Genomic DNA, 285577 nt, shown 5'->3' on the forward strand with positions numbered 1-285577 from the left:
CTGATTTGGTGAGAAAAAGCAGGTACGTGCTTCAGTTAGCTTGTATATAGGGATTAAGGAGGCTTAAAAGCAAGTACACAGACTAAGCCATCTGATGTAGGGACACAAAAGAGTGTTTATTTTATGACCAAGAAAAAATAATAATGCTTTGCTGTTGAAATATACATGGGGTTCCGCTGAAATCCGAGTCTCTGCAGGGGTCCAGAGAGGCATTTCAGCATTAAAGGGAACAGAATTAGCTGGGCACGGTGCCTCCTCGCTGTACCCATTCAGGCCTGCAGTGTTTATGCTGCAGGACACATTCTTTTATGTTTTCAATGTTTACAAGTGCACCACAGGGATTAATTCAACTGAGAGCTGCCATATTTCAGGACTCGTACAGAAAAGTAATTTTCTTTATGAAGAAACATTCTCTTTTAACCCTCTGGGATAGTTCTGTAGCTGCTACCTCGAGGCACCAAGCACTACTTTCACCACAGCTCCTTGCAGACGAGTGTGTGATGCTGCTCTGTGACAATCACACATCTGCATGTGGCTTGGAAAGATTTTTTGCTGCCCGTGGCTTGGAAACCAACAGGGTCTTGGGGGAAAAAAAAGGAAATAGAAAAAGACTGCATTAGCCAGAGAGTTTTTGCTGATTTCAATGGGCTGCTGTTAATTTCTTGTGGTTTTATACATTTATGTGACTTCTTCCTTGCTTGTCAGAGCACAGCACCACTCCCAGGAGCTGCGGCAACAGGCTGCAGTCAGGGGATACATTTTATTGTCTTAGAGAGATCTTGCTTTTTACTCCCCTCGACTTTCTGCTTACTGGCTTAGTGGTCCTACCATCTCCTTAGACTGTGAATTATTATCTTCATTTATATTGTTATCTGGAATGTATTTATAAGTCTGATTCTTACGGGCGAGCATCACCATCTGTTTCTTCAACAGTTCCACATTCGGGAGAGCGCGAGCGCTTTCCACATTATGCAAGCAGCTTCCTTGATTAAACCAGCACAGTGGATGGATTTTGTTATAAAACCCTGGCACATTTCAAAGTCTCTGGCTTCTGTTATCAATAACTTCTAAGCCCTGGAAAGACCATCCATTAAATTAAGCTACTTTTAAGCTGCAGCTTGCATTTCAGAACTCGTGTTAACTGTGATTGATTAATGTAATTTAAGAAAATATTCCCAGTGAAGTATAAAGACAGTGATGTGATTAGCAGTAAACTCTGATCTTTCCTAACCTAGTGATAATACTTTTAGGAGGAAACGATGGGCTATGTATATCAAGTAGGGCCCATCATTTCTGCAAAGCAAATCCAAGTCATTATTTTTACATAAAGCATTGCATTTAAAACATAAGCATTGTGTTGTAAACATGTAATTGTGGCACAGGAAGGTATTGTAATCAGGGGAGATTTGAGGATGGAACAGTCATGCTTAGACTTCATTGATCATATATTATCTAAACTTTTTCCTCCAATTTTCAGACTTCAAGTATTTCAAGAGCAACAACATGAATTACATAATGTCTTTATAAGACCCTTATCACAGAGATATTCAGGATCATATGACAGAATTTAAAAGAATGAGGATTCATATGTCCATGAGAGCATATTCTCACAATGGCAGAGCTTTCCTCCTGCTGCTCTTGAAAAAAACAGCAATGGCAGAGAGTGCTCCAGGTCCTAACTTGGGAATTCTAGGATCATTTCCCTGACAGAAAGCCCAAACATCGAAAATCTTCTTGAATATGATTCACAGCTCAGTCAAGTGTAATTCTAACTGTGTGCATGTTCTTGATACACTGGGGTATTGCTGGAACATGGCAGAGTTTAGGCTCTGTTGTGAGAATGACATTTGAACATATTTTCAGGCATTGTTGTTTGCATATTCTTTAAAGCTCAGCTGCATTTCCAGATTCTAGAAGGGCATAAAATACTAATTATATGTCAAAAAACCCCATTAAAAACATTAACCCACATAAAATCATAAGGCAATCTGAACTCTGTGTCAGGATGTTTAGTTGCTACAGGGTTTTGTTTGTTTATTATTTCATGTGTTGGCATCCTTCGCTGCTGCCTTGGCAATGATTCCTCCTCCTCCAGAAACCACTGGTAGCATCCTGGTCTCATCACTGTTTCTGCATCGCATACCACCACTACAGCCTTGTTCTTGCTTCTCAGCTTTCCTCTCCGAGGAGAGGTTGCTGCCAGGCTGGGAACCTGGTGATAGGCCATATGGACTTGTATTCAGCTCTAGGATAGTATCTGAAGGAGACAGATAAGGGCTTTATGAGGCATGAAGGACTTTGTAAGGAGTCTCCCCCACATTTCTCACTGCAGAGTTCCCCTTCTTCACACCTTTCTTGCATTCCCTCTGCACTGCCTGGATTCCTCTCATGTCCTCCACATAAACAGAGCCCTTCCAGGATGCCCCATCTGCTTCAGCTCCTCCAGTCTCCACTCCCACTCTGCACACACATGGACTTTCTCTTCTCAGCTCCACACTCTTCACCCCACTTTGTGACCTAGATGAGTTTAGGGAGACCAGAAGGGGTGGAAAGCAACAAGGCTGTGACAGCAGCAGAAGAGAAAGCCGTTATGCAGAGCTGCTAGTCCAACAATGGGCTAGTGCAGAGGTTTGCTCAGGCAACAGAGCAGATGGTGGCAGTGACAGCTTTTGGCGTCTCACATCACTCCCATGCATCACCCAACTCTCCCACACACCTCCACCTTCACAGATCTCAAATAGAAAGGGTGGATGTGGGACAAGCAGCACTGCCGCAGAGTGGGCAGAAAGCGTAGTGTCTACAAACTGCTGCAGCGGCTCCCGGCTCGGGGAGCTGGATACAACACAGCACATCAGCGTGACAACAGCCTGCCTTGCCAACCTCTTGCTTCATCAGCACCCTTGTCCTCCTGCACGTATGCACTCAGGCTCTTCAGCTTTCCTGCACAGCAATGAGCAAATGCCTAGTCCCAAATCGCCACTTAAGATCTTTGTTGATATTTGCTTTGCTTCCCTGAAGAAGAAATTCGTCCCATGCACTGAGCTGATATAAATACCCTGTGACAGATCTTTTGGGGACATGATCAGGGTCACAGTTACACTCCTGAGAGAGCGTGAAAAAAAAGCCTGAAGAGCAGCTGATTTTACTGGTGTGGTTATGGTGGGGAAGGGAGAAGAGGAAGACTGTAGGAGAAAGGAGGCAGTTGTTGGGAGTGGGATAAATGTTCCCATAGCAATTTCTTTCTCAAGTGATCCCAAACTCTCATTATACCAGCTATTACTCCCTTTTCTGGTCACAGGGAGCCACATACAAATTCATCAGAACACCTTTTCTCGATTAAGCTCCTACTATTAATAGAGTCCAGCTGTTGCTATTATTAATAGCAGATAACTGATCACACTTCAGTCTCACACACATGCTCTCTCTGTTTTCCAGATGGAGCAACAGTTGGACAGCCAACCTCAGCGATTTACCGAGAAACAGGGGCTCGTGCTGATACGCCAAGGGCTTCTAGGTGGGTGTGCACCGAGTCCCTCAAAGAGTGCCTTGTTCCATCAGATGTGTCAATAATCCTCTTGTCTCTCTCAGCGTACAGCAGCCACTGCCTTTGTGGATGCAGCCAGAGCTGGGAACCTTGCACAGATGCAGCAGACTCTTGGTGGCCTGAGTTTGTTACTGGCCAATTCAGCAGGACTGCTAGCCTGTGGGGCTTTTTAGTTCTTGGGAGACTTCTATATGCTGCCTTTTGGCATGTGCTTTTTCTTCTCCTGATTTTGGATAACTGCATCTCCATCCACACCCTGAGGTACTTACAGAACCCACTCACAGAATCACAGAATCCTTTACATTAGAAAACACCTTGAAGGTCACTGAATACAAGCATTAACCCAGCACTAACACATCCATCTCTAAACTGTGTCCCTTGGTGCCACAATCACACATTTTTTGAGGACCTCCAGGGATGGTGACTCCACCACATCTCTTGGCAACCCATTCCAATGCCTGTTAATCCTTTTGGGGAAAAAATTGTTCCTAAGATCCAATTCTAAACCTCCCTTGACATAACTTGAGGCCATTTCCTCTTGTCCTGTCACATGTCACTTGGGAGAAGAGACTAAACCTACTTCACCACAACTCTTTTCAGGCACTTGTAGACAACTACAAACTCATGCTGAGGGGTTTTCATGACACAGCTATGATATACCAGAAATTTCAATACCATCTAAGACTGTGTATTTCAGATACTTGGAATAGTTTACTTCTTTATAAGTGGTGACTGACCCCACCTGTAGCAGAGCTGGCATTTACCTATATTGCAGATGAAGATCATTTAGAAACACTTGACATTTCCTAACCTTGATGGGGTTAAAACTTCAGCTCTGAGTCAAAGTCTTTCACTGTAATACGTGGGCAGGTACTTGCTTTTGCATACAAAGCCTTTGCTTTGCTTTGTTGTAAGACCTTGGTTTCAACAGCCTGTTATTTTGTGAGCATTTGTGATGCTACAGCGCTCACACAAACTGTGCAAAAGGTGTCCTGTGGTGTGGCTCCGTGGTTTTGATAGGCTGAGCAGCAATAAATCACCCCTCTCAAAAATCAGACAGATGAAGGCAAACCCCAGCAGCACTGGCACAACGATATGCTCTCACCAAAACGGCTAAAATTGAACTCATATAAATGAAGATTTCTAGCACTCATGTCATGCCAGCTGACTCCCACCAGGGCTGATTTTCTACCTCTCTGATCATCAGACACAGGTGATCCAGTCCTGAAAGCATGGGTTACCATGGTGGGGGTTGTCAGTTTTATCCTCACTGTGTTTGTGAGCTCCTGAGGCTTTTTTGCCTTGAGATGTTTTGTTTCTGAAAGGAAAGATACTGTGCCCTAAGGGTACCTGTGCTTTTAGCCTTGTACTAAACAGCTCTCATATTAACTATTGTAGTGATACCAGATTCTTTTTTCCAGGGATTCCTATAAAGACCTCTCCACACAGAACCCTCCTCATGGTTAATTTATTAACCATGAAATTGATATTACAGTTAACACCCCTCTGACACTCCTCAAAATGCTAATGTGCTAAAAGGGGTACCTGCTAAACGTATATGTCTGTGTTCCTCAACTCTCTACCCAAAACACACGACATGCATGTGGAACAGGGAGGCGGGGAGTTCATTTCTCTGTAATGTAAGGAGTGCTCTTTCACTTCTTGGTGTGGATGTGTTACGAGGAGCAATCTCCTGTGCACCTAGCACTGAGCCCCTCATTTCAAGGACAGGGAGCTGCTGGAGCGAGTTCAGCACAGGGCCGCCGAGATGATGGAGTAGACCATCTCCCTTATGATCAAAGGCTGAGGGAGCTGGGGCTCTTCAGCTTGGAGGAGACTGAGGGGTGATCTCATTCATGTTTACAAATACATAAAGGGTGGGGTGTCAGGAGGATGGAGCCAGGCTGTTCTCAGTGATGTCCAATCATAGGACAAGGGGTAACAGGTACAAGCTGGAACATCAGAGGTTCCAAAGAAACACAGGGAAAACTTCTTCCCTGTTCAGGTGAGGGAGCACTGGCAGAGGCTGCCCAGATGGGCTGTTGAGTCTCTTACTCTGGAGACATTCAAAACCCACCTGGACAAGTTCCTGTGTGACCTACTCTAGGTGGTCCTGCTCTGGCAGGGGGGTTGGACTGGATGATCTTTTGAGGTCCCTTCCAGCCCTTAAGATTCTGTGATTCTGCAGTACTAATTACTACTGTTAAAGAGTTTCTTCTGAATTGGTTTTTGGTAACAGTGGTGGCCAGCACCATAGAACCATACAATTGTTTTGGTTGGAAAAGCCCTTTAAGCTCCTGGAGTCCAAGCCCTCCCCTCACCCGGCCCAGGCCACCACTAACCCATGGCCCTCAGCACCTCAGCTCCACGGCTGTGCAATAGCTCCAGGGATGGGGACTCCCCCACCTCCCTGGGCAGCCTGGCACAGGGGCTGACAACCCTCTCAGGCATAAACTTCTTCCTCAGCTCCAACCTAAACCTCCCCTGGGGCAACTTGAGGTCACTTCACAGGGCCTGTGGTGGGTCTGTGCCTTCCAGACGGCTTTGGGAAGACACAGGCGGCGGCTCGATGCAGGGCTGCATGGCGCAGACCGGCGATGCCTGGCCCCTTAGAAACAACCTGCGTGGTACGAGCGGACGCATCCCTGTGGCTCTGCGCTTCCCCCGCTCTCGGCACCGAAGCGCCGCTGCCCTTTCGCTGTGGCGGGAGAAGCGCCAGCGCTGACCGCCCTCCCCCGCCGTGCGCCTCGGCCCCGCAGCGCGCCCTTCCCCTCACCGAGGCCCACCCCGCAGCCGGGACGGGAGTAAGGGAAGCCTACGCCGCGCCAGCCGGCCCCTGGCAGCGCTGAGGGCGGGAGACGGGCGGCGGCTGTGCGGGCAGGCGCCGCGGGCAGCCCGAGCGCCGGCGAGCAGCAAGGCCCGGCCCCGCCCCGCCGCGGCGCGCCGGCTGTGGACAAGGCCCCGCGCGCCGCGGTGTGAGGGGCAGGGAGGCCGCGATGCCGCTGTACGAGGGCCTGGGCAGTGGCGGCGAGAAGACGGCCGTGGTGATAGACCTGGGCGAGGCCTTCACCAAGTGAGTGCCGCCGCGCTCTCCGGACGGCTCCTTGTCGCCACAGGCTTCGTGCTGGAGCCGGTGTGGCGGCGGCGGGCCGGGCCTGCCGTCGGGCCGAATGACTCCGGGGGGTTTTTTCCCCACGCCGCCTGCCTGTGGCGACCCGCGCGGTGCAAAGCCGGCAGTGACGGCCTGGCTTTCTGCTCTCGTATCTTGGACTGGAGGTGGAAGGAGAAGCGCTGAGTATTTAGTCATTCGTGTCGTGGGCCTCGGGCCGCCTCGTCGTGTCAGACACCCGCAGCTGCCCGCGCGTGTGCCCGGCGCGGAGAGGAGCTGTTGCAGCAACCTGTCCCTGCGCCCGGGGTGCAGATACTGTGGAAATGCTCCCTGGGTGGCAGTGGCCGGTTTGGAAAGGGAACTTATACACAGGAGGAAAAGGATTCTATTGGAATTAATGCTGCCGTGGCGTCCTTATGGACGTATTTGCCTGCTGGAAGCCGCAAGGATGCCTCTGCTTCTCTAAAGAGGGAGAAGTTGATGGTTTTGTATTTGTGTTTGTATGGAACTCGGGTTTGTATTAAGTTGTACTTGCCTTTTTTTTTTCACCTCAAGTGACTTTTGCAATAGCTCCAGGGATGGGGACTCCCCCACCTCCCTGGGCAGCCTGGCACAGGGGCTGACAACCCTCTCAGGGATAAACTTCTTCCTCAGCTCCAACCAAAAAAAGACTAGTAGATAAGACTTTCTCACTTAGAAACCACTGCAGTGTGATTGTGGAGAGGATCTACCAGATCCTCTTCATGGATGTAAACAAGATTCCACAAGTATTTTTGGGGGGGATTTGTGTTGCTGATCACAGGCTCTTCCCAAATTTCGAGTGCTTTTGAGGTTTTACCTCATGGTGTTATTTGTCTGATAAATGGCTCTTGGGGAAAAGCATTTCCCCCAAATGGTGTGTTTTTAGGGTCTATTCCCAGCCTTCACTCCTGTAAAGAAAAGATAGGAACTTCCTTATATGAGAGACATCTGTCATTTTCCAAATAAGATTGAAATTTACCAGAAGTTCAAAAGCTGTCAGGATGGCAGGTAAGGACAGCTGCCTGTGCATGCAGGGACCACCCAAGTCTTTGCCTGGGATACCAGAGAAAACAAGTTCTGAATTCTGTCTTATTTTAAGACATTTGGAGAAACCCATTGACAGTTGCCAAACATTTAAAGTATGAACCAACCTTTTGCACTGAAAGTACTTCAAGTAGTTTTCTGTTATTGTTTTCTACCCTGGTTTGCTCCTGAGGTTTATACTTCATGGGGGCAGCAGCAGTGAAACAAATGTCAAGCACAGAGTTTCATCTATAGTTGTTATGTCTTTTAAGGTACAATTGCTTTATGAAAGCCAGATGAGTTTCCAAAAGTTTGGTTTGGAGTTGCTGCTGTATTTATTGTGTTGCTACAGAGCCCTTGTGTTGTGTCAGAGTGCCGGGAGTAGTAACCACTCATCTTGAGTGAGTGATCTCTGAAATGACCTAGAATGCTTATCGGGGAGTGCAAAGAAGGCCAATGGCATTCTGGAGTGCATCAAGAAAAATGTGGGCAGCAGGTCGAGGGAGGTTCTCCTCCCCCTCTACTCTGCCCTGGTGATGCCTCATCTGGAGTCCCCAGCTCAAGAGGTACTGGGAACTGCTCAAGAGAGGCCAGCACAGGGCCACCAAGATGATCAGGGGACTGGAGCATCTTCCTTAAGAGGAAAGGCTGCGGGAACTGGGGCTGTTTAGTCTTGAGGAGACTGAGGGGGGATCTCAATTACAAGTATATAAATGATGGGTGTCAAGAGGTTGGGGCATCATTTTTTCTATTTTATCTAGTGGCAGGACAAAGGGTAATGGGGTGAAGCAGGAACACAAAAAGTTCCATTTAAACAGAAGGAAAAACTATTTCACTGTACAGGTGAGGGAGCCCTGGCACAGGCTGCCTGAGGAGGGTGTGGAGTCTCCTTTTCTGGAGGTCTTAAAAACCCACCTGGACATCTTCCTCTGTGGCCTGATCTAGGTGGACCTGTTTTAGCAGAGGGGTTAGACTAGATGATCTCTAAAGGTCCCTTCCAACCCCTACCATTCTGTGACTCTATGATTTCAAAGTAAGACAAGCTGGAAATAGGGGAAAAAAAAATACCAGTGGAATGGTGCTGTTCAGCAGTGAAATAGGTCATAGGACCTGCATAACTGTGGGTACCATGTCTTTGACTTTTGTTTCTGCTAAATAAACATCACAGAAAGCAAGGATTTAAAGAGGAGACAATAACTTACTCTTGCCTGTGTTTATTCAGAGCTTTGGTAGGGCCTGTATGGAGGACACAGGAATGTATTTCTTTGGAAGTTTAATAGGCAGTAAGGAAGATTGCAGGTGGATGGTTGTAAACAGAAAGCTGTACTCAGTGGAATGTTGGAGGCACATCAGAATTGAGCATTCCAGTTTTCAAAGGAGCAAAGAAATCTCATTTTTGTTTTGTGCAGCTGAGGGTGAGTCAATACAGAGATATTGTCTTTCTCAGTCAGAATGGCTAGTAGCAAACCTATATGTAAGACAACTCTTTGCAGTCACAGAGATATCCACAATTGATTACTTTTTGATGATTCCTAAGCCCACTCTGTTAAATAGCGACTTCCAAGTGCTAAGGTTTTTAATATTTTCTTGTAGGTGTGGTTTTGCAGGAGAAACAGGACCAAGGTGCATCATTCCTAGTGAAATCAAGAAGCCCAATGTCGCAAAGGTAAGTTATTCTACCTGAACTCTTGTACTTTGACAATTTTTCATAGGATATCATGGAAAGAATTTTCAGAGATATTTTCTGCCCATCATCAGCTATTTTTCATTGTCTTCTAACTGCTGCTCTTAAAAGTTTGTCACTAAGTAAGTATGATAATGATGCTGATGTTAATTGGTGCTCCTGACACCTGCAACTTACATTTGGGGCATTTACTGAGAAATTTCTTTGCCTAGCTATGCTTTTGTTTTGGAAAACTACTGTGGAAAAATTTGCATGAACAAACCCTGATCTTTAGTTATAGAGTGAGTTTGAGCACATTGTTAAGGACATAGGACAAATCGGGCAAGAGTGAGAATGTCTTTATATCTGGCAAATTCTCTGCATTCAGATACAATATATGATCGTATATGTTTCTTTATATATCGTGTACATGTTTATATGTAATCATTGCCTAGTATTTAAGCTGCCTCTGGATATTTTTACTTTACAGCCTGTCAAAGTTGTCCAGTATAACATTAATACAGAAGAGCTGTATTCATACCTGAAGGAATTTATCCATATGCTGTATTTCAGGTAAGAGATACTTGGATGTTAGTTATTCCATCCTTCTGCAACTCTTTTCTGACTGCATGGGGAAGTGTTGGAAGCATGAGTGAAGGCTGCTGTCTAGTTGAATAAGAAAGAAGAAACAAGGTTTTGCAAGTGACTGCCTGGCTTTATTCTTGTAGGAGAAATGTAATGGTGCTGAGATTCGGGTTCTATTACAAGGACTTATTGTCCTGCAGCATCAATTGCTCTCCACAAATAAACTATGATAAGTTGCCTTTTAGCTGTGGCACTTAAAAAGGACTTGATAAGGGAAAGTCGTTACCTTGGAAGTTACACTGATTTTGATGGGGCTGAAGCTCATCTTCTGTCAATGCAGAGCTCTCTCCATGGGACAGTGGTTTGGAAGGAGGAATCTTAACCTGTGGAATATTTTTTCTCTCAGTAATACATTCTTTATTGTGTTTTTAGTACCATTACTGAATAATGAAGTTGGTCTCAGTCTTTTCCCTTTATTTCCAATCCTTAGTTTTCCACAGTAAAAAACATCACTAGATACAGGGAAACAAGTGCTTTAGTTTCTGTGCCTCAGATCTTCTGGTGTGAGTGGCAGCTTTCTCTTTTCCCATCCTTGATCATCACTTTATAACCAAAATCAGGACAATTCCATCCTTTTCCACTGATATCAGGACATCTGCATCATCGTTCTTCCTCTTTTATTGACACACTATGAGACTGGATGAACTATTAATGGCTGTTATTCTTGCCTATTTTTGCATTTCTTTATATTGATTTGGAAATGTAGGATGTGCATGCAGACCCTCAGCCTGCTGGCAAGTAGCTCTAGAACTTGTTCTCTGTAACTCTGTTTCCTGACTCTCTTGTTTGGAAAAGTTTGAGGTGTTTTTTTTTAATTTAGGAAAAGGACTTGTGACCTGATGTAGGTGACCCTGCTTCTGCAGGGGGGTTGGGCTAGATGATCTCTAAAGGTCCCTTCCAACCCCTACCATTCTATGATTCTATGATATGCTGTAGAAATTCTGACTAAATGCACATTTTTAGGCTTTTTTAGGAGAATGGAATATGAAAATAAGGTAATCTTATAATACGTGCTTAAACTTAGCAGTTTTGTTTTACAAGTCTTGCCTTTTTTTAGGCATCTGCTGGTGAATCCCAGAGACCGTCGTGTCGTGATCATAGAATCTGTCTTGTGCCCTTCCCACTTCAGAGACACTCTCACCAGAGTCCTCTTCAAGCACTTTGAGGTACGTGTTTTACGTAACAGCTGTATGAGCTCAGCATGGCACTTGCTGGCATAAATGTTACTTACAGTCGTTACCAGATATGGACAAAGAAACGAAAATAATGCCAGAAGGATGAAAGAGGCAGAGAGAGATCAGAAAAAGCTGGTGGTCAGGGCTTGGAGACTGGGCTAAAGGACATTTTTGTTCCATTCTGACTCTTTGTGAGGCCTCACAAAAGATGCTGTTAACTGGAAGCTGGAAGGTTTCTCTGGCTTGCACGAAAATACAGCTCGTATCACATTGTTCCAGACAGATCCAATAGTCCCCATTGAGCACTGCCTGAAGCCAGCATTTATATTTAAACACTTGCTAGTGCTCTGTCAGCAAATCTCATCACTACCAGAGTCAATATCTTTGCCTAGTATGTGATCTAACCTCTGGCTGTACCCACTACAGTAAGAGCTCACCTGAAATTTATTATCTTCTCTACGTAATCAGTCTCTTTGAAGAAAAGTCTGAACCTGGTTCTTGCTTAGTTCTAAAATGTTTTGGAAAGGGACTCCATACTTGTTGAGTTCAAACTGGTTAAGGTTCTTTTTCTAAAAAGTGGTGAAACTAGTTTGTCTGCAGTCTTTCACTGTGCTTCCACAAGACAGTTTGCCAACTAATCTTTAGCTTCTGTGTAATTCTTTCCTACTGTTGATAAAATTTTCTGATGACTTCAAATTGATGAAAAAAATGAGGGACTCGGGTTTGGGGTTTTTTTTACTCTACTCACAGGAAGAAAAAAAATCTGTCTCAGAGAAAGCACTCCCATGCAAAATTGATAGTGAAAAATGGCACGTGACTTGGGAAGTCCTGTTTTGATGGGGAGACTTTGTAACTTGTTAAGAAGCCAGCTTATACTGGTGTGAAGTTAATTCTGTCTGGCTAGTATTTCCATTTGGTGCAAAGATTAAGAGTGACATGTTAATACAGGCTGGGTATTACGACTTGTGTCTCTGAGCTGAACATTGGTAATGTTGCCCTTAAGTGCAGGATTTTTTGGAATTGCCCATTTAATCCACACTTTGGAGTGTTCTGTTAAAGCAACTGTCACTATCTAGGCAACTTGATTTATGGAATTCTAGAATAAGGAAGTAATTCTTGTGTAATTTTGACTGCAGTTCCCACATTTCTTTGGGGAGAGTGGTTTAAGTAGCTTCTTTGTGAGGCCGCAGTTAACAAGCCCATCTGGTGTGTACCACATATAAGGTTAGTGTAGAATTTAGAATCCTGTTGTTATTTTGTTCATTACTGCACTAACTTAAAAACCAAATGGATATTCAGATACAGTTGTTTGGATTTTGCTTTTAATATGATGTGCAAGGAAAGGATCACTGCTTCGGGTGGTTTGTTTCTTTCTTTCACCTCCTCCTGTCAATTGTCCTTTCGCTTTACTTGCAGGTGCCTTCTGTTTTGTTTGCTCCGAGTCATCTGATGTCTCTCCTGACACTTGGGATCAATTCTGCCATGGTGCTAGACTGTGGATATGCAGAAAGCTTGGTGCTGCCCGTATCCTTTCATATGCACAAACAAAAGTTTAGTCAGTGAGGCTATTGGGATGAGATGGTATTTCTGTAGACTTCAGGTGTGCTAAGAAGTAATAGGGCACGATCAGACAGTCTGGCTTTTGATTGTAAGATACCATGACTTGGGGAATCTCTTCATGGCTGATGTGGTAAAGCTGTGTTCCCTCAAAACCTGGGACTAGTGGTTCGTAACTTCAACCTTTGTACATTAAAAATTGGTTCTGGAGAAAAGCAGAAAGTGTTTCCAATGGTTAATGCAAGAGATTGTTGAGGAGGAAAAAAACCCTCAGTCCAGCAGACTGAAAACTCACAAACCAAAAGGAGTATTTCCTTATCTTCATGTAGATCTATGAGGGAATTACCATCCTGAGCTGCTGGGGTTCTCTTCCTCTAGGAGGAAAGGCTATCCACAAGTAAGTTTGGTTAAACATTCCAGGTTACCGATGGTCAATTTGTGAAAGTTCATCTTGACTGTTGAGTGAAGATGCCTGTTGAGCATGACTTAAATCAAAACTGTTGCCACAACAGCATTGGTGTTTTAGTGACCACTCTTTGGCTTTTGTTGGTGTAGTAAAAGCTGTGAGATTCGGCTCTACTTCAGTTCTTGTTTAGAAGAGTGTGACTGAAGGGAATAAATACTGTCTCTTAAGCGTAATATAATCAGCCTGAGTTCATAGCTGTCTTGAGCTGACTGGTTGTGCAATGTTTTAGGGAGCTGGAATATCAGTTGTTGGAGCAGTGCACGGTTGATACAGGATTAGCCAAAGGACAAAGCCTTCCGTCTGTGATGGGTAAGGTCTCCCTGATGCTGTGAACATGCACTTGGGAAAGCGAGTTAATACTAACAGTGAATAAAACAGCATTAGTACTCACCACATCTTGTGTGATCTGCTTTCATGATTTCTTTCTCCATATTTAAGAAGTATATTATTTTTATGATAAGCCACTCACAACAGAAGGTTTGAAAGAAGGCTGACATAAGCTTCTGCAGTAATCTTCTGTCTGGTTTGAGAGAAGACAAACTTTATTTCTCTTCTTAATGTTTTTTCTTCCTTGGAAATTTTTAAAAGCTACTGTCAAAGTGAAACTTGAATGTCCAAAATGTAATTCAAATGTAATCTAATTCTTAAATCCACTTTCTATTTAAAAAGCTTCTGTTCTAAGTTATGTTTTTGATTTCAGGCTCAGTTCCAGAAGACATAGTAGAGGATATAAAAGGTAAAATTTTCTCCTTCATGAAAGTCTAGTTTATTCAGTTGTGCAGTAGAGTATGATAGTAACCAGTGTGCAACACTTTAAGGCATTTATCTTCTCTGTTTACCCTATTTCTTGCCTGTTGGAAGAACTTGCAGCGTTCTTCCTCGTGGAGAGTAAATCCAAGCCCATGTTGAATTCCTCATTCAAGTTTAGCCTGTGTGTTGTTAAGATGTAGCTCATAGACAGGTCTGGCAGAGGAGCACAGAGCAGACGTTCTGCTGCTGTGAAGCTCCTGTCAGCAGCAGACTGGCTGAGCTTCATGTGGCATTTCTCAGCTACTGACATTTTGTTTGCTGCATATGAACGTGTACGGTGTGAGCTCTATGTGGGGCTTCGAGTTCGCAGAGGTAATGTTCGGAACCTGTCATCAGAGCTATGTTTTGGTTGAAAATGCAGCATTTAAGCAATCTGACACTATGACAAAAGAATATTTTAAGTTCATTTTGTTAATAGATTATCTAGGAAGTTTTGTTAATAGATTATCTAGGAAGGCTGAAGTTGCCTTAAAGTAAATCTTGCAAGAAATGTATATATAAAAGACATTTGGCTGCCTTGATCAGGTGGGAGAGATGAGTCAAGGACTACACTTCCACCAGAAGAAAGAGAGTCTATCTTTGAGCAGAACTTGGATGAATTTTTATGTAATGTTTCACATCCAACAGATATAAAACTTTATATACTTGTGGAAAACAGCAACTAGTGTCCATCTCTTGGCCCAAACTGGGAAGAAATTCATCAGTCAAATGCAAAATAGCTTCAATGCAGCTGGTGCTTTGTTAAATGGAAGTTACTTTTCTAATTGCTGGACTTGAACACAGTTTTCTCATCAGTTCTGGGCTTTGTGCAGTCTTTTGAAACCAGGTATATATAATATGCTAGGGTTGAAGTTCTGATTGCCTGTGTGTTAAGGGTTGTTTCTTTGTGACAGCCATTTATTTCTATGATTCTATCATTTATGAAGAAGATACTCATTTGTGCCAGATAAAAATAAATAAGTATGTAATAACACTAACAACTGGGATACAAATGGAATGGTGTTCTGTCAGTGTTGCCTGGAGACAAAAAAACAACCAGTCTCTGGAATTCTGAGGGTGCTGAAGTTGCACTGGGAACAATATTGCAGCTTGTTTAGAAAGTGAGTAATGTCTCATTCGTACCCATGGTGCAAGACCCACAGTGGTGTGTTTAACAGCAGAAGACAACCCCTGGCACCTTGTGGTAACCAAAGGAATGATTAGTAACGTCTCTGTGTCTTCAAATCTTACATAGCTTGTCTGAAGGAGAAATCTTGCCTGTCCTAGCATAGTTTGAGTGTCAGCTTCATTTAAATTCATGGTCTGGGTAGCATCTGAGCTCTGTTTAAGTGTAGAGACTGCAAATTCTTTGCATTTATTTGATAATGTCTTGGCCCAGCGAAGGCCTAAAGTGTGTGTTCTTCTCTAAATTAAACAAAATCTTTTTTTTTTTTTTTACTGGTAATGAAAAGAAGGATCCAACTAACTCTCTCTTCTGCTCCCATCTTTTCTTTTATGAAGTCCGCACTTGTTTTGTGAGCGATCTCCAACGTGGACTGAAAATCCAAGCGGCCAAATTCAACATCAATGGCAGTGCTGAGGTGGGTGGAGAACGAAGCTGATCCATCTTTTGAAGTGGATGGAGCCTTTTTGACTTCTAAATGTGTACATGTTTTTGTTTCCAGCGTCCTTCACCACCCCCAGATGTGGACTATCCTTTAGATGGAGAAAAGATTCTCCGTGTAGTGGGCCCCATTAGGTGAGAAATACCCTTTCAAACCGTTTATCTTGAGGAGGATGTATTTTCAGCTTTAGAAACATAGGAGTTTTCATAATATTGAATTTTAGAACACTTGCATATGCTTTTAATGCGTCTTAAATTAAGGCTTTGTAATAAGAGGTGCCAGCTTCCCCACAGAGCTGACAGTTGAGGATGACAGCAAACAGATTGGAGGGATGTAGGATACAGAAACAGAGTGTTAATGCATGATGAGAGACAGGTTTAGTGAGGTGAATGAGACATTATCTCCTCCCCATTGGCACTGCCTGGTGCTCAAACTGTATGACAGAAGTTGTGATGCATTGTCAGCAGGAAGCCTGTAGTTACTTCCAGCTCTGCTGCTGATCAGCTTGAGCTCGCAGGGTACCATTGCTTCTCCTTAACACTCATTTCCTGTTTTCTCAACAGAGACTCCGTGGTTGAAATACTATTTGAACAGGATAATGAAGAGACATCTGTTGCCACTTTGATCTTGGATTCACTCATTCGGGTATCTATATTAGAAACAACTTTTTAATGCCTCCAACCTTAGGGAGCCTGCTGTTAGAAATCACTTTTTCCAGAGTAACACCCTTCTGACAACAGGTAGGGATTGGTTGAAAAAGCTGAGCACAGCATGACTTCTGGGGTTCTGCCACAAGGTTAATTTCCATGGGGTAATAAGTCACCATGTGTCATCCAATCAGACTGTTTTCTTGCTCTTTGGGGTACTGCAGTGTCTCTAGGACAGAAGAAACAGTGCGCACTCCTCAGCAAAAATCATAACCCTGCTTGCCTTTGCTTGGGGGTGAGGCTCTGCTTATGTAATGATGGAGTAGCTAATCCTCGATGTCATAGGAATTACAGTGAAGTGCCACAGGTAATGTGTTTCTTTTTTCCAAGGTGTTTTGCTCAGGAGTCCTGCAGACTCCTTACCTAAGAGAGAACAACAATGAATTTGGACATATCTCTTGCAGGCAGTATTATATTTATTGGGGAAAATTTTCTTGGCACATACAACTGCTTCATTTCTTATTATATGTCAGGAAGAAAAAAGCATTAGAAAACCACTATAAATGGAAATTTTAATTATATGGTGGTGTATGTATGTTAATTAAAGTTGACTTCCTGTAGCTATTGATGCCATTTCAGTTAGTTTGCTGAGATGTAATTTATTGGAGACCCATAAGCTTGGATGATACGACAAACATTTCAGTTATAATTCCTTATGGAAACAAATTGTTGAACAAGATCTATGCCTGGACAGCTCACCTCTGTTCCTCTGGGCATTTACCTGTGTCACTGGACAGAGGAAAGACAAATGCGAAACTTGCAGGTGTTAGATAATGTAAATGGCATAGATCTGTTTGTGAGGGGCAGCACTGACAAAGATTGGTCTTCTCATGCCTTTGCACCTTCTGGTTGGATTATCTGATGACTAAGGCAGGCTCCTGCAGAAACCTTTTCTGCCACAGAGACTTTTGTAGCATCTTTCTCTGACATGGAGGTAAAAACAGTCCATCTTGTATATAACAGTTTTCTCTCTCAGAGAGCTCTGGTTGAGACTCCACCCCTCTCTGGCACATCTTCTGGCAGAACTCAGAGTAGTTATTGTCACTGATACCTCTGTTGTCTCGGCCTGTCTCAGCTGAAGGGCTTTGCAGGGACTCCGTGTGCCCATAAAAGGCTCATCTGGGCAGTTCCCTAGGACTGATTTTCTTGGGAAGTCTGAGGAGAAAAATAATGCTGGTTAAGCTTCAGCCAAGGGTGAAGAAAAAACAGCAGCTAAAGTGAGTGGAAAGGCTGACTGAATTTCTATCAGACCTTTGAATGCTTGTTCATGCAACTTCAGTTAAAGTGTGTTTTGTTGGGTTTTTTGGGTTGTTTATTTTTTTTTCCTTTTTATGCATTAGTGTCCCATAGACACCAGGAAGCAGTTGGCAGAGAACTTGGTCGTGATTGGTGGCACTGCCATGTTGCCAGGATTCCTGCACAGGCTCATGGCTGAAATCAGGTACCTGGTAGAGAAACCAAAATACAAAGAAGCACTTGCTACTAAAACCTTCAGAATCCACACTCCACCTGCCAAACCCAACTGTGTGGCCTGGCTGGGAGGTAAGAATTAAAGTAACTGTTCAGCAAAGGTGTAAAGTGAAAAGCAAACCTTCCAAGTGAGATATGTAGAGTAGCAGTGAGAACAGATGAAGTATTAAAATCAAGCTGCATCGTTGCTCTGTGGAATTGTTACGACCTCCTGGGAGAAACTGTGTGGTGTAAAGCTCTCTCGGGGACACTGGGAGGGCAGAAATGCACTGCAGGTTATGGGAGCTTTGAATCATTCCAGAGTTGTGGAAGGTGAGGTGTCGCCTCGGGTGCAGTACAGAGCTGCTGCCGTACGGTGGCACCAGTAAAGCAGTCGGGCAGAGCAGAAACCTGCTGGCTGCTGGCTCCCCGGGCCGTTCTCAAGTGCCTGGAATCCATCGGCGCTGCGATGGATTTTAGATGCTGGAGTGGCAAGTCAGGGAAAAAAAACAGGGCTTTCTGTTGCTAGCAGCTCTTCAGAATGGTTCTCAGGTTGATAGGATTTATGCTTTTCTAAGCCCTCAGTTAAGCTGAGCCCGTGTGGTACATATGAGGAGCTAACCTGAACTGTAAAGGTAGATTTTATTCTTGTATGCTTTGAGAAGTAAATGTTTATAAAATGATAGGTTTAAAGTCTTTTTAGTCTACTCTTAGGATTAGCAAACATGAATAATTTGCATGCAGCAAGTTCTCTTGAGGCTTTTCTTTGCTGGCAGTGCCAGTCAGCCACTGCAGGCTGAATCTGCTCACAGCACATGTAAACTTTGTGTGAGTATTGTGTGATGCCCTTTATGTGCAGAGGAAATTGCCTTAAACACAAGGTGGTTGATTTGAAGTGCTTAAAAATAAAATCTTTGTTGTAAGAAGCAGTTCAGCCAGGCTAGTTTTGTTCTCACCAGAAACTAGATGATTCTTTGGTTTCAGTTAATTTCAAGGAACGTAAATGGAAGCGATTTGGGAGTAGCTGGGCTATTGAACAGGAGAGTGGCCAGGTCCTTGCATTCCTTTTGGGGCAGAACCAGAAAAAGAATACTTGAGATTTTATTGGGAGGAAGTAGAAAAAGCAATTGAATACATCAGATTAATGTGCAGCATTATTTTTGTTTTGCCCTCAATAATGTAGGAGCCATTTTTGGAGCACTTCAGGATATACTTGGCAGCCGGTCTGTGTCCAAAGAATATTACAGCCAGACAGGCCGCATCCCTGACTGGTGCTGTCTCAATAACCCGCCGCTGGAAATGATGTTTGATGTTGGAAAAGCACCCCCACCGTTGATGAAGAGGGCTTTTTCTACTGAGAAATAAAACACTTAAATGCTCCATGAGGACTCTCCGAGGATTCATCTCTTTCAAGTAGATATGTGTGCATTGGCTTCTTTTTTTTAATGAAGTAATTTGTGTGTAACACTATTAAAGATGAGCAATGTGGATGTTTGGAGGGAGTGTGTTGGTAGGTACTAACACTATTTAAACCCATGTCCAGTTGTAGTTAACTCTAGCAACTGCTGTGTTCTTTTGCCCACTTTTGAAGAAATTCTGTACCATTGTGAGTTGTAGCCTACTGAGCTGTTTGTTATTTATCTGTACAGTAAATGACATTGCTGAAAATGCTTGTTTTAAGAAGCTTTGATTTTAAATGTACTTGGAAGAAAAAAGGACAGTCTGCTGTGGGAAACAGCCATGGCAGTTTTTCTGACAGATTCAATATGAAAGTGTTCCACCCTTGAATCACATGTGAGGACATGGTTTGGAGCTGTTTAGCAAAGGTGCTGGAGCACTGTTTCCCCTTGACATGGGCCTGTTCTGAGAGTTTTAGCAGAGAACTCCTTTGCATCCTTCATAGGGCTGAGCTAACAACTCTAATCAGGGAAACATTTAAACCATTTAAGACCTATAAACAGGGGTGCAAAGGAAACCTTGAATCTCTTATTGAACTGTCAGGTTCAGAAGTCACTTCTTTGCCTTTCTTCTCACTATCAGAAATGTTTAACGTCGCTGTCCCGCAATAATATGTATTACATGAAAATTCAATACAAAGCCCATCACTTAAGAACTCTGCATGGGGGTATTGACACTAGACATAGGAATTATAGATAGCTGCAGTGGTTGCTGAAGCACATTTCTGAAGCATATGTTTAAAGAAACATTATTGTGGTGAAACTTAACCTAGGACAACGTGCTGCAGCACTTCAGTAAGCTGCATGATTTTGCCACTTGTTTTTGTATGCTTTACTTTAAGGTATGGTGTTAGTTGGCACATGGTAGGAGGTACTCTGCTCTTATCTTCATGGTTTTCTAATTTACAAAACACAGAAAGCCTAGGAATTGCTGCTTAAAATGTTTGAGTCTGTCATAGGTGAGACTTTGCTGGCTGGTGACAGGGGTCTGAAAGCACTGACACAGATCATTGCTCTCCTGCAGTGCTGCCAGATGTATTTTTCAATTGCCTTCTTCCTACGTCAAACGAGTTGTGTGGCTGTTACACAGAAGGCAGAGAAAATCAGACAAGCGTGGCTGTGAGTAGTTGGTGTTGGTTGTTTTGTAGTCCTGGGATGAGGTTGGTCCTTTTGAGATCATTTCTTAGTCCTCAAGGCACCGGCCAATGCCTGCTTGCACTGCTGTGAGGGTCTCCAGCCCAAGCACAAGGCTTGTTTTTTAGGTTTCCAGGTCAGTTACCATGCACAAGAACTTTTCTCTGGCAGCCTGACGATGAGAGTGGTGTGCTGTGGCACAGAAGCAGGTTCTGCCAAGTGTATTGTGTTGTCTTCTATCCATCAGGTCTGGACTTGGTAAAAAAGGATTTGGTGCCATAGCTAGATCCCTCTGTTCCTATTATCTCTGGTGTTTCCCAATCTTTTACATCTGAGGGTTCCTCTCTTGCTTGATTGGTTCTGTAAGCCTACGATTAACAGTTTCATTTCCTTTGAGACGTTCATTCCCCAGCAGATTTCCTCAAACACCAGCCTTACTTTCGTTTTCTTCAGTGTTCAGGACCTCGGCTCTGCCTTTGAAACATGCTGTGTCACGGCAAAGCGCAGGGAGCTATCCTTTAGCCTGACTAAAGAACATTCACACCCAAGCACATTTTCATTTATCACATGAATAATTGGGATGCAGCTCCATGACCCAGATTGTGCCTCACCTTGGTAAGAACTGAGCCAAGCAGAGCTTGTTCCTGAACCAGTTTGCCGTCGGCACGAGTCCCATGGAGAGGGGAGGGATTACTCATGTCCCTAAGTAGTTCTCAGTGGGAAGGATGTGCAGAGGAGATTAAACTCCTCCAGAGCCTGTGTTTGTGGTGGTGCAATGATGTCATTTTCCTGAACTGCAGCAGACTGCAGCTGAGGAAACTCAGAGTATTCTTAGCTCTTCCCTTTTCAGGGGTATTTCTGTACTGCTGTGTGCCTCTGTGTGTACCCTGACGCCTTTCACCAGCATGTTCTGCCACCTTCCTTCTCCTCCACTCCCATCTCCTGTGGGGTTTCTGCATCTCTGAACAGTTTTATCAGATGCTGCTTCACAACTACACCAACAGAAATCTTAACTCCTATGTTACTGGCAGGTTTAAGTGCAGAATCCTATGATCCATTAAGGACAGAGGCAGGATTCTTATTTCATTGAAGAAGTGAGAAAAGACTGTTACCTGCTTTTCCGGATGGCTCTGGAGAACCCTTAGAGGTCACACCTTAAATGTGGTATTGTGTAGAAGAGGACTTGTCTTATTGTTTTTCAGACTCAATGTGGTAGCTTTTCCCTCCCTGGCACAGCAGGGATCTGTGGATCCTTGCAGCAGACAAATTGAACTCAAATATTTCATCTGTCGGAGACAGACACTAGAGGTTTTACCTCTGAAGTTCCTAACTCTGAAGTAGATGTTGTTTCTGAAGGTAGGTGTTAGGTGCCTGCAAACAGCTCCAGCTGAACTGAGTCCTGATAATGAGAGTAGTATTTAGAATATTCAGGAGCATGACCCCATTGCAGTCTGCCCACTGTCCTGTGCTGCTGCTGTGGGAACTGGTCTCTTGGGGCTTTAACTCATTCCCCTCATCTCCCTTTTCATACAATCATAGGATATCTGCTATTGGAAGGGAAATGTGAGGATCACCAAGTCCAACTCTCTGCTTTTCACAGGACTACCTAAAACTAAACCATAAGATTAAGAGCATCCTTCAGCTGCTCCTTGAACTCTGCCAGGCTTGGTGCTGTGATTGCTGCCCTGGGGAGCCTGTTCCAGTGACTGACCACCCTCTTAGTGAAGAGCCTTTTACAAATGTCCAACCTCAACTTCCCCCGACTCAGCTTCATTCTGTTTCCTTTGTGTCCTATCACTGGTGACCAGAGGTGAGCACCTCTGTGGCCACTGTCCCTCTTGAGGAAGGGGTGGTCTGCAATGAAGTCACCCCTCAGCCTCCTCCAGGCTGAAGAAGCCGAGTGACCTCAGTTGCTTCGCTGAAGTCTTGCCCTTGAAGCCTTTCACCATCTTGGACGCCCTCTTCTCTCTTAGTTTGACGTCTTTCTTGTATGGAGGCACCCAGACCTCAAAGTGTCAGTGCTGCAGGGAGTGGGACACGGCCCTCAGGCTGCCAGGACACGCTGCTGGCTCAGAGTCGGCTTGGCCTCACACTCCTCCGCGGGGCTGCTCTCCAGCCTCTCTCCCCGCGTTTTTGCACATACCCGGGGCTCCGCGGCGCAGGTAGAGGCTCCAGCACTAGCTCTTGTTAAATTAACCAGCGCGTGGACCTGTCACATCTCCGTGCCCTCGAGGGACGACGCTGCTCTCGTAGCTGCTGAATGCGATTCCATTCTCGCCGCTGTAGCGTTTATAAAACATGAGCCGTGCTCAGCAGCACAGCGCTCATTCCCCCGGGCTGGAGCCGCCGCGCACTCCCCGGCGAGACGGGCGGCGCTGAGGTGGTGTCTTTTCTCCCCTAACCCGGCTACAGCAACCATCGGGCTCCAAAACACAAAACGAAACCGCCCAACGTGGGGCTCGAACCCACGACCCTGGGATTAAGAGTCCCATGCTCTACCGACTGAGCTAGCCGGGCGCTGCGTAACGCGCTCAAGCCTCGTGCTCTTCAGCGCACCAGCCGTGACGTCAGCGCCGCGCGGCCCAGCCCCGCCCCGCGAGGCGCGGCGGTTGCGCCCCGCTCTGCGGCGCGGGAGCCAATGGGAGCGCGCGTTGTTGGGCGGTCGGGAGCGTGAGGGGGCTCCGTCCGGCCGTGGCTGAGCGCGCCGCCGCCATGAGCTCCATCGGCACCGGGGTGAGTGCGGCGCAGCGGCCCCGCGGCCGCCCGGCCCGGCCCGGCCCGGCCCGCGCCGGACAGCAGCGGCGGCTCGTGCTGGCGGCCAGCGGAGCGCGGCGGGGCGGAGCGCGGCGGGGGGCGCGACTGCTCGGCCCGGGCCAGGGCCGCCCCCTGCGCTCGCCCCCGCCGGGGAGCGCGGCCGCCGCGGGGGCCGGCGAGGCGCGGGCGGCCCGTCCGCTCCGCTCCGCTGCCTGATCGCAGCGGGGCCCGGGCCAGAGCGGCTGCTGAGTCACCGCGGCCCGTGAGGCCCAGGGACCACGGGCGGGGGCGGGGCCGCTGGCGGGGCGCGGGTGGGCCGGGGGCGGGAGGGGCGGCGAGTGCTGCGCGGGGGCACCGGCGCGACCCCCGCGCGGAGCGGCGGCTGTGCTGCCGCGGCACGGCCCCGGGACGAGCCCGTGCTGCGGGACGGGGTGGCCGCGGAGGGGCCGCTTTGTTCTGCAGGGTTACGGCAGCCGCCCGGGTGCTGCCGCCGGCCAGGCTGGCCGCTGAGCCGCGGCATCCGGTAGGATGAGCCGGCGATCCGTGGGGCCCAGCGCGCCATCGCCGTTGGTTCCGACCCCCAGCTCTGCCCTCCCCGCGTGCTGAGTCGGTAGGGAGTGACCTGCCGCTCTCCGTAATAGACTGATTTTAGGCGTCTCACATATACTCCTATACTAAGTAGCTATGTTCTCAAAAATCACCAAATAAAAGGCACGCAGAAAGTTCCCCGAGGTTTTGCACATTGTGTAATGCGCGGGGCTTTCGGACCTGTGCAGCGTTGGGATGTGTGGCGTGGGTGGATACTGCTCATGCCCTCACTTCAAGTAGTTGTTACTGTTTGCTTCCTGCTGTTTGTGTACCTCTCGTGAGGAGACAGCCTGCTTCTGGTGCTTCTTAGCCATCCAGAGCATGTGGAGGACAGTCTCACATTGTAAATAAATAGACTTCTGAAAGTGTGATGTTTTTGTTCCTGAGTGGTGTGGTTTCTTCTCCAGTACGACCTGTCAGCTTCCACATTTTCTCCAGATGGCAGAGTGTTTCAAGTTGAATATGCCATGAAAGCTGTGGAGAATAGTAGGTAAGATACAGAGATCTCTGCTTCTATTCGTTAGCCTCTTCTAAAGCAGTGTCATCGGACTGGACAAGCATTGCAGATAAAATTATGTTGTCACAGTTAGTTCTGAACAACTGTGTCTTTACATTCATTTTAGGAGGCTACAAATTAAGTCTGAAAGTGGTATAATCACTTTTCACACTTGCTAGGAATCACTTTTCCTAGCTAAAAATAGCTATGTTATGGAGAACACAGAGGAAGGCAGTAAACTTACTCCTGTCTATTTAAGAGCAATAAAAATCTTACACTTTGGGGCAAAATCTGATTGCAGATCTCACTGATATGCACAAGGTGTTTGGCTACTGTGGTGGCAGAGTTGCTACAGCAGGATCTAAAACTCATTTTATGGATGTGAACTGAGGCACTGAAAGACTGACAAGCTCAGGGACTTGTGAATTTAGAACAGCTTCATATGCACTCCTTGAGAAACTGAGGACATCCAAGTTCTGCTGAAGCTGCATCAGCTTCTCTGCGAGTATCTTCTGGCCCTCGAGTATGCACAAAGAGACTGTGCTGTGTGCATGGGCTGGAGCACCCAAGCATCTGCTTGTAGCCAGGGGCTGTCAAACAAGGGTTACGGGAGTAATTTGTGTGTGCCTGATGATGCACGTTTTGAAGGTTAGAGGAAGAGTTCACAGAATTATGGTTTAAAAGACTTTTAAGATCATTGAGTCCTACCACTGACCTCGTGCTGCCAGGCCCATCACTGAACTAACCCACGGCCCCCAGCACCTCAGCTATGCGTCTTTGCAGTAGCTCCAGGGATGGGGACTCTCCCACCTCCCTGGGCAGCCTGGCACAGGGGTGACAAGCCTCTCAGGGAAAAAGCTCTTCCTTATCTCCAGTCTAAATCTCCCCTGGAGCAACTTGAGGCAGTTTCCTCTTGCCATTCATTACTGGAGAGAAGAGACTAACTCCCACCTCACTGTAACTTCTTGTCAGAGAGTTGCAGAGTGCTCCTGTCTCCCCTCAGCCTCCTCTTCTCCAGGCTGAACACCCCCATTCCCTCAGCTGCTCCCCATCACACTTGTGCTCCAGCCCCTTCCCCAGCTCTGGTGCCTGGCTCTGGACATGCTCAGTGTGAGTGGGAGTGAGGTACCCAACACTGAACACAGCACCTTAGCTGCAGCCTCAGTAGCGCGAGAGTTGTCACATCTCCCCACCAGTGCCTTTGCCAGAGGCAGAGCTGCTGCAGGCCATGGTTTCTGTTAGCGTTCCTGTGCTCAGTGTGGGGCGGTGGCTGTGCCATTGCACTAAACAATGCCACCACTACACATCACCCCTTCAGAGCTGGGGCATCTCTCCTTTGGTGAGAAAATGTTTGTCAGTTTAGTGAGCTTCAGCATTTTTTTTTCCCCTCGTCTTCAATGCTTAAGTAGAGCTGTAACAAATCTGCTTCGAGTAAATGCCATCATCATTGCCTGTATTTTGTTAGATAACTCTGTTACGTATTTTACACTACAGTTCTGTGTTAGAAACTTAACGTTTGTCTTGTCTTCCAGTACAGCAATTGGGATAAGATGCAAGGATGGTGTTGTGTTTGGAGTAGAAAAACTAGTTCTGTCCAAGCTTTATGAAGAGGGCTCCAATAAACGTCTCTTTAATGTGGATCGACACGTTGGAATGGTAAGATGCTGTTTGATTTTAGCTTTTCCTAAATTGAGAGAGACTCTCCCCCAGAGCAGTCACCTGTGAATCAGAGAATCAGTAACAGTCGATAAAGTAACTTTAATATTCCTGTGTACAGAGTCAGAAATGCCAGTGGGTTTTCTGAACCATTCTCTGTAATTTGTTCTTGATTGCACACACATATATAAATAAAATCCAGATTTAAAAGATACGATACACTGAAGCTGCTTTAATTTTACTTAAATGCTTTTCAGCATTGCAGATGTTCAAACTGGAATGTAAATATAAACAGAAGTGTTTAAAGTGATACTTTTTAACGCAGTTAGCAAGTAAGATGTGTTAAGGGCAAAGAAGCTGCATACAAGATTCTCTTAACAGCAGTGAGGGAGTCGGCTGAATTCTCCAAATACTGGCAGAGAGATTACTGCCTGATCTGCCACAGAGGTGGCAGGAGGACAACAACTAGTTACTGTGTGACAGAATTGCCTGAAACAGTCTGCTGGTGCCACTGTCAATGTCAGGCAGAGAGTTGGAATTGTGTCTGATCCAAGCAGTCAGAGAAAACAGGGGGAAAAATACTATATTGCTGTGGTTGTCTTTTTGGAAGTGTTACAGGAAACACCACTTCAAATATGAGTGTTTGTCTTACCAAGTGCTGTTTGGCTGGGATGATGGTGGTGGTGGCAAACTGTAAGATGCTATTTAATGTGACAATCATTTTGGTTAATGGCTTTTCCTAGAGAAAAAATATACACTCAATATGAACAGCTTGAATGAACTCACTTGTAGCCATACAAAGAATTCAGTAGACCACAGGAGAGTCAGAGAGTTAGACTTTTGTCCCCTGAGTGTATCCCTGTGAGGTCTGTGTGGCTCAGCTGATGAGAACTCTCGTTTCAGGCAGTAGCGGGACTCCTGGCAGATGCTCGTTCCTTGGCGGATGTAGCCAGGGAAGAGGCCTCCAACTTTAGATCTAACTATGGCTACGATATTCCCCTGAAGGTAAGAAATTGGCTCAGTTTACTCGAGTTTTCTGGCTTTCTTAGTCATGACATGAACTGTATTACTTTAAGGAGTAATAAAGACACTGAAATGGAAGGACTGGCTGAGTCACCAGAGGCTGTCCAGCTGTTCAGTGACATCTGGACAGGCTGAGAGTTGGGCAGAGAGGAACCTCATGAGGTTCAACAAGGGCAAGTACAGAGTCATGTACATGGGGAGAAACAACCCCAGGCATCAGTACAGGCTGGGGATTGACCTGCTGGAGAGCAGCTCTGCAGAAAGACCTGGGAGTGCTGGTTGACAATAAACTAACCATGAGCCAGCAATGTGCCCTCGTGGGCAAGAAGGCCAATGGCATCCTGGGATGCATCAAGAAGAGTGTGGGCAGCAGGTCAAGGGACTCCCCGTCTACTGCTCCCCCTCTGCCTGGGTGAGGCTTCATCTGGAGTCCTGTGTCCAGTTCTGGGTTCCCCAGCTAAAGAGAGGCAGGGAACTGCTGGAGAGAGGCTGGCACAGGGCCACCAAGATGCTGAGAGGACTGGAACATCCCTCTGACAAGGAAAGGCTGTAGAACCTGGGACTGTTTCTTTAGCTTGGAGAAGAAGAGGCTGAGATAGGACCTTATCAATGCTGACCAGTCCTTAAAGGGTGGATGTTGAGAAGATATGGCCAGTCTTTTTTCTGTAGTACCCAGTGACAGGACAAGGGGCAACAGGGACAAGCTGGAACACAAGAACTTCCACTTAAACACAAGGAGAAACTCCTTTGGTGTTGAGGTGAGGGAGCCCTGGCCCAGGCTGCCCAGGGAGGGTGTGGAGGCTCCTTCTCAGGAGGTTTCCAAACCTGCCTGGACACGTTCATGTACTCCCTTGATTGAGGGGAACCTGCTTTAGCATGGGGTTGGGCTGGGTGAGCTCTGCATGGCCCTTCCAACCCCCACCATGCCATGATTCTACTTGAGGTTTGCTTCTGTCTGTAAATGAAGCTTTCAGTTATTGTTTGTTTTTCTGCCTAGCACCTTGCAGAAAGGGTGGCCATGTATGTGCATGCCTACACACTGTACAGCGCCGTCAGACCTTTCGGTTGCAGGTGAGTGGCAAACACGTCCCTGTTTGTAAGGAGCTTTTGTTTCACATTTAGTGGAACTATTTAGGTTGTCTAAGGGCTTTTTTAGAACTTGGAATTGGTATCCTACAATCTATGTCAAACATATTCCCATCCCCTTCTTTTGTGTGTGTAAAACCTTAGGTGAGGAGTTCAGATTTGAACAGGCTTCCACACAGATTGCCAGTTTCTCCCTGGATTTTAAAGTTGAAGAACTGATGCTATGAATTTGGTGACAGCAGCAAACATGGAACTTCCCTCTGCAGTCATCCCCCTTGCCCTGGTAGCTAGAGTAGGCTACAACTGCAGTTCTTGTACAAAGGGACTAATAAACAGAGATGTGCTGTCTAGTTACAGACAATATAACATTTCTAGCAACTTGCATGTGCTGTCACAGTAACACTAAACTGCTCCGCCACATTGCTTAATAGAACGTAGCATAACAGTAGTAGTTTTGCTCTAAGAGGAATGCTGGAGACCTGAGCTGGACTCTGTAGTTCTCTGTTGGCTTGTAGAAGAATCACAGAATCATAGAATGGTAGGGCTTGGAAGGGACCTTTAGAGATCATCTAGTCCACTCCCCACCCCCCCCGCAGAAGCAGCTCCCCCTAGATCAGGTCACACAGGAACGTGTCCAGGTGGGTCTTGAAGACCTCCAAGGAAGGAGCCTCCACAGCCCCTCTGGGCAGCCTGTGCCAGGGCTCCCTCACCTGAACAGTGAAATAGTTTTTCTTATGTTTAAGTGGAACTTTTTGTGTTCCAGCTTCATCCCATTACCCCTTGTCCTGTTGCTAGATACCATCAAAAAAAGTGCTGCCCCAACCTCCTGACATCCACCATTTAGATATTTGTAAATATTGATGAGATCCTCCCTCAGTCTCGTCTTCTCCAGACCGAACAGCCCCAGTTCCTGCAGCCTTTCCTCATAAGGAAGATGCTCCAGTCCCCTAAAGTGTTTCTAATTTTATGTTTCCCCTCCAGTTTAATGTTGGGGTCCTATGATGATGATGACGGTGCCCAGCTGTACATGATCGATCCATCGGGAACTTCATACGTGAGTGTGTCAAAAATACGTCCGTCTTGGCCTAAGTTGCCCTTTTAAGAGTTCCCAGCTAGGAAAATAGTCAGTGTTGTTCCAAAGCATCACTTTTTGTGTTTTTGGTTTTTTTCTGTTTTGTTTTTTTATCTTTTTGCTTGGTTAGAGCTCAGCTTAAAATAAACACAGCTGGGGTTTGCTCATTCTCTTGTCCTTGTTAAACACACACCGTGTATCTCAGAAGTACAGTCTCCATGAAACTAGTTTCAACACTTGTCTCTCTCAAATTTGGGAGTTCATTCCACCTGGCTGTATCCAATGACAAGTCCGTTTTGCTGTCCCCAAAGAGGCACCATTTGTAGTGACACCCCACTCACGAAACACTTCAGCTAAGAGAGAGATTCAAAGGAGTGAGGGCTGCTACCCCCACACTGGGTGCGAGCAGCACGTCCAAGCAGAATAGGTGCTGTTGTGAATTGCAGTTGGTGCTGCCTCCGTACGCTGTGAGTGATACACAAGGTGACACACGCTCATACTGCTGGGATTTGCTTTTCATTTCCTTTCAATATATCCAATACCATAACTGTGGAAGGAAACAGAAGGGTGTAATTTTTATTATGCATGATTATATTGTGCTTACAGTTCAATATATTTTCATGGTTAGTGTTTGGGGTTTTCTTTTAATCCTTTAGAATTCTAGGTTGCTCTTCCCTTTACTGTAATAACAATCTAAGAAATGTCTGTTGCACCAAATCGAGCAGATATTTCTGTCCAGGAGCTACTGAGCTCTTTTCTGTTTTCTCTTTTCTGGTAGTACTTAAGGTAGTAATTGGATTCTATTTGGCAAGTTGGGAATGTGACCTGAGAGTGCTAGGGTTTACTGTGTATTAGACTTTTGCTATGTAAGTATGGTGGGGGTTGTCATATGCCAAGTGATAATAAGAACTGTAGAGGGCTTAGTGATTTAATTAAATTTGCATATTCTTTGTTGCTTTATTTTTTTTAGGGTTACTGGGGCTGTGCCATTGGTAAAGCCAGGCAGGCTGCAAAAACAGAGATAGAAAAACTTCAGGTATGATCCGACAGTTTGGTTGTGACGTTTCAAGACAAATATTCCTAGCTTATTGTGTTACTTTTTTGGATGCTTAAAATGTATAAAAATACAGGAGAGGCAGATGGAATATTCCCTTGTATGTTCAGGGCTCACGTTGCTTCTGTAATAGCAGCATTTCTCAGTCTTGCCCCTGGGCAGTGCAGAGTCCATTGGGAGGCACATACTCCCATCCATGCCACCAAGCAACGTAATTGAATGACTTTATAAAAGTGTAACTAAGCTTTTAGTTGTGAATGAAATTTCAGCATTGTACAGGGTGGTAGATATTTTTTTCCCCCAAAGGTTTTAGATGATCCTTTTGTTTAAATCATTGAAAAAAAATAAGATGGCCATGTTAGAGACAGTGAGTGCAACATCACACAATCTCTTTGTGCTGTCTGAAGGAGCGTGCAAACAGCTGGCTGTGTAGATTTAAGCTGTGGAGAGATGGTATTGAAATGTGCCTTAAGCTGATTTAGAATTATGTTTGAATCCTAAAAGATTTCTGTCTTCCTCTTGAGTTTTAATCTGACACCCTTGGAATTGGAGACAATTAATTAACTTGGGACAAAGTCCTGCTCCTGATCTGTCTCAAGTAATTGTTATTGGATACTCTGCTGGCATGTTTGTGCTTCTGCTCTGCAGAAGTACATCACAGCTGCTGATGGAAAAGTTGAGAGTTTGTGTGGCTGTTACACCGAGGAACAGTCTGGTTATGGCACTGGAGCATCCTAACTGAATAAGTACAGGAAAAATTCCAGTGGTCATAAATTTGCTTCATTCACTCTTGAGTCTGGTCAGATGCCTGAATACTAAATTGGAAGTAGGAAGCCTACAAGATCATCTGATCTTGAGACTGGAATTGTGGCACCTGGAAAATCACCATTTCAATTTCCATGTGTGCAAATTGGCAAAAAGATGATGAGTTGGGCGATGTATCATGCACCACAAAAGATTAACTTTCTGTGCAGTGCAGGGATTTTCCAAAACTTCTGGTTTATTGACTGAGTTTTTATACAGCTACTAAGTGTGTATGTGTCTTGAACTTTTCAGCAGAGCCTGTAACATTTAGCCCCTGGGAACAGTGGTGTGCCATATGGCCTAACTGTGTATTTAGCTAATGGCTGGTTTGCAGAATGTCTTCAGTAATGCATGTGATCGTGTCACAGCAATGTGAAGCAAGTCCAGTCTTGCATGCTGATCTTTTTTGTGAGCTGTCGACTGGGCAGGTTTCCAGGTCAGAGTTAATTTTGATGAGATGAATTTGTCAAAACTGAAAAGGGGAAAAGCCAGAAGCACAGAAGCTTTTCTGGGTGATACTGCCTACAGTAGCCTGTCAACTAAGATTTGTTCTTGTGGAAGAGATGAGACTGCAGGTGGAAAGTCAGAGGCAAGCAGGTAGCAAAAACTTTAAACCCGCCTTACAGGTCCTGCAGAGCAGGTACTGTATCTGGGAGGGGACACGGTATGTGAAACCATCACAGGGAGCTGAGAGTGTGAAAAGAAATCACTGCATTGGTCCCATCCATCTCATCTTAAGCAGATGTCTTGTGTCTTCAGCTGTGGGAAAACGAGTCCTTGGAGAGGACTCGAATCTCTCAATCTCTTGTATAGTGCTTCTCATGCAGCTCTGATGCTGCATACAACTCCTTCATATATGGACATAAAGGTGATTAACTCCTGTGATAAACTGTGAGAGAGTTTACTCTTACTGTCTGCAGAATTAACATACCTTGGATGAGAAATGGGTAATGGCAAAAAACCCCAAAACTTCATTTTTCTCTCTTGTAAATATGTGTGATGGCAGCAGACCTTTGGGTTCTGCTGTTTCACTGCTGATTGGTACGCATCAATACACAATTTGTGACACGTATATTTGTAGCCAGCAGCCAGTGCTGGGTGTGATGTGGATGGAGTGTCACAAATGAAAGGTTGGGGGCAATGGGTCTTGGTCTGTTTAGGAAACCCCCTGGGATAGACCTGTGAGGGGACATCTGCCTAACTAGGCATGGGCACTTCTGTGGCCCACTGCTTCCAAAAGACTCTTTGTCATCCCTATTTCTTCACCAGTGTTGCAAAACCAGCTTCCATACTATGGTTTTGAAAACATTTTGAGAATCAGAAGAGATGTAGTAGAATATATAGTCCAGAAGAGTTGACTGACAAGAGATTTGACCTGCAAAACATTTTTATGATGTCATGGAAATTGGCAGGAGATTTTGTTTTCATTAACTCTGAAAATGTCAGAAGAACAGTGAGAAAGCATCAAATGGGATGCTGATACCTTGTTCAGGCATGCAGTGGGTTGTTAACACTGGAACAATGTTCTCCTCTTAGGGCATTACTTAAAAGTCAAAATTGCTTGCACAAAATGTTGGTAAGACCAAAAGCATATGAACATTATACATGAAAAAATCCATGTGCCTCCCTCGGGTCATACAGGTGGTTACTTTGTCGGTTGATCATAAAGCATCTAGCATAAGTCCAGCTTTTACAATGCCAAGGTCTGTCTGATCAGCTGACAGGTTTTCCACAGAATCTCTTGTTAAAATCCGTCACTGGGAGAACACAGCTAGCATGCAGACTCACTCACTGGAAAGAATACATTTGGGTCTACTCTTAACTTTCTGTCATTTCAGTAAGTGATGTCATTGGGCATCTGTGCAGCCACTTGTGTCTGGCCTTGTGGAAATGCACCATTGTATCTTCCCTCATGCTGGGTATTTTTGTGTCTACAGATGAAGGAAATGACCTGCCGTGATATTGTTAAAGAGGTTGCGAAAATGTAAGTCTCCCAGTTTGACAGAAAACCGTCCGGGTGAGCTTGCAGGGGTCTCAAACTGAAGCTCTTCCTGTTAACTTGGCTCCCACCGTGCTCATGCTCACTCCAGAACCCTGCTATTAACTTCTTGTTGCTTCTTGTGAGACGGGATATGCTGATAAATGCTGGAGGATGTGAAAAATACACCTCTTGCTTTCATCTGCAACTTTTTATAGGTGCAGTTTGTAGCACCAGTAGATTAAAGGTTCAGCTGTCTGAATGTAGTCACTGAGGGAGGTGGGGGGAAATCCTTGGGGTCCTGATTCTGAAGAAAGAGCTGTACACTTTGTTACACAGATGGAACAATGATGGTGGGGAGCAGTTCAGAAATGAAGCTGAGGTCTTTGACCCAACCTTCCTGTTTGCCTAAAAAACCAAAGTGCTTAGTAAAGGACTGTAACTCCTTGTTTAAAGATGTATATGGAGTATAGCTGAACCCCTATGGTAAAGCTTGCTACCACCTGAGAAGACTGGAAATATTTCATGTGCTCTTTAGTGATGCAATTGAGGACAATGCATTGGTGATATAACTGCCTGTAGTCACTAACACTGTCCCACAAACTCTATGGGAGGACAGTGTATTTCCAGGAAAAAAGGTACCATTGAGTAAGTCACATTCTGGTGAGGGGAAGGGAGATACCCAGAAGGAGAAGACTTTCTGCTGGGTGAGCATGAATCGGCCAGTAGTAAACTACCTTGAGAATACTAGATGAATTAGTATCTCTTCAAGGAAATACAAGTATCCTTTCAGGTATCTCCAACCCTGCATTTTAATGCTTTAGGGACATGTTCTGTGCTTGTCACTAATTCAGTAATTTGCAGCTGCAAAACTAATCTCCAGCATGTTATGGCTGTTGCTTAGAAGGTTGTGACGAAGGCACATAAATATGCTCCTGGCATTAGTGGTGCAGCGTGGGAGATTATTTCAGAGTTTGTGTCTGAAGCTGTCATGGCAGCAGCTAGAGGGAAGAATTTGTGGGACCTCTGTTCTTGAAACCTAGTGAGGATATCAAAGAAGTCCTAAAATGACACAAATACCACAGTGATTTTCAAGTAATTGAGAGACTTCAGTTCTGCTCCAGCTTACCAGCAGCTCTAGAGATAGTTGTAGTTTTCAGCTCAAATTCAGCTCCTCAGTAGTGTTTAGCAAGATAGCAAAAAACTTAATCATTTTTTTATAAACCCTAAAATACTACCCAGAGTCCAGAGCAGTGGTTTCTTCAACTCAGGGCTGTTCTGCCACTGAGGACTGAACACTAAGATGCAGTCAAACTGGCACTGCCATTCTGTCGTAACGTTTCTACCTCCCAGACCACGGGGTGATTTGCCTGGCCTGTATGGTACTGAGGGTGCTGTCATGCCACTGGTGGTTTCAGTGCTGACTACCATCACGTTGCCATACTCATGGCAGTCTGTATGGACACCTGATACAGACACAAGACACTCGAGTGTTGGGATTTCATCTTCAGTATAAACTGAAATAAGATTTACAGGGGAAACACAGGATGGCCCTGGCTGTATTGCAGCTCGTTAGCAGAAGCAGGTAATGGGGATGGAGCCTTGGTTCTGCAGCATTTGAATCTTAATGTTGCAATTAGGATGACTTCAACATCTCAACCTGCATCTAAGCTGTCACCCTTTAACATATTGTTACACTAGCAATTAAGCCTGGGAACTTATCTGTGGTTTTTGTGTGTGTGGGCAGAGGAGGAAGCATGGGGAGAGCTTCTTTTAACCATAAGAAGGGAACTTGAACAGAGGAAATCTGTGAAGGAAGAAAGTACATTTAGCCTATTGATGAATCTGTTCTAATCTGTACTTTGTCTGTTCCTTCCAGAATCTACATAGTTCACGATGAAGTAAAGGATAAAGCTTTTGAACTGGAACTCAGCTGGGTTGGAGAAAGTAATGCATTTCTGTAACTTCTATGAACACTGTAAAAAATGTGTACCTTTCTGTAACTGTAAATCGTTTCTTAACTTCACCGTGTATGTCAAGGTCTCTGTGTGAATTCTGCTAAAGCTCTACTCTTTGTTTTTTTATTGGCAGTAACCAATGGAAAACATGAAACTGTTCCCAAAGACATCAGAGAGGAAGCAGAAAAATATGCCAAGGTAAGGCCTGACTTTTGAGTCATTACAGTCTTGACAAACCAGTCCAGAGCAGAAGGACCTAACTGCAGGTCAGGCTGCTGCTGTTGTGATGACAGAAAGGCGTAACACTTGGGTGCTAGGTGATGTTATTGTGAAGACAGTGAGGTTCCCCCTGTAATCCAGGGATAGTTCTTGCAAAGCTGGTGTAACTCATCAGGTGCTGTGTTCATCCTTCCAAAGTAGACATATTACCTCTTTAACAGTGATAGGGGTAGGAGAAGGCACTAAGTCACGTTGCCTAGGATATGTTTTTAAAGATAACCAGCTGGAGAAGGTTAGACTTCCAGCATTTCACAGCTTTGCTTTAGTTCTAAAATGCTGGTGTGCAGTGTTGGCTCCTAAAGATCCGAAGTAGCCTGCCCAAGGCTTGGGACGGGTAGGGGAAGACTGTGAACCTACAGCAAAACTCATTTTGCTTCTTAGAGGACAAAGTATAAAACAACTGTTAAACAAGTTTTTGATTCACCTTTTTTTTTTTTTACAATAGGAATCTTTGAAAGAGGAAGATGAATCAGATGATGATAATATGTAACACGTTGTTACTTCAAGACAAGTTCAACTGTTCTTAACTTTGAACAGGTTTGTTTATAATGTATTAAGCATGGGATGTTATCATGTACTTGTTGGAAGAAGCTGAGTGACCAACTTGCACTAATAAATTTTCCATTTTACTGTCTGTTAGCTTTTACTTCAAAAGAGTAGAGGCCAGTATCATAAAGAAGCATCAGCGCTCTATCAGAACAGACACAGAGAAGGAAAGATTATCATCAGGCTGGTGTTGCTACTTCTATTTGCATCTATTCAGGATTATTTGAGCCAGGCTAGGTACAGACACAATCTGCTTAAAACTTTGGACAAATCTCTTGTTTATACTGTGGAATTTAATATGAAAAACTAGTGCTTGGTTACTCCTTGATTATCCAGTATTACAGTTTGCAGCTCACTCAGAGCCACAGTCTGTGACTGCTCTTGACAGAAGAGATGAGAACATAATTAACTGTAAGCCAGCCGGTTACAGGGTAATGTGATGGGCACAGCTGACAGCTCCAGACAACCCACATAACAAGCAACAGTTCACAAACAGGAATTTTAATCTGAAGTATTCAGCCTAGGATTATCTGAAGATCAGGAGAAATTAAAAACTAAATAAATTTGAACTACCGCTTGTGTTAACTTCTAAAGCCATTTTATCTATTAAGCAATACAACTGCAATTAACTCTTGAAGAGCCAAACTATTTTTATACAGCTTTATTCAGGTTTAGCTTCTTATATCACTTCTGAATCAGCTTTATCAAACCTTCCCAGGGGTTGAAAACGAGCTTTCCTTCTTTCTTTCCCCCCCACTTCCTAGGAAAAAAAGACTGTTTATTCTCGTCATTTGGAAGTCTTGAAAGACAAGGTAACAAACTGTTCTATTCAGCACCTTGCAATGGAAGTCTTGTTTGTACATGAAGTTAAAATTCTAATTGTCATCTTAATTTAAAATGCATACTTCCCTAATGAATCAGAGTCCTCAGCCTGAGTACTACACACTCCTGACCACCAGCCCTTACAACAAAAGTTCTCCCTTACAGGGTTCTTCTTTTCAAAAGAAAAAAAAAAACCCTGTTTAAAAAAATGACACCCAGCCTTCTCCAGTCTAACAGGGTTACAAAAGACAGATTCTGTTTCCTTTTTGTGACAAAGGAAAGTCCATGGAGATAGCTGGGTCTGTCTGAGGCTCAGGCAATGGCTGTGGTCAGGCTGCCTGCACTGTTGCCTCTCCACCAGAGTGTGGCTTTCAAAGGCTGCTGGAACCTTTGATTGTGACCCTGACAACCAGCCTCCTTCAGGATCTCCTCCTGAGGCAGCCCTCTTGTTTTTGGTCACATCTCTCCAAACTGCTTTTCTTGCTGATCCGGTAGGATCATGAGGGAGTCATGAGCAAGCAGCACTCAGGACTAACTCCCATCAGCACTTAAGCACTAGCTGAGGCCTATTTTTCACTTGCTGTAGGTGACAGCAGAGTCTACTTGATTCTCTTAAAGCATTGCTGACTAACAACTAAAAGGAAGTTGTCTTCTGCATGTTCGGTTACAAACATCCATCCTCTCCTTTCAGTGACAGCCATTCAGAGTTAAAGACATGAAGTATAACAAGTTACACAAGTCAGGGTCAAGTGAAAAGACCAAGATCACTTGTGCATATAGTTACAAGATAGAAGTGGAAGGAAGATGTTGTACAATATGTGAAAAGACTGAGGTAGGCACAGAGCCACCTACTCACTCAGAATTTCCAAGCTGCCACGTTCTCCAGTGAGCAGCTGTCTAAAAAGCTCCTTTGAAGAACCACGCTCTTTAGTTTTTGTTTGATGTGGAAAGGCGTGAGAAGCAATTCACCAGTGTGTGCATTTTGCAGCGGACAGCAGTACACACAGTGCCACACAGCACTCCTGCCTGTCACAGCAACACCTGCTTCAACAATACCAAAGTGACTGTTACCGGCAGGTTCTTTTCCAAATTAAATGTTATCAGAATAGAGACTCAACCTGTTTATGAGATTTAATCTATGGTAAGGAAAAGATCTATTACTTCCATCTCCAGGGCAATAAAAAAAAAAGTGAGCTGTAGAAGGTTTGGGAAAATACTTGCATTTATTCAAGAGAAGGGGGGTCAAGGAGGAGGAAAAAAAAGCAGGAAAATCCTGAATAAGCTTTTAGTGTTGAAATTTCCCTTAACTTTAGAAACAGAAAGTTAGCAGGCTTCTGTTTGATGGGAAATTAAACACTGCTACCTTTAACAATAAAGCCCAGGGAACACTAAAATAGATTTCTTATCCAGAAGGACTCTCCTCAGGAAAAAACCACACCACTGCAACCATCCCATTACAGATACTTGTGTAGCCTTAACCCAGCTGCAGTTCCAGCCAGAATAACCCATGAGACAGCCACAGTGCAGTAACAAGTAACTTACTGATTTGAAGCTAATTACTTAAGAATGCTTAATTACACGTTTGTGCAGTATCCATCATCGTGTGTCACTAATTTAGTCCACACTTGATAGGCTAAATGCCAACTTTAATGATTTTTTTTGCTACTGAGAATTAGTATTTACTTGTTCACAGTGGAAGCTGAGCAGGGAAAGAAATCTTTCAAAAAGATGCAAGTGGCAATGCTGCCCACAAAACCTTAAAAATGCAATGAGACAGCACAGCAGCATTAAGCTTTGCATGTTGAAGACCATGGGTTGTTTTTTTTTTTCCTAGAGAGCTGTCCGAGGAAAATCACTTGGTGAAAGTTAAGCTCAAGAAGGGCTTCAGCTAGATCTGAGATTATTAAGTGAGGACTAGATCTGTTACAGAACAAGAGAAAATACTAAATCTCAATGAAACCTTTTAGCAGAGGCTCTGTTTTAAGTACAAGACTGGGGGGGGAAAAAATTCTTAAAGAATATCCTGGGGAAAGAGTTTAACTTAAGGCCAGAGAACAACCACTGATCACGTACCTAAAACAAAGACTTGAAAGCTTCTACCGGTCAGTCTCCTTTAACTTGAGCTGTGGAACATGTCTGAAGAAAGTACATAAGCTCAGTCTGCAGAGCTGAGGTTCCAGAAGAACTGTTCCTTGGGACAAAGGATCCCACCTGCTCCTTATATCTTAACTGCTTTTGAGTGAGCTCACTCAGAGCAGCAAATCTCACGATGTGCCAAGGGACCAGGGCAGCCTAGTTGTCTGTCTCCATTCAGAGCTGTGTGCAGCACATGCAAGCCCAGCGTGACAGCTCTAACAGCAGCAGAGGCAGTTGGCTTTCCAACAACACTACAGCTTGGAGCCCCTTCCCTATAATGAAGATTAGCTTTTGTAATTGCAAGGCAGGGTAAAGGCTTCTGAATCAGAGATTTAAGCAAGAGGCAATTCTTAACAGTCTCTTCTAACCCAGGCTCTGGGAAGTCTGAAGATATCAGAAAATGCATAATTAGCCCATACCAAGCAGCACTTCTTGCTTCAGGCCCCACAAGTAACCTACTTAGCCCAGACTGGCCATTTATGGGAATAAATCACAGAGCAGAACGTCAAATACCCACTTGGAATGCATAACTGCAGTTCTTGCCATGCTAAAACATTCTACATTCAGTTTTCAAGGCACATGCTGTTGCTTAAGATCCCAAGCACAGGCTTTGACACCACCCCTGAGAGTAAGACTGTAGAGACCGACTCATCTCTTAGCTTAAAGTCAACCTTCCACCAAGAAGTATTTCAGAAATACAGATCCAACAATGACACACAAGTAGGACATACAGTAAGATGCTTCCTCTCCCTTTAAGTCTTCTACATCCACTATTACTCAGCACCTGATGAATCACTGATATTTCGTAGGACTGGATGTGTCACATTCCCTGTTAGAATTCAGTCAGTAAATACACATACAGAAGCCTTGGAGAGAGAGAATGGGACTATGGTGAACTGCGGAAGACAAATTAGAAAAAAGAAGGTCCAGTATGTAGTTTACTTACTTACATCTCCTTGACCGAATCAGGACAGACTTCAGAATATGCAACTGGGCTTGTATAGCTCAAAAAGTAGTTAAATCAAGTTTAGGCTACTGAATCAATATAATCAAATTTCATTGTCCTTTACATGGCCGTAATAACTACTGGTTTGGATATTATCTTCATTACAACTGAGTAGTACTGCTGTTGAAATGAGGGTAACATTGAACTGTTACAAACTCATAGTAGAGCAAGAGCTCACAGAAGCAACCTCTATGTAAAATTTCCTATGTTGCAGATATCCCCAAGGGTATTTTCAAAAGAAACAGTACTCATCTGTATTTGGTGCTTACTCTCAGAAAGGGAACATTTCAAACAGAACTTGTCCTGTGCAGAGCTGAAGAACACCAAGCATCAGGCCATTTGTTGCTTCCTTCTCATCACCAAAAATAGCTTAATGGCCTGAGGTTAAAATGCCCCAGATGCTGAAAGTGTGACTGGCTCCACACAGATGTGATAATGCTCAGGGTGTTATCTGCTTATTGAAGCCAAGTCACCCTTAAGGAAGGAGATTTGGAATAACGGCATGGGCTGTTTTGCAAGTCTCTTCCTTAAGATAAAACCATAACCATAGAAGGGAACACAAACCAGCAAATTCAACAATGCATCTTAATGCATTTATCAGCTGGAAGATCATCATGACCTTAAAATAAAGTGCATAGTTTCAAGATTCTGAAGAGAAAAATAGTATTAGTTGTCATGACAATATTAAGACTGTAACAGCACCAAAAATACAGTACAGAGACTGTCCTCTCCCCCTCATTTTCTTCCTTCAGTTGCATATACCTACAAGACAAGGACTAGCTTTTCCTCCACCCACCAGTTCAAGTTACATGCAGTAAAGACGTTAATTTACTTAAGAATCAAGAGTTATTTTGAGAAACCAACTGCTTGTAACTTTCCAGCATAGAAAATCTTTCTACTTATTAAGGTCTAATCATACAGAGTAGCAGAAAACAGGTGGTAGAAGAGGTAAGAGCGTGGCCTTATTGTTTGTCCAGAAAATACTTTCTAGTATTTGAAAACATCTACAACCAAGCTCCAACCAAGTCTCCTATTTCCGGGTGGACTAAGCAACCAGCACACAGTGCTCTTTCATCTTCAGCACATTGCTATTAAAGGACTCCAAAACAGTTGTTTAGAAATGGTTCTCACAAATTGCTGTGCCAACCAGAAACAGACGACTAGAATAACGCAGGCAGCAGCACAGCGTACTTCATAGTCCAAACACTTGCATATAATCACACACAGGGAAAACTCGAATCCCCTGAAGTCTCCCCTAAACACGGGGTACGAAATACTCACTGAAAATACCATTTTAGGTGACGTGGTAGACAAGCCAAGTTTAGAAAGAACACAGGGTGGGTTATTACTGCATAGTTAGATGTTGTTTGGTATGTGTAGTGTCTGCGTATCCAAGACACATTCGTTAAGGTTCCAATTTCAGCAGATGAATAATAGATTCAATTATAATAAATTCACCCAGAAGCCAATACATCCCTAACACACACAAACACAAAACCCAAAACCCAAGTGATGCTCAAGTATTTTGAAGTGGAATTTATCTTGTTTGCAGGGCATTTGGTAAAGCAGGAAATCTGCAAATTTCATTATTTTGGGGAAGGACAGAGACCTATTCTATTAGATTAAGTTAACAGTTGTCAAGAGCAGCAAAAGAAGTGCTGATGACTTTAACAGTTGCCTACAGAAAGCCCTACTTTGGCTGTAATTAAGTGCTTCCACAATCTACAAAATGCACCACCTGAGGCTTCTTTTCCCAAATGCTTTTCTCTATACATCAGAAATAGAAATAAATCCAAAATGCTGTTTCAGGAGGCAGAATCAAAACGTGGCTTTCTGTGTTTCCACCGGTTTAAAAAGCAACCACTTCCCCCAGCCGAATGCTTGTTTCTGCACTCACACCAGTCTGTCCCTGAACAGCTCACTCCCACACTAATGAAACACCTTTCATTGATCCAGAATCATTACATTTGCTGAAAAGACAAGCATTTTGTTCTTTCAGAGTACTGGATGTCACATAACATTCTCTTTACAGCTGTACTGGTGTAAACTAATGGGGTGACAGACGGCACAGAAGCACTGCAAGAGAAAGCCTATCTCTGAAAGTACAAACCTCCTGCAAACACTACGGTCTGGCAATTAATTCACGGGTTATGTGTGCATTACACAGGGTTGATTGGTCAGCTAACTCCCTGGCCACCTGGAAGTTAGTTACCTGTAATAATAGTCTCCAAACAATACACACTAATAAAAAGTTCCTTTTTCAAAGGGCGGATAAGTAGGAAAAAAATCAGAAATTTATGAGTGGCTGAGTTGTACATTCTCACTAACAGCAGCTGTTTACAGCTAAAATGCAAAACATTTGAGGACACTGATACTTTTTTAGAAGAATCAATCCTGACCACAAGGTCTTGTCAGCTGAGGCTGAAAAATAAGTTAACCCTAAGTGATTAAAGTAATTTGGACAAATAAAGCCCTCAAAGAAAGGTGATGTAACCACTGCATTCAAGCTGTCTTCTGCTGAGCAGCCGTGCCTGGCAGCAGTGCTGGCTGCTCTGTGCTAGGCTCCACACTAGCAGTGCCCTCCCCATTGCTTTCTGGAGACTAGTTACAAGGAAAGGCCATGCATCTAGTCCCCAGCCACTTGGATCATGTTGCTCTACAACCGGCTCCTGTAACAATCTGCTGTTTTAATTAACAGCTTATCCATGCTGACAAGCTTGAGAGTGGCAACTACAATGGCAGGTGGATCACGGCCAAAGACTCACTGTCAGTATCTGAACCCTATCTTTCCCCCTCTATGGAAAGATTTCAATGAAAATCCAAACTGAGGGAGTCGTGTGTCTGAAAAAGCTTGTGTACGTGAGAACACAGCTCTTGAAAAGTACAAGGAGAAAATAAAGCTGTTAACATGGCTGCTTCTGCAGCAAGAAGTCTTAAAAAGGAGCAGGGAGGAAAAAAAGCACCTTCGAAGATGTGGACTAGCAACAGGCAGCATAAACAAGGAAGACTCTTTACTTCAGATTAAGCATTACAGATCACCCAAAACTTCCTCTGAAAAAAGGCAGCCCTGAATCTAACACAGTTATTAATCCCACCGTAGTTACTTCTCTTTGGCAAGGCAGAACAGCAGCCTGTCTCCACGCCCCCCCCCCCCCCACTCCCCCCAGTCAATGGCAATCGACATCTTACATAGGGAGAGCACTCAGAGTACCTACTCCCTAGAAATTTGCTCTCAGTCTGGTATCACAAAAGGCTGACAAAGTGGCCACACCATTGCTCTAAAGTAGACATCAGAAGTTAAATGTTTTAGGAGAGATACCTTTTATTCCAGAAGCTTAACTTATTCAGAAGATTGTTGTAAGGTTCTTCAAATACAACATGCAACTTCATTTCAGTGTCAAAAAGTTTATATACTTTTTCTCCCATTAGTTTTCCCAGCAATGAAACGTGTGCAAGCCATTCCCAAACCACACGGGTTTGCGTTCAGGTTTTACCCTGTCTGTGTGATTTAGATGGGAGGTTACTCAAACAGTAGTATTTATAAACAAGATTTCACTCTGTTAGGAACAATGTGAATTATTTAGAGATTCAGATGCAAGTTTAAATGTTTTCAACTGCAGTTTATTTCAGGAACCATATTTGCTCTGTAGAGTGGTAACTGCCTAGGTTTACACAGACAATCACTCCCCAAGTCCTGTAGAAAAAAAGTCTCTCTTCTTGCCTTGAAAAATCTAAACTTCCACAGCTAAAATGTTTACACAAGTAACAATGTCTACAGCTCAGCAGCCAGGAAAAAAAAAAAAGCTGCCTCCTGTAGAGAGGATTTGGAAGCCCATTAAGTACAGAGTTTTCAAAGTGAGAAGTTGACAGTACTGGAATGGCTGATGCAGTGACACAGCCCATGTGTACAGGCATAGGACACAGTTCTCATATGAACTAGTGTCTTGGGCCTGTCACAAAAAAAGTTATCCATAAAGCCTGAAACAGGAGGTTTGATTACAACAGGCAGATCTAATCCTTCACCTTTACTGCTGGCACTCAGAGACAAACTGTTGTTTTGAAACACTTGTGAGGATCTTCTCCTTCAGCAGTCGAGCGAGGTCACACTACTGCCCCGGGCAGTAAATAAATTCCCATTTGACTTAAAGCATCTACTTCCAATTCTGAAAGACAGACTGACCACTTGACTGCAGATAATGACCAAGTCCTCTGCCACATCTAAAGGAAAGCTGCTCTAGACATCTCCACCTTCCCCTGTAGTGCTGTTCACTTTTGTTCTGTGAGGTTGCACACCGTAGCTGTAACAGCCTCACTAGTGTCACAAATGGGAACTTACAGTCTTTAGAAATGACATAAGAAATTAGGTGGATTTGTAATCCAATTATGTCTTGCACCCCTTTGCTAGGCAACAGAAGAGAAATATCTATATATGCAGATAATTTAATGGCACATGACAAAAGATGCAAAAACTGGCTTTAGAACCCAGTAAACCCTGGCAACGGGTCCCCTTCTTCCATAGTTGCTAAATTGGCTCACATTAACATTTGATACAAATATGTTAGCTATCATCATAGAAAATTACATACCAGAAAGAATAAAAATAGTCTCTTGCAACACAGCTCTTATTTTGTCCAAACCCAAGATTACCAAATCAGTCTGAAAAAAAAAAAAAGAGGAACAGTTCATGTTTGGAATTAAAAGACTGCATGATATATGCCAAAGCAGCTAACAGACTCAAGTGAAAGCAGCAGTTCCATCAGTCAAGAGCTAAAAGCTTTTCTTTGGGTGCTACACTGCTGATCATGGAACCACAGAATCCTCAGAGCTGAAAAAAGGCCTTTAAGATCAAGTTCAACCACTAAATAATGTGCTAACACACATCAGTTAATGCACCACTGATTTCTGCACACATTTTGTAACATGGGATTGTAGTTAAGATCTGCAGCCACAAATCACAACAACATCTGGACGTAGTTTATTCAGCAAAAACGGGACTAGTCCCTGGGGATGCCTCAAGCCGCTCCCAAGAGTGACTACACTGACAAGCTGAGCACATCACATCACTTTACTACTGTTACTGGAAAAAGCATCTCCAAAGTGAGTACCATTGTTAGATGCAGAGATGACAGAAAACACAGTTCTGAGATTTTTCTCACACAAATATTTATAAGAGTACTCTGTTCTAAATATCTTCATGATTATTCATATCCAGAAAAGATACAAGCTGCTGCCAAGCATACGTACCTGTAGTGGACTCAATAAACCATCACTAACCTGCAGGGGCTACAAAGCACTAATTCTGGCTTTATAAGGGTTTCTAAAGTTTGGGACTTCCATAGCAGCAACACTCACAAAGAAAGGATGAGAAACAGCACACATAATGCAGAGTTACATTCGAGCAACTAAACAGCCCTTTTTTCTGAACATGGGGACAGGAATGGGCCAGAGCTGGGAAAACTGCTGATAAGCATTTAGCATTATCAGGTTGTTTGGGGTTTTTGTGGGATTTGGGTTTTTTTTCCTCTTTTTTTTCCTCTCTCTCACACACAACAATAAATATGAAGGAACTTACTGCTGACAGTTAACAGTAAAGCACAATTTTCTCCATAACTAGGAAAGAAGGTTTGCCCTTTTATTTTTATAATCCAGGTATTACTGACTGAATCTTCCTGTTGTCAACTTCATATTCCTTGAGGTTTCTTTCCTTTATACCTGCACACTAAGTCCTTCACAACTTCTTACCATACTCTTCCCTGAGCAGCTTGCACTTAGATAACAAAGTTCTGTGAGAAGTGTGCACCTGACCTTTATGTGTACAGAAACAGCAGTTCCACAGACAGAAGTTCTGAACCACAGGGCACATCTTGCTCAACCATCACTGGAAAAATGTCACCTATTTACTTAGAGAAGAGAAACACCACGGGGAAGAACACTTTTAATAAGGAGAACTAAAGGCTTGAGACAATTATAAAAGTAGATAAAGGTCTTCTGAATGTCTACATAGAGTAGCAGCACATGTCATTACATACAAAGATGCTCAGTGTTAGAACGAGAATCGACCTAGAATATTTTGGCTGTGATTGTATGTATAGTCTGAGGTTTTTTTATCTACAGGTAAATGAAGTATGTCAAGAGCAACATGTCCGTAGCAAGACTACTGAAGAGAATTAAAACATCTTATCTCAGAAATCTCTCTTCTCTTTATTTTGTCTCTCTTTCATGGATGCCACATGACACATTCAACTTGTATTTGGCTGCTGCTTATTCTGCTATTCTTATACAGGACACTGTAAGAAACAGACATTCCCGTGTCTTTTCACCACATATATGAAAGACTTTGGGCAAAATGTCTGTATATTCTGCAACTAACACATCAAAGATGTTTAAAGTACGGGTTTTTTTTCCTCATTTACTTACAGCCATCACCTAAGCTCTAGAATTACCTGTGACCAAAAACCAGTGTCACGTTTAGGGTGCCTCAATGCTTCTGTAGTCACCATTTTTAACTCAAGAAGCCTTGTGCTTATTTGCACAAGCTAAGATCAAGATGCATAAAGCCAGGTCAGTTTCCTGTACTGCATCTACAAGATCTTTGGCACTAACAAAGTACACATAACACAATACTGCTGCTCTGAACAACATGATGAGTTTTCTACCCTAACAGAGATCAGATACTAGAAGGACTTACTACGATTGTCTGCTTCTCCAGTGTTAACTTTGTAAAATTAACAGCATGGCTCATGACAAAGTAGCTCACAACAGAAAAGTCTGCTGCTCATTTCTTCCACTCATTTCAACTATTTTCCTGAAAGGGATCGCACTGGGGGACAGGACACAGTTGCAAGGATCCGGTAGAGCCAAGTTGTCTTGACGTCTCAGGGCCACTTAACGCTGACATCCTTTTAAGGTGTAAAATTTAATGCCGCGGTATTGAAACTTTGAGCCCTGAAGTTCATATTCCAATGCAAAGGTACTTTAAACCAAAGTTAGATCTTTCTATCTGGCTTGCCAAAAGCATGGCTTTTTCATTGCATTACACCAGACATCATCCCCAAGCTGCGTGAGAATGTTCATGCTCTTCATTGAGCTGCCTATCTGGGCATTAAGTGCTTTAAATACCATAAAAGAACAAGTCGCCTCTCCTGCTTGCTGGCTACAGAGACTCCTTTTGCTCGCAATAGATGGACAGGTGATGTGCCACGAACTTCCTAAGCACATCAGCTCTAACAGATACATCCAAGTGAACAGGATTTTTCTGCTAGAAATCAGAAACAAGACTGATTAGTTTTATCACAAACTTATTTATTGAACAGTACTAGACTTAGTACAGCAATACAAATCATGCCTCAAATAAAGCTCACAATCTGAGCCATGATTTGGCCAGTACATTCCACAGAGATAGCAGAAGTTCACATTCAAGGGGAATTTGTGAAGTGTTGTTAAAGTTTGGGTTAGATTTAATATCCTCTAAGCAATAATTTGCTCTTCAGTTTATCCACCGTATAAACTCGAACTACAGCACAGAATCAAAGTTTCTTCAGCCCTAAATGCCTCAAACCTTTATACGTCTCAAGATCCTCGAAAACCAGAACTCTAGAGCTTCATCCATGCTAGGCATCTCCTGTAGTCAATTCTGAACATACCTTGAGTGCATTAAGCTCTACTACACCTTCAGAGCTCACCTATATTATACACCACTGCACACTAAACTTCCTAGAGAGCCATCTCTTTGCTTGCTGCTTGCCAAAGTAACAGACTTAACTTAAAAAAAAGAACAGAAAACACACTTTCCAAGCAGGATTTACATAAAAATAATTACCTAAAGTAATTAGCACAGTGAGTTTCCTAGCTGCAACAACAAATTCCTCAACCGGTGCTTTACATAAAGCTAAGATATGTCTTGTAGTTAAAATCAAGCACTGTCAAACAGACACTCATTACTTTGTGAAAAAGCAACGCCATCTGCATTACAGTTGACAGTGGAGCACATTTTATGTAAGACAAAATGTGAAAGTAACGTTAAAAACACCATTTTAGTATAGGCTTCAGTTAGTAACTCCTATTTCCTAGTGACCAAGACCAAGTGACCTCCTTCTCTTAGAGGAGCTGTGACAGGTGAGGACATCCCACCTTGCCAGGCTGCACCGTCAAAGAGCATCCCCCACCGGTATAGAGGGGCCGGACATGACTACAATCCCAAGCACACGCCCCAGACAGTGCACAGCATTGTCAACACGAGTCTCCTCCTGCCCTTGCTGCGTCTTCCTGTGAAGAACCGACCTCAGCCGCCTGGCAGGAGGCCAGAAGCCATCATCATCGCCAACACCACGTGCAGAAGCGACCGGGCTGCAAGAGACGGTCACGTCCCCCTCCCAGGGCAGCAGGAGACGATTAATGGCGCCGGAGCAACGCCTTCTTTCGAGGGAAACGCAGCCACGCGCGTCCCGCCGGCAGGACCAGCCTGACGGGAGAGCAGCCCGGGCGGAGCCGACAGCCCCTACCTGCAGCCCCGGCGGTGTCTCTGCTGGGGCTCTCGGAAGCGACCGCGGCCTCAGCGCCGCCGCTCGACTCCGGCGGGCCCCGCGGGAGCGCTGGCGGCACACCGGCGGCTCCGCTCGCGCCCGCCCACACGGCGCTCCCGCCGCGCGCCGCCAGAGGCGCCGCCGCTCCCTCCACGGCCGCCGCTGCACTTCCGGGTCCGGCCGGGCCCCCTCCTGCGCCACCGCCGCCGAGCGGGAACGGAGGGGGATGCGGCCGCTGTCCATCGCGGCGGACGAGGCGAGGCGCAGCCTCTCCTGAGCGCGGGAAGCGGCTTCCCGCAGCTGCCCCGGCAGGAAGGAGGCGCCAGCCACCCCCGCTGCCGTCCTCCCGCGGCCTAAAATGGGAAAGAGCCGCGCACAAAATGGCGGCGGGACGGGAGGCGGCCGCCGCGCACGCGCGCTGCGCTCCCCGCGCCGCCGCCGCCGCAGGACGCCGGCCCCACCCCCCGCGCTCCCCCTCGGCCCCGCCCCGCCCCGGCGCCAAGATACGGCCCGCACCAATCACCTCGCGCCGCTCCTCTTCCTGTCCGCGGGTTTTGGCCAATCGCCGCGCTCGAGGCTACATCCGGGTCCAGCCTCCACCAATCATCCGCGTGGGCACTCTGACTTCACTTCAATCTCCGCCAATCGACCGCTGCTCCGAAGGAGAGCCAATCAAAAGTCTCCGTGGCTCTACCTGCGTCGACGGGCGGCCAATGCTCTTTGTCCGGCCGCCCTGTGACCAATGGGGGTGCTGTCCGCGGCGCCCAATCCGGGCGGGGTAGGGCCCCCGGGGCGTCACGAGGGGGCCAATGGGAGTTGAAGCAGGACAGATTCTGCTCAACAGCTTGTTATTGGGCTCGGCGCTGGTGACTCGGTGCGAGTCCGGGCTGGAGGGGGCGGAGCGGGGCCGCGCTCAGCCGCCGCCGCTCGCGGGGCTGTCGTCGTCTCGGAGGGGGCCGCGGCGCCGGGAGCGCGGCGGGGCCGGGCCGGACCGGGCAGTGCGGCGCGGAGCGGAGCTGCCCACTTCGCTCCGAGTTTCCAGGTAGGAGGCGGTGAGAGCCGCGGGTGCTTCGGCAGCCGCAACTCCGCCGCCGTCCTGGGGGAGGGGGCGCGGAGCGGCGCCGGCTGCTCCCCTTTCCCTGCACCCCTCCGCGCCCCAGCGCGCCCTTCCGCCCCGCGAGGGAACGGGGGCTCCCTTCCCCGGCGAACTCCGACCCGTGTCTCCTCCAAGCCTCCTGCCCCCCCTCCCCCCGCCGCCGTCCCCGGGGCTGCCCTAGGGCTTGGCGGCGGAGAGCGCCCGCCCGCGCCGCCTGCCATCCTCAGCCCCCTCAGCCGCGCGGCGCCGGCCCGCCCCCGCCGCGCTCTCCCGCGAGCCCCGTGCTGCGGAGTCGCGACGGCTGCCCGGGCAGGCGGTCGGGGGGCGGGAGCGAGAAGTCTGCCGGGCCGGCCGGCCGGCGGGTAAGGGGGGCGGGGAGGAGGGGCTCGGCGGCGCGTCCCTCCGCGGGCCGCAGAAAGTTGTGAGGGCCGGGGAGGGGCGGGGAAGGTGGCGACGGCGGGGCCCGGCCGCCACCCCCGGCAAGGAGCCGTTCGTGTAAGGCAGCGGGTTTGTAAACCTGAACGCGCGCCCCGGCTCCTCCGCCCTGAGGCGGGGAGCGGGAGCAATGGCGACGTGACACACCGAGGGGCCGCCGGGCGGGAAGCGGCAGGCGGCGGCTGCGGCCCCGCTCCCTCCGCGGCCCGGCGGGGCTGGGACGGGCGGCGGCTCCCGCCCGCCCGCGCTGGGCTCCCCTCGCAGCCCGGCCGCCGCCTCCCGGGGAGACCCGCGCTCGCAGGGGTGAGCCTGCAGCCTTCCCCGCTCACCCCCCCGCCCCCCGCTTGTTTTGCAGTGTTTTCCCGTGTGCTCGCGGGGAGAAGTCTTTTGAGCTGGAATCCCTCACGTAACCTCTGAAGATGAAGGTAGGCGAACTGCGGAGTAGGGGACGGCTCTCATGCGCTAGCTGCTCTGGCGATTTCATTTTTAATCGCTCGTCTCGGCTGAGCAACAGTCGGGTAACGCTGGCTGGGGTTTCGGTGCACGCTGTAAATCCTATTTCTGTTCTCCAGCTGAGGTGTGGGTGAGCTAAGCTCTTCTCATCTTGCAGTAGTAACCTGAAAATTCACGACATCTTTGAGTTGATGTCCTTTGGGCTCTCGTCTTTAAATGCTTCCTCTATCAGGAGCTGCTATTGCAAGTTTGTAAAACCACAGCTTTTATGCCACCTTACTTCTTGCTGTTGTGCTTTTTCAGTACAAAGGCTTAGCAATTGTAGTGTAACTTACAAAAGAGAGAAAAACTTTTTTTTTTTTACTTCAGTGTTGAAGAAATAGTAAAAATATTTTTAAAAAAAACAAACAAAACCAACACAAAACCAGTTATTTTGCCTTCTGTCCTGATTTCCTGTCTTGATGGACGTTTTCAGCAGGGTAATATTGTGCTTATTTATCAGTTACTACAAACACCATAAAGTGAAATGTTGAGTAATTAAGTCAAGACTAAGGAACACACAATGTGAAGTAATTATCTTAAAATCCATAAGCAATTAAGGTTTGATAAAGGCATTTCAGGAAAGAAAAATACTTTTTAACAGCCGCTTTGAAGATTGAAACAAATTTCTCTAGAGGTCTCCTGGTAGTCACCAGGAAGAAAATCCCAGACTATACATAGAATGTTATAGGTTTAGTGGTAAGTATTGGAATGATAGCAGTTCTCCAGTCTTTTAAATACTCTATGTCATTGGATTGCTTGTAGCAGAAAAATGACAACTTCTATACTGCCTTTTGCACTTGAAATCATTTTCTGTTTGTATGCTGTATAGGAGTGGCTTGAATTAATACACACTGTTAGGCATTCTTAACCTTTTTATGTGGAGATATTCCAAATATCAGTTCAATACCCTCAAAGATACTTATGGGAGAATAATTAGGGTGCCCACATTGGCTAGAGGGGGTGTCAACATCACTGGGAAAACAAAACTTCCTGTAACTTGTGTGGTTTGTGTCGGTTGGGTTTTTTTTTCCTTATAAAGAACAGTGTGTTTGCAATTCCAAGTGCATGGTCTATCATTTTAAAGTCAACAGGTCTAAAAGATTAGATGTAAAATGAAATATGTAATGATGTACCTGTAAAAATAAATTAGATGGACTAAACTTTGTTGTTGTTCCTTAATAGGCAGCAGATGAGCCTGCCTACCTTACAGTGGGAACTGATGTCAGTGCCAAGTACCGCGGTGCCTTCTGTGAGGCAAAGATTAAGACGGTGAAAAGGCTCGTGAAAGTCAAGGTAGTGTGCTGTGATTACTGCTGACTATATTAAAGTTTAGTGTCAAAAGGACTGCCAGAGAAAGTCCTAGCCCTGAAGGTTAGGAAATGTTCGTCACCTCACTGGGTGAATTTTAAGTAATACTTGAATGTTGCTTTTCATATTTTGGTATTGGGTTGGGGGTGGGTTTTTGTTTGTTTGTTTGTTTAAGGTACTGGCAGTGTCTTTATTATTTTAGGAGTGTGATGGAATAAGAATGAGCTTTCAAGTCACTTATTCTTGCTCCTTCTTTCCTAATCACAACTGTCTTCTGTCTGTGACTGCATCATTTACACAGCAGTCAATTTTGATGTCACGAATAGAGGATTATGGTTTTACATGAGTAATGAGGAATAAGAGCAACCTCTTCAGAAGCAAAAGTTCCATTTCATTCCAGCTGACATGGTTAGTTTTTTTGGAACTTAAGAAGCAATGACAAATATATCAACATAACAGCAAAAAAATGGCAGTAATTAGTTTCTTAGACCAAGTTTTAGAAATGTCCAAGATCATATTTGTTAAGTTTTGAGAGTCTTGCCTTCTGCTTCTAAAACAGTGTGCCCTGGGTGTGTCAGGGCTTTTACACACGCATAGTTCTGGCACACAATATTCATTGATATTTACAGGTCTTATGCCAAAACAACCAAAAAAGAAAGTAACTCTTTTGGTGTTGCGGTATTGTTGTGGAAAAAAAAAACCCAAACAAAAGTTAAGAATTCAAAGTAAATATAGAAGTTTTTCTTCTGCTTTGTTTTCTCAGTTTTCCCACTTCCTACTTGATTGTTTACAGTCCAGCATATGTAAATCAGGCATTGGTGACCCAAAAACCCCTTACAATTAGAGATGAAAGCTGCTTTTTATAACCACACATCTAAGTTTTCATGTACTTTAATGCTTGGAATAAGTAGAACAAGCTGTCAGCCTCTTGAGTTGCACATGTAGATCATGTCACTTTATGAGAGTGCTTTTCATGAATAGGAAAAAAAAAACCAAACTCAAACCACCAATTCAGGTAGTGAAATCTTTTCTCCTATTCTTAATGAGTGCTTAGGGAAATTTGTCATCTCATTAACATAGATTTTGAAGAAGCCTAGTAGGAAGCAGCATGCTGGTCTGACATCCTTGATTTTGTATCTGTCTTTGATGATAGGTGTGATTTTTCTGGTTACAATCATATGCTTTATCCTCCATGCTAAGGTTTGGAAGGCTACTGTGACTTGGTGGAAATTGCTGTTGCTGTATCTTCATTCTAACAATTGAAGTTTTAACAAGATAAGCCTGATAATGTAATTAAGAGCGTGTAGACACACCCCGGCATGCTTGCCAAGAGTGCAAGGAGTCCAAAAAGTCCAGTAATCTTTTCCTGAGTAGCAGGACAACCTGTTTTCATCTCAACACTGCTACATAATTCTAAATAAAAAGTTCATGGTTAAGCTGAATGTGTGTTAGTACCAGTGCTGTTTTGCATTCAACTAGTGTTGCATTTATCAGCACAACTCTAGTGTAGGCTATGGTTGGGATATAATTGAGGATCTAGAAAACTGGACATAGATGGGAAAGGAGCTCCTATCACTTTTCCTGAAAAGAAATAGGAATTTTGGATTATTGTTAAAAGGCCAAGGTGTTTTTCCTATAAAGAAACGTAAGTGAAACATCTAACAAGGTTGACAGCTAAATATTCTTTTATGGTTCTAAATGGAGTCTGTGCAAACTCAGGGGCTTACACTCAGTCTCCTCCGTGTTACCATCTCAAACACAGGAGTTCAAAGGGAGAGGATGTAGTTTACTGATATTGTAACTGATACTTAATTTTGTTGCACTTGTTATAATTCACAGCTTTTACTGCAAAAACTTTTCTCTCATTCAAGGTAGCAGAAATGATGGTATTGCAGCCTGTTCACTGATTTTTTTTTTTGATACATATTTAATAAAAGGAGCTTTTAACTTTGGTTGTAGTTTAGTACTCCATGTCGTGTCAGCCAAGTGCTACAGTTGAAGTAGAGAGATAAAAAAAAGCCCTACTTAATCTTCTGATCTGGATTGCATCAATATCCAAACTCACATAAAAACATATTCTCTTTGCCTTGGAACTGTTGATGTTTGATTTTCACTGTTCTTTAATTATGATGTCTCAGATTAATTATTAAGTGTGATACTTGGAGCTTCCCGTCAGTAACTGTCCATGCCAGATGTTTTGTGTTCAGTAATGTTTGAGTCTATTTGATTCTCCAAATGGTGATTACAATTTCATATACTTTTTATATGCTATTAAGAAACAAGATACTTACTTAAAAATTTCTCTCTTTCAGGTGGTCCTGAAGGGAGACAACTCAACTCAGTTAGTGCAAGATGACCAAGTGAAGGGTCCTCTAAGAGTATGTGTATTGCAGGCCTTTCTTTTTTTCTGTAATCACAAAATTATCTGTGAAATTTTAAGTTTCGATATTTTTTATGTGAGTACCTGTTTAAATCAACAGGAAGAGGCTCATTGCTTTAGATGAGACTGATTCTGAGCAATTAGTGTAAATCTTGCAGATGTTAGGGGCTGTTGGCGCTTCTCCATGTATTATACTTCATAAACAAATGGTTTTGCGTGCACAAGGATTTTCTCATGTTAAGACACAAAACTTCTTGCAAGTAATGCAACTTTGAAATGTCTTACAAGCACATTAGAACTTGCTTGTGAGGTGAAGTTAAAGCCTGTTAGACAATAGTAAATACGATTGCTCTGACTACATCTTAAAATAGTTGATGTATTTTATAGAAAAATATGTGGATTTTTATGATATGTAACTGTTGTCTGACAAAATGCGTAGATGCATTACAAAACACTGACCTCAAAACAGAGCTTTTCAGAGGAGATGATCTTTTTTGTTTCTCTTCCCTGTAACTACTGCAAGAACATCAATGCATGTTAACAGGATGCTACTGAAATTCTGATCTGACAGTATAACAGTGTTTAAAAATTAAGGATTAGTAGAAACTGAATACGTATCATTAATAAAGTAATAATCAGTTTGAATATTTGTATTATTTCTTATATTCTCTTTTCTTTCTCATGATGATGTAAGTTGTGCTGAAATTAGATGTTCTTAGTTTCTTACTGCTTTACTGCCTACTTGTAATTCCAACTTCATACATAAGGATCTTTGTCCTTACCAGCTAAGTAAATTTTACAAAGTAATCGTTAGCTAAAATGAATCTTTAAAAAGAAATATCTAGCTTCCTGGACAGTTTAATGTCTATGAGTGTTTTTCCCCATTATATGAGTCTGGGATTACATCTAAGCTTGGGATACTCCTTTTTGTAGGTTGGTGCCTTGGTTGAAACCAAAATGCCCGATGGATCTTTTCAAGAAGCTGTTATCAGCAAGCTGACAGACGCTAGTTGGTATACTGTAGGTGAGTAGCCACATGCTTTCATTTACAGTCTATAGTCTTCGAACAATATATTTCTAATTATAGGTAATAACTGAAGTAATTATATCTTATATTGTAAGATCTGAGATAGATTTTTGGAGGGGACTTTTTTTTAAGTCTTCCAGATCTTATTTCCTTTTCCATGTAGAATAGCGTAATAATTATTTGATGTTCAGGGAGACTGTTGCACAGGTAATTGCAGGGCTGAAAACTGAATTTTGCTTGGCACAGTGTATGTATACTGATGTCGAATTCACTTACTGGGATTTAGAGTCATTTTTGCAGATTTTAAGACATAAACCTTGTAATTGCACTTCTAGCTGAAAACGTGTGACATGTAATGAATGGCTGAAATGCAAACCTTCTTTCACTGTATGCAGTCTTGGACACAAGATAAACATTGGCAGTACCACTCTGCGTTCTGAAGCCATTCCTCTTTTGTGTAGAGAATCGTGTTTTGTATGAATCAAGAGAAGACAGGATCTACGTGTTGTTTTTTGTTTTTTTTTTAAGAAAAGAATTGACACATCACACTTCAGAAAGAAAACACAGAGTGGTGATTTATAATTTGAAAACCTATTTACTTTAAAGTCATCTTCAAATATTGGTTATATCTGAAGTGAAATAGCAGACTTTGCATACTGTAGGCTCATGTGCAGTTACTGGAAGGGAAACTTCAAAAGGCAGGGTCAGTGCAGTTTCAATGTTGAGCCAGAATTCATCGCACGATAAATTTCTGTATTTTGAGTGATTGGAGTTGTTCATTGCAATCTCTGGATTTTTCTGACAGAGCTTTAACAGTAGAATGACAAAACCAAGTAGCGTTCAAGTAACGCTATATAAGCAAATAAACCCCCACAGTATTTAAATCAGAGCTTTGCAAAGCACCTGTTCTTTTTTTGCACAACTTTCTTATGGCAATGGAGCATTATATTCACTAACCATGGCATGGTGGGAACGTGCTTCTCTTAATTATCTTGTACATGCTACTCTTCAGCATTGCTTTCAGATTAGTGCTTGTAAATTTAAACTCTATGTGTCTCACTAGCGGTCTTACATGCTCAATGTATGCAGCTTTATGTTCTTCCATGCTCTCTTGAAGAGTCTTCTGTCACATGAAGTGTCAACTATTTTGATCCATTAATCCCTTTTTTAAGATATAAAGATATTTTCAATAATCCAATATTTGCATCGCAGTGGATGGTTACATCATCTTTGGTGAGATAACTTGGAAGTGTTTATCACTTTATGTTAAAAATCAAGTTCTTTAACTTATCAGCCAGTTGACTGACCAGTTGATGAAGCTCACCGCTCTGTGGACTTTTTCTTCGGGGTTATAACATTGCAGTAAAATTGTAGTGTCTGTCAGGTCAGGGAGGAAAGGCAGGATTGTTAGGGAGGACATCTGCATACTTTAGCACTATGACGTGACATGTGCAACGAGCACCAGACCTTCATCTTTGCTTTATATTGACTTAGAGGTTCCTGATTTTGATACAGAAGAGATAAGAAACACAGTCTTGCATTAATAAGTTTGTGTTTTTTTCAATTAGCATTTCCTTTTTAAAACTTCACTTACTTTAGTTTTGAAGTGGCATTTTTAACTTTTTAACTGTTTCAATTTGGGCCAGAAGATTTTTATCAGTAAACAAACCCTACATATTCCTTCTTCAGTGGTTATCAGTTAATAGTGTAAAGCCTTTTTTTAAAAAAAATATACTTGTCTACTTGCATTTGACATGTGAACTCCGAATACTCTGTTTTGGGGGTGAGTTGTGACTGTTTTTTTGCAAATATTTTTTTCTCTTTTGAGCAGTACAATCCTGCCAAAAATGTTTACTTGAGGAGCACTTAATTTGAACAGTGAATACATCCTCCGCCCTGCATTAGTGGACTGTTGTTTAGATTTAACAGTGTGTAGAACTCTCCCCAATAATGTAAGAAATAAGTAAAAATCATGCCATGCATGACTTTATGCATTTATTGAAGTGTAGCTCATCAGAAATTGAACCAATGGATTAATTTATTATTGTCATTTTCTTTCCCTCAAAATGCTTTTTTACTGTTGGAATAGAGAAAACAAACATCTATGGTTTCTATATGCAAAGGTGTTAAGACTGAGAGTTTGGTAAAAATTAGGAGCTGAGGGGTGTGTGTGGGATTTCAGTAATCTTAGGGTAAATTAGCATGCAGTACTGTAATAAGGCATGGAGAGAAAATAAATTTGTTACCATGAAATTACAATTGGAACACATTGAAATGGTATTTAGACCTTATGAATTCTTTAATGAGTTGGATGTGGGGACATGCTTATTGGTCTTCAAAGCAGAGAGAATATTGTCCAAAGGAAGCAGATCATGAAGTTTGCATCATTAAGAAACTCTGTGGTTATTTCACTTTTAAAATTTCAGAAATGTTCTGAGTTGAGTACAGAAACATTATAGTGTGTGAAATGAGCCTTATCATTTGCCTGCTGCTTCCATTGTATCTTTATGTAAAGTTATGTTTAGCTTTTAGGTGTTTCTTTTGCTGTGAAGCAAACGAATTGATTCCTCTTTAATAGATGACAGGCCCTACTGCTTGGCAGTCTTATTGAGTGATTCAGTCAAAGTTAAGGACTTGAGAGGGAAGTGGATTGAACAGCCATCAGGTTTCTAGAATGTCTTCTTAAACGTGGTCGGGCTTGAGATGGAAAGCACAAAGAACAGCTTGTGTTTCAGTCTGATGTGCCTTTCTTCTACTATTTATTTTCTGTGTTACATAGCATCTCTTTAGATCTTGGTGGTCTAAAAGTAGATTGATATGGATAAGGAAGCCAATAATGTATACAGAGAAACATTTTCAACATATTTAGTGCAAATATCTAAAAAAATCCACCCAAACGAGCAAACTGCCAGCATGTCTAGTGAGAAGTAAGGATGGTCACTTTTGCAAATCGTGTTCTCTGTCTCAGATTGGTATCTAAAGAAGAAAAGTCAGCTGAAACAGTAGGAATGCTCTGTTGAGTTTGCTGTAGTGGGCTACTTTGTAACCAACTTAATGAAAGAACAATGATGAGCAGTTAGTCAAGTTTAACAGTACCTCTTGTCTATTAGTGGTGTTTGTGATTTAGTTTTATTGTGGCTGACATGGAATCACTCTTTCAGCTGTTTTTATGTGATAATGATGTTACTGTAGACATTTAGAAGTACTGCAATTTTCAACTGTGGTTTGGACACACTTTTGAAATTACCTTTGACATTCAGCTTTTCAGTGTAAGTAGGTGAAGAAACAAAAGCTGTTGGGAGTCAAAGTTTGACAGGTCTGGTAAATGCCAATGCACAAGTCAGCCCTCTCTTCTGTTCAATTGAATCTAAAGTGGAATGACAGTAGTAGCTGTTCCTTGGATGACAGATGGATCTGTTGGATGTCTTATTCTTTTAAAATGCAATTATTTAAAACGAACTTAGTTAATTTGCAAACTTTAAAGTTCTGCATTGATGCTTTTGAAGTGCTGAATATATTGCGAGGTGATAATTGCACGGTGTTAGAACGGTCTGTCAGATCTGCTCTCAGATGAGCCAGGTTTGAGTTACATCTTCCATAGCCTAACAACTACTTTGTTCTCGCTTACCTGAAGCATTTTACAAGTTAATAACTGAAATAATGTCTGAAATGACTGAAAAAAAACCTCAGCAAACCACAACCCAGACCACACCTTACAAAGTGCACAGCTGTATGTTGCTTTTTTATTCTCTCTGGAATCTTGCAAGTATTACCAGAATTTCTAGTAATTTCTGGTTTTAATTTGCCGAATCAAAACGAATGTGTCATCTCTTTTTTTGACAAAATTCGGGTCAGTAATCTGTATGTGCGAAGATCTTGTTAAGTGTATGTAATTTAACCATATCTAACTTTAAACAGAAGAAAAAAAACAGCTCAAATACATTGAGTTTTGTGCTTTGTAGTTTGCTAGATAAAAGTTTGGAAAAGTTTTTTCCAAAGAGAGAAAGAGAAAAATATATATTAACATTCAGTATGTTTTCCCCTGAAATGAGTCGGAAATAGGGAGAAAATAACCAAAACAGTGAGATGCATTTGCAATTTCCAGCAGACTTTACTGTCAGCAGTAGGGCTTTATAGGCTATTTAGAATGCAAGAGGGTGTCACTCCTCATTTTTGGAGAATTATGGCTTTCGGGCTTTCATGTATGACAAGACATGCCTTTTTTCCTTTCAAAAGTTGTCATGAAATGGCAGAGTATTTTAACATAAATAGTAAAGAGTTTATTTTTCTCATAGTTTTCAACACTGTACTTATCTGTGAAACCAACAGTTTTTCCTCTTTGGTTCTAGCACAGTGTTGTACATCAACATGGCCCAACTTTGTGTTGTAAGTCAGAAACCACTTCTGAGACACCTTTGCTTTTGCTGCCGTCCAGCCTCATGTGGTGTAACTTCCTCCTCTCACGTGGTCACTGTGGCAATTTGTAGGGAATGATGAGTGAGTATGTGCTGAGAGGAGTTAGATACCACTTGCTCATCCGTGTGCAAGGGGAGTTTTGGGTAGTTGGCTTGAGTTGTCCAGGAAATGACATGTAATCTCAGCCACCAGTTAACATCACTCTGGGGAATGGTTAGGAGGGCGGGTGACAGACGTTACAGGTGTTAGGTGTTTGGTTCTAATCCTCTTGCATGTTGCATAGATTTTGAAAGTTTGAGTTCAGAATTCAGAGAACATTTATCAGTGATGAACTAACAATGATGTCCTACGATGTTCAGGGACAGGGTGGTTAACAGGAGGTATTTATAACCACATTTTCCTATTTTTAGAAGAAGTTTCCTCTTCTGATACTTTGTGGAGATACTTCTCCTCACAGGAAAAATTGACTTGGTTCTGGCTCCACTGCAACTTCAAGCTCCTAACGAGTCTTATTCCTGTGTGAAGGGTGATAAAAGCTATAAACGCCACCACAGTCACTTGTTTTCATCTGTGCCAGAGGCTTCTTGGTTTGTCCTTTTTTTAGCTTGAGCAGCACGTGTTTTGTAGTATGTGCAAGGCACTAGTCACGTTTGTGTGGCTGGTTTGACTGGTTCTTCCCAGCATCCTGTTGAGTTCTACATCCCAGAAGCATCACTTCATCTTCAGGCTGCGCATGTGTCATCCAGGAATCCAAAACCACAAGCGTGGCAGGGGAAGTCTCCAGTTGCCCCTGCTTCGCTGGTGCTCTGCACCACCCGGCCCCACCATACATTTGTTCTTTTCATCTTCAAAGTGCTGCTTGGGTGGATTTTGAAGAAACTTTTTGTTTCCTGGAGTCTTTCTATGGGACATACGATTGTTTAAGTGCACATAGAAGCTGAAGTAGCTATGTTGATCTACAAAAACAGAATAGCATGTCACTTTTGTTTTTTGGCAGTGTGCAGTTAGAGGAGCAGATGTAGTGGTGAAAAAGTATATTAACTAAATTTTGTTAGAAGTCAGCTTTATAGAGCCTTTGGTTATAAATCCAGCCTTGTTACAATGTGGACTGAGTATTAAAATAAAAATGAAGTGTGTACAAACAATACCATAGGGAAAGCAGAGAGGTAGAACTTCCCTCTCTAATCTCTTTATATATAACAAGAGGAGTGTAACAACTCAAAGAAAGCAGTTTCAGGCAGGGGATTTTGTTTGTAAGATGATAGTCTTCTAGGAGTAGATGCAAAGGTTGTACTTCTGTGCTTTCTCTTATATTCCATATATGTTTCTGTAGGGCAAATGAAGATAATTTGAAATGATTTTTAAAAAATCCTGAGTTCTGTAGCATCTTCAGTAGCACAGTACTGAAGTATCTTCCTCTTAAGCACTCTTACAGTGATGGAACACTAGTTTGTACAGTCCTTGTCTACAAGGTCATTCAAAAAGTATGGCATTACTCTTGGTACTTGTTTCCACAGCTGAAAAATAAAAACATGCACAACTCACATGTGTTCACCTAGGCATTCATAAGAATGTCTCTGATAGCTCACAAATTACTGCTTTGTCAGGCAGCTAGGGAAAACAATTGTGCATAGCAGCACTAGAACAGTTTACATACTGGTATGTACTTTCATTGTTTTGATAGATTTAAAAGTTTCTGAATGGGATAGGAAATGAGGGGGGGAAAGGTTGATTTGCTGTGCAGTATAGAATCTCTCTTTGGGCAGCAACAGTAACATGTTGGATTTGACCTTAGCAAGCAGGGGCAGCCTTGAGGGTCATTTTCCCTGATCACTTGCCTTGTCTGATTTGTATTATAGGATGTTAATCACTAGTGTCTTACCGTGGTCTCATCTTCTTTTTCCTCCTCTTATAAAGTTAAACTGATCTGCAGTCTGATGTTGTGGCAAGTTTCTTCACAGGCCTTAAAAAATGATTTTGATTGGTTGACTTGTTAATATTTCTTATATAACTAAATGAGAGCCAATGTTGTGTCAGCAGTTTTATGAGGACAGGGTTAGTGTTGTGTTTGTTACAGGCATATGCAGGCCTGATACAGGGAATGGAAACTACCTGCTCGTTGCTAGTGAGTTCAGGTTAATGCACTGTTGAGGTACTCAACTTTTGAGAGAATCTTGTTTTCTAACTTCCGAGAGATTTGGCACTGAAGCTTTGTTTTTCTTTCTCTGCCATACCTGTGACTTGCCTAGGCTTTCACAAACAGAAAAATCAATTCTGCTTCCTTGCTGTTATTGGGATGCAGGGACATTGTGCAAATGTCAGTTTTATTTTCACTGTTAAACTCTGCTCTGTATGGAGCATTTTGAATTCCATTCCTGGAACTAAAAAAAACCATTGTAACAGACACCGTTCTTCTAGGTTCTGCTGCTTAGTCATCTTTTTTCCCTTTCTGTCAGTATTCATCATTAAGCAACATATTTGGAAGAAAAGTCTCTGGCCAGCAAAAGCTTTTCTTTTCTTTCAGTCATTCCTACTTTATCTTCCCTTTTAAATAGTACCATGTAGGTTCCTGGCTAGTGTGTGTCATTCTCTTTCCAGAATTATTTACAGAAGTCTTCAGCCAGTAGACTCAGTTGCTGCAACAAGTACATTGCCCTTTACAGGCTTAGGCAATGGCAGGACCTAAAGGCTTCTGCTTTTTCATACAATCCTGTCCTTTCAAGGAAACAAGTAAGTTCCTCTTCAAAGATAAATATTGAGGCACCATAAACACATCTTCTGATGACTATATTACATGTATGTGCTGAGATTCCTCCTTGTCTTCCGTTCCCATTTCCTTCTCTCTTTAACACAAATGATTCTGTTCAGTAAATTCCTTCTTGCTTTTGGAGAATAACATATTTAAATAATGATTAAAATACATTAAGTTATTGAACATTAACAGGCTTTAATTTGTCTAGTTGTTAGTACTAAGAATTTTAACTAAACAGTCTTACTTTTGGATGAGGTTAAAAAGTGAGATGAAAACCACAAGGTGTACTTAATTTAAGAAAGGTACATATTTTTAAAAGTACTGTGACTATCTATGTAAGTTTCTGTTGACCCTTTCAGTAAGATGCAAACAAGTGTTTTCCCTAGAAGAGAAGCAAGATTAAAGCCACTAGTTACAAAATATTTCATGCCTTGTGTTCAGTTGGAGAGATTTCTTATTTGACTTCACATTAGTAATTCAAATAATTGGTATTTTTGTGTGAAAAATGGTGCTATCTTTTCTCCATTGACATTTTATAAGGTGATCACTAGTTTAGCGAAGGAAATCTTTTTATGCTGTTACACACTTTGCTGTTCTGCAAAAGATGTGTTTTGCTCTAAGTTGTGTAGCTGTATTATCAGTTGCAGATGCTGTTCACAGAATAGGAAGGGTTGTCAGGGGGCCTTAGAGATCATCTAGTCCAACTCCCCTGCCAAAGCAGGTCCACCTAGATTAGGTCCCACAGAAACATGTTCGGGCAGGTTTTGAAGACCTCCGGAGAAGGAGACTCTACACCCTCCCTGGGCAGCCTGTGCCAGGGCTCCCTCACCTCAACAGTGAAATAGTTTTTCCTGTTGCCCATGTCCACAACATAAAGTGTTGTAGAACTAGCAGACAATTCTTTGTATATCTAAAAACTCTTATACAGTCAAAGAAAGTTTCAGTTTGTCTTTGAAGCAGTTAACTGACTTTGAAATCACAAAATCATTCATGCCTTCTGTTTCTGCTCTTCATGGTCGTTCTACCTCTGCCCTATTGGAAAATTAAATGTAACTGTCAGTTTTCTGTGAATCATTTAAAAATGCAAAGTCTTTTAAGTGGTGATGGTGATATGTTGTTTCCTTCTATTTAATACTACTTAGCCTTCCTAATTAGAGAATTCTGTTGCAATTGTCTAAAAGCATTTTCTGTACTTAATTTATCATTAAGTATCAATTTCTGTGTGCCTGTGGTGGTTTCGGCCCATCAGGGAACAAAGACCACGATTAGCCTCAAGTACCGAAGAGGCTGAGAATTGCTCAAGGGCAGGGAGGGCTTAATTGCCGCTTAAGGTCCAGGACAAAACAGACCAGGCTACTCGGTTTGGGGAAGAAAACATAAAATAATTTAATGCAACATCAACTAAAACATACCCACAAAAACCCAAAACATAACCAAAACGAAACAACACAGAGGAATACGTCAATGAAGAGTCCAACCAGCCTTTTTAAGAACACCTTCCCGCCACACCTCCCCTCTTCCCGGGCTCAGAGCCCTGATCCCGGGGTTTTTACCTTGCCCCCCACCCTGAACGGTTTGGGGTGGGGGCAGGCAGTGGAGGTCTCAGTCAGTCTGCTCCCAATAGCTTCTGCCGTCTGTCCCTCCTCAGGACGGGTGAACTCCACACCAGTCCTCCCTGGGAGTCCGTGGGGTAACTCACATGCATGGCAGCCCTGCACGGGCTGCTCCGACGTGCACCCATTCCAAAGGCTGCAGCTCCTCTCTGCCTCTCGTGTGGGGCTGCTCTGCGGCGTGCAGGGTCTCCAACACGGCCTGGGCCATGGCCGTCTCCCCACACAGTCCCTCGCCCGTCCGGGCTCACTCACATGGAGTTGCTGGTGGCTCTCAGTCCTGCCATGGATCTCCACAGGTTTCAGGGGCACAGCTGCATTCTCACCACGGCCTGCAGAAGGGTCTCCGGTCTACTGCTCCTCCTTCCTTCCTCCTCTGGCCGAAGGGTCCGCGTGGTCGCCTCCATCTTGTATCCCTCTTACACCTCCTGACCCGCATTCCAAATTCCCGTCCCCTAAATAGTGATCGCAGAGGCGCCAGATTGGCCCACCCGGGCCGGAGGTGGGTGTGAACCCAGGAGCCGGGGGAGGGTCCGCAAACTCTTTACCGGGTCTTCACTGCAACCCGCTTCCCCTGTTACTAAGCCAAAAGCTGCTCCTTGCTAAACCAGAACAGTGCCTTTCTCAAGAAAGTTACTTGTTGCTAGCCAGCAGCTGTTTGTCCCCTAAAATGATTATTTATGAAGAATTAGTACTTCAGCTTCAGTTCTGAACACATTTGGCAAAGGACGATGATGGTAACCTGCTTTTAAGTCACTTCAGGGCAACAAGAAATGGCCAGACCAACCTGAAACTTAAATATTCCAATGAAATAGTTGGAAAAATGTAAAGAGTGCTGTTGAGTAGCACATTTGAAGTGGGTAACAGAACTTAAACTTCATAGAATCCCAGAATGGTAGGGGTTGGAAGGGACCTTTAGAGATCATCTAGTCCAGCCCCACTGCAGAAGCAGGGTCACCTAGATCAGGTCACATAGGAACATGTCCGGGTGGGTCTTGAAGACCTCCAAGGAAGGAGCCTCCACAACCCCTCTGGGCAGCCTGTGCCAGGGCTCCCTCACCCTCACAGTGAAATAGTTTTTTCTTATATTTAAGTGGAACTTTTTGTGTTTCAGCTTCATCCCATTACCCCTTGTCCTGCTACTAGCTACTACAGAAGAAAGGGATGTCCCAACCTCCTGACAACCATCCTTTAGATATTCATAAATGTTAATATGATCTCCCCTCAGTCTCCTCCAGACTAAACAGCCCCAGTTCCTGCAACCTTTCCTCATATGAAAGATGTTCCATTCTGAACTTAAGAATTATTTTGAGTGCTTTGGTATTGCCCTTAGCAGATCAGTGGGTACCAAAGCTGTGTAGTAATCAGGAGGGGAAGAGCTCATCCTTTGTTTTCCCAGTTAGTGTGAAGTGTTACAGTGGTAGCTTCATTGAATGAGCAGATTTTGGGAGTAACGTACCGGGATTGGAGTTGATGGGTCTTCTTAGTATTTACATTTTTACAGTTTGGAAAATATTACTAACTGGTATAGCTGATGAGGCTCATGGGTATCTGCTGTTCTTAAAATACTGGGGTTTTGAAGGTGGGAAAGGTTAGTTGCTTTGTGTATACAAATATTACAACATAAGCAATTAAGATAACTCAGTAGTAGATCATACCGCATCAGTGCCTCTATTCTGAAGATGGAGGAACCTTAATGCTAATCCCATCAGGCTTAACTAAATTTGTATTCATACCTTTTTATGTAGCTACTGCATTATTATTGCAGTCTGTGGTTTTAATCTAAGATTGTGAGACTGTGACTGTTCTACTTAGTTATTTGACAAATAAAGTAAGTGCTTTTCTTGCTGCAGCCAGTCTGTGCTTTTTGCTAACAATACACATGTGTTTGATATTCATGTTAGCTCAAGAGGAGATTTTTTTTTTTTTTGGTAGAAGCATGCCAAAATGGTCATGCTGATATGCACAACACTTGAAACTTTTTTCTCTCATTTTTTTTTTTCCCCCCCTTGAAGTTCCCTACTGGACAAAGCATGTTTCAAGTAGTTTAAATATAGGGTTGTATTCTGCACTTTGACCCCATACAAATAAACTTTTACCTTAGTGGAATGCCAGACTGCAGCCACCTGGTCTCTGCTCTTTGAAAAGGGCCTGTTCACATGGCTCAGGCAGGAATATCTGACCTAGTGTAGGGAGAACTAGTAACTTTTCTTTCCTTTTCTTCAGGGAAGTCTTTGTGAAAAGGTTTTATTTAAACTGGTTGAAGAGTAGATCTTTCTCAGGCAAAGCCTGCAATAGCCTCATAGCATTCAAGTCTTCTTTAACTGTATATTAATAGAAATTGATGGAACTTCCCTTTCACTGACACAGTCATTTTAAGAGAACAGGATGTCTATGAAGTATTCTTTATAAATTGGTCAGATTTACAGTTGCAAGTTTCCAGTATTCCCAGCCTCTTTTTAGCACTGTATTCGTAGTGTAGTAAAAACTATGATACACTTGGTATTCTTTCCTTTCATTTGTCTTTTGGTGAGGTGGTTGTGGCAAGAAGGAGGATGAAAAACTAGCATTAGTATGGAATAAATGCATAGGGTAAAAAAAATCCAAACTCAACCAAACCAAAATCAAACATTTTTTGATAATAGTAACTGGTATGCAGCCAGTAGCTGTGGTTTGAAATGTGCAGTGTATTGATAAGAAGGATGTCTACATTATACTATTACCTCCAAAAGCCTTACTTTATACTGTCTTGAATCTCTGTGTCTTTTAAAGAATATTCTAGATTGTGAGATAGCTAGTAGACTTGTTTTGTGAGCTTGGTAAAGAGTTCTGATCATCTTGTGCCAATGTTTTCTTGGCTTCATACTAGTTTTTGATGATGGTGATGAACGGACCTTGAGACGAACTTCATTATGCTTGAAGGGAGAAAGGCACTTTGCAGAAAGTGAGGTAAGACAGTGATGAACATGCAATGAAAACTAATTAGTGGGGTTTTGTAAATTGCAAACTAATTTGATTTCCTCTTTTTCCATATAGACACTTGATCAACTGCCACTTACCAATCCAGAGCACTTTGGAACTCCAGTTATTGGGAAGAAATCTAATAGAGGAAGAAGATCATCTCTTCCTGTGTGAGTTTTGAGTGCTATGTGGCTTTCCTTTCTTTTAATGTCCTTTACCAAAACTGAGGTAGTACAATTGAAGCTGTAATGGTCTGAATGTTCTATCATGGCCTGTGTGCACAGCTTATGAACTTAAGTAATTCAGTTCATGCAAACATGTTCATATGTTGTCAGTATTGTGAAATAGCTGAGTTAGCACAAAGTAGGAAAAAAAAGTTGATTTTAAATTTCTGGGATAGAGAATATTTCCCTTTGTTTCATGTCTCTGCACAATCAAATCCTGATTCATGCCTCCAATTCCAACATGATGCTGTTGTGAAATGCTACTACTTGGAAAGAATTTCTACAAAATTCCTCTTACCATGTATGCTTCATGTATTTAAGTGTATTCCAAGCAATTTTGGCTCTTAAAATTATAATTGAATTTTGAAGCTTTGCAGAACAGGAAGAAAGATTTGATCGTAAACTGTATTTGCTTTCAAATATTAATTTCAGAGGAAAACTTTACAATGCTCTACCTTTTCATAATTTAGTACTGAAGATGAAAAGGAAGAAGAAAGTAGTGAAGAAGAAGATGAAGACAAAAAACGTCTCAATGACGAATTGCTTGGGAAAGTTGTGAGTGTGACTTGTAATTCTGAGAAGGCAGACTGGTATCCAGCTTTGGTAAGTTGCTTAAGACATGGATATCTCTAGTGTCATACTGCTACTCTCTTTCTAGACAAGAGTGACTTCTGACTTGTTAGATTGTTCAAACAGCGGTTTTCCTGGATAAGGTGTTTTGCGAACCTCACAGCTTTTAACAGTGTCGTTGGGAATGTTGTCAGACTAAGCTCTGCTGCCCATATTTGCTAAAAATACAAATTTTCCTCAGTATCTGAAGAGTAGGAGAGCAAAGATTGATGTTTATGTGTAAGTTAGTTTTAAGGCTCTTAAATCTTGTAAAAAATACACATAAAATGATCAGTATGTGGCAATATTTTTCCTTCTAAAAATAAGGTACATTAGAACTTGAGCTCTGGGGCAATTTAAAATCAGCCAGATTTATTAATTTTAATTGCAGTGCAATTTTAATCATTTTGTGTTTAACAATTGCATTTTTCCTTAGACTTTTTTTCATGAAATACTAATTCCTTTCATGCTTGCACTTGCATCAGTGGCCAGTTACTGTAGCAGTAGGTGTTGGTTATTTCTGTTTGACTGTCAGTACAGCTGTTCACTGCCGTTGCTGCTAGGTATGTGTTAAACAAATTCAGGTACAAGTAGGCTTGTACTGTAAAGGCAGACACTTTGCAGATTCTTTATACAGATAGAAAAGTTTACAGACGTGTTTTAAAAGTCGCTTTCTTAAAATTTTTGGTAGTTAGACAAGCTTAATACACATCTTCTGTCATCCACCAGAGACGTCTATATTTTTAGAAAAAAATAGCTTGGAGCGTTAAACAAGTAAGATTTGTTCACTAATTTTTTGCAGATTTTATTAATTTAACTGTATATTCTGTAGTCCTTTATTTTAAGTCTTCAGGACTAATTGTAGTGAGCTCAGCTTTTCCAATCTTCTAACTTAGTTTAGGGTTTTATATCCCTGTGTGAATCCAAGACCAAAAGGTAACCAACTATACAGGCCAGTTATCTTCCCTTCCTTAAAAGAATATGACAGTGTAACGTAGGGTGAATAGTTAACACTGACTTAGCTAGCTGTATCTCAGTTTAAAATGTGAAATGTGGTATTGTTGTACATGTTGTGATTGCTGTATATCGCTTTACTAATGACAGATTTGAATTTAAGATGGTTTTAACTAGGGGATTAAGTGACTGGAGGCCATGTACCTGTATTCTCTACTACCTGAGAAATGGGAATGTCTTACTTTGACTTTGGGAGTAAAACTGTTGACTCATCTGAATTGGGGTGGCACAGCTTCCACTGGGTCCTGGTAGATGCAGACATCCATCTGTTTGACATTTTCTGTCTGTTTGTGGTCTAGAGCTAAATGTAAACTTGTTCTGTTTGTAGTAATGTAAATACTGCAAATGCATTTTTATCACCTTTTTAGACTTAGAGATGAGACTGCTGTGGAAGGATGCACCGGATTCCACACTGGCTTATAGTATCCACACCTCAAAAAAACCAACCTACTTACCTCTCAGTTTGAGTGCCAAAGATCAGAAGCTGGTATAAAATAAGTGGGTCTGTGATTTTTTAAGTAGATGCTTTAAATAGGTTTTGTATGAACAAGAGGAAGAAAAGGAGAGCAATAAGCAGGATCCCATGATGTCACCCCAGTATAGATTAATTTTGAGTTTACAAATGAAATTGCAAACTTTTCAGGTTTGTGCTTAACGAGTAAAACTGAATATTTGAGGTAAACTGCTGCTTGAAGTTTGTCAGTGTTGGCCTTAGTAATAGAAGTTGTAGTAGTTTTCTCAGAACTGGAAATTATAATAGAAGAAACAGGAAAAAAGCAATTTTCACAGAATCTTAAGGGTTGGAAGGGGCCTCGAAAGATCATCCAGTCCAATCTCCCAGCCAGAGCAGGACCACCTAGAGTAGGTCATAGAGGAACTCATCCAGGTGGGTTTGAATGTCTCCAGAGCAGGAGATTCAACAACCCATCTGGGCAGCCCGTTCCAGTGCTCGGTCACTTTCTTTCCTTTCAAGATCAGGGTTTTTTTTTTTTTTTCTTAAAGTGTTTTATTTGAAACTGTAGGTTGTGTCTCCCAGCTGCAATGATGACGTCACAGTGAAAAAGGACCAGTGTTTAGTTCGATCCTTTGCAGATTCCAAGTTGTAAGTAATAGCTTGCTTTCCTAAGGTATATATGGGAGTAAAATACAAAACTAATTACATATTGCTTCTGAAGACATTCTTTCTTCTGAAAGGAAAGGATACAGTTTTGTGTACTGTTGGTTGTACACATCTACCATTCATAGTTCATTTCTAGCTGACTACTACTATGCCTGCCTGCCCACCTTTTACATTGTGTGTCCTGTTAATGAGTTCATTGGATTAGTAAAGTTTATGGTGTTCCTTCATGTTAAAAAAATGTCCACAACTTTGAAGAAAACAAGTATTAGCACTCTAGATAATTCCTGTTCTTTGAAGTGTGAGTTGTGGTTCTAATTATTTCCCTTAAGATCTTAATGATGATGACTTTATGGCTGTCTCTTGTGGTAGTTTGGATATCTGTTTGACTTGCTACTTCCAGCATTCAGCTGTCCATGGCTACTTGAATAGGAAAGTGTTGTGTAAAAAAGTGAACATAAAGTAACTGTTTAATTAACATTTTCATAGAACCTGAACCAAAATTCCTGCGAAAGAAAGTTCTTTTTAGTCCATACCTTGGATGGAGGCAGGAAGGGTGACGGAGATAGAGACGGAGATGGAGTAATATAATCAAAAGAGTGCAAAGACTGGTTTTGTAATATGTTTCCCTTTATTTCTCTTCATCCTTCCAATGCATCTGTCTCACCATATTGTAACTAAAAACTTCCTTGCCAAAGGCCAGCTGTCACCCCCTTTCCCTCTTTCTAAGTGAACAATTTGTGCTTTCCAATAGCCATTATTTTGACTTGGGTGAGAATACTTGATTACTGAAACATATTTCAAGGGAATGAAACCTTAATTCACTTTTGCCTCAATGTAACCAAAGTCTAATGAGCCTTCTAGATAAGTCTGCTTCTTTATATAGTAAAAGTAGGATGTTACTGGAAAAGCATGCAGACTCGCTGTGTTTTACGTATGTTTTCCTAAGAGTATTATGGTTTTAACTTGAGAAAATGGCAGTCTCCAATTCCTGAGGTTTTACTCCAGTTTTTCTGAACTAATGAAAGAAGAAAAAAAAAGTCTTATTGTAATAACTCACTTGTAAGACTTTCCTTGCAGGTTCGTTTAGCATTTCTATTGTAGCAATTCAGTAACTGATTATTCAGTATAACATTAGAACAGAGCAACTTCCATAGATTTTGCTATGAGAACACTTTTGTAACGTAAAAATTAGAATCAACTATTTATCAATGCAGATACATGAATTTAGCTTCACTGTTGTTCTAAATGTATCTTGAAAATAAAGAGCTTACTTTTAGCCGAATGTTGGATATTTTGAACAGCAACTGTTGATTGATGTGAATATTTTCAATTCAGAAAATAGTCTACGTGGAGTATTTTACAATTGCAGATTTGGGCAGATTAAACATATAAAGCAGCTTTGCAAACTTTTATTAATTATTTAATTACAAGGGTTCTTTAAGTGTCTGAATTTCAAAGAAAGATGAGAAACTTACTCTGGGTTTGAATTTTGCATTAGGTCTTAGAGTAACAAATGCCTTAGTTGTTGCTGTTATGCATTGAGTTGTTAGAAAGACACTTGAGTGAATTGGTGAATTTTAGAAGTGTCTGTTTTTGTAAGTCAAGTGCTTGGTTTACTATGATTTAAAAATAATAGAACTTTATTCTTTTCTCAGTTACTCGGTAGCAAGAAAAGACATTACAGAACTAGATGTTCAAAACTTACCAAAATCAGAGTCCTCTCCTAAAAAAGGTAAATTAGAATAAATTCTAGGTGTTTCTTTTTTTTAAAAAAGTAATATTTTTCAATAATACTTTTAACTTTTGCAACTCAATGGAGGCTTGTTGAGATCTGATAATTGCTCTTGGATATTTTGCAGACAACTTAAACTACGGTAATTTAATCAAACTTTGTACATAACTGCCTTATTATTTAAAAAAAGGACCTAGCAGAAGTCTTGTTTATTTGATTTTTTAATTATTTATTACTTTGATTTATATTTCCTTCTTTTGATTAATTCCAAAGTTGTAGAAAATTGAATATTTTCGAAGGACTGTATTTGAAATGCTATTGAACAATAGAATGTATAGTTACCTCTCCCAACACTGAAGTTTTGGGCTGTTACTCAAAACACTTTGGTTTTACATTAAAAAAAACCCTCAAAAAAAAAGCTGTGTGGATGGGTGATGTGACTATAATAATCTCTGGTTTTAGCCAGTTTGTAAAATGTGGGTTTGTTTTGCATTGTTTTCCCCCTTGGAGCATCTCTTCAAGGAAAAGAATTTGAGGTGTTCCCATTGTACAAGTGTGACTCTCTGTCCCATTACTTGCTATTCACTGTTGTGTTTCTTCTGTTCCAAATGTAACATCTCTTTAGGTAGTATTCTTTAACAAAGCATTGGATATTTTGTTTTGACTGTCTTTTAACACGTGAAGATATTTTGAAAACAACAAAGTCATGGTGCTTGGTCTAAGTGATGCATTTCTTTTTTTCAATAGCTTTATTACAGTATTTATCTGTTTCCTACAGAAACAGAATGATTCACAGTTGCACAGAATCTATATGGATATGTTTAGGTGCTTTAGTACTGTTTACATACATAAGTGTAAATCTTAGTAGTATTCATGGGACTTATCCCCATCAAACTACTAGATGCAGTGTGTGGGATGGATGTTCTCAAGTCTAAACCCCTTTGGTGTCTAATACTTGATTTTTAAGACTGGACAATCTCGAAATGTAAAGTGTGTAAACAGTGTTTAAACCTGAAATACCTATTTTGTTACTTAATTCCATTTTTGGTGTAAGTTGGCATTGTTGTTTACAAGAACATGAAATCAAAAATGCTTTGTGATCCTGAATACTGCAGATGTGGTAAAACCAGAGCCCTTTCTTCTGTAGGGCTGCAGGAGGCAAGCGTGTTTCTCAACACAAAGGCTGTTCCTCGGATCTGGAAAATGGACATAAGTGAAATTCTGGAGTCCTCTAGCAGCGATGAGGAAGATGCAGCTGCAGCAGAAACTGATGAAGAGGAAGAGAAGAGAGAAGAGAAAACTGAAGAAGTAGTGGTAAGTCTGGGCAGTTTCAGTCATTCTTCAAAGATAACTGAATAACTTACATGCCTGAAAGTCCTGCACTTTCCAGAATTTTACTCTCAGGTGGGGCTTACTCGCTTCAAGCTCTTTTCAGACCTATTCATTTTCCCTTTGCTGAAATTGCCTTTATTGGGATTTGTGAGCAGTATCTCCCCCGGAAGTGGAGACATACCTCAGAAATTAAGGATTAATGGCAGAAAAGTGTGATAGAAAGAATCTGGGTCAAAAGGAGAGACATCAGTCAAAAAAAAAATGGTGCTGGGACCAATAGTAGCAATTCACTCTTAAGTTAAAGTAACTTTGTATATTTCTTCTGTAGTTTATATGTGGGTTATATAAAAAAGGAACTTATTTTTGAGAACAGTAGTTTGATTTTTTTTGGTGTTGTTGATTTAAAAAAAGGCAAACTATTAAAGTAAAAATGCTTGATAATACGAGCTAACGCAATGTCTATTAAAGCAATTTGGTGCCTAAGCTGCTCTTTTAGAGCAGCACGGGAGTTACTTTTGTAAGTGATGGGTTTTTTTCTGCATGCCAGCATCCCAGATTGGGAATGCCACGACATGGATGGGCTTTCCTGTCTCATATCTCCACTTAGACATATTTCTGCATTGGGGTACTGAGAGTGGCTCCTTTTTCACAAAGCAAATTTCTTCATCTCATCAAAGCTGCATTGACAAGAGTTTCCTTTCATTTCTGCTACCTGCTTTTGACCTCGATGTTATATTTAGAAGTAGGGGGAGGAGGGAATGTTTGTTTGTGGATTCGGTTTGTTTCTCCTGGTGCGATATTTCTGTTTTCTTTTCCTTTTCTTTTTTTCCACGATACTCTCGCAAACATTCCTTTAGCCAGAAAACTCGAGCAAAGTTTCTTTTCCGCCGAGGGTCAGCAGCGGTATCCCCTCGGTTTTTGTCAGCCCCAGCACAGAATGGCCGTGCATAGTTGGAGGCGGCCTACAGCGTTGCCACGGCAACCGGCTGTTGGTCGGCAGCGCGCATGCGCGGGGCGAGCGGGCGCTGGAGCCGAGGCTTGGCCGGTGGCCAGGGGAAGGTTTGCCAGATGCTTTGAAATGGGCTGTCTCTTTTCTTTGCCTTTCATCTAATGTCTGATGGGTTTTTTTTTTTTAACTTTTTTCTTTTTTTTAATGTGGGAGAGAATGTAAGTAATGCCGTGTAACTGCGGATGCCGTACAGGGAGAGAGAAAGCCAGCAAATATTTGGAAGTCAGGCTGAAATATGTCCAGGCAGTGGGCAGATTAGATAGAAAGGAAGTAAAACCATTTTACATTTGAAAGAATGCAGCTCCTAGGTAAGGTTTCTGTGTTTTAATCTGTAACGTTAACACGGTTGTTAAGAATGCGGATTTGACTTAGATTTCTGATCTGGGAACTGTCTGGTGGAGCATGCAGCCAGGGTACATCCTTCCAGGTAAAAAAGACAATCAGAATCTATTTTTAGTTGTTAATTTTTTTATAACAGTGTTCTAGAAATGGAGTAGAGGTCTGTATGAGAATAATGGTATGATTAGATAAATATAAGGATAAATGTGTGCAGAATATAAAATCCTCTGTTTTTTCCTCTGTTTGCAGTGAAAAGGACTGAATAGGCCACATTTTGCAGGGTGTGAACTGTTGCAGTCTGTGTTGGTCTGTTTGTATTAACGTTGCTTAAAATTACAGAGTATCAGTCACTAAAAATCCAGGATTGTTATACTGATTTTCTAGTATTCATTTGTAATATAATTTGTTGTGGCTATTGCATTTAAGTGCTGTGTGTTTCAAACAAAGAAGGGGGAGGGGGGGAGCTTGGTGGGTTTTCTTTAAAAAAAAAAAAAAAACAGCATTCCTGTAAAATAGAGATTATTTTTTTAAAAACAATCTAAATATAAACTAGTGAAGCAAAGGATTCTAGGCAGATAGATATGCTGGTGGGAGAAGCTGTAGAATCCATTATTTCCAGGTGACAAGTAGACATGTAAAAATAAGGTGAGCATCTTCATGCTGAAGCTGTGTAGAAGAAGATAAGATATGATTCTTTCTAGATTATGTCAGAGCAGAGCTGTCATTCCAGCCCATTGAATCAAATTCCTGATTCGGCTGTTACAATACATATTCTTATTTTAATTGTGGTCCATGCTAGATATTGCAATTAGAGAGCATTTAGGGAATTTATCAGGATTTCTTTTTTCTTAGAAAGGCACTAGTACTGGTTGTCAAGAGAATCGACAAGTGAATGATGTTTTTTGCCTTCATTTCCTTATGGATGTTGAATTGCCCACATTTTGCTTTTACGATTTGTAGAGTTTCTCCTTTATTAATCAAGGTCAAAAATAGCTTCTCTTCATCCTTTCCCAGAATATGCTTAATGACCCGTTGGTTTTAGAACTGCAAATTGTTTTATTACTGCAGATGAGAGGGGAAATTTAAAAAAATCTGTTTTCCCCTACCCCTGTCTCTGAAATACACATCAGCTTTGCTGTCAAGGCCTGGCCAGCTACTGACCAGCCATGATAGGCCTTCATTAAATCAGTCAAATGGAAATAGACCTACTTAATATATAATGAGAGGGTAAGGTCAGTGTGAAGATTGTAATTCTGGGAATGGAAAGGATCCTGTTTTTCTGAAGTAGGGTCTTTTATAATGATAATGGAGCAGAGAGATTGACTGTAGCTGATGATAACAGACCCTACCATTTTTCCAGTAGCTGGGTTAAAATCTGCAACTTTGTTTTGACAGAGACTGTCTTTCTAATTGTGCTGCCTTTCTTGACATCTTAAAAGAGTATGGTAGAATTGGTACAAGAAGGTTTCCAGGCTTTACATGGTTGATGTTTGATGGCTTTTGTAAACTAAGGAGTGGAAGCCAATATGGTGATGGTGAGATGCTAATCCTCCTTATTGGTGGTAACTGTCTTGTGTGGTCCAGAGTTGTGGACGATGTCCAGAACGATGTGGAAATGGCTTGTCATTGACTTTAACAAGGGTGGTGTTAACGTTGAGTGGCTCACTAGTTGGATTTTTGACAACATTTGCAATATGTGGTGCCACTCAGGTTTACTTTCCACAGTGTGAGGTTTGAATAACAGAACAGATGTTACTTGTAATAAAAAAGTGGAAAAAATCCAGAAGGACGATACAAAAAAAATCGTTATCAAATGAAAATTTAAAGAATAGTTCAATTTGTTTGAATCTGGATATTGCCTTTGGTTCACATTCAGTCTTCAACATGTCAGAATAAGAGAATTAAATGTGTTTTGAGGTTATGTTTGGCAGTCAAAGAATGTATTGCAGCTAAAAGCAAAGAAAATCTAAACTCCAGTATCTCCACATAGAAATGGAAGCTTTTGGAACATTGCCTGATAGTTACTAGAAATCAGACTATATATACTACTGTATTTGCTTGGATTTAATTTTGTCGTGTCAGGGAAGAAATCATACTTTTTTGTTTCTGAGGATTAAACAATCAAATGCTCCCTATTTTACAGGAGAACGTGTAGGCAAAGTTTGGGTTTGCCTCTGTCTCCCTGTAGGTGATTGTAATTCCCAAAGAAGCCAGTTTTTAACATGCAGTGATTTGAAATATATTTTCAGTATGTGTTCTTAATAGCTACATTCACTTAAGAGCAGAGTAGAAGAAATGAATTTGTTCTTTTGAGTTTGAATTTGAAAGCTTGCAAAATTATCTCTCTTTCAAGGGCTGAAAAAAGAGATATCCATCTTAGCTTTAGAATTAGTTACAACACCATCTTTGAGAGACTTCCAGCTTCCTATCTGTGTCACTTTAAGAGCAATTCCTTGTTCTTTCATTTTTTTCCCCCCACCCTAATCAAACATGCAAAAAAATGTTCAGAATAAAATACTATCTAGCTGGTCTCCATGGTTCTCAATGAAGAAAGACAGTTCTCATTGAAGAAAGACTTGTAGCACCTCTGGGTGTATACTTAGGGAGATTTTTTTTTCTCTTATTCTTTATTTTGACAGACACTTAAAGGATGTATGTGTGGTATATTTAATAGTGGCTGTTCATTTAAAGTTTTTAGGGTTCTTGCATCACAGCAGAGTCAAACAGTAGTCAAGAGTTTTACATTGTCAAGCAGGGAAAATGCAGAAGCATTTTTCAATGTACTACTTCTGCAGATAAGCAAGGACTTCAGTTATTACCATATATTTTATTAGCACTGAGTTCATAAAGAAATGATGAGTAGATGGAATCCATGGTGTGTTTTAGGAGGCTTGCAGTTCCTACAAATGATCAGTGGTCATATATTAAATATTTACATTTTGCTTCAAAGCAGTTCTTGTTTCCCATGTGGTCTTTTTTTTCTGTCTGTGGGAGACCATTTAAACTGATACCCAAATTGTCAGTTTCTGTTGCAACCTCTATTTTCAAGTTAAATTTTAGAGTCAGCTTTTTAATGTTAAATACAGGAATACGATAATTTCCAAGGTAATGAAGCATGGTAGCCAGAAACAAGTGGTTTGTTTACATACATAAACCCCCCTAAGCAGCTGTGATGTGTAATACCCTGAATAGCCTTTAAAAAAATAGCTAAAGATCGATTAGCTAATCATCATTCTCATGCATGCATGCACTTGTAGGAGTTTTGGCTATTCTGAAGCGTGGCCTGCATCATAACGGCACAAATGTTCTTTATGAAGACTTTCTTGCTCTAAAGGGAGATGTTTAGGATGGTTGAACTTATTTTTGTTGGTAGAAATCAACATTTCAAGACCACTGTCATCTCCACATTGTGTAAAGCTGTTAACTTGTTGCAATCATTCTATTTCTTTTCATTTCCTTAATCTGTGCTTAAAGTTAGCATCAGAAAGCAAATGAGCAAGTGATGAAAACACATTTAAGTACTCTGAAGCAACAAAATTACATTAACTATTTCTGGAAGCTTGTATTTTGATAGTATTCTCTTCTCAACTCCAGATCCTGTACACCTTGTTCTTCCTCTTGGGTTTGAGAGAAGAGTTTTTGGTATTGTCTATTAATAACATCAAGGAAAGATCTGTCCCTGGTACCTTAGCTCTGTATTAATTGAGTCTGTGGTGTATGTGCTTGTAAGTAGAGGTTCATTCTTTATTTTGTAAAAGAAGCTATGTAATCCTTTGTGCTCCCACTCAGCTCTACAGGTTAACATCCACAGAAGCTTAAGCATCTTTAACATCATTCTGTAAAGGATGAGTCAGGATAACAGAGCTATATTCATGTTTTAAATCATGTTAAAAACAGAGGCAAAACTTACGGTGGCTTGAAACCCAGTGAAGCAAAGACAGTTACAAGTTTTCTACAAGTTTCTGTGTGTTTCATGTTGTGCTTGTTTGCTGGTTATTACTCTCATGCTAAACTTACAAAATAGGTGAACACTGTTAGTACTACTTGGAAGGCAATAAGAAATTGACCTGGAAAGGAGTATGTCCCTTATACAGTGATCCTGTGTTCATTGTGGATTTCAATGTTTTTACTGTTTGCAGTATTCTATGGTCTCTGTGACCTGCAATCAGAAAAAAATCTCAAAACCATAGAATTTCAACTTAGAAGCAAAGAAGGGCATCTTGGAGATCCTTTTTTTAATTGTGAAATTCAGCCTCTTACCCTGAGACAAAAAAGCTTTTCTCACGTTGCAGTTAGTTATGGATATTGGATGAACCACAGGAAGGTCTCAGTTTTGAACTCCTGACGTTGAAAAATTTCATGTGGTTTGGCCTCTCACTTGGACTTATCTTTGGCTACACAGGAAAAATGGAGAGACCTTAAGAAAACCAGTTTTGAACAATTGTCATGGTGAACTGACTTATGCCCAGTCTAACATGGACATAAGTGTGTGGATAGGAGGAGTTTTGAAGGGTAGCAATGTTGCCTCAGTGCCTGCCAGAAAGAAATGCTGGGGATTTCAGCCCTCCAGTCACTCACTGCTGGTCATCACAGATGTGACATCAGCATTTCTCAGGTGTTTTCTTGACTTCAGGTGCAGATTTAAGGTTGCTGATACAACAACTTAGATGATGGTTGACAAATTCAATATAAAACTCAGCTAACTTAGAGCAGCAGACACTCCTGAACATTCATAATATTCAGTTACAAATAGATAGCCTCGATTAAGAAATGACCTTTTAAAAATCCGTGTATCTTAGTGTTGCAATCAGCATATCCAGGAAGAGTTGGTCTTTCTCAGTTTGTCCAGCAGCAAAAAAGACTCTGAAACAGCTGATACATCATATATTCCTTGGTGACGGACATTCAGGTCTTATTCATGTCACCTCTTGGAAGGATTTGATGTTTACACTGGCATTGGTACCAGACACAGTTAAGAGTCAAGAAGTGCCAGCCTAGCTCATACACCACCAGCAGGGAGAGGGAGGGAGCTACAGTGTTCAGAATGTCTCGCCTAGGTGGGTTAATGTTGCAGTCAGGTTTTATGTCACAGTCTTTTAAGCATGTAAAAGCTTTTTGTCTTTCCTTTTTTCTTTCCTTCAGCTGAAAATACTTGGTATCAGTGAAACAGTTAACTTTTGTGTCTGCCAGAGCGCTATTTCTAACCTACATTTCTGCTGTTCTGACCTACAGCTCTGGTTTGGCATTATGCCCACATAAAAGAAATGGTTTGACTTCACCTATGCAGAAGTATTTCTGCATGTTTACTGTTGTTTAGATATATTTAGTTTGCATCGTTTGAGCTGCTGGAATCAGTAAACATTACAGTAGATGGTAGAATTTTCTCGATCTTGAGGTTGGTTTGCAGTCTAGATGGAGAGAAAAAAGCTGTGGTTTCTATAGCAATAGTTCATTTGTTAACCTGGAAGAACATACTAATTCTGTAGATAACTGTTCCTCCTTATGTAATCCCCGTAATATGCCATATGACTAAATGGTAACTGATGCTGTACAATATTGTGATTATTCTTTTAATTTCCTCCAATTGTTTCCCAAGGAAAAAAAAAATAGGAAAATAAGAAACAGGTATTGTCTCTGCCTGATTGTAGGTGAGCCCTGTTGGGCTTTGAAGCTCAGAATTCACTGAAGCAGGCAGGACTGAAATTCATTCTGATGCTGGGCAGATTGCTTTCTGGTTAACAAGGCTGTAGCATATACATTTACATTCCACTGCCAATCTTCCTGCCTTGAAGCTTAAAGTTTACAAAATGCAGAGATGACTGAACAGAAATTGCTGTTCTGGTTTCCTTCTGGAACTGCTTGTGACTTCTCTGTTATTTTTAATAATGTAATGATAAGATTTTTTTGACATGTACTGTACGCCTTTCCTTCAAGACAGCTGCAGTCTTCCTGGTGCAAACTGCCTTACCAGCAATCCCTATGATTGCCAGGCTGGCAGGAAGAAAGTGGCATGCAGAAAGCACTGCAGGGGTTGGGATTTGTTTGGTTTTTTTGGTCTCTGCTGGAATATCACAATTCCATGAAGTATATGTAGATTTTCTTTCCTCTTCCTGCCTTCCAGTACCTTTACTTTATTTTCATTATTTCTATCAGAATAAAAGAAAATATTAATGTCATGTTATCAGTTCATAAGTGTTTATCTCTTTGAGGCTTCAACTTGTAAAGATAAAACTGAAGGATTTATAATAAGGAACTATAGAAGAGACTCTAAAAGTGTTTCCAAATATGAGCTGAAATCGAGCATTGGAGCTTAATTACAAAACCAAGACTGTCTGAAGTATCAAAAATGGGAATGGTTGGAAAAGAGTGTTCTGCAACCTTAGCTGGAGTTGAGGCAAGGAAGATGAGTTAAACAAACAAACAAAAAAAGCCAAACCAAAAACCCTAGAGCTCCTGTGAACTGCTTTAACCTTGTAAATAACAGACCTTTACTGTATTAGAACAACATGTTAAGTATGTTACTGTTCTCATTTTGAGGGTCACACTCAGATGCTTTCTGCCTGAGGTTGAGGCTTTCCCTCACTTGCATTTTCTTTCTCTCCTCCTGAGGTGCACAGAAATTTTGTTTTCTGCATATTTCACCATTTCATGGGTGCCAGGCCAAATGGGAAGTGGTTAGGGTTTAGTTCTTGCTGTTAGGCTTTTGTACAAATATATTGTTACTTTGCATATTTTATGTTTTCATTATGACTGCATTTGTTTTCACAGCCTGAGGAAGAGCTTGATCCTGAAGAGAGGGACAACTTCCTCCAACAGCTTTACAAGTTTATGGAAGACAGAGGTAACACTGAATTATTATTATTATTATTAATATTTTTTTAAAATCTGTATTCCACTTTTTTTAATGACTTTTTAAAAAGTGCTTTTCAGTGCAGTGGATGTTATTATGAGTATATTCTCAGTGAGAAAAGGTGACATCTAGTCTGCTGCAAGGAAGAACGTTTTTACCTATTTTCACATCTGGCAGGTCTGCTTCCAGTACTTTGAAACACAGCACACAAAGGAAACTCAAACCCTCCCTGAGGTGTTTTGGTTTTGTTTTGCTTTCACAAAACCTGTTTTTAGGTTAACGTTCCCTGTTAAATAAGTAAGCTCTTGAGTGATTTCTTGTTGTGACAGCCATGGCTGTAAACTCTGCTGTTGTTAATCTCAGGCTGGAACCTGAGCAGGCAATTAATGGATGGTGAAACTCAACCAGCAGAGCACAGGAGATGTACCATCTTCCAGTCTCCTTCTACAACTATCTTAATCATATGCAGATGTAGCAGTGATACTCACCTGAAGAGACAACTTAAAAGAGTCTAATTTGTCCTGTAGCTAGAACAAGAAAATAGAGTATTTTAAATGTCTGTCTTGACAGAATTAGGTGAGACTGTAGTAAAATGGAACAGTTAAGTCCTGGCATAAGAACTGGAAGTGCATGTGCTATGTATAGAAAGCAGGATATACCTGCTGACTTGGGAGAACTGTTGTTGTATAAGTAATTCACGTGTGCAGTTGTGATGAGGCTGACACCAAAATGGACGATTTTTTTGTTCTTCAGCTGCACATCACTCCCTCCTTTTTTTCTTCCTCTTTTTAAGTATATCTAAGCCTGGAAAGTGTTTTTATCTTCTAGAATATATTTGTTTTATTCATTTTACCTATGAACTTGCTATTTCAATTTAAGTATTGTAGCTGTTAATTCTGTGATAACGTCAGTGGAGGCAGATTACAAGTGCAACTACTGCCTTCTTTCTGTTTTTTCTTTTTCCTTGGCAAACATTACCTGAATTATATTCCTGTAGCAGCATGTAGAACAGCAAATGTTGGTGTACTTGAATTTGAAATAGCCACAGCTCAGAGCAAAATGGAAAGTGCACGTAGTGACTGAATGTTTCCTCTCTCTCTGTTTTTTTATTGGGTTTTAAAACTGGGGTTGGGAAATTTACATTGGTGAAAGAGGCTTTGAATCCTTGTTAATAAGATGTGTTCTGAACAACACAATCCTAAAAGAACAGTTGTAAGTCTGTTCACTATTGCCAGTTCTTATCACAGGTTTAGCAACTGTGCATATATTATAGCAAAATATACTGGGGTTCATCCAGTGTAATTTTGAGGCCTCCTGTGCATAAACAGTGTTTCTGGAGAGTAACCTGCCGCAGGGAAATAAGAGGCTATGTTGTGGAAAAAAAAACCCACCAACCCTATGCTGCTGTACTAATCCACAATCCTCTTTCTTTTCTAGTAGCCTGATTCTTCACTTTTTCCCGTTTTCCTCCTTTTTTACTCCCTTTCTTAGGCACTCTTAAGACTACAAACCAGTTAGGGTCATGTCAAGGGCTCGTAGAGGCAAGAGAAGAAAGCGTTTGTGCACTGAATCTCAAGACCCAGAGCAGAAGCTATTCTTTACGATAGCTTAAAGATGTCAATTGCTCAGTGTACAGGACTTTTTCAGGACTGGATCTTTCCCCCTGCCTGCCTACTTTTTTTTTTTCCTCTCTGTTCTTGTAGCAAGATTTCTGTTCCCACCAGATTTGTTCTACATTCTGTTCTCTCAGTATGAATGTTTTGATTCATGTAATCATGACAGTATTCCCAAAGTTCTTATAAAATTATTTTAATGATTCCAATTATAATTGCATGAAGATGAGAAGCAGCAGGAAAGAGGTTTGATATCCTTCCTTGCTGGGAGGAATACCATCTATGTATGCAGCCACTTGCCTCAAGTCACTTTTGTTTTCTCCTTTTGCATGTAATTATTGTTCTTTGTATCATTGCCACTCATCCGATTTGAGTTCGTTCTTTTTCCTGGAACTTTTGCAAGTATTCATGTCCTGGTAGGGCTTTGTGCTTTTCAACATTCTGACAATTGACCTGTGTGTCTTTTTTTTTTTTTCTAATCCATTATTTCTGCATCTTCCCTGTTGCTTTCAGACCATGGTGTTTTGAGTTGTGTGCGAGTCACTATATTCCAGCATTCATCAGGTGCTCTGTAGAGCTTCCTGGAATTCTGAGTGTCCCTCATGCTCAAGAGAGGAGGAGTGGGATGCGGTCAGTTGAATGGGGAGTTATTGCACAAATCTGAACAGGAGGTTGAGAAGTCATAGTTATCAAGCGGCGGGTGCCAATATAGTAATAAACCACCCAGAAAGAAGGGATTCATTTAAAAGAGGGCAAAGCCTGAAGTGGTGGTTGGAAACTACTGGCTTGTGACATATCTTTAAAGTCTGTATTTCATAGTTCTAAATGTGTAAGGACATTAGTAAGCAAATGTGTGCTAAAGGAATGGAAGAAGCAGTTTGTTGTTCTTTGTGATAACTTCTTATTTCTGCATTTGTTTTATTCAGGTACTCCTATCAATAAACCACCTGTTCTGGGCTACAAGGACCTTAATCTCTTCAAACTTTTTAGATTGGTGTATCAACAGGGTGGGTGTGACAATGTAAGTGTTGGATGTTTCCTGAGCTAAGGTTGTGCTTGTGGTTATGATAGATATCATTCCTTAATGTTCATGGTTAATAAAACCTGAAAACTTGTTTTTTTCTTTTTTTTTTTCCCCTGAAGATTGAGAGTGGTGCTGTATGGAAGCAAATTTATATGGACCTTGGCATTCCTATTTTGAACTCAGCTGCTTCCTACAATGTAAAAACTGCTTATAGAAAGTAAGTCCTCATCTTGTGTAACGGTGAAAACGTTATTTTGGGGTGCAACATTCAAGCAGTTTTTGGTAGTTTAGTGAAACAGTAGTTGACATTCATCAGTTAAGCAGTTCTGAGCATTTTCCAGTGCTGAGGACTGAAGCAGTGGAGGAAAGGAGGGAGTACTCAGAACTGCGTAAGTTCCTGTTGCTCTAATACATTAGAATTCCACTCATTTTCCTATCAAGAGCATTCATTTTCAGCTTGTGATGATGCCATTTCAGAGTACAACAATGACATAAAAAAACCTTTGACAAATTCAGCTTTGCAATCGATGGTTATTAACAGGAACAGACTTTGTCCACCATTGGACATGATTCTATGATTGCATACTCACAGAAGTCTGGAGTTGCTCTGTGCCCTGATGAGAGTTTGATAGCAGCTTAGCTTTCTGAAAAATGTTGATAGACATGTTTGAAATTGTATATTTAAACATCATCTTTGTGTGATCTTTAGAATAATGGCTTTAGGGCTTCATGTAAGTCTTTAGTACAGCGCTCATTGCTATGTTGGATGTGACAGTATTGAGTAGTAAAGTCACTGCTGTAATAAAAAAATGTTATAAAGTATAAATCTTTTTATTCTGACCCCTGGTTTTCAGTTGTGTTTTAACTTTTGAAATGGAAACCTTTTAGAAATGACACTTTCCAAGCTCATTCTCCTGGAAGTTTGGCAAGAAACAATTGGGCTTTTTGAGTAAAAGGGAAGAATGTGGTTCTCTTGACTCGAACCTAAGGAAATTTGGCTGGTTGAATAGGGATGGCTAATGACTCAACTCGTGTTATTATTGATGAAGATGAAATAATTCAGACTATCTTCAGTGGGATTTGAGCTGGGCACGTATTTAAGGTCTGTATTTTACAGGGAAGAGTGTGTATCATAAAAAGAGTAATTGGTAAAAGTGTACCAGGTTGCTGTTACAGTGGAAATAATTATGTTGATGGACACATGACAGTATGTTGCAACTTAAATATTTAATCTTTGATGAATGAGTTGACATTTCTCTCACCTGTAAGTGGGTTAGAGTTGCATACACAGGCAGTTGCCAGAGTACAAGCTGACACGTGGCAATTTGTCACTATGTGGTAACTTGTTGGATGCCCACATTCTAATTCTTTGATTTTTAGCTGTCATTGGACATTTGCAAAACAGTGTACAAGTTCTTAGGCTTTACTGCCATGAATTCTTAATTGGGTGGGGATGAAGGTAACTTTGTGGGGAAGCACCTGTGTATATTCTTTCTCACTATTTGTGTGCATAATTGTTTCAATTGAAAATTTTCTGGCTTTTTTGTTTGTTTGGGCTTGGTTGGTGTGGTTTCACTGAAGTTACTGCTGCTCTTGGTTTTCTATAAGCAGGAAAAGAGAGTTTATGCACTTGAATAAATAAAACATAAAACATGAAAAGTCAGTGAAATTTGATTTGTATCTATAGGTATCTTTATGGTTTTGAAGAGTACTGCCGTTCTGCAAACATTCAGTTTAGGACCATCCATCACAATGAACCAAAAGTGGTAGAAAACCTACAGAAACACGTGGAACCAATGGAGGAAAGTGTAAAAGAGGAACAAAACATGCCCCCAACAGAAGTTAAAAAAGAAGCAGAAGAAAACTATTCCAGCAGTGAAAGTGAGAAAGAAGAAATAGAACTAAGATCCCCAAGGGTAGGTGTCTGGAACTGATTTCTATTTAGTGCCTAACAAAACCCCTTTGTATAGTCAACAGTTTACATAATGAGTTTTCCCTTGCAGAGTGATTGTAGTTTGAAGTAGCACTTGTAGAAGCATGGGACAGAGTTCTGTGAACACTGAGTTGATGTTAAATGTTAACTATGTTCTACCTGTGAATAGAATTTGTTTCAATTCTTTCTTCACATTCTAAACCATCCATGGGATTTGCTCAGGGGGTGTTGGATGTCAGATATTTTTCAATTCAGGGATAGCTTGAGAGCTACTGAGAGCCACATGTTACCAGAACAGTGAAACTCAGCAGGACAGTCTTGGTTATGGCTGAGAATTTCCACAGGCACATGGAGGCTGGAGCTTTCTGGAAGAAGCAGGACTATCAAGGGAGTGCTACAGCTTTAAGAATCAAAGGAAGACCCATTTGTCCAACTTGGTTTTTATCACAGTATCACTTCTTTTAAAGAAAGAAAAACTGCAATTCTACAGTATGTAGACAAGAGGCATATTCCTATGAATATGCTGTAGATATGTGGGTTGTGTTAGTTACATAGATAAGACTAGTGACTCTCTGACAGTGAATACTGAACCTGATGGAGAATATAAGAGTACCTGAAAGGTATTTGAATATGACTGTGTAGTGCTCTGTAGCACTCCTGTTAATTCTGTCAAAAGCACATTTTGTGTTCCTTAACAGAGCATGATTGCTGAAGGACAAGTAATTGCTTCTTTTTAATTTTTTCCAGTTGTAAGGGCTCTGTTCAACTAAAAGTAATTCTATTGACATACTTCTTGCAAACCAGCTTTTCAGGCAAGTATATGGCCTTGAACATAATATGTGAAGAGACAGAGTGTGAACTTCAGTTTAGACTTGTACTGCATATTAAATTTCTTTCTAACTGCAAATGTTTTTTCTAAGCTGCAGCAGCCCTAGTGAACATGGAGGTGTGGCACTAGCTTTGTTGCTAGTTTATTCTTTTGGTTTGGTTTGTTTTGTTGAAAAAAAAATGCTGAGAAGATAAAGTAATGGAAGAATTTTTTGTCTTTCCTATCATTGTCTATCTCTGTAAATTTGTCAATATTAAAATATTTTATTCTGTATTTTTTTTTACTTAATTCAATCACAATCTATTTATGTATTGTTATTTTTACAAATTATTTCCCATTCTACTGCTGTGAATTGTAACTATTATAGTGCCTTCACTACTATCACCTTGGATTGCCTCCAAGTAATTAATCTTGCATTCATAATGTATTTTAAATGTTCTGATTACAAAGCAATGACCTTACACAAGAGACTTTTACTAGCAAAATGGTAAACCTGTACTGGATCCCCAAGTTACCAGATCCCCCAAATCACCAGGCTCAGATAGTCCCAGACTGCAGTTGCCTGGTTACTCTGCCTTTTAAAAGTGTGATACTTAAGGATTTTGTAAAGCTGCCAAGTTTCTGTTCTATGAAATCAGCAGGTGGCTATTAAGATTGAAGACACTGAAGGGAAGATGCCTTCTCTCAGTACTTCTGTACAAGCACGTTAATTAATGTTATTGCTGCAGTTGAGCAAGGATTTTTGGCCCTTTCTATCAAGGCAGCAGGGCTTACAGGTCCAAACCAGTGTCCCAGAATCCTCCAGAATCACAGAATGGTGGGGGTTCAAAGGGACTTTTAAAGATCATCTAGTCCAAACCCCTGCTAAAGCAGATCCACCTAGATCAGAAGTTCGTCAAAAGCTCATCATCCTTATTCCAAACCAAGCAGAACGGCGTTATGGTTTTTTTCTTCTTTGATAATAAGACTTCAAGCTATTATCTTACGACTTTAGTTAGAATATTTTGCTTTTTGGTATTATCTCCAGCTTTTTTTCCATACAGGATTAGTAAGTTTCACTTTCAGCTGAGATTTGGAGAAGCTATACAGAGAACAATTGACAGGAGTCATTACGTTGCTCTTGTTTCTGTTCTAGGGACGAAGAAGAAATGCCCGTGATGCAACCCCTGCTAAAAAAGATAGTGAAGAGGATAAAACACAAGACAAATTGAAAGACAGTAACAAAGAAAACAAAGATATTGAAGAAACACCTGAGAATGCAGAAAAGAAAGAAAATGAAACTCTGCTAGGGAGAAAAACTACACCAAAGCAAAAAGAGAAAAAAATCAAAAAACAGGGGGATTCTGATAAAGAGTCAGATGAAGAGGAAGAGAGGCAGAGAGAGAGGTAAACATTAACTTGTATCACCTTCTTAGGAGTATGTCTGTGTCACAGTGGAGTCATAACCCAAGCAGGACTATACACACAGCTGGAAACTTGATCAGTTTCTAAAACATGGGAGTCGGGGACCTAATTTACTCAGCCAGATAGGAAAGGGCAAATTATATTGGAAGTTTGTAGAGTCTGCTGTACTTTATGAAGACATCTTTTTCTGGTAAATGCCAGATGGTATTTTTCACTTTCATTTTCCTGAAAGTCTTGCAAGGTTGTGTTAGTTTTATCACTCAAGTATGTACAGGCACCAAGCAGGCCAGGCTGTAAGTGTGCCAGAGGCTGTGTGGATGGTGAGCAAATGCTGGGACAGACTGTTCTGGGCTGGTGAAATATCAGTGAGAACCTCTCTTCTCCTGGGCTTTTGCTTAAGTGGTTAGCGGTGGCTGGTGAACCCACAGCTTGCTTTAGTGTTACTTAATGTATTGCAGGCAGGCAGGAAAGGGATCAGCTGATATAGCAAAGAAGGAAAGAGGGAGTTTGAAGAGAACCTAGAGGTAGGTTGAAGACAAGGGGATGGAAAGACATGGAAGGACAAAGCATCTAGAGACTAAGCTTGACAGTTTGACTTGGATTTATAGTTCTGGTTGCAAATGAGTAGACTAATTTATTCCCAGAGCAGACCTCTTCTTAGCTGGCCAACTTTGGCTGCAGTCAAGGGCAGTGTTCTACCTACTTAAGCTGCCTTTCCTACCTTGTTTTTCTTGTTCTTGTCAGCACAAGTGGTTAATGACTAAAGCCCGATAGACGTATAGCGTCTTTTCTTCTGAAAAGCTTTGAGGAGTGGGAAAAACAGGCCCTGATTTTAAAGAAAGTGTGACTGTGCAGTCAAAAAATTAAACTTGCAGTGTGCAGAAGTGCTTGAGAAGAAGAAGGTGAAGGGTGGGTGTGCAGCAGGTCACAGAACTGTGACAAGTGATGAAAGCATTGGAGAGTTTTCTTTAAGTGGTGTGGACAGTGCTTGTCCTCTGTCTTTTAATTGTTTCTCACAACGAGATAGTTCATTTTTCACTGAAAGCTAGGAAGTAAATCTCCTTAAAAAGCACACCCATAGCTTTTTTTTTTCATTATTTTCTTTCCTGGTGACATTTTTGGAGTTTAACTTTCACATTATGCTAAGTTCACCCTAAAATAGGGAAGTATGGGTAAAAATAAGTTAGCTTGTAACTCTTAGATGTAACCATTATAAGAGGTAGATAGAATTAATGAGAGCTGTGTAGACTCTTGCAATCTTAGTTAAACAGTGTTGTAATCACCTTGTTTTGCAATGGAATGGTGTTTGTATCCATGCGAGGATCACTACTGTGGCAGCTGAGACTTAGGGGCACTGTTAGTGTTCTACAGCCTATGAAGCAAGCTCTAGAAGAATGTATTTTTCTAATATTGTGTCAAAATCACATCTGTTTTAAAAACTGAAGTTAGTTCTTCCTATCTTATTTAGAGGCCAAACAATATTTTATATTATCAAAATGTTCATCCAAGAAAATAATCATTAAGCTTTGAGGTAGTTGTACACCTATTAAGTTGTATTAAAAGGATATATTTTTTCTGGATATTTTAGGCACTTATCCTGACTCTCTCTAAGTTCTACTCTTGGTTTCAAAAAGCTGTGTCCAGGTTAGCTTTAGAGGCAGTGCAGCATGCAGAAAACGAACAACAAAAAAAATCTTGCAGCCTTTTTCTTTTGTAGTAGCTTGGCTACACTGTTAAATGTTAAAACATTGAGTGTCACTAATTAGTGGGCATTTTAATACTTTCCTGCAGGGAGGAAATGGAGAACAAAGGAGAATCAGAAGGTGAAGAGGATGAGGAAGACACAGAACCCTGCCTGACTGGAACCAAAGTGAAAGTAAAATATGGACGTGGAAAGACTCAAAAAATTTATGAAGCCAGTATTAAAAGCACAGAAATTGATGATGGAGAAGTTTTATATTTAGTTCATTACTACGGTTGGAATGTAAGGTGAGGCTGATGACTTACCTTTCATTACTTTGTTTGTTAAAAGGCTTATTTGTGAAAGAATTATTGTTTCTAAGAAAACAAAAAAAAGGCGGCTGATCAATGACTTTGCTGCAAATGCAGTTATTAAGGTCTGACTCTGTTACACTTGCTATGTTAGTGATTTTGTTCATGGTATGGCAGTGTTGCATTGAAACTCACAATATACTTCATGTTTCCAATTTTCCATCTGGCTTAAAATGAGTAATCCTCCCTCCTCACAGGAGTATCCCCTGAGTCATTGTATCAGCTAGCATTCGTTCTATCAGATTTTGTCATTTAAAGGAGTCGCTGATAATGGTGAAGGCATCTGCAATTAAGTGTGTCGAGCACTGACATTTCAACAACAAAATCTATTCTTGTATTGAGTGTTAACTGTGACTATAAAAAGAGAGGGTAGGAGAGGGCTAGGCAACAAAGAACTACAGGAAAAAGTCATCAAATGCAGCCATGCTTTATATTCAATAATGCTGTAGAAATAGCTTTGTTGTATTGTGATTATGTAGACAAAAATATCACATAAAACAGAACACTTTCAGTATATAGCTGGAAATGTGCCAAATCCATACATTTCTAAGTAAACTAAGCAAATTTCCTTTATGTGGTGTTGTGGTTTAACCCCAGTCAGCAACTAAGCACCAGGCAGCTGCTCCCTCCCTCCCAGTGGGATGGGGAGGAGAACCAGGAAAAACAGTAAAACTCGTGGGTTGAGATAAGATCAGTTTGCAAATGGAAATGAAATAAAAGCTGTTAATAACAATAATAATAAAATACATAGTAATAATTGGAATGAAAAGGAATATAACAAAAAACAAAGGGAGAAAGAAAACCCAAGAGAAGACAAGTGATGGCCAATACAGTTGCTCATCACCTGCTGAGATTAAAGCCCTGCAACAAACTCCCTCCAGCTGATACACTGAGGATGATGTTCTGTAGTATGGAGTAGCCCTTTGTCTAGTTCAGTTCAGGTCAGCTCTGCTGGCCATGTTCCCTCCCAGTTTCTTGTGCACCTGCACGGGAAACTGAAAAATCCAGAACTCACGGTAAGTGATAATTAGCAACAACCAAAACATCCCTGTGTTATCAACATTATTCTCACACTAAATACGAAACACAGCCCTGTAGCAGGGAGAAAATAGACTATCTCAGCTGAAACCAGGACCTGTGGCAATGTAAAGTTTATTTGGGGCGGGGGGGGGGTATCTCCCAAATACTTCTATGTCTCCCTTTTACCTTATTAATAACTCAGGAGACTGTGAGGAGCGCTCATAGTGTATTTGTACTCTTCAGAGTCTCATCCAGTTTGTTGCTATAATTTAAAAACTTTACTTTTTAAAAACACTGTTGAGGGCTGGCATGGTGAAAACTGCTTGAGGATAGGATGTGAAATAACTGACAAACTTCATAGCTGACTTAGTCCACCTAGTTCCAGTACTTCGCTAGCAAGAGGCAAGCAAATTTGCACCATCGTTCCCCTATCCCATATAATTATTTATATGGGCTGAATATATAATTCATCTTTCTAATGCCAGATACTATATGTGTTTGTAAATACGTGCCCTGCTTTCCTAGAACTCCTGTAAATATTTCTTTTGTACCTCAGTCCTTTGATCCTTTTATCACAAACAACTGTTTTGTGTGTAGTGATAACAGTATGTTGTTACTCGCTTTTAGGTATGATGAATGGGTGAAAGCTGATCGGATTATCTGGCCTGTGGACAAAGGAGGACCAAAGAGAAAACAGAAGAAAAAAACAAAAGTAATGGTTATTTCAATAAGTTCCCTGTAGTACAACACTTAATGACTCTCCCTGTTTCTTGTTTAAAAACCCAAAAAGTTACTCAGTCCACAGTCTAGCTTTTTAATAGAAGCAAGAGAAAAGGTTTGAGCAGCAGTGGAACATATTAATGAGAGTTTATTGTTTTCTCCTCAGACTAAAGAAGATGGTGAAAAGGATGAGAAGAAGGATGAGGAGAAACAAAAATCAAAGCGTGGGCGACCCCCTCTGAAGTCGACTCTTCCATCAAACACAGCTTGCAGTTTATCCAAAACGCCAAATAGTGAAGGTAAATCAGGAGCCAGGAGTGCACGGAACCACTTGTCAGATTCCTCACCATTACCAAATGGAACAGAAGGTACAGCGGTGCACTCGTGTGCTGGCAGGGGAGTGCATGTAAACACTGGTCTGATGCGGGGCGTTAATGGGACAACCTCAGCCAGCACGGTGCTGTCAGCAGCAGCTTTCCAGCCCTACGTAACCAGTCAGTGAACAAGGATTGGAACAAAACAGATTTTGGCACGGATTTTATTCTCTACAAATGAATACTTTCCATTTTGATTTTGGCAACGCCTTGCAGGCAGACAAGCCATAGCTCAGGAGTGTTTGATTCTGATAGAGGGTTAGGCAGCGAGTCATCTCAGTCCTGTGTACACTTTTGAGCTTCTTTCAGCACCCTTTTGAAAACAGGTTTGATTTTTATTTTACTTTTTTCTTTTTCCCCTCCCTCTCCCTGGGAACTTTACTCATAGAATCACAGAATGCCAGGGGTTGGAAGGGACGTTTAGAGGTCATCCAGTCCAACCCCCCTGCCAAAGCAGGTCACACAGGAACACAGCCAGGTGGGTTTTGAAAACCTCCAGAGAAGGAGCCTCCACACCCTCCCTGAGCAGCCTGGGCCAGGGCTCCCTCACCCTTACGGTAAAACAGTTTTTCCCTTATGTTTAAATGGAACCTTTTGTGTTCCAACTTGTTTCCATTACCCCTTGTCCTGTCACTAGATAGAACAGGAAATTCTTGTGGAAGCAGCTGAGCTGACACTGCTGAGGAGCACAGTTTGCTCACAGAAGAGCTATGGCATGAAAGTGACTGTGCAAGTCATTCCATATTTTTTAGCCAGAGTCTTTCAGTCCTAATCTTGAACACACCAGACCCAGTGGTATAACGATAGCCTTTACTATGGTAATTAAGTCCTCACTTCAGTACTCCATAATCCAGCAGGGTTAATTATATACAAACAGCAGCAATATTTTTGGTATTTCTAAGCCTCTGTGAACAAGAAGCACAGTGAAATCACCGCCTCCTTTTAGTACAGGCCCCTGAATAATCTCGTGCTAAATGCTGCTGTCTATATGGTATGTGGTTTCTACACTGGTTTAGGAATGAGATGTCCATATTGTGGTGGTTTGCTTTGCTTTACTTTTTGTCTGTTTGGGGGTGCATGGAGGGGAGGAGTCTTATTTTTCGTTTCTGTAGTGTTAGGCGGGAGAGGCAACATCCACAGGTAGAGACAAAATCATGGGAATCTCTAAAACAACTCTAGTTTTTTTGCTACTATAAACTGTAATTTCTTTCTGTTGGTTATTTGGGAAATAGTAGTAGCAGAATCATGGAATATCTCAAGTTGGAAGAGCCCCAAAAAGATACAGTCCAACTCGCTGCTCCGTGCAGGAGTACTTAAAGCTAAACCCTATGACTGAGAGCATCATCCAGATACTCCTTGAACTCCGACAGTACTACTACTACTAATGTAGGGTCATAGAAATGTTGAGTAGAAACAAGGACTGTAATAAGTGTGTTGAACAATGCAGGAATTTTTAAGTGTGCAATTGTTTATTGTAAACTGATGTTAATACCATAGTTTACATGGTGGGGGGAGGGAAGGCGGTTGTATGGTTGGAAAAAGAAACTGTGTTGTAATTGATGATTTAGGGTGACATTTCCTTTTTTACTATTTTTTGCAGACTCTGGCTCATCTGACAGTGAAGCAGATGAGTCACCTGAAAAGAATTTGAATGAAGAATTTTCTCCAGAAAGTTCAGAACTGGAAAAAAGTGAAAAGCTACATGATGAGAAGCTAGATGAAGAAAACCCAAAGATTCCTCACGTGTTGAAAGAAAATGACAGGACTCAAGTTCAGCCACTAGAAACATTGAAACTGGAAGTTGAAGAAAGTGAACAAATTGTTCAGGTTTTTGGAAATAAAACAGAACAGATAGAAGAAATCAAGAGAGAGGCTGAAAAATCACCTAAAGGAAAAGGGAGAAGGAGCAAGACAAAAGATCCCTCTTCAGAGAATGCAAAGGTTTCACCAGGAAGCCAAGAAGAGGTGGCAAATGAATCTCTTACAGATCCTGAAAGATTAGATATGTCTTCCTTGGACTGTAAAGAAGTTTCCAGCACTACTGAAAATGAAACAGAGCTTTTAACAAAAGATAAGAAACTTTTGAAAAGGAAAGCTTTGGAACAGGCATCGCCTGAGAAGAGAAGTCGACGGGAGAGTGAGATGGAAGTGCCAAATATTGTATCTGAAGAGCAGACCAATGAATGTACCGGAACAGAGGAATGTAGAGGGATAAATGCTGAGGAGTCCCTCAGAACTGAGAACGAGGAGATGCCATCCTTGGTGGCAGAGTCGGTTCAGCGTGGCCAGGAGCTGAGGAATGAGACCTTCCAACAGCCACCTGAAGAAAATGAGAATGTTCCCTTAAAAGACGAGGACGATGCAATGCCTCAGATTGGTCCTGAAACTTTGCTGTGCCATGAAGTAGACTTGGATGATTTGGATGAAAAGGAGAAGAGTGGTAGCGAAGACACAATATCAGAAAAGTTAGACTCTAATGCTTCAAATTGTAATCCATCTGCCTTACCCCCTGCTGTCCAGTCAAGCTTTTCAGTGGCCTCACCTCTGACTCTGAGTCAGGATGAGTCACGCAGTATCAAGAGTGAAAGTGATCTGACCATTGAAGTGGACAGCGTGGCAGAAGAGTCGCAAGAAGGTCTGTGTGAAAGTGAGTCTGCTAATGGATTTGAAGCCAGTACTACGTCAAGCAATTGTAGCGTAGCGGTGCAAGAGAGAGAGGTCGGAGAGAAAGGTGAGTGTTGCCTCTGAAAAGTCATTCTCAGCTCTAACCATTTCTCAAGTGTGCCGTCATTCTGCTAAAAACTGCTGGCTTGTTTTGTCTGCTGGGTTTATATTTCTTTGTTGCCTATAAAAAGAGCTTGTTAGTAGCAGAAACATTTAAAGTACTTCAAGAAGAATATGTCCAGCAGGTCAGGGGAGGTTCTGCTCCCCCTCTACCCTGCCCTGGTGAGGCCTCATCTGGAGTCCTGTGTCCAGTTCTGGGCTCCCCAGCTCAAGAGGGACAGGGAACTGCTGGAGAGAGTCCAGTGCAGGGCTGCCAAGATGATCAGGGGACTGGAACATCTTTCTTACGAGGAAAGGCTGCGGGAGCTGGGGCTGTTTAGTCTGGAGGAGACACCGGGGCGGGGTGGAGGGGGGATCTCATTAATATTTACAAATATCTAAATGATGGATGTCAAGAGGCTGGCATATTGCTTTTTTTCTGTTGTATCTGGTGACAGGACAAGGGATAAAGAGATGAAGCTGGAACACAAAAAATTCTATTTAAACATAAGGAAAAACTATTTTACTGTTCAGTTGCGGGAGCCCTGGCCCAGGCTTCCCAGGGAGGGTGCGGAGTCTCCTTCCTTGGAGGTCTTCAAAACCCGCCTGGACATGTTCCTGTGTGATCTGATGTCGGTGGACCTGCTTCGGCAGTAGGGTTAGACTGGATGATCTCTAAGGGTCCCGTCCAACCCTACCATTCTGTGATTCTAAGTGTCTTTTTTTTCATTTAGGTCAAAAAAGGCCAAGTGATAGCAACAGTGGAACACTGGCAAAAAAACAAAAGCGTACTCCAAAGCGAACAAGTGCTGCAGCCAAAAATGAGAAGAATGGAACAGGTACCTGCCCAGAGGGGGAAAGCCATGCTGTCTTGTAAATGTATAGAAAGGCCCATGGTTATCACTGTTGGCTGTTATTTCTGTTGGCTGGGACTTTGTTGTCAGGGTTTTTCAGTCTTAGTCATCATGATTGTTGGCTGTTAACTGGAGAGAACTTGCCAGCTGTGTGGCAGCAGTGTTATGGTGAAATTTCTTGGCTATTTTTAATTACTTCATAAGGAAAACCTTCCAATAACTGTGTGCATTAGCAGTTACTAAATATTTACCATTCTGCTTTTTTTGATATATTGGGTTGATGCCGAATTTAAGAGAGAGGAGCTTGCTCTAGTAGAAATATCTCCTTGAAGGTCTTAGCATAATAAGTCTTTCTCATGGGAAAAAGTGCATTCAGAAAGTACATAAAAATATTTTATGCTAAAGAATAACTTTTCATCAGAAGAGATCCTGTGTGTTTTCATCTCAAGTATGTGAATTTTTAAACGTTTTCTAGAAACCTGGATATTTGTGTTTTTGTAGCTCATTTTTCGGTGATCTTCTGATCAGGGAGTCAATCTGTTTCAGCCCTTTGGCAGCATTATGATAATTTTTAAATATCAAAGTAAAATATTAATAATCTGACATAGAATATTCAGACATATTTCCATGTGTAAAACTTTGCCGTTATTATGGGAATCTAAGATACCAGTTTAAAATTTTCTGTTCTGTGTCCAACACATCCTTTTAGATGTGGAAAGCAATTTGGTAAACACGCACAATCATTCACTCCCTACTTGTATTAACACAGCTTTAATCTTTGAAAAAGGAGTTCTAGTGTCTCCTTTATCTTAAAGCCCCAAGCCATGTGATTTTATCAGAGCTGTCTGATTAAAATAAGCTGCTTTATTGCTTCTTTTAAAAAACTTGACTTTTGCTTTTTAACTAAAGGCCTGGTCAGCCCTTGATTTCTTATGCATGAAGGATGAGTGCACTTGAGAGTTCAGTGTGTGTTGTGTCTGATAAGGTTACACACTGTATCTGGTTGGGTTTTCCCTTGGTTGCGTTCTGGAAGAAGGAGCAGGAGCAGACTTTTCTTTTTTTCCTTCCAACTACAATTTTTTAAATGTCAAGGCTTTTTTATTTCTTTTACTGCAGGACAAAGTAGTGACAGTGAAGACCTTCCTGTTTTGGATAGTTCAAGTAAATGTACTCCTGTAAAACCCATCAATGCATCCAAACCACAGAAAATTTCTCGCTCCCCTGCAAGAGTTATTTCCCCTCACATCAAAGATGGAGAGAAGGATAAACACAGAGAGAAACACCATCACCAGAATGCTTCGCCTAGAGTATACAAATGGAGTTTTCAGCTCAGTAAGAATTCTTTTAAGTGGCTTGCTTAGAGGGAATTGACAAGAAAATTTCTTTTGAAAGGAAAATGTGCAAATTTGGGGAATCTAAATTAGGTATAGCCTGTTATGGTGTAGTTATGGAAGTGTCTTTCATGCTGCATCTTGTATGCTCTCAAGAAGCATTTGCTTAGAATTGCCTTGATGAAGCTATTTTTTCTTTTCTTCCCATTTTTAAGATGAACTAGACAATATGAGCAGCACTGAAAGGATCTCCTTCTTACAAGAAAAGCTACAGGAAATACGAAAATGCTACATGTCCTTGAAGTCAGAAGTAGCAACCATAGACAGGAGAAGAAAACGATTGAAAAAGAAAGACAGAGAAGGTAACTTTCAAATTCGCTTTATGCTTCACATGAGAAGTTAATTTTTTTTTAAAGTACATAACTCAAAGCAATTCAAGGTGTTTTTTATCCAAGAGATACTGCCAATTAAAGGCAGCATCATCTGTTTATCCTGTTTATGTGTCCACATCTTCAGAGAAAAGCATTTGTGGCCTTTTAGAACTTGAACTTAAAGCCATTTGCTATTTTCTAATTGACTTCCTAGTGCAAGGTCTGAGTTTTCAAATTGGATTTATCTTTTTATTTGGCCTGTGATGAAGAAGGGTCAGGTTACTCACCCACTTTGCATGACTGTAGCAGTGAAAACCACTGGCAAAAAAATCAGTGTTGAGGTGTCTGTGACCCTGCTACTCATTTGAGGTCTTTAAATCAACCTTATTAACCAAGGAAACCTTAATTCAGATATGTACTTTGATAATCTGATGCTGATCTGTCATTCTGTATACGCAGTGTCACACACAGGAGCATCCATGTCATCTGCCTCATCAGATACTGGAATGAGTCCATCATCATCTTCTCCTCCACAAAACGTGCTTGCTGTCGAATGCAGGTGATACATGTTTCTCTGCCTTGCCAGCAACTTGCTGCCATGGACATAAATCCTGAAATTCTACCACAGAAAGCACTCAACTCGTTTGACATTGCCAAGTATATTCTGTACACACTTCCACTGCTGGACTGTACCTGTTGTCCCCTCCCAGACCCTCTTCTTTTGTTTAATTTACTGTTGAGAGAAATTTAAGCTCATTGGTAACCTAAGATTCGTAGGCACAAGGTGACACATTTGTCATTGTGTTTTGGTTTTGTTTTTTTTTTCTTTTTTGTTATTAATGCAGAGAAAGGGCACTTATCAAATTTGACAAGTTACGTCCAGTGAAGCATTCAGGTGAATTCTAGGGAGATCTTAGAAAAGCAAGTGCACCAGGCAGAGACATCAGAGTATTCAAAAGAATCGAGTAACTGCTGCACTTTCACTGATCTGTACGTTCACCTGTCGGTGAGTAGTTCCTCTTTGTGGAAGCACTTGCTATACAGAACTGCCAAAGTACGTGTTCAGCAGTGTGCCCAGTTTTAAAGGTGTAAATGGGACAAAATAAATTGTGAAAGGAAGTGTAGTTGACTGAAAACTACAGTTGTAATAAGTCTTCCACTTTTTATAGGATTTTTGAGCACACGATTATGCAAATATTTTAATGTTTATTAATGTTTACAGTGGAATTGTGAATAGGTTTTCAGTGGACTATCTTATCCCTTGACAAAAATATTTTGTCTTTTTTCTATGTAATTTCAGAGTTTTTATTTTGTTACAAAAAGACGAAAAATGAAATATATAACAACAGTGAAGTTATTTAACAAGATTTCTAAAGCTGAAATTTTTGTGTAAAATAAGGTATCTTGCAACTTGTTAAATATATTTATTCAGACATTGGATGTTGTATTTTTATGTATTTTTTAAAATATTAATAAAATTGGAAAAAAAAATCTAGGTTAGTTCACTCTTTGGCTAAAAACACACTTCTCAGTTATGGCTCTTACCAAGGTTTTATCCAGTGGCCACGCCTGTATTTCACATGGGTCTGTCTCCGTGTCCCCCACAGCACAGATCCCCTTGGCAGGCATCTGGATTAAACAAGGACTTCATTTGGAAACTTTGGCAGTCCTCCTACTTGACATTGTTTTGAGGAACAATGAAAAGGAAAAAAAAGTGTATTGGGTTGCCCTTTAAGGATACTTCGTCACAAGGTCTTACGTTTGCTGTACTGCCGAATGAATTTATATCTCCCAAAGTTGAGATGCAACAGTAAAGTAAAGCAACTGTGTATGCTTTGTCTGTGGATTGTCCCACGGGCAGATACAGTCTGTAAATAACTCTTCCAAACATGTGTATTTAAAACAGTTTGCATATACATGATGTATAAAAGTGATTTTTTTAATTGATTTTTTTATTCATGTTTGTACATTGAGAGGGGTTGGTGACCCCTTTTTCTGTGTTTAATATGCTGTAGAGTAATAACATAGATGCTCTAGACTGTATATGGGGCTATTCTGGGTCACACGGCAGAGAGTCAGAACGGAACACTAGTGATGGCGTAGCATTACCAACATTGATGTTTCTTGAAATTTCATTTTACAACATTTGTCAACTTGTGATTCCAACTCCTTCCATTTTCGCAGACAATTAAAGAAAAAGTACTCTTGTAAATGCACTTTTTCTGTCTTTTCTTAAGCAAAGCAGAACTATTTCAATGTAAGATAACTATGGAGCTCACTAGACAGCATTAATAAAGGCCATGTTTTAAACATAGGCTTTATATTCTATTTTTATTTAAGTGATTGTTCTTGTAAATGTCTGGACTTAACCTAAATAGGAAAATTAATCTCCATCAATTGTTGTAAAGACCTTTTTTTTTCCAGAGCTAACTTTTCCTGTTACTCTCCTAATAGCTATGAATAAAAAGCAATACGCATGTACAAGGAAAGCCCATGGGTCACGGTTTCTCAGATCCTCTCCCGCAGTCTGTAGTTGCAGAAGCAAGTTCTAAGTTCAGTGAGACTACAGGATTAGTTACATCTTCTGCAGAGGTACTGCTGTCTCTGACCTGTGTGGAACGGTAAGCAGGCAGATCCTCACTCTGACCTGCTGCTCCACATCTCTGGGAACGTTTACAATCCCGCATGCAGGGGCATGATTCCGTGAAATAAAGAAGCCCGTTCTAACAGCAGGTTGCTCCTTGGCATAGAGAACTCACTTCCTTACTTCCTCTTTCCACGTGCGTAGTACTCACCAGGCAGACAGACAAACACTCCCCCAGGAACAAGTGGCATTGCTGTTCCTCAGAACGTGACATCTGCAAGAGAAGGTGATGGACTTTCTGCCAGGCCACTGGCAAAGCCTCTATGTTGGCTGATTTCCCAGTGATAGCTTTCCAGAACAAAGCGTATCTGTTAGCCATGTTATTCAGGAGATGTTTAAAGTAGTTTCTTAGGATATTTACAAATACTACAGGGAAAAGAATACTAATTCAATGCTCTGGGACTGTCCTGTACTAAAGGCAAAAATCAATGACAAACCTCAGTGGGCCTTTTTATTCCTAACTTTACTATAATCCCCTTATTTCTGCTTTGTTGACATTGATACCAAAGCGCCTTCCAGTATCTTAAATGAAAGTTTATGCTGTTGAGAATGCAGTAATTTTACTGAATGGGTGTTTTGGGGTGTTTGGTTCTGGTTTTTCTTAAAGTAAGAGGTGTCATGTTTGCAAGAGCAATCAAAAATAAAACACCCTGTGGGCAGGTTCATGCTGTTCTGCCTTCTCATCTTTTACAGGTTTTCTCAAAATTACATCTGTTATTTGAAGCTTAGTTTGGAGGTAAAAAAAATATATTATGGGGTCAAACTCTTTTAGAACTGTTAAAAGGAACAGGGCTATAAGAGAATTCAGACGCTCCCCCCACCTCCTGTAACAGCTGTCAGATTTCTGGGAGACTTATTGTATTATTTACCTGAGAGTAGGAAAAAACTTGAAACATTGGCATGCAAGGTAAGAAAAGGTTCATTTCCCTACTTATTCTATTTTTTACTTTCCTTCCACAAAGTATAGTAGCTACACCTGCAATAATGAGTTTTTGTTTTCTCTCTCCTGTGTGAGCTTAGCAATATCCAGTTAAATCTCTGCTTGTTTCTGGCTCCTCCATTGGACTGTGGTTGTGTTAAGAAACCTTCCCTCACTTCTGCAGTTTGAACAGATGAGGCAGGAAAAGTAAAGATGTTAGCACAACAATAAGCAGAGGTTAAACAGTAATGAAAGAAAAGCATAACGAGGGCAAATAGAAGCGGGTACCTTCATGAAGCATAATGCTTCTGATCTTCAAAAGGAGCAGCAACCTTTAATTTGAAGGGACAGCAGCAGAAGAGAAAAGGTGATTAAAGCACCTCTTCACTGATTGTGGGGTTGTGCACAAGTTCCAGTTTAATCTGTTTTTTTAAAGGTGTATTATTAGATAATCTAGGTATAGGGATTTTTAAAATGGATTATCTATTCTTATTTTACATATAGAGAGCCACCTAGTAATGGCTGCTGCAGTGACTCATGGCTCTGAGGGGGAGCTGGAAAGAGAATCTGAATCTTAGGATTGTCAACTCCAGTGTCTCAGTCAGACTGTCCACTCTTGGAGAGCCTTCTCTCTCCAGATAGGTTTGTCAACCACATGGAATTTCACATTTAAAACTCTGAACATTCTTATAAAAGGCACTTCTTTTCCACATTAAGAATACTCTCGGATAACTGAGGCAGCCAAGTGGGTTTTCTGGGCAGCACTTACTGGAATATTTTTACAGCAGTAAATCTAAAATATGCTGTTTTCTTTTTAAGAGAAGAGTGTATTTGGTTTGATTGCTTGAAATGAATCTGACAGATGAGCCGCAGACATTTATAAGCTGAAACAAAAGATGAATGCATTAGCAAAATTATGTTGAGCTGTTTACTTCACTGTGCTTTTTGCATTTTGCAAAATTTGTGCACTCAAATCTTGGTTATTTTTGCTTCTCTGTACTTGGGATTTTATTATTTGCTACGATGTGTAGGATAAAGACTACCTCTGGAGATGTAAGGAACATAATAGTGCTGTGGAACCTATGTGGGTATTGCCAGAGACTGACTCACGGTGATTCCAGGGCTTAGGAAAAAGACATAATTGGCTCACACTATCAAATGATTGCCCTAAAATTTTGAGGAAAATCTCTTATTTTACTATACTATCTTCCACCAAAGATGTCTTTAAGAGTTTTCTGGGAAGGTTTAAAATAATTCACCTTTATTTGGGGTTTTTGTTTTGTAAATCTGTGAGTTCCCCAAATTCCACAGGCATTTATTAGTCTCATCCATTGCTTTGGAGGAATATATAAACTCATTTTTTGCCTTAGAGTGTTACTGGTCTGAGTACATGCTTGTTTTAATCCAGCTGAGTGGTCGATTTTGTGATTTGTCACAACCCAATGCCAAATACTGCACTGTCATTTAAAGAAAACTCCATAAAGGTAAGGCAGTCTTAATTGTGAATGCAGACTGTTTCTCGCCCTGTCTAAGAATAGGACTTTCCTGGCTTCCTCTTTGTTTTGAATTCTCACAGCACTATTTATGATACTATTCTTGCTCATTTTCAGAGCAATCCCACTTTCCATTTTAGAGCAGAGCTGTGATAGTTGGTTCTCCTTCCACACTGCAGCTACCTGCTATATGTGTTAGTACCAAATGCTGTTACTCTGTACCAATAGTTTTCAAAGGTGAAAAAGTTGATGTTTTGTGACTCTTGGCTTTAACTCAACTAGTATTGGGGGAAAAAAACCCCCAGGAAGTATTGTGATACTTAATTTCTGGGTTTCATTGCTTGCCAGCAAAGAAAATCAGCATTGGAGCTCCATTACAGCTGTGAAAACCTGCAGGTTGTTTCAGTTGTGTGTACTGAACTCTCCCTCCAAGCCTTGCTGGTAAGGGACACAGTGGTGTGTTAGTAGCAATGTCTCTTTTTTTTTTATTCCTGCTCTTCAGAGTAACCCAACGTTTCCATTCCAACCCTGTCGGTGTCTTCAGCTATTTCTAAACTACTCCTCCTCTAATCCTTCATCTGGGTACAGCTTGACCTAATTTGCTATGATCCTGCCAGTGATGCCAGTTATGTAAGGAGAGGTAAGATGTGGAATTTGTATTAAATACTTCGTTATATTGAACAAGGGTGCATTTTTTAACAAGCCACTTGCTTTCGTGTATGCACAGCTTAAACTCCTATCTCTTGATGCTTATTCATTTGCTGAAAATTCCTTCCCTTAGGAATGGGTACAGTTTAAAGCTTTTTACAATGAGAAAGGAAAAAAAGAAAAGAAATCCAAACCTTTGATGCCTTCTGCTTACACTCTGCTTCTTACCCTGACAGGGGCCACTGTGTGCAACCCAGCAGGTTCTCCATGGTGTCCTGCTTTTGTAGTCAAATCTCAGATTGCTTGTGTTGAGTCGCTTACAATTGTTTCAGACACTGTTCGTTATTTTTCCTCTTTCATTTCAGTTAGTGGCTCCAGCTCTCCTGCCTTCTCCCCACTGACCCCACAGCCCAGCGGCACCCCTCCTTCCCTGGCCGCGCCCCGGACACCTTAGTCACCTGCGGCCAGCCGCAGCACCTCGCTGCCGCTCTCATCTATCCCCCCTACGTGCCCTGAAAGCAATAAAAACCTGTAAGAGACCTTCCCCCCACCCTTTCCTCCACCCCCGTTGACTGCAGGACCCTCCCTCTCCAGGGAGCCCACAGCGCCCCGCGGCTTCGCTCGGCGAGTTACTGCGTGGTGCCCGGTGCCCGCACGGCCGCAACCCGTCCCTCCGCACGGTACCGCGCCGGCGGCTGCCCTGGGCTGGGCGGGAGAAGCCGCAGCTCCCGCCGCCATGGCGTTGTGTCCTCCCGCCCCAGCGGCCGAGCCGCCGCGCTCCCCTGCGCGGGGAAGGAAGGAAGGGCAGCCCCGGGCCGAGCCGCCGCGCTCCCTTGAGCGGAGAAGGAAGGGCAGCCCTCGCGGCGTGCCCACGGACGGGCTCCCCGGGAGGCGGTGGTGGGTGTGAACTCCCTCCTCAATCCCGCCGCTGCCCGCGGGGGCTCCCCGCCCCCGGCGGGACACGGACGCACTTGCTCGCAGAGGCCTAAGCGGGTCCCATAGCAAAAACACAGCAGCAGAGGCAGCCGACAGCCCTTTCCTGCCGATAATGTGGTTAGAGCGTCCCCTCTGAGCCCGGAGTCGAGTTGCCGGCTGCTCCCGTGGCAGCTGCAGGCACAGGGATTCGGTATGTGCTGGGGCAGTGAGAGGGAAGAGGGTCTCCAGTTCTGTCGCCAAGTAAAGGCAGGTTCTGTGAAAGACACAAATAACCACCGACCGTGTTTCTGCTTCGATTATTTGGAATTTAGACAAGCTCCCCTTCGTGTTACACAAGATATTTACACAGTAAGCCCAGCTCCCGCAGCAGTCGGCTGGCTTGCCCTCAGATTAAAGTGAGTTACAGAATAAAAACTTTTAACTAGTCATGTTCTGTTCAAACATTGTATGTGTAAGCTGGATTTTTGGGTTTTATTTTTTGGTTTTGAGTAATTTAGGGTTTTTCCTGTGTCTTTCAGTTACTTCTGTTTCTGTATGTGGGAAACCTGAGAAAACAGACATGACCATCATTTTACAGTCGAGAATTACTAAAGCTTGATTGTTGAGTGGTCCCTGCTCTGTTGACAGAAAGAAAACACCACACTAACTTAAGGTAAAACATATTTTTTTCTTTAAAATGCTAATATGTAGCAGAATCATAACTTTATAGAGCTTTTTTATTGCTGTCTTCTTGACAAGTGCAAGCACAATACCAGTTTAGGTGTCACAAGCTCCAATTATTTTTATAGGTTTTAGAGTTTGGGCCACACTCATTCAAGAAGTTTTGGAGCTGATTTTAGTAGACCTCTCAAGATTTGAACTGCTGTATGCTGACTTCCTGACCCAGCTAACAGAATATGCTGAAAAAAAAAGTAATAAGAGGTTTAAGGTCCAGTCCTCAGAGTTAGGTATTTTTAGTAAGAATACAGTGGAATGCCTCCTTGCACTGAAATCACAGCCCCAGTCTAGCTCTGGGCATTTAGCTCACACTTCCCTTAAAGGTGCAGTCAGATCCTTTCCCTGCCTTCCAGACCAGAGTTCAGTAGTTGAAGCTCTCAGCAGGAGGTTACAGAAACTAGAACTTTGCTCCCATCCTTGAGAGGACTCGAGGAACCTCTATTATAATCTTCCAGATGACTGATCTGATCACTCTGCCACTGCACTGTACAAGGCATTTCATTCTGGAGCAAGGTTCTCCTTTGACCCTTCCTGTTTAAAGTGTTGTTTTCTACAGACTGACTAGTACCTGCATGCTTCTCTAGGCTTTTGGATCACTCATGTCAGCAGGAAGGAGCTGTGCTCCTGTCTGCTGCAGCTAATGGCACCTCTAAATGAGTGTCTGTTCACTAGCACATCAAGTCAGTTTTTGGCAGGCTTGCACTCCCACTGCCATCTCTCCCCTCCTACCTCCACACTGGCTCACTTTTTCCACAGCTTTCTCAGCATCACACCCTGTTTCACTGAATCGTTCTGGTGGGAAAAGACCTTTAAGATCATCCAGTCCAATCACTCACCTCATACTGCCGGGCCCATCTCCTCCTTCCATCAGAATTGGTTCCATTCCTGTACCCAACCTCGTACGCCTCATCGAGGTGATTCATCTACTCTCCACGCACCTGAAGAGCTGTTGCCTTTTAGTGAGGTGCCAGACCAAGCTGTATGCTCCTTTTCATTCTGATTTTGACTGTGCATCAGGACATCAGGGATGTCCTAATTCGTCAATGATGCAAACACATGTCAAAACTCGGCAAGGCAAATTAACCTTTTAAAAGAAGTTTTTGCTGTTGCAAAACTTCTTATTTCCAAACTAAAGATCCATTTCTATCACCTTTCTTTAGTCACTTGGATTGAATGATCACACAGTTTTCTGGGTGAAAAAGAGCTTGAACTAAACTGCTTACCCAAGAAGAGCAAGCCAGCGACCCCATCCTTATCTGCATCTTTTGTGTAGCAGCAATTCAGTTTCCCCTCTAGTTAGCTCTGAGATGTAATGAACAGGCACATCCATAAGAAACTGCCCATGGCTCCTGTGGCTGTTTTTGTCTGGCCAGCTTCGCCTCAGGGTAGCAGACCTCAACCTCATGCTCACACTTCCAGGGACTTTCCCTCCCACCTAGTTGTTTGGTGAGCATGGGGAGAGGCAGGGAGCTGGGACATCAGCTGGATTTGAAGTATACAGACTTTCCCTGGATAACAGTTGGTTATTTAAAACCAGTGTAAAAGGAAACTGGGGAAAAGTGAGTAACTTATTAACCATGTCCCTCTCACACTTGTTCAACCTTTTGTACGGTGAATCTGTCTTAAATATTTAAACATCTTCCTACTTCCAAATCCCCAAATACATGAGGGGAAACCATGATATTCCTCCCACACACCTCCTCGCTTCAGCCTCAAGGAGCTTTGCCCTAAGATACAAACATCCTCCAGGCCTGTCACTTAAACTCTTCAGTCACTTTTCTGAGCAACTCTTCTTTTAGCACAATGAGATACAACAGAAAATGGATCATTTCAATCATGCATTACTTTCAAATGTTTAACAAAAAGTCTGCTTTAAAGAAAGCCTTAAATCTTTACTGTGGATATCTGGACATTATTAGTCTGATACGCCTTTGAAAAAGAAACCCCAGAATGCTGGAGACTTGCTGCTTTATTTGGATTCTTTCTCAGCCTCTACTAGTTTAGAGGTAGCTCTTGGCCATCTCCAGGGTACCAAGGCACAGGCTATGTAGAAAAGAGCTGCACTACAGCTAGTCCAAAGACACCTGTAAATGAGACTGTAGGAATATACTTGTTTCTTCCACCTTTGAAAGTCACATGAAGAGATTTCAGGGAAGAGCTGGGGCAGCTTTGAAGAGCAGCAGACAGAGCAGCAGCGCAAGTGGCAGGTGTAGAGTGCAGCAGTCGGCCCAGCAATCTACAACCAGAATAGCTGAGAGTGTAAGCAGTAAAGAAAAAAACCCAAACAGGCAGGAAATAATTATTTCAAACTGCTGTTGGAAATAAAAGGCAAGAGAGGCAGTAACAACAAAAGCACATGTGGGCAGGCTTCCTGCCATTTCTGTTCCTTACTGTTGCCCTTCTACCCAACCACAGGGCCTGGCAAGTGACATGAAAGAGCTTTGTTTCAGTCTTCGCTCAAAAATGATATGGTAATCTTGATGTTCAGTTCCTTTTGTTACTGTACTTTATTAGAACTGAAGTAAAATGTGTTCTTTGCTCTCATTCTACTGCATCAATAATCTGACTGCAGGATTTCAGCTGTCCTTGACTGGAGTTTTTCCCTAAACCAAACCACAGCATCAGAACAGCAGGCTTCCACAAACCTCTCTGTACTCATCTAGTAGCAGCAAAATGAGAGACATGGTACTTTCTTTAGGCATTTAGACAACTGAAGGAGAAAGCTGCCAGCAAGCTCAGTGCTTGGAGTGCATCATGCTTGCATCAGGCAAGGAAGCAGGGTTTGGAGAACCCCTGGGGTTCCCAGAGGGGAACAAGGAGTGCCTAGAAGTTGCCTTGGGCACAGGGCCTGCTGACACGCTCCTGTCCCTTGTAAATGACCTGGTGAAGCATGAGGTGAACATCATCACCTCGGGCAGAGCATCCTTGCCTACCTGAGCTCATTAGTTACAGCAGCTGTCTGCCATTTACAGCCACCCTTGGCCTGATCATCACCATCAGGCACTCCAGGAGAGTCAGGGTGATCACGAGGCTCTGTGAGGGTAGCTCAACAGAAATTCTTCCCAAATTAAGAAAAATAATACCTTCACAAATTGCCAGCTGCCTAAACAGAGTCACTGATTCTCTTATCAGCAACTTAAAGCAGCAATGAATGAAGAGAGGAGGAATGAAACCACAGCAAGCAGAAGACTGCTCTGAAGCAGCATCTTGAAATTGTATCTTTGGAAAGAACATCCATACAAGTGTACAGTTCCCATTTATTTTACTTGAATTAAATAAAAAAGGGTTTTTTCCCAGATTACACTTTATTTCATCTGAAGCAGTCCTAGCAGAAAGGAAGGATAATGCTCCCACCCCCTGGAAATTTCAACATGCCAGTCTGTGGGCCTTGGAAAAGTTTTGTGTCAATATCATTCCACTGTAGCGTGAAAAAGGCCTCAGAAACAGACTCCACTGCCAGTCCACCATGACTAACTTCTTGACTAACCCTTCATGTTTTCTGCTGTCTGAACAGCATCAAGAACTGTCTTCCGAGTTGCCAGAGAGACATCTTGGCAGTACAGAATCTAAAACATGTTCTTGCCCAGTGGACACTGGCACTGCTTGTAAAGTCAGAACAGGGTGCTCTTATCTAACGAGGCTGGCCAAGCAGTCCTGCTTTAGCTGCCAGAGCTTCGTTCTGCTGAATATGGTACTCCTGAAATCTCATGGAGATCCTTTGTGTCATTTTTAAATACTTCTGTAGGCAGTGGTCTGAGCAAGTCATCTAGAGGAAGAAGGAAAGAGAAGGCTTCAAACAGTAATTCAAACACTTCCCCAAACAGGACCCAAAATACAGTCATAACAGAGATAAATGATTAGGTGACTACATCTCATATTCTGTGTTAAGCCTCAAGAGGAGGGTCTGATTGTGCACGGCCTCTGTGCAGTGGAAAACATGCGCTTTAGTTTTTGAGGGATGTCCCAAACATCTTTTCAAATTCATTCTCATTTGAATGTCTTCACTGAAAACATCTCAGAGCTAGAAGAAGTTACCATTTCGTGCTTGGGGTGCAATAAATACTAAGGCTATTAGTCTATTTTTAAAAATTTTGTTTACAAACACACACTATTTTTGACACCTAAATATGTTCTACTGTGCTAGCTCAGGTTGACTTTTTTTTCCTTGTTCTGATCAGCTCTCTCAGTCTTCTTGTACTTGCTTCCTTAACCTTCACAAAAGCAACCAGAGTACCCTCTGAAGTTCTGTCAGACAGCTGGACAGGGACATCCATACCAGATCCCATTCCACCCATTGTAGGTTTTTTTTTCAATTTAGAAGATTTTTTTCTTTAAGTGGAGACATATAGAGTTATGAAATGTTCTGAGCAACAATTCTGCCGCCTGGATATTCTGTATCACGGTTCTAAACTTTACTTTCATTGTAGAAATTACCAAATTTAGAGAGAAAGGAAAGATGACTGCTTTGCATGATTGTTAGAAAACCAGCAATTGCTTTGATTCTTAAGAGTCATAGAGTCATTTCAGCTAGAAGAGACCTTTAAGATCACTGAGTCCAGCCTTTGTCCCAGCCCTATCAACCACTAGACCACCTGTCTCTGAAACCCCTCCAGGGACGGTGAGTCCAGCACCTCCCTGGGCAGCCCGTTCCAGTGCCTGACAGCACTTGCAGCAAAGAAATTCCTCCTCAGATCCAGCCTGAACCTCTGCTGGTGCAACTTGAGGCTGTTGCCTCTTGTTCTGTTGTTTGTTACTATACAAAACAGACTGGCCTCAGCCTTGCTACAAGTTCCTTTCAGGTAGTTGTAGAGAGCATTAGGTATCCCCTGAGCTTTCTTTTCTCCAGATTAAAGAGCCCCAGATCCCTCAGCCATTCCTCACAGCAGACATGCTCCAAACCCCTTACTAGCTTGGTAGCCTGCCTCTGGATCCTCTCCAGCACCTCAGTGTCCTTCTTGTAGAGAGGGGCCCAAAAGTGGACACAGTGTTCGAGGTACGGCCTCACCAAAGCAGAGTCCAGAGGAATGATCACCTCCCTTCCCCTGCTGATGGAATACTGGCATTCTGCTCACTATAAGGGGATGGGAAAAGCAGAAGGGCTGAAAATGAACAAGAAAACCCACCCTGCCCCCTAGTGCTGCTATGCAAACCACCCACCACCCTCTCTGCTCTCTCCTTGTCCTGGCATCAGCTACAGCAAAACCTGTTCAACGGGAGTTCAGCCTGACTTGGAAACATTCTGGCAGTGCCCCTGGCTGCTGCTCCTGGAGGGCATGGTGTTTGTGACAGGATGGGTGCCTGGTGAAGTCTAGACTTGCAGTGCAGGCTTGCTGTGTAGAATAGGGCCAGAAGCTGGGTTTTTTCTACATGCAGAATGTCAGATGAGATCCATGGAGGTATTCATCTGAATTATTTAATAAACTACAGTTTTAGATAGGAGCATAGGAATTTCCATAGAGATCAGATCAGCGGTCCACCTAGTCCAGTGTTCTGTTTCCAGCTGGGGCAAGAGCCAGATGCTCTGCAAGAAACCTTATAACAGAGAATTATGGATAAAACTTCCCTGAAGAAAGTTCTTCCTAGCCTCCATGGTTCACAGATGGCTCCTGTACTGCCAGACACGGCCCCTTTGCAGACCACAGAAGCAGAAAAAAACCCAGGCAGATCAGAAACTAAAGAAATTTTTTTTGTATCTAAATAATCTTAAATTTACTTCCCCTCCTGTGAGCATTCTTTGGTTTTCAATGAAAGAATTAATGTACTGTTACTTTTTAAAGAAATCCCAGTACACTTCGGGTAGCAGAAGTATAATCCTCTACTGGAAATCAAATACCATCCCAGAAAAGTAAAGAAGTTTTGACCCTAACACTTCTGTTCACTGGCACTGTTTGTATTGTCCAAAGCACTCAAAGTGAGTTGGTAAAAGACAGTAGCAAGACCTTACTAAGAATCATTCCGACCTCCTGCAGTCAGTAAAAATTCCACTAAAGGAGATGCAAAGATCAGGGAAAAATGGAATTTGCCTTGGGAAGCCGAGAGCTCTTAGTGCAGTAAAACAAAAGCTGAAAGGAGACATGGTTTTTGCCTGTGCTGAGGAGTTAAATCTTCAAGGAGGCAGAAAATGCTCAAAAGCAATGGTTAGTTAAAAACTTTAGGGTTTTTTCTTCACTGCCAGCAGTCATGCAAAGGTTATTAGACTTTGAACGATGAGACTCTGAAACAGCCTCTCAAAAAGACAGGCAAAAAACATGCAACTAATCTTATTGGGAGAGTACTCGTTTTTGCACATGACCGTGATGGAACTCCCTGCAATGCAGAGAAGGGGATTTAAGAGCCAGTGCTTTGGAGGCCTGTGTTTCTATGACTCACTCAATGCAGGGAACGAAGGTAGGTAAACAAGTCTTTTGTTAAGACTCTATCTTCAAAAAGCAAGATGCAAACTGTGGGTGAGCAGCTCCCATGTCCATAAAGGTACTCCTCAGCAGAAGCTGAGGCACAAGGACCTCCCCTGACAGCTCAGAGAATGAAATGCACAGAATTGCAATAAGCAGCCAATACTCCAGTGAGATTGGGAAGGTTCCCTCTGTGTGTACATACTGAAAAAACAATGACAAGGTCTTGAGAGCTCCTAGCCCAGAGTTTGTCTGCAGCTGGTGACTTAACACATCAAGGCACTTGGCTTTGGTTGGTGGGTTTCTTTTGGTAAAACAGACTGTCAGGATGCAAAGAAGTTTTGTCACCATCTTTGGACATATTTGGAGAAGAAAAATCTACAGACAAGCTATTTCCTCCACTAACTCACTTCCTTTCTCACTTGGAAGCTACGTGCCAAACTAATAACTGCTACTTAGCTTTTTAGTGAGTTAAAAGATCAAAACTTTCCAAGTTGCTTCTGAAGTGTTAATGCTACACAGCACTACCAAAGTCATTAAAAGCATTTACCTACCTCTTCTGGTTTAACTTCTCTGCTAGTGAAATCCTTTACGCAATCCAGAAAGCAGTTTTCTGTAAGTTTATTGTATGTTCCAAGAAACTCCTTGAACTATAAATAAAAATTGAACAATGAGTAATTAAAACATTCTACATTCATTTTTCTTACCTGCAGCTGCATGGGCCATCTGGTAACACTGACAGTTAAAGGACAAGTCACTAGAAAAGCTTGCTATCAGTCCAAAGACTCCTGCCCCAAATGCCACTGGTACTCCAATGAGATAGTTCACTGTGTTGTCAATGGGCAAATGTTTAAGATTTGGTTGCCACAGAACTAGTCTTAAATCAGATGACAACTTTTGGTTTTTTTTTTACACTTTTTACTTTAATGAGGCAAAGTATTAAAAGATCTCCAAAGCCACCACTTGTGAACACAGCATCTTACCTGCTTGATCTGATCAGACTCTGATATTTGTCCGGCCATATTCAGTCACCTGTCTGGAGACAAAAGTAGAGTTTCATAAAAAAAAGCACACATGTGGACTGCAACACTAGAATGGAATTCTACACCTTCTTCAGGTGTGTTTAGATGCAGCTTTGCTAGCAAACTTTCAAGCCATCCACTTGAAGGAAAGCTGTCTATTTGAAACATTCAGTTAAAAGAACAGCCAAGATAATTCCAGGTTTGAAACTTTCCCAGATCCTCCTATTAACTGCTGTCCGCTAAATACTTTTTAGGCATTTTAACCAATTAAAGTGACTTTAAAAAACAAGTATTTTATAAATGCTTTCAATTTCACAAAACAAAAGCAGGGTGGGGGGGGGAGAAGCAAGCAATAATATGCTCTAGCCATGTAGTTTGAGTGACTTTAGATATTGCCTGTAGAACCCATGAGGAAAAGAAGGCAACTGTAAGATGGTGGCCATTCTGAATGCAGCATAAGCCAGCTTGCATCAGACAAAAGGACATCTGGTTTCTATGTAGTTTCCTTCTCATCAAACACTTAAACTAGAATAAGTGTTCTGCTCATTGAATATAGTGCATAAAATGCAAGAAAACATACAAGAAAGAGTAGCCTTAAAGGAAGTGAAGCAGAGAAAGAACAAGGAAAGAATGAATAGCCACGGATCCAAAAATTTAAGCAAGCATCCTTGAGGAAGACTCACAATTCCTAATCCAACACAGTAAGCAAGTTGAGGCTTGAAAGCATCCCTGCAGGTTTCCTAGAGGAACACTGAAAGCTTGTTTTCCTTTTCCCTTAATTTCCGTATTATCAAAGCCCTATCACAGATGATAACACAAGCCAATATTACGTGTTCCTGAGAACAAGATCCTTCAGTTTAATTCACATCAATGTGTAGAAGAAAAATTAGCACTGAAGTGTAATCACTTTGTGAAAAAAGTTCAGTTAGCCCTTTAGCAAGGACTGCTTACAGTTAACCTTGTATTAAGCTTTGCCAAGTTTTGAGCAAGACATTCATGTTTTAGAATGCTTAAATTATTCCAGAGTCTTGGCAGGGGAAGGAAGAAGCTAAGCAAGCTTCTGAAGAAGAACAGAAAGATGGTGGTAATTACTTCTACAACAGCAAGAAAACTAAGCAACTCTCCTAAGCAAGCACTCTGCGTACACTCCCTCCTAGGAGCACAGGGACTACTGTAACTCCTGCCTCAACCTTACACTGTATCACTACAAAAGAAGCATATTCAGGGCTTGGAGGTCAAGAACGCTACAATTCTTGGACTTAAGACACACACCAAGAAAAACTCCTGGGCAGACAGAAGTTCGGAGAACCGAAGGGATACAGTTGCCCAGAAGAAACAAGGTACTGCTCAGGTTAATGCAGACCTCTGGCTGGTTTGAGGAGAACTGCACATGACTCATCTGGGACAACAACTAGTGAAAACGGATGACAACTCCACACTCATTTCTCAGCCTGTTAGAAGAAAAACCAGTGGTAATTCTGTTAAGCCAGTTTAAGTATGTTATTAAACAGAAAACTGCAGAGAACAGGAAGTACATTTGTCCTCTCCCAAGCAGAAAGCTAAAAGCTTCAGCTGTCAGTGCCATTTTCTTGTGCTCAGTATTGCTCCTCTATGCTTGTTTATAACAAACCCGAGCTTTTCTTCTTCTGTGGCTGTTTGGCAAGCTTAAAATTACAGATTTACTCAACTGTAGTTCCATAAATCTTTTACACTTGCACTTGGGAAATAGCTGCTGGTTTACAGCAGCACAAGGGCTCTACCTGATTTTAAGTGTCTGAAGCACTTGTCCCTCTACAGGTGTTTTATACTTTCCACACAGCAGGCAGTGAAATTATATGGCTCTACTGTACCACTTCAGGAGCTATAAATTACAGGCAGTTGCCTTAACAGCTAAAAATGTGCTACTTGAATGCTCCCAGAAACCTGCAGATCTAGTTTATTCTTACAGTCTGTTTAACATATAATTTCTAGTTTTCCTGTTGTATGTCCCTTCTCCCTACAGCCTGGGAAACAAGCAAAAAAGCGCTGAAAGAGCCTTGGCACCTTGACTAACACGCCACAGCTCCTTACATAGCTGGTCAACCCCCACCCCAGCACACTTTAGGCTGTAGCCTACACAGCCTGGGTTACTCTCCTCTGTACTAGATGTGATTTGAAAATTTGGCATCACATTTTTAAACCTGTCACACTGAAGGAATCAGTTATCTCTCAATAAACCTCTGCAATAAGGGCCAGCCACATGGTCTGGATGTGCTGGTACACCAGGAAAGCAACAACAGCTGGAAAGCCTCCTTTCTTGAAAGGCCATGGAGCTCTTTAAAATAGTTTTGATGTTTTAAAAGAGACATTCTTTTAAGATAAGCCTCTCTGAGCAAAATTAGCAGTTAAGGATAACTTGAGGTTTTGATTTCTTATAGTTGGGCACGATGGGGTTTCCACCCCTTCCCAAAGATAACAAAGGCTTTATCCTATTCAAACCTATTATCTGGGCAAGATCCACCCCAGCTCTCAGCCCTGTTTTAGAATCTGGAAAATGCTTCTGCTGTGGCTGCCACTCCCACTGCCATGGAAACATGAAATCACTACAGAGTGACAGCCTTTTCTAAAAATGGTAAGGCTAGTTTATTAAATGAAATCAGGGATCAGGTTAAGGCTTCCTAGCTAACCTGGGTTAGTATTTCCATAGCAGAAGCAAGAGGAGCCAGAACTACAGATGTCAGAACGCCTGTCAAACTTCTCATCTATGGGATTACAGTTTCCCCAGCTGCATCTCCAGAGTTTTGGAAGGAGAAGGCTCCTGACTGTAACTCCCAAGCGTTAACAACTGGATCAGAGCTTTTGATTACTGTGACTCTGCTGCTGGCTAGCTGAAATCTTGCCTCCTAACAGCCTGGAGTTCTCACAGGTGAAGCACATGCTGTAAATCTGAGGGCTTTTCTTTCCACTGAGGTAATCAACATTAGTGTCTTATTACCTAACCAGAGTCAATAGTATCCTTTCCTATGGAAACTAAACAAGCCCTGTGTTTTGTTTTTTTCTTCCAACCTTCTTGCAAGGAGCTATGCTTTACTGGGGAAAAGGTCTGTGAAGAGACACCAAAAACCCAGCACATTTGTTATCTTGGTTAAGAATTTAAATTATTCTATACATAGAAGGCTGCAATTGTTTTTTAAACCTTTCCAATTTTACACACAGAACACCCCACAGGTGTTTCTGCATGTACACAAAAGGGACAAAGAAAAGAAAAATCAAGTCAAAAAAATGTGTCAAGAGAATGCACTCAGTCTGTAGAAAAAGGTGTTTTTTATCAGTGGGAATTAATAGGCTACAACCTGGCCAGATGAGAGGACAGCAGTGGACTTCAGCAAGGCTTTTGCCACCATCTCCCATAACATCCTCATCAGAAAGCTCAGGCAGTGTGGGTTGGATGAGTGGACAGTGAGGTGGATCGAGAACTGGCTGAATGACAGAGCCCAGAGGGTGGTGATCAATGGCACAGAATCGAGTTGGGGGCCTGTGGCCAGTGGAGTTCCACAGGGATGGGTTCTGGGGCCAGTCTTGTTCAACATCTTCATCAACAACCTCTAGCTGATCTCTAGAGGTCCCTTTCAACCCCTCCCATTCTGTGATTCTATGAACTTAACATCAGAATAAAAAAACTTCATTGATTTAAAGGGGTTTTTTTAATTGAATCTAATAAAAGTACAAATACCTATGAAACCATCAGGCTGCTCAACTAATCATGTCAAATTCCGGGCAAGAGGTAATTTAACACTAAAGTCCTGGTGCTGTGTGTTGGAGCAACCAACCCAACCCCTTTTCCTTCAGACTAGTGCTTGCAATGCAGTTACACAGAAGCTTTCTTCCAGCTTCATATGCTGTGGTCAGCCTGCAAAGGCACGTGGTGAGATGAGAAAGGAACAGGGCAGAAAAGTGGCTGGATAATAAGATGTACCCTGGTGTACAGGTTGTTATAATTCACGATCTCACGTCTGTGGGATAGATCCTGCTCTGAAAGAAGAAATCTAATACCAAAGACAAGTTAACAGTAAGTCTGAAGTGACACTCCCAGAGCCTCTGTGAGCAGACTGAGCACACATAAGTGCATCTGTCCTGGCAGAAAAATACATGTTTTTACATAAGCAGTCTCCTATTTAAGTGAAGTTAGGCCTGTCTGATACTTGTGACCCAGTAGATCAAACCCTGAGCTGGAGTGAGTGGAGACGACACAATTTTGCTTTTTGTGTTTCGGGTTTCTGTGGGGTTTTTTATGCTACATCTTTCAGCTGTTGCTTTCAAGGGCACCTTGAGCGTCTCTACCTTTGCAGATACCCGCCCGGCCCAGCCCCAGCCGCTGCTCAGCAGAGCCCGTGCCCGCCGGGCCGGTGCAGCCCTTCCTTCTCCCGCCGAGCCGAGAGAAAACGCCCGACAACGGTCGCGTTTTTCTTCATCCCTGGGACCTTCCTCTGCCTCCCGCCCTGCCTCCCGATCGAGCTCAGCACAGCGTCGCGCCCGCGGGCTGCCCGCGCCGCGCTCGCCGCCCCCGGCCCGCACCGCGGGGCCACGCCGAGCCGGCCGCTCGCTCCCCCCGTCCCGCCCGCCCCTCAGGAGCGGCACCGCCGCGGGGCCACGCCGAGCCGGCCGCTCGCTCCCCCCGTCCCGCCCGCCCCTCAGGAGCGGCACCGCCGCGGGGCCACAGCGGGCTGCCCGCTCGCTCCCTCCCGCCCGCACTCACCCTCAGCGGCGCGGGAGAGGCGAGGCGGGCCGGGCCGGGCAGCGGCAGTCCCCCCGGTGCCGCCGACTCGCCAGGGCGGAGAACGGCCCGAGGCAGACTCACCGACAGCTGGACGCTCCTTCCCACGGGCGCAGCGCCGCGGCCCGGACAGTCCCCCACGCGGCCCTACCGGAAACCGCCGGGGCGCGGCCGCACCGTTCCCTCCGGACACCATTGCGGAGGCGCAGGTTTCCTCCCGGACACTACTGAGGCGGCACAGGTTTCCCTCCGGACACTTTTGAGCGGGCGCCGGCGGGCGCCGTTGCCGGGGCAGCGGGCGGTTCCGGTGCGGGTGGCGGCGCGGCTCGGCCCGTCGGGGCTCCCTGTCCGTCCGTCAGGCCGCCGGCCGGGACAGACGTGCTCGGCACGCGGAAGGAAACCCCGTCCCGGAGCCTTCAGGCCGCTTTCGCTGGCCGCAGCGACAGGCTCTTGGGCGGGGTGCTGCTTGCGAGCTGCGTGCTGAGAGCCTCATGGACGCGGGAAGCGACTCCAGCCTCAGCCAGGACTCCGCGGCTGGTCTGACGGCGGGCGACGTGCTCGTTCGCTCCACCGGTGTCCACAGGGAGAAGCCGATTGACGCTGCGGCAGGGGCTGGCGGCCGTGTGAAAAAAGTGACGATCGCCGTCGAGAAGCTTGGGGAGGCGGTTTGTCCGCCGGCGGGCGTGTGCGCGGCCCGCCGTCCGGCAGCCCCGCCAGCACACCGCGCTGCGTTCGGGGCAGCGGCCCGCGGCACCCCGCGCCCCTCCGCACCAGGTGCGTGAGTTACCGTCAGCTCCGCCTGGAGACAAAACCCCTCCGTCGTGTTCTTAGGCATGCGCTGGTTTTAGAATTAAAAGGGGGTTTTTGTTTTCCGGTCCTGCAAATATCAACGCTCTTTCAAAAGTTGTGGGTGTTGGTTTGTTTTCCCAACCTGTTTTTCACGGGAGAAGCGAGCTGTGCGAGGTGAAGGGACACTCGGGCTCTTCTTTATCTTCAGTTAGCATCTTTAGCAGAAAAATCATATCGTGACACTTCACAACCATACTGGGCAGGAAGGCTGCAGGCAGTATCAGAAGATGAATCAGTGTATGCGTGCAGGGACCCTAAAGAAGAAAGTTAAGAAGACTGATGCCTTTCCAGCGTGTCACAGTTTTTAATGCCTATTGTAGCTCATTTTTTCAGATACCATATGTATCTCTTCAATTTCATGCCCAAAATGTAGTCCACAGCGAACCTGTGCTTATTTGAATACTGGGAATATTGTTCCTGCCAACGAGCAACTCTGAGTAGTCCAAATATTTCAGACTTCTTTGTGTGTTCATGGAATCTTGTGAATGTTTTTGTGGTTTTATACTGGATCAGAAATCTTTTAAACACTTCTCTATCTCCACTTCTTTAAAGATGATTTGTTTTTCTGGAGAGCTGGTAGATGTTGAAACTATACCTGTACAAGGTTAGAAAAGTGTTTATTGAACACTTGAAAGGTAATAAATGTTGGAAGCAGGCATTCTGAGAAAGCCATTCAGATCTAGTGTTTTTTAATTTGTAGAGTTTTTATAGGTTTTATGGAACCATGTGAGTTTCAGAGCTGCTCAACTCTTCACCATACTCTTAGGAAAAAAAACTAGGTTTCCAGCTGTTACCATAACTTTACATTTTAGTTGTTATTTTTCTCCCCATATAGTCTTGGAAAACAAACAAACAAATCAACTAACCCTAAACACTACTTGCTTGACACAAACAACATGTACTGGTCAATTTCCTCCACCAATGAATCTCACTTAGATAAGTAAATAAAATGGAAAAAAAGCAAAACATCCTTTTCTGCAACGTTAAGAAACTGTTTGCTAGTAGTATTAAGTCACCAATGTAAAATCATTTTAACTAGAATAAATGTGTAATGATGTACCATGAGCTCTTCAAATTAAAACCTGATGTAATCTGTGCTACTTATCTAAGATGGAATAGTAATTTTGTCACTTTAAAATATGTATCATTTAATGTCTTTTGGGAAGAGACTTTCAGGGTTCAAGGTTCAAAAAAGATACTATTTTTGTAGTGTTAAGAAGACATGTTTCTTTCTGATATAACAGTGTACTGCCTACTGTGTCCTTGTTCTGTAAGATGTGTTACCATATAATTGTTCCTCTAGACAAGTAACTTCTGTGTTCCTCTGATCTTTAGACTTGATTTTGAGCTAGATATTGCTGATTTTGGTAATGCTCTGTGTTTCAGGCACTTTTTCATACATTGTAAACCAGATTTCTGTCACCCAGACTCACAGAATTCATTAGTTTGGTAGCTTCAGCTTGATGCCTCTGGTCATCTGTGTTATGAAACTCAGGATATGTAGATATCCAAAGGTACAGGCAATGTTGAAATTTGGGTTAGTCAAGGTATTCTTGAAACATAAGACAAATCATTATGACCACAGTAAAACTGCTTTTCTTTTAGGAGTCCTGAGTACTAAAGGATGTCCAGAAAGTCTGGTTTTTGTGGAAAATTCTACAGAAACTATGTTTTTGTCACAAACGGTAAGAAAAGTTACTGTTGCTTCCTGCACTCCCAGACTAAAAGAATCAGCATTTTTCTCAAAGTTGTAGCTTCTGTAAAAGCAAGGCAAATGTTCAGCTTGGCTTCTGCACAACTGTGCAGCTGCTTTTCTCTTTGAGTTGCTGCTAATGTGCCATTAACTCTAAGGTGTCTGGAAGGGCTTTTTTTTTACAATGCTGCTACCTGTTGCATACTTAATACTAAGGCTTTTCTTTAAATGTCAGTATATCTTTTCCTTTTGTCATGATTTTGCCCAGCCAGCAATGAAGCACCATGACAGGCTCTTGCTCACTGCCCTCCATCCACCCCACCCTCGTTAGGATGGCAGAGGCCCCATTCAAATGGGGGTAAAAAGATAAGCCAGGTTGTTGTGGATTGAGACAAGGGCAGGGAGGGCTCGCTGCCAATTATGGTTCTGGGCAAAACAGACTCCAGTACTCAGAGAGGAAAGTAGGAAAGTTTATTCTACTACCTACAAGAAACAGAACAAGAAAAGCAAAAAGAGAGCAGGATGATGAGAAAATTACAACCAGCACTTTAAGATCTCCCTCCCCATCCCTCCTTTCTTCCCAGGCCCAGCTCACTGCTCCCCATATCTCTACCAGCTCAGGGGGGCAGGGAGGGTGGGAATGTGGTCAGTCTCTCACAGATGGGCTCTGCTGCTTCTCTGTACTCAGAAGAGGATGACTCCTGGCATTCTTCCCCTGCTCTGATGTGGGGTCCCTCCCATGGGACACAGTCCTTAACAAACTGCTCTGGTGTGGGTTCTTCCCAGCAGCTGTGGCTTCTGTGAATATAGAATCCCTCCCATGGGACACGGCCTCCTCTGGGCAGAGTCACTGCCCCTGGCCCAGGGTCTTTTAGAAAGTACAAACAAATCTCTGCTTCACCAGTCCTCTCCACAGGATGCAGGGGAGTCTCTGCTCCAGCACACCTCCTCCTCTCTTCCCTCACTCACCTTGGGTCCGCATAGTCACTTCTGTCTCCTCCAACTCCTTGCACCACCACCAGCCAGAAAAAAAGGAAGAAGAGCCAGAAGGAACAGGAAGAACCTTCCTCTTCTGGCTTCTTAAAAAGTGATTGTGGAGGTGCCCAATTGGCTCAGCCCCAGAAGTGGGTCTGATTCAGAGCTGGGGAGATTTCTGAGCAACTTCTTACAGGAGCCACCTTTACAGCCCCTACCCCCTTACCAGAAACAGCTCCATACAGATCCATGACACCTTTGAAGAGGCAGTTACACATGGCACAGTATTTGTTAATGATCCTAAAACTTTTTGTGGATTTATTTTTTCTCTTCAGATCATACATAATTAAAGGGACTTTGTTTTATAGGCAACTCTTCTAATACTTAAAAGGCTTATTTGCTTTTGATTTGTTTCTTGTACCTTCCATAGAGTGGAAACTTGTCTCTAGGGCATCCATATGGTGATAAGCAAGCATGAGGAAAGAATTAATCTATGCTGTGAAAGGACAGCAGCAATGTCTCTGCATGCCTCAGAGTAGACCTAGTGAGCTGAGCAAAAGTCTCTAAAATGTGGTGGAGTACACCACCTTCAAGTGACGTTTAAGTAAGGAGTGGTTACCTTCCTAACTTGCCTTTATGACTACTCATAGACTTTGATTATTTGAGGATTCCACTTGAAGGAAATTAATCTCTCCCCATCAGTGCCACAGTCAGTGTTATGAGCACTTAATTCCGTGTATGTGGGAAATCTCGAGTTATTAGAGAAAAACAACTTGTATAAATTCAAACATCTGCAGTTTCACTACTACTTCTTTGGCCTCTAATGAGGAGAATACACTTAATCAGCAGTTAAAATATGTACTTTTAATTTGAGTTGTTTTTCTAGGGTTTTTGTCCCTAAAATGTTACATGAGTCCTGGACCATGAAGTCCATATCATTCTGCAGTAGAGGTCTTAACATGTTTTGTTCCAAGATCTTGTGTTACTGTGTGGAGGTGCTTACATTTGTGTATTCAGTAACTCCATTCACGTCTCAGATTTGGCCACTGATACCAGAGGTTTTGATGTATGCTTTTCTGCTCTTCTTCTTCTGAAGGATTATCCTGGAGAAGCTGCAGTACAAGACACTCCCTCACTGCTGCTGGAAGATAACAAAAGACTTAAAGGTAAACCCATCAGTGTCCTGCTACAGCTTCTGTTTTGTGAGAAAACTGATTAATTAGAGGAAAAGGGGCCTTTAATTTTATCTTAGGTATTTTTCTTCAATATAGAAACTTTGGAGCAAAATTTTTCAAAGGTTTCTGTGGTAAAAAGATGATAGTTGTAATTTACATTCCTAAATGTTGCACACTTTACTTCAGTCTTGCTGGCACTAGCTTATGATTAACTGAGAGGGGCTTCTTCCAGTGCACCAGAATGTTGAGGTTTCTTTTGCTAATGGAACTATTCAGGTCTCTGAGTAGAGAATTTGTGGGGGACACCTTATTTGATGCATTTTCCTGTTGGGTGTAATTGTACTACAAATACATATTTTTGTGCAACAACCTGCTCCATAAAAAGTTTCTTTTTTAGTCCGTAAGAATCTAAGAAATCACATTATTGATGCCTTTAACTTCTGTATGTGGCAGTTTCAGTTGGATTTGGGGAAGTGAAGACTTTCTAAAGAACATGTACTTCTGCAGGTATCTGTGCCCATGTAGAGGAAAGAAACAGAAATCAGTACTCCCATTTCAGGCAAAAAATCAGTACTTTGGTTTCCTCTGTTATACTCTCAGAGACAGGAACTAGCTGGTTTATCCTCCTGTGTGCACTAGCTGTGTGCAATCAGCAGCAAAAGAAACACCCAACACATCTTGGGTTGTTATCTCTGCCAGCAGACAGTGGATGAAGGAGAGCCTGCAACCCTTTTAGCATAATTTAAAGCTATTAAGAAAATTGCTATAATTTATGATGTTATAATTTGTAGGGTTTTATTGAATGGATTGCCTGAGCTCAGGTTACCATTTGTATGACACTTTCCCCCAAATCTTATGAAGGTAAGATATTGTCATTTTCACAGCATGCCAAAATTATTGACACCAACACTCAGTACTGTATCAAACTGTGTTAAGTGAAGCCTGTTGTCAGGATTTAAGGTCTGCTACTTAGTGAAGGGAAAAAAAATCTTACTACAATAGGACAGGTGGTTTGTGAAGGCAACAGATTCTTCACAGCAAAATTGTGCATGTTATTGAAATAATGCTTTGTGTCTACCTCAGTTAACTTGACAAAGTATAGATGATGTCTTTCCCCACAGATGATGTTGTTATTTCTCGATATGCTACTGGCCAGAAAGAGGCTTTGAGAGCCGTGTTAAAGCAAAAGTAAGTAGGTGGTGGTGTTAGTGTCTCAGCTGTTCTGTTTCTGTATATAGTACTGTACTATTTCTTCACTTTCTGCCAAAAGAAAGAGCTCATTCAGAGCTCACTGGAGTGTCTCGTTTACTTTGCACTTTTTTTGATAATGCCTTTAGACTGTTTGAAGTAATGGTTTCATGATACAAGAGACAGGCAAGATCTGCTCTGATAGGTAATTCATTTTGTAACAGAACCAAATATTTTAAAAGACAGATAAGGACACATGCTGTTTATCTATAGGCTGAAAATCTTGAAGATCAGAAATGTAGTTGGACTTTGCTGCTATTACTACATTAAACTCAGCAAAATACAGAATCACAGAATTGTTTAGATTGAGAAAGACCTTTAAGATGATCAAGTCCAACTGTTAACCCAGCACTGCCATGGCTACCAGTAATCCATGTCTCTCAACACCTCTTCTACATATCTTTTGAATAGCTCCAGGGATGGTGACTCAATGTTTGATAACCCTTTCAGTGAAAAAACTTTTCCTTCTATCCAATGTAAACCTCCCCTGGTGCAACTTGAGGCTGTTTCCTTTTGTCTTGTCACTTCACTGTTACTTGGGAGAAGAGAGCAACACCGACTTCACCACAGCCTCCTTTCAGGTAGCTGTAAAGAGCAACCTGTAAATATGTTCTTTGTTGCAGTTGCAGTCATCACAGGGAAAGGCCTTTTGTATTAGCATTTGTAACATAAATCCTGAGAAATTGCTCTTGTGCTAAAAGGTAAGAATAAAACTGTTTCTTAGGTGTCAGGATCTTCAAGGAGAAACGCTTGTTTAAGTAGTGATATCAGTACTACATGTGGGAAATCATTTGCTTGGAGGAGATATGGAGATGCTTTTTTACAGGCACTTCTTTATTTCCTAGAACTCAAAATACCCCTGTACCTAAGGAGGTGAAGGTACAGCTCTTAGAGAATGCCCCCACAGAAAAGAAGGAAAGTGTTGGTCGTGACAGTGGGTCAGCAGCAAGGGAAGCTGATTCTGCAACAACCATCGCAGCAGCGACTGCCGCTGCAATTGCTACTACGGCTCCGCTTCTTAAGGTGAGGAAGCAGCTTGGGGTAATATTAGTCCTTTGTCCACTTAAAATAGTAGGTGTTCTAAGCAAGCCTGAAATTGTTGGTAGTAAAAACAGAGAGGCTGAACTTGTCTGCTTACTGTTTTCTATGTGTTAGTAATCTCAGACTTACTGACTGATATACCAGAGAGAACTAATTTGATTTAGATAAATGGGCAATGGACAGACACCACTGGATTTCTCTTTTAGAAGAATTTCATAGTATTGCTAAACCATCAACCTTAGGGTTAACTAGTATTTTATTTGTGTCTTTTGAGAAGCAAATCATTCCTTGATGATGGGAAGGAGATTTTGTTCCCTTCATGCTTGCAGCTCTTTTGCAGTAAGGTTTTTCCTGCTCTTTTTTTTAATTTTAATTCTCTCTTGCAGGTTCAAAATGATTTGGAAGCAAAAGTTAACTCAGTTTCAGCATTACTTCATAAACTCCAGGAGACAGACAAACAACTGCAGCGTGTTGCTGAACAGCAAACAGATATGAAGACTCACCATGAGAAGCCTCACTGTCATGAAAGAGTCGGTGAGCTTCAAAAACAAATGAATTCTTTCATGGTGCAGCAGATTCAGCATTTGGAAAAGTTACAGGAGCAACAAATGAATATTCAGGTATCTAAGTAACAATGCAGATTTTCTTAGCCATTTCTTCTGTATCTCATTGTTAATGTTAGAATCACTTTGATTATGTCTTAGTATTAGAAGAGAAGTTTCCAGTGGCCGGCATATGGGCTTAGAACTTTTGAGGAAAAAGTTTTCTTTCTGTTTCTGTCCCAGATATCTGCTCTCCTCCTCCCCCATCATTTTTGTGTATGTGGAAAGTAAATGCAAAAATTGTGAAATGTTCTCATTCCCACTATGGAATCGATTAGATCTTTGTTAATGGAAGAAACTTTCATTTAATAAGCAGCCAGTCAGATTAAAAATCTCGGAAGAGTTACAAATGGTTGCTTTGGAGAGCCCTGCATGCATGCCTTTTGAATGACAGAATAATGTCTGTCTGTGTTTTGAGGTTATTGTAAATGACTTTTCTGTCAAATAGCCATCAAAATCTGATTAATATCATTACAAGGCATGTACTCATGCTTAGAGTTGTACTTGGGTAATGCATATATCAGAAATACTTTGTAATTTTGTCTCCTAGACTCATCTTATTAACTCTGCAGTCAACGTGGGTGGCTTACAGCAAATTCATGGACCTTTGTGCAGTCTCATCACAAAACAATCTGAGAAGCCAGAACAGCAATTGCATACTCATGGAGTGTCTTCACACCAGAGGGGTTTCTTTCCTACCAGTGATCCACCTGCACAAGGTGAAGACAAATTCTTAATATCTTACTTCCAGTGTTAGTTTTGCATGAGTTTTGTTTTCATTGCTATTGGATTCTACATCACATCAGTGAGGAGTTATAAATGTCTTTCTGTAGAATTGATTTTATTGCCTAATACATTCCATAACACACATCACTTATTCCAAAAAAGTTGCAGTTTAAAATGAAAGTGAGAGCTGGTTATTTACTAACGGCTTATTCTGCACCAAGAGAGGCCTAGACTTACTATCTTACTGACAAATAATTGATGTGGAAGTTTGCAATGAACTAGCTCATACTATAGTTGGGTTTTTTTAATCTCTTTATAATAGGACTTGCAAGTATGAAACTTTCTTCCTGTTCTAGTTCTGTAATGTTTTGCATGTTTATGAAAACCTCATAACATTGGCATGTTATTTTTTTTCTAGATTTGTTTTCCTCTTAAAGAAACTGCTGACAATTGTTGTTTAAAAATACCATTATTTTGTTGTTTTCCCTGAAGCACATCCAAGCCAATTTCAGAGTCATGGCATTCATACCCGAAGATCTCTTCTAAAGACACCCGTTCCTCGGAGATATGTTCCAGAACCTGTATCAAAAAATGTGAAAATCTCAGCAAAAGAAAACCTTGTCACAGAAAAGGATAGGAATTCCAAATCCACATGTGAAGGTACTGTGAGTAAGATACTCATGTCTTCCACTGCCATGAGTAGTATGGCTTGAGGTTTACTTTGTGTGGTTCTCATGTAATCTGAGCTGTTGGGTTGTTGGCACTTAAATACAGAATATTTGAAAGCATGTTTGGGATGGGTTAATGTTGTGGATAAGTCACCTAACTAAAGATTTGGTGACACTGCTGGTCTAACCTATAGCATCTCCACGTGGCTGCTCACTAAAATGTTTACTCAGATGAAAAACTGAATCATAAAATCACAGAATCACAGAATGGTAGGGGTTGGAAGGGACCTTTAGAGATCATCTAGTCCAATCCCCTGCCACAGCAGATCCCACCTAGATCAGGTCACACAGGAATGTGTCCAGGCAGGTTTTGAAAACCTCCAGAGAAGGAGCCTCCACACCCTCCCCAGGCAGCCTGTGCCAGGGCTCCCTCACCTCAACAGTAAATTAGTTTTTCCTTATGTTTAAATGGAACTTTTTGTGTTCCAGCTTCATCCCACTACCCCTTGTCCTGTCAACAGATACAACAGAAAAAAGTGATGTCCCAACCTCCAGACATCCACCATTTAGATATTTGTAACTACTAATGAGATCCCCCCTCAGTCTCCTCCAGACTAAACAGCCCCAGTTCCCGCAGCCTTTCCTCGTGTGAAGGATGTTCCAGTCCCCTGATCATCTTGGTGGGCCTGTGCTGGACTCTCTCCTGAAGATCCCTGTCCCTGTTGAGCTGAGGAGCCCAGAACTGGACACAGGACTCTAGATGAGACCTCACGAGGGTTGAGTAGAAGGGGAGCAGAACCTCCCTTGTCCTGCTGCCCACACTCTTCTTGATGCCTCCCAGGATGCCATTGGCCTTCTTGCCCACAAGGGCACATTGCTGGGTCATGGTTAGTTTATTATCAACCAGCACTCCCAGGTCTCTCTCTGCAGAGCTGCTCTCCAGCAGGTCAATTCCCAGCCTGTCCTGGTGCATGGGGTTGTTCCTTCCCAGATGCAGGACTCTGCACTTGCTATTGGTGAACCTCGTGAGGTTCCTCTCTGCCCAACTCTCAAGCCGGGCAAGATCCTGCTGAATGGCAGCACAGCCTTCAGACAATGAATGATCGTTCATTGTCAGGTTTAAGGAAGCTGATATAGACTAATGAAAAACTTGGGATCTGCTCACTAACTTAGTCATTATCATTGGTTGAATTGATTTTATTTTTCATGAAAGCATGCACTCATAGGGTCTGTAGGCTGTCATAATGAAGAAAGAACCTGTAAAGCAAAGGAACTAATTTCCTTTTACTGTTTTTGATCAGTTTAGTGGCGCAAAGCTCAGTTTTGAAGATTTCAGCAAAAAAAGCAAGCATCTTTTTTGAGCTGGTTATGTTTAGAATTGCTTGAGGATCCAAGATTGAGGAAGAACATTTAAAAGATCCAGCCACGGTACTCTGTCATGGACAAAACACATGTTTGTGTCTTCATCAGATCCTTCTCAGACTGTTGCTTCTCTCTCTTTTATACAAAGCTGTCATGTATTCCTATTGTTTTATGAGCCCAGGAATAAACTAAACAGGAAGAACAACCTCTGACATTATGGACAGTATGTTTGTCTGTGACACAGTTAATTGCTGTCAGTTTCATTCATCTGTTTGCTGCCTTTGCTAATGTAAATCAGGCACAGTAAGATAGATCAGTGTGGGTGGCTTCATGTGACTTACCTGAAATGGATCTGTATTTTAAAATGTCAAAAATTATTTTTACTATCCTTAGTGATTATTACATAATGGTGAAATATCTGGAAAGGAGAAGAAAGTGTTAAATATATCGAACACACTTAACAGTAAGTGTGACCTATTTTTCTGCCTTAGGTGAAGGGAAACTTCTTGAGCATCTTCTGAATTCTCAAGAAAAGCCACTGAAGCCAACTGAGTTTCCTGAGAAGACAACATTAAACAGTGGTAAAACAAGCTGGCAATCTGAGAGAGACAGGTAACTAAACCTAGCAATGCAAAATGGAGGAAGATTATTTTGTTTTATATTTTCTTCAAATGAAATCAAGAGAGGTGTATTGATGGTGTGGTAGTCACTGGTGTGGTCCTTGAGTCTGACAGAACCGTGCTTCAAGTAAAACCCCGAAGCACTGGTACGCTGCGTTTTAGTTGCACTGAAAGTAGTTGAAAGCTTGTTGCTGAGGATAACTCCTAACACCTTTCTCTGAGGTCAGTGAGTGTCACCTGGAGTGCTCTTCTGCCTTCTGAGCAGCTTGTGGAATAGTGTCAGGAAGCCAGCTATAGAGGCATTGTGTTGAACTGGAATTGCCCTGTCAGTGAGACTCCAAGCTGCCTGCTTGTGGGAGCTGTATGTGAACACTTTGGGGAAGGAGCAGCATCAGCCTACCACTTTCTAAGCTTTAGAATGAGTTAGGAAATTTTTTTAGCCATCCAGTCTGAAACACGTTTTCCCCAGGCAATAGTTTGATGTCATAATTTCTCATTAAAATGAGAAACAGCTACACATATACTCTTATTTATGATAGTATGGATAAAAATATTATTTGCTTTAAATGGAAAGATACCCAAAGTTTAAGTGTTGCTCTATTAAATCTGAATTTTAGACTTGGTTTCACTGTTCCAAATACAAGGAGACAGCTTGAAGTGTTAAATGGTAAACAGAGAAAACCCAATAATCTGTACTTAACCTCAAGTGAAAAAGCAAATTGCATATTATATAGAGATTTGGTATAATTGCACTTTAAATTCATGTTCATTTTCAAAGTTGACTACTTTCTTGGGCCATACAAGGAGCTATGAGACTTAATCAAGAGTGTCTCTCCCCTCAGGAATACTGCTTTGCGTACAGAGTCCTTCCCTGCTTTTGAAAACTTCTTCCAAAATTGCAGTTCAATTGAGAAAACAGTGGAAAAAGCAGATGACTTACTTCAAGATCTTGGCCAGTTGAGAAGAGAAATGCATGAGATGCTACAGGTAAAATCCATGTTATCAGAAGGACTAAGAGTTTGAATAAGGGCAGTAAAAAATGTGGAGAAAAACTGAAGAAAACTGATGTCAGGGGAAGTCTTGCCCTTGCTTCTACCTCTGTAAAAAGACTGATTTTCTTGCAATTACTTGAAATATTGCATTCTTTGTACATAGAAGGGCTTTAAGCCTTAGTAATGCCTTAGTGAGTATGCAATGGACTACACTGTAGAGGCTTTTACTGCCATTCTACTGAGCAGAAAACAGGTTGAAAAAAAAAGTGGTTTATTTGTTTTAAGGTTTTGCCTGCTTTCAGTGCCAGTGCTTTCTGGTGGCTTTCATCCTTTTGATACTACAGCTATAGAGCTGATGGAATGTATCCATTTGGGAAAGAGCAACGTTCTGTTTATCTGCAGTCAACTTAGGGATGACTCAAGCTACTCCCTTTCTTATTTTGCCACTTCTTTTTGTAAAGAATGCTTCTTGCCAAAGAATTACTTGTCATATGTCGTTGTATTGTTTCTCATACTAATGATTTTGTACCTTTGGTGCTCAAAGGGTTCTGGCAATATGTAGCTTGTCTTGGTTTTTGACAATGGAGGCTTTTATCTGTTAACTCGATTCCATGTGGAAGCAGGGTGTACCTGGTTATTAAGCCTGTCTGGTGGGATCTCCTCTGTTCTTGTAAATATACCTGGCAGGAAAGAAGAAAGACTCGAAAATTCAGATTTGTTACTTAGCTTGGAATGTAACAGCTTTGATCCTATTGATTCATTTCTGTGTCTGAACGTTTCAGCTTGCATATTTCCTTAGAAATATTTTGTATTACCCACTACTTATTTGTTGCTGTAGCTTTAGAAAACAGCTTCATGTCATACCTTACAGTATAAGTGATGCATCCTTTCACAGATTTTGTAACATATTAGTGGATTGCACAATTAACTGTTCTTATTAGTAAACAGGTGCCACGTGCTCTGTTGATATTGCAAACATTTGCTCATCACTACTGCTAAAAGCTTAAATTGAGTAGCACCATAGTATAGGCAACAGAACAGGAAGAGATGCCAGGCAGAATGGCAGCTGAGCGACACAGTTGAGATAAATGATTTTAAGATCTTTCCTCTTTTTTATGAAAACAATCAATAAGACAGAGATCATAGAATCCCAGAATGGTAGGGGTTGGAAGGGACATTTAGAGATCATCTAGTCCAACCCCCCTGCAGAAGCAGGGTCACCTAGATCAGGTCACACAGGAACATGTCCAGGCAGGTCTTGAAGACCTCCAAGGAAGGAGCCTCCACACCTTCCCTGGGCAGCCTGTGCCAGGGCTCCCTCACCTCAACACTGAAAGAGTTTTTCCTTATGTTTAAATGGAACTTTTTGTGTTCCAGCTTCTTTCCATTACCCCTTGTCCTGTCACTAGATGCAGTAAAAAAAAATGAGAGCAAATAGCAAATGTAGGGCTGAGTCAGCTAGATACTTGACTTCTAGTCATTGAGAGATTTGTATACTGATAAATGGTTGGGATAAATGACCACTAACTCGTACCAGTGAATGCAGCACCTCAGCTCACCCAGGTTAGTGGCGCTGGAACAGAAGGTGGTGCTCTAAGCTAAAAAAAAAAGGCTGCAGTGAGATTTAGCAGCTCACAAGGAATACATTGTTCTCAGTTAAACTGATCCAATGTCTACCGGAGGTTTTACCTTGACAGATTTGTCTTTAGATAAGCTCTTCTTCTGTCATTTTAGGAAGCAAATGCATGGAAATCAGACAGGAATGATCTTATTAAGGTAAATTGCACTTATTTTTTTTTTTAATACTGTAATAGTTTTGAAGGTGCTTACAGTGAGCTAACACTACACTGTGGGTGCCTGCTTAATTGAAAAAGGATGTGATTTGGACCAGCCAAACATTTCCCTAGTTTGAAGGAAGGTGGTGGTTGAATAAATAATAAGGGAGTTGATGCAGGGCGAGCTGCTTCTAATCATTAAGAACAGGTGCTGTGTGTTCAGCATGTGAAGAAAATAGAGTAACAATTAAGCTTTGTGTGATCACAAGGGTGGAAGTAGGATATATATGGAAGTAGAAAGGAAATGAAAGGTGGCTTTGAGTCAACCTTATTGGTTGTGCTGTGTTTGTGCATTGCAGCATGAACATCTCTTGCCTCACTACAGTAACTACTGCATACCTGCTTTTTTTTTTTAAAGCTTGCTACTACATACAGATTACATTGCTCAAAGTAAGATTTAACTTGTTCTTTGACTTGACTTATTCAATCAGTGAACTACCTTGAGGGAGTCATACAAATGTCAGGCAGAAAGCTGGCATCTCAAAGGGGTGGAGTGTGGGCTACTAATACAATTACCATTTCATGATCTGGGTCTTACTGGCAAGTCTATATCATTTTACAATTGAATGGGCATCTGCAGTTCTTGCATGCTCTTACAAATCTCACCTGTTTTATTGAGTTAGTATTTGTCAAAAAGTTAAAATGAAAACCTGTATAAAGACAGTAAAGTATTTGATATATTGTCCTTTTCTCACCAGGTAAAACCAAGACCATGGGATAAGTGTTTTGAGATCTGCTATGTCCACTGTGCTTCAGCACAATGTTAGAACATAAACTTTTGTTTCATTCTGATTTGATAAAATAATACTCTTAAAGCCAAACCGGATTTATGATCTCTCAGGGTTTTTTTCTGTTGATGCTTTCAGGATTTACTCAAGTTTGGGTATTTTGATTTTGTTTTGGGATTTCTTTTTCTTTCTGTAATTAAAAAAGAGGGTTTTTTATTCCTTTCTGGAGAATGAGGATTCCACTTGGGGTCCTCTGGGTGTCATCAGGAGTGTGAGGATGAATGTGAGAGCTATAGCTGTGTGATTCCTTATTTCCCATGTACTCATGTGCTTTCCTTTTGTATTTAGCAACTCATATATGCTTGGCTTTTATTTCTATAAGAGGGTTCTGCAAGTAAAAAGCTAACAGTTTCTTTTGAAAAGCAAAAATCGGTATGAGGAGGAGCATGGTGCTGCTGAGGGGTTCATTTTGTTGTTCTTGAAGTATCTTGCCTTGTTTTTCTTGGAGTAGATTATTGCCAAAGGAGTTCATATATTTAAAGGACTTTGGTTTTTATTGCACTTTTAATTGTATTTAAATACTGTTACATGGAGAGATTTGCACATGATGCTTCATGTATCTAATTTGCAGATGCTCATTAGCTTCATTAGCATCTCTTCTTACACATTCCACTATTTCTCATTTGAGAGCTTTGGATATCTTTCCATTTGCTTGACTGTCAAGTATATTTGCAACATACAGAATGTTCTCAAGTAATTGAAGTTGCTGATAGTGCAGGTGGTTGGTGTTTTGTGTGATGGGCATTGATGTGGTAATAGATTAGTAGGAATTCTGATCAGTGTGTAGACAATGCAAGTTGCAATCTCTGATTAAAAAGCTGGTGATTGTGTTTCGATTCTAGTCAAAAAAACCTCCTGTTACATCTGATCTTCCTGAACATCATCTGCCCAACAAACCCTCCATCCTTCAAAATGTTAAAGTGCCAAAGTCTATACTGAGGGATGCTGAAAGGGTTCTGAAAGAAGTACAAAGCAAGAAAAAAGTTCTTGAAGAAAATTTGGAAGCTGTGATTCGCGCCAGAGATGGGGACACCATGAACGCTTTTATTAATGCCTTGACTGCAAACAGGTTCGAGCTGCAATTCAGTGCTGTGTGTGACTGCTCCCTGTATGTGCTCACCTTTTGTCACCTCTCATCTTTTTTAATTCTGTGCGTTGAAGAACTAGTGCCCTTCCCTGCAAAAAGTATTTATTGACTCTTCTTAAAGTCATTAAATGACTCTCTTGAACTTCAAATGGTTTTAACCCTCCTGATGTGAACTGAATTTTTTGACAGGTAACTGTTACTTTTTGGTAAATCTGAATTCTGAGATGGTGTCATCTGGATAAGCTGCTTTGCTGTCATAACAAATGAGTTTTAAGCTTTTTGTAGACAAACTGATATTAACAGGAAAATTAAAGACTAATTTCATAATGCTGAACAGAAGAGGCTTCCTAAGCCTGTAAATAGTACAGAATTAGTCATCCTACAGCAATTCTTTGCCTTTTGAACTTTTGCTTTGTTAGATGTGTTAAATACTTCTGCTTTTGAATCATGATGAATGTTTTCCTATTAAAATACAACTTAACCTTGTCTTCAAAAGAACAGGTAACTCTTCATCTACAGACAATTTCAGGCACAGTGTCTCCTGTCAGTCTTTTAGAGGAAGCAGTCATTTTTGTCATTTACTTTTTGTCTTTTGAGTTGACAACAAAATATTTTTGTTGCCTTGCCTTTTCAGTCTTTGATCAAATAGCAGCTGACACATGGCTGCCACTCATTCACTGGTGTTTGTAGCCATGTTTGTTGTAGGATAGCGGGAAGGGGCTGCAGGTGACGTTATGCAAGAGCAGACTTAGGTTTGGGAAACTCGGAGAGGCTATGCTTGGTGCCTTTTGGGGACTACAGAGGTACATAATCTTAGCATCTGTGCTTTAGGCTTGTCTTTTTATAGTGTTTGTAGGTCACTACTTTCCCAAGAACAAATCTCTGCAATTTAAGAAGCACTGACCTAAAATAGTTATTTCTTCTGATTCAGAGATATATTGGAAGAGACTCGTATCAGAAAGACTGTGGATGAGTGGATTGAGGCAATCAGTGCAGAAATCCAGGTATGGATGGAAAAAATGAGGTCAGGTTTTTGCATTACATGTTTCCTACCTTAGATTATTCTTTAATGCCAATAGTTAAATGTGATTCACTCACAACTTAATAAGACGTTTCCTCATATTTTTGTTAACGGCATCTAGCACCCTACAGTGAAATATTTACCTCTCTTTTAAAACTTTGGTTGCTCCATGAAAATCACTGGTCACAATTGCTGGCTCACATGAAAAACAGGCCATTTCTCAGAACTTCAAAGTTATACACAGACTCTTCAAATACCCTTGAAGTTAAAATCTCCGTTTATTACTTTTATGTTTTATCTGTAGGCTGAAATGGCAAGAAATGATTTGGAACAAGTGAAATATGATCAAAAGGTCCCATGTATCAAGAGAGCCCAAAACTTCAAGGCTATAAAGACCAATAATGAAATTAAAGCAAAAGCTCAAAAACTCCAAGGATGCTTGACAAAGAAGCCTGTATTTGCCACTAAGTCATTGCAGAAGCAAGCAGAAGATAACACAAGCAGACAGAAGTTTAGAACTTACTTTTCTTCTGAAAGTTCGCAGAAGAAAGAAAAAAGAGCAGATGTGAGTTCCTAAGTTCTTTTTTGATGATGACTGCTATTGCACCATTCATCTGAAATGCCGTTTGTATGTGTAACTGTAATAATTTTAAGTGAAGGTGATAGCCCTGTCCTGTAGATTTTTGTTGTTAGAATTGTCCTTCTCTTCATGTGCTATAGAAGCCCAAGCTAAGTGAGTGCAATGTGGATTTCATTGTTGTGTTTTGAATTTGTCTTGCCCAGTACTTGCTAGTCTCTTCAGCTGTTACTAAGCTTCTTGTATATATTCATGTATTCTCTATGCATTTTGGGTGCTTGAAATTGTTTGTTTCAGAACTTCTTACTTCTCTTTCCTTTAGACCTGTGCAACACTACTGATGTGTTGAAATTTTTATACATGAAGAATTGTAAACTCTTTGGGTTTTTTTCTTTATATGTGTGTGTCAGGGCCCTGTGACTCGAAGTGCAGTGGTGCAAAATGAGGACTATCTGTCTCAAGTTTATGGGAAACCAATTTACCAGGGACATCGGAGCACACTGAAAAAAGCACCATATCTAAGATTCAACTCACCTTCTCCCAAGTCTAAACCTCAAAGACCCAGGGTGATAGAGAGTGTTAGAGGTAAGCAATTCTTTGTCATAAACAAGGTGTTCCCAGTTTTTCTATTAGGAATTCCATATATATTCCATATACTTCACTGTTCAGGTGAGGGAGCCCTGGCACAGACTGCCCAGAGGGGTTGTGGAGGCTCCTTCCTTAGAGGTCTTCAAGATCCGCCTGGACATGTTCCTACGTGACCTGATCTAGGTGACCCTGCATCTGCAGGGGGGTTGGACTGGATGATCTCTAAAGGTCCCTTCCAACCCCTACCATTCTATGATTCTATCATATAAATGAAACTATTTAATCATAGTTCACTTGCTCTTTAATTTAAAACTTAAGCAACTACAGGAGTCTTCCTAGAGAGATGATTGATGCCCCGTGCTTGACAGTGTTTAAGAAGCATTTGGAAAATGCGCTTAATACCATACTTTAACTTTTGGTCAGTGCTGAAGTGGTCAGGTAGCTGGACTGGGTGATGGTTGTAGGTCCCTTCCAACTGAGCTGTTCTATTCTAAAAGATGCTCTTTTCAAAACTAAAAAATACCAGTAGGTTTTCAGATGTGCTCAGTGTGTATCTCACTTCTTTTAGACTGTCAAAATAATACTTATTTCTAAATGAAGCATATTAATATAGGTTTATTGTTGCCTAATTCTTAAAATGGCTGAATTGCTAAAAGTAATGACATAAGCACCTGAAAGCTGTTTTGAAAAACTTACTCAGCTTTTGATCAAGGTTACTGAGAGATATTTTCTTAGTGTCAGGTGTATCCAGTCATGTCACTTAGATGATTGATTCATTCAGAGTTAAGACATCGACTGAGATTTGAAAAATTAGGGAAGCCTGGTGTTTCATTTCCCACCTATAATACATTAATTGAAATATGAAACTTAAATTTAGAGGTGTGAAGATGATGTCTCAACTTTAAAATGTTGAAAGAGATGTTAATTGGAAGTATTGGTTAAGTTCACTAAATGCAGGTAACTTGTTGGTCTAGTCAGGATTAAAAATGAAGTATAACTCTCTTGTACTAGCTTTTTAAAGTTATTTAATGAAGTTTATCAGTTGATTAATAATTCCATTCTTTAGTTTTGTAGGAAAAGTGTTAGGATCAGACAATTCTAGTTTTCAAACCTATTATAAGTCTGTAAAAATAATAAAAAAGTGAAACTATATGAGATCTGCCATAGGTAGGCATACATAAAAGTTATGTTGAGTTTGTATAAAATAATGTTTTAGTTGGATCTGGCTTATTTCTGGTATCTTTTCACAACTTAACTGATTCTTAATACAGAAACTAAGTTTAATCTTTAACTTATCTGTCAGAAAGCCTAACATGTATCATCTTGTCACTGCCAGACAGTGTGAACAAATTGCATAATGTGGTGGTTTAGTCCTGGCTGGGTGCCAGATGTCTACCAAGTCATTCTATCACTTCTCCTCCTAATCTGGACAGGGGAGAAAGAAATATAACAATAGGTTTGTGAGTCAAGATCACAGAGAGATCACTCAGCAATTAGCATTGTGGGCAAAACAGACTGAACTTGGGGAGAAAAGGATTTGATTTATCAATGAACCGTCAGAACAGGGAGATGAGAAATAAAACCAAATCTTAAAACACCTCTCCCCACCCCTCCCTCTTCCTAGGACTCCCTTTCCTTCCCCCACAGTGGTGCAGGGTATGGGAGTTGCAGTCAGTTGATTACAGATGGGCTTTGCCACTGCTTCTACACTGTGGGGTCCTTCCCCATGGGAGACAGTCCCTCACAAACTTCTTCAGCATGGGTCCTTCCCATGGGCTGCAGCTCCTCAGAACTGCTCTGGCATGGGGCCTCCCACAGGGGCAGCTCCTCACACCCTGCCCCAATGTGGGTCATGCACTGGGAGAAGAGTCCTTCAGGTACCAGCTGCTCCAGCCTGAGTCTCTCACAGGATCACAAGTCCTGACAGCAAACCTGCTCTGGCATGGGCTCCTCTCTCCCCACTGGCTCACAGGTCCTGCCAGGAACTTGCTCCAGACTGAGCTTCCCACAGAGTCACAGCCTCCTTCAGGCATCCACTGCTCTGGCGTGGGCTGTCCATGGGCTGTGAGTGTGTCTCTGCTCCCCAGTAGCCTCCATGGGCTGCAGGGGCACAGCTGCCTCACCATGGTCTTCATCACAGGTCACAGGGGAGTCTTTCTTCCAGTGCCTACGCACCCTCCTCCCCTCCTTCTCCATTGACCTTGGTGTCTGCAGAGCTGTTTTCACATTCGCACTCTCTGTTGCTGCTACCATTTAGCAATGGTACAGAGGCGTTACCTCAGTCACTAATTGGCCAGGCCTTGGTCAGCTGTGGGGTTCATCTTAGAATTGATTGGCATTAGCCCTATCAGCTACAGGTGAAGCTTCTGTCAGATCTTTGTTTAAAGAAGCCAGCCCTGAAGCCCCTTCCTTAGTAAAACCTGGCCCAGGCAAAACCACTACATGTTCTCACGTACAAGCGCAGTGGCACATCTTTAAAATAGTACAAGACTCTATTGTTAAGCTTAGCATAGTCTTTATGTCATTTCCTATCACTTCCCTAATCTATGCTCTGGAGCTCGGTTGTGATCCATGAAGAAAAAGTGTTATTGGTAGAAAGTATTTGCAATTCTCATAACTTTCCTGGAAAATGTGGGTCATTGTCCTGGCAAAAATTTCAAAGAGTTTTCAAAACTTATTTTAGTTTTTAAAAGGTGAGAACCTGGTATATGAAACCTGTTAGTCTTGTTGCCTGTGTATTTTATTTGCCCTTTCTTGGAACACTTATTTTTTTGTGTGTGTGAAAAATGCTGCTCTACTCATTTGAAGGACCAGCATGATGGATCACTCTTTTTGACTACTGGCTATGCTGTACACTTGTAATTTAGTTTAATCTGTACAGATGTTTTTTTGAGCAAAAGTGTGCTACTAAGCACTTAATGTATCAATAACAATGATACAGTGACTGCTAACATTTGGATTGAGAACAGACACTTCTTTAAAAATATTTAATCAGCGGTTCTGCTTTTGCTGAGTCTTCAATTGCTTTTTTTTCTTCTATATTTATTGGGCTGTTGGCCTTCATAGAAGGTCACAAACTTTCCAGAGAGGCTAATTTCATAATTCCAGAAACAATACCTTGTAAAGAAACAGAAAAAAGCACCCCACTCTCTCCCAATCTAATTGTAATAAGTAGGTCATTTGTTCCAACCAGTTTTCCACCAGTGTTTAATTCCATAGTGTCAGTGAAATGCAAAGGTACAGGTTGCTCACAGTTGTAATAAGCTGCTCCTGTGCTTGAACTTCTTTTCTGTTGGAAGCGAATAGAAATGAAAGAGAAAACTGTCCCCTGGATCCGTGCAGCATTTGATCTTCCTGAACTCCTGCATGTGACAAATAGTGTTTAAAAGCTATTTACTTGAAACAGAATGAACTCTGGATGGCCTTTACCCAAAGTAGTTCTATTCCAAGTCGTTAAGTCATACCACAGCAGTACAGCAACACGGGTGCTTGCAATAATAAAGATGCCAGAAAATTCATTTCTCTATTTCACATCAGACTGTAGTTACACTAAGTTATGGTTTTGTTTCTGTCCTGACAGTAAATGAAATAAGACACTCCCTTGTATCCTTATCTAAGCAAAGAAAGGAAGATTATGGAATTTTTTGCATGTCACAAGAATTGCCCTCCAATTAATGTGTCCTGTTTCCAAGTTTTCTGATTTTAATGGCTTTAGACTGAAGTCAGCCTTGTTTGATACTGTAGTTACTTGTCTTTGACAATCCTTATAAGACAGTTGGTCAAGTTGCTTGATTTTTGTGCTTTCCTACATCTTTCCAATAAAATGAAAAGCCATAATTCTGTGTTTCACATGGGTCTCCTGAAGACAAAATGCTTAAATGTGTTTGAGGTCTGCCATTCTGAAAGATGCTGGTAAGGCAGGACAGTATAAATAATAAAATTAGAAACAGATCTGTACTCCTCTATAGTTGGAGTGTAAATAAAATGAAACAAAGTTGAAGAAGCGCTTTAAAGCACCAGGTTTAAGAAAGAAAAAAGGAAATCTTGCTTTCATTAGACGTGGTTAGTTCTTTCCTTTGTGAATCTGCACCCACAGATTCCCTTCCTGGCCCTGATGTACCAGGTGATAAAGGCTGAAAAAATTATTGGAAGTCATCGGCCTGGGGTTTGGTTGGCTGGAAAATCCAGACTTATTAAATGCTTCTATTTTGTTAGAGCAGTCCACTAAGCTTGTTTTGAATTAGTGTTAGAATAAGGATGTTTATTTAAGACTGAAATGGCCATCTGGAGAGTCTCTTTTCAGTCATTTTATAACTCTCAACCATTTTCTTTGCAAATAAACTGTAGTGACTAATGCTTGATTTCTTATGAGAACTTAGGAAAAAAAAATCCAACTAACATTTTTATGAGTGAAAGAGCATTTCTAAAAAAAGTTGCAGTTGTTTACTTGCATAATTTGAACTGATAAATACATGTAAAACACTAGGTTTTTAAAGCTAAGTTTAATTAAATATCTGGTTTCTGCCCAGTGCAAATAAACTTTTGAGGGGGAAATGAAAAGTTGAAAGCAATTAAAATGAGGTGCTGTGTGTTTACAGTACTTAATCATTCTTACTGTGAGAACCTTGTTTTTACAACTTGGTGATATTACAGACATGTTGCCAATTTCTGCTTTTACTCAAAAGTTCAAAGCCATGAGGGGACCGTTAGATCATGCAGTATGACCTCTTCTGAATCATAAGCCATTGAACTGCATCTATGTTCCCGAGTCCACAAATTTCTCTTTGATTCAAGAACAGTTTTTCTGGCTAGCCTGTGCTTTGCAGGAAGGTACATGCTCTTCCTGTAAATGCAGCTCTTCCCATGTTGAGACACCTTATGCTTCAAAAGTAAATGGAACATTTCAAATTTGGTACCTAATTTTTTGTGAGTACCTTTACAAAGGTACAGAATTAGTACTGAGTGCAATATTGTTATGTATGGAAGTCTTCTCCTGCTCTACCTCCCTGACATCCTGTTGAGACATCTGAAGATTACATTTATCCCATTGCCCACAGCGTTGTGTTGTGATTTCTCATTACACTGCTGATCCAACACAACCTTAAAGCCTTTTTCAGAGACACTCCTTTCTGACCTGTATTTTTTCTTTGGAGAGTTATGACCAACTATTCTTGTTTCTAGGCTTATAACCCATAATTTTTCTGTACAAAAATACTGTTTCTTGAGTAAATTGCTTTACTTGTTTGTGTGCATTTTTTAAAAGTCACATTATTCATCTTTATTATCCCTAAATTTTATAATCATTAGCTTTTATTCTTCAATTAATTAGGAAGCCATTAAATGTGAACAGGGCTAATACGTGCTTGTTGCTGTGTGTTAACTGGCCATTAATACAGGCAGGGTGATGATTAGAAGCAACAGAGGAGTACAATGATACTTTTCAGCTGTAGTGAAGATATGGACTTAGTTACTAATGTCATTTTTTCCAGGTTCATTTTCCTAATGCCTCCAAAATAGCAGCAGAAGCATTTTATTTGATTAATGATTGTTGACCCTTTTTTGGAGGCTATTTCATAGAATCATAGAATGGTAGGGGTTGGAAGGGACCTTTAGAGATCATCTAGTCCAAACCCCTGCAGAAGCAGGGTCACCTAGATCAGGTCGCACAGGAACATGTCCAGGTGGGTCTTGAAGACCTCCAAGGAAGGAGCCTCCACAACCCCTCTGGGCAGCCTGTGCCAGGGCTCCCTCACCCTCACAGTGAAATAGTTTTTTCTTATACTTAAGTGGAACTTTTTGTGTTCCAGCTTCATCCCATTCCCCCTTGTCCTGTTGCTGGCTACTACAGAAAAAAGGGATGTCCCAACCTCCTGACACCCACCCTTTAGATATTCATAAATGTTAATAAGATCTCCAAGATTTTAGGCAGTTTTTATCCATTTAGATCCAAGTTACTATTTTCCTTAATATCCATTGTTTGCAAAGAATATAGGTTGAATAAGACCTTGCATGGCTATATAAGTGTGAAATGCAACATTACAGTAGATGTTCTCCTTGGCTCTATGCTTAGTCAGTATTATATACAAATTACTTCTAGGTGGCTGCTTTGAAATACTATTTTAAAATAATACCCGAAAATCAGTGCTTCCTCCTTGTTGCAAGTCAAGAGTTATGGGTATTAGCTATGGCTTTATTTTCCAGTAGCAGTGAGTTATTAAACCAGGAGTTTGTAGATTATACCTGTTCCTTTGAGTACCTGTCAGTCTTGTGGCTGGAGACAAACTGCATGTATATAAAACAGGTGAACAACAGATGAAAGTCTGGCTGTGTTCTGCATTCTGCTTGTTTTTTATGCCAGGCTTGCGTGCTCTTCTAATGCTTATTTCAAACCTAAATGATATGTTTCTTCTTAGCTGCTAAATCACATTTCATTTCATCCTTGTGTTCTTCACTTTCCTGGACCTTCTTTTGCTAGATTCAGATGTTAAAAAACTGACATTTTAACTCCTTTATTGCTGTCAATACTGAGACATCTAACTTAGTGCTTTGAGATTCTGCCGTTCCCGTCTCCCTCCCTCTTTCCTATACCAAAAATTCATTGTTGTTTCAGTAGAAGACCTTAAATTAATAGAGACTGTGATATTACTGGGTTTGTACATATGTTGGTGAGCTGCAGTTTATCTGTTCTTGTTTCAGGTACAAAGGTAAAGTCAGCAAGAACACAGACTTCTTTTTGCACACAGAAGGTGATAACCAGCCCTAGGAAACAGCTTCCTTTCCATGCATTTGCTCAAGAAAATCAGTACTTTTTTAGTCCTAGTCGAGATGTGCCTGCTGCCTGCGGCCCCCTTGAAGGTCACCTAATTCCTATGGCTATTCCACTAGGTAGGAGCCAATAACCTGTAAAAGGATATGTGAAAGTTAGTTACTGCTGCTTCCTGAAAATACATCTTATGTCTTCTTATGTCAGTGATTTGCAGTTGCCCTTCTCGTGGGAAATCTACACTGGGGGGGAACAGTTTAAAATGTTCTGGTTCTCCTCATTCTTGGTGCTGGATGTGTGGTGACACTCTGACAGAGCAGTTATTTTCTGTACTGTACATACCTTCTTTGGTATGATTTACATTTCCAGAGTTTGTGTTCTGGCTTTAAGTATGATATCCACATAAGCAGGAACTGAGTTACTAGCCCTTGAGTTCAACGTTTTCGATGACCAGCCCAATGATATGGATAGGATTGTGCTAAACACAGTAAATTCATGGCTTCTGTGGTTTTGGACCTTCAATATAGACCTTTTTTTGGACCTTTATATAGACCTTGTTTTGGGAAAAGTTAGTGTTATATTGGCATTGAAATAAGATAGTTATTTTTTAAAAGCCAAACATTTGTGGGATGCTATACTAAGTGTAATGGTATTTTAAAGAGGATTAAGAAAATGTGAGGTGAGGGAAGCATGGGGTGTAATTTTTGAAGGGCAAACGGGATGTAGTTATTCTCATTTTCAGCAGTAGGTGTCACCATAGTCAAGAAAAGTGAGTCATTTAAAAAAGCGGCAGCGTAGAGTTTACAGTTCCTGCAGAGAAAGCCTTAAAATTTCCAGGTGAAGCCCTATACTTTAGCTGTGGTGAACAGGAGACTTTCTAATTAGTAATTACACATGAGGTCTCAGTTCGTCTCATGTGAAATGCAGACACCTAGGATTTAATTTTAATGAATTCTTTACTGAGGTTTCTATATCTCTTTCTCTTTAATTATTTTATAAACTATCCTCAGGTCAAACCCAAATTAATGACATCTCACAGCAGCCTGCTGGAGCAGTCATAGGTAAATCACACCCTGTTACAGTTCCAACCTCTCTTCCTCAAGTACCACCAAAACCACCGGTTGAGGTAAAAAAACCAAACGTAGCTGTAATAGAGATGAGATCAGAGAAAAAGGTTCCTCCTCAGCTGTCTGTGCAGGTACATGTCAAGAGTGATGATTATTTGTTTGTTTATTTTAATAAATGCTAACTAAAGACAATCTTATCTGTCAGTAACTTGCTTTGACAACAGTAGATGGTTTTCAGTAAACATTAGAAATGTAGAATGGAGGGAGTGAGAAGTTGCCATGCTTTGCTAATATTTTAATTCATATTTTAACAAGTATCTTTATTGTTTGATCAAAACAGAAAGCTATATCTTCAGTAAGTCACCTGTGCTGGGTGTTTGTAAAATAGTTCTATGTCATGTTTTCTTTGTTTTTTTTTTTTAAAGGATGTTTTTGAGCAGGAACAAATTTGGAGTGAAAAAAACCCCAACTTAGTATAAATGTCAGTTTCCTTGGATTATTGCTTTGGCCTTTAGTCATCCCAAGGAGTTCACTCCTGATTAATCAGCCAGTGCAGTCCTTACCTAGTGGGTGGGATTGTTTATTTAGTTTTTTTTACATGAGTCTGTTGTCAAGGAAGTTATTGTTTCTTACATGATCATTATTTTGGATTCAAATTGTTGAGAATATACACACTCCCACACACACTTTTCAGATACAAATGATTCACGGAACTCAAAGTTAAATACAGGTAGAATAGTATGTGGTTTGTTCCCTTGCTGTATCATTGCATTCCACCCACATGCATTTTACTGTTATTTCATCTACTTCTTAAACATTTAAGATGAATTTTTTTCGCCTCCAAAGAATTAAGGAAGCATCTAAGTATTTGTTCTTAAAAAAAACAGAACATATTTTGATGCTATAATGGACATGCCTTTATTATTACTATACTGGAATACAATTATCCCTTTGTTTTACTGCACCAGATGTATGACAACATGGGCTGGTTATTGGCTTCACACAGTGGCTTGTAGGCCAACACAATGTGAACAAATTGTGTCAAACACACATCTGCTATATAAATAGTTGTAGATATACTCAACTTTTGTCACATGCAAAGCAAAGAGAACAGGAAAAATCAGGTACTGCAAGAAAAGAGAGAAATACTTCTGGGGTTAGTTTTCATACATGACAGTCTTTTGTTTTTCAGAACCAAGTTGTTATACAGATATGAGAAAAGGGGGTCACTGAAGTTTAATGTCTCAGTGGCAAGTGGAAGAGAGAATCTGAAAAGTTCAACTATAGTAGCAGAGCTAACAGATAAGATTTTCAGATTGATCTCTTTTTTTCCTGTCCTAGGTGTTACCAAATGTAGATATTGACAGTATTTCAAGTGACAATGTGAGTGTAAACCACCATCTTCCAGGCTCTGGATCTGCACTTCCTCCTGTCGATGTGGTATGACAGCAATTGATTGGTCTAAATGTCTGTCAATTCACACTTGTTAACTTTGCAGTAATTTAACATTCTTTTTTATCTCATTGTCTTGTTTTAGTTAGAGAAATTAGACAGTTCCAGCCAAAACGGAATAATTATTTTGAAGAATTTCTAATATTAGATATTTGCTTAAGACAATGAGGCATTGCAGCAAGATGCTGTTTTTCCAAGATTAAATAATGACCATAGCAAAACTTAAGGAAAACAGCATCTCTCTGTCCTGTTAAGAGTTACAATGCCTTATTGACCCATGTCTGTCTTTCTCACACTGGCTTCAGTGTTCTGGCATGAAGTTTGAGGATGTTCCTCATTCCTCCCTCTGCTCGTTGGCTGCCGTGGAGTGGTTAGTGTCATCTAAGCATGACTTGTTTCAGGGTAGCCTGATGTGTGTGAACCTGGCCAGTCTCCTCTATCCTCTTTCCATAGAACCTTTCAGAACTGTCTAGGGTCTAATCTAAGTAGTAATGTAGATTTTGTCCAACGAAAAGATTAACTGCTTCATGCCACTGTAAGGTTGTGAACTAGGGTGTGTGTTTACACGATGGCCTGTTGCTTCTTCCAGTGAACTTCTGACTTGTGCATTACACAGACTCAGCAGTGTGAAGGCATGGTGATGAAGAGATTATTTTTATATAGTTATTGGACCTTTTACTTTCCCTGTGTGTTAGCTGCTTTTCTGACTTAAGGAGTTAAGTCCTTCAGAGTCCTGTGGTCAAGGTATTTGCTGCATAAGAGAGAGACCATGGATTAAAATAGTGATTGTTATTTTAAAACAATGTTATTAAATCAGATGGTAGAAAGCACATGTGTGTGAATTGCTTAAGACACTTCTAGACTCGAGTGCCATGTTTTACAATGTTTTGTCTTCCGTTTTTTTATTAAAAGGAGTTGCAGGCATTGCCCTAGAACTTTTGATGTTGAGCTGTTCCATTAGATTTAGTAACAGCAGGTTTTAGTTGCCAGCACTCAAGGAAAAGTTCAAATAATCTTTCTTTATGCAAAGAAATCCTTCCTATATTTAAGGTGGATAAAGCATTTTCCTGGATTCAGACTATTGACAGTGAGTGGTGATTTAATTGCGTTCTGTCATGAGGTTTTTCTGCTAATGCATTTTTAGCTCATGATATGAATTAGCTAACAATTTCAATCTGTCTTTGTTAGACTCCAGAAGATATACCTAGTGAGGAGGAAGACACCAAGCTTCCTGGAACCAGTTTCACTGATGCCATGCAGGTAATTGTATTGCAAAGGTGTCCTTTGCTTTTAAAAGTTTTGTGAGCAATACTGAACTGTACACAGTGCTGTAAACGTGACTAAAAATTACTGTGTGTTTGTAAGTAAAGGACTTAAGAATTACAATATAAAACTAAAATTTGGATGTGTTAGAATCCACTAGAAATAAAAATAGTCCTCTAAAATCAGCAAGTGATTATAGCACTCAGAGTTTGTGATTTCACAACTCTAGATGTAATGCACATGTAAGATACTCTTACAGATTTTAAGTAAGATGACCTGCATTTTAAAAAGTGAAATGTTTTCTGTGAGTTCTCTTTTACAACATTTTGGTGTACAGCAATTTGCATGTGCTTTTCAGGCCCTAAAATGCTTTAGCGTAGTATCTCATTTCAGCCAAACACTATGTAACTTTAAGAAAAACCAGACAAGCGGCGTGTGTGAGTCTGTGTGTACAACGTACTACTCCTCTCATGGATCCCATTAGGAGTGCACATTTTTGTTTTGAAGGCTGCCTTGTTAATGTGTCTGTGCACGTTTAACAACATTGTTTCAGGATTATGATAACATGGGTTTATTTGAGAGACTCTTTTTACAGTTTCATTCTTTCAGGTAGCAAGGTAGCTTCCTGAAGGAAGCAAGATGCTGTCTCTGAGCTGTTGTGGAGCATCTTGCCTCTGTGAGATATGGCAGTTTCCACCTTCTGTTGCATTTAGGGCTCTGTAAATAGCAGGAACTTGAAATTGCTGTTGCTGACTAGTATTTCCCTTGAAGTGCTTTTTCCTCAAGCTTCTTTCCAGTGATATAAAGTTGCTGTATGCATACCAAAATCTGCCAAAAAATGTATTGTGGCCTACTCTAGGTGGCCTGCTCTGGCAGGGGGTTGGACTAGATGATCTCTCAAAGTCCCTTCCAAGCCTTAAGATTCTGTGATTCTGTATTCTTTTTACCTGTTCTATGTGCTCCTGATCCCAGGATAAGAGTGTCCATCAAATATTAACTGTTGTAAATTTGAAATTACCTGATGTTATTATAGGAGAGGGGTTACATCTGTTTGGAAAACTTTCTTCTGTTTGCACAAAACAGCTTTATTTTATAAAAATAAGTAGGAAAGCTATTTAAGAAATCAGTTTATGAACTAACAAGGAAAATGCAGCCGTGTTAGATTTTTTTGTATGTGAATAATATTTATTAATATGTTGTTTTCTCCTGGATTGCTTTTATCTTTTTTTTCTTTTTGGCAATGGTATATATTTTAACCACAATACCAAAAAACATTCCAAGTGAAACATATGTTTGGCCTGTGACCACACAGACAATGTTCTTAAAAATGTGCAAGACAAACACAATGTGAAAGCATAAACTCAACCTCGGGAGTGGCAGGACTATTTAAGACATCAAAAGAAAGCAAAGTTATTGTTATAAAAGAGGCTTCAGATTCATGGAAAAATGTGCATAAATTGCTATACAGGAAGATGACTTACTGTTGTCTTCCCCCCACTCCCCTTTTATTATGAGAACTTAATGCTCTTAGAATTTGAAGAGGATAAACATTTGTGTGAAATGGCCTGTTTTTCCCCCACTTTGTTTTTCATTTTTTCCTGTCTCTTTTCTTTCCTAGTGCATATTGCAAAAAGGCCTCAGGGCCCTGTCCTAGGTGTTTCCTTTTCCTAGGATTTGTTTTACATTTTCTACGGGAAGATAGTTATTTGAGAGATGCTTAGGAGTTGCCATGTTAGTTGTCAGCTTTGGTAGCCCAACAGAGGCAAAGTTCTGCAGCTACCTGTTCCCAGGCCCAGCCAGTAGTGATGCTGAGCACGTATGGCTGAGAGGCACACAGGCAAACACAAATATGCCATACACATGTATGTCTGTGTTCACGAGTGGAGGCACAGATCAGCACTCAAACTGCACCAACAGCCTGATCCTGTTCTCCTCTCTGGCAGTTCAAGATGGAAGTCTGTGTTAGATGTGTGCTTGAGTGGATGAACACATAGACATGTGTGTATTGATAGATGTACACAGAAATACACAGAGCATGGATCCCTCCAGTATCCGCTGTTAGACATTCAGTCTACCCAATAACTGGCCCTATGGTCCTTGACCATAGATGCTCTTGGGGTCAGTGATATTTCTTTTTTTATATGTATAACTCATCAGATGAAAGATCACAGGTGGAACCTGCAATGCAGCCTGGCCTTGCTTGTGAAAATTGCTTTAGAAATCTACCAAGAAGAAATCCACCATGAAGAAACCGATGGCTGAGTTCTGGATGGCTGTAATAAAAGAGTTTGTGTATAGATGTTTGATGATGGAACAAAATTCATCTACACCACCCCATCATTTCAAACATTTTTTTTAATGATCTGACTGTAATTTGGGAAATAGAATTTCAACTTGATACTTTATTACAAAGTGCAGCAATTAATATTCCAATCATATCTGAAAGACTTTCCAAGTCCTGCTATGTTTTCTTTGGAAGTTAGATAGATATTTTCAACAGTCTCCAGAGAGGTAAAATGCAAAATGGAGTGCAGATTACTCAGGATTGGCCTACGAGGTGATATATGTACAAGTTCAGTCTGTATAATTAAATGCTATTATATTATCTTATTCCTATTTCAGCAGAGATAATATATCACCCCAAAATGAATGTAATTATATCTTGGATTTGTGCACTATTAAATTATTTTTGCACATGGTTTAGAATGCAGGAGAACTGCAAAAGTTTGTCAGAAGTTGCTAAATATATGGAAGATTTATTGTATGCACTTGGTTTATTTAATCCAGATGTTTGTATTTTGCATACTTTCAGAAAAGATTATATTAAATAGGCAACATCAAAGAAAATTTATGGAGTAAGGCAGTCAGAAGAAAATGCATAACGAAACACTGGACAAAGACATCTTTACATTTGCTGTCAGAATGAATTATGGTTATGAATACATATATCCTAGCAGAATGAGCAGCTTATCAGCTTGCAAGGCATCCAGTGCCTTTCTGAGTTAAACTTTATTGTCTTGTTTCTATGCCTAGAATGGTTTGGAGATATTTGTTTGTCACCCAAGTATGCATATTCCATTTTGCCTGCTTTGTAAGTTACAGCTTTGCTTTGAAGAATTATTATTGTTTAAAGATCCAGAAAGATCCTGCTCCCCAATAGCTCTTTGTTGCAATGCTCATCATGTACCTATCTGACTTTTCAAAGTGTATATGAAGGTAGGAGAGAAGTGAGACAGAAAAATGTTAATGTCTTCCTCCTCCCTTCTCTGTTCTCTCTGGTTGTAGTGTTTTGTTCTCTTATTCATAGAAAATATACAGTGTAGGGCTTTTTGTTGTTTTTAATTTTATGGGTTGAAAGTTCATTTAATTTATATGAGGGAAAAGAGACTTTTTTTCCTTCTGTCACTGTGTTGGAGATTGATCTTAGTAAATGTAAGTTTACCGTGAGCTCTTTTATGCAACATCACATACTTCTCACCGGTAATTTAGGGCTCAGCTCTTAGTCTCTGCCTGTCATGCCAAATTTTCTTCTTAGAGAATCATAGTACTATAAGAAACATTTGGTTTTAATATTACGAGGGAAAGATACAGGTTCTCATCCTTCACGAGCCATTTCTGAAGTGTTACATTATGATATGACAGGTTAGTCATGATATGACAGATTGCTTTTTGGGTCTCAATGCCATGGATGTGCTAAGGGGGGAAAAAGGAGGGCAACACCTTTGGAAACAGCTGAACTTGAAACAGCCACATCAAATAACTCCTGTAACTTTTTAGAAATAGCACTTTAAGGTTGAATTCAAAGTGTCTGTGAGCATCTTTTGAATGAATTACCCAGAAATAGCTTTTAACTTTCAGCAGATTAAGTTAATGGAAGTGAAAGAATACATGTAACATATGTGTAAGCTATTAGTATCTACTCTTCAGTGCTAGCAGCTTTGTTAGAGTTTTGACATACTTGCTAACTTCTTGCAATGTATCCTTTCAGACTGGAGACTTTAAAGTAGAAGTTTAGAACAACGTAGAGAACAAAGTAAAGTAGAACAAAACCCAAACCAAAAAACCCTAACACAACCAGTAACTGTAGAAAGTTTCCTAAACTTTTTTGTTTAAAGGAGGAGCAATTTTGAAGTATGTATTAAAGCAACTTGACTTATTTCACAAGTAAATTTCTCAAGTATTAGCATTACCATTGGCTCTCTGCCCTGTGCAGCACAGGCAGGAAATATGAGCCAAATCGTGTTTTACTTAGCAATTCTTATAGCTTTATACCTCTACAGATTTATGATTTGCTAAGTTTAGAATTGTATCAATTAACTACAGTGTACTAAGAAGGGAGGTTGTGGTCTCTGTGCTGTGACACATCTACCAAGGTTTCTTAAAGAAAAAAATCTGACTGTGACCTCAATGGTGTTGCCTTCCAGAAACACACCATAATTTAATTTACTACTTATTTATTAGGATCAAGAAGAAGAGAGGGATGAAATTCCAGAATTCTTTGAGCCTCCTATGGAGTTTAATGGCCAGTTTAAAGTGGCTTCACCAAAATACAGTGGTCCTTTGTTTCCTCCAGTGGCTTCTGCTCCTCAGCAGGCTTCTGATATTTTGGATGAACTGATTCAAAGGAGAGAAACTATGGACACTATAGAAAACAGGCTGATAAATTGGTGAGTTGCAATGTAGCAAAATGTTGAATACTTTCCCTTTATTCTCCTCCCTTCTCTTCTCCTTTTTCCTTTGAGATGCCTTGAGGTTTATTTCAAGAATGCTCATTTATATACTTTTAGGTGTCTTGGAGTTTCCTGATAGCTAAATGAGTTTTATTTTGCTAGGGTGGAACAAGAAGTAATGGCAAAAATTATCAGTGAGATGTACCCAGTTCAGAAAGAAACAGTGCCCAATGTTAGCACCTCAGAGAGTGAAGACAGTGAGGCTGTAACCTCTGACATTGGTAAGTAGGACTTACTGTTCTCAGCAGATGGATTATCTTAGTTTTTGGTTAATTTTAACAAGCTGTGTAGGTAGCTGTTGCCAATGCCTAGCAGTGGATAATGCTGACCCAGGGGAACCATAAAACACAGAAGCACATGCTTTAATTCATGGTGAGACAGGGTAAGCATTATAAGGCCATCAAAATAAGTTATCTAAAAAAGGGAAAAGAGCACATAAACCACACCACTGTACAAATAAACTTCTGTTATTGGCCATTTAAATCAGATTTGGCATTTTTCTGAGCCTGTAGTGTTTGTTTGCCTGTCTTTTGTCAATAGGTATGTCAAAAATTGCCTCCCTTACGAATGTGTAAGAAATGGGAGACAAATGCATTGCCCTCCTCTGCTGCTTTCTGTTATGATCCGAAATTGCTTCTCTTATTTCTTTATCTATAAAATAAGAAAATCAGTTTTTGCAAAGAGATACTTAAAAGTTCATAGAGAATAAAATGAATGGCTGCAGTACAGTCTATGCATTTTAAGAAGTGAGACCTGGATGTGTGCTTCGTGTTTCTTCATTTTCAGTTGAAGTTGCAGGTGGTGGAGGGTTGCAACTCTTTGTCAATGCTGGCGTGCCTGTGGACTCAGAAATGATAAGTCATTTTGTAAATGAAGCTCTCAGAGAAATAATTGCCACCATGCTGGGCAACAGGGAGGCTCAGGAAGCACCTCCTGCTACAAATGCAATTCCAAGTACAGCGATTATGATGGTAAGAGTCCATTTTATTTAAGTTCTCCTATTGAAGTTCTAAGGTATAATTTCTTCATGATGGTTTGACTACGTGCAAGACACAGGTGATGGAAAAAGATGGATGAACTGAATGTGTGTGATTTGCATTTTTGATTATTCCTTGTTATACCCCAACAAGCAACAAGATGAAACCTATTTTCCTTCAAAAAAATGTGAAATCCTTTGTGCTTCTTACAACATGCTGTATTTATTTAGTTACTTCAAGGCTGAGCACAAAACTGATTTCTAAGGGAAAGACTCGGTACTTAATTTCATGTTGTCAAAAGATGTTATTTTCAGCAAAAATAGCTATGCTACTTTCTTGCAAAAAATGAAATCTGAAGAAATTAATTTCTTTATAAGAGAAAGAAGCTGAGGCTGATATTTTTGGTCTTATGGGCTTGCAGCCATTCTTTAATATCCATGAAAATGAATATTAATTCTTTCTAAGTTTGGAGTTAAGTGGTTTTTGGTAAATGCTTAAATGATTAGTAGGGCTTCCTGTAATACAGGATAATTTTCTCTGTTCTCTTTGATAATCAAATGACAGCGGTCTCTTATTTTGATAACAACATGGCTGTGCTACAATCTGGTGCTGTATGATGTCTTTGAGATGAATGTGAAAATTGCTCTGCTTAGAAATCTGACTATTCAAAGCTTTGTTGAAAGTGAGATCAATTATTCTATTCTGCTACAGTGCCATTAGACTGAAATACCACCTAATGCCTGTGTTAAGTATGGTCAGAAGTAATCAGTCCACTGCTTAAATACAGCCATCTTGCATCTAAAGAGCTCTTCCTCACTCCTTTACAGATTAAGGAGGGTATGATGTAAGACAGGACTGTTCTTTGTAGCTTGTTCTGATACTTAGAAACCTCTTCTAATAACAGTTCTATGTCTACTAATGACTCTCTTAAGCCTTCTTTTTTCCATACCAGCTTAAAATGAAATGTCCTTAGGTTGAAATGATTGTTTTCTCCTTAATGCAGATATTAATTTGCACACTTTAAAAGATTAGTTTTGTCCTTTTTGGCCTTTGTTTGATCACACTAAATAAAGCAGTTGTCTGTATGTGTACCTTTTTTTGACTCTTGCTGCTGGACAGCACTTCTGTGTTTTCCAGTTTGGATTGGTCTTGTCCATGGGTAACACTAATATGCTAGTAGACATCTTTCATAATCAAGTAGTATGCAAAATGGGTTTTTCTTAGTGCCTGTACTAGAATAGTGATCCTCTTCCACCTTTATTGGAGTCTTAGGTAGCTGATTAAATCCTTTTAATGTCTTTTCACATTTGTGGCTGAGAGCTATCTATTGCATAACTTTGACATTCCCAATTTCTTTTCTTCTCCTTTTGCTATTCCTGCTCAGCTTACAGCAGAAGTTCTTGAATAGTAATATGTTCATTCTTAGTCTACCCCTTCTAACTGTGAAGTTTTCTCTTTAGAATGACAGCTGCCCAGTTACTGAGTTCTCCGGTGTTCACGGTGTCTTGCAGTTCTGTGTGTGTGTAACTGCCAAATGTGTTAGCATGTTCCACTTCTCAAAAGGGTTCTTAATAAAAATCATCAGTCTGAGGATTTATCCTTCAGAAACTAGCCTGGAAACCTTCCTTTAGCCCCATTTTCTTCATTTGCTTTATGAAATGTCAGAGAACGGGTCTGGAAAGAGCCTGGAAAAGTCCATCCCATTCCTCCATAATAGGCTAAACAACAACTGTCATACTTGCTTGTCAGATTTGTCTCTATTGCTGTCATCTTTTAAGGACCATCATAATTATATGTATGTGCTTATTTTAGTGTTTTACTGTCTTGGCTATTGCTTTGTTTATGATCTCTTCTTTAGTTGTTTCTCTAACAATAAAATTGTACTGACTCAATTTCATCCACGCCACAAAATATTTTCTTGCTTAATGTTGTATCAAATCATAGAATGGTAGGGGTTGGAAGGGACTTTCCTTCCTTCCTTCTAGTTCGACCCTCCTGCCAAAGCAGGTCTGAAAGCTCGATCAGGGGGCACAAGAATGTGTCCCAGGTGGGTTTTGAAACCTCCAGAGAAGGAAACTCCACACCTTCCCTTGGTAGCCTGTGCCAGGACTCCCTCACCCTTACAGTAGTTTTCCCTCGTGTTTAAGTGGAACTTTTTGTGTTCCAGCCCACATGTGCATAATGATTTCCAAATGTAATCATTCAAATGCATGATTTAGTGGTTTTTAATTTATTTTGTCCAGGCGTACCGTTTAGCCTTGTGCAACTTTATGTTTAGATGGAGGAGTTAGATCCCTGAAGCATGTGTCTAAGCAACAGCTCTTCCTGTTCTATGATAATCTGCCTTTCTCTCTCTTCCTCAACTGTCTCTGGGGATGTTTGGAAGATAGGAATTTTGCATTGAGATAATAAGTGTGGTTATGATTTTCTTCTTCCCTCAGGAGTCTCTTGTGCCTACTCCATTGCCAACACCCCAGGCCACACCACCACAAACACCACCTTCAGAAAAAGAATTGCCTCCAGTCAAAACTCCAGAGTCTTCTCCATCTCTTACAGAAATGAATGTGGATGTTCACGAATATGACAAAATTAAAGAAACAGGTAGTGAAATAATAATTGAAGCTTAGCAGTAGCAAGTATGCTTTAATCTGCTGCCTTTCATTTTTTTTTCTTCAAAGGTTTGTTATCTCTCGATAAATATTCTTGAGGCTATAATTCAAGTGAGAACTCATGTAGTACAAAAATTATGGGCTAATTCATACAAAAAGCAAACATCTTTTATTTGGTAACTGTTCTGTTTTCAAACTTAATGCACATTTCTATGGTCTGTGCGATTTCCACCCCTCCCAACCTCTCTGTTTTTCACATCAGAAACATAGCTGTCTATTGCCCCTTCCTGTGTTACTAATGTTAATTAAGCCAAATTTACATTCTACAAGTAAAGCAGCTTAGTTTTTAAAATGCAGTTTGCCTTATTAAAGGAAGTAAGCAAATGAAATTTGATTCTAGCTCCTTCAGATGCCAACACTGTACTTAAAAGAAACTTCTTAATCTCGTCTTGTCTCCATAACTATAAAGTGGTATCACAAAAACTACAAGTGCTTAGTAGAACTGACAAGTTTTCTCTCTGAGATTTACTTCGTGCTTTGCTGTTTGATCTGAAATTTGACTTCACACATGCAGAAGCTGAGATTCCAGCTGCCACTCCTCATGTTGGCACACCTGTAATTACCCCTGTCAGTACGCCTCCTAGAACAGCCACACCAAGCCCTCCTGCCTCAGAATGGGTCTCCAAGGATGCAAAAATGGAAAGCCCAAAGCCTCCAAACCCATGGGATGGTGCACAACTTCCTCTGGAAGAGGAGAAACCCAGTCCTTTAACTGAAGAACCATTTTGTCCCAAGGCTGTGTGAGTTGAACAGGCTCCATTGTTTTCTCTTCTTAAATAAATGAATATGTATATTCTTTCTACATATATCCTCAAAAAGTCAGTAGAAAGAAATGCTTAATGTTTACATCAGAAGGTGTTAAGAAAAGCTAGAATTCTTTTTTTTTATTACTTATATCTTGGAGAAAAATATGAAATCAGGACCTTTCTCAGTATTTATCATCCCTTATTGATCATCCTGATGAACACTGTACTTGGTAAACTCATATTGTTACACCTTCCAGTGATAAATGTAGTTATTAGCTTTTTTACCCTATTATTATAACTATTTCTAGTTATAACCAGAAATTCATCAATAACATTATTTAACTGTATTGATTCTTGGACTATTCATTGGTGTGTTCACAATGCATGTTCTTACATAATAGTGAGATGTCCGTGGCTAACGATGAGGAACCAGAGGCCTTGATTTTACCATCTCAGCAGTTGTCAGCGAGGCCTTTCGAATCGCTGCCGTGCAATGCACAGGTTCCATCACCTGTGCCAACAGTTAGTTCTGGGCAGTCCACACAGGAAAGCAGCCTGACCCTCACAGAAACAGAAACTACAGACAGACCCATCTCAGAAGGAGAGGTACTCTTCAGCTATGGGCAGATGTTGCCTGCAAGAGGTAACTAACTAGACAAATTTGTGAAAATTAGAATTTGGATTATTTTTTTTTCCATATAAATTTCTCTTCCAGTCCACTGAAGTTACATCTCATACATTCTCTGAGAAAACTGTAGCCATTAACCTGGTCCTTTAACTTTCAGTTCACAGTTTTGGATTTCAGAAACCTTGTTGCTCTTTTTCTTGTTTCTGAACAAAATGCTTCTGCTTACTAATGAAAGAAGATTAAATCTGCTCTTTTGTTGTAAGATCAACTTGGAAAATAATTGGGACTGTCTTGCACAGGCACCATGTGGTACTAAATTTTTATTGAAAGCAAAGTCTAAGAGCAGTTTTATTGGAAGCTGAAAATATTTCTTGTAATACACATCCGGCAGTAGGAATTTCCAGCTTTACTAAAGCCCTGTGTTGCAATTATTAAAGAATGTGGAATTGGCTTTCTTTCATATAATTGGCATGCTTTTTAGTGTTTATAACTTAAAATATTTTTCAGCTTTAGCAGAAGGAGGACTGTCTCTTCCAAACCTTGCTGAGAGCTTAACCAGTACTTTACAAGATGCCATTGAAATGGTAAGGAATGTTTCACAAGGAAATGGAGTTTGTGTGGTATTCTACCTTGAGTATCTTGATAGATTGGATGTGCTTCAAGCATTTTAACTTATAATCATTTTAGATTTATGCTTTTTAACGTACACTTACAAAGAATGTCAGAATTTGAGAGCTCCAAAGAAAAACCCCACATTATACAAACTAATTTATATTTTAAAAGTTGAATGATTTATAAACTTCTGTGGGTGAGAGATAGCTAATACACATTTTCTATTCATTATTGTTTTTAATTTTAAGACCTCTTAAACAGAACATTGTTGTTCTCTGAGCTGTTTCAGCTTTGAGCCATCTTTTAATTGCTTATGTGCTTAAATTATTAAAGCAGGTTAGCTCAGGCTGGAGTTAGTTAAAACTGCTCAAAACTTCAGTGTATTTTGTTATCTGACATCTTCTTTAGATCATTGTCCTGGAAGCCTCCCAAGTCAAGATGTTCTCCATTCCCTTTCTCTTTTAACACTTTTGTTTTGCTCAGATGCCTGGACTTTCCCTCTCTGATTTTGTGTAATGCCTCTTGCTAGGACATAGCTGTCATATAAATGGTAGTATCAGGTAGAATAATACTATGCTTAAACCAAACTGTTTTCTTTATAAAAGAATTAAAAAATCAATATTGAAATCGTAATTAATTGGAAGGGAACTCTAGAGGGATTTCTAAATACTTCCTGGGCTGCCTCCACGATGCTGGATGGCAGTTTTGGAAGATGTCCAGATAGTTGAAATCTGACATGAGGATGAAGAAGTGCAATCATCAGACCCCCAGTAATGTTTTGTAGAAGTCCTCCTCCAATTTTTAGCTGGTCAAGTGAACTGAAGCAGACCCTGTTCACAGCATCCTGGCTCAGACCATCAATAAGCACATGAAGGTCTGTGAATTCAAGGAATTATTTCACCTGGGACTGAAATTTGTCTGAGCTGCTGGGCTGAAAGTGTTGAGGTCAGTGGCATAGAATCCAACTGGAGTGCAGTCACTAGTGGTGTATGCCGGGGTCAATACTGGTGCCAATGCTGTTTAACATGTTTAGTAATGACTTAGATGATGGGACAGACTACATCATCAGTTTGCAGATGATACAAAACTGACTGATACACCAGAGGGTTGTGCTATCATTAAGAGGGACCTCATCAGGCTAGAGAAATGGGCTGACAGGAATCTCATTAAGTTCAAAGAGAAATGCCATGTCCTGCACCCCAGGAGAAGCAACTCCGTGCACCATTACATGCTGGGGGCTGACTGGCTGGAAAGCAGCTTGGCAGAAAAGAACTTGGGGATCCTGGTGGACAAGTTGAACGTGGGCCAACTGTGTGCCCTTGTGTCAAAGAGGGCCACTGTCATCCTTTGTTGCATTGGGAAGAGCATTGTCAGCAGATCAAGGAGGTGTTCCTTCCTCCCTACTCAGTACTGGTGAGACAGCATTTGGAGTATTGTGTCCAATTATGGGCTATCCAGTACAAGATAAGAATTTACTGGAGTGAGTCCAGCAAAGGACTACAAAAATGATTAAGGGATTGGTGTATCTATCTGAGAGAGCTTGGATCATTTAGCCTGGAGAAAAGAAGGATTTGGGGAGATCTTACCAATGTGTCTAAATACCTAGTGGAAAGAAGTAAGGAAGACAGAGCCAGACTCTTCTGGGTGGTACCCAGTGAAAGCCAGGAGGCAGTGGACACACTGAAATTCAAGAAATTAATTTTAAATGTAAGAAATGTGTTTTCTGGAAGGGGTGCTGCTTTGAACTCAAAAGAGTTGGACTAGACAAATCTCTGGAGGTCCCTTCCAGCATCAATAATGCAAAGTTTAAATTTCCTAGAGCAGGAGCTACCTTTTCTTCTCCCTGCCTGTCCTTCCTAAACATTTCTACCCATACATGGCCATACTTCACCTGTCCATACTTTCCCATCTAATATCCCTGGTTTCATTTGTATCTTAGTTGTGAAACTCTGCCCTGAACTTGCAGATCTTTCTGTCTGTTGTCTAGACTTGGCCATGTCAGTATATAGGTAGCACAGGAGAATGCCCTCCCTCTTGATCAAGATTGTAAAAGTTCCTTTTACTATCTTCTCTATAGATGCCTCCTCTGTCTGCCATGCTTCTCTCAAACTCTGGGCTTAAGGCTCTGTCATCAGATGAACCTAAATGAAAGTTCTCTTTGTCAAGTTAGAAAACTTGCTAAAATGCTCCTCTCCCTCTTTGTCAGCTGGATTGTAACTCCTTCCAAAGCTCCTCCATGCTCAAACTAGGCTCTCTGAGGAAGCTGAATCCTTGCAGATAAAAGCAGCTCTGCAGACAGATCGTTGTTAGCAACCACAATGTGTGACGATTTAACTGTTTTCCCTGAACTTTGGAGGCCTAAAGGACCTTGTCCTTCTCAAAGTGTTGCAGTCTCACGTATCATATAAAGACTGTGCATGTCTGTGGGTGAAAGGAGAAAGTAGTATGTCCCCAATTTGCTTATTTTTAAATGTGTAGATTTTTAGGACACAAGTGCAAAGTGTGTAAACTCTAACAACTTGTAAAAGATAAAAGCTTAATTGTGAGGTAAAGTAGGAATAATTCAAGTTCCTAAACTACACTCCCCCCACCCCTAGTTTTGAATCAGGTATTGTATGGATTTTGTTTCTTTCTTTTAGGATTACGATCCTCCCAGTGAAGGGCAAGTGGTAAAAAGATGGGATAAAGGCCATCAAAGGGATCCAGTCCTGACTCTTTTAGCCAAATTAAATCAAGCACCCGTTGCTACACAAGAAGGAACATACTCTTTGGAGGTAACTTACAGTCTTTTACCTTCCAATAGGGTAGTTTTGAAGTGATACTTTCCTACTGGAAAGTAGATTAAATATTTCAAGCTTATCTTTCCTATTGACTGTGCAACAGGTTCATACTCTTCATTCCAAGCTGGAAGAGATCCCACTTCTGTTGACCATGTTCTTGTGTAAAACACTTCAGTATTGTTACAAACAAGTTAGCTGTACATACTATAACACATACTTAGTTTTCAAGGTGTGTATGTGAGTGTTCCAGTGTACCAGATTTGTTGTGTCATTTTGAATACCAGGGAAGTTTTTCTGGTGGTATGTTTAACAATGTGAGTTCGCTCCACCTAACTTCATATGAGTATGATGAATAACTCAGCAAATGTTTATATGTACTTTTGCACACACTGTTGGTACTGATCTTGGAACAAAACCTCAAAATAGTCATATTCAGTTGGCAAAAAAACCCAGACTAACAGAAAAATATGGCTATCTGCACCACAAAGGACAAAAGTCTTTTTGTCACACATCTAAGTATTTTCTATGTTGGAAATAGTTTGGACTGGATATCTATTCTAACTGACCTAGCTAGAGGAATGTTTAAGAGAAGTGAACTTTGAATACTGCAGTATGATTTAGGAATGAACCATATTTATTTACATCAGATCTTGCTTTTTTGATTTTATTGATGCATATGCAGTTTCTTCCTTCTGTCTTGGTCAGTTTAGTCTAAATAATTACTAACATCCCTCACCTCCTTAACTGTTCCTTTGTCTGTCTATTTTCCTTAATGAGCTCTGGTGGATGGACTTAGTGAAAAGCTTTCTACAGTGTCAGCTCTGAGTCTGACTATAATTGTAGTGACATTTTCTTGTCAGAGCTGCCAATTATAAATGCATCTCTAAATTGCTTTCTCCCTTTCCCATAGTCACAGACCGCTCAGTCTGTCCACACAAGACACTAATAAACCCCCTCACAGATTCTGGCAAGGTCTGTGCTATCATACCTTTTTGTTTGTAGGAGAAAGAATATTCTCCTAGATACTACTACAGTTGCTTTAAGATGCTGCTATGCACATGTGTATGTGTATTCAACCTGTTTTCCTGCATAGAAGCAAGCTGTTTATTCTCTGCAGTGTTGAAAGTCAGAATTTGGAGAACCATCCTTATTTTAAATGCCATCCAGACCTACTTAAAAATGGAACATTTTACCTGATACGGTACACAACCGAGTCAGTAGCTTATAGATGTGTTAGATGTGAGGCAGTCAACTATGGCCATACAGGTAAATGTTAAAAGACTTCATGTGCTAAAAATATAACTGAGGTTCTGGTTGTTTTGGGGTGCCACTAATGAAATTAGTGGTGTTTTGTGGCTGTAAGCGATTCTTTTCTGTCCAATGCTGAAAAATGTACTTTCAAACCCAGTTAGATGATAACTCCTCAATTTCAGTTTTCTTTATTTAATACTACTAGTACAGGCTTAAGATTATGTATGCTTTAAGGGTTAATGTAATTAGATCTCAATGCCTGGTGCTGGAAGAAATACTTTGGAAACTTTTAAACGTGCTGTTCTGATGTTCTATGTAGAATTTTGATGATAGTGTTGGCGAGCTCAGTGAAGGTCAAAGACCAAGGCTGACCAGAGCAGCAGAGAAAATCCTGATGGGACATTCAGTTTACATGGACCATCCAACTGCTCGGACCTCCGAGAACAGGCCACATCGGGATTTCCGTTCTGCATCGCCAGGGCAGCTCACTCAGATTGGAGGTACAATTAAGCTGTCATTTCTTCTCTGTGATATTCATGTAGATTTTGAGGATTTTCTGTATCTGAAATAATTTTGGATAATGTGTTCAAAATCCCAAATTCAAAATTTACAGGCAATGAAAGTATTAGTGTTCCTATTCTGAGAGCTGGATTTAATTCAAGCCTTGTGTTCACTCTTCTTTGCAGTGTTCTAGAATTTGAACAAAAATTGTGGCAAGTTCCCACTTGCCCACACAAAAGTTAACTTGTAACATATGTATTTTATTCTTTAAAGTCAAATTCAGTTCTCAAATCACTTAATTTGACCATTCTTGAAGTATGAGCCCATAGGACACAAGTATTGTCTGTGATATTACCAGGACAGGAACGATTTGTGATTATTTCCACTTTTCCAAATCTTTTAAATCTGTCCACTGGTATGTGAAATTACATGTCCTTCAGCATATTGCAAGTCAGGACTGAGAGATATTTCCTGATAGCCACAAGTTACAATGTATTTTTATAGAGGTATTATTATAGATATTATAGATTATTATAATAGAGGTAAAATTAAATAATTGGTACACCAAGAGTTGCAAAAGTTCACACATTTCAGGGTATATATCCCTGTAAATATAACCCTGCAATGGATACTCAGTGTCTCTGTCAGAAGGAGTCACTCAAGGATATATCTGTAAGAGTTCTGGGGATTGAGAATCTATTGGTGTCTTCAGTTTTGTGACTAGTTTGCATTTGTGTTATGGGAGCATGATGTCTGCTGGTACGACAGAGCAGGTGTTACATATGTAGGTATATAACAACATCCTGATCATCAAGCTTTCATTTTAAATCCTTGTTTTCAGTGCTTAAAGTCATGGATAGAAAAACCAACATGAAAATGAAATGTGACACATGTAGTCTTTAAGTGAATAATAATTACAGTTGGTTAAGCAATGATTATAGTTAATTAAGCTAAAAATGCGTTCTTTGGCTCTGTATGATAGCAGAAGGCTAAAGTTAGTTCTTGAGCTGTCAGTACATTTTTCATACAGATGCTTTACACATTTGCAGGCTGCAAAAGCATGATAAATGCTGGCTTATTTAGCACATTATCCCTGTAAAAAAGACTATATACACGATTCTTTTCATTCACACAACAGTGAATGAAAGAAGCTTCATGAAGAAGCCTTTCCAATCTTTTTCCAATATGTGGGATAAAGCTCATTAAGCACATAATGGGATGAAGAACTGCACAGCTTTGAAGCTATCATAAGTCCTTGCTGTGATACAGATGATAAAACTCATTTATTTATTTCAGTTTCCACACACATGTATTTCTTACTTGATATACAATGAGCCATATATGGAGGACACCATTCTCTTTAACTTTGCTCGTCACATTGTTGAATCTTGAAGTGCTCCACATACTGCCATGTGAGTTGACCAGGAGATTATTGCTCCAGCTCATCAAAGAATTTTTTTTCTCTTTATTTTTCTCTCCCACCAGAAATTCTTGGGGATGCAGATACAAGTCATGGCCCAATGTTTATGGCTGAACTAGAATCACAGCCAGTTTTAAATGCTATTCTGGAAGCATCCCAGCCAGGCTGCAGAGTGACATGTGTCTCAGAGGAGTCCGAGGTAAACTCAAAGGATCTTTATATGACTATATAGAAAGTGGGAACAGAAACCTAGGAAAATTTCTTTTCCTGTTTCACTGTGATGACTGACATCACAGAACTGGTGCATCTAAAGTAATACACTCAGCTGAGAAACTGAAGTCAAAATATGTATCTGACTCTGTTTACTGTGACAGAATCCTTACAGTCCACTTTGTTAGGCTCAGGCCTTTTCTTTTACCCTTTCTGCACTTCCTCACACTTCACTGGTCTCACAGGATCCAGTACTACACGTATTCTGTTCAGATGGGCATGTCAATATTTTAGGGGCACAGTGCTTCAAATAGGGAGGAATAACATGATAGATATATGGGAGAGGAAGCAATAGAGATTTAGCCTCAGGAATTGTAAACCGCTACTCAAGCATTTCAGGAGCTTCATTCGTCCTAGTAAAGGCAGGGTTGGAAGGATGGTGATGACATACCTCAGAATAGTTGAAGGTAGAAGAAGATCCCATTGATCTCTGCTTGTAACCTATAGAGTTAATCCATAGCTACTTTATTAGTATGTGCTGTTACCTAGAGATGATGTTTTACTCGCTAACTAAAGTTAAAATGCTTTTGAGTTAAAGGCACTGCTTTTGAATTTAAAAGGCAAAAGCTAAAAATACTCATTAATATATTAAACTTCACAGTGTCTTTGAAAGTAATAATATACTTATCGTGGTTGCTATATTCATGGATGCATTCTGTCCTTCCCTTATGTTCTGTGTTAAAAATAACCTAAAGTATCTTATATTGACCTGCATTTGGTTTTATGTTTTTGAGTTTTGATGAGTATTGTACCATTGGTGTCTGAGCAGTTTTTAAATACGTCATCTGAAGTGATGTGTTGTATCTTGAAAGAGGATTTTAAATGTTAAACCTCTTTCACTTTGAGATCACTGGAACATAGTATTTGATGGAATGATTGTTCACAGGCAAGACTTGATTCTGTTAAACTGCTGCATCTGTTGGGGTGAACTCCTGTTATATTTTCACTAGCCAAAAGTAAAAAAGGACAGAGAGGGTAAAACATGTTTTGGTATCGTTAGCTGTGATGAAGAACGCAGAGATACCTACATCTCATGCTCTGGAGAATTAACTGATGGGCTTAGGATTGATTTTTGCTCATGTATATAGTCTTAACTATGCAAGAAAGATAAGGTGATCTAACATAGTGTCTGTCACAGAAAGTACTATAGGTAGCTATATATCATCGTCTCTTTAGAGATTTTTTTCTTACATCTGAACCCTTATTGTGGGTTTTATTGCCCTCTGGCATGTAAAACTCTCCCTCCAATCCAAACAAACAAAACCCAACTTTGCTTGTGTGGTTTTGTTTGTTTTGATTTTTTTCTCCCAAACAGAATAAATCTTCTCCTGTAGGTGCATGTTCCTGATATAAGACTCTAAATCACTGTTCCTCAAGAGTTGACTTTTTTGTTTTTCTGTGGTGTGACCATAACTAGAAGCAATAACCACAGTAAACATCTATCCTGGATGGGGCAAAACCAAGCTTCAGAAAACCCTCTACTAGATCTGTACATCCTCCTCTGAAAAAAAGGAGAAGGAAAAAAAGAATCCCTGTGTCAGATGATATAAAAGCTTGTTTTGACAGCATCTATCTACCATGTAACAATGATGGACCTTTCCCCTAGTTTCAATTAGGGATTGCCATCTGTGTTCAGATCCACGGCTGGATCTGCTTTGTCACCTGCCTGGAGGAAACAGATTTTGTGGTAACATGATATCAGCTAAGAGAGGAAGAGATACTCAGGCTTTCAGAGTGATTCATTCTAGGCACTGTTTAATGTGATAATCACTTTAAACTTCTTAAAAGATTTCCTCCCAAGTTAGTCCCTGACAAGCATCAGTTGTTTCACATCTTGTTTTTCATCTCTAGGCAGTGCTTGCCTTCATTGAAATGAAGCTGTACCAGCTATGTACAAAAGCAAGAAGATGAATCTATTTAGGAGCAAAGCTAGGTTTTTTGTGGTGTTTGGTGAGAGACCTGAGAAAATAACAGAATCATGGAAGATGACAGATTATTTCAGATGGATCTTGTAGAGCTTTGTTCTCATTTAGCTGGAATGATCCTCCTGGATGTTAAGGTTTGATATGGCAAAGCCTGTCTGATTTCTGTGATCCTCTGAACAGAATCCTTGTTTCAGAGAGGTTCTATGCAGGGATGTAGAGCTGCCACATACATAGCACTTGTGTGTTCCCTGGCACCGGTGTGTAGATGAGATTTTGACTAACAGAAGGAGTATTGCCTTTCCACTGAGCACAGGAGCAAATGCCTTTTAGTCATGAAGAGTGAGGTCTGTGTGGTCAGTCACTCCAAAACAAATGGCTTAAGTCATACAGGAATTTTCTTATCCTCCCAAATTCTTTGGCTGCTCCTCCATTTCTAGTATTGGATTTTTCTTGAGATTTATCTATGCTTTTAGCCACTGTTAGACAGAATGCCAGACTAAATGCATCTTTGGTTTGACTCCTTCTGTCCATTCTTGTGCAACAGTACAGGAATTGACTATTATTTGTGGCCACTTTTCCCCTATGCTCTTAGCTGTAAGTAGCAGGAGAATGACTAGGAGTAAGCTGAGCTCTTCCTGTTCTAGAGAAATCATTTTGATGACAGCAGAGATGTGAACATTGAAGTCATGTTTATCTGACTAAACATTTCAAAGATAGTAAATCTAAATCATTTAAGTCTCAAATGCATTGTTGGAATCTTAGAAAATCATTTAGTTGCAAAATATTTTCATAATGTTCTTATAGAAGTATGAATATTTTTATACAATCAACATTTTTTAAGTGGGATTGTCTCTCTGGTATTCTCATTAGCTTTCATTTTTAATATTTCCAAAGGCATACTTTTTTGTTCTTCAGGAATGCATAACTGTAGGTTATGAGTCTGTGTATTGTCTCTCAACTTCTGTTGGCAACTTCAGTTTAAACTGGTTTTTGGCTTGTTAAAAATACAAAACGAAACCCCCATTTCAAATGGACTCATGAGTACACTGTTATACTGCTTTGACTGAGTGTTCTGTAGCATTAGAGACCTTTGCTCACATTTTCATGAGACCTTCCTGCTTTCAGAAAAGCATCTCAACTCTTTCTTATCTTGTCAGCTTTAAATGATGAACAGAGTTGATCAGCATCTTGGTGTCTGTAGGTGCCCAAGTTACTGCCAATCCTAACCGGTCGATCCATGTCTCCTTGTGGAGACACGAGTTTCATCTCAGCTGCATGCACATTCACTTTTTCCAGCTTATGCTCATGTCTGTGCTGGTGGGGGTGTTACAGATGACATGCTGTCTACTAGTGTAGCTCTCTATGCTTTGTTTACTATCTATGCAGTGACTGAGGAAAAGACAGCAATGGAAAGACTTATCTTTTTGTTACTCCTGATTTTTGCAACACTGTCTTAAATGATCATTAAGTACATGAGAAGCAATATCATTACTGTTAAGATACTTGTTATCATCGGAGAGAGTTGTTAGCTGAAAGAAATGAGAAGCTGTGATTCCGTAGTTGGCACCATGCTTATTGTTTGCCAGACACAAAAATTATCTTCATTTCAGCTATATTTTGTCTCTGTTTCAGTTGTGACCTCCACAGTGGTGGAGAGTTTCTCTTACAAATCAAAAGCATATTTTCCTTTTCCTTCTTTTTAGCTTTTGGGAAGCAAAATGCCACGGATACTTTGTCATTAGGTCTTCAAGAGCATAGCTATGCTATTGCTTCTCAGCACAAAAAAATTTCCCAGAAGTCATACAACAATTCTGTCTGTAGGCTCCAAAAGACAGTGTGGAGTTTATCTTTTAGGCATTGTGCCAGACTGCATCCCAAGGAGAGCAGGGAAGCTGGGGAAGGGTCTGGAGCACAAGTGTTACAAGGAGTAGCTGAGGGAACTGAGGCTGTTTATCTGGACAGAACAGGAGACTGAGGCAAGACCTTATTGCACTTTCCAACTCTCTGAAAGCAGGTTGAGGCAAAGTGGGGGTTGATCTCCCAAGTAACAAGTGATGGGACAAGAGGAAATGGCCTGAAGTTGCACCAGAGGAGGTTTATGTTAGATATTGGAAAAAAATGAAATGAAATGGTTGTCACATGTTGAAAGGGGCTGCCCAGGGCAGCGGTTGGGGCACCACGGCTCACATGAAAGGTATGTAGACAGGAGGCTGAGGGACGTGGTTTAGTGGTGGAAGTTGCAGGGTTTGCTTTGTGGTTGGAGTCAATCATCTTCAAGGTCTTTTCCAACCAGGATGATTTTGTGATTTATGATCTTTCACATGTTCCCCTCTTTTTAAGAATTATCATTAAAATACTCATATTCATCTACAGGATCAATAGAATAACTGATGAAATCAAATATGTCTGTCTTAGAGAATGCTTAATTCTTCTAGGACTCGATGACTCTGTTTTGCACTTCTCACATTTCTTATCTAAATGTAGTGGAATGTCCTTGGGCCACAAGTTCTTTTCCAGTTAAGACATAAGATAACAAGTGTAACTGACAAATATAATGTCTCTGTTTTTAACTCACAGTTTCTAAGAGACCGTTTCCCTTTAGGCATTGTTGCAGATCTAGGTCCTGAAGAGCATTTCAAGAAGAGCAGAGAATGGTTTTAAAAACATGGTCAAGGAAATAAAATTCATACTTGGCATGAGTTTTCCAGTCTGTGTGCTGACATTTTTATTGTTCTTTTCCCTTTCAACTTTCTCCGTTTTACTCAGGAGGATAACACCTAGGTATTGAAGAAAGCCAGAGAAACCTTACATTCTTTCTGCCACATGCTTTGAGTAGAAAATGAGGATCTCCTTTGTCCACGGGTCTAAATAGCACTTTGCCATACCTACAGCTTATCTAGAGGAAATAGCATTGCAGCAGGCTAATTCAGATCTGAATTATTTTGAAGTCAAAAGGAAGGAGAACAAGTGCCTGTCCTTTAATGAATCTTTAAAGGCCTCTTTGGATGTTTTTTGAAGCCCCACATAATTTAATCGTGCTTTTACATCAAAAGTCAGGTTTCTAACATGATCTTAATGTATGATATATAGGAGGAAAGCCAAGGAGCTGCACAAGTTGAGACTGTGAAACCCCGAGTTATTCATGTGAGAAGGAAGTCCGAAGAGATGCAGCAAGAAGGTAAATCAATGTCAAGAAACAAACATGATTCTTTCAGTTAAACACATCAGTTTTAAATGTTGCAGTATAATTATGGAGATTAAATTTCTGGGTTTAAAAAAAATTTACTTTTGCTGCTACCAAATTCCCCAAATTTCCAAACATTTATATGTAGTATGTGTAAATCTGCACATAGTTATGACATTGTTGGGGTGCACTGAAAGGGTCGGAAATATGTTTGTAAGTCATCAGAATCCTTGCAATTAATCATTTATTTCAATTTTTATTTCCCAAGAGCGTTGCACTGTGCAGATTATGTAGTCAGATGAATCTTAATTGCTTTATAGAATGCTGTTCAGCAAACAAAATATTCATAATGTTATCATAGATGGCAGGGGTTCATATGCATGAGAAAATGCAGGGATACTAGAAGAGAGATGAAAGATAACACCAAGTTAAGATCATGCAAATGTGAAAAAAAGAGAGATTTTTCAGTGTTAAAGTGCCCTGGTTTGGGATGGGCTTCAAGCTATAGTGAGTAACAGACAGTGATTTTCATCTGTGAAGGACAAGATGTATTATCTATGCATCACCATGCTATTTTGGGAGATTACTTAACAGTGTTTGTTAAAAGTGTTAAGGATGTTCCATGAGAGGAAGAGAATATTATTTTTGTTTCTTGTAGTTCAAGTCAGTGTTGGAATAACATAAACTATGCATATTAGTGCCCTGTCTAATTGTTACAGCAGATAAAAGTTTGTGGAGATGGTAGAGTGAGGTATGTAGCAGTGCTAAGAACAGCAATCTAAAAACTTGCATGTCTACAATATATGCAATTATAGTTGCACCACCCTAGTATAGATGAATTCTTCCTTCAAGCCCTTTTTAAAATAATTCTTTGAACTTCTTCCATTTAATTATTTTAAAACATCCAATCAAATTATAATTCTGATGGAATTGCTTTGCTTCAAATATTTATAAGTGGTAAGAAAAGCCCTATGCTAATGTTATTGGTCGTGAGACTTGGAACCTAATTTCAAATCCATGGCTTACATATGAAGCAAGTTATGAATAATGTAAAACTTGGCTTCCACAATTAGTGGAAACCCTTGCAGAACTGGAGTGACACACCTTGGTGCGTGAGTGTGTTTTGTTGTAGGGACATTTATCAACGTGTGTTTTTAAAGTGGGGAAACAAAGGCTTCATTTATTGAAAAATGAGGGTTCACTCTTCAACATTAGTGGAAAATATTATCAGGACTTTTTGAATAGGAAGACCTGTATTTTTCCTCTGGTGTTCAGAAAATAAAACTGCCCAAGGAAAGTGAATTTCCAGTAAGTTGAGTATGACCACTCAATCACCAAAAAGGAAATAATGTGGCAGGTTTACCTTGCAGGATCGAGCCATTACCAGCTTTAAAAGCAGTTTTCATTAATAACAGTTTAGGCATCTTCCTTTTCTTCTTCCAAACACTTGCCAATTATTATAGAGGAGGAAAGATAGGGATGCTTTTGCACCTCAGCTTTGTCTCAACACGTTAACGAGACAGCACTTCCAGCTTGTTTCATTGAGTAGAGTGTTAATGAGAGATGGAAATGGAGGAAAGTATTTTATATTGAATGTTATTTTCTGGAATATTTTTTTTTTAACATATAGATATATATATATATATCTCTATATATATTTTTTAAATCACTATACCGTAATATAGGTATATTTGGGCACAGTCCAACTATATCTGTGTGTCAATTAAAAACGTTTGGCCACGGGATGGCAGTAGTCAATTTTCTTTGAGAGGAACAAGAAGAAAAAATGATTTATATACCAGGATAATTTAAATCACATTCAAAGTATATTTATTTAATGAGCCAATAAAAATCAAGAGGATTTGCAAATGGAAACAACTATCTGTCAGTTTTAACCAGAAGGTCTTGTCTCTATAAGCTTTACCACAGCAAAATGAATCGGGCAAAAAGCTGAGGGTAAAAATTAATAGAAAACATGTGAAAGAAAAATAAAAACTTGCAAATTGATAAGTATACGTAGGTTTAAGTAAATAGAATGTTTTCAAATTAAGCACATCTGCTACTAAGTTCAAAGCACTCTGTTTATAAAAACTGCATGTCAAACAGTTGCCTTTACTGAGATGTCACGGGACAATGGAAAAGCATTTCAGAGGCAGGATCATTTAGGTATTTTTTCAAAGCTTAAAGAGTATGTGGTTGTATTGATATTAGAGCTTAGGAAATGTAGAGCCCTGAAATGAAGTGTGACTTCAGGGTGTTGGGAGAAAGGGGAAATTGTTTTTGACTTAGAGTTGGATGTAAAGAAACCCTTTTTTATTTAATTCATAGATACATGACAAGATTTGATTTATCTTTTGTCTATAGTCATTATATATATATATGAGATAGAGCTTTCTTTTGTTGTTTAAAAATGTTTGTGGTCTCAAGTGAACATGTGTTTTTACTGAAAGAAAGTTGATTGATGTCTTCTAATGAAAGTTGAAGTTCAGTAAGACTGTTAGAATATCATGCCCAAAAGGGTAAATGTCTCCTGAAAGTTGCAACTGAAAATAAAGCCTGAATGTATTATTAATTGAAATGTGTGCCTTCTCTAGACATAGTGGAGACAGTGGTTTGAAAACATATATTTGTAGTATATAATATACATGCATATATATTTTTGGCTTTATAATACCTTTTAATCTTAGTATCATTTTTTTCATATCTCTTCATAAATGTAATATGATAATAATTTTTATTGTGGTTGGGGAATGGGCATATTTTCTGAATACAAGCATTTTCAGGTTTACATTAACATGACTCAGAATTTTTAAATTAAAGTGAAAGAACAGGTGGCAATGCTTGACTGCAGAGCATTTTTAAACTTTAATATGAGCAACTCCAAACCAAGAGATAGATGTATCTTCACTTAATTATTTTTCTATAGCATAGGCTCTCCAAATGTGACCTTGAGAGCACAACATCATGATAGTAATTCCTTTTTATCTCCAGCTAGTGAATTATATTCAGGCAGCCATAAGTACGTGGGAAAGTAATATTTGGACACTAAGCAATTGGCTTTTTTGCCACAGAGAGCTTGCACAATTGCTTGTGGAAGGAGATGGTCTGTACAATAAATGAATAAAAAGACAAGAAGCCCTCAAAAAAATCTGTATAACAATAAAGCTTCCCGAGTGCTTATTTGATATTGAAAATGGACTACTTCTGTGTTAACATTGACATTATACTGTACCAAAAACTGTAATACTGAAAGTAAGGCCATAACTAAATACTTCTTTGCCACTCTTCTTCAGCCAGGAACTGCTCTGAGTTAGGTTTTGGGTTATTTTTTCTTAAAACTATTGAGGCAAATCTGTAACAGATGCTTCAGGGAAGGAAGAAGATTGGGATAAGGTGAAAGGTCTTTCTTTTTTCTTGGAACTGCAACTGTTTTGGTCAAACTTAACAACTATTCTACCGAAAGTTTGCTTTCTCCTTAATATTCTGCTAGGTTTTTTAAAGTCTTTTGCTAAAAACTGTCCATACCACCCTGAAAATAGCAGATAGTGAAGTGAAACAGAGCCATTAGTCCCATCAAACCTGAGAGGTAGGAATAGTTTGTGTAGCGTGCCTTACCTCTTGAATTTAACTAATTTTTGAGAGAAGGTCTTGGAAATGGAAGTAATGAAATCACTAAGTATTTTTCATTTCATAATGAAATCACAAAGACATTTTTCAAGCAAACTTCCTGGTAGAAGTTTGTGTATATTTTTTGGTGTTTCTTCAGAGCTGCTGTTTCTGGTCTATTTTGACTCTGGTGTTTTCCCATACTGTTACCTCCCCATGCTATCAGATGGCTCATTGATGTAATTCAGTTAATATATTTTACATTCCAGCAAGTCAGGAAATGCAAAGCTGCATTTCCCACAGAAACTCTGTCTTTTCATTGGCTTTTAGGTACTCCGAGTGGTTCAGAAGAGCAGTTCTTACTGTAAGTCAACATTTAGTTGTCTTACAGTACCTTTGGAGTTTTGAATTTCTTGGCTTTTGCAAATAGTATTTATCTGTTAAGAAGTGCCATTTATATCTGTGATTGCTTCTTTGCCCACTGAGTTACTTCAGTTATTTGTCAGACTAAATGCTAAAACAGAAGTTTGATTTTTTTCATAGCTTAAGGCAAAGTCTTGCATAGAATTGTTACTGTAGACAATGATGTCCTGCTGTGGTTGTGCTCTACTGCTTCAAGTTAAGGCCCTGGGAAACTAAGCACCAGGAATCGCTGTGGGTTTCATGGGGCTGTGCACATCCTTGTGCCCATTCCCAAAAGATCTCTTTCTGAGAAATGAACCTCTGGTCTCATAGACTTGTCATTTCTTCCCCTCACTATGCAAAAGGCATGAGCAACAGGAGCTACCAGCAGGTGAAGCATCACCTGACCCTTTTCATACAAATCTACATGTGTTAGGTTTTTGTTCACCTGGCATTTTTCTTCAACTTTTAAAAGAGTGAAAGTTCGTTTCCTCTTACTGCATCCCTCCTTAAATGGCACATAGGGACATGGAGCCCTCTCACTGCTGTAGTATTGTCAAGACACTTCTCTGACTTTGTGCTGAGGTATGTGGGAGGTATGTGCAAAAGGCAGAAAACTTTAACTTTTAGTCTTCCCTTGGTGCCTATACAGGTGATGCTTTACACTCATTGTGGAATCTGCACAGCTTTGTGTATCTGCCAGTTTCCCTCATACAGTGCACAGGAGAATCAGGTTCTGTGATGTGCTAGGTATGTGTATGGTTACTATTGCACTTTTCTTGCAGTAAAAAGAATAAAGCAGTATTCCAGTGTGGGCTTAAGGAATGTTCCTGGTCAGACTTTTTGAGAGGTCAGGCTGGCATCTATGACCCCATTGCTTGACCATGTGAAAGCAGTTTGCAGTTGCTTCTTTCTTCCTTTTTGATCAGATCTTTGTGTTTAAAGCACTGTTACTTTGCTGAGGTTCAGGTATATTCCTGTGTTTAGTTCCTCCTCTGATCTGTACACAGCAGCAGCAGTTTTCACTGAAATTCCAGCAGCAGTTGGGTTTTTTTTCTGCTGAAAGGGAAAGAAAAACTTATTCAGACTGACATGATCACTACTTGAAGGATTACTTTCTATGGAAACTGTCAAATACTAGGATTTTTACTTGTCTTTTTTCAGATTTACTGGGGCTCAAAGTAAATATCCAGATATCTCATTTGATCCCCTCTTCAAGCCTAGATTTTAAAGGATTGCAGGTGATCTAATCCTGTGACCTGTGGTATCCGTCCCTCAAAGTGAGTTTTATATATGATAAAGTTCAGGATAAGGACGAAATCATGCCTGGTATTTCACTCACACATGGGAGTTGTAATGTACAAATAATAAGGATCCAGTCCCTTTTTCATGCTGGTAAGCTGAAAACCTGTGGCACTGCTGCATAAAGCATCCAATATATATTCTGCAGTTTGTATGTCCTTTTTGCCTCAAAATATGTGTTACCCAGTGTCTACTGAACATCAACTGTCTGTATCACATCACATAGACACCAAAAGGTTCAGAGGATCTTCTTTATATCTTCATATTTTAAAGGACTTGCCTGTAGAATTTCTTTTAAAAACTTAAATTCATAATTGCATTTGCTTGTCAAACACTTGTGACTACCTGCTGGAACCAAAGCAGTCCAGGCTGCCAGGCAAGCTCTGCTGAGCTGTACACAGCACCACTGCCCCATCCCTCCAATGCAGATTTCGTCATATTTTCCCTTTTTGCCAGTCTGAGGTTTGAGGGGGTTTTATTTGATGGTTGGTTTTGTTTGGTTTAATGTGGGGTTTTTTTAGCATATATCTGTAGTGGCCAGGCTTATTCTAGGCAGCATTCTCATTAATAGGAGGATACCTTTTGCTGCTGCATATCCACTCTTAAGAGTTGGAGTGTCCTAACTGAGAGCTCTAAATTGCTATTTCCACTTTGGCAGTCTACCTTTGATCCTTTACCAATTCCAGTTTCCAGTTGCATAAATCCACCAATTGTCAGGCTGTTGGGGGCCAAGCTACAATGTGATGCCTTTTCTTTTGTGTGAGATTCTCGTGGGGTACTGAATAATCTGGAGTCACTGTGCATTGCAGGCCCAGTATGGTCTTGATAACAAGTATTAAATACAGTCTCAGCTCTCCAGGACACTCACACACTCCTTACCAATCTATCCAAATTCTTGTGCCAAAGCAGTCTTTCTCACAGCCTGTGTAGGATCCATAAACACGCTAGAATATGACTGAAGCAGCTTTGTATTGTGGATTATGATTTGTATGCACTTTTACAAACTTACAGTAATTGCTTTTGCCTTCATTGTAAAGAGCAAAAAATAAACACACACAATAAACCCCCTTAATGGGCACTGGTCCCACTGGCACTGATCTTGAGTAACTCTGAATAAAAGCAGATGGTAGCAAGCTGACTAGGCTGACCTGCTTTCCCCTTTCATGCAAAACATTGCTTATATAAATGGGGGACACACACAAAAATTTAATGGGCTTGGGCAAGCCACCTAAGGACAGAGACTCCCCATGTACTTAATGCTTACATCAGCCCAAGGGCTGTTTCCAGTTAGCTCTTCTCTGGAGGGAGAAGTTTCTCACAAATTAGTGGTTCCACAGCTCTGAGCCCATGGTTTAATAAGAAAGAACTGATGTGCATCTAGAAAGTGAGCGTGCTTAGCTGTTCTGTGGCCTGTGGGTTGTGGTAGGTCACGGAAAATGATCAGAATAGAATCTCCCGAACCCGCTACTCATTTATATACGTATATTTGAGTCTGAAGTCCCTTACATATCATCTTCTGGCATAATGTTATAAAGGGGCATTTGATTTTTATGCTCTTGTACTACTTTAATTCACAGATCTATTTATTAGCAGTGATGGCAAATGATTTAATATTGATATTCCTAGTTGTTCTAAATGGTGTGCTTCAGTGTGTCCCTGTAACAAGATGTGTTGTAAGAAATAGCTTTGGCTTTTCGTATTCAGCAGAGCATTTGGTTGGAGTTACTACCTCCACAAGTATGCTACAGCCTCTGCCAGAGACTGCAGCCTGCAAAAGCTGTTTCCTGAATAAGATATATTCACACTCCCCAGCCAGTATGGTTTTCAGCCTGGTACATCAATGCCAGCTGAGCTGAAGTCAGGAACCATTCCAGCTGTCTCAGGTGGACCTGCTGCCGACTCTGTGTTAGCTCAGTTGGCAGAAGCACTGCAGGGTCTTCCAGGATGACCACCCCTATTTGGATTAACAGTCATTTAAGTAGGCTGCTTATCTCACAGTTCTATTTTAGTGTGAAAGTTGCAATTCTTTTATAAAGGGCATCAGTATCAGAGCAGGAAGGCTTTGATGCCTTTGGGTGCTGGCAACACATTGCACGGATACAGTATGGTGACAGGTGAAGACAAGGAGTATTACAAACACATATTTCAACTTGTAGAAACATACAAAGCACTGCAATAGGAGTAACATAGGCTTTCTGTCTTCTGTATGTGCTGAGTTGGGTGTATTTTTCTGGTTGGCAGGGGAAGACAGGTGTTGCTCGTTAAAATTCAGTGTTTTGTGCATGTCAGAGAGCAACATAACAGAGGCAACAGCTTCTGCTTTCCCCTCTGTGTTGTTTTTGATGATCCTTGGGCAGGGGCAACTGGGCTTCTTTCAGCTTTACCTGTTCTGAAAGAGTTCTCAAGTCAGCTTTTTAAAGCATTACATGAAAACTGGAAGGAGACACCCGTTCGTGTGGGGAGTAGCTGGGTAGAAGAGAAATTACTAGGACAAGTGTGTCTATGCTGAGTAGAGGTAGCTTAATGTGAGTAATGACAAACCCACAGATTATGACTGTCTGTCCATGAACCTTTTATCAAGAATATGAAGGATTTACAAAAGCTGTCATTCTCAGCCATTAAACGGTTTTCTTTTTTAATGCTTTGTAAATTTTTGCACTGCTATCAGAGGCAAGGCCAAGCTGTAGAGTTATTAATAAAACCTAACTGGCCAATAAAGACGGATATTTATATGATTGGTGTCCACAGTCTAATGTTGGGGTTTGAATTTTACTGCTTGCTGCATGGTGAATGGGCCTGACTTAGTTTTCATGCTCGTGAACAGTGTTTTTACTAGATACTTTATTTGCTTGTTTTTCTAGATAGTTCAGGAGTAAACAGACCTTGTACTTCATGCCCTGAAGAGAGGCTTGTTTTTTCCAGCATCACCTTCTCAATAGTGTTACAAAGACCGCCTATAATTAAATACAAATATATGTTTCCAGTACACATGTGATTAATTTCTTAAGAGTAGGAGCCCAGGAAACTTTCAGATAATGCAACAGCATGAAGCAGATTTTATCTAGGATGTCTTCCAAATAAAGAGTACTATATAAATAATGGTAAGCTTGGATAACATGCTGATTTTGAGAAAGGCAGTCTGCCAAAGTAGCTTCCTTCTTAAAAATAGGGTAAGGGCTGGTGAGAGAAGATTGAAGTTGTCATGCATGACCTGTTGTGTACTGCTGACGTTGCACATGGGACTGCACTTTGTAATAGTGTTGAATAATGTGCAAATGTAAAACCCTTTTCACCTTCCATAAAAGTAATTTTGAAAATAAAATACAACAAATCCTCATCTCTGAAATATCAGTTGCAAATGTGCTTTCGGTGACTCCGTTTACAAGGAACAGTAGTAAATGAGGAAGATGGGTTAAACTTTGTCTGTGGACTACTGTGTTCTGGTTTTTATCATGAATGCTGTCATTTTGGGAAAAAAAAACCCTGCACCTAGAAAAACTTAATTTAGATTTAGAACCTTTGTATCTCTGTTGTCATTCTTCTCTAATCTGAAGCTTATGTTTTACTTTTACAAACGGAAGAACTGTTTTTAAGCACAGTTCTAAACAAGCTGAGTGAAAGCTGTTGAGTGTGACTTAAATATGTAGCAGTTCTGTAAAATGCAAGGTTTTTTTTCCTCAGTGCTTTGGCCACAGGGAGGGAACTGTTTCTCTTTGTGTATGGCATGACTTTGACTTTCTATTAACTCATTCTTTTTTAATGTGAGATAGGCATGTAGTTTTTCTACAAAACAATAAATCATCAACCATCTGTGAACTACGTATCTCATATTTTCTGGGTCTGGTAGAATTACATTTCTGTTCTGGCTCGAAATTATGCAGGTTCGACTTAATATGGGATGATCTGCTGACCTCTGTCCTAACTCAGTTTGTTACAGTAAAGTAATAATCTCAGGCTTGCATATCATAGCCTTGTTTTATGCACTGTATGTATTGCAAGAGTTGGGCACAGCTATGTTTGTTTAAAGACAGTGTAACAGCTGTGGTTTCTGTCCTTGTCAGGCCACAGTATCTTCAGTGGAAGTAAAAAGCATGGAATTTGCTGGCTGTTGCCTAATTTCCATGTTTGTTGTTTTTTTGTGTGTTTGTTTTTATAATCCTAAAACCATAATTACAGATCTTGAAAAAATGGTTTTATTTACTTTAAAAAGTTGCCATTGTGCCCTGTTATGTAAATCAAAATTATAAATGGGAAATATTTACTAGTTTGAGTTGCAGAGTAAACACACAATTGACTTCTTAACAGTGCATGTTGCTTATTGCAGTAATTGGACCCACTCCTAGAGACAGGCAAGCAGGGAGATTAGGGAATGCTTGTTTCTGAAGGTGAAGCTTCCTTCCTGATTAAAAAAAGAAAAAGAGAGAGAAAAGAAAGAGGAGAACAGTTTCCTCTTGGAGTCCTCAACGTTGAGGGAGGCCCAGGAGTTGTGCCTCCCCTGCTCCAGCTGGCCTTTACATGCTGTCCTTTGTGGAGGCGTTCTCTGATGAATGGTGTCCAAAACCATTTTTACAAGAGAATTGGAGTATGACTATACAGGAAGATCTGAGATTTAAAGAGGTTTTTGCTCTTCTCTCATATGCTTTTAAAGGCAAGGCTATGACAGTCAATATCTCTGAGGTTAAGGCTTGGTAAAGGCTGAACTGTTCCTAAGATTCATAATCTTCTAGAAATGGCTTAACGAAGAGACTCAACCCAAAGTTTCAGCTATATGTAAAAAATCTGTTCTGACTTCAATATATATGATATGAAAACTGAATAAAAGCAGTGCTTCAGGCAAAACCTTCTCTGCTATGGTGTGACAATCCACGCCATCACCAGAGGTTTGGACCATTCGGCTGTGCTTTTGGAAGTAAACCTCATGATTCTGCCAGAGAGATGTTTTAGCTCAGACGGTTGCAGCACACAACAGCTTTGTTGGAGTGTTGGCTCTGTGCTTATGGCAGGAAACTGCAGTAAACCCTCAGCTGTGTACCTACAATACATAGTGGTTGTTCTGAATGCAGCCAAGGCTGCAATTTAGTCTTTTTTTTTTTTTTTCTTTTTGAGGTCAAGCCATGCTTATAAGCTTGAGCATCCCAGCAGCTAAAAACTAGAACAACTTCAGATGACAGTTAGAGCCTGACTATACTTCAGTAATTCAGTAGGTCTTTTTCTTTCTTTAAGGACAAAATCCTTTGCTCTGCCTGGCCTATGTGGGCTGTTAAATGAGAGCCATACATTCAGTTCTTTAACCCAACTGCTTTTTTGCAAGTCTGCATGGAAAATGAAGTGCTTATAAAGAAGAGTACACTTGATATGTACCCATCATAGGTCTGAGTGAAGCGCTTAGGAGATGTTTACATCGTGCAACACTGCTTGGAAATCTGTGAACTAGCAACTAAGCAACCTCCAGAAGCAATGAAGCTCAGGGGTTGTCTGGTGCTGGGGTAAAACCGATGGGTCTTAGGACGATGTGATTTATTAAGGCATCCAGGATGTCTCCTTATCCTGTATTTTGTACACATACTCACTGGAGTATCTGATTGACTGACTTGCAGAGTGTGCCATCCAACCCTGCACACTCGTGTAAAGCACTGCAGTGCAGAGTCTGCCAAAGGGAATATTCTGAAGTATATGAAAGTTCAGATGTTTTTAGTCTGAGAGTGAAATTGCAGAAGGCCCTTAGAGGTCTGACTTATTGTGCAATTGCTGTAAGTAATTTGTAATCAAAATACCTTTGCACATGTCACTTTCATATTTCCTGTAATAAAACAGCAAGAGCAATTAAGATTTTGGACCATAAGCTTGTGCAAGCTTCTAAAATGGTATGAGTTGAGGATTTTTTGAGTCTTGGCTGAAATAGCCAATTTAAAATTTTTTTTATTGCTGAGAAAAAGAAAGTTTAGTAATAGCTATTTATCTGTAGCCTAGCAAACAAAGCTGTTATGTAGTAACATAATGGATCTGAAGTTTACTTCTGAAAAATAGTTAAGTAAGAAACCAAAAGAACTCCTCACAAAACTGGAAGCCATCTGCACTTGGGTAACCCATCATGTGACCTACTGGGCTTTATGCATTTCAAATCAAAACGAATCAGTAAATATACTGCCATATGCATGCAAATATGTCTGATAACACACTGTGTGCTGTGTATCTGTAATGTTGTTCTAACACGCTTCAGAAAGTTGTCTGTGGTCGTGGCATTCTGCAGGAAACATTAGATTAATATAGCTGCCTTTGTCGTGTAATTTTTTTCTTGTTTAAGTAGGTGTGTGAAGGCTGGTGCTACATAAATGAATTATATGGAAGACTCTGGAGGAAGAGGGGGCTTGTAAACGAGACTGAAATTAATGAATATAAGAATTAGAAATCAAAACTTTATGTTTAGTCTGAGGAGAAACAATTCCTTAAACCATAACCACATGGCTGTTTCTTGTTTGCATCAACTCTGGTTGACTGTTATTGTCTTCTGTTAATTCTCTGGGGCAGTGGCCTGACTTTGTTGAATGAGCCAATTGTTTTCCTTTGTGTTGCCCATCAAGTAAGTCCCCATCTGGTTTGTATCAGACTGTTTTCACAGCCAACAACTGCTGCCTTTTCTATATCCTGACACTTAAGGGCCCCATGCTATCAAAGCATTGCTGTGATAGCCTGTCTGGCCGGGCCTGTACAGCTGTGCCTTGCAGCTTGAAACTATTACCCAAGTAATGGTAACTTAGAACTTGAACTGGCTCTTATTCCCATTGGTGTCGTGTGTACAGTGAACAGAATACATTTTTGTTGAACTCTACATCCAACAAAAAATTCTTTAAAGCTCTCATTTTTGTTTATATAATTGGTTAGTTTTTATTTTCCATCGGCGTTCTGTATCTAGAGGCAGTTTTGTGTTCTTCTAAATCATTAATGAGTACAAGATAAGCAACATTTATTTAAGGCATTGCTGTTATTACTTACTTTTATGGTACATTAAAGCTCAATAAGTGAAAATTAAACAAGCAAATGATTCTTAATGAGGATTTTACTTATCAGATTTAGAGTACGTTTCCAGGAAACTGTGTGTGTGATAAATGGGGGTTGTGCGAATCATGCTACACCTTGGCTTCTATGCTACTCACTTTACAAGTACCTAGCTAAAAATACAGAGCAGTGGATAATGAGCCTGCATTAGCCTGTTTATTCCTCTCCTGAAAGAACAGGGAAGGGCTGGATAACTCTGTAACCGACGCTGTGAAACTATATTAGCATTGCAAAATCACATGCCCTGTGCATGATCCAGCCTTGCTACATGGTAGGAGACAGTCCTGTTCTGAGAGACTTTGCAACATGTAGGTTGTTTCCCTCCAGGATTTAAAAATCTCTAACATTGCATCAAATAAGTGACATCCAAATGCTGTCTTCTATAAAGACAGATGATCTTTAAGCATTTGTTGTATTTTGATTTTGTATAGGCCATATAACTCCCAGTGATGAGTAATGATGAGGGGAAACATACATAGAATCATAGAATGGTAGGGGTTGGAAGGGACCTTTAGAGATCATCTAGTCCAACTCCCCTGCAGAAGCAGGTTCACCTAGATCAGGTCGCATAGGAACATGTCCTGGCAGGTCTTGAAGACCTCCAAGGAAGGAGCCTCCACAACCCCTCTGGGCAGCCTGTGCCAGGGCTCTCTCACCTGAACAGTGAAATAGTTTTTCTTTATGTTTAAGTGGAACTTTTTGTGTTCCAGCTTCATCCCATTACCCCTTGTCCTGTTGCTGGCTACTACAGAAGAAAGGGATGTCCCAGCCTCCTGACACCCACCCTTTAGATATTTATAAATGTTAATAAGATCCCCCCTCAGTCTCCTCCAGACTAAACAGCCCCAGTTCCTGCAGCCTTTCCTCATATGAAAGATGTTCCAGTGCCCTGATCATCTTGGTGGCCCTGCACTGGCCTCTCTCCAGCAGTTCCCTGTCCCTCTTGAGCTGAGGAACCCAGAACTGGACACAGGACTCCAGATGAGGCCTCACCAGGGTAGAGTAGAGAGGGAGAAGAACCTCTCTTGACCTGCTGCCCACACTCTTCTTGATGCATCCCAGGATGCCATTGGCCTTCTTGCCCATGAGGGCACATTGCTGGCTCATATTTAGCTTGTTATCAATCAGGACTCCCAGGTCTCTCTGCAGAGCTGCTCTTCAGCGGTTCGACCCCCAGCCTGTACTGGTGCAGGGGGTTGTTCCTTCCCAGATGCAGGACTCTGTACTTGTCCTTGTTGAACCTCATGAGGTTCCTCTCTGCCCAACTCTCCAGCCGGTGGAGATCCCGCTGAATGGCAGCACAGCCTCTGGGGAATCAGCCAGTCCTCACAGTTTGGTGCCATCAGGCAACTTGCTGAGGGTACACTCTGTCCCCTCATCCAGGTTGTTGATGAAGATGTTGAACAAGTCTGGGCCCAGAACCGATCCCTGTGGAACTCCACTGGCCACAGGCCTCCAACTCAATTCTGTGCCATTGATCACCACCCTCTGGGCTCTGTCATTCAGCCAGCTCTCGATCCACCTCACCACTGTTCATCCAAACCACACTGCCTGAGCTTTCTGATGAGGATGTTATGGGAGACAGTGGCAAAAGCCTTGCTGAAGTCAAGGTAGATGACATCCGCTGCTCTCCCCTCATCTAGTCAGCCGGTTATGCACTCACAGAAGGCATCAGGTTGATCAAACAGGATTTCCCCTTGGTGAAGCCATGTTGACTCCCCCTGATAACCATCTTATCCTTCATATGTTCAGTGATAACATTCAGGATGAGTTTTACCCTCGCCTTTCCAGGGATGGAGGTGAGGCTGACCGGCCTGTAGTTTCCTGAGTCGTCCTTCCTGCCCTTTTTGAAGACTGGAGTGACGTTGGCTTTTCTCCTCAGCTTGTATGTGTATTGAATTTTATCTTCTGGACTCAATTCTTTCATGATATTTAGAACACAGAGAGAGAGAAAATAATGGATAATTTCAAAATTATCCAATGGTCTTACTCTAAGCATTTACAAGAATCTGCTAGAGAGCAGATTGATTCATCTAATACTTGCAGAGTAAGTGCTCCTGTGCATCTGGGTGTATATATAGTGTGAATGAATTTGCTTTAAGTAAAATACTAGGGAGGCATGAGACACACGAGAGAAGGTTTATTTGCCGTTGTGTTTTTCCCAGTGGTGTGCACTGGATGTCATTGTGGCAGATTAGGATTGTGCAAAATAGCTGGGTTTATGTCATTACCAGGTATATGAGGGGTTTGAAAAAAACTGCTTTCTTAAGAAGCTTTCCATAATTCCTCTTCCTATGAATGCTACATAAACTGAGGAGTTGCAGTGTGTGCTCCAGACCCAGGTGTCTATGCCATTCACCTGCAAAAGTCATGTCCTGTCAACACCCAGTAGCCCACACCTCTGCAAAGAAGCTACCCCCACACATGCCAACTAGATTTCTGTACACACTTTTCAGTGCAGCTTTCCTTGTATTTTGGCCAGGAATATTTAAACCTAGACAACTAATAAATGATTTTCTTTCGGGCTGTTTCCAAGCTATATTAATCATTCTTGTGGCCCAAAGCATGATAAAACCTATTGGTGAACTGAGTGCAAACCAGGTTTGGCACCAAGAGCTTGAACTGGGAAGAGTGGACATCAAAGAGCTAAAATGCTTTCTAAAATAAGTTGAAAGTAGATACTAGAAGGAGTTGGCACCATCCCTTAATGTGACCAGTGTTCAAAACTGCAACTTGTGTGTGTGTGCAGCTTCCGAGGTGAAGAACGTCTGCCCAAAGGAGAACCTACTGTAAAAGAGTACGTTCAGTGTCTCAGAAGGTACTGCTTGGCTGCTGCTGGAAGATTTCTGCAGAGGCTCCTGGGTTAGCTAACAGCAGTTGTTGGTTTTACTGTTGCTGCTGGGGAACTGTTGGTCCACGGTGAAATGTTCAAGAGGCACAGTGTTGCTAGGAGCAGTCTGAAGTGTTTTCCCTGCTTTTGATAGTGATTAGCAGAGATGGAGGTGTGCATCATATTAAAATCAGTAGCAATGTGCCTAACAGAGAGTCAAGAAAGTTGGTGTAGTGTGCTGAATACGTGGCATACGTGTAGAGCAACACATTTCTGCAGTTCATTTATTCAGCTGATTTAGAGCTCAAGTTCACCCCAGTATTGCAAAGGAATTTTGTTTTTACTCTTTCCCACGTAACGGGCCAAGGTTCTTGGATTGGTTTGTGGTTGTTTTTTTTTTTACAAGGAGCAATGCTTATCTCTACTGCACAAAGTTTAAAACATTTTAAATTTTAACAAACTTTTAAAAAGCAAGGGGAAAAAAACCCAGAGACTTTTAAAAGTTTCTGGTCCCAGGAATTGAACTGTAGAGGCAATGTTACTTAGCATCTCACTGAGTACTTATTTCAAGGTTCAGAATAGGATCGGAACACTTAAATAATAGCAGTCTCATAGCAGATCTTCCAGTAAAGATATTTAATGTTTTCTTTATTTGAACTTCCTCATGTAGATTACTACAGTAGTCTTTCTGAGCTAATAAAAAATTGCTTGTCTCTCTAAACTTCTTTAAACTGCTTATTCCTAATACATTTTTCAAAGTTAAGTGGTATGCACAAATGGTAAGACCTTTTGTAACCATCCTCTACTGTTAAACAAATGGCTTGAGTGGAGGTCTTCGTAACAGGTTTGTTGGTTATGTGCAAGAAATATGTGTAGAGGTGTGCCAGTGTTTCTTAGAATGCATCACTAGAAAATGCTAACAGCACAGGGCTGGGTTTGTTCTGTCTTGGTTGGTTGGTTTGTTTGTTTTCTTCTTGGGGAAAACATCCATCATCTCCTTTTTAACAGATGTAATTACAAAAATTGAGTAATTGTGCTGCAGGTATAAGCATTTTAGTAAACCAGATCTTCATAACGGTAGTACAGTAAGTAATGGGACATTTGGCAAACTGTTTCAGCGGGATCTTGACCAGCTTGAGAGTTGGGCAGAGAGGAACCTCATGAGGTTCAACAAGGACAAGTGCGGAGACCTGCATCTGGGAAGGAACAACCCCCTGCACCAGTACAGGCTGGGGATTGACCTGCTGAAGAGAGAGACCTGGGAGTCCTGATTGATAATAGCTAACCATGAGCCAGCAATGTGCCCTCATGGCCAAGAAGGCCAATGGCATCCTGGGATGCATCAAGAAGAGTGTGGCCAGCAGGTCAAGGGAGGTTCTTCTCTCTACTCTGCCCTGGTGAGGCCTCATCTGGAGTCCTATGTCCAGTTTTGGGCTCCTCAGCTCGAGGGACAGGGAACTTCTGGAGAGAGTCCAGCACAGGGCCACCAAGATGACCAGGGGAATGGAACATCTTCCTTGTGAGGAAAGGCTGCAGGAACTGGGGCTGGAGGAGACTGAGGGGGGATCTTATTAACATTTACAAATATCTAAAGGGTGGGTGTCAGGAGGTTGGGACATCCCTTTCTTCTGTAGTAGCTAGCAACAGGACAAGGGGTAATGGGATGAAGCTGGAACACAAAAAGTTCCACTTAAATATAAGAAAAACTGTTTCACTGTTGAGGTGAGGGAGCCCTGGCACAGGCTGCCCAGAGGGGTTGGGGACTCTCCTTCCTTGGAGGTCTTCAAGACCCGCCTGGACATGTTCCTATGCAACCTGACCTAGGTGAACCTGCTTCTGCAGGAGGGTTGGACTAGATGATCTCTAAAGGTCCCTTCCAACCCCTACCATTCTATGATTCTATGATATGGAGAATCCTGTGACTTTTTAAGTGAAACATCATCAAAACAACTGGGTCATTCTGAATATTCAAGTATTCTGAATAGAGAAATACAGCTGTTTTGTTGCAGTCATCTAGAAAAGCACTAGTTATTTGAATAGACTTTTTTTATGCTGAGTGTATCTTAATTTTTTTATCACAAGAATGCATTTAGTGACTTCATTATATGTGAAGAGTGACTTGTAATTAGAAAACTCCCCTGCAGCATTGCTCTTCAGGCAGTGCAGTACAGAAAGTTTCCTGGTTTCTTCTTGATGCCTGTCCCCAAGCCTTCATTCAGATTTGGGTGCAGATTGCTGCCATGGCTGGAGAATGTAGCCTTCTTGCCTGGGATATCCTTCTGGCTATTGGATAGAGAGCTCATCAAGCTGTCCCATCACACTGTTCAGTGATAGAAAGTATTTTGTGACTTCTTAATGCTGATTCACTGAAAGTTGTCCTCTTACACGCCTAGTGGATTTTTTTAGTAGTCATGTATCTGTGGAGTTGTCAGGGCTGCAGAGAGTGTGATGCTTAGTAAGGATACACAGTGCAAGCATCGCTGCAGGTAACATACTCTGCCTTGACCTGCAGCATACTGAACCTGTCTGGTAAATAGAGTTTGTCATACGTGCATCCTGAGTGATAGGAGAACCACGCAGCCAAGACTGTGTAAGAGCAGTGTGTTGGAAATGTTGGTAATCTGACTGCCTGGGCCATGTAACTGCCTTGATCTGAAGGCAGGATGGGACTCCAGAGTAACCCAATGTGTATTCTGGCTGGTACATTAGCTTCCAAGAGCAAAAAGAACATCATTTTCTTAGGAGATCCACGTACTGGGACACCCGCCTTCATTACAAGTGTGAAAGATTGTCATTTTCAAACCCACTGCTACTCTAACTTATGATGAAACTTGTTAGAATTTGTGCATTCAACATTAATTACTTGTGTCAATTATTTTCTAATTCTTTTTAAATAAAACCAGGCCGTGTAACTTTTATGAATTAAAAGATGCTTTGATAGATGTTTTTACTTGCCACTCCCCATGTAGGCTATGAATGCTATTATGTCTAGTACTGTAGCACGACGTAGATAAGCTGGGGGCAGTATTGCTGCAATTAATATTGTTAAGATAGGAGGTCTCAGTGGAGCCAGTCCTGCTGCTAGGATTGCAGTGAATGATTCTGCATCCACAGGGAAGTCTGCATAACTTTAGCTTAGAATTTAGTGTGAATTCCCACTATCGAGCACTTCAGGTGGGGTTTTTTTGAGCTTCTTTATTTTGCTTGAGGAAGTGGCATTAAAATGTCTTTTGGATCCCAAACATCAGAAGGTGTGAATAATAATATATTATAATATAATATTTTAAAAGGTGTGAATAATAGATGATATATTATACAAGCATACTTTTATTATTACCTTCCTGTCTGCTTTTGCAGAAATGATAAAAAAAAGGATTGGTATGTAGGTGATACTTAGTTTCTTGAATAAATAAAATATTAGTTACACAATTAGAATCACAGAATGGTGGTGGTTGGAAGGGACCTTTAGAGATCATCCAGTCCAACCCCCCCGCAGAAGCAGGGTCACCTAGATCATGTCACATAGGAACATGTCCAGGTGGATCTAGAAGACTTCCAAGGAAGGAGCCTCCACAACCCATCTGGGCAGCCTGTGCCAGGGCTCCCTCACCTGAACAGTGAAATAGTTTTTTCTTATATTTACGTGGAACTTTTTGTGTTCCAGCTTCATCCCATTACCCCTTGTCCTGTTGCTAGCTACTACAGAAGAAAGGGATGTCCCAACCTCCTGATACCCACCACTTAGATATTTATAAATGTTAATAAGATCCCCCCTCAGTCTCCTCTTTTTTAGACTAAACAGCCCCAGTTCCTGCAGCCTTTCCAGTTGTTCCAGTCCCCTGATCATCTTGGTGGCCCTGTGCTGGACTCTCTCCAGCAGTTCCCTGTCCCTTTTGAGCTGAGGAGCCCAGAACTGGACACAGGACTCCAGATGAGGCCTCACCAGGGCAGAGTAGAGAGGGAGAAGAACCTCCCTTGGACTGCTGCCCACACGCTTCTTGATGCATCCCAGGATGCCATTGGCCTTGGGACCAATGCAATTTTTTAATTATCACTTCTCAGATTCTCCTGAGCCCATCAGCTGTTTACTTAAGTTGTCTCTTGTAGGTTTAGAGATTCCTCCACCCCCCAGCCCTTGCACAAGACACGCATTTTCCTGGTGTTTTTCGAAGACTCTGGACCAGTATTGAACCAACTCTTCCTTTCTCACATTGAAACAAAAGCTGCTGCTTCAAAGCATACCGCAGATCCTTCATCTCAGTTCTCCTCAAGAAAATGGTTGCAGTCAAGAAACAACAGTGTTTACGAGTTAAGAAAACATTATTTGTTTCTAGACAAAAAGTCACAGGCGTCTGCATGAAAAAATTAAATTGACTTTTAATATTTCTTCTTAGTATTTATAATTATTTTAGTTATTTGGAACGACCATTAAACATCTTTTGGAAGTGATTTGCTGGGAAACAACAGTAAAAGTTGTGGCCAGGGAGTGAACTTGTTAAGCAGTGAGATATTCTACAGAGCAAAATATGCCAGATGTAAAGGAGCAGAGTAGATTTTAGGCACTGAAAGGAAATGTTTATTTAGCAAACTCTGTAATCTCCTTCCTAGATGTTTTTGGAGCTGCTTTCTGTCTGCCTTTCCTTACCGGTCTCCATGTTAGGCTTTTGGAAAATCTGGTTCTAGTTCATTTTATGTATCTCTAGTTTTTGTTCTGTTTAGTGTTGCTATTGGTAGGAATGCAGCATGTTTTGGAAAACCACTGAACCTTGAACTCAGCCTCGAGAGGAGGAAAGAAATCGTTTTCAAATATTCTGCTTTGAAAAATGTGTTAGCTGCTCAGCCCATGTCCCACCCTCCTTTACTGGCTCGGGATCTGAATTTGTTTTCTTTTCAGAAATATTTACAGCTAGGATATACATTAGGGCTTAAACAAACAAACAAAATAAGAAGACTGCGTGTGTGTGCATGTTTATCCTCTGTGTGCGTGTATGCAGTGTTTCTGTAAGTACATTACACCCTGGGAAGGTGGAATTTGCCAAGTTTAGGTCAAAGCTTGAATTGAACTCCTACCATACAGTTTTCTGTCTCCGATGGTGTCTGTGGCCCACTTATGGAGGTTTACGAGTTGGCTGAAGCCTTTGAGATTGAAACTGTTTTTTCAGCTCAAGCAGTAGACTCATGCTTTTAAATCCAGACATTTTTTGGCTCAAGGCCTACAGATGTCAGCCCGTTTCTTTAAAACAACCAAAGTGTTTTAATTGTAAATCTGTCCCTTTCATGTGACTCAGCCCTAGAAACCTGGTCAAAGTTTGCCTAGAAATCTTTTTCTGTTTGTCATGAAACTGGCTGAGTTAGGGGCAGTCTGGTTTTGAGTTGTGAAAACAGAACTGCATGCATTCACAGAGCATCTCGTTCTTGCTTTCTGGTTTTGTGTCCCAGGGGCCTTGGGCTTAGCAGAGCATTTACTCAATGAGAAGAGAGTCCCTGCCTAAAAAGCACAAATGCTTTAGTATTTTTGCTTTGTTTCTGGCAGAGAAAGGATATCTTCTCCACAATTACATCACTATGCATATGGGTTTAAGGTGACCAAGGCTAGAAAAGTGGAGGAGATGTAATTTCCCAGTGAATGGAGAATAATAATTTTATGTGGATTGGGTTATTTGAGAAACTGTTGATGGCCCTGCTTATTCCTTGAGGATGTTGTATTCTTTACCATCTCAAGTTCACGTGACTAGTTCCTTACCATACCCGTTTTTTAACTATATAAGCCTTTCAGTTCCAGAAGCATTATGTAGCCAGTGTGCAGGGTCTAGCTGGACATCAGTCTGAGCTGGAAATACAGTCTATAATTATGATTAGTAACACAAGTGACATTGCAGGGTATTTTTTCCTTGCAGTGTACACTTCAAAACTACTTACACTGAAAATGGATGTTTCTTATCAGCATGCATTAGGCCAGCAAATCTGGAATAATATTGATTTTGCCAAAAATGCTGCTTCTTGGGTTTCTATACTTGGTAACTTGCCTGTACAACCAAGCAGGCAAATGAGTGAGTTTTTCTTTGGTGCGATACAGATATCCACAGAGACATGGACTGGACACACACTGGCAAAGAAAGGTCTCTCACATCTTTACTTACTGGTAAGAGAAGCAAATGAAATATTTGTACTGATGGTGGTTCTGCTACCTTTGGGCTTGTAGATATTTTTCTACTTTACAGTCATTACTCTAAAGAATTGCCAACAACTCTGCTAATGGCCTCTGTAGTCATAGCCTAGATATAAATATTTGTAGGGAAAAAGTGACCTGGGGGAATGACACAGGAAAAATAAAAAGGCACTTTCATTGAAGAATTTAAGATGTTGAGTTACAAATCTGCAGGTGCTGTGCTCTCCTCAGTGCACTGAACACTTGAGATAATGCCATCTGGAGGAAGTTATTTGTTGTGACAGGACAGCGTTTTGGACTTTGAAGTCAGTAATAAACAAAGTGAAGCAGCTGGAATCTGGCAGAAGAAACAAGCCATTCATATTAACCCATGCTATTGAAGGAATGAGAGCACTGCACTGGAGTTGTTTTTATATAGGCTTGGGAGTTTATTCTTGCTCTAGAAGTTTGCTGCTTTGGTTATTATGTTGGAGAGTAGAGGGAGGGGGTGATGGTTGTTTTTAGGTTTTAGGAAGTAGTATGCAGGTAATTACAGTAATTATGGTTCCAATTTTCTACTGCAACAATAACCTAGGCACTGATCCTTCAAACCCCTCCCAGTTTACTGCCTTGAAGATAGCTCTTTTCACTTACAAGATATGGGCCTGGTTTACCTCCCGACAGATAAAAATAGAAGTTTCATTTAATGTGTGAACACTGACTTGAAGGAGTTAAAGCTCGTGGTTTTTCCTTGGCTTTAAAGTCAGACTTGTTTAGTCTTTTTATTTTGCCAAATAGAAAAATTTAAAATGAAAGATTTAAACTTTTTTCTTTGTTCTTATTGTTGCCATATGGTATTAGTGACCAAACCTCCCTTCGGTGTGTTTAATTCCTTTTCCATTTGGCGTACGTTCACACTATAGTTGTGTGCAGCATACTCTCTGTGTGACGGTACCTCTTAGAGAAAAACTCCCTTCACAGGTCACCGGATGGTTGACACACCATTAATTTTTATGTTTCACTTAAACAAAAGTCTGGAAATTTAGTACTGTACATGAATTTGTTATAGATTGCCAAGAGCAGGAAAAATCTCTAATCTGAAATCTTGACCTTTTCCATCAGTGGGTCACCAAGATGTTTTCAGTCACTGTTGAGTTTCTACCAGTCAGGGACCCTTACACACTGATTAAGAGTGTCAGCTCTCACAGTTTATATGAATGTATTCTATTAGACAGTGACAATGAATTTGTAGAACTGGAGGTCACCTCAGGTCACATGTTCCGTTTATTGGATTTTAACAAGGAAAATTTTTATAAATACATCTAAGTACATGATTACAAAATTGTACTGAGTACTTCCAGAGCCTCTAAAGAGAGGAAAAAAGCTGTGAGGATTACTTGCCTTCCTGCCTCCACAGCTTTGTAAATGGAGGAATTTTCCATTCCATTTTTATGGCATATCAGATGATTATAAGCACCATTGAAATTTGCATATTTGTGGCAGTGAAGAGCTCAAGGTTTAAGAGGAAACCACCTTAGTATTGGTTATGAGCTGTTCTCTGATGCAGGGAAGAAATAAAATGGGATATCATGTTGTTAAAGAAGGATCTGGCCAGGGGCTATACAAGTGCTGTCACTGGTGTGCAGCAAAAAGCAGATACAGACAGCAGTAAATATGTATGTCTAAAAGCATATACCCGAGCAGGAACACAAGCATTCTGTGTGGTTTGGTTTATGTATTTGTATTGCACACACCCATCCCTGTATGTATGTATGAATGTGCTTTGTGCATGTGTGTGCATGAGGCTGGATTAAGAGAGAGGTGATAATGGTAAAGCACATGTGAGTGTAAGTTAGTAGTTGTATCTTTGGACCAAAGCAGAGTTTCAGGACTTGCAGCTTTCTACCCTAGAATGTTAACAGTCATGGAGCACAATCTCCCATGTAGCTGAAATGGGCTATCTATAGGGTTTTTTACAGTTAAAGTGCTGAAAATCCAGGTTCTGTATTTTCTTTGTATATCTAACAAAGTTAAAGACTTCAGATTTCTGGCTTGAAAAAAATGAAAATGTTTACTTTGTGTACCTTTAAGCTTATCTCTAAGAGTATCTCGATAGACTCAGGACCTGGTAACTTTTCTGTTGAGCAGGTACATGGAGTTATTCTTTTCATTTTTCTGTTCTTTTAGCATTTTATGTCTATTATAAAATGGAACTAGAGTATGTGTGTAAAATATGTTAGAGTACATGTTGGGAAGAATGTAGACTAATATGACACGTTCTTTCAGCACCCCAGATCAAATACTTGAGAAGTTACTGCAGAGCTTTGGGAGAAAAGAAAATTCTCTTTCGTCCTCCACCCCTCCTTTTGGTTTTTTTTCTTTCCCCTTTGTTTGTTTGGGGTTTTTTTCCCCCTTCATTTGGTTTTGTTTGTTTGTTTTTTCTTTTTTCTTCCTAATTTTTCCATCTTAGTTTTAGTTGTTTAGATTTTTTCTTTTATTTTTCTTTTTTTCTTCTGTTTTTTCATTTTTCCTTTTTCTTCCTCTTCTTTTGCTTCTGCCTTTCTCCTGCCTGTCTTCTCTTTTCCAACCTGAAAGCAGCTGTAGAAACGGTGACATCACGGAATGTGATGTGAGTGTGGAAATTATTAGCAAAGTCAAGCTCTGAAACCATCAAACTCCATATAGTGTTGGAGAGTTGCTTCAGTGTCTAGGATGATTTGCAAAGTTTCCTTGGGCATTACACATTCATGTCTTTCCTGTGTGTCAGCTTCACGTCTAACCAAATAATCACTTTGCTTTTCTTCAGTTCCTCTTGTGAATAATCTATTTTTGTCACACAGACACGGCTACAGACTAAGCTCATGGAAAGATTTCTGGAAAATCAAAACTCATCTGTTGCTTGCACATCTTTGTGGTGTTACCATAAATGTGTTTCTGAATCATGTCCAAGAGATGTAGAATTTCTTATGTCTTGTCACTGCTTATGTGTTCGCTTTGCTCAAGCCCATGCCAACCCAAACGCTGGCAGCTGTGCTTTGCAGAGGGATTCGGGCTGGGAGTGACAAAAGCTGTTCAACTAGTGAGGATACTCTAGTGAAACCATGGACAGTGCTTATTGCACAGCGCATGAGCAGATGTAGTGGGCAGGTGATGTGTTGATTCACTGGGAACACAACAATGCTCTCGTGCTCTTGCTGCCTCTCCAGATCCTTGCCTTCCTGAGGGGCAGGAGGCTTGGCTGGCCCAGGCTTCTCCATGAAGCTGTCTTTGGCTTTACTGTCTTTGGCCTCCTTCATGTTTGACTTCCTAGGCTGTTGGCTGCTGTTCTAGCATAAAAAACACCAGATGGAATTTCTGTTGTTTTAATTAGCCATTTGAACCATGCTTTGCTACAAGTCAGATGAAAGCAGATTATTGCTGCAGTGATATAGCAGATAATTAACTGGGGGTGAAAGAAAGCCTATCTTCTTGGTTTTAGTGGGGAAGTAGTGGTTAATTGCCTAGTCTTTTACAGAGGGAGAATTGTTATAGCTTATTGAAATATGAACAAACTCAGAGACCCTTTACTGTTGTACACAGACCTATGTTTGTTTTACTTGTAGCTCCTGTACTTAAAATAAATGTCTCAGGAACAACTGAAATCTCAAAATGCTCTTTCTGTAGTTTTGTGAATGTTGTGCCATTGACCCAATGCCATTTCCCCTGTCCTTCATTCTGTGTCTGCAGACTGATTCATGTCTCGCTCTCCCTGCTCCATGAATTGATTCGTCTTATCTCTTTCCTCTGGCTAAATATAGAATATCTTGCCCATGTCCCTTCTCCCTTCCCATCTCTGGTATCTGGCTACAGGTTGTTTTCTCCCCATACAGTGGTTCCCAGACAGGACTTTTCAGCACTGCAGTGATCTCTCACAGCTGCTCAGCAGCCCAGGCTGATGGAAGCTCTGTGAGATGTGTCCCTCTCCCTTGCAGGGGCCGCTGGCATGATGATGCTTCGACTGTGCAGGAGCTTGTCCCTCTCCCAGAATATCCCACATTTTGCAGGGTCAGATCACAAGGATGGGAAGTGGCAAGGTGCCATGTCAGGCTGGCTGGAAGATGAATGTGGCTTGTAAAGTCACATCTCCAGCAGGCAGTCTGTGTACATTTTCTCTGGAGTCTATCAGAGGATGAAAGAAGGGAGATAAACCACAAAGGAGTAGCAAGAAGGGCCCTTAATGAGTTAGGGAAGTGGATTGGAGATAGGGAAGAGCTATAAATGAATTCTCACTTATGTTTTGAGCAGCTGAAGCATTGGTAGGGTATTTTTCTCCATAGTACTTGTAGCCAGTGGCTTCACCTTGGATTGCTTTGCTTTTTATGATTGTGTATGGATATGTAATCTGGAACAACCTGAACGTTTTCTAAGGGTTTGATGCAAACAGACATACACATATAGATGGAATTCAGAAATACTGTTAGTACATACAGATCTCATTTATTTTCTGTGGAAACACTGGTACACATACTTGAAATGACTGTGGGCTAGTGGAGATTGTATATGTGTGTGTGTGTGTGGTGTATCTGTGTGTAAATACAACCCAGTCTATACATGCACAGAAATTCATCCCTTTGTTACCTGGTGAAGAGAACTCTGATGGGTAAAACAGCACTCTCTGCAATGCTTCAAAACTGTGGACAGTAAAGGTATCTGTGTCTTTGTATTTCCACAGAGTGATGCCACGTGGAGCTAACTTCAGGTCACTTGTTTGTCATAGACAGCAAATAATGTGGTTTGTTCTGCTTTATCCTTTTCTTCTTAGGAGAGGATGCTGCCTCACGTTTAAATTCACACGTTTCTGCAGCGAAGGTGTCAGTGAAGCTGCCTTCCATGAGCACAGACAACCAAGCAGAAAGTATGAGTAGTGTTCTTGATACGGACTCTTCAGGGACAAATACATTTTAAAGCTCACAGCTTTGTATGGCAGTGGCTGTCTGAAGACTTTTGTCATTGTCTGCCTAGAGTGATAGTCTTTGTGTTTCAACAAAATACCAGCCTTTCAGTACTGTTTATTTTCTTCAATTTTTGTTATAATTTTGTTATAATTTTATATTTAGGCAACGATTTTGTTTGTGAATATATCAAATATTTTTAAGCAAATAAAACACAGTTCTTTTGGAGGCTCTTTAAATCTTTCTTGCATGTATAGATGAACATGTGAAGGTGATGGCAAAGGTCTGTCTCACCAATGGAGAAAAGTGCTTGGCTCAATGGTGTCAATATTGACAAAAATGTTGTTCCAAAAGGAAATCTATTTGAAACCAAAGTTTGCAAGAAAATCGTGTTTCTAGGTATCTTCAGAGCTTGTTCATCCCTTAGAAAACTGCTGTCACAGGACAGTAATTCAAAATTGTATGTGAAAGAGACCATTTCACTTTGTATTGTTGTTATGAGGAATTTTTATTGGACAATTACAAGAATTTTCCAGCATTTTAATGTTTGTGTTTGTATTGTTATTATGAAGGATTTTTATTTGAGAATTACAGGATTTTTTCAGCATTTTAAAGTTTGTTTCCTTAAACATTTCTTCCTATCTTGAAACACGGCTGAAGGAGAGATTGTGTGTGCTTGTTTGCATGTTTGTTTGCTTTTTAAAATGTAAATTTTCCTGCTTATTAGACAGAGCTGGATGCTGTAGTCTCAACTTTTCAGAAGCCTGATAGTCTCTAGTCACCCTCTGAGGAACTGCTCCATTTTTTATTGGCTCAGTCAGGACAATGTGGTGGATCCAGCAGTGGCTGGGGAGGAAGGTAAGATCCTGCCCCAAGCAGCAGCCAAGCAAAATAAAAAAAGAGGAATTCAGACACATTCCAGTAGGAAAACTAGGAGAGGAGCTCTTCTGCCAGCATGGCAAGCAAAGCTTTTGCTCTGTTCCTCACCCAGTCTGAGCTTCTCATGGGATATCTGAGGAAAAGAGGAGACACAAATATTTAAAAGGTATATATCAAGAGAATGGGGCAGCATTTTTTTTCTGTAGTCTTCAGTGACAGGACAAGGGGTAACAGACAAAAGCTGGAACACAAAAAGTGTTAAACACAAGGAAAAGCTGATTTGCTGTTGAGGTGAGGGAGCCCTGGTACAGGCTGCCCAGGGAGGGTGTGGACGCTCCTTCTCAGTAGGTTTCTAAACCCACCTGGACATGTTCCTGTGCTCCCTAATGGAGGGGAACTTGCTTTAGCAGGGGGTTGAGCTGGATGATATCTAAAAGTGCCTTCCAACCCCCACCATTCTATGATACTGTGGCACTTTGAAAGACGAGACATGACGCCATCTCTCAAAAGCTAGGATAAAATATTCCTTTTTGGTTGACTTGTACTTTGTTGTAACACCAGAGCTTATAACTTCATCTGCACAGCTTCACTGCAGCATTTCATGAGAGGCATTTTGCTGTTGCAGATACTCACAACCGTGAACGGTTACCATTACTCTTATTTTATGGAGCTTGCACTGATTTCATCTCTCTGTAATAGAGAAAGATTACAAGTTCCCTTTGGTTTTATTTTGATCTCATTGAACACAAGGTTCAATTTGCTGCAGAATCTGCAAGGGTGAGTGGAGAAAGGGAGAGCTTCAACCATTCAAGATCAGTAATATCTAGAGAATTTAGCTTTCAGGTACCTCTTTAGCATGTTACAGAGCTTATTTCTTGTCTGTCGTGGGAGACATGTAAATAGCAGATTTAGGTGAGGGGCAAAAGCATGGCAGGCTTTAGGAAAAATGCAACATCACTTGAGAAACAGAAAAGATACAAATGACACGGCATTTCTGGGTGCTGGTTTCCAGCATATGATACCAGATATGTTACCTCCTGCAGTAAAGCTGCTTCTAGACATTCTAACACTGTGACAAGCCACCAGGAGCAGAGGAGAGTATCTATGAGGTTGATGCTGCTGTCTATGGAACTGTGCTGCAAATCAGACCATTGACATGATCAATGCTTTAAGAAACATCAGCCATTTTTGGCAAGGTGGAAATATTCTTTTACCCTACAGCAGAGCATCAAGTGGCTGCACTGGAATGACTGACAGGATTGTGAAATGCAATGGGGAAGGCAAAAGCTTCTTAAACCAGCCTTCCTGCAAGAGAAAACCTTCATGAAACTGTGTTCCAATTGCAGTTTCAATCTTCTAGGTTTTTTTTTTTAAAACAATGCTAATATATAATTGAGGTCCTCTTTGTTGCAGTGTAAAAAGCAAATGAGCCGTACTGCTCTTGCACCCTGAGCTGTAGGCCTGGATCTGGGCTGTGCTTTGCTAAACAAAGTACTGTAGTAGAATTGAGAACATGCAGAGAGCTGACTGACTGAGGATGAGACAGGCAACAGCACATGGGTACACAGACAAGGAGAGTGCACAGGAAAAGGTGAGACATCCCTGGCTGGTGGGAGAAGTGGTTCATCTCATCATAGCAGGAAAATAATTGTGTCAGGTTATATTGTCTGCAGTGCTGTGCATCTCACATCTTGCTCTAATTATCTTCTTTTTTCCCCCCCTCTTCTTGGCAGCAGATGCATTTAAGTGAAAGGTGTTGCCATTGACTGACTCCTGAAGAAATGAGCTGTGTTTTTAGGAAAGTATCTCAGAAGATGCCTAGTACAGACTATTTTCAGTCAGTTTTGAGCTCCCCATAGAGTTCTCTCCCGATGTGACTGACCTTTTTGGAAGCTCCTGAGTTCCTGGCACTGTGCTTCAAAGGTCTGCTGCTGGTGGGGATTACACTGTGGCAGGGGGATGTGCTAATACTTCATCCCCACTGCAACCTCCCCTCTTCCCAGTCAAAGAGCATTTTGCAGAGTTGAAGAAAGTGCAAACTATTTGCTTTTCCTTCCTCAAAGCTTCCACAAAGTGTGTCCTGCCACATAAACATAAGGGGACCTCTGTAAGTCTGGCACCCTGTGCATAGATTATATTGCAAGGATTTATATTCCTGGGAAAAGCTAAAGGCTGGGAGGGTGCGTGGAGTGTGTTTTGCTTTGGTTTTAATCAAGGTCTCCGTTTTTCTTTTGAAATGGAAAAAAGAAGAATCTTCTAGAAATGTATCTATTTCTTACTTTTGGATTCAGTCTTGTATTTCATATTCCTGTAAATAGTTTCCTGGAGTTTGAAATGGTAAGCACATGTTCTATGAACACAGCCAAGCCGTGATAAGGAATTTGTCTGCCTGCCTCTCCAAGTCCCATTTTGTTTCTACAGCTTTTATGATTGAAAATGCACATTTCTCATGAGCACTCATGGAACTGAAACAGCATGATTTGCAAGCCTGCTAAATGGATTTCTTCCAAGCAAGTCATTGGGGTATGTCATCAAAGCTTAACAGCATCAAATAGAATTCCATCCAGGGAAAGTATTAAAAAAACCCACCTCTACACAGCTATATTTTTTCAGTTAATTCTCAGCAGCAGAGAGATTTGAGGGTAGAGGGGTGTTATTGGATTTCAGGGCTACAGTGTGGAAACCAAAACCCTGGCTTTATTTTTTGGTTTGACTCAATTCCTGGTGAAGCTTGCTCATGTCTTCCGTTAGGAAAGCACTGGAACGAGGGCAATTTGTTCATGGTTTGGCCTTGCAGTGTAGTAAAGTGCAGAACTGAAATGTCAGAAGTGTTTATATTTGCAGAGCATCTTTTTCTGACTTTGAGAAGTAAAATCTGGCAGTTTGGAAGTGAGATGTTGAAAATCCAGAGTTGAGTTGGTTTTTGTCTCCTCCTCATCCCCTCCCTGAAGATGGTGAGAGTGGATCTACTGAGACCATTCTTGGTGCAGGTAGAGATCTCTGCTTCCAGGCCAGCACAGCCTCTTGGGTCAGGTCCCAAGCCATAACCTAGGAGGTAGTTTGCTTGATGTCAATTGTCACCCTTCCCCCATTCAGCTGAGTTTCTTGGTTTTTAGTACAGGAAGCAGAAAAGTCCATGTGCACGCTTAATCTTATCTGAATTGTGGGATATTGGATAAAGTAAGTTTTCTGTTATTCTTCTTCACCTTCCTAGCCCAGAGATGGAAGTTGTCAAAATTAGCTGCTAAAATCATCTGCTAACCTCCCAAGGTTAGGGATAGCAGGATAGCATTTCTGTCCTGGCTGGGTGAAGATGTATGTGCCAGCCTCCTCCCTGTGAATTAAGGATGCAGATGTTTAAAATTACACATGTGCAAAAATTTTCTGGATCTCAGTCTGAAATGTAGCCATTGAAGAGCTGGAACCCTGCCTGTGTTTAACAGCTCACTGTTAACACTCAACATGAGTTTAAGACAGAAAAGCAAGAGGATTGCTGCAGCCTACAGAATTGATATGACATAGGAAGTTCAAACTTTCTATAGATGTGTTCCTGTGGAGCTCTCTTCTTTTTCTTTTCCACCCCTTCTTCTCCTGCACTCCTTATTTAAAAGTTGTCTCTAAAAATTGATTGTTCTGATTGTTTGCAGATGCCTCCCCCAGTGTTCCAGGACTCAAGTGTGATTTTGCTTCTTTGGTCCTGCAGATGTCTCAAGAGGGACAGAGAACTGCTGGAGAGAGTCCAGTGCAGAGCCAAGATGATCAGGAGACTGGAACATCTTGCTTATGAGGAAAGGCTGTGGGAACTGGGGCTGTTTAGTCTGGAGGAGACTGAGGGGCGATCTCATTAATATCTACAAGTATCTAAATGGTGGGTGTCAGGAGGTCAGAGCATCACTTTTTTCTGTTGTAGCTAGCAACAGGACAAGGGGTAATGGAAAGAAGCTGGAACGCAAAAAGTTCCATTTAAACATAAGAAAAACCTATTTCACTGCTGAGGTGAGGGAGCCCTGGCACAGGCTGCCCAGGGAGGGTGTGGAGTCTCCTTCCTTGGAGGTCTTCAAAACCCACCTGGACATGTTCCTGTGTGACCTGATCTAGGTTGACCTGCTTCTGCAGGGAAGTTGGACTGGATGATCTCAAAGGTCCCTTCCAACCCCTACCATTCTGTGATTCTGTGTGGCCAGATCATTGGTCTATATCATGATGCTGAGCTGCACCACTGTGTGTTGTAACGTTTTCCTGTTTCTGGCAAGACAGTGGTACAGTAATTTATAGAATGCTGAGATAATACTAAGCCAGGAGAAGTTCTGACCACTTGCTTGTGGCTTCTTCAGGCAGATAGAGTTCTTCTCTGCCTCTCCAGTGTTGCCCCTTTGATGTCTCATTACAGAAACAGGTGAGGGAACTGCTACAAAGGCTGTTGTCAGAAATCCCTAAATAACTAAATCTATCTCACTACAGTGATATGGCTGTAAAATGCTCTGGGCCCTGTTGCTGTATTGGCAATAATACAAACCTACAATTCTCTGTTCATGTCTAGAGCCTTGGTTGTATTTTGGGTAGAAGGTAAACCCCCTTTTTCTCTCATTCTCTACTTTGAGGAATGAGTGCAGAAAGCAGATTTTTATAATTTAGGGGTTATTTTTCTTTCTTATGTGTTGCTTCATATTTTGGTTAGAAGCCAGAAGAGAAAAATCAAATCAGGAGTGGAATCAGAAGCCTGTGAAGCGCTGTGTTCATGGAGGGGTTCATTCCCCAGTATTTCCAGTCCAAGAAAGGACTATTTTGGGACGAGGTGCTTCTTCACCCCTGTGTAGAGCTCTGTTGGGACAGAGAAGCATCGTCAGTCTGATTGGACTTCACCCCAAAGGCCAGTAGATCTTCCAGGCTGATGGGTCCTGCACTGAAGCTGTTGAGTACCTTTGAAGGAGTATGTGAAGCCCTTGAAATGACTTGAACTAAAAGCCAGTGTGGTTCTTGTCTATGTAGTTGCTGTTGCAGGTCTAAGGCAATTCTCAGAAAAACAGTTGGAAAAAAAGAGATGCAAAAATCAGTCATCTGAAGAGGTGAGTGGGTGCTGAGCAAAAAAAGAGCCTTACTAAAATTCAAAAAACTAAAACCTAAAAAAACTAAAATAAAATGGAAAGTAGCAATCTGGCTACTCTGCCAATGATCTGGAAGCCCAGGCAGCTGCCTAGAGGAAGGCAATGACCACTGCCAGCAGCAGGCAGGGCTCTCCCAGCAGTGCTGGTCTTCATCCTGCCTACCCCAGACAGCTAAGGTAGAAGCTCTGACTCTTCAGGCCCTCTCTCAGCTCTGTCATTTCATTGCAGAACCTTCAGGTTCAGTTTAGTAACACTTCATTTTGCTTTGAACTGGCTGCAGGCAGAGCCCCCTGTGCAGAGATGTGCTGCAGTCGTATCAGTGGGGTCATTCCCTGCTCTACTATCTTGGCACACTGATTTCTTACTGTCAGCTGAAAAATTCTTCCTGGGCTGGTGCCTGTTCCTCAATATATGTGCAGTTGTGCTTACCTCACAGCCTGTTATCACCTGGACACTGACTGTTTGATCACCATGTAAAAATCTTGCCACTGAAATGACGACTTACAGCTTATTTTGAATAGCTTCTGGGTAATGTTTTTTGCAGTGACTGGGGATTTTGCTGAGTGGCATCCTGTCATCTTTTTCCCCCTCTCTCTTTATTCTGACAATCTTGGAAATTGTGCCCTTGCTTCATGATGTGCCCTTGGAGAAGAGCTTTCAACATCCTGCATCTGTCACGTAAGCCAGCACCTATGGCAGAGCAGCAGGCACCAAGCCACAGATCAAACGTGGCACTTGCTTTGAAAGCCAGCATCTGCTTAAATAGCACTTAGATCTGTTAATGCCACTTGTTTAATGCAGCTCCCCAGGCAGTTCTGTGCCAGGTGCTGTAGACTCAGGGATTCCTCTAGCAGAGAAGCTTTGCAGCTGAAGACTGAGGAGGATTCTGTGCTGTTGTTGCTTCTTTTGATGCCAGACTTGAAACAGCTGAGTTTGGTTTGTTTCCCAAGAACAATTAACTAAAGCTATCTTTGCAATAAGTACTTTCTTTTTAAAAGCACTCACATTCTTACCTCCTCTAATTTTGATAAGGATGTTTTTCAGGGCAGGGAATGGCCAGTGGTTTTGTTTAGGTTCTTAACAGAACTTTATAGGGACAATAGTGGCTGGTTTCTGCAAGTCCTGCTAAAATCAGAGGGTGTAAAGAGATGAGATGGGGACCACACCAGGTAAACAAAGAGCAGGAGTGTGAGTCAGAGGGGGACAGATCTCTGTTTTGTACTTGTAGATGCAGTTTTGTATCTTCTTGTACTGTTTGACAGGTAAGGATCCTTTAGGGAGGAGCTCTTTTTTTTTTCCCCCTTCTCTGCACAGGGACAATAAATAACAGCAAAGAACTGTTCATCTCTGCCTACCTGGACTATTTTTGTTGTTATCTTAATTGCTTCATTCTCACAGCCTGCACTCAATCTTTTCAGAAAATCTGAGCCTTGAACTTCATTTCAGGATCTTGAGGAAATCTCCCCTCTCCCTGCCATTCCCCAGCCTCTCTCATCTATGAGAACAAACCGTATCTCTCCCCACCTGATGTGCTCTGAATTTCCTCAGGGATTATCTAAACAGAGCCCATGTGATCCATTTCTCTCAACTCCTCTACAAATGGGAAAGCATAAATCATGGGTCCCTACAAATAAACACAACTGGCAAGACGTTATTCTTCTCTGTCTGAAGGAACAGCAGTTCTTTAATCTGCCGCCTCCTGGAAGTGTGTCTGCTCAGAGAAAGTACAACCATTACAATGTATACACAGTGTTCTTCTGCCACTTCTCCTCACAAGTTATAATGGGAACCCTATGCCAGAAACATTGAAATGAAATGCAGCCAAGTGAATACCTCTTACTGTTTTCACTTCTCTTCTTCATCTTGGCTTTGAAAGCAGAAAGCATTCCTGCTCATAAGAAAAGGAGCAGCAAGCTAAGAAAGGGAGAATCCTGACCATGAAATCCTGCTGCAGCTTCAGTTTTGTGACTGTTGTTCAATGTTGGGACATCATTAATTCTCAAAATATTCTCTGTAACTGAGGAAAGGGTAAGTTCTTGCTGTAACAAAACCAGCTCTGAGCTGAACACTTAAAAATGCTACAAAAGCTGGAGATGTTTTTACAGTTAAGCCTCGCCTGGAGTTCATTTAAAACAATCGTGTTTACGTGGAGGTGAATTAGTGCACCGAGCTCTGCCAGTGCCTCGCTGTAGTTAAAAGTACACAGCCAAGAATTATGACCCTGGTAATTCAGTCTCTGAGTGCTGCACTCCCAGTATGTGCAAAAACCCAGAGACAGAACGACCAATCTGGAAGGTGTGGTGGGGAGCCAAAAATCACTTTAATCAGTGATGAACCTTGTAGGAATATTCCAGGGGGAATAAGTGCTGGGTCCATGCTTTGCCTTTCATTACAAAGCAACTGGTTTTGTGTGTGCAAAAGATAAGCCTAGCTAGAGGTTCTGTTGCTGAGGGTGGACTGGGTTTGCTGGGCAATGAAGGTTTCCACATCTCTGCTAGCCCTCTACACCTCCTTATGCTGTTTGGAACAGGCCCTCTAGGACGTGGGTCATCTCTGCTCTTGGAGACACCTTATTTGTGTAAGGTAGGTCTTGCCTTTCATCAGGGAATCAGGGTGGTAGAGAGGAACCCACCCCAATGATCATTTTCCTATAGCACTCTTGGCCTGAGAGCCTGCAAAGTGAGCAGACCTCTTCCTCCAGCCTTTCTTTGAGGAGTGTACACTGCTAAATGTGTATTTGGAGTTAGCAGTGAAGGGGATGGGGTCCCTGCAAATGTTTCACTGTTTCATTCCTGCCCTTCAGGTCAGCTACTCCTGTTTTAAGGGCTCTCTCCTTGAGACTAAAATGTACTTATGAAAAGAGCTGTGCATCTGATGTGGATGTGTAGTACCTGGGAATGTCTCTGGCATGTCTGTGCTGTGAGGTCCTGCCAGGAGCCTGAGAAAGCGTGTCTTGCTAAAATTTTTGGTGGGAGGATTACCTCCCAGCAAAGGCCTGTGAGCAATTGCAGAGAGCAAAGCTTTTCAGTTTTGCTTTGATGGTCAGAAATGCAGTTGCCTTGAGTGTCAGCTGATACGAGAGGGATCTTTATTTCAGGCAGCCTCTGCTGTTTTCAGTTAATTGAAGCTTGTGGTTGTTGCAAGCCCACTGCTGACCCTCAGCTTGTCTCCCCTCTCTGCTGCTATTGAGCTGTTACAGGAGATGCCTGGGGTCTCAGCCTGCTCCCAGAGATACTGTTCCTGCTCAGCCTGGGCCTGGCAGACAGACCTGTCCTTGCCAGGCTGCGTGTCAGCAGGGACACGTGGCCTGGCAGCTGCTCCGTGCTGAAAACTCGGTGGTTGCCATCCTCCTTGTTCCTGCAGCCTGTGCTGGCCAGGAAGCATCAGCCATGGGGCTGCCAGCTCAGGCTGTGCTCAGCCACCCACATCACTGTGTGTGTGCACCCCGAAGAGACGGGGAGATGAAGAAGAAAAGGGAGATGACAAGAAGTAGGGTTACAAATCATCCCGAGGAAGGTGCAAGGCAGATAGAGACAAGTAGGGCATGTGTGTCAGCAGCAGATGAGCTCTGTGCTGGGTGCTCCCTCGATTTGGTTTGGATCAGTATGACCACAAGAACGATTTCTGAGAGACACTAGACTGGAGGAATCTCCTTGAGGTCAAAGGGAGATAATTTTATTACAGTGGCTTGCAAGTTCCTTTTTTTTGTGGGTATTATTGCTACTTAATGTAGGGGATCGAATTCTTATCTGGTATAAATCTGCATGTAGCTCCATTGACTTTTATGGCACTACAGCCACTTACTGCATCCTGTGATTTACCAGGGGTCTGTGTTAGCACCCTGCATCCTTCCCAAGCTTTGTCTGCAGACAACTGCAGGCACAATTGTGGGTACGTTGCCCTCAGCTGGGTGTTTGCAATCTTCTTCAGTGCATCTTCCATTAAACACTTAGTAATTAGCCTGCCTTGTACCCCACAATAAATTTTGTCTGTTGACAGCAGCCTGTGGTCCAAAAGCTACGGACACCACTGCTCTGAACAGTCCTCACTAGTTCATTAGCTGTCATTTTGTGTAGAGATTTTGATTACTTTTAGTTTGGGGTTTTTTTTCTGGTCAGTTGTGGAGCTTGGGAAGCTCTTTGCCAGCAGCTTTGCCCAGAGATTTGCATCTCCAGATAACAAATTTTGGGACCAGCAGCTGAACCAGGAGATGCTGCCGTTTTAATGGACTATAAATTTAAGGCATCTTAGTGTACTTGGAAAAGCATAAATCATAGGGTACTCCTGATTTCTCTCTCTTTTTTTTGCTTCCAAAGCGAACAAGTAGCCAACCACTAGGTTTCTTTCAGCAACGACAGCTAATTGTTTCAAAATGGGGCCGTGTAGTGCGTTGAGCGCTGCGATGTGGGATCAGCTGGAACATCTGTTCCCAAAGAACTCCGTGTAGGAAAATCACTTCCCAACAGAGATAAGCCAGCTCCAACAGGAGATGAGGGAACCTCGCAAAGCTGAGAACATTCCTGTCGTGACAGCTCTAAAACCAAAAACCTCTTGGAAGTGCAGCCTCAGAACACTGCTCAAACGGCAGCAGCAGGAAAAAATCCATCTGGGTTTCTAGTTGCAGGGAAACACAGTCTCCTTGCAAAGCCTTTACCGGCCTTAAAACGTTCCTGCCTGCAAGAGCATTTTGTAAGCTGCGAGAGAGCTTTGAAGGCCGCCTCTGACGTGAGGTAATTAGCTGCAAATTCAGATTGTTTTCGGCAAATGTGAGACAGTTGTCATGGTTTTGATTTTTCCTGCGTTGTGGGCATCTGCTGTAGAAACACAACACAGGGTTAGATGGATGCAGGACAGTTGTTAACGCTTCATCTGCTGCTTTTACAGCTATTTCTCTCTCTTGCTAGATGTCCCTGTTAGGGAAAAGGGTGTTTTGTGGGTTGTTCTCTTTTCTTTTTCCAAAAAGTGTTTGATGTAACGGGAATTTTTAGCTGTGATGCTGGACTTCTGCATGGCAAAGGAAACACCTGAAGAAAACAGTGCTCATAAATCAGACCGTTTAAGGGGTGCAAAGCTGAACTCTAACAGCAAGGGGTAAATAAAAGGTAATGCATCCATTTCTGACGCAGCCCCGGGACCTGGTGGAATGCTGTTTTTCCATGACTTTGTCCCTGGGAGTATTTGAATTATTTGGGTTGCTGCTGGTAAAACTGACACAGTGCCCACACAAAATGGAAAATTGTAATCTGCAAAGGCTTTGGGCAATTTGAAAGAAGCTCTGAAAGGGGCTGGGGACAAGCTTAGAAATGTGAAAGTATTTTGGATTACTGTGTCCAAGCCTCAGTTTCACAAGATATTTAAAACACATGCCTAGATTTGAGCATATGAATACTTGTACCGACTTCAATGAGACCCTTCTCTTGGGTAAATTTAGGCATAGGCTCAGATTTCTCACTGAATGAGAAATGTAGAAGGACTCTGTGTACCTCCTCCTCGGAGCCTAGATAGTGACAACTCCGAGTAAATCCCACTTGAGTACATAAAGCAGATGAGTGCAAAAAGCACTGTGATAAATCCTCTGCCAGTTCTTCAATCTTGCTGGTCTTTAATCTGATAACTCTTCCTCCCTCAGACAAACGGCTGGGTGTAGTATTTCAGCTCTCAGACCGTATGCCGCTCTGCCTGGATGTATTATGTGCTGGGTGTCAGGGTGGCGAGCGCATGCGCAGAGGAGGAATTGGGGCTGTTTGTTTAGAAATGGGCAGTTTTTAACCTGCCTTTCATTAAGTATTATTTAACAGAGAGTTTCTGAGAGTTTCAGAGAGGGATTTGTTCCAGGTGGGAGCATTGTGTGCTGGGAGATGGGGAGAGAGGTGTGCTGTCTCCCGTGGACCGCTCACGGGCGATATCCAGAGGGTGAATGAGCCAAAGCTCCACCACCATCCACTCCAACCGAGCACAGAAATGGCTGCCAAAGGACCTCCTGCTCCCATCTCCCTGATGGCATCATCTGGTCTTCCCCTTCGTCCTTCAGGCATCAACAGAGGTAATGGGGAATGATTGAGAATCCTTGGGTTTGTGCTTTGTCAGAGAATGAAGCAGAACATTGCTATTTCCTACCAGTGCACCCATGGCTCCCCCAGTGCTCCCCAGACTGTGTGGCTCTGTGCTTGCTGTATATCATAGAGTCATAGAATCGTTGTGGTTGGTAAAAACCTTTAAGATCATCAGGTCCAAACCCCTCCCCTCACACTGCCCAGCCCACCACGAACCCATGGTCCTCAGCTCCACAGCTTTGCAACAGCTCCAGGGATGGGGACTCCCCCACCTCCCTGGGCAGCCTGGCACAGGGGCTGACAACCCTCAGGGAAAAAGGTCTTCCTAATCTCTAAACCTCTCCTGGCATGACCTGAGGCAGATTCCTCTATCACTTGTTACTTGGGAGGTGAGACTGGTCCCCACCTCACTACAGGCTCCTGTCAGGGAGTTGCAGAGTGATCCTGTCTCTCCTCAGCCTCCTCCAGACTAAACATCGCCAGCTCCCTCAGCTGCTCCCCATCACACTTGTGCTCCAGCCCCTTCCCCAGCTCTGGTGCCCTTCTCTGTACACGCTCCAGCCCCTCAGTGTCTTTCTTGTAGGCCCAACACTGAACACAGCACTCGAGCTGCAGCCTCACCAGGGCCTGGCATGGGGGGACAATCACTGCCCTGGTGCTGCTGGTCACACTATTTCTGATACAAGCCAGGATGCCACTGGGCACACCGCTGGATCATGTTCAGCTGGCTGCAGTGTGGAAGACTGGAAGACGTCCCTCCATCATGGATGAGAGCTACTGGCGCCAAAACCTCTCCTTGTGCTTTTGTGTATGTCTTTTGTAGGGTATTGTGGTGCTCTCTCCATTTTCTGCCATGCAAACACCCTCCAAGTACCACGGTGATTTGAGTGCTTTGATTTTTGTGCTGGGTTTCTCCTCAGACAGTGAGGAGAGAAGATCAGCCCAGTTTCTGGCTGCATTTTCTAAGTGCTGCTTTTGAACCAGGAGAACCATCATGTCCAGAGCTCTCTCTAACCATCTGGGCTGGGGGCTGCTCACGTGTTCAGCTGAGTTCATTTGGCTGCTCTGATTATTTCATCGATCCCCACCTTAAAACCTGCTTGCAAGCTCCTCCTTCAGCCACTTTGCAGCTTCTCGGCAGCTTTGCCTGGAGCTGGAACATATTTTTCACCTTTCTGCTGAGTTTATAGGAGGTGAATTTAGAGAGCTGCCAATGCTTGTAAACTTCCCAGGTTGCAGCAGAGGTGTTGCTGCCTTTCAGTGAAAAATCCAAGGCTGAAATGGCTTTCTCTTGTTTTGCTAATTAGGTCAGTGCTGTGGTTGGTGTTCGTTGCTTTTGTGCTGGTCCTTGATTTCTAGGTCTCTCTCATATTACACTCCCCTGAAACATGGGACTGTCACGCTCTCCTTGGGATATGCCAACAGCTCAGGAAAGGAGTGAATGTGGCCAAAGAGATTTCCCACTTTCAGGAGCAGGGAAACTGCTGAACTGCTGCCTCTCTTTTGTTAAGCTTGTGGGCTACTGTATAACTCATGTTTATTGTGTTTATTTCTCCAAAGGCAGCCAGTAAAGACAGACTTCTGCTTCATCATGCTGTAAATCCAGGTGCTTTGCTTGTTCACGTAGACTCATTTGAAAGGGGAAGTCCTTGCCTTGTCCTCTGCTGATCCACTCCTTGCTTCTGATCAAAGAACGAGGCACTTGCACCTCCAAAGAAAGTTTTTAAGTGGTTATGAGGCTACACTCACCCCCCAGTAAAACACTGGGGGAAATTCTGCAGAACCTCTGGGTTCTGGACACACTTGGGACCAGTGATGGACAAAATGCCCTTGGGCTGCTCTTCTGAAGTTTTTGCCACTGGTTAACTTGTGGCAAAGTCTCCCTTCAGTCAGGCTGTTATTGGCACAGCACAGCCATCCCTGCACAGAGGGCCCTGAATTCCCTCCCAGAGCCTTTTCAGAGTCACAGAATCTTAAGAGTTGGAAGGGACCTCGTGAGATCATCCAGCCCAACCCCCCTGCCAGAGCAGGACCACCTAGAGTATGTCACACAGGAACTCATCTTCTGTTTTTTTCTTTGTTATTTTGTCTTCTGTTATTTTTCTTGCTCTTGGCAAACATGGGCCAGCCAGAGGAAACTGCTGTGTGCATGGCCAGATGTGATGGCACGATGGACCTGTTGCTCAGTTGAGCCTTTTGAAGCCATCTTGAAGTGGAAGTCAGTGTGCAGCATATCCTTTGCAGGAGGGGAGGTGGGGGCTGCATGGCCATGCAGGTGGAAGTTCTGGGCAGTGAAGGTAAGAGCAATGGAGCTGAGCTGCCTGTTTTAGCATTTCCTCCCGGTTCAGCTGCCCTGAGCTCATCAGGAGAGCAGTGGGGAAGCTATCACCTTTCTTACCCACTGGATTCCTCCTCATGCTTTAAAGCAAGGACTTTTTTCCCTACAGTGCAGCTGTAAAAAAGTATACTTTAACAGCAACTTCTTTATAACATTTTATGCAGCCACATTCTAATTAAAAACCAAAACTCATCAGCAATTTCTTTCCACGAGACCTGTCCCAAGTGGGGACTGAGGGCATTTGCCACACAGCTGCCAAAACTCTGTAAAAACCCGTTTGTTTTACAGCGCAGCAATTTCAGCACGTGGAAACGGGCTATTGCAGCTCGTGGGAATTGGCTGCTTTCTGCTGGGGAGCCTTGAACGGTGCCTTGCTGAGGACAAAAACAATCTTAAAGAAGCACAGCAATCCCCTTTAGCACACAGGCTCAGGGATGGTCATGCTGGGACAGTGCAGCATCAGCAGGGAGAGTTGCCCTTTGATGCTCTGGTTGGATGTTGGCACTTTGGAGACCCAGCCTTCCTGCAGGCTTCACCCCATGCAATGACAATCATGAGGGCCAAAGACTTGCTCTCTTTTGTTAATGGGAACTGATGGGATGTGACTCGAGCCTGGCAGGTGATGCTTTAGAGCTGGGCTAAGTACAGTGACTAAGCACCGTGACATTTTCAACGGTACCAAGTGATTCAAGATGTTCTTTGTGGGCAGCGGCTGTGGGATGTGGTGACAACATCGTCTTGGATTGGGGCACTTCATTAAGGGCATAGTAGCACCTAAGCCACTTAATTTTGAAGGGGTCTGTGAATGTCCCAATCCCTTTCCTCCAGTGCTATCCCAGGGATTTAAAAGACATGTAGATGTGGCATTTCGGGACATGGTTTAGTGGTGGATGTGGCAGTGCTGGGGTAACAGTTGGACTCAATGATCTTAAAGGTCTTTTCCAACCCAAACTATTCTATGATTTTAAATTATTGAGTTTTAGCAAGATGTAGGCTCTCTGAGCTTTTTCTTAGCTTAATTCACTCATCCACACCCGTGGCAGAACTTCCCCATTCCCACGTCAGAGATGCTGGACTGCAATGTTGCTGCTATTCATAAAAGTTACATCAAAACCCCAGTTCTCCAGGTTGGGCCTCTTCCCCCACCATTCAGAAAGAGATTGCCACATTCGCTGCTGTAAAATGCTTGTGCCCAGACCTCATGTCAGGGTGTACAGCAACAGGAAAAGGGGTAATGGACATAAGCTGGAACACAAAAAGTTCCACTTTAACACAAGGAAAAACTTGTTTGGTGTTGAGGGGAGGGAGCCCTGGCCCAGGATGCCCAGGGAGGGTGTGGAGGCTCCTTCTCTGGAGGTTTCCAAACCCACATGGACACGTTCCTGTGCCCCCCGATTGAGGGGAACCTGCTTTTGCAGGGGGTTGGACTGGATGAGCTCTGCAGGGCCCTTCCAACCCCCACTATGCTGGGATTCTGTGAAGGGGGTTGGTGAATGTTGGGGCTGCAATGATGCAGCGGGGACCCTGCTACCTGCAAGCAGAGAAGTTTTCCATCACAGTTGAGAAATTGAAGACCCTAAACCTGACTGAAACACTTTCCAGTTTGGGACAAAGGAAAGAGAAGTTTGAAACGGGAGTGATGTGGGACTGTGCTCTTGGATACCCCTGTCTCAGAATGTCTCAGGGCACTACATATTTATAGATATACATATAAATGCATAGAAACATATGTATGTGTGTTGAATGTTGCAGTTGGTCTGCCTGCAGGCAGCTGCTGACAGAGGCAGTCTAACTCTCCACTGGGAGGGAAAAATAAGCCAGAATCTGCTGAGGAAAGAAAGAAGGAGCTACAGTCAGCTAAGAAAATTAAGGACAAGGAAAAAAGGCCTGGCCAAGCTATTCTTGCTGCCAACTTGCTATCCTTCAGCCTCTTGCACTTCTCTGGTGTCTGGGAACCTCCTGCAAAGCCTCTGTGTGGCTGTGGCAGGAGAGTAATGAGTTTGACAGTGCTGCTGGCAGCCAGCTGCCCGCAGAGTAGCAGTGCTGCTGGGAGAGCCAGCCATAGAACAAACACAGTTGCAGGTTTTTCCTGAGCCCCAAAGCTGTTCCTTTCCTCTCTCCCATGACTGATCACATAAATCTCACTTCCTGCTCCTTGTCTCCTCTTGCTGCACCCTCCCGTGGTTCTCCCCAGCCCCAAAAGGGAGATGGAAATCAGCTGGGCTGCAGCTTTTTCTGTTTCAGGATGCATTTATCAGACTGTAAGTTTTGGTGCAATTGGCTGAAAAAGCCCTGAGGAGCCACAGAACTGAGCTGCAATGATGCAGCTCAAGCTGCCTGCAATAACTATAGTAAATCTGTGAGTATCTGCAGCCTCCCTGCCCCATCCCCAGCAAGGGCTGCCTTTGGCAAAGAGCCCAGCAGAGATGCTGTGTGCTGGAAAGGATCCTCTGGGCAGGCTTGGGGCCACAGAGAAATGCCTCGAAGCCCTTTAAAACTGGACCCTGTTTCCTGCATGGTTAGAAACAAGTGTTTTGGGGTTGTTTTCTTTTCCTCAGGGTATATTTCCCTGCCTTGCCTTTCTGTATGACACAGCACACTGCTCTCAGCAGCCAGAGTTGATGACAAGGACGAGGACTGGGGGTGTTTAGTCTGCAGAAGGGGAGGCTGAAGGGAGATGTGATGACTCTCTAGAACTGTCTGAAAGGAGGTGAAGGGAGGATCAGTCTCTTCTCCAAAGTAACGAGTGACAGGACAAGAGGAAATGGCCTGAAGTTGGGCCAAGGGAGGTTTTGGTTGGAGAATAGGAAGGACCTTTTTCCCTGAGAGGGTTGTCAGCCCCTGTGCCAGGCTGCCCAGGGAGGTGGGGGAGTCCCCATCTCTGGAGCTAGTGCATAGCCATGGAGCTGAGGTGCTGAGGGCCATGGGTTAGTGGTGGGCTTGGCACAGTGAGGTTAATGGTTGGACTTGATGACCTTAAAGGTCTTTTCTAACCAACACGCTCTGTGGTTCTATGGTGAGTGCCAGGACTTGCAGATGGAGAGGAGCTGTGGTAATCGCTCCTGAAACAAGGCAGGGGAGAGGTATCAGCCCAGGGAGAGGTATCAGCCCAGGCTGTCAGCTCAGAGCTTCTTCACCAGGGGCTTAAACTACATTTTTTATTCAAAACTTGTGTTTTTCTTGAAATGGAAGCATTTTTGCTTTTTATGAAAAAAGGATAATAGCTGTAAATTACCTTTTATTTTCCACTTCCCCAGCTAGAAGTTCAGGAAATATGATTTTGAAAATGAAATTATGAGGAAATGGTGTGTCTAAGTGCTACACACGTGTTTTTAATGCTCTGAGGGTTCATCACAGCAAGCACTTTATGTATCCTGATCTACCTACAAGGAGAAGTCCTGTCTGTGTTGTAAGTGGCTGCCTTGAGGCTGCCCCAGCAGTTAGAGCCAGAGTCTGGGAGGAAACCTCCCCTTTTTTAAATCCTCATCCATACTTTGAAGAAGGCAGCATTTCTCCTGCTGAGTTTGCTTTCTACTCAGGGCATAGCAGGGCCATGGCCAAATTACCAGGGATCTCATCCTACCGTAGAATTGTTTTCTTTCATAACTATTAATTTTCATCCCTTTTTTAGGGCACTTTCTCCCCCGTGCTATTGGCTCAGCATCATCAGGTCTGTCCATAAGACCGATGCCACACTTTTCTTCTGGTCACTGAACTTTAATCTTGGGCTCAGACAGAGCATTAACAGCCACCTGTACACGGGGGACACGTGCTGCTTGTTGTATTTGTCTCAGTTGCTGCTGGGTTACACGGTTCCCTCATCAGATCTATTATTAAAGACACTCCTGCCACTGAGCTCATCAGCACACAGTTTCCTCAGCTCCTTCTTGCTTGGCTCTGCCTCTTTTAAAATGGAACCTTTTAATTTGAATGAATCTTTAATTCAATTCTATCTGCTTTTGTGCTCTCCCTGTAAAGAGCTATTCCCCAGGTTCCTTCAGATGAGGAGTTATTTGATTAGGTTTAAATGCAGATGTGTGGCTGTGGAATTGATCTCACTTTGTTGATGCAGCCACAGGATTTTACCTCCTGCTTGTAGTGGGGATGTGTCATCAAAAGTCCTGGGGCTTCTCAGTCTGCACTGCTCCTCTCCAATGGATTTAGCAGGTGAGGCAGTAAAGGGAAGGGCTCACTCCTGGGTTGGTTTCCCCGTTTTCTAGGAGGGATTGCTTCATTTTCAGCTGTGCTTTTTTTTTTGTGCTAGAGCTCTTCATGCAACAGGATACTCGAAGGAAGGGAGAGCAGGGGGAGAGTATTTAACAACACAAAATAATCCACAGGGACTTTCTGGAGGGGAGTTAGTGGCTACTTTTAAGTCCTGATCCTACTCCTGTGAAGTGGCCACAGGGCTTGAGCCTTTTGTCTCCAGAGGACTGAACCAAGTTAGGGAGCAGAGCCAAGCTGGAGCGTGGCGAGAGGCTCTGTATTTGTGGGCTCTGGGGTTTGACTACAGGTATGATATGCTGCTGGTGAGTGTGTTGGGTAATCCCAGGGCTGCGGTGCTGCTGTGGTGAAATGCAGACAGCTGTGAGGCTGGCCCAGGCAAATCACCAGCAAGGCCTGATGTGCTGCAGTGGGGTGTGATGGGGACAAAAGCTCTTTCCTGTCCATGCTACAGTGCCTTCTTACAAACTCTTTCTGTCTGACAGCCGTGGTGGAGGAGGTGGTTACAGCTGATAAATGGCAAATCCTGCAGGTTCTCTTCCTTCCCCTTGCAGGGCTCTCCTGGATGGCTCTTAACCATGGCACCACGTTCATCAAACCAATGTACAGAAAAGCATCCTCCCTGCGGACAAACAGCATGGCCTTGCCTTGCCATGGAGCTGAGGTGCCGAGGGCCATGAGGTAGTGGTGGGCTTGGCAGTGTGGAGTGGTTGGACTTTATGATCTTAAAGGTCTTTTACAACCAAACAGTTCTATGCTTCTATGACTATGCACCCAAAGCCAGCCACTGGGCTCTAGAAAACTCCTGGGCCCTTCCTGAAATCCTCACGCTCCTCAAGGAGAGCCATGACCAAGCTGAGAGGCTTTACCTTCAGTTCCCCAGGAACGGTATCAGGGCACACACAGGTCCCAGCTGCCCAAGCCCTGCACTTGCACCTCACTTGAGAGGACACAGCAGTGTTGCTCCCAAGGGAGACAGACCATGCCACTTTGGGAGACATACCCTAAACCTCAGGCCTGGCTTTGTGTGCAGATCTTGTGAAAACACCCATCTGCTGAAGAGCTTATTCCCCATCCAGGGTACGTGGACAGCACAGTGGAAAAAAATGCAGCTTTTGTGCTGCCAGATCCAAATCACCATCTGTGTTTAAGAGCTCGGCTACTACTATGAACAGGAGTGGTGAAACCTGCATAACCCACACTTGGGGTCTCTGGGAGCACTGGCAGCCGAAACGTGCACGTGATTGTGCTGCTCCTGGCCCTGGGGGTGGGAAGGCAGAGGTGTTCTGGATGCTTTTAAGTTTTAGGTGCCACTGATACAGATAAATTCAGATGAAATGTAACCAGCAACACCATTCCCAGCCTGATTTTATACCTCTCTTCCTCTCCCCTTGTACTCCCCCCCCTTCAAATGTTTTATGGATTATGCAGCTGCTGCCAAAGGATTTGAGTCTGAAACCATACTATATTTTGGCCCGTAAAGATGTTGAATGAGCGATTTAAATCTCCGAGTCATTAAAACTGTCCAGGAGAACCTAATGAATGTTATTTACAGTGCTTCCCAGCTCAGCTAAAATCCAGCTTTTTCTTCTCCTGCTCTCTATACTTTTCTTTTAAAACCAGCAGCCAGAATTGTCTGGAAAACATTCCTTGCTAGAGACAAACTGGATCAGTAAGTGGAAATGTCAGTTTTTCAGAATCCCCACCACAGCTTTGAAGTCACTTCATTTTTTTTTTGTTTGATTGCTCTAAATCAAAAGCTTTATCTTCTAGACTATCTCTTAAAAAAAAGAGGAAATTCAGTGGCTGCAGCTAGCCTTAAAAAGGAAAAAGAAAGAAAAGAAAAAGCTGCCAAATGCAGATCTTTTGATGACAGTCTCTTCAGAAGGCTGCCTAGGTGGGCTGGCTCCTGAGCTCCCACTCCGGCTGGGCAGCACTGCTGAGCTGAGCGCAGCTACTCCCCGTTCCTGTGATGCTGGAGAGGTCAGAATAGGACCCCCTCCTCTTTAATTTCTGTTTGTGTTGCTGAGCTTAGCTTTGGAAATGGAAATGTGACTTGAAAGGAAACTACTTGCGATTAGAAGCTGCGAAAAAAAAATAATCTAATGAGTTGCTGCTTTTAATTCCACATCTGAAAGGCAATCTATTACTGTCTTTTATCACTTCTGTCTCCTATTAGAGCAGCAATCTCATGCTGGGATTCTTTCAACACCCAGGCAGTTAATATACATTATAATTATTGCCTAATGTATGAATAGCCTGTTGTGCCCAAGTTCTCTGCTCATTTTTACTCAGCTCCTGGAAAGCCCGTGCAGTGTGTAAGCAGGGCTGGGGTAAGGGTCTCCTGGTGAAGGTTTTCTTTTAAAGGATTTCTTTTCTTGTGTTGCACTGTTGCCTCAGAGGTTCTGTTTGAGGACAAATGCAGAATACTCACGTAGGAAGAGATGATTTGCGCCCTGGAGAGGTTACAGAGAGATGGGTAGAGGGGGGAAAGGATGGGGAGAAGTCCCAGGAGATGCACGGGGGATTATACCAAGGATGTTGCCTGGCTGTGAGCTCAGGAGGCCTGGGCTTATGGTGACCTTCCCAGTGCTGTTAAAAGAACAAAAAGCAAAACCAAAAAGTTTAAATTCAAAAAGGAAAACACTCCCAAAATTTCATTTAAACACCAGCAAAAAATTTGGGTTTTGTCCTTTATTTAGAAATCTATGCTGATTTTCAGCTTATTTCGACAGTTTTGGAGCAAAAAGGCTTGTATTTCCAAAGCAACACGCTCTGCACGCAGGCTGCCAAAGCAAAGCGTTCCTCCCCACACTCCCCACAGGCTGTGGTTTCGCCCCGAGTGCCCCAGCTGTGGTCTGGCTGCCGAAAGGCGCTCAGGACCAGCACAGGGTGGCTGCTCGCTGCCCCAGCTGACGAGCGACACAGCCGTTAAGCCCCAGCCCCTCCGTGACCCGGCACGTGGGTTTTCAGAGGAGCCAGAAGCTCACAGCGGGTTGTGAGAATCTTTTGTTCCTCGACACATGTTGGGGATGGCTTGATGTGACGGCGTCTTTCTGGTGCAGCAAGGAGTGCTGGGCAGCGTGGCACAGCCTTATGCCTTGACCCTTCATGTGAACCTTCTCTCAGGCTATTTGCTTCTCCCTTTTCTGCATGGCGGCCTCCCTGAGGACCATCCACACCCAGGGATGATTGAACCCCAGATGTGGTTGATAAACCACCCTATGAGCCACCATTGCTGGGAGTCTGAGGTCTGGGCTGTTCCTTCCAACCCGTGGAGAGCTCAACTCATCTCTGCCAGGAGCTCTGCCAGGCTGGTGAAGGGTCTAGAGAACAGGTCATATGAGGAGCAGCTGAGGGAGTTGGGGGTGTTTAGCCTGAAGAGAAGGCTGAGAGGAGACATGATCACTCTCTCCAACTACCCGAAGGGGAATTGTAGTGAGGTGGGGGTCAATCCCTTCTCTCTAGTAACGAAAGATGAAGAAATGGATAGAAGTTGCACCCTGGGAGGTTTAGATTGGACATTAGGCAGAACTTTTTCACTGAGAGGGTTGTTAAGCATCAGAACAGGCTGCCCAGGGAGGCGGTGGAGTCACCATCCCTACAGATATTCAAAAGGCAGTGCTGAGGGACATGGTTTAATGATGGGCCTGGCAGTGTGAGGTAACTGGTTGGACTGATGATCTTAAAGGTCTTTTCCAACCATAATGATTCTATGATCCTATGACTCTACCTTGGTCACAACACCAGGGCCAGCTGGACCAGCCCACAGCCAAGGTGTAACTTATTTGCCCCTTCCTAAAACCCTTAGAGTGCATTTAATTATTTACAAGCCTTAACACTTACAGCCACGCAGACCCAAGGATAGAAGGGCATTAAAATTCCCCTTGATGCTCACCAGGCCTGACTAATAAAATAATGTCCAACAAGGACATCAATTAGCCGCCGATTCGCCAGCGCTCTGCGAGGCTCGTGACAGCTGGAGCGAGGAATCTGAAACCCGAGTCCTTTCCCCAGCCTGCACGAGGGTGCCAGGGATGAAAGGTTAGTCATGTGTACCAAATGCAGCGTGAGCTCCTCCATTATTTATGTGCGTCAAACAGACAAGGAGCGTTTCAATGCCTGCAGCCACTCTATGGTAATTTGTGTTATATAAACAGATATAATCTGGTCATTAATACACATAATTCTGAGCGAGCTGACAGTAATGAATCCAGAGTATGTTATACCATTGACTGGTTCCCTTGCTAAATAACAGTCTGTATTAATAAGGACTGATCTACAGTAGCCAGCAGCGCCCAGGAGCATGGCGGGGTTCATGGTGGACTCAGAGCACATAGCTTTGCTCTTTGCTTTTCGTCCTGAAGTTTTCAGCCAGGATCTAGCCATACACCCAGGAGATTTAGACTCTTCTTTCCCCTGGCCAGGTCTTTTCTGTTTACTGTCTCAGGACTGCTCACATTGCATCAATTGCTGCTTGGCAGTGCACGCCCCACATCTCTGGCTCTGGTAGGCTGGGCTGGGCTCATCGGCTTTCCTGTTCCTTCCCACCTCTCGGGAGAATGCTTTCATTAATAGTTAATAACTGAGGGGGTTTATTTGTAGTGGTGTAACTGCTGTTTTCTGGGAAAGCAGGGATGGGTGTGTACGAACATCATTTAGAGACTTGTCTCATCCACTGCCCTGCAAATGCAGCAGGTCTGTGCCACTCCCCACGGATTTGCTTCTTTCCTAAGACACTGCCAGTTGAAGATACCAACTGGTACACAGCTCAGCACATGTGCCATGAGTGGGGCAGCTCAGCTACGGACCATTGAGCCAACAGTGGCCTGTGGGATGTGTTGACATGGGCTGGTTTCCATGCAGCTGCAGTGGAAACGGGGACAGCTTTGTGGGTCAACAGCAGGATGGCCACCATCACACAGCAGTGCCATGAGCATCAGCTCCCCCATCTTGTAAGGAGGATCTACCTACCCACATGGGAAGGTGGTCAGGATGGGCTCAGCCAGGGAAGGGGGAGTGCAGAGCAGTACCTTGTCCTGGAAGCGAGCCTGGCCATGTGCTCATCAAGCTGCCCTGGGCTCACACTTCCTTTGGATGTCTCCATCAGTAAAAGGTTTCAGTGACTAACTCTGCCTTTCTGGCAACATTGAGGATGTTTTGGGAGCTCCCTGGAGGGCTGCAGCTCTGCTAAATAGCAGGGAATAGGCTGAAGATTATTTAAATGGATTTTCTAAACCAGCTTTGCAATAAACAAACCCAGATGAAGTGGGTTTGGGAGTGTCCAGCTGGAAAGTCAAACACTTGATCCCACAGCGAGTCACAAGCCCAGGAACTGTAAGGGAGTGTCAGCAAGATCCTATCCCACCCAGTGCCCGGTCCTTCTCACTGCTCGGAGGGCAGCAGCCAGCAACAACAGCATAGGCTCCTTGTGAGACCGCAGGGATCCAGGAGGCAAACCCTGCTGCTCCTTATGAGGACAGGAAAGATATTTGCCCGTGGTACAACTGGTTCATATCTACCAGTGGAGATGTAGGAGAGGTTTACTGTAAGGCTACTCCTGGTGTTTTAAGTGTTACATTACCCGTTCTTACCTAACGTACTTCTTGGCCTCTGTAAGGAAACTCCCAGCACTGCTCATGTCAACAGCAGCAACAAGAAATGTGAAGGTAGAAGCCCAGCATAGACAATTCTGCCTAGCTGCAGGGTGTAAAGACCCCGTTATTTGAAAACATCTAGCCTTTGTCTAACGATCACCCTAGTTACCACTAGAGTGAAAAGTGTGTCATCTGCCCCATATGATGTAACCTTACCATCTGGTTGTTTTCAAAGGGCACACACCAGCAACATTGCTTTTACATTACTGCCTTTTCTGCCGGGTTATTGTACCCGTGTTGTACGGAAAACAAGATGCTTCCCTGTACTTGAACAAAAAGTGCTGCCGTTGTCCTAATCCTCTTGGTTGTCTCCTGACTCAGGTGCCTTTTTGTTCCCCATATGGATGATCCATAGATCCTACCTGCTGATTTGTATTCGCTGCCTTTGGCTTCCCTGTTCCTCCTTTGTTTAATAAGTGATATTTCTAGTCTCTTGCTGAAGAAGGGGTTTAAGCACTGCAGCAGTCTCTCAGTTGTGGGATCATGGCTTTTGGCCAGTACAGACAAACATTCTTTAATATTTCCCCCATTATCATTCCTGTGTTTGTTTTGGGGTTCTTTTTTTTTGGTGTTTAAATTCTTTCTCTGAACTGATGTGGCTCATGATTGTTTTCAGGTTTGTAACAGCAGCCTGGGAGAGCAGCAAGGTAATATCTCACTGAGTTTGATTTTATTCTGTCTGCATATAACAAATGTTTTCAAGTGGCAATCACTTCCTACCTAAGCTACTGTGCGTTTTCAGTCCTGTGATCAAATTCTCTGTATCTGCCAAGAAGAAAGGTCTAATATACAATTCTGCCCTGTTGGATGTGTGAGTTCTTTTGAGACAGGAAATAATCACCATCATCTTTACAAATACGAAGGCTGTTTCAGCACCGGAGGCAGCTTTCCTGCAGAACTCGCTCCATTTGAAGTTTCCCTGTGACAATCTGGCCCTTTGCCCCTCCTTTCCTTTGGCAGCCACTCAGGGAGATGTTCAGATGGTTCACAGGTTTGATTTTTGTGCTCCACTGCAGATATTGGTTGGTCTATTTTGTGCTTTTTATTTTAGATGATTGAGCCATCAATTTTCAGATTAATTTACTACCGAGTCCAACGACCTGGGTGCTTGTGATCCCACTTCTAACAGTTCTCTATCTTGTCCCCACTTCAGCCTTCCTAAAAGCTGTGATTTTAACACTCCAATCAGCTTCCCATCGAGTTTCCATCTTTCCAGCTTGGCTAAATTTTTGCCTGTACAACAGTGATTTCTCTTTATTAGCCAGGACCTACCTTTGGTGGATAGGTGCTGAAAGAATTTCTCTCCACTTCCTTCTTTGCTTTGATTAATTTTGTTCTCAGCACCTTCATTATGTGTTAAATGAGTTTCCATTTGTTCCCTCTTTGCACCTTTCCCTTTTGTTGTTAGTCTAACACCTCCCTGCCTAAGGCAGTCTGTCTTTGCCTCGAAAAACTGGTTTCCAATTTGGGAAGGAATCTACCAAAATCCTCAAACCCCTCTCATGGAGAGGTGAGATAAGTGCTTTGCAAATGACACCCATCTTGTGACTTGCATGGTCAGCTTTCTCATCAAACACACTCTGTTTTTCTTCATCTGCAGGAGAGGAAGGCTCTCTGAAAGCTCCTTTGAGCACCTTTTCAGCATCCTTTCAAGTGATGAGGCCTAGGAAACCCAAGAGAGGCTGTGATTTAGGGGCATTGAGCTGCAGCTGGGCTTTTGGCTTCCCATCTCTGGGGTGTACCTGCTGGAGCCAGGTAGCTGTTGCTTTCTTTTGGAATAGATCCAAGCCTTTGGAAAGCTATTTTGGCTTGTTAAAATAGCAGAAAACTAACGAAGGGAAGGGAAGGGAAGGGAAGGGAAGGGAAGGGAAGGGAAGGGAAGGGAAGGGAAGGATTGTATTCTGCCAGGCTAGGGAGAGGGTGAGTCTGCAGCCTGGACAAGGGTAGAGGGGAATAAAGGGATGGTATTCACTCTGGAGCTCAGTCACCACGGAAAGCCCAGCTCCAGTCCTTCAGGTACTAGCCTTCTTGCAGGATCCAGCCATCTTCCTGGGACAGTCAAAACCCTCTTTGTGGGCGGGTTGGATTTACTTAGTTGTGATTTATAATTGAAATACAATCAGTTTCACTATATTTGGGGCGTCACCTCTGTCCCAGCTGTAGCCTGTGCATAGGGTGTGAGTCCTGCCAGACCTTCCCTTGCACCTCACCAGATTTTGTTCTTTTCACACTAAGAACTTAAAGACAATGGGGAACTCCTGATGACATTGAGTTTCTCCTTGCTTTTTTTTTTTTCCCCTCTGGAAAGTAATTTCCTCTCTTCCAGACAGAAATGACAACGTGGGATGATCCTACCTGATCATCCCGTTGATTCTGACTGCCTTTCAGGAAAATGCTCCCTCTCCCTCCCAGACTGTGAGCATCTGTGAGTATCCTCCTCATCAACAAACACTCCAGCAGGGGCAAAGCGTCCCTTGGAAACCACGGTGAGAGCTGCACACATGCTTAGGTGCTCCACTGAACTGGGGCCTCTCTAAACAAGAAGAGACCATTAGTTTTGGCTCATTACCTTAACTGAGATGACTATTAAATCCCACTCCTCCCGCCACTTTCTGTAAAATAAACTTAGAAATGAGCCATCTTTGCAGCTGTGACTAGCAATAAATCCAATTAATTTCCATGTCTTTAGTGTTAATATATGCATTAGACCTGTCAGCTCTGCCTTTTTTTTTTTTCCTTCATGGAAAAGCTTGTCTCAGAGATTCCCTTCTAATTAGAATGGGAATTTGCTTCTCTATGGATATATTCCTCCAGGAAGCCACTGATTGAGATGCAGCATCTTCAGTCCCAGGGAATGATGTTACTGTTTGCTGTGGATTTGTTTGGCTTTGCTTGAGCTTTTTTTTTTAATGCATATGACAATTGGTATCAGAACAAATTCATACTTCCCCTGCTAATTTAAGGGTTAAAAATCTCCACTTTGTCCTGTGAAGCTGTCAGCAAACAAAGAAGAAACCAAAGGCACAGATGCACTTCTCTTTGAAATCTGCATAGTAATTACTGTTTACCTCCTTCATTGAGGACTTCAATACAAAGGGTACAGTAAACAGCTGTGTGGGATTCATGGTCAGATCCATTAGCAGAATCAAGTATTTCCTGAGTGCAAGTCTCATGTCAGTCATTTAAGACTGGATAACAAGCAGAGAGGAAAAACACACAGGTCGGGGCTGTGTAGCAGGGTCTTTTAGAAAGTTATTGCCGGTAGTGCTCTTCTTGATTACAGAGAGATCAGAGCTGCAGCACAGATGGAGGGGCAAAGTGCACAAGCTCCAGCAAAGCCTTTGAAAGTTTATCAGTCCCTGTACTCCAAAAACTGCCCATAGGTGCCTCCTATCTGTATGTCAAAGAGCGTAGCCCACTCACTACTGGTGCAGACCTCAAGGCACCGTGTGCTCTGTAGACAGAGGAAGCAGCTGGAACTTGAGTCCCGTGCAGAAGTAACTTCTAATTGTATCACATCCAAGAAAAAAAAATCCCAGAAGCCACATTTAGATACACAAACTGTGCTACCAACCTCCTTTCCACCTCCCGCTGCCCCACGACTAACCCTTCTGCTGCAGCCTTGCAAACAATGCAAACTCCCAGCTTCGTGTTCTGAGATTTCCCAGAGCACTGTGGATGCTTTTCTTTCTGCCTATCTCTCGTGTTACATCCAGGAAGGGCTATTTCTCCTTGCAAAGGTTATCTGTGTTTGAAGCCTCCTCCCCACGGACAGAATCGTAAGGTCTCTGATGAGGAACAGCAGGTCTTTGTTCATTCTCAATGCATGGGGCTGTAAATCCTCTGAGAGTGACCAGGGAAACCAAGAGCTTGTTGCCCTCATAAATCTTCCAGGGTGGCTGCTGCAGCCATCGTGTTCTCTCTGAGGGCTGCAGATTTCCAACAGTACCTGCAATTGTAGGATAGAGAAGAAGTCAGCACATGTCCTAGGGGACAAGAACGAAAGATGTTTTTTGGTCACTCCAGTTAAAGGGTCACCTGGATAACCTGCTGGACATGGTTGGGAGATACAAGAGAGAGTAATAGCCTTTGGAGTCTTGCTTTTTGGCTCAGCCAGTGTTGATCATCTGGGCTTTGTACATCAAGCTGCAAGTGCTGGCAAAACCCCTGGCGTGGTAAACGTGGGGCTGCACCCACATTTAGGGTTGATGTACCTACCTGAAAGTGGCCTGTGGAGAGTGGTGGGGAAGGTCTGAGCAGACCAGCACAATTCAGAAAGCAATCATGGTCTGGATGCGGTTCTTGAGACTGGCCTCATCCTCTCCCCACCTTTTATCTTGCTCTGGCTTTAGAGCAGGATGAGGGAGAACAGAGAATGACTGTTAGAGCAGTGAGTGACACTCAGGAGACAAAACCTTGATATTGTACAAATGGCAGTGATCTAGTCCTTCTCAACACTGTGGTCCTCTCAGATATGCTGTGGTTAGTGCATGAAAGGAGGCTGTAACCAGGCAGGAGTCGGTCTCTTCTCCCAAGTAACAAGTGACAGGACAAGAGGAAATGGGCTCAAGTTGCCCCAGGGGAGGTTTAGATTGGAGCTGAGGAAGGAACTTTTCCCTGAGAGGGCTGTCAGCCCCTGTGCCAGGCTGCCCAGGGAGGTGGGGGAGTCCCCATCCCTGTAGGTACTGCAAAGCCGTGGAGCTGAGGTGCTGAGGGCCATGGGTTAGTGGTGGGCTGGGCAGGGTGAGGGGAGGGCTTGGACCTGATGATCTTCAAGGTCTTCTCCAACCAGAACAATTCTATGAATCATATACCTTTCCATGAAAGATCAAGCTCATGCCTCATCAAAATGGCACAGGTTTCTGTGTTTGTCTCTTACAATGCAGTGGGGTAATCTTGAGAGCTTGTTGCACCAGGATGTCATCCATTTGCCAATGCTGAGAAATCATCTGCCGGAGCTCAGCAGGGCCACAGCCAAGGCAGCGCAGCAGCTGATTCCCCGTGTCCCGGCGGCATGGCCAGCCCAGCCGAGCACGGCAGCTCCTCAGAGTCCTGCTGTGCTCCAGGCAGCTCTTCATTTCTATTAGGTTTTTTTTTTTCTTCAAGTTTTCCAAGTCTGATCTTTCCCAGCAGGAATCCCTGTTTAACTGCGTCATGCAGTGGTGTGAAGGAGCCTGATCTTGGGGCAGCAGTGCCAGATGGTGACTAGTCAGATTGTGTGCACATGCCAGCTCTGTTCTCATCCCTGCTCAGGCAGGTCTCCCCATTTTTGCCTCCCACACAGCAAGACAGGGTATTTGCTGCAGCCTCTTCATCTGTCACCCAAAGGAAGGATGCTCAGTGTCTGCAGCCCATGTGCTTTTGTGCAGAGCAGGTAGAGTGGAAGGCCAATTAACAGGCCAGGTTTAAGGCAGGTGGTGCCCAAAAGGCAGTTGTCATGCCTGTCTCTCCTCACTACCTCACAGTCTCACATTTAGTCTTTGTGTCAGACTCAGCCCTTGAGTCTAGCTGCCTGGGAGGGGCAAGAGCTGTTTCTCTAGGTGTCTGGTGGGCCCCAGCAGCAGTGGAGGGAAGCCTGAGTGAAGCAGTCCCTCCAGCTGCTCTGACTTTCCTGGTGTTCTCACTGCTGTGAGCAGCAAGGAAGGGCCCGCTGGTTCCCTGGGCCTTTTGTTGTCTAAAGTGACAGCCTCCTTATGGCCCTGTAGCCCTTGGCTGGATGCTCCTTCCTCCTCTTGCCCTTCTGGCAACCATTTAATAAGCAAACCCTCCAGTGATGCTCCTCCCAGCAGGCTCGCGATGCAGGATGCAGCTATTTGAATTCTGCCTTTTCTTTTTTAACCAGATTCATTTTCTTCCTCCCTCAGGCAATTAGTGATGCCTATGGGAGGGCTCTCACCTCCTCCTTCTGCCTTAGATGTCTGAGCACCACTTCCCATGCTTGTCCAGACAACTGGAAGGTTGTTTGTTTTCAGTCTCTCTGAAACAAACCTGGCCTTTTCTTTTGGAGCTTTACTCTGCCCTGCTAGCAGCCCTGGAGCTCCCTGGCTAAAGCAAGAGAAGAGTTGAGCTCCACACACTGAGTTGCAACTGGCACTGGTGTGAGATGGGAAGCAGGCTCGGATTTGGCCACATGGTCCAGATGTTTGGGGTTTGATTTCTTTTATTTGATTGCTACTTTTCCTGATGCTTTCTGCTCACCTCAGGTTTTGTTATAAACAAAATCAAGATTCAAAACAGAAAAACAAGAAAGGGAAAAGAAGGTGTTGGAGGAAGCAGTGACATTTGGAAGTGTGAGCAAAGCAATGTGGTGATGTTTGTCTCCTTCTGCCAAAAGCTTGAAACAACAGCTCGGAGGCAAATCGAAGCGCTCTCCCGGTCCCTTTCCTCAGCTGCATCCACACTGGGCTGGCTCCCTTTGCACTTTCCCTCTGCAGCCACCAAGTGAATGCAAATGACATTTTAACAGTAACCAAAGGCCAAGGATTTCACATGACTCTGGGAGTTTGGCTACAAAGTTGGGCTGTGGTGGGTTTAAACTTTTGGAGGAGCAGTCAAAAGGAAGGAGGAAGAGCTCTGCAAAACCTGCAGGCTCCCAGGATGAACATCTGCACAGTATCCACAGAGGTGGTGCCTCAGTTTTGCCTCTCAGTTAGGTGGAGCTGGGGAAAGTATCATCAATCTAAACCCTGCACAGAAACATGGTTTAATAGCTCCCTGCCTGCAGCTCAATCTCTTTAATGAACATAAGGGTAGATCAGAGTGAGGTGAAAGCTGAAAAATTTAGATCCCAATCCAAACCATGAATGTGCCAGCATTTGGGTGTGTAGGTCTGGAGCTGGAGCCTGACTCAGTTGCAAATAGGGACCCTATGGATCAAGGTTCAAATTCCTGTCCCTCCTCCGAAATTAAATAAAGGTTGGAGAAATTCTGAGAACTCGGTGTTTTGGTTCTGGGGCATTTAAGAGGGGTGAAGTATGTGCTTAAGTGCTTTGTTGAATAGGAAGAGACTTGAGCATGTGCTTAATGTTATTAAGTGCTTAGCTGTTTTTGTTGAATCAGGGCCCCTGGCTTTTAAAGTCAATACTAACCCCTTAGGCTGCATCTGAAAGGATTTGGGAAAGAAGTGGCATCCAGATACTGCTGGATGTTTGACTGCTGAGATTTGCATTCCTGCTTTGAAGGCTTTTTCCTCTGAATCTACTTTCATTGCTATTCCAAGTAATCTAAATGGCTTGTCCCTGGCCACCAGGTCCAGGAGAGGACGGGGAGTCATGGAGCAGTTCAGCTGCCCTACAGTTCCCACTGATGATCTCAAGGCAGCACGGTAATGCCAGGAAGTCAAAGCATGATGCTGTTTTGTTGGCCCAGCTGAAGAGGCACACTTCTGATATCCTCTGTTGGTGGCTGCTGTGCTGCTCCTGGTAACCAGCTTCTCCTTGTGAGAGTCCCTGAAGTCAGTTGTTTAAAAGGAAAGGATGTGCACGAGCTAAGCTGGCTCCCCGTGTGTGACTGGGTTAGGGAGCGATCACAGGAACGCAGCAGTTTACAGAGAGTAGCTGTAGGCAGGGAAATTTTCAGCCTACATAGATGCTTCTGGAAAGAGGTGTCCTCAAAAGTCTGCAATAAGAGGATGGATATGAACCTCATCTCCTGAAATAGAATTCTGGTGGCACAAGAGCTGGAACTGGCAAGCAGTGTTTGAGAGAAATGAGACTCCAGAAAGAAGTGGGGAAAACAGCAACTTTTCCTGCTTTACAGGTAAGAGAGTGGCTGAGCCCAGGATGGAAATAGATGGAGAACTTATGCACAGATGAAAGGTTTGAAATGAAATACATTATGCATGAGACTGCCAGTTGGAATCTGAGAGCCACTTGGAGGTAATCATCTGAAAAGCGGGAACAGTTCTGGGCAACAATTTCAGCCTATTGCAGAAGCACCAAAATGGTTACCAGAAACCAGCTTTCCTTTCAAAGGAAAGACAAAGTGAAAATCACAGGACTGGAGTGACCTTCTCCAGACAAACCAGATGCATCCTTCCTTCCCTCTCTCGTATCCTCTCCCAGGTCTGGAGGGACAGGCAGGGTGGCTGCTGGGTCGGTCCCAGGACAGGGTAGTGGCAGTGCTGTCATATGGCTAGCACTGCCATGTGAGAGACAGGCTTTCATTTGTAATGACAATATCTTTTGAAATTAAAAAACTTGCCCAGTGCTCTCTTGCTGTTGCAGGCTATTTGTCTAACAGCTCATTCCTGTCTGCACACCTGATGCTAATATAGCAAACGGTAATGCAAGGATGCAGCATGTCCCGAATCAACAGTTCAGCTATGAGATTCAGATTAAAGTTTTGGACCAATAATTTCTGGAAATTGAAATGCCATTCTTTTCTCTTGCAGGTTTGCAGATGCCTGAGTTGATAGAAAATGTGTTCTTCCAGGACAAAGCCTTCACTAAAGGTGAAAAAGTGACATTTCCTCGTAAGCCAACATTGGCTCAATACTCAAAAGATGATGGAACAATGAAGATAACAGAAATTCAGGTACCCTAGCAGGTCAGTTTGCACCTGAATTCAAGGCCAGCCTTGCACTTGTGGCAGTTTTTCAGCTCAGGTTTTAAGTCTCAGACACTGACAGGCCCCATGGCTGCACACCTGACCTTCCAAGTTTTATGGGACTCACTGATGCAAAGCCTGGAGACAGTGACACCTTCCTTCCTCCAGGCACGTGCCCTAAGCAACAGCAAGCAGTCTGTGTTTGTTCTGCCTAGCACAGTGGGGAGAGAATTATTCCAGGCAAAGAGATTTATGTTGGGTTTTTTTTAGTGGTTCCTTGACCTGTTGTTTTTATACACTACATGAGACTCACTCCTATTAACCCTCTTAGTAGGGAAAACCAGCAGGGAGACAATGTGTGGAGACTAAGCTGAAAATTTTAGGCTAAGTTCTTAAATGCAAAATTAAGTTCTTAGATGCAAAGAATGGAGGGTGAGACAGTGAGAGCAGTGTGATGCACTGGGGACCACCCGACAGACCAATACTAACACTGTGTCTTTTGAGCCGCCTTCTTTTAAATGGGACATCTCCTGGTCTAGAGGGAGAGCCAAAATAATAGAAAATGGTGCACCTAATGTCTTCTGCCTCTGCCACTGAAGTTTTATGACCTTGGATGAGTTATTTAGCCTATATCCAAAAGGAGGTTAAAAGCCAGTTGATAAAACGTGCTGTTTGGTTTGAGCAAGATACATGCAAGTTACCTCTGATTCATACTCAAGGACCATTTTCATTGCCAGTGGAGCTGATGTTAAAGGAGCCTTCGCCCAGGTGAACATCAACTAGGACCAAATGAACTCCTTTAGAATCTGCTGAGGATAAAAAGCTAAAGTCCTTGGTGTTGCTGTCAGGTTTGTGTGAACTAATACATGTCGTGGGCGCAGTTGATCCTGCTCAGCATCCCACAGCAAGCAGGAAGGCTTGATTTGAAAGCCTTCCCATCAGCTTTTCTGCCCTGCTCCAGGCTTCCATCACATAGCCTCCTTCAGCTGAGGGGTCCCAAGGCCACTCAAAGAGTGCAACAGAGCCAGGTCTGCCTTCATCACAGACAGTCTGAATGCAAATTGTACTGTAAATTACATCTCTTCTTCTGGGAAGGGCTTACTACTTTGAGCATGAATCTCTCTGGTCCTGGGCTGAATGCTGAGCTGTGGCTGTTCACAGATGTGTGGTGAGGTAGGTGCAATGATTCAGCTAGCAACAAGAGCAGGGAATGTGTAAACCTGTTTGGGACAAAATGTTTGGGACAAAATGTTTGGGCCATGCAGCTGTTGCTATTGCTGTACCTTCAGGGCTGACCATATGTTAGCTAGCCGAAGTGATCACACAGGCTGAAATGGTGCTGCACTACTGCAAAACAAGAGCTGCAGCTATACTTAATCATAGTAGTGATGTTACCATGGTTTTGCAGCATTCCCAAAGCAGAGCTGTTCCCAGCATTGCCTCTCCTGCCCTGTTGCACTTTGCCTCCCTCCTCCTTACCCCTATGTGGATGTTCATCTGCAGAACAAGGGAAAAGGAGGGCTGGAGGTGAGACTCACTCTGCCTTTCCTCCTCTTGGCAGAGAGCTGGGTTGCTGGGCATGTGGGGCTGAGAGGGGAATGCAAATGGGTTTTGCTGGAGAAGCAGAGGATCTTAGCAACGTGAAAGAGCAAGGGAGGGCTCAGCAGCACTAGTGGTCATCTGTGCAGCTGCCATGGGTCAGGCTCTGAGGCTGATCAGGGATGTTGGTGGTGGCAGGAAGAAGAGGCCTCTGTGTAGCCAAGGACAGGTATGATGGGACTCTCTTTCCTGGTAAGCAAGGGCCTGTGCTTGTCTAGGGCAGATCGAGTGCTGGAGGTAGAAGGAGAGGAGAAGGGAAGGCAGCCAGGGGTAGTGCTGGGTCTGGCTTTTGCATGGACTACCTGGCTGTTTGCATTGGAGCCTGTGCTAATGTGGGATGAGAAGAGCATCAGCTCATGCTCACTGCATTGTTGTCTCTTGAAGAGTCTTTATCAATCCTGACATATCCATGCCTAACCTTTTGTCAAAGATGTCTTATGATGGAGATGCTTTCTCCTTCTCAGGCTGTTCCAGTTCCTTCTGTTGTGAATTTTTCCCAGGCTGTCTAAATCTCGAGCCATATTTTAAGCCCATCATTTGTATTCTTCCACTCTCAGTGGCTGATTACTTAGCTTAATAGATAGGCCATGCTGGTGAGGGCTGTTCCCAGCCTGATGTCCTGAAATGAACACTGGCAGCGTGAGTGCAAGAAGGCATTAAACTAAGCTAAGCAGAAGTCTGTGTTAATGCCAAAAGATTGGGCATTTCTAATGTGTAAATATGAAACACAGGCCAGGAGGAGAAAAAGAGTCAGACTACAACAACATCAGGCATGATGTTGTAAGGATGAATTGAAAGTAATTGCAGCAGAACTCAACTGACACCATTTGCTTGGGGATGAGGGAGAAAAAAAGTAAAAACAAAGTGAGAAAGTGTCACTTGGAGTAGCCCAGTTCTGACTTCATCTGAACAGTGTCCATGAGCCTGGGGAGGGAATGCAGTCCCTGTCAGGTAGCATTAGGATGTGATGTATTAGGTGATTTGCTAAAATGCTGGTAAAGTTTCTTTATAGTGAATGGTGAGGGAAGGTAGCTTCAAGCTCTGCTTCTTGTCAGCTGTGAACAACATGAGTGACACTGATTTGCTTAACTCCTTGTTCCCTCTCCCCATGTTGTCCTTATCAGACCCTCTCTTATCCTTAAAACTGAGGTAAAAATGAGGCTGATCTTGCCTGGCTTACCGCCCTTTCCATCCAATTCTCTTGCACAACTTCCCTAATCTAAGGACCAGAAGCAAGTTTTGCATCTTCTTTGCCCGTTTGGCCCCTGACACAGGCGGTAGGTGTTGTTGGAGCAGCACTGCGGTGCCTTGCTGGGCTTGGGGCTCATCAGAGGTTCTGCACTGCTCTGGCTCCTTTGCAAGGCAGATCTGGGTGTTTCATGGCCTTGGGGAGTACCATGCCATTTGAGGCAGCAATAGGTGATTCAAAATCAGTCCTCTTGCTGACTCAACAGATGGGCTGTTGCCTGCAAAAAAGGAAATGAATGTATTTGCGTGGCTCGTAGTCTGACAGGAATGCCTGGAGAAGCTCTAATGTCACTTCCCCACAAGCAGCATCTTCTTCCATGGCCTCCTGGATGATTTCTTGTTTTTGCAAACAGTCCATCTTTCCTTCCACATTCTCTCTGGATGGAGTGTTTTGCTGGAGGGTTTCCTATGCTCTTCATTCCTGTGCATCTCTGCCTTCTCGGTCGTGCCAGTGCAACTGCTTATGCATTTGAAAGCAGATCCCTGAAATATCTGGGTTACCAAAAAGGAAAGAAAAGGTTATTTCTTTAAACTCAGATGAGGGCAGCAATCTGTTTTCCAGACATGGTCTCTACACAGCTGGTGGGATGATGATCTGTAGCAGAGGAATAGCCAAAAGGAAATGCCAGGAGCAGGGAAAGGGACAGTATCCTGTCTTCCCTGGTTCCAGCGTGTATTCCCTTCTTGTACATCAGATTGGGGCAGTCAGATCACCGCAGTGACCCCATGGGAGATGTCTGTCCCTTCATCTGGCACATGGACACTGGTGCTGGGGGTGAGGGAATGTGGGACCGCGTCTTTTGATGGGAGGCCACAGTCAGATCAGAGCAGGGTAAGGGGAAACCGGACCCCTGGGGGACCTAATCAAATGGACATTGGTTCCTAATGTAGCAGTCACTAGCAGTTTTTGCCATAGCAATACAAATGTGGTGCTGTTTTGACAGGCTGGGGTAGTGCTTGTCATCTGAGTATCATGAGTTTGTGTTAAAGACCCTATTCCACATTTAAGGAATTTGTCTTCTGCATCTTGTTGACAGCATGGAAATGTTTCAGTGCTGTACAAACACAAGGAAATAAATGTCTGCTGCAGAAGCCTGAGAAGGGCAAAATGCACCCAAGGCCTGATGCAGTTACCTATCACCCAGATAAGCTGGTTTTGTCTGACACAAAATGGAAACACTGTCAGGGTATTTTGCTTCAGTCTAGGTTATTTGCTAGAATTGTTTGTGGTTAGTAATGAGCACAAGGTACACTTGTAATAATAATGTAACCATGGTAATGTGATAACACACACTGATGTCGGTTTGATTTGCTGATAAGATTTATACCCTATTACATTATCCAATGCAATTAAGAAATGCTCAGAAAATTAACATTAGACTAGATTAAAATAAAGTATAAGAGGCGTTGTGACAGCTGTGGGTCTTAAGCACAGTCCCCAACTGGATGTTCCCATATAATGTATCACCCTGTCTCTGAGGGGCTGCCGTACAATAAGCAAGGAAAGCAATGGCTTTCATTTTACTAACAGGGAACGTCAATGTTACTGTGAATGTCTGCAGTTCCCTGATCTCATTTTTAGTGTGACTGGTCAGGAAGGAACCTAGGGAAACTAACAAAGTGTTAATTGGCTCCGTTTAATTGAAACCGAATTTAATGATCAGCAGGGGTGGAAGAGGGAGAGGCGAATGCATGTTGGGATGCAGGGGTTTGCTTACAGGAGGAAGGAAATGAACAGTGTGATGAGGGTCAGAAACTTCTGCCCCTGGATTCACTGCTTATCGTGCCAACCACTACTTTCTCAGGGGTCCTTTTATATTACCAGTGGCAGCCACCTCCCGTTCCTTGTCTTGTAAGCTCCGTGAGGCAGAGACCACCTCTTTAGTGGTGGAGACTACTTCTTTAGTCCCTATATATTAAATATGAAGGCAACACAGCATTTCTACCACCTAATAATATAACCGTAAGAGATGAGCCAGGATAATCATAAAAGATGAACCATTTCATAACTGCCTCTGTATCAGACAGAATTACACCTCTCATAACATCCTAGCAACAGAGCTGCTTGATCCTTGTCTCTTCTCCTTCCCTTCCTTCCCTGCAGATAATGCAGATAACTCGCTTCCTCCCTCCTTGCAGTTTCCATGCTTGAGTTTAGGATGGGGATTTGGGGATTATTTGGTTTTGTAGAATTTTAACTGATTACCCCAGTGAAGGAATAGCAGTTTACAAAGGAGCAAGTCCTTCAGCTCTTGCCACAAGCCAGGAAAGGAAGGGCAGACAGTTTGGGATTCAGAGATTTTCTTTTTTCCTGTGAGAGTCCTATTACTTAGCCCTCACTAAGAGTTTTGAGATGTTTGGTTTGCTGAGACAGAGGCCTCCAAAGGTTGTCCAGTCAGAGTTAATCTGGGGATTGGGGCCTCCCTCTTATCTCAGCCTAGTTTTTCACTGGGATGATTGGCTGCAGTGTTAACTGAGAATGAAGAAACCATGCTCAGCCTCTTGTTCTTTCTGTGCTTAAAGTGTTGGTATTACGTGAGGATGTTACCCAGCAAAGGTACCCTGTTCTCCATCTTCTCAACTTATCCTCTTCTGGTTCTGTCATCAATCTATATTGCACTGCCTATGGCTTGACTTTTTCTCTTGCTGCTTGTGGACTCTTTATTTTGTTGTTTTCTGAACAGCATGTTCCTAAGTAAATGAAAGGGATTGTAGTTTATGTTCATAAACTATGGTCTTTCTGCTGCCTTCAAACTCTGCCTTTCTGGACTCTCTCTCCATGATCTACATTCTGCTAAACTGCATTTTCAGTTCTAAGTAGTCTTCTGTGGCACTTCCCTCACTCGTTGTGACTTGGGTCACATCTTGTTTTCCTTTATTCTGTTCTCTTATTCACATAATTTGATGTTTCTTGCTGCCTGCTCACTCTCTTACCTCCTCCACCCATGCTGTCCAGCCTCCTAATTGCCCCTGGTTCTCCAGCACCTTATTATTCCTTCATCCATGGGATGAAACCTGAGCTCCTCTTCTTCAGATCCCCCTTGCCTTCTTCTTTGCTGATCCCAGCCACACAGTGAGTCTGGCTGAGTCAAAGCTGCATTCTCCTCTCCACGTGATGCAGGCAGTTGACTGTTTTGGCAGTTCTTGTGTTTCTTTTCCTTCCTGGAACCGATGCACTACAAATTATGAACGTAGAAATGTCAGCAGGGAGTGCAGGAGATGAGCAGCATCTTAATGAAAGAGGTGACTTGGGAGGGAGGAGTTGGACCAAAATCTACCAAATGCTAAGTGGCAAAACAAATCAATCTGAACATTAAGACAGATTTCATTTGCGCTGTAATTTATTTTTGAAGCCACATCTAGCTTGCACACTGCACAACAGCCTAGAAACAACTGAAATAGCTTTGCATAAATATTGCATGAAGCTGTGTGTACACACGCATACAAGGCACGGACCTACATGCAAAATCTGTCTGAAAAGGGTGAAGGAAAACGTGGCAGCTCTCTGCTTCCATATCTAGGGAGATTCTGGTACCCGCCTGGGAAAGTAACTCTGTGTTGCAACACAGCTTTCAGCATAAACATGCTCAGAGGATGCTGTGTGCCAAGCTCCACACAGGACAGAAAGCCATGGAGCGGGTTTTTAAGTCAGCAATGGTGGCTTATAGGCTGTGGGGCAGGGGCTGAACCTGCTTCTGGGCCTTTTATGGGCCGAGGTACATCAAATGAGTAGAGAGATGTGGTCCAGTATGCGACTTGTTTTTTGTTTCCAGTTTTGCTTAGCAGCCTCAGTCAATCCATTGCCCTTGGGTCATCCCTTGTGCTTTCAGTATTTGTCAATTCTCTCTATGGCTGCAATTTCATGGTCTCTTGAATCTGGCAGGAGTGACATTGCTCCCCAAAGAAGTGTCCCTGCCTTCTCTGGCTGTGTATTCCCGTGCTCATCTCTGCGCCTCCGTCCGCAGCAGGGGCGGCAGAGCAGGGGGAACAGGGAGCAGCACGGCCCTCCTGAGCACCCGCTGGCCACGCTGTAGGCATTGCAAGGGTGGTACTTTTGGGCTAGTCATGTTTTCTAGTGTGTTAGAGCTATGGAGATTATCAGGGGACTGGAATATTTCTCTTATGAGGAAAGGCTGTGAGACCTGGTGCTGTTTAGCCTGGAGAAAAGAAGGCTGAGGGGGAGCTTTTACCAATGCTGATAAATACCTAAAGGATAGATGCCGAGAGGATGGGGGAACCCTTTTTTCTGAAGTGTCCAGTGACAGGACTGTGGGTAATGGACATAAGCTGGAGCACAAAAAGTTCCACTTGAACACAAGAAAAAACTTCTTTACTGTGTGGGAGCCCTGGCACAAGCTGCCCAGGGAGGGTGTGGAGGCTCCTTCTCGAGATGTTTCCAAACCCACCTGAACACATCCTGTGCCCCCTGATAGAGGGGAACCTTCTTTAGCAGGGGGTTGGGATGGATGAGCTCTAGAGGTCCTTTCCAACCCCCACCACTCTGGGATTCATCCCACAGACTGAATGTCCATTAGTGAACATCTATGAGTGGCTGAAGTGCTTTAGGTTTGCTCCCTTCTGATTTTGTTTTACCCCAAATCAGCTCAGTTCCCGTTTCCTCAAATCCCTCTGCGATGCCAATCACAGCATGGTAACCCAGAGTGATCCAGAGAGTTGGTTCAAAAAGGCACTCGTAATCCAAACTAAAATAGGAACTTATATGCACTGTGCTGACACAGCTGTGTGGTGAACCAGCTCTGGGAAGAGATCAAAGGCAAAAAGAAATGGAGCTAGTTTTAGCTTCGACCATCTCCGAGCTGATGCGTGTGGCCTCACCTACATTTGGGAGGGACTGAGGGCTGGTTAGGGGCTGCAGGAGGAAAATGCGTCTCATTTTTAGAAAGCACTTTACATTGGATGAAGAAGGCTGTGAAATAATGGTCTTCATCAGCTGCAGGCTCTTGGAATGAGGACCAATGGATGAAGTAGGTGTATGGCACACAGCAGCATATTGTCTGCTGCTGCAACAGGGCACTGGGGAGACAAATTTCATCTGAAGACCTCCCAGTACCACAAATGCTCATCATCTTCTGAGAGAGGGAGAGCAGGAAAGAGCATTTCATTATGTTCATAATGTCCGTGAGAGCTGCTGTACGGCAGGCTCGTGTCTTTCCAAACAAACCTCACAATGTGAAGGGCTCCCTCAGTGCATTCTTATTCCTCCTCCGTTCTCCCCCTGTCAGAGAATGTGTCTGCAACTCAGATTTTTTTCTGTTTCAATACTAACATTTTGCTTTTTATCTTTGGCATCTGCATTTCCTCCCCTCCCTCTTCCCTCTGTGTGCTCACTGAAAACCTAATTGCAGACTTCTTGCTGCAATTAGGCTACAGGCTGTTACAACGTCCACCTCGGTATGGCTTCTTTGGCTAGTGGAATCAAAAGGGGTTCGAAGCAACACCTCGCTGGTGCTTTGATCCTCGTGCCTATGCCATGGTCAGCACTCTGGTTCAAGGACTGCTGTGTTCCCTCCTCTGCTTTCCACTTTCCCCTACCCCTTCCTTACTCCCTCGAGCCCTCATGCCAGGATTGCCCCCGCCCCAGATACATCATTTACGCTCCCGTTTCGAAGCGTCGGACCGTATAAGCAACACGGCACCTGAACGTGCTACCGACGGCCCGCGCAGGGCTCCAGAGGTCACCGCCGGAGTTTTGGGAGAGGTCAGTGGGTAGCATCTCCACTTACCCCACCTTCCCGCACCCCACCCCAGGCCGGGCGCGGGGCGGTAGGAGGAGGAAGGCGACCGCGGGCGTGGAGTCGCCGCCGCGGGGGGAGGGAAGGGAAGGAGGGAAGAGGGCGGGCGCGGGGCGGGCGCGGGGCGGCGGCAGCCGAGGAGGGAGCCGGGCGCCCCGCGGCCCATTCGCGACCGGCGGCGGCGGCGGGAGCGCGGCGATCCGCGGCGCTCGGCCCCGCGGGCACGGCCCGTCAGCCGCGGCCGCCCCCCCGGTCCCCGGCGATGAAGGCGAGCCCCGCGGCAGCAGCCGCCGCGGCGGCGGCGGGGGCACCGGGGCAGGCACCGGGGCAGGCGGCGGGGCCGCGGGAGCCCGATGCGCGCTGGCGGGAGAAGGGCGAAGCGGAGGCGGAACGGCAGCGCACCCGGGAGCGGCTGGAGGCCACGCTAGCCGGGCTGGGCGAGCTGGAGTACCTGAGGCAGCGGCAGGAGCTGCTGGTGAAGAGCCTCCTGCTGCGGCGGCCGGCGGGCGCGGTGCCCGGGGCGCAGGGCGGGCGCGGGGAGCCGCCGGGAGAGGGGCCGGCGCCGCGCAGCCTGGAGGAGAAGTTCCTGGAGGAGAACATCCTTCTCCTGCGGAGGCAGCTGGTGAGCGGGCTGTGGCCGTCTGCCCGGGGGATGCGGGCGCGCGTCGCGGGGGGATGCGGCCGTCTGCCGGGAGGATGCGGGCGCGCGTCGCCGGGAGGATGCGCTGCTGTCGCGGTCCCTGGCGGGCGATGTGGCTGGCGGAGGGGTGAGGAAGGGGCTGCGGAGGACTGTGGACCCCCGAGGGGTGCGTGGCCACGCCGCTGTCACGCCGGCGCGGCGTCCCGGGCGCGCAGGTGAGGCGGCGGGGAGCGGCGGCTGCTGGGAGACCGGCCTCCGGGGTTTTGGGCGCCAAAGGGGTGGCGGTCGGGTTTTACCGGCGTTTTGCTGAACGGTTCCCCGTCGGTTTTCAGTGTCAGGCCGGCGGTCCGACTTCCATTCAAGGCAAGAGAGGCGCTGCCGTTACCTTGAATGGAAGTTGGGAGAGAGCTTCTGGGTCGCAACCCCGAGAGGAGGTAACGAGCGCTCCGGCACGGGCAGGATCAGGCCCCTTAAAATAAGGGATGCTTTTGTTGAAGGACGGGCTTTGTAGCTGGTGTGGGAAGAGATGGAGGGCGGCATGAAACGGCAGATCATTTTTCAATGAAAATAGCGTACAGCTGTGCCTGGCGGTCTTTGTGCACGGCTCAGCGTTTGCTTTCACCCAGGGAGAAGTTGGATTGTGTGATTCATTTGCCTGATTTCTTCTTTTCCCCAACGCCCCCCATATTTTTTTCCCCATTATTCCCCCCTCTCGTTAGCCTTGTGGGATTATTTCCTTCTTTAAAAGATAAAAGCAAATGATTTTGCTGATGAGAAGGGGCTGGCTGCTGAAGAGCCATAGTAAAGGAATGGGGGGAAAAAAAACCCCAAACTTGGTGATTTGTGGTGGCACTTTAATTTGTGCACTTGACATTGCAGATTGGAGCCAAATGCAATGCTCACTGGAGGAGGGAGGATGCTGGTGGCAGGGGGTGGTGCAGTGAGTTAATGCTAGAACCCATCACCTCTGCCAACCTGGCTCCCAGCCAGCTCCCTGCTCCTGTCAGAAATGCGGGAGAAGACCTGGGATCGCCTCTTTGGTTCTCCCAGGACGGTATTATATGCCAGCACATCTTCAAACAGCCTGGCTAATACTATTATCATTTGCTTTCCCTTTGCCTGAGGAATGACCCACCCCAGGGGACAAGTTGTCCTGGATTTAATGGGTTTAGAACTAGTCCAGTTACGAGTATCCAAACTCTTTGGAATGAATGTATCAGAGCGCTGCTGGGCACTGATCAAAGATGCACTTAAAAAAAAGAGATGAACCTTCCTCCCCCACTTTCCCCAAAGCCAGAACAATTAAAGGGCATGAAGCTGAACAGATGATGGATAAGCAGCATTATAATACACACTGGGAAACTGATTGCGTTGACCATGGGTTAATAAGTGCCTTACAAAATCATTTCTTGTTGCTTATTTTATGCCATCAAATTACCTTCATAAATAGCCTTAAAATTCATCTCACAGCAATTTTATACAATTATAGTGGGAGAAGAGGAAGAATTACTCTTCCTTCCTGCTGCACTGCAAAACTAATAAAAGGGCTGTGATTCCAGCCTTGGGAATTTCTATGGTGGACTCTAAGCTCATAACGTACAGCAGAACAAGGTGGTTCCCACACTACAGGCACTTGTTGGCAGAGGTGCTTCTTCCCATTGTGTGAACAGGTGTGCTCTTTGACTAACACCGCTGTGGTGGTGAAGGTCCCTTGTTCCACTGGCAAAGCTGTCCTTTTACTGAAGTAGCCCGTTTCATATGCACAGGTCTGATTAGAACAAAAGTTCTAATTCTCCTGCATAATAGGAAAGAGGCTGCAGGAAAAATGGTGAAAATAATTGCCAGCAGCAAGAGGAAGATGTCAAAATGGATCTTACAGTCAGAAGGGAACTTTGAATCAAAGAATTTGATCCCCCATATACTGAATTTCATCACACGATACAGCTTTGTTGTTACAGCTGTGGTTCTGCAAAGGAGCACTTTGCCAACATAGCATGTCTGGCTTCCTATACTGTGGAGTGTGCTCTTTGTGTTGAACTGGCTGGAAGAGGCTGGAATGAAGTGCCTGCATAATTCTTCAGTGAAGTATTTCTCCAGAGCATCTATCTAGAATTTCAGGGCTTTGTTCTGTTTGTTGTAAAAGAATATCGACAAAGTATTCTCATGAGGCTCAGATGGAGAAGGCTGACTGCCTTTGGAGCCCCTTCACCTCTGCTTCACTAGAGGACCTGATGATATTTGTCTTCTTCTTTTCCAGAACTGCTTGAGGAGGAGGGACGCCGGCCTACTAAATCAGTTACAAGAGCTAGATAAGCAAATAAGCGATCTCCGCCTGGACGTGGAAAAAACGACGGATGAACACCTTGAGACAGACAGTCGTCCAAGTTCAGGTGAGGCCAATGTTCAGCAAAATGGGGCCTCACTTGGTACTTGGAATTAAACTGGCTGTAGTTTTCAGTCCTACAACCTTAAATGTCTACAGGATGTCCATACTCTGGTAATGAGTGCCTGCTACCAACATTCCCCTACCACTGGAAGGGTTGCTCTCTGTAGATAGCATACTCAGAGAAGTATTTTCAAGCTTACCGAGCTTTTTAGTGTTTAGGGCTTTTATTTCTTTTTTCATAGGCCACTCACAAATTAGTTCCAAAAGTTCTAACTGTCCTGCATAATAGGAAGGAGGCTGCTGGAAAAATGGAGAAAGGAAGCGCCACCAGCAAGAGGAAGATGCCAAAATGGATCTTACAGTCAGAAGGGAACTTGGAATCAAACAATTTGATCCCTCATATGTTGAATTTTATCCCATTCTAACTGTGTTGGAGCCAGTAGGTGGTATTTAACTGAGGGAAACCTTTCCTAGAGGCATCTAGGCTTGTTCTGAAGACACTAAAAAGTGGAGAATTCACCAACTTGCAGTTGCGAAAATTATGCTAGTTCTAATCTGAATTGGACTTGTTCCATCACTGATTTTTTATATGCATTTCTCCCATAGACTAAAAGCCTTTTGTACTACCCAGCCCTTTCTCCTCTTGGAGGTGCTATACAGTATAATTCCCGCCTTTTTTGATGAGCTAAACAGGTCAAATTCATTAAGTCATTTGTTTAAGGCATTTTTCCAAGCTCTTAAATAGCTTTGTGGCCCCTTTCCAGTTTTTTAGCTTTGTTTTAAGCATAGCAGAGCTGAGGACTAGGCGTACCATTCCAGTCTCTTTCTTACCAGTGCTGTATAGACTGCTGAAGTCATTTCCCTACTGCTATTCATTAGTCTCTTTGTACATCCAACAATCTCATTAGCTTTTTTTAATTTTAACCGTATCATTAAGCTTGATTGAGATGCTTCTCCACACTGACTGGGTCCTTTTCAGGATTATTGTTTTCCAGGATGCGTCCTCATTCTGTAGACATGCTCTGCATTCCTTTTTCCTAAATTTAAATCTGGATTGTGGTGTGTCATATTTTTCTTGAGTAGACCCAGTTCACCACAAAATAAATTTTTCTGTGTCTGCAACATTATTTACCATTCTCCTTCTTTCCTGTCATCCGCTAATTATCTCCAGACCTTCGAGGAAAATAATGGATAGCATTGGGCCCCAGCACTTGGTCAAAATTGTGTAGTCCAGTAATAGCTAGGAGAGTTTGCCTTGGATATGTAATACACTGTTAAATGAATGGGTTTGTCAAACACTGGATCCTTCTTGCTAAAATTGTAAAAAACCCCAAACCTGTAAAGGTTAAAACCCCAGCCCCTGTAAAGGTTGAAAAAGAAGTTCAAGATTCATACGCTGAGGAAAGTTCTGCTTTTTTACTTCTAAGTGCTTTACTTTTAAACAGAATCCTTCATAGCAATGAGGATATTGCTAAATTGTGCACTGTTCTTTGAGTGACTGAATGAAATCCCATACCTAGCTGCAGCAGAGTAAGCCAACATAAACATGAGCTTGACTGCCTTTCTAGGGACACAAATGGTAACTTTGTGTAGACATAACTAATATAAGTCCAAACTCTTTATTTTTATAGGGTTTTATGAGCTGAGTGATGGAGCTTCTGGATCGCTCTCCAATTCTTCTAACTCTGTCTTCAGTGAGTGTTTATCCAGTTGCCATTCTAGCACTTGCTTTTGCAGCCCTTTGGAGGCAACACTGAATATCTCAGATGGACGCCCTAAATCTGCAGGTATAGTAAAAGCAGGTCGAGTACATCCTACTCCAGGAGGTGGCTTTGGCTTTGGAAATTATGCCTCAGGAGTATCCGGGTTGGATTAACCCTTCTTCCTTTCGTTTGATGTGTTGTGCTCCAAAAAGATTCCAGTGCCTATCACGCACGTGGGTCGTGAGGCAGGACTGTTTGCCCTCCACTGCTCCAGCCTTATGTGAAGATGTCACTGGAGGCACGGCAGTAATGTGTGGAACGATGGCAGCTGCCGTTCCCAGCAGAGGGCAGTGGTACCCACACACATCCACACATAAACTGGATGGCTTCTCCTGATTTCTTTCAGAAGAGTCTTTTTACTAAATAGCAATGATGAAAGGTACCTCTACAGCCGTGTCCTCTCTAGTGTGCCAGAGCAAGGAGGTAGCTACAGGTTTTAGGAGATCAGGGAGCACGTTATTCTGTGTGTAGCAATCATTGTGTCAGTTCTGATGGTCTGCAGCCCCTGGGTGGCCATGCAGAGGCGTGTCCTGCAGTTATGAGTATGGACATCAACAGGGAGAAAGCATTTTGTCTCTTTGGCAGGGGACTGCTGAATTTCCTTTGACACTAGGCTGAAGATGCAAGCCTTAATATATGGGATGATTAAATAGGAATGCCTCCTCTGCCTGTGGTCCAAAAAGAACACTTCAGCAGGACTTTTGTGATCAAGCGTTACTGGTTGCGGACATACTTACTCCTTCCTTCATTCTGGGTGATGGAGGATGCTTCTAAACATATTTCCAATCTCTGTTCTGCTCTTTAAGGTTAGTTTCCAGTGATTCTTTTTTGTGAATCGAGGACAAACAAATTCAAGTTCTTCCAGTGGGTAAACACAGCCTGGGATACGTTCATTCTAAGATGTTGAGAAGTCCTCTAAGTTAGCCTTTGAGCTGCTTGAGGTAATTTTGTGCTCCCTAATGGAAGGTATATGTGATCTTGATAGGCCATACATAAACAGAAAAACATACATAAGGTTTTCCAGGAGATTGCATTGCTGGGGTATTTTTTTTCTGTATACATCACAAAACCCTCAAGCTCACGTTAATCGTACCATCATCTCACTGTTAAGAGGTGAAATTTCACAAACTGGCAGGTTTCAAAGAAGTCTTTTTGGCAACATTTCCTGACTCTGGCATAAAAATTTAGGAGATGTGAGAAAACTGTGAGGTGATCTGGAGGAAGTTCCAGCCCCTAACTTCCTTCTCCTGCCCACACAGGAACATTGTCTCTATCAGCTCATTTCATCAAAGCCTGTGAGACTTCTTTTGAAATAAGCCTTATCTAAGTGATGAGCACTGAGCATTCAAATTTGAGTACCCTGGCTGAAGTTTCTAGCCCAAGGGTAGAAAACAGGACTGATCTGGAAGGATCATTTAGATTGTACCCCTACCCAAGAAGACTTGGGCAGCATAAGCTTAAGAAAATAATAATTTTAGGTGCTTGGATTGAAGACTTGCTCCTAAGGTTGCTTACCTCCTAAATAAGTGCCTTAGCCATTAAATCTGACTCATCTTGAAACACACTGGATTTCTCTTGCAGAACTCTCTTTGTGGAGCAACAAGGCTAGAATGTCAGCTGGATTGACCTGCACTCCTTGTACTTGTGCGGAAAGATGAGCCTGTTTCCCATTCTTTAACCCTTTATTGCTCAAAAGGAGCATCTATTATTATTGTGAGCATTATTATAATTATGTTTATGATGATAGTAATAGTAGCAATGATAATAATGACAATAAAACTAAATATGGATTTTTTTTTTTCCTGACCCAAGATATGTTTGAAAAAGTCTGGAAGTGAAATTTGTCAATAAGCTGTAAGAATTCATTGGTCTCTTCTCTATAATTTTATGTTTCTCTTTGGATTTATGAAAGTAAAATATAAAATTAATACATACTGGGGCCTGCAGCGAGTTTTACAGGTGACTGTGTAACATAGAAAGACCCTTTCATACTTTTGGGTGTCTTGGATGTAAATTAGGAAGCTCATAGTGATCAGGGCAGGGGTTTGTAACCAGTGTTCTTGTTAGGGCTGTGGTTTTTCACTTTATAATGATATAGTTGTATTGAGGCAAATCCCACATAGATGCAGTTACAAAGAGACTCACAGAAGAGTAGTGCTCCTTTATATCTCGAGTGACTTGCCTGATTGCAAGGTTTGAGCAGCACTGCTGTAGTTAAACATTGCATTGTATGTGTAGATGGGACCAGAGTCCTTGATGGCACCTTGGTGGTGAAGAACGTAGCAGAACTGTCCCTGACAGGCTCTCTAAACTCTTCTAAAATGCCTTTCAGATCTCATAGGCTGGATGGACTGTAATAAGGAAGGCCAGCATGAGGACCAGACCGCAGGCTCTGTCTGTCGCTCTTTGTCCACACCGCACTCAAATTCCCTCGATGTCGTTGCAGATGTACATCCAAAGTACCAGTGTGATCTGGTGTCTAAAAACGGGAATGACGTCTACCGGTACCCCAGCCCGCTCCATGCCGTAGCTGTGCAGAGTCCCATGTTTCTTCTCCCCGTGACTGAAAACCCCCAGCGAGAAGAGGAGAGGCTTGGCTGTGACATTAGTGACGTTTGCGCTGGATCTGAAACGGACTCGGGCAAATCTGCCAACACTTTACTCCCACAAAGCTCTTGGCCGGCACCGTGCCCTTCCACCAGCAAGAGGATAGACGGCTACATCTTAAGCCTGGTTCAGAAAAAGACTCACGCGGTAAGGACTAACAAACCCAGGACGAGTCTCAACGCCGATCCCACCAAGGGGATCTTGAGGCACGGAAGCATGTGTGTCAGGCAGCCTGCAGGGTTGGTGGCTCACGGTAACATCGTGAACCTCAAGAGCTCCAAGCAAGCGTGCTTGCCTTCTGGTGGGACCACCGTTCTGGACCACACAGCACCCTCCCCATTAAAGCAGAGGCCGAGGGAGATGGCTGGGGAGCAGCTGGAGAGTAGGAAGGCGTCTTTGCCTACAACCTTCCCACCCAGTGTGACAAGTGAACTTCAGAGCAAGCACCTGCCACGGGGCATCAAACCGGCGCCTCCGGAGCTCAGCCGCAATGCGGTGGCCACGGTGGGGGATGTCTCCAAGGAGAACGGCCAGGTCTTTGCCGCATCTCCCAAAGAGAGCCCGGGGAAGCCCGGGGTGCTGCAGCCGGAGAACAGAGTCAGCCAGCCTCCCAAAAAAGTCCTGCTGAAGAGCAGCTTGCAGGTGGCTCGTTCCTCGTCGCCTGCTGTTGAGGAGAGGCCCGTGCTGGATTTCAAAAGCGAGGGCTCTTCCTCCCAGAGCCTGGATGACGGAGTGCTGGTGAACGCCCAGTACATACCAGCCCAGCAGCAAAGTGTGAAGCTGCACAAAGGCACCCGAAACGTCAAGATTTTGAAAAGCTCCGCGCTGAAACACAGGCCCCACCCTGCCAGCGGGCTGGAAAACGGTTCGCAGACCTTACGGGAGAAAACCAAGCCGGTCGGCAAGAAGTGCCGCTTTCCTGATGAGTTGGATACAAATAAGAAACTGAAAAAACCTTCCTCGCGGGGGAAGAGAGGCGGCAGCTTGCAGCTGGAGTCGGGCTTGCAAGGTCGGCAGGGTGGCCTCCACAAATCCGCCGTGCGGTCTCACGGGCACGGCCGAGAGGTGGTGGTGGCCAAGCCGAAACACAAGCGGGCTGACTACCGCCGCTGGAAGTCTTCGGCAGAGATTTCCTATGAGGAGGCCCTGCGGAGGGCGAGGAGGAACCGGCGGGAAGGTGTGGGGGTCTACTCGCAAGTCCCCCTGCCTTACGTCAGCCCGTACGCCTACGTGGCCAGCGACTCGGAGTACTCGGCGGAGTGCGAGTCCTTGTTCCACTCCACCGTGGTGGACACGAGTGAGGACGAGCAGAGCAACTACACGACAAACTGCTTTGGAGACAGCGAGTCGAGCCTGAGCGAGGTGGAGTTCGTAGGGGAGAGCACGACCACCAGCGACTCTGATGAGAGCGGGGGCCTTATTTGGTCTCAGTTTGTCCAGACGCTCCCCATCCAAACGGTCACGGCGCCGGAGCTGCATGAAAATGCAGCGAAGGCCTTTGTCAAAATCAAAGCCTCCCATAACCTCAAGAAGAAAATCCTCCGCTTTCGGTCGGGCTCCCTGAAGCTCATGACAACTGTTTAGTGAGGTGACTTGGTGGAATGTATCTGCTTCTGCTTTCAGGAGCGAGGTGCTTTTGTGTACATATTTCCACAGATTTTTTTGTTTTTATATATATACAAATATTTAAAACTTAAGGTAAATTATGTCACTTGTCTTCAGAACTTGGGTGGATACTAGTGCCTTTTACGTGGAAATAAAAGACCATTTTACTCGTTTTAAAGAAAACCAAACCACATAACACTGCCATTTCCGTGATGAACAGCCTCCAGTGCATGGTGTCAGAAGGCTTTGAAAAAAAGGCTAATGTCTCTGGGAATGGGTCTTTCTTGCCTAGTTTTTTCCAGTTCTGAGTCTTACACAGGATATCGACAGCTTAAGGTCATAATGCGATAGGGAATAAGGGGGAGGGAGTGTGGGTGGTCTTCATGTTTTTGCTTGTCCCTTTCTGTTGCTCCTGTCGCCACATCTTGAACTTCTTTCTCCTGATAGTCTCTCCTATTTGGTTTTTTTTTGTTTTGTTTTTTTTTCTTATTGGTTCTCTTAAAACTCATTCCTGTCCTCCCCCAGCCTTCCCTCACCAGGAAAGGGCTCGTCTTCAATCTGTCTCTGAGGTTAAGTTGCCTTCTCTGCAGTGCAGTCTGCTCCGATCTCCTGGGAGTCCCACTGCGGTTGGCGGTGGTGTTCTGAGTAAACTGTTGGAGCAGCTGCCCAAGGCTTAGTAACTCCAGTATATTGTGTAAAACTGCTTTTGAAAAAAGAAGAAAACCCCATATGCATGTCACGTGCATGAGTATCAGTAGTTTTAATATTCCTGTTGATGTCCAATTTACTGTACATCATCAATGGCTGTTTTTATATATATATATCATTGTGTAAATTAATATAACACATCATATGCTGTAATAAACAGTCTGTTTTAATACTTTTAAAAAGTTTCTTACGTTACAGACACAGTCAATGGTTTTATGTTGGCGGTGTCACCACTTAGATGTCTCTGAAATCACTGGTTAGTGTTCCCTACCATTCAGCCATGTAGGAAGCAGGTTGAGTTTGAAGTGTTGCTGTGGATGTGACTTGTGCTTTGAAGGAACTGGATTTTCCTGGCTGCTCCTGCTCTTCCTGTAACTTGCATTTTTTAAGGGCAAGATGGGATTTAGGAGCTCAGAGGCATCCTCAGGTTGTTGCTTAAGGGCATCTCACGTTGTGGAGCAGATGGAAATGTAGTATTAATCCTCCTCACTGTCAAGGGTTCTTGCAGGCTTTGCTTGATACAACACAGGGACAGATGGTACGTTTCTGTAACCAAATAGATCTGTGTAACACAACAGGTGTCCCTCTGAAATGTCCAGTAAATGAATCCCCAAGAGCTATGTGCTCAGTGAGCTGGGCTGGATGGAGGAAAGCAGAGACTTGCTGTCCCTGGTACCCTCTTTAGATAAAGCAGCTGACTGTATCACAACACTGACAAGGTTATGGAAAGAAGTGATAATTGTGTCACCCAGCAGTCTCCGTCTCAGTTTCTTTTTCCTCGTAGGACTGGAGGTGAGTCTGCCAGCAAAGGAGAAAGGAGCTAACCATAGATAGCACTGCTTCCCAAAGCAACAGCTTTGAAGCTGCCTGGTGGGAAGGCTGGAGGTTCATGGCAGGCATGTCTGATGGAGCAGCCTCTGGGGTTGGGCTGGTGTCTGCAGGTTCATCTTCTGCTCTGACATCTGTGAAGCAATGGACATACACCTGATAGGAATGCTGTGACTAGTATGAAATTCAGGGCTATATGTGCAGCCTGTCTGTCTCATAGCAAGATCTACTGAGCAGACATCTTTCTTTTAGTTCCTCTCTGTCCTTGCTGTGGCCACTCACCTGAAAGGCAGAGCAGCTTTCTCCTCAGATTTCCTTGCATTGCAAATGTAGGAAGGAGAGACATACCCAGAATTAAATGGCTATGCATCTGGGAGCAGCTTCTTAGACAGCGGTAAAGCTTTTTCTAAGGGGCATATTTTATGTTTTAATCTGCAGTGCAGTAAATCCCTGCCTAGAAAGTGTCTCTCATATATTGTTTTTTCCCTTTTTTTTAAATAGAGGAGTGTCAGTTTCTGTAAAGGATCTTTCCGTATGGTCATGACATTCTGTGATCCAGAATGTCCTTGCACTTCCATCTCCCATGGTACAGGAAAAGCTGTAACTCACCTTACCTGGTCATAACTTCCCCATTGCTTTACACGTGAAAGGACAGCTTGTGTGCGTGTGTGTATTTGTATAAATGGGTTTTTATGTTGGTAGGGAATAATTCATCCAGAAATTACTGCACGATAACTACCGTTGTAGAGAGGGAATATTTGTTATTGAACATGGCATTACTAAGGCTAAGCAGCAGCTTAATGCATTCCCACTAAAGAACTGATGGGTGTTCTGTCAAACAAAGGGAATGTCAAGAAGCTTGTCGAAGCTGGTAGTTTCTCTCCTAGAGTATCTCTTAATCGTGCCACATAATCTCTCTTTGAGTGAGAAAAACCTGTGCAAATCCCTGTAAATCTCCTCAGAACTGCAGCAGAGTAGCAGAGAGGGTCTTCAGATGTGCACTCTGTCTCCCTGGCTCTAGAGGAGCCGCTGGGAAGGGAACACAAACCCACCAGTGGTTTTGGGCTGAGGGGTTTTTCATTGCAGTGCTATAACAGATTCTCTTGTACCAGGTGAGAGAGGCTGGTTTTCAAAAGTGAGCTGCTGAATAGTTTATTTTTAGATAACTGAGTAAAAAAAAGAAAAGGAAGAAAATAACCACCTAAATACAGCTCATAAATACAGCCCGTACTGTATCAGCTGCAACCACTGTATTCTGCAGTGCTCTTGCTGAATGGCTTAATACCAGACTGGGAAATGGGCTGATGCTATCTCCGTCTTAATTGCATCTGAACCTTTTCAGTTTGGGGAAGGAATTTTCCTAGTCTTACTCGATTTAGGTAAGCATCCAGAATCCTTTTAACAGGCTTATTTTTTTTTCTCTTTGCTCCCTAACCCCCTTTAAAAAAAAAAAACATTAAAAGACCTTACAGTTCTGGAAAAGTACTTGATAGGGTCCCAATACACAAGGCACATTATCTTCTCTGGTTCTGATTTAGGAAACACATCTGAGTTAGTAAGTTTTTGCAATGTTGGGTTGAAAAACATCTGCTGATCTTGGAGAACAGTTAAATATCTGGCACTTTTTTTAAAACTACTTGGCTTTCCAGCTCCACGGCCTTGAGACCTTGCCAGTGTATTTTTCATAATGTCCACGTTTTAATTATCCCCAGTGTTTATGGTAGTCTTTAGAAGTTTGAGGCAGGAACGTTTGTCTTCAGTGCACTGGGGCCTATTTCAAGATGGGGGCAGGTCGTGGTAGAGAGGTTTGGGATTAGCTACCCCTGTACTCCATATATAACTGAGTGCAGGAATGTACAGAAGCATACGCCTAACATAAAGAACAAGAGCAGATCCCTTTAGCTCAAATCCTTGCAATTCAGGTTAAATATCACCCCTGCACATCTCTGAAGTGTCACCTCTCCCAGTGCAGGAATCAGCATTGTGCATGCTGTGAGATGCTGTCACTTGAAAGGGATGAGTATGTCGCTGTGCTGTCTGCCTTTCAGCAGGCTTTTTGAGGTCTCTCTTCTGCTCCCTGAAACCCAGCCACCAGCTGTGGGTCAGCAGATCATGAAGCAAGCTGTGTCTGGTGTGTGTGCAGGGTCAGAGAGAGGCCCTGGCATTGAGCCTAGACATCCCAACTGTGTGAGGCCCTTGTTCTGGATATCACGCTTGTCGTGAGAAATTCCATGTGGTGCAAGGATTTGGACAGCTGGGTCTGAAGGAAGGTGGCAATGGAGAGCCCCATAAGTGGAGTCATCTGATCCTGATTCATCTGCATTTCCAGGAGAGGCTGAAAGAGAAGGTGTTTCAGTCTCATTGCTTGCTCAAAACTTAGACTGGGGTAATCAGAGTCCTCTGAGGGACTGTGCCTCATTTCTCCCAGTACTCTTTAAATTATCAAGGCCACTATTGGCACTGCTAGTTGCTGAGGTGCTTTAACCATCAGCCCAAGCTGTGCAAGAGCTTTACTGGGACAAATGATAAGCTCCAGTTCTGCAGGTCTGGTTCTCGATTTTCTGTGGAACAACTCTTGCTTGCAGAGAGCTTCTGCAGCTTTCACTTATCGGAGACTTCAGAAGGAATCTATCCATCCCTTACAAGTTTTCAAGTTTTCTTCTGACTTGGGGTTCATCCAAGAGAAGGACTGACAACAGATTCTCAGTGACAGAGTCCTGTGTCCTCACTATTCCCAAATCTGTGAGTTTGTTGGCTCAGAGAAAGGTCTGGCACTCCTCAGGTGGCAGCCAGCAAAGCCATCCTTGGGGAACCTGCATCCCTTTCTGCCACAAATTAGCTATGGTTGCCATTCAGCAGGTGACTTACCACACTAGGGACGTCTCTCTGTCAACATGTGATTTTTCCTCATAGGAAGGAACAAGGACATGAACATTTTGAGGAAGCAGAAACAGCTAAAGATGTTTTCAATAGCTAACTTCAGCATCTAGGATGTACCTTTGAGATAGCCAACAGTAACAGATACAGCTGGGCTGCTAGGACAAAAAACCGAACCGTTCTCAAGCCTTTGCAATGTTCTGTGCACAGTGCAGAGAGGACACAGAGGCTGCAAATCAATGGAGACAATTCGTGAACCTCAAGGCTTTCTTTCAAATCTGCTTTTCTCTGAACCTCCAAGGAATTGTGTTGAGGCTTTTTTCTTTGCATGATTTTTCTTTCTCTGACTGAACATATAAATGGAGCCCTGTGGTGAGAAACAATCGCTCTGGGGGTTAAAAAAATCACAGAGTGCTGGAATGAGAGGAGATACATGGAAACAAATGGGAGATCAATTTAAAAGTGATAATAGAATGTGCTTTTTTATGCATAGGGAATTTGCTGCAACAGGAAACAGCGAGGCAGATATATCAGCAAGTTCAAAGGGGGTAGAGAAGGTAGGGAAGGATGTGTGCTCCATCATCCCCAGTCACTGACTGAGGATGCTAGGACAAGTGGGAGGTGAGTGGTGCAGAGTGGCCAGGCTTGTGTGCACCCCCTAAAGGTGATCTTTTCCTGTAGCTGCTGAAGCACTGTCAGCTGGAGGAGATGCACTATCCTGCTGACTCAGCAGACCATTCCCTGTATTCATGTGATCTTGGTGTAGCTGACAGAAGTTGTCTATGCAATTGAATTTCCTCCCTCTTCATTAGTCTGTTGTCCTCCTGACTGCTGATGAAATTAGTTTTACATTGCTTTGCAAACAAGTTGACTTTGCACTCTTGGCTGATGGGGGCATGATTTATTCAAACCACGGACACGTGTTTCTGGTAACTCGTGTCCTGTAGCAGCACACGGGCAGTCTGTGGCAAAGTCCTCTGTTACAGTGAAGATCATCTCCCTGTGATATATGGACTATGTAACATTGTCCATATATTAGTCTGCTGGGGAGTCACTCTTGGGTGGCAATTTTACATCCTACAGTTGCTTCTAAACTGTAGAAAAAGTTGGTGACCTCCAAACCAAATGAACCATCCTAGTGACAGAGTGCATCTGTTGCACGCAGCCATGGCACTTTGCTGTCCTTGGAGAGCTTTTCTCTCCCTCTGACTGCGTCTACATTTGCGCTTTTGTTTGGAGCAATGGAGCAGTCTGGAATCAGATCTCATGGTCATCTCCATTTACCGTGTGTTGGTTTGCACCACAGAGCAGGTTTGGTGCATGCTAGCTTGACTCCTTTGAAATTCTGAGAGGGCACAGCAAATGTGCTTCTACCTGAAGAGGGATGTGGGGGTCTGAGCCAGTGATGGCTCTCTAGAATAGTTTCCAGTCAAAATAGGTGGACAAGTTTGGCCCAAGTGACATTTAGGCTGAAGTAAACACTTGAACTGTGTGTATTGTACTTGTGGGGACCTCAGTTTGGATCTGCTCTTTTTGTGCTGAATGACTTATTAATGTAAACAGATCTTCTCTCTCAATTAATGGCCTTTGTTTCCATGCTGTATTCCTTTAAGATCAATAAAGTATGTTCATGTTAATAACTTGATGTCACTGAGCCAAGCTCTGAAAATCTGCCATTTGTTTTTTTAAAGGAGTTGGAATTGAAGGTCTTGGAAACCAAGATTTTCATGACAATCCTGAAAGGAAATCTATATTATTTGGACTCTGACCTCATGATGTAATGACTGTGTAAGCAAATACAGTGTTTTCTCCCTGAAAAGGTTTAAGTCTTCTGTGGTCAAGGGCAGAAAGCTGGAAAACTTGTAACCTGTTGACAAATATGTTCCTCGTGACTCCTTGTGCTCCGTGAGCCTCGTGTCTTCCAAAATGAGATTTTTATGAGGAGGAGGAGGGGAAGCATGAGGTACAGGGAGGAGAAGGACATAATCAATCTTAATCTCTGAAGTACTCATGCAGTAAGTGTTTAAGCATGTGATTAAGCCCATTCTTACTCAGCGAAGCATTTCAGCATAGGCTTTGGGTACTTCGTGGTTGGGGTGAATTAAGCAGAGGGTCAGGAATGCTGGTGGATCAAGGTCTCCGAGCTTGTCTTTGCAAGTGTCCTGTGGCTGTTTGTACAGGCTGTCCCAGTGGCTTCTCTTGGCTAATGCTGGAAAGCCTCCCTGCCCTCCCTTAAGGGACAGACCCTGTATGGTGAAACTTGACTCAAGCTGTTGATCTAAACTTGGGAAAAGCTGTATTCTGAGTCTGTGCTTTAAGCAGCAACAGAAAACAGTGCTTTTTAAGAAAGAGATGTCGTTTGCTGGTTTTGAGGACACTGAGGTAAAACCACTTAGAGATATGTAAAAGTGAATGTGCTTGTTTTCTGTATCAGTAGCAGGACTTTGTGTAAGCCCTGGGAATGGCACTTGGGAACAGACAGAGTGACCCTTTCTACTCTCACTCTCTTCCTGTGGCTGTCCAGGTGGAGCTGGGAGAATGATGCAGGCAGGGAGGGCCAGGAGCAGACACCAAACCTGTGGGGCCTGGAGCACTACCCATTCATGAGCCTAGCTAATCCTACTTGAATCCCAGTTTCAGGAAGTCAGAGTAGCAAAACAGTGGGATCTCTGGCATACCCAGAGCTAGAGAACAGAGCTAGGAATTGTAGAGAGGGTGACTTTGCCTGGCCTCAAGGAAAGCTGCGGTTTCACTGAGCAAACAGTAGAGGCAAAGGAAGGGTTAAAAGTTGATCTCCTTCCAGATAAGTTATTTACAGCGAGTTAGTTTCCTTTTGGAAGGGCTCACTGCAAAAGGAGAAGTTCCCATCATTTCTGCAAGTTAGACCTGTATTGCATTACAGTTTTCTTTCCTGGACTCTTGACTGACAGGATTTCCTGAAGTTGCTCTTCTCTCAGGAAGGTGAACTCAGGAAAGAGTAGGAGTTTGCTAAAAATCCAGAGCCTTGGAAGGCAAAATCATAGTGATGGCCTTTTCTTTCTAGACATAAGGTTAGTCCTCAGTGCTACACCACACTCTATATCTCCCAGTGCAGAGCAAGGGCTGGGAAAAGAGTGGGAGAAGAAATCCATCAGGTTTGATAAGACAGCAGTTTGTAATTCCTGTTGGAGCAGCCTGCAAAGGCACAGCACCAGGAGCAGGAGCAGTGCCTGTGCGTGACTGTACCACGCAAGTGGCTGTCGCACTATTGGCCAGTGGAGTCAAGGGCAGTGTTGGCTATGGGCCTGGAGATCCTGATCTCTGCTGTTGCTTACACCACTGTCACGCTTCCAGGCCACATCAGACACCATGTTCATCCTGGTAAGTGTTTTCTTTACTGCTTTTTTCATCTTCTTCATGAAACAAATTGTGGCTTGGCATTAAAGCACAAGCGCTGAATGAAACCAAAGTTCTGGCTTGTTTCTCCCATCAAACACCTCATGATAGTATTTTCCTTGATGCTCAGCTGCTTGGAAGGAAGAAAAACAATCCCATTCTCATCTGCAACGTACTGACTTTTTACAGGTGTCTTCTAGGTGGCTCGTGTGGACCAGCACATCGAGGCAAGACACTGCTCTCTTCAACACCGTGCATGACACATGATCCACAGCCGCCCCAGGACGTGATTCTGACAGGGATATCAGCACTGGGAGGTTTGCATCTCTTCCCTCCTCTTTGCCACTAAAGTGAGATTGTTTAACTTCTGTCCTCTGTCCTCACCTGAAGTCATCCAGCTCCTGGGAGTGTTCCTCATGATTTCAGAGCACAGCACTTTTATCTTGGGTCTAAGTAAACTTTGTGGATCCAAAACAGAAATATGAAATAAGCCACGAATTTCATACTTGAAAGGTGAGTGGACACTTGGGGTTTCTTTCTGCTGTGTTTCCCCCCCTTTATTAAGTCTCAACACAAACATGATGATATGGACAGGAAACACACAAAAAGAAGTGAAAAGAATAATCACATGGCAGAGAGTCAATGCTTTTTCATGGAGGAGGTTAAAAAAAAGGAGCCTTTAGTCTTGCCAAAGGAACCTTGTTGATATTGATATAAAAATGAATGAATTGAGAATAAGCAGTTAGGAGGGGTAGCAAAATGGACAAATGGGAGCTGTGAAGCTGAGCAAAATCCTGGTCCTTGTGCTGAAAACCTATTCTTCTGGCTGCTGGATCTACTCTTGTTCCCGTTGATTGATTCTGAGACCATTTTCTTGGTGGTCAGGGCTGCTTTTAGAAACCACTTATGGTGCACTGATGAAAAGGCCCATTTTGAGAATAAACATCCTAATAAGCGGGTCTTGACAGATGGTTTGTTGCTCAAACCCCATGTAACCCTACAGCTGGTGTCAGTGTCTCTCACAGATGTTTTCCAGGAGAACCTCCCCACAGTGTGCTTGGGAGCAATCAGCTCTCACAGCACACCCAGCTGCATCCCGAGGAGGGGCCTTGATGCTTGCCCTGCATGTTGCAGGTATGTCTTTTGGGACAACACAGACTTCTGGAAACCTAGTTTCTCATAGTGTAGATAAAATTAGGCTCCCAGTAGAGCCTATTGGTGACCTAACAGAGTAAGCTGTCTGGACATAGTAACTGCTGCTGCTACCTCTTGGTCTATGAGCAGTGAGAAATGTCCAATGTTATATGAAGAAGATCAAGAAAGCTCTCGTATACTTGCACGTATGCTCAGTCCCTTTTGGTTTAGTATTGCCTCATCTCAGTCTTTCCAAACTCTGTCTGGTATTTTCTAGCACATCATAGAAAAAAAAAGGTCATTTAGGCAGTGATTTTTCCAAGTGAATCTCTTCATTTTCCCTTGTTTCCTTTGTCTACACGTCACAGAATCTTAAGGGTTGGAAGGGACCTCAGAAGATCATCAGCCCAACCCCCCTGCCAGAGCACGACCACCTAGAGGAGGTCACATGAGTCTGATGTCTTTGAATCTGGTCTGAGCCATGAAGTCAACCCACAATGCAATATCAGTTGTGTACTCTTCAGACAATATTTCCAGTAGAAACTGACGGATAAATTACAGAGATTTTACCTTGTTCTCCTCCTTTGGGCAGTTGTGACAGGCCTGATATGCAGAGGCTGCTGTTGAGAGGGAAGTGGCTACAGGTGACTGGTGAGGGTGTCTGCTAGGGATTGGTTTAAAAAGATGATATGATTCTGTTCCGGGAAGTTTAGTTTTGATGAAATTAGACTGAATTCCCTTTGAAGTGGAGCAAAACACAACCAGGACTTTGCAAAAGGGACTAGTGCACTAGCTTGCATTGTGAGTTGTCTAAAGAGCTGATCTGTGGAGGGCTGAGCCTTTCCACTGAGTTTTGTGGCTCTGCATCTGTGGATGCTCTTGTGTTTCCTCCTTGAGATGGTCTAACATTTGGGACACCTCAAACTAAGAAGTCTGGGAGCAGTGAAACCCCTCTTGTGAAGCAGTCTATTTGGTAGCAGGCTGCCCCAGGGCCCTGGAAACCTGAACGGTGGAGGAACCAGATGGGTGACCAGGCAGGAAACTCAGCAGGTTTCTGACGTTTGGAACCCTGTGAGAGTTTCATGGGAACCTGGGCAAAATTGACTCACCTTGCTGAGATTTTGCTGAATTGGTGAATTCCTCTGAAATGCCGTTTTGCCTGAAACCTTCTGAGCAGGTGTGGTATCTTCAGCTATCTTTTGAAGACAGAGACAATGTGTTCCCCTATGATTTGTATCATGGGTCTTCTGAGAGACAAACCAGCACCTGCTCATTGCCACTGAGCCCTCTGCCAGTATTCATGCTCTTGAAGTGGTGTTGAGGAGGGAGGATGTAGGGACTTGGCAGTGGCCAGTGAAGGATGCTGGTAGGTTGTTCTGATCCATAGAAAATCGTTGTATTCTCCTCATTAACACTACACCTCAACCACCTACTCTGTCTTGTCCTGTAGACTATAAATTCTCCATATTAAATTAATTCCCCAAGTTCTCCATTTGTTTTTACAGCCTCTAGCTGAGTTTCCTAGGTGCTACTCTAATATAAACAGTAATAAAGACGGCTCTGTCCTGTTGCAAACCACTTCTGAGGATGTTCCCTCTAATTCTCTTCCTTGTTTAGCGTTGTATCATTAAAAGGCATGAGGTGGTTAATTGGAGGCTTACAGCTTTTGTGACTGATGCAAACCAGTGTGTGTGTAATTGCTCACTGCCAACGCTCAGGTGAACCATTTAAAAGAAAGAGATGGGGGAGTACACAGATGGCCACGAGCAGAAGGCTCCCTGCAAAAGGTCACAGGAAAAGGTTAGTGATAGGGTTGCCCTGAAGCTGAGAAAAAGAACCTAATACCTGGACAACTGGTGAAGAGCCTGTCTAGGCCACGGCTTTGTTCCCTAAAGGAGGCTGCCTCTTCGGCAGAGACTCCTACATCAAAGCTCTCATAACAAAACACAGCAGAGATCGTATCACTCAGCCTGTGGCACTGGCGGGAAATGGATTGGTTGACAAGTCGGAGGCCCTTTCTGGGCAGATGGCTGGGTAGGAGGTACTGGCTGCTTGCAAAATCTCGGAAGGAGCCTTTAATCTGCATGTGATACTGTATGTTTTAGAGAGCATCTAGATGTTTATCTCAGCTGCATTAGTCACCAGGAGAGTCTGCTCTCAACCTTTTCTCTTCCATACCTTAGCTGTAGACTTCTTCCCCCAGTTTTTGAAAAAGATGTGAGCTGAGTGCTGTTCTTTGGGCTTTTTGTAATTTTGAGAGGGAAACCTAACAGGGACAGGTTTTCTTGGTAATACCCTGCAGAGCATATTTAGTGCCTCTGACTGAGTGTGCTGTGATAGACTTTCAGAGCCTTGCTTGGGGAGCCGGTGGTCTGAAGAGGCTTACCATGCTCCTAAACAAATAGCTCTGTCTTGAAACCCATTAGAATAACAACTACAAAGCTACACTTCTCCCAACCTGATGTTTAATGCCTTACAGTGCCAAAGGTAAACAAGATCAATCAGTCATCCTCCCAGGGACTGTCTAATGGCAGTCCCCGATTCAAGCTTAGCTTGCAAGGTCATTTTTTATCTGCCTTGGGGAGTACAAGCTGATCAAATTGGGGTCTTGCTCTGAATGTACAGGCTGAAGAGTGCAAGGTTGGATCTGGCAGAGTACATTAATTAGGTGGAGCCAGTGCAAATATATCTGTTATGATGAGGTCTGCAAAGTGATGAGGCCTGAGCATGCAGGCTCTGGCCTTCTCTGCTCACGTACAAACCCAATATTGCCACAGTGTGCGTCTGCTGGCTTGGCCAAACAACAGCTTGATGTTGCTTTTGCTTCTGTGCTTTTGTACCCATAGTGTATTGTTTGTCTTCTTTTGACTACGCCAAAAAAAGAGCTTAGCTCAGCAGGGGAACCAAACTCCCAGCAGTGCCTGAAGAATACAATTTAATAGTCTGAAGTTTTGCTAATCCAGACAGTAATATGAGCTCAGGGTGTTCAGCTGAGGTCCCACTATAACTTTGCACATCATCCAGTGAGATTTAGAGCCTACCAGGTCATGGGCTGTGTATGCAATTAAAAAGCTCCTTTCCCCAAGGAGTTTACAACACAGAGACAAAATATTATCCTCCCAATTAGTTTATTGCAGCAGGCTGGGGCACAGAAGTCAGATTATCCGGGGGCATGCTAGGACCATTCATTTGCCATTGAACTTGGAAAAGGCATTTTTCACGACATCTGGTTTCAATCAATTTGTCATCAATTCAGAGTGCCAGACCCATTTTCTGGGGCCATTAAAGTACACAGCACTGACACAGGGTTGCAGCTGTAATCCAAACATGGGTATCCAAAGTAAGAGTCCTGCTACCTCTCACTGACGACTACGTAGAGAATGAGAACCTGGCAGCCATGATCTTCTGAATACAGTTCCTTTTTCCATTTAAGAAAACCTTGGGCTGGGCCATCACCTTCAGTTGTGCCATACACAGTTTGGTCATAAGTGTGGTGCCTGGACAGACCTTAGCGGTGTCCCAGACTCCATGTGTGGGGGAGGAGGTTCATGCCAAGCGTTAGGGAAGTCTTTGCAAAGCCTTTATCTCCTCCATGAAGCAAGCTCCTTCCCCAGCCTACCTGTGCATTTTGCTCTTAGCACTCCAACCACCTTCTTGTGCAAGCAAGCCAGTTGTGGCTGTGATTCTGCCAATATGGGAACGTGCTGAGTGGAGCCTGGTTCATTTAAATGTGTGCAACCACAGCTCATGCTTTTACAGCATATATTGAGTGAAGCAATGTCTTTATCTGCAATACTTAGCCTTTATCTAACATCTTTTCAGTCTAAAGCTTTTTTTGAAACGCAGATTAAGTAATAACAACGTAGGATAATTGAGTGCATTTTTTCACAGTGACACAATGATACTTATCTATGGCTACTGAAAAGCAAGGATAATATACTATGTGAGCGCTGCATTATCTTGCTTCTGAAACAGACCAAGTTTGGCATTAGGGCTAAAGCAATTGAAATACAGCTCGTTGTACTGAAGCCTGTTTATTTATAATTAAGCCTAATACATCGTTTTAATGACACCACAATGTGAAAAAGCACTGACACGATTGCTGACTCTTTGCAACCTGTGAGGTTGGTAGTGTTCTCTGATGTGTCCTCTGTTCTGTGAAAGCAAAACACACCTTGTCCTGAGAGGAGTTGACCTTGTGATCAGTGTTTGTAATGTGTGCTAATTTTTTGGATGTCAGGCGAGATGCAGCTCTGAGCATGCTCTGCTTAGCATTGTCATGGCTTTTGTGGGTAATTAGCTCTAACACTGTTGTGAGCAGACCTTAGAAACCTACTGGGTGATTTTATTTGCACAGGAGGCCTGGTGGAAAAAAACGACAGGCTGGCATGATGAAACAAGGTGGGCTGTCTTTGAATCCTACCTAGTGAGGAGGAAAACATAAATTAGCAAGCCCCTCCAAACCCTCGGACATGCAGGTCTCTTCCACAGCAAAACAGCCTGTGCATCTCCCAGAAAAACTTGAAGATCAATGGGAAAACACTTAGATTTTAATTGATTTACTATCCAAGGGGTGTTTTAGTCTCTCTTGCGTTTGTTCAGGCAGAACATGATGGTGTGTCTCTGGATAATTTTCCACCTGCCTGTTTTGCATATCAGATGGAAGCATTTAGCCAGTAGACTGGAATGGTGCCAAATTTTGCAGGAGCCTGTTCTCCTGAGTTCTGCTGTTTTTGTAACTACTTAGACAGAATTATCCAAGCATGCTCCTGGCTGGCAGAGGGTAAATGCTGAGCAACCCAACGTGAGTCGACTCTTCATATGTCAACACAATTCGATAGTTAAAGTCAAGGAACAAGCTACAAGGGCTTATTTACCTGTAATTCACAGATTCTCAAAGGGCCAGAAGGGTATTTGATGTTATGTGAGCCTGCAGAATGACACTGGTCTGTCAGCAAAATAATTTTAGAAACTGAAAAAAATCATTCACACAATTTTCTTCCTGGATTTCTGTGCAGTGTGCCCCAGTGTGCATGGCAACTGCATTGCTGGACATGACTGAAAGCTTCTTATTCTCCTAAGCATCCTCTGCCAGGGTAGAAGTGGGGGTTAATTCAGCCAGGTAGTGTGGTGCTTTCAAGTTAATTACCCTATTAACTGTTTAGCTGTGTGTATAGATATATATGTGTGTACATTGGATAACTGGAATACTGATGTTAAGGCTCCTACTTGGCTCACCTGTTTGTTCCTTGTGCTATTTGGTTGGCATTAATCCTGAGGAAGAAGGTAATGGTGCTTGCAACTGCTTTCCCTAGTGGAAAAGGAGTACCATCAGCCCCATTTTCACACGTGGTTGATATCTCCATAATGCAGGAATTTGTTGGCTTAAAGCTTCTCTCTAAATGGGTGACAACTCTTCTCTGATAAGCTGTGACTGCCCTGCATGTGAGACCTCAGACACCAAATAAACAGTGCTGGCATCAGATAATTCTATTTAGAATGCTGTGGCCTTAGAAGTACCCTATCTTTTGAAATGCAATGTTTTTTCATGGGTTGTTTACATCTTCCTGCAGGGACTTTATGTCCTCTGGTGGTTCTTCAGTGTCTATGAAAGCTTAAACTGCTGATCCTAGAAAGTATTTACAGGATTGGATTTCTCCTTCTAGGACTTTTGGGACATGACCTATCTATAATTCTCTCTCCTGCTCCTAAAAAGTTTACTGGAGTGCTGATGGGCAAAACAAAGCTTGCAATCACTAGAGAAAAGGTTTCACTTGGTGGTGTGCTCCGAGTGTGGACATTGTGGTTGATGAGATGGCATTGGGAAATGACACAGATATTCTCACACTCAAAGCCTAAAGCCTCAGATCCACCAGCCTCGAAGCATTATGGAGTTCTCTGCTTCCTCCCTTGAAAGTGTAGGGTGCAAGTTGACACTGTAAAGATCACTGCCTTCTGCAGTTTGAGGGAAGACTTCTTGTTTGGGCTGGAAACCTCTACTGCTTAGGAAGCTGTGAGCAAGCAAGGCTGAAGCTGAATGTGTGACATCACAGAGTACGTCAAGTGTAGTAGAGAAAGCACCAAGAAGCTGAGAGTTTTGAAACTGTTTATCCAAGTTGCTTGCATGGCCCCTCTTATCACAGCATCACCACACCTCCCAGCTGGTACTATGTTTTATCTTCTTGCCAATGCCCTCACAGGGTTCCTATCCTTTTTTTTTTTTACAGTTAGGAGACCCAAGTGCAGGCACTGAGTGATAAGCCCATTGGCACTTGGGGTTTCTGTGGCAGATCAAGGAATGAAGCTCAACTTTCCCATGCCCCAGGCTAGTTCATTAACCCTGTGAGATCCTCCTGGAAATGATCAGGATGGCTTAACAAAACACAGCACGTGGAAATAATGCTTAAATGTGGTATAGGGGAGCCCATCCTGGACTCTAAAATTATGAGTATTGGCATTAAAGTCTTGGATCTTTTGGAACAAGTTGATGCTGTGTAGAGGAGAGCTGAGGCTGGCTCTGGAATGAGACTGTAGCTGCATGGAGCACGCTTTGTTAGTGTGAGTACAGCACCATGCTGACCAGGCTGGGGCACTTTGGGGTCTGAAATGAGCTGCTCTACATAATTCTGAGTGTGTTGTTCTTGCTGCCTACACAGAGCAACTGGGATTTCAGGCTTCTTCATCATCTTGGGCCAGAGCTACATCTCCTTGGCTGCTGACAGGTCAATGGATCCTCCAATGCTGTTTGTCCTTGTGGAGGCCCAGAACACTGCTTTACTAAACCTTCCTTCCTGGATGGATATGGCAGTTTCAATATTCAAGCTGCCAGTTGCCCCCATGAGTTACTCTGATCTCTTGCTCCTCCCTCGCTATCCCCCTTCCAACTCTTGACCCCCACTTTTCCTGTTCCTGCAGCTGCAGAATACCTTCATCCTAGCAAAATGGTTTAGAATCACAAAATGTTGGTGTAGTAAAGTGGAGTGAATAACACAGGGAGAGAGTGACTATTTTCTGGATCCAGATTATTACCTAATAGCTGCCTGCTTCATTAACTGATAATGTTCAAACCATTCAAAATTGCAGCACCTGATAAAAGCTACTAAAGAGTGTCATGCCCATAACTGGATTGCAATTGTCCATCAGTGAATGTGCTTCAAAGCATGAACATTTCTCAGCAGTTAGCTGGAAAACTAGTCCTTAGCTTGAGTGCTGGGATAACTTGGTATTTCAGATGCTGCTGGGTGTGTTAGATGCTGATTCTGAAATGGTGACTGCACTTTCTTTGCAGTGTCCAAAACCCCTTTTAAGAATCCAGAGAGAGAAATATAAACAACAATATCGATTGTATACATACAATATTGTATATATACAAACAGCCAGCCTCAGCCTGAAACCTACAGCTTTGGTTAGAAAGGCAAGCGAGGTTTCAGGATGAAAGGAAGGTGAAGACGAGCACAGGAGGCAGTGATCTCCATTGGCTGCCTGCCTACTCCTCACTACTATTCACAGTGGTTTCACTGAACAGACAAACGGGTCTGCTGTCAGCTGGGAATGCTGTCAGCTCCTTAAAACCTTAGTTTATGAATGCTTGGTTTCCTATGCACACTCAGCAAGTCTTCAGTATGAGCAAAGAAAGATTCCTTCATTGTCACTGTAAGGCAGGCAGCGCATCATGGAGTCCTCATCTTAGAAGATCCTTAGTGAGTGTCTCATTTGCATGTCTAACAAAGCCTTGGGTAATCACCAAGAGGACGCTGGACACAGTTAAAAGACTTGGATGATAGCACTAGGTATTTGGAAAGCGGCATCTGTGTAGGGTGATTCCTTGATCTGCCTCAGATTTGAGTTTGTGCACTCATCTTCCAAAAGGATGTTGCAGCAGCTTCACATCACATCTAGAAATTCCAGATTTTTGTGAAAGGCATGCAGTGGGGAGCTGGGAGATCCAGGACACCCTTCAGCTTGTTTTCTCACACACTTTTCTGCAGCAAAACCAGTGTCAGGAGTGTAAAGTCTTCCCTGGGCAGCAGCAGAGCAAAGAAATAACTGGGGGCTGCTCACACAGCGGAGCTCATCAAGGGAGATCCCGAGTTCAGATCTGGCTGAGTGCTGCAGCCTTGTTATGACATTATGCAAAGTGCTTTGAAAATTTCCTCTTGGCAGAGCCTACAACGTCGTCACAAAGGTAAAGCAGGGAACGGTCTAAATCTTATTAGGGATCGTAAAGCAGCCAGAAAGCTGTTTGCAGAATTACCCTATTGGCTATATGGTGAGTGGTGCAGCAGAGGACTCAATAAAACCACGAAAATAAACAAAGAAGATGTGTTAAGGTGTCTGGAAAATGCAGACAGAGTCGGTCCTTATACAGAACAACCCCTTTTTTTTTGAAGTTCCACAAAGCATATTTCCACCTGAAGCACAACAACTGCTATTTCCTCTAAGTCCTCTTTTTTAATCTCGAGAGTCACAGGTATGGTTTTGCTTTTAGCTGCCACTGTATATTACTGCTTAATCATGGTGTTTTCCCAAGGCGACTGCCCACATCTGGGTCTGGTCATGCTATGGCTGTGGAGGTGACAGTGGACGCTCTGGGCTTCATTTCCTGCCATTCTCCCTCACTTGGGAGTGTCACATCCTCCACATCACTGGGCCCCAGCACAGAGGTCTTTACCTTCACAGAGACATCTTTCACACCTCAGACCATCTATTTCCCCCACACATGCTTCTCACACTTACCTCTCCTGATAAAATATGTCCCCAATTACTCTGTCTGTGCTTGTTTCCTCTCTGAATATTGCACTCTAAGGAAAATAAATGGGAGAAGAGAAATCCTACAGATGACTAAAAATAGTGCAACCCCCCCCTTTTAATTTTACTTTACATTTCTATAGAATGAGTAGCATTCCTTAGAAACAGCAACATGCCTTTTACAGCATCCTGACTCTTTTAAAATAGGGAGGACTGAAATGTCTTGAGCAACTCTTAATTTGTAAACACTATGCCTTGATGTTTTCTTTCTGCCATCCACTAAAATATTAACATTTTCTGGAACAGGACCTCTGTTTGCAAGTTTTCCAGACAACGTTGTGTTGTGCTGGGAGTGAGTATCTCCCTGTCTTGCTGTTTGGGATTAGCTGTTCCTCTCCTTGCAGAGTAAAAACCCTTCCACAGGGCAGGGAGATGATAGGTGTGCTGGGAATACCCCCTCTTCACTGAAAAAATGTTCTTTCATCACCTCACAGGAAGATTTCAGAGGGATTACTCTGTCTCGAGCTGTGCTCTCCTCGAACCAGGAATCCTCTATTTTCATTGTGGGTACAAATAACCATTTCTAGGGGAAATGATTTGAAGCAGGCGTTGAATCCTCCTCCTTCCTGAACCAACTTTAACAAATAGCAGGATCTAAACACAAACTGCATAGCATTTGCCGAGAGGCAATGGAACCAATGCCTTGGAAAACCCCTGCCTTCACGATGGGTTTCGGCTGTACCGTAGCTCCCGGTGGTCCCATTGTGTGGGACCCTGAGTTTAGCTGAGAGCAAATGTTATTTCATTATGAGGTACTTTGCTGGGGAGACACTTCAAAATCATTAAAGCTGACGATTTCCCTGCTGATTGCTCTAGCTGAGCAGCTGGGGCACGTGTGGCTGGACCAAGAGAAAGGCGGCTGCACTGCATAGCACAGGCACCTCTTCCTCTCCCATACTCCTCAAGCAGGAGAGGATTACATTTTTTCTGATATAGTCCATGTTTTCTCTCTTCCTAAAGCATGTAGTTTAGGGGGAAGTTGCCATACCCCTGGCAGTTCAGGACCACTATAATAATTGTCCTGCAATTGTGTAACATCATGTTCTTTTAGTAATCAAACCTTGGGCTGCTTTTTGCTACTCTTGCCCGAGAATAATCATAGGTCAGTATTTCAATGGTATGAATTTGGTTCTGGGCTGGTGCCTCATCCTGAGCTATTGCTGATTCTGTGGATTTGCTGCATAGGCACCGCAGGGGTGTAATAGACGGCTCTTTGTGGCAGGCTGGCAGAGCTCTGTTGTGCCAGGTGCTCTGTTTTTAACCAGAGTAGGGGGTTTATTTTATTTTTTTTAGAAGAATGACTAAATTAGCTCATAACCTGTAATCGGTATTAATTCCTTTGAATGCTCTTGAGTGAGTTATAGCTGATTACAGTTGCCTGACCCTAGTTAAGTGTGTTTCTAGAAAATGCTTTGTGTGACTTTGTGTGTACAGCTGAAAGGAATGCAGCTTTCCCCTAATTACATACTGGTAATGCAAGAGGAGACATTTCTAGTTCTGCTTCTGAAAGTATTTCCTTTGAGCACTGATGAGCCAGTGATAGCAGTAACCTCTGAAACCGTTTTGAAAAGGAGAGACAAGGCAGGAATTAATACAGTTTCATCACTCAGAGCCTTGCATAGATTGTAGTAGCAATTGAGACATCTATAAGTCACTGGGGATAATATCGTTAAACTGCTCTGTGTTTTAATAAGATTAAATGGATTCAAGTCTTTGACGGCCTTTTCAAAGCCAGTGCTGAACGGTGGTCAGATGCTCAGCCATCTCTGTGTTGGGAAGCAAAGAGCTGAAGATTCACATGTTTAAACTGAAGAACTCCCCCAGCATTTTCACGTGCAATGTACTGCCTTAGATGTATACAAAAATTACCCCTGTAGAAGCAAGTCACATCTCCTAATCAGCTATGCCTATCTGATTTTTCTACAGCCTTTGTTCTCAGCTCTTCAATTTTATTTAGATCTCCTGTCAGAAGCGTGAAGGCATTTCTTACTGTAGGGGCTGCAAATACAATGAGTTTCTTGCAGAAATGAGTTCAATAGTCAATACCGTTTATTACAGTATTAGTTAAGGAGCTGTGGATAAATTAAAAGGATTAAAAATACCTCTCAGGTAGAACAGAGGAACAGAATACCACATTGCACATGTAGCATTGATGGACAATATTTTTCTAACCTTTCATTTGTAGAAATGAAAAAGAGTTTCCCTAAAGTGGGTCCTTTTCCGTGAGCTTGAAGTAGTAACACGATTTTTACTTTTTAATCTTTAAAAAAATAGTGTTTAAATCACCATTATATTTTCTTATGGGTAAATATTGCTCTGTTTAATTGTATTTGGGATGCTGTGTCAATGCATTTAACACTTCTTGAGTTGAGCACTCACGAGTTATTCTCTCCAAACAACCAATCAAAAGGAAAAAGATATATATGACTTCATCAATATTCTTGAGCTGTGTTATAGATATAAAGGTAATCCTGTGTTAGCTCTGGGCGAAGGGCATTTGTGTGGACACTTGCTGAACCTCAGCTGACCCGTGTCAACTGCTGTTCCTTAGAGAGCAGGAACATGCATCTCTGCATGTACAGATCTACAATGAGGCTGGTGGTGAATATATTATTATACAATAACTCCCTGGTTTATCCGATCAAAGAGGTTAGGAGGTGACTCGGTTGTGGTTTTGGAGTATCTCTATATGGAAGAATTTTCTAATAGGAGGTGATGCTTCATCCTAGCAGAAAAGGTTACAATGGAAACAAGAGTCAGCTTAATTAGAGCTGGAGGACTTGAGTGAGGAAGGCAGTTAACCTTGCAACAGTGATTCAAGGACAAGCTGCGTTTTCAGTCTTCTAAGTCTTTATGTTGAGTCTGCATATTTCCCCGAGGATGGGTCATAGCTCAGTCAGGAGTTACGGGCTTCAGGCAGATATTAGGTTATAAGTTGTGCAGAAGGTCAGGCAAGACAGTTGTTGAGGTCTCCTTGGGCTCTTAAAGTCTGTGGATACCAGTGAGAATTATTGTAGATTCAGCACAGCTGGGCTTGAACTTGGTGCAAACATTAATTGCTAACTACTGCAGGTCTAAGATTCCTTAGAAATGAAAAACTGAGATAGTAGCGTTGCTCTATGGATCATTTAAAACATTGATATGTGATGCTGAAGTCTTATTCTTTAGTCTATGTCAGGTTACAGCACGGCTTTGAAGTTAAGCCACGGTAGGACACACAGGATCCTGGTTTTGGCACATGCTTTTCTATTCAATTTGAGCTAAGCATTTCACCTTTGTTTTATGTTCAGTGTTTATTTTCCAGGTATCCAACATGAAGCATTCATGCATCTCACAACAGATAACTACCTAGGTATAGACCACAGCTCAAACTATTTCTGAGTTGTACATCTCTGAAGCTTCTGCAAGGCACTGAAAGCTCTCAGAAATTTATTTTCAGTCCTTCTGATTTTGATCAGCACAGTTTTGGGCAGTTTTTATTGAATCTGGCTTTGATTTGTGTAACCCATACAATACAATTCAATGATATTTCAGTCCCTAAAAGAGTGACACGGATGACACATGGAATGTGCTTATTTCTTTAAGCCAGCATTTTAAAATAACTTGTTGTTAGGACTGTGTCCAAAAACCACAGAATTTTAAAATAACTCTGTTAATGAGAGCAGATTAGCAGTGGCAGTGCCATAGATTAGATTTTGTGTGTGTGTCTCTCTGTGTAATGCCCTGCCTTACTGCGACAGCAGCACAGACGTGCTGCCCTCGGTCCTACGTTGTTTTTCTCTACATCTTGGAAACTCAAAGGTATGCAGGTACCTTTGAAAGCTACCTCAAAAACGGTCTTGAAAACTTGCAACCCAGAAAATTCCCCCAAGGAGAGGCCCAGCTGGAGCAAACATGTCGTGTCCATGGAGAAGGCTCTTCTCTTGCTGAATGGGCCCTGCTGTGCTTGGAAATATGAAAGGTGCCCTCGAAAATCAACCTTTCAGGATACCAGTACAGATGGAGCAAGGCTGAAAATGAATTTCAGCTTTCAGCTGACTTTATGCTGTCTCCTTGATTGACTTGCCAATTTTAATACTGTAAATTGGGGGATTGCGTGTAATGCATTCATGCTGCCCTTGTCTGGAATGAAGCAAGAACATAATTTATGGGGATATTCTCATCTCAGCCTTTGAGGAATTAGCTTCAATTAACTCAGTTGGGAATTGCATGCGTCGGGTGTCAGAAAGGCATCAAGTTTTCTTTAGAAATGCCGGCTGCTGTACGCGCTTCATTCTTCAGCTGTCTGAGGGGCTTTAGCGATGGATAAGGATTCAAAGCTTGGGAAATGCAGATCTGAGTGACCAAGTTTCACAGGGTTAATGCCATGCATGGATGATGGACAGCACCGTAGCTGAATGCATTGCAGGTTGTAATAATTTATAGACCTCCAGCTTGGGTGAGAGAGGGTTTGGGGAGGGTGCAGTAGCTTGAGGACGCAGAGTACTGAAAGCAAATACAGCACAAGGCACAGGCTGTAAAATAAGACCTCTCTGGATAAATCTTTTTGACATCCATGTTAATTAGAAAGGACATTGATTTCAGGGGGAGTATGGCCAGTGCTTCTGGATCTAAGATCTTTAGGCTGCAATCTGCGTGTCTGCGCTGAAATCTGTGCTTCAATTTGAGGCCAGCCCTAGAGAAAGTGGGGTGGGAAGTGTGTGGGAGCAGGGTACCAGGAATTTGTGGTGCTCAGGTGCTGTGGCAGAGTCCATCGTAGTGTTGTGTCACTCCTGGGTCCTGCTCAGCCTCAGGAGGCTTTGCGACCGTGTGATGGGCAACTGGAGGGAGATGGCTGTCAGGCTTCTTTTAGGACAGGGACAAAATAGTGGCTTTGGAGAAAGAAACCTTCTGGAAAAAGCTCACTTGACCTCCTTGCTGTTTGCAAGGTGACAGCACGCTGGGGAGCATTTTCCCCTTGTCAGGCACTGCAGACTCAGCTGGGAGAAGCTCACCTGTCTCGGATCAAGCCGGAGACCTTGTGTCTCTTGTCTGAGTGATCCTGCCTGTCACCCTTGCTGAAACAGAAAGGATGCACTGCCTGCCAGGCTTCATCAGGCACCTTCATCAGACTTCATACAGCACAGGAGAGCTGTGAGGTTCAAACAGCCTGAGCAATGCTCCCTGCACCTTGGCTTGCCAGTGATGACTCCATAATTCTTCAATGAAGCACTACTTTAAATCTGAGAAGAGTGAAAGATGCTTATTTTCACTCTTGACACACAATCCTTGGCACTCTTCTAATTTCTGTGCTAGTGGAGACAAAATCAGGCAAAGATGTCTGGTGCTTCCTGAAAGCCAAGAATACCCCCCTCTGCCCCCACAGCCCTGATTATCACTTCATTATCTAGCAGCCGCTCACCAAACCAGACACTGAAGTAATTTTGTGGCGAGTGCTGGCAAACTCTTTCCCAGTGATGCATTTATATCTAAATGGCTAATTCTCTATCCACAGCTTATCCCAAAGATTAAAAACCCAAGCAAGCTACATCTGAGCAAATCCAAAGCAGGAATCCTAATCAGGTCTGTTGCTAAAAGTGCATTAGTATGGCACAAGAGAGAGCATGGCTTTCTTCCAGCAGATACAACACTCACAGCTCATTTGGGCGGGGGATTTTTCTGCTGCTGTGTATTGACACAAAGGAGCACTTAGCTTGATAATGCCTCCTGGCTGCTGCCACAATCCGAATATTAAGAACAAATTAAGGTGTAAGATTAAATTCTGGAAGTTGTTACCTGTTCACAGTGAGGTAGCAGTTGCTTCTTTAGGTTTTTCACATCGAAATAGTGGCTGTCAGCACTTGGGAGTTTAAAAATAAAATTAAGCTCCCACCTTATGCAGGAAACAATTAGTATCTCATGTCTCCTGTAATATTTCTGCTGTGGAATTTCTAATCTGCAATTAAACCTGTCATGGGCTGTAATATGACTGACTGCAATCCCCATGAACTCTAACTTGTCAGGGTGGTTTACTCATGCAGGTGCTCACTTTACTCAAAGCGGTGCAGGTACAACAGCTCTCATAAATTGAAAGCCAGCTCAAAGTTCATCATGACCACAAAAGTCCAGAGGCTTGAGAGGCTGATGCTGCTCTCAGTTGTGATTATTGTTGTGCACTGGGTCTCTGCTGCCTGGGCTGGGCAGTCTCTGGGATGGCCAATACTGCAACTTGTTGTGTACTGTGTGTGTTGTGTGCCGTGGCAGTGGTCACACCACCTATGAAACCTAAAAGCCTGTGCTGTCATGGAGAATGGGAAAGGAGGCAGCAATTGCCCAAGTTCCCCAAAACATAAGATGTATGAAGGCTTAGAAGTGACTACACTCAGTTTGCCTACACGTAGCCATAACATCGGTATTGACAGTCATAATTGCAGGGGGATATGTGGCTGGGATGAAAGGGGTATCTCTTGGGTTGTAGACAGAGCTGGTGGTAAATCTGGCTGAACATAGTGCCTTCATAAGTGATCTCAGTGCTAAATGTAATGTAGTCAAACCTATAATCACTGTGGAACTAGGAGGAACTGAGAGAAATGAGCAACAGAGGACATCCATACTTGCTTTGGAAATGCTTAAGCTAAATAAAATGGCTAAAAATATCTTTCTCTTTAATGAAATTGGGGAAAAGCATGGAGAAATTTTGGTGGGAGATCATACGAGGGGTAAATTCTAAGAGAAGGCAGCAAAACTTCTGGGTGATGGTCTAGGTTGTATGTGCAGATGCTCTGTGCTAGGGAGAACGTGAGCTGCAAATCCTTCTCTGCCTCACTCCTCTGGTGGCACACAGAAGGTCTATCTCCTTTTCTTGGCATCCACACATGGAGAGGTGGTGAGTGGCAGGAATTCAGAGAATAGCACCTGACACGTGCTGGAGCTGGAGAGACTGATTGATGTGGTGATGCTGACAGCGAGCTATGTGCATAGCTTAGCTAAGCACTGGTCTCACATTGGATGAGGAGTAGGAGAGAGATTAGGCAAGAGCCTGTAGTCATTTGAAAGCCTGGAGTGCTGGTGAGGAAGAAGGGATATTTTAGGTGGTGAGAGAGACAAGGAAGAAAACAATGGTGTGGTAAAAAAAAAGTGTTATGAGAACATCTATTAAGGCATTAAATAACTTTCAAAAAGGAATGACTGAAGTCCCACAGTGTGAAATCTGGATCCTGCAGTACAAGTGTACTGTCAGGAATTTTTCCATGATGAGAATGGAAAGAGTTGAAGAAGTTTCCTCCCCTCTACTTTGAAGGAGTGCCTTGTGTCATCTTTTATCCTGTCCATCAGTACCAAAGGATTGCTTGTTCCCAGCGGTTCTCTGATAATGCTGAGTGAAAAATTTTCCTTCCAAAATTACTGAGGTGGCTTGGAAAGAGATTTCCTCTAGGTGAGCACTGTATTGATAATGCTTCAATTATGTGTGAGCAGGAGCACTCATGACTGTAGCCTCCTCAGGGTCACAGTATCTAGATGAAATGAACATTCTTCCCAAATTCCTTTTGGAAACTTGACCATTTTGCTCAAGAATGGACAAGAGTTGCTACAAATGCTACCAGCCACACAGTAGGTCAGCGTTTCTCCCAGAGATACAGATTTGCTGAGGCCACTGGAAATGAGCAGCTGGATTGGGAAATACAGGAAATGTATTAATGTGTGGCTAGGCAGCAGCTTGGCAAATCTTGCCAAAATCTCTCTGACTGCCTGGGTTTTTCCTCTGTATTTTCAGTCCTTTCATCTTCATTAACCTTTTATAACTCTGTCTGATTACTGCAGCATTTCCACCATTTCCTACCAAAATGTCACTCTAATAGCTTTGTTATGGGCAGCCAATATCAATGCTGGCCATTGCAGGATTGTTAACATCTAAGAGAGTGATTAAGAGAGGATGGAGCTGTCTGAGAGCAATGCTTGACTGTTGAACAGCCAACAGCCACCGAGGTTGTGAGGAATGCATGTTAGAGGGGAGTGGGAGGAGGAATGCATGTTAGAGGAGAGCGGGTGTAATCACTATAGGAAATGCAGCTTGGTGTGTCTGTCAGATCACTGATAATGTTGTGAGAAATTCAACAGCTTCTGGAACTCAATGAACCACTGTGTAAGTTACCAGCTTCGTTCTTTTGCAGCTAAATTTTGGGGCCAGGTTTTAAAACAACAACAACAACCCTCAAAAAAAATGTTCCTGTTTAAAAAGATGCTTGTCAGCTGCTGCAGTCTTTTGTGAGCCTGGGTGTGGCTCTTTTTTTTGGTATAACTCAGAAATTTCCATTGTCTAACAGCTAGCTGGGGCATTAAATTGTCACAGATCACATCTTTTTCATCGCACGTGCACAAACCTGGAAGATTAATTACACTCTCTTTTGTAAAACGCAGTATCCCAAGTGATTAGGGAAGAAATGAATCAAGAACATGAATTTAAGTACCTAAAAGCAACACAGCCATAGCTCGACTTGAAAGAAAACAGCTGCCAAGTAAAACAGTGAAGCAAAAATGTAGAGCAGCGTCTCTGAGGCTGGGGGAGGGAAGAGGACTCAGATGCTCCCAGAAGAGTGTTTAGACTGACCTGAGGCCCTGACACCGTCTGATGGGATTTCATCAGCTCTGAGCTGGGTGAAGCTCATGCGGAGCTTCTCTAAGGGATCATCAGGCTAAACTATGGGCTTTGCAGTTGACAGTGTTTTCTCTTTCAGTTAGGACTCAAAAAGTTCTCCCTTGTTAGTGATTGCAGCTTTACATCTAAAATTCAATGAGTCTTTGCTGGGGTTAAAGAGAAAACAGGGCATTGGCGTGCTACATCCAGGAATTTATGCAGCACGTTTCACCTTCTGCTATTCCTGCTACACAACTTCTTGCACACTTTTTTTCCCCCCCTTGCATTTTAAGGGTCCTGTGAGAGAAGATGCAGTGAGGGATGGGCACAGGAGCCCTGTCAATAGGTACTCTTGAGCATGGTGTTGTACAAACTGCTGTTGGGGCACATTTGGTCAGTGGGTGCAGCAGCAGTGGAGTGGACGTGCCTTCCTGTCTGCTGCCATGGTGGTGGCCTCCAGCTGAGGAGCTGCAGCTACATGGGTGGAAAATGTGCTTTGGTTGGTTGAGATGAGTCATGGTGCAAAGTGCTGCCCTATGCAGAAGCCACACTCCCTGTTGGAGGGGAAGCATTGACACGAAGCTGTGCAGGGGTGCAGATCTACTTGAGGGCAGGAAGGCTCTTCAGAGGGGCCTGGCCAGGCTGGAGCAATGGGCCAAGGCCAATTGTATGAGGTTCAACAAGGCCAAGTGCTGGGTCCTGCACTTGGGCCACAACAACCCCAGGCAACACTACAGGCTTGGGGCAGAGTGGCTGGAGAGCTGTCTGGCAAAAAAGGACCTGGCAGTGTTGACTGACAGCTGGCTGAACATAAACCAACAGTGTGCCCAGGTGGCCAAGAAGGCCGATGGTGTCCTGGTTTGTATCAGAAATAGTGTGACCAGCAGGACCAGGGCAGGGATTATCCCTCTGTACTTGGTGCTAGTGAGGCTGCAGCTTGACTGCTGTATTCATTGTTGAGCCTCTGACTACAATAAAAATGCTGAGGTGCTGGAGTGTCTCCAGAGATAGGCAAGAGAGCTGGGACAGAGTCTGGAGAATAAGTCCTAGAAAGAGTGGCTGAAGGAACTGGGGTTGTTTAGTCTGCAGAAGAGGAGTTGTAGTGAGTTGGAGGTCGGTCTCTCCTTCCAAGTAACAAGTGATAAGGCAAGAAGAAACGGCCTGGAGTTGCATCAGGAGAGGTGTAGATTGATGATGAGGAAGAACTTTTCCCCTGAGAGGGCTGTCAGCCCCTGTGCCAGGCTGCCCAGGGAGGTGGGGGAGTCCCCATCCCTGGAGCTATTGCAAAGCCCTGGAGCTGCAGTGCTGAGGGCCGTGGGTTAGTGGTGGGCTGGGCAGTGTGAGGGGAGGAGTTGGACTTGATGACCTTAAAGGTCTTTTCTAGCCTAAATGATTCCATGAAATGTTGAAACAAAGCCATACTCAGACTAGTTATATCTTCAGGCTGATGCTGGAGCATGTGGCTTTGGTTCGGTATGTGCTCAGACTGTTTTTATAAATATATCTCTGACTTCCTGCAAGGAAGATCTTGAAAGAATATTACAACTGAAAAATGCTGCAAACCACAGTTTTGTTATGTGCTGGCCTGGAGGTGGGAATGGGATATCCATGAGACACCAAAGTATCCCTGGTGTCTCGCCATGCCTGGCCCCGGTGCCCTTGCTGAGACCTGCCCCATTTTCTTGCTACCACCACATCACCAACAAATGAGCCACATCCCTCCAGCACCATCACCAGCTCTGCTCTGTGCATTACAGCCAACCACTGACTCGTGTTTTCCTGAACAAACTGCCACTGTTTGTCCAGAAAAGAGATGCAAATGTAGCAGAGCCCAAGTGGGAGACGTAACCATCTCCAGATGTGTGCTGCGAGCAGGGTGGGAATGAACTGTTCCCTGTGTCTGCTGGGGACAGGAAAGTGCCTGGGCTTAAACTGCAGAGAGGGACTTCTAAGTTCAGGAAAAGCTTTGAAGGGTGAAAAGGAGAGAGTGGTGGGAAGCAGTTGCTCAGGAAGACAGGAATTTCGGCCAATGGATATTTTTAACACTGGATTGGGCAATAAGCTGTAATTTGACCCTGCCTTGGGGGATGAACTAGATCACCAGAGGTCCCTTATGGCCTCATTTGCTGTATTGTGTTTATTTATTTGTGTTTATGTAGCATTTAAAGGCTCTTTTTGGGGGATTTTGGGTGCCTGTTTCTGTGCACACAGAGTGCACAGTGTGACCAGACATACATATCAGAATGCTTATCAGTAACTAGATGCAGATAAGGGAGTTACAAACCTCTCATCTTAAGAGAAGAGAAAGGTTTCAAATGTGTTTCCATGAAAAACACTGAGCAGAGAGAAGGCCCAGCAGAAGTCCCACATTCCCTCCCCTCTCTCATCCTTGTTTTCCCAGGGCTTATCTCACTCTGGCTCCAGGACTGGTGGGATACCTCTGACAGCTGATAAAACTCACAAGGATGGCAAAGCACCAACCCAAGGGCCCAGGCACTCATCCCAAGTTAATGAGCTGAGGTGGCTTTGGGAAGAGTCTGGTGAGCATCAAACCTGAGGGAAGGGAGGTGTGAGATGTCCTGATGAAAACTGGAGATGTGGGAGGCTCTCTAAGGCTTTCCTTGGCAAAATTCAGAGTGAAAAATGAGTTGCCCAAGATCACAGAAGCCTGTGACATGTTGGAGCTTTTACCTATGCATTTGACTCCCTGAGCTGTGTTTTCAGAGGAAGTAATGTCAGAAGACAGTGTTGTCTGCCATCTTTGGCTATGGTTACACCAGAAGATCTATGGCAGTTACTCTGTGCAGTTATTTGGACAGTCTGTGTGAGCAGCCCGGGTGAGATATGCCCCTCTGTGAAGCTGTACAGCTTGTCCCAGCAGAGCCTGCTGCCAGCTCTGTACAGGGGTGCTGGCAGAACTCTTGCAAAGCACTTTAGGATGGAAATCACAATCTATAATTGTAAAACATCAGCCTTTTCAAACACAGAGAAGAAAACAAAAAAGAGAAGAAAGAAATCCTTTTCTTCCTCCTGGGAGGAGCTGTTATCTGATTCCTGAAGATCCTTTCAGTGTCTGTGCTATTTTTGTCACTGGAAGCACAGTCTGCAAATGAGCAAGCAATGCTGAGAACCTCCCAGAAATTCATTACGAAAGTAGGAGGCCAAAAGTTGAGCAGGGATGCGGAAAGCAAAATAACCACATGCTTCACAGCCTCTGAATTTGATCTCCTTCTCTGAAGCCCTACCAGCCGTATGGCTCCTGAGCTCGGAGACAGCTGGGCTGGACAAACAGCCTTGACACAGAGGTCTGCTAGGCAGGATAAAATTACTCGAGCATCTTCACCTCATCACTGTCTAACATGTCTCTTATGGAGTCTTCTATCAACTTCTAGGGTTTGGGATCCTTAGGGCCACCAACCTGTAGATCAGAATGAATTCCTGACCTTTTGGGAAGTGGCGGTGCTGAGCTGCAGAGTTCAGCTTTTCACTGCTTTTCTGCTCCTGCTCTCCAGGTTGGCCATCAATATGCAACTGGCCATTGCTCTCCTGAAATGTCAGAGGGAAATAGCTCAGAGAAACACACCTCTCTTTGCTGCTTTCCCAAAATGGTGAGGGGTGCTGCCATAAATGTGGGATACTTTCACTCCTGCTCACTCAAGAAAAAGAGAGAGCGCTGCCAATTTGTTTTTTCACACAGCATCTGAGAATCATGTGCTTGAAAATCTTGCAGAAGGTGGGGTTTTTTCCTCTTTTTCTTCTTCTTCTTTCTTTTTTTTTTTTAGGGAGAGGGTGTGGAAGATAATACACAATCCAAAGCAATGATCTCATGATGTATAGCTGCTGACAGGTGCCCATCTGGTCCCTTGGAAGCCCGTCTTTCATGCTTCTTCTCCTCTAACGTGGGAGATGGGGTAAAGCAGCATCAGGTTTAGCCGGGTGCCTGCAGCTGAACGGGTTGTGGGATGCACGATTGCATCTCTGCACAGATGGTTGTCATGCAACCGAGTCTGCTCATCCCTGCCGGTGTCAGAGACGTTGCTGTCTGTGTTGCCTGTGCATGCAGGGAAGAGGGAGAAGAAAGATGACACTGCTGCAAAGGCAAACGTGTTCATCACGCACGTGAATGCCGTGGCCCTGTCTTTGTTGGCAATGAGAGATCCGTGTGCTGCCAGCAGGGAAGGGTTTAAATTTTGATAGTGCTTCTGTTAAGCCAGGAAAAGTTTGACCTCTGCCTGTTCTTGACTTCTAACAGAAGTTGGGAGATTATGACAGAGACTGTGTAGGCGTGTTCCCAGTGTTTAGTTTCCAAAGGATGGAAATATCATCTTCCCCGGCCTTCGGTGATTTTAGCAGCGGCAGCTGGGGCTGTGCTGCAGCCTGGAAGCCTGGTGTCCCACTCCTGCACCCTGGTTTCCTCCCACCAGCTCCTGACAGCAGGGAAATCAGGGAAGGCGGAAAATCTTGCTGTGTCTTGCTCTCCTGCTGAAAGTGATTTATAGCATTTTGGGGGTCATGGAGAAGCCAAAGGGTGTGCACGTGCTTTCCCTCCCTCTTTCTCTCTGTGTATATATAAATACATTTGAATGCTGCTACTGCTGGCTTCTGAGTGCGTTAAGATTTGTTTAGCCCTGGATTCATCCCACCCTAAATTTGCCTGAGGTGCCTGACTCTGGAGCACAGACATCCTCGGGCTCCCTCTGTTGTCAATGGAGCAAAGCACCTGCAGAAGGTGACCTAGCTCTCAGGTGAGCAATTTGGTTAATTTGCTTCTGGCTTATTCCATGCCAGCCAAGCACATACAGGCAGTTGGGAAAGGTCTGGACCTATGTGTCCAGTGTGGCTGAGAGCCTTGGTTGGACCCAGCTGCTCCAGGTGCTGCACAGACATGGGGCAGGAAGGTAGCCCTGCCTGAGGGAGCTTGTGATCTGGTGGTGCATCTTACCCAAATAGGTGCAAAACCAAGAGCATCAGGTCAGGCTAGGGTAGAAGCAGAGGAGCTTGTGTTTGTCTGGACTGCCTGAAGGAGACTGAGGTCCTGAAAGCACCTGCTCTGTGCTCCCAGGCCCTGTGATATCCCCTTGTCTGTTGCTTCAGTGAAGGAGATTTGCAAGAAGGGCAGCGAGATGCCTTTGCAGAAGGCTCTGGGGTGATGACTCTGCAGTGAGAAGCAGTTGGCCCAAGTACAGTGAGCCAGTGGAGGGCACATCTTGCAGCCACACAGGGAGGGGAGCTGACATCTTGAGAGACAGGAGAAATGAAACAGTGAGGAGAGATGAGAGATAAGGCAGGGCACACCTTGAGGTGAAAGGTGCGTGGCTGGTGTTTGAGCAGTGACGTTCTGTGGAGAGAAGAATTCACTTCTTCATTAACTTGGTGCCTGAACAAGTTTATCTTGAAGCACTGAACAAGTGTCATTAATGTTTCCTTTGAGCAAACAAGGCTCTTTGATAATGCCTACCCTCTTTTGACCTTTATTTTAATTTTGAATGCTGCTAATTAACACCTATCATTCATTCAAACACTAAACTGGTTGTTCCTGCTAAATGCAAAGCAAATGCTTTGTGGTCAGGAGCAAGATGGGTGCAGGCTTCTGTAGGGAAACTCCAAGGTTGTGAGATGCTCTACACAAACCAGAGACTGCTGTGTTCAAATAGGGGAATTTCCTCTGGTGCTTGGGGAGTAGCTGGGAATAGCATGTCCCATAGGAAAGGAGAGGAAGCTCTCAGCAGATGGCTGCAGAAGCAGTGCCAGGACTCAGGATCACCTAAATCCCGTTTTTTTAAAGTTTTATTCTGTCTTGTTTTCAGCTTCCTTGGCAAATGCATTTTGTGGCTGCTGAAGAGCACTGTTTTGCTCTGCTACCCAGCTCCTCCCCATCATTACTCGGAGTGCTGACCAAAGATGCGCTGCTTCTTGTCAAGAGGAGTGATTCTCCCTGCTCAGAGGAAGGTAGGAAGGTTCATCTGCCCCGTGCACCAATCTCAGCCTGCTCTCTGGAGCAAACCTGCCCACCAAACCCAGCAAAATTCCTTGGACCTGTGCTTGGAGGTTGCTTCACCCAATTTGTTTAAAATACAGTGAAAGTGATGGGGCTCAGCCAGTGCCTGGGTGCACCGACTGGGCTGGGTGATGAGGAGGATTTATTTTCTCTCCTCAAGTTCTACCTTAGTGTTTTGTCACTTTGAGAACTAACAGAGAGCGAGATCTCTCAGCTTGAGAAAAGCTCCCTGGTGTCCCCATCATGGGGCTGCTGATGGTGTGAAGGAGGAACTGGGCATTTGCCCACATTTCCTACATGGACTTAGGAGATAAAACAGGATTCTGGGCTCCAGCTTGAACCCTGTCCTGTTTCATATGAACGAGTGTGAGTAGCCACTGTGGCTAGGGAGACTGTGGCAAGGAGAGGCCGTTGTAGAGGCTGGGGATTTGGAGGTCATATTCCTCTTTTGGGTACAGCAGCACAATCTTTGGTGTATCAGAACCAATAGGATCAGTTGGGTAGTGTCAGTTTCTCCTCTCAGGTACGGGGCTACTGGGCTTCTCCAATAGAGAGCTCTGGATCTCCATCATCAAAGTTCTCTGAGAGACTCGTGTGGTCTCACCCTAGCCCTCTATGAAGACTCCATCTTTGTCCCTAAATGCTTAGCAATTTTACCAGCTTTGGCCCATTTCCTGGAAAGAAGCAGCAAATGAGGCTGGAAGCCTAACAGCATCAGCAGTGCCATTGAATGGCAGGACCTGCCTATTTTTTGTATAATAATGGCTGTGCTCTCTCTAGCAGTCTGCCATCATTGTGACCCCATGATATTTCTAGCACAAGCAAGGAAACATTAAGCATCCCCTGGCAATGAGTTTCGAGCCTGTAACATGTTCCAGAGCAGGCCAGCAGATGTAAACACGACTTCCCACTTTTCACATGCCAACAGCTGGGCAAAGCTAAAGAAATCACCCCTAGCTCCCACGAGAGTTTCTAGCACCCATGGAGCAATCCATTTTGCACAACTGCCTGTCTGCTAGAAACTCAGCCTGCCTTTTGCCACACCACCTCAGCCTCTAAGTCCTGAGTCTGATTTTAAGCAGCATAGTAAAGCAGAATAGTTTAAACGTTTCATTCATGAGCCCCACCACATCAGAGGGCAGCACATGAATCACGTACATCGCTTTATCTGATGGTGTGTTTGTGTAAGAGGAGCGACATGCAGTGAGGAACTTGCTGTTGTAGGGAATTTATGTTTACATAAATCTCCAGCCCACAGATTTTTTAGCTATTTTTCCCTCTACTATTCTTTGTATGTAAATACCTTATTGGGATCTACTTATAGAACATCAGCATTCATAGAATCATAGAATCATAGAATGGCAGGGGTTGGAAGGGACCTTTAGAGATCATCTAGTCCAACCCCCTTGCAGAAGCAGGGTCACCTAGACCAGGTCGCACAGGAACGTGTCCAGGCGGGTCTTGAAGACCTCCAAGGAAGGAGACTCCACAACCCCTCTGGGCAGCCTGTGCCAGGGCTCCCTCACCTCAACAGTGAAATAGTTTTTTCTTATGTTTAAGTGGAACTTTTTGTGTTCCAGCTTCATCCCATTACCCCTTGTCCTGTTGCTAGCTACTATAGAAGAAAGGGATGTCCCAACCTCCTGACACCCACCACTTAGATATTTATAAATGTTAATGAGATCTCCCCTCAATCTCCTCAAATACTTTCCAAACTGAAGCTGGGAAGGGGGAGGAGGTGCAAGATTGCAAAGGGATGCAGTGCTTAGGGAACTGGTCTTATGGCTCTGCAAGAGATTTTCCATAAATGGTTTGAGGGGGTTTTTTTTGTTTATTTTTTACTGCAGAAGAAAGGGTGTTAAATGTCCATGAAGGTATCAATACCATATTATTATATCTACTGCTGGCAATAATGAATTCATTCATTATGCCTCAAGAATGCTGCAATCCTTGAACTGTGCATGGGGTCTGAAACAGAGAGGATCCCAGATCTGAAATGACACTGAAGTACCCCCAAAAGCCTTGAGATCAGGCTCTGAAATTCCACTGATTTATGTGATTTCACCGACTCCTGACCCCCACTTGGGTGTATTGCTCCAAGTATGTCCCATCAGAATAGCTCCTGTGCTCTCAGTTTCATAGGCTCTTGTGCACAAGAGGACCTACTGGCAATCCAAAAAATCCTACTGGCAAACCTAAGCCAAGTGCTGCAAAGTTGGGGAATACCAGCAGTGACTTTGCTCAGACAGCCTTGATTTCCTCTCCCTGACCATTCTTTTCCCCTAGGTCTGCCTAGGGTAACCTGTTTTTTTCACCCATATGCTTATGCTTTTCTAAGCAAATTAAAAGGGGAATAAACCCACCTCACCAAATTTGGGCAGAAGGCTCATTCCTGGCTACACAGGCTCTCTCATTTCCCACTCTTTGCTTCCTACAGCACGGAATGACAAAGAAAAGGCTGTCAGAATCCTTTAGGGTGGGTTAAATCAGGCAGTTTTCCCAATACTGTGTATGAAGCAGGTGAATCATCTGTAATACTCAACAGTTTTCATCCCACCTCAAGGAGATGCCATGTGAAACAGGGTTTGTGACTTGGAGGTTTCTGTCAGCCTTATGGACCAGCAGCCTAATGCCACAGCAATGGGCATTTCATGGATGCAGTCATCAGTGACCATCTGCCCTGGCACACAGACATCTCCTGGTTCTCCTGCTGCAGCACAGATGGAGTGGGCATAGCAACGGACTTATCTTCCTGATTGCCCTCATTTCCTCACATGTCCCTGATATTTCTTTCCTGTTGAATGCAGGAGTGCCAGAGCACGTGTTGTATCGGCTGCAGGAGGCCAATGATAACATCCAAAGCAGGCATGGGGATCTCCTCTGCCTCTCTTGCCCCTGAAAAACTGCAGATTGCTCCCAGGGTTCATAGTATCACAGAATCATAGAATGGTAGGGGTTGGAAGGGACCTTTAGAGATCATCCAGTCCAACCCCCTGCAGAAGGAGGTCAACCTAAATCAGGTCACACAGGAACATGTTCAGGAGGGTCTTGAAGACCTCCAGGGAGGGAGACTCCACACCCTCCCTGGGCAGCCTGGGCCAGGGCTCCCTCACCTGAACAGTGAAATAGGATTTTTTTAATGTTTAAATGGAACTTTTTGTGTTCCAGCTTCATTCCATTACTCCTTGTTCTGTTGCTAGGTTCCATAGCAAAAAGGGATGCCCCAACCTCCTGACACCCACCACTAAGATATTTGTAACTCCATTCCTCACCTGTGCTGCAACCAGGGGCAGAAGTCATGTACAAAGACTGTGGCTACAAATGCTCCTAGTGAGCACCATGGTCTGGTATCTGACCACAAAGGGAACTGTGTTAAGTGGCAACGACAGGAATCCAGAGCTCTCCCAATGTGGTTGCACGCCTGCGTCACAGGAAAGCTTTTCCCTAGGCAGCCCCTTTCCTCCTGGCTGATCACTAACCACCACTCAACAACACTTTTCCTCCTATTGAACACAACAGCAGCAAGAAGCCTCCAATCCTGGGGCCTGACTCCTTCATGGGCGAAACTGACAATGTGTCTACAACAGATTGCCTGGAAAATCCCCTTTGATGGAGTAACTTCTTCTCCCCACAACTTGTTTGGGTATTTTTGCAGCAGGGAGCCTCTGCTCCTGCATTAAAGATGGAGGACAATGTCAGTCCCATGGCCCTTTTCTGGTGGTGTCCCATGCACTTGCTTGGAGGGAGCTACAAGGAACAGTTCCCTTCCTCTGCCTTATGCCAGGCTCATCCTAGTTCTGGGAAAACCCTTTGGCTCACACATTGCTAAGTGCTGGCCTGGAGCCTTTGTCTGCAGGATGCTGAGTACATCTGGTGCTCTGTGTGTGTGTTTTGATTATGGTGGTGATAGTTTATCATCGGCTACTTAACCCTACCTTAGACTAGCATGTGTACTGCCCCAGGTTATTCTGTTCACTGAGGTTGCTGCAGGGATTAAGAGCTTGTGCACACAGATCATTAGAGGCAAGCTTGCGTGTGTGGAGAGATGCAATAGCTGGGTTGCACTGAGAGGTTGTGCCTGTTATTACCATGGTGCTTGGGGCTGGGGTTGGCACACCTTCTCAGGCACAACCTCTCAGTGCAACCCAGCTATTGCATCCCACCACACACACGAGCTTGCCTCTAATGATATTACCATGGTGCTTGGGGCTGGGGTTGGCACACTCAGTGCTGTGCAGGTACTTGGGAAACAAATTTTGACATGATTTAAGCAGTAAGTCATTTGCAATGAGGTTTTGTGAGGTGTCTGTGATGTGGGTGCCTCTGAGCTGACCACTGCTCTACAGAGGTCTGGCTTGAGGTTCTTCTGTGCCAGGAAGGAAGTTACTCAAATACCACTGATGGCCTGAACTGGCATGAGACTGGATGCAGTCTCTGTCTGCTCCTGTTGCAGAGGTTGTGACCCTCCTTGATGGGCCAGGAAGAGAGGGAGAAAGCTGAAATGCAAGGGAGACTTGTTCTGCTGGGAAGAGATCTTTCTGGGGCTGGGGCAGTACAGCAGAACAACTCAGTGCATCTCAGACTTCACCTCTTTGAGGCTGGGCTGCAGGTTTGGAAGGAAATGAGATAGAAGGAGGGAGCAGGAAGCCTTTCCAGAAGTGGTGCAAAGGAGGTGGAGATAAGAGCAGGAGCAGTGAGGAGAAAAGTGGGAAGCAGTGAAAATGAAAAAAGATAAGCTATTATATTTTTCATGTGAATAGTTTTGGGGTACTTGTTTGCATGAAGATCCAACCAGAGACACGCCTCAGCAAATGGTCTGGTGACAGATGGAGTTTATCTGTCTGAAAGAGGGAGAAGGATCCTTGCAAATGAGTTAATGAGGCTCATAGAAAGGGCTTTAGTTTTGAAGGGGGAAGGGGATAAAACCAGGCCCATTAGAGTTGAGCCTAAGGGTGGCAAGCCAGTGTTGGGAGTGAATCCCACACAGTTGTCTTCCTTCTTGAGATGCCTGTACACCAATGCATGCAGCACGGGGAATAAACTGGAAGTCTGTGTGCAAGGGGTTATGATGTGGTGGCAATTACAGAGATATGGTGGGACAGCTCACATGACTGGAATGTGGTCATGGATGGCTGGGTCCTTTTTAGGAAAGACAGGCCAGCCAGGCGAGGTGGTGCAGTTGCTCTTTATGTGAAAGAGCAGCTGGAATGTACTGAATTCTGTCCAGGTGAGGATGAGGGGCAAGTTGAGAGTTTGTGGGTTAGAATTAAAGGTCAGGCTACCATGTGTGACACTGTTGTGGGTGTTAATTAGAGGCCATCTGATCAGGCTGGGGAAGTTGATGAGGGCTTCTACACGCAGTGGGCAACAACTTCAAGATCACAGGCCCTGGTTCTCATGGGGGATTTCAACTACCCAGACATCTGCTGGAACACCTACACAGCTAACCACTTACAGTCCAGAAGGTTCCTTCAGTGCATCAATGATAACTTCTTGATGCAAATGGTGGACGTGCCAACTAGGAGAGGAACACTACTGGATCTTGTACTCACGAAAAAGCAGGGAAGCAGTGAAGGCTGAGGGCTGTCTTGGCTGCAGCGACCACAAGATGCTGGAATTTGAGATCTTGCGTGATAGGAACAGAATACCAAGGGGGATCACAACTCTGGACTTCAGCAGGGCCAGCTTTAGCCTTTTCAAGCAATTACTAGGGGACATCTCGTGGTACAGGGTGTTAGAGGATAAAGGGGCCCATGATAGTTGGTCTATATTCAAGGATCACTTTTTCCAAGCTCAGGATCAGAGCATCCCAGTGGGTAGGAAATTGAGAAAGGGAGCCAGGAAACCTGCATGGTTCAACAGGGAACTGGTGGGCAAAATGCAGAGGAAGAGAGTCTATAGATCATGGAAGGAAGGGATGGCCACTTGGGATGAATATAATGCTGTTGTCAGAGGATGTATGGAGGCCACTAGGAAAGATAAAGCCTCATTGGAGTTGTGCCTTGCAAGAGAAATCAAGGACAAGAAGGGCTTCTTCAAATGCATTGCAGATAAAACTAGCACTAGAGGCAATGTAGGCCCACTGCTGAATGAGACAGGTGTCCTAGTGACAGAGGATATAGAGAAGGCAGAATTACTGTCTTCTTTGCCTCTGTCTGTACTGCTGGAGACTGTCCTCATGAGCCCCAGATTCCAGAGGCAGTCAGGTTAAAGGAGGATTTTTGTTTGGTTGATGAGGACTGAGCTGGTGGAAGCCATTGATGAACCACTCTCCATCACCTTCTGTAAATCATGGAGAACAGGAGAGGTGCCTGAGGACTGTATGAAAGCAAATATCACTCCAGTGTTCAAAAAGGGTAAGAAGGAGGAGCTGGGTAACTACAGATCGGTCAGCCTCACCTCCATCCCTGGAAAGGTGATGGCACGACTTATCCTGGGTGCTATCTCCAGACATTTAAAGGACAAGAGTGTCAGCAGGAATAGTCAACATGGTTTTACGAAGGGGAAGACATGTCTGACCAACCTGATAGCCTTTTATGAAGATGTAACCAGGTGGTATTGCAGTGGATGTGGTTTATCTTAATTTCAGTAAAGCATTTCACACCATCTCCCACAGCATCCAGTCAGCAAAACTGAGAAGGTGTGGGCTGGATGATCAGGTAGTGAGGTGGATTGTTAACTGGTTGAAGGGAAGAAATAGAAAGTTTTGATCAATGGGGTAGGGTCTAGTTGGAGGCCTGTATCTAGTGGAGTCCCTCAGGTGTCTGTGCTAGGACCAGTACTGTTCAATATATTCGTTAATGACCTTGCTGAGGGAACAAAGGCAAGTGTAGAGTCTCGCATCTGGGAAAGAATAACCCCTTGTACCAGTACAGGTTGGGGAATGAACTCTTAGAGAGCAGTGTAGGGGAAAGGGACCTGAGGGTCCTGATGGACAGCAGGATGAGCATGAGTCAGCACAGTGTCCTCATGGCCAAGAAGGCCAATGGCATCCTGGGGTGTATTAGAAGGGCAGTAGGTTAAGAGAGGTTCTCCTCCCCCTCTACTCTGCCCATGTGAGACCACATCTGGAATATTGTGTCTAGTTCAAGAAGGACAGGTAGCTGTTGCAGAGGGTTCAGGATAGGGCCACACAAATGGTGAAGGGAGTGGAGCATCTCCCTTCTGATGAAAGGTTGAGGTAGCTGAGGCTCTTCAGCTTGGAGCAGAGGAGATTCACTACTAATACATAAAGGGTGGGTGTCAGGAGGATGGAGCCAGGCTGTGCTCAGTGATGTCCAATGATAGGACAAGGGGCAAAGGGTACAAGCTGGAACATAAGAAGGTTCCAAAGCAACACAAGGAAAAACTTCCCTGTGAGGGTGAGGGAGCACTGGAAGGGGCTGCCCAGATGGGTCGTGGAGTCTCCTTCTCTGGAGACATTCAAAACCCACCTGGACGAATTCCTGTGTGACCTACTCTAGGTGGTCTTGCTCTGGCAGGGGAGTTGGACTGGGTGATCTTTTGAGGTCCCTTCCAGCCCTTAAGATTCTGTGATTCTGTAATGCTTTGCACTGTGCTCTCCAGCCACTCTGTTGGCTGCAGCCTTCCTGGCGATACCTCCTGCAAGCTGTAGAGATGAGAACCTATTTAATCCCAAACAACAGGTGATTCATCTCTCAACCAAGCTCCTTGCATGTCTCCCAAACACCCCACCAGCAGTGTGGATTCAGCAAGGCCAGGGGTCATCCCAGCCTCTTCCAAAGCCAAGTCAGCCCTCGGGTCACTTCATCCAGGAACAGAAGTGTCGCAACATCCTGAAAGCAATTAGTGGTGAGCATGCCAAGGAATGTGCTCAACAGTGGATTGATCTATGCTGCAGCAGGGGAGGTGTTTATAAAAAAAACCCCAAAACCCAGAAGCCTTGGAATATCAAAAAATATAATAGATTTTCTATTTGCCTCACAAAACAAAAAACCCATCTCTCAGACCGTGTTTCCACAGCTACACAGATATAAACATACAAATTCCAAGGTTATTTCTGATGGATTTCTTTAGTGCTCAGAAAAGGCTCTTTCTGGAGTGGAAACGTTGCTGGAGAAGGCTCGTTTCAGCAGGAGTGCCCTTAACAGTGCTATTTACTGAGGCAAGATCTTTATTTTGCAATGAGTTGTACTGAGCTGGCAAACATGGAGGCTTGTGATTTCAGGGACTAATCCTGTTGTTGAAACTGTGGTGGGGATAGCAGATATTCAGGGCAATTTTAATGGCTGAAGCAGCTGGATCATAAATAACCCATGTAGAACTGAGTCTAATTTTCCCCTGAACAGGATGCTCCTGCAGGTGCGACAATTAATCACTGTGATCAGCGTTTCTGTACAAGCATTTCCAGATAAACTGAAATGATGGCTTCTTTCTCTTTCAAGAGGTCGAATCAGAAATTCAGTCTGAGGCTTAATGCTTAGTCAATGCTTCCCCAGAAACAGAGGATGCTGAAAGAGAGAAATTACGATCTAGGAAATGTCTCCTGGACTTGCAGTCTGAAGGCTGCAGCTGGGATCTCTTGGAAATCTCTCTGCAGTCGCTATGACATTTATTGCACTTATAAAAGGTCTTCCAGGTGATGCTCTTTGACGTTAGAACTACTAAGTACAAAGGGAGGCAGGTTAATTGGATTTCTTTGAAGTACTGAACACAAGAGGACCCTGGCTGATAAGGAGTTGTAGTACTTCCACAAAGAGGTTGCCAGCTGAGCATCTCAGAACTCACTTATACTATGGATGACCTTGTGCACTGCTGCCTGAGCACTGAGCTCCCAATTTGCTGTGGCAGGTAGACAGAGAAGAAATGCTGCAGAAGTGGCTGTTTTTCTCCATGAAAACTATCTCAGAGGGGGCTGGTGGACCCTCCCAAGGACAAATGCATAGCAGACCCGAGGCTGAGCCTGAGCATGAACAGGCAGGGATGCTACATGCTGTGTGTGAAGGGATGGCTGTAGGGACAGATATGTAACTTTATGTGTTTACCACTGTAATGAGATGGTCAGTGCTGCTGGACTGTGTGCTGCTTGGAAAACAATCCAGGTCAATGCCACCTGGAATAATGCTGTCTGCTCTGTGTTATCATGTCCTGGACCAACAGATCTTACTGCTTAAGCCATGCTGCTTCCCTTGCACAGATGCATGTCCTGGGCTCTGCACTGAGCCTGTGGATCTTCTGAGTCACCTCCAGCACACGGTTTGTATGGGCATGCTGGGATTCAGAGTGGTTTGAAATGGGCTGTGGAGTGTCTTGTTGTACTATCTGATTTTGAGATTCTCCTTCTGAGTGCACTGAGGCTCTGTGGGTATTGAATGTGAGCTGCCTTGGCACAGTGGTCTGGCTGTTGACAGAGACTTGAGATAGCAGGGAGCAAAGCGGTGCAGAAATGACATTGCTGCAAGAGCTATTTTGGCATCTGGGAGACATTTTACCACTTTTGTCCACCACTTTCTGTTTTTGATGGTTTAACAGAACCATCCTGGGTAATCATGGGGCAGTTCTTGGAGTCCAGATTTTGCTGATCAGGGGACGCTGCAAGTCTGGGATGCACCCATGAGGGAGCAAAGATGCCACTCTTGGCCTTGGGATCAATCCTGAAGTCCTGGATGGAGAAAAGGTCGATTTGCTTTGGGTGAGTTGGTGGTAGCCCTTTCCTCAGCCTCCTCTGTCAATCACTGGCCTGCTTGGGGAGCACTGCTGCTCGTGAACGGGCTGGCGGAAGGCTTGGACATTACTTGGGAGTATGTCCCACCCTGCCCACCCACTGCAAACTGTCAGTTTAATCT

The 285577-nt window shown here is 42.8% G+C and overlaps 6 protein-coding genes and 1 non-coding gene across 19 annotated transcripts; 5 read left to right on the top strand and 2 right to left on the bottom strand.

The window, feature by feature from the left end:
- The first annotated feature begins 6479 nt into the window (after positions 1-6479).
- ACTR10 (actin related protein 10) lies at positions 6480-19441 on the top strand. 3 transcript variants are annotated; one of them, XM_061998241.1, is made up of 13 exons: positions 6480-6617; positions 9291-9363; positions 9851-9933; positions 11063-11171; positions 12597-12704; positions 13067-13134; positions 13433-13512; positions 13904-13939; positions 15514-15593; positions 15678-15751; positions 16181-16262; positions 17665-17866; positions 18957-19441. In XM_061998241.1, the coding sequence occupies exons 1-13, from the start codon at positions 6541-6543 to the stop codon at positions 19136-19138; spliced, it is 1254 nt and encodes a 417-aa protein (XP_061854225.1). In that variant the 5' UTR covers positions 6480-6540; the 3' UTR covers positions 19139-19441. The 3 variants fall into 3 exon arrangements, with proteins under 3 accessions (XP_061854225.1, XP_061854226.1, XP_061854227.1); XM_061998242.1 differs by lacking the exon at positions 6480-6617 and adding an exon at positions 6685-7095; XM_061998243.1 differs by lacking the exon at positions 6480-6617 and adding an exon at positions 7141-7166.
- Positions 19442-22808: 3367 nt separating this feature from the next.
- TRNAK-CUU (transfer RNA lysine (anticodon CUU)) lies at positions 22809-22881 on the bottom strand. The gene has a single exon. It is a non-coding gene; the product is annotated as a tRNA-Lys (tRNA).
- Positions 22882-22969: 88 nt separating this feature from the next.
- PSMA3 (proteasome 20S subunit alpha 3) lies at positions 22970-35746 on the top strand. 2 transcript variants are annotated; one of them, XM_061998809.1, is made up of 11 exons: positions 22971-23097; positions 24114-24196; positions 25735-25858; positions 26762-26863; positions 27879-27952; positions 28949-29021; positions 30010-30075; positions 32835-32881; positions 34755-34822; positions 34967-35031; positions 35558-35746. In XM_061998809.1, the coding sequence occupies exons 1-11, from the start codon at positions 23077-23079 to the stop codon at positions 35600-35602; spliced, it is 768 nt and encodes a 255-aa protein (XP_061854793.1). In that variant the 5' UTR covers positions 22971-23076; the 3' UTR covers positions 35603-35746. The 2 variants fall into 2 exon arrangements, with proteins under 2 accessions (XP_061854794.1, XP_061854793.1); XM_061998810.1 differs by lacking the exon at positions 30010-30075 and having other exon boundaries at positions 22970-23097.
- A 13194-nt stretch (positions 35747-48940) lies between these two features.
- ARID4A (AT-rich interaction domain 4A) lies at positions 48941-99353 on the top strand. Of its 2 annotated transcripts, none has more exons than XM_061997600.1 (25): positions 48941-49186; positions 50031-50100; positions 51353-51463; positions 53791-53856; positions 54792-54882; positions 66533-66612; positions 66700-66794; positions 67319-67451; positions 69494-69573; positions 71247-71323; positions 72471-72637; positions 80772-80844; positions 83393-83487; positions 83610-83707; positions 85178-85406; positions 87388-87638; positions 89448-89645; positions 91356-91440; positions 91615-91816; positions 93423-94553; positions 95320-95424; positions 96556-96771; positions 96986-97132; positions 97601-97700; positions 97987-99353. In XM_061997600.1, exons 2-25 carry the CDS (start codon positions 50095-50097, stop codon positions 98045-98047), a joined length of 3897 nt encoding a protein of 1298 aa, XP_061853584.1. In that variant the 5' UTR covers positions 48941-49186; positions 50031-50094; the 3' UTR covers positions 98048-99353. The 2 variants fall into 2 exon arrangements, with proteins under 2 accessions (XP_061853584.1, XP_061853585.1); XM_061997601.1 differs by having other exon boundaries at positions 91615-91747.
- Positions 99354-103447: 4094 nt separating this feature from the next.
- On the bottom strand, positions 103448-116859 carry TIMM9 (translocase of inner mitochondrial membrane 9). Of its 3 annotated transcripts, none has more exons than XM_061998048.1 (4): positions 116648-116859; positions 111874-111926; positions 111445-111540; positions 103448-104034 (listed from the first exon to the last, which is right to left on the bottom strand). In XM_061998048.1, exons 2-4 carry the CDS (start codon positions 111910-111912, stop codon positions 103900-103902), a joined length of 270 nt encoding a protein of 89 aa, XP_061854032.1. In that variant the 5' UTR covers positions 111913-111926; positions 116648-116859; the 3' UTR covers positions 103448-103899. The 3 variants fall into 3 exon arrangements, with proteins under 3 accessions (XP_061854032.1, XP_061854031.1, XP_061854030.1); XM_061998047.1 differs by lacking the exon at positions 103448-104034 and adding an exon at positions 107744-108264 and having other exon boundaries at positions 116750-116859; XM_061998046.1 differs by lacking the exon at positions 103448-104034 and adding an exon at positions 107744-108264.
- Positions 116860-116967: 108 nt separating this feature from the next.
- Positions 116968-193542, top strand: KIAA0586 (KIAA0586 ortholog). Of its 7 annotated transcripts, none has more exons than XM_061998088.1 (32): positions 116968-117439; positions 119120-119199; positions 121279-121348; positions 122479-122545; positions 123451-123628; positions 124033-124266; positions 124799-124967; positions 125467-125634; positions 127496-127616; positions 128467-128611; positions 130351-130392; positions 132082-132308; positions 133258-133330; positions 133652-133912; positions 134335-134509; positions 141209-141397; positions 142286-142473; positions 143684-143782; positions 144983-145054; positions 149519-149724; positions 149890-150008; positions 150574-150758; positions 153206-153365; positions 153948-154173; positions 154581-154822; positions 155315-155391; positions 158059-158193; positions 159770-159950; positions 161437-161570; positions 166657-166744; positions 188023-188088; positions 192896-193542. In XM_061998088.1, the coding sequence occupies exons 1-32, from the start codon at positions 117157-117159 to the stop codon at positions 193036-193038; spliced, it is 4803 nt and encodes a 1600-aa protein (XP_061854072.1). In that variant the 5' UTR covers positions 116968-117156; the 3' UTR covers positions 193039-193542. The 7 variants fall into 7 exon arrangements, with proteins under 7 accessions (XP_061854072.1, XP_061854073.1, XP_061854075.1 ...); XM_061998089.1 differs by having other exon boundaries at positions 150586-150758; XM_061998091.1 differs by lacking the exon at positions 188023-188088.
- A 41148-nt stretch (positions 193543-234690) lies between these two features.
- On the top strand, positions 234691-249661 carry DACT1 (dishevelled binding antagonist of beta catenin 1). Its single transcript, XM_061998182.1, has 4 exons — positions 234691-235050; positions 237326-237458; positions 239086-239241; positions 241550-249661. Exons 1-4 carry the CDS (start codon positions 234691-234693, stop codon positions 243406-243408), a joined length of 2508 nt encoding a protein of 835 aa, XP_061854166.1. The 3' UTR covers positions 243409-249661.
- Positions 249662-285577: the final 35916 nt, after the last annotated feature.

The sequence above is a fragment of the Colius striatus genome, chromosome 6, assembly GCF_028858725.1.
Source record: "Colius striatus isolate bColStr4 chromosome 6, bColStr4.1.hap1, whole genome shotgun sequence".
Classification (NCBI taxonomy): domain Eukaryota; kingdom Metazoa; phylum Chordata; class Aves; order Coliiformes; family Coliidae; genus Colius; species Colius striatus.

Bases quoted from the DNA above. Each gene is read 5' to 3' on its own strand.
- ACTR10 (XM_061998241.1), top strand. From the start codon at position 6,541: ATGCCGCTGTACGAGGGCCTGGGCAGTGGCGGCGAGAAGACGGCCGTG. The intron at 9,364-9,850 runs GTAAGTTATTCT...TTTACTTTACAG, and splicing joins AGAAGCCCAATGTCGCAAAG to CCTGTCAAAGTTGTCCAGTA. The intron at 11,172-12,596 runs GTACGTGTTTTA...CTTTACTTGCAG, and splicing joins TCCTCTTCAAGCACTTTGAG to GTGCCTTCTGTTTTGTTTGC.
- PSMA3 (XM_061998809.1), top strand. From the start codon at position 23,077: ATGAGCTCCATCGGCACCGGG. The intron at 29,022-30,009 runs GTGAGTGTGTCA...TATTTTTTTTAG, and splicing joins ATCCATCGGGAACTTCATAC to GGTTACTGGGGCTGTGCCAT. The intron at 35,032-35,557 runs GTAAGGCCTGAC...TTTTTACAATAG, and splicing joins AAGCAGAAAAATATGCCAAG to GAATCTTTGAAAGAGGAAGA.
- ARID4A (XM_061997600.1), top strand. The intron at 83,488-83,609 runs GTAAGTGTTGGA...TTTCCCCTGAAG, and splicing joins AACAGGGTGGGTGTGACAAT to ATTGAGAGTGGTGCTGTATG. The intron at 94,554-95,319 runs GTGAGTGTTGCC...TTTTTCATTTAG, and splicing joins GAGAGAGGTCGGAGAGAAAG to GTCAAAAAAGGCCAAGTGAT.
- TIMM9 (XM_061998048.1), bottom strand. From the start codon at position 111,912: ATGGCCGGACAAATATCAGAGTCTGATCAGATCAAGCAG. The intron at 111,541-111,873 runs GTAAGATGCTGT...TTTTATTTATAG, and splicing joins AGTCTGATCAGATCAAGCAG to TTCAAGGAGTTTCTTGGAAC. The intron at 104,035-111,444 runs GTAGGTAAATGC...TGTCTTTCACAG, and splicing joins GAGAAGTTAAACCAGAAGAG to AACCTGCCTTTACTTGGCGA.
- KIAA0586 (XM_061998088.1), top strand. From the start codon at position 117,157: ATGGACGCGGGAAGCGACTCCAGCCTCAGCCAGGACTCCGCGGCTGGT. The intron at 128,612-130,350 runs GTAAAATCCATG...CTGTCATTTTAG, and splicing joins AAATGCATGAGATGCTACAG to GAAGCAAATGCATGGAAATC. The intron at 133,913-134,334 runs GTGAGTTCCTAA...TGTGTGTGTCAG, and splicing joins AGAAAGAAAAAAGAGCAGAT to GGCCCTGTGACTCGAAGTGC.
- DACT1 (XM_061998182.1), top strand. From the start codon at position 234,691: ATGAAGGCGAGCCCCGCGGCAGCAGCCGCCGCGGCGGCGGCGGGGGCA. The intron at 235,051-237,325 runs GTGAGCGGGCTG...CTTCTTTTCCAG, and splicing joins TTCTCCTGCGGAGGCAGCTG to AACTGCTTGAGGAGGAGGGA. The intron at 237,459-239,085 runs GTGAGGCCAATG...TTATTTTTATAG, and splicing joins AGACAGTCGTCCAAGTTCAG to GGTTTTATGAGCTGAGTGAT.